Genomic DNA, 243,686 nt, shown 5'->3' on the forward strand with positions numbered 1-243,686 from the left:
TAATTCTTTGGAAATTAAGGCTAATTAAAAGCAATACCATCCCTATAAATGCATTCAGTTACTTTATCAAGACAATTTTATATTTGTTTCCTATGATGTTCCCATGTGCATCCTAATCAGTGTTTTGCTGTAATGTGATTAGAGACCATACCGCAGAGACAGACTCCGTAACAGCTGAAGGAAAGGAACAGGCAGTTGGGTGGTAAGAGACTTGAGTGTCTTCTGGATATTTACAATGGATTAGGCTTTTTTATTTTAGGGTCAGTGCAGCCTTAACCTATATGCAGTGGTTTATGGCTAATGCCAGCATTGCTTCTGGGTGCAAAGCACGTGTGAGACATCTCTACATGCTTGATGTACTTAAAAGGGAAGACAGGAACTTAAAAGATCTCTTTCTTCCACTACTCATTCTCAGTAATTGGCCCCAACTTCCTCCTAAGTCTTTCCCGGGTAGTGAAAAATTCAGCGTGTGTTGGAACCCAGCTTTTTGCCCCTTCAGCTGTTGGCACATCTGTTAGTCTGCCGGGGGTGAGATATGAGTTACCATATGGCTGAAATGTTAGTGACTGAAATTCCGATGACTGCTCCCATAAAGCTAAACTAATATTTCAGCAGCCTGTCTCTTACCAATTGATACGCACAGAACCTCAGGTTTGATATTTTAGCTCTTCCTGACTTTCTCAGGGCACAAAACAAAGAAAAATTAGCTCGCTTGTTTACCCAGAATCTATTTTCTGGATGCACATGCCCGTGCGTCTCTGTGTGTCTGTGCCTAACAATGGATGACCCTTGGTGCCAGGCTGTCACTACCACCGTGTGTGTCAGTTGCTACAGGACGGGAACTGTTCCCATCGTTTTATCCGCAGCTATCGCTAACTTCGTGCTCCAGACATCAGATGAAAGGAATAGCTTTTGTGAACAGTACAATGTTTGAAATGCCTTTTTATCCTTTCCTCCTGGAGCAAAACTTTAAACTTTGTGACCGTGTACAGAGTAGTTTTTCAAGCGTGTGCTGACAATATGTCTATTTGCACGCGTGCCTTTCGAGTGTGAAGAGTGAGTGAAAATAGTTCGTGCCATGTCTGGATGCAGATTAGCTTTGGCTAAGGCAAGGAAGATGTGTGACTAACAAAATCCTTTTCTCCTGCTGTGAACAAAATACTTATTTGTAAGTATTTGCCACAGAGTTTAGACGAGCAATTTCAGGCATCAGGCATTTACAAATTAGTTGTAAACTTCTTGCTCTGACATTTCTATATTTGCCACTTGTGGTGTGTTACGGCTCACAATTACTTGGTTTTGCTCAGTGATTGACTTATTGAACTTGAAAAAAACAGAGATACAGAAACATATAGTATGAGATAGAAATGAATGAGGGGTGTGAACACCTGAAGGGTTGTGCTTCTCAACTCCGCTTTACAGAGGTGCTTTGTGTCTGTTTTATGAGTGAGGAACCTGAGTTTGGAGTCAGTAGTAAAGCAAAATAGGCAGAAATAGAAGTTGGAATGCCTGACTCCACATGTAGAAAAGTTTAAGTTTGGAAGTCTGACAAACAAATAAAACTCGGTGCTAACTAGTTGCAGCAGGCAGCTTGTCTTGTCCACCCGCATGCTGCATTTGCTATGAAGCAACACAAGGGAAGGAGCAGAAAAGTTACTCTTTTTCCAAGGAACTGAAATCACCATGAGAAGATTCAAACGTGTAAATGCCTGTTTACATATTTTCTGAAATTCCCTTTGTTTTGTTTTTGTTATTTTTTTCTTAGGTCTTATCTAAGTTTTTGTTTGATTAAAGCACTCTGTTGCGGTGTAGTCATGGCAACTAGTTTACTTGAATGCATCTCTTTTTCTAGGAATGTAAGATTTAAAAGAAAAGAAAAACAAACCCAAAAAAGACAAGCCTTCATGTGGTCCTGACCCAGCGTTTATTCATAACGATGGAGGCGCAAGTGAGCAGCGAGTGAGTACAAAGATGTTTATGTGCTTTTGTCTCCGTGAGTTCACTGGAGACTCTGGTGATGCCCGTGACTGTTCGTAGGTGTGTCTTTGGGTATGTTTTGTTCAAATACAGCATACGTGTAGAAGCGCCCGTGTAAGAGTTCCGGTCACAGTGACACTGAAGTTATGACTGCCTTCCTGTCCTGGCGCTGACCTAGATAGTCCATGAAAAAACTGCAGAGAAAGCACAGCAGCGCAAACTTCAGTGAGAATTCCCTACAGAAATGTAGATCTGTGTTGATGGAGCTCCTGTGTGATGTCTTCTCAGAGTACCAGTCTTAATTTAATAACATTATGGCAGAAGAACACTTGCTGCAGTCATATCTGAAACTACAGGACAGACATAGCCCTGGCTAGGGCCTATCTATACATAGAGCTTCATGTTCCTGTAGCTATAATTGTTTAGCAACATTCCTAGTGGAATTTGCACAGTGCTGTAGTGAGGTGCGGTTATATTAGTGGAGAGGTGATGTTTGCCAGTCCATCATTACTAGGGCATTGCCTGCACTACATCCATGTCTAGAAAAGAGGAGAATTAGAACAATATAAAACCTGTCTGCAGAGATGCCCAATGATTTAAAGACTTTAGAACATGCTAGCTCTAATTAACACGTTCGAAAGCTATAACCCAGCTCAGGGGAGTGAGTACTTCAGCACCTCCTAAATTGTTCAAGGCAGGTTCTACCTAGTCTTTAATTTGATCTTTCTAGCATGTATTAAAAGCAGTCACACCTTGATTGCACTAGACTCTTCTGACACATTAATTCCAAAGGATTAGCTAACAAAGTTCATCTGCCCAACCTAAAAAAAGCCCTCTGTTTGTGCGCATGTGTTTGTACACATGTGTTTGTACACAGTGGTGGATTAGGGGAGAGACCCAGGGCTCATTCATTCTTTTATGGCACTGTTTGACATTGGGATGGCACACCTACTGTTATCTGCTTTTCAACGGTCACTAATTTTTTAATTGTTTTAACCCATCACTAGATTCCAGCCATACTCAGCTTCTTGGATAGTCAGTTTTTCAGTGTATCCTTTTGTTACTATGATTGTAGGAGGGAAGAGGGGCAGGAAGTTGGGGAAGTGGAGTAGCAAAGAGTGATCTACAAGTGCTGGGACACAGCCAAGCTTTAGATTAATACAATATGACCATCATTTCACCATCTTTTGATACAGTGAGTTTTTCTTAGCAATGGAGCAGAACAGAGTAGCGCAAACAAAGGCTTTAGGAAAAAAAGAGAGAATCCGGTGGAGGCTTTTTTTCTGCATTACAACTCTGGTATCTCAAGGCTTTCACAGCAGTTATGAATTAGCAATAAATAACCTCTGAGGAGAGAGGAACAGACAGAGGAGAAAGATGCATTTTTAATTGCAAGATGCACAAAGAACTGTAGTTAATGCAGAGGGAAGCACAGGGAAGCTGTCCAACGGCTGGAACTGCAAAGACGACAGCTCTTGCCTTAAAAGTAAAGGGTCAGAGAGAATGGTTGGTTACTCAAACAGCAGCTTTGCTACTTAAGGCCTTATTCCATTGGTGATTTCTGTACGTTCTTTTTTTATATCATGGAGACATCACTTGAGTGTAGCTAAACTTGTTGTTTTCCAAAACCTTTGCAGAGAAGGGCAATCTCTTGCTACGTTAATGGGGGATTAGAACACTGAAGTGTGAAGTCAGGAAAAATTTGCTATTGGTTTTAATGGAAATAGGATTGTGCCCTTTAAATTTAAACTTCTTGTCATAGACATTTCAAAGCTGATTCTGATCTAAGCTACCACAACATACCTGAACTTCAACCAGTAAGGAAGAGAAATGAATCAGTCCATCTATCATTTGATAGGTTTTCCAGTGCCATGTCCTCTGACGGCACATCACAAAGGAAAATGGTCACTCCTGGAGCAGTCGCAGGGTGATTCTTGCTGTGCAGTATCCGTAGCAGCACGCAAAGGTCTCTGAGCTACAGGCCAGGTGACCAGAGAGAGAACAGAAAACACGTTCCCTGCATGGGAAGTTATTAATTATTTAGAAGAAGGGAGCAGCTAGTTCAGAATAGAGTCCTTGCCTCCCAGATGAAAAATCCTTCACTTCTCCCCAACAGACATATAATTCCTCTAGTTTTTTGAGTACTGATCTACTCCGACTGGTCACATAGCTATACAGGGCACTTGTAGGGACGGTGATTTGGAAGAGGTATTTTGTGAGAATAGTTTGATGAGAAGAGGGTTCCTTAAACCACCACTGACTGTCCCAGGCTGTTCTTTTGGAAGCAGACAAAATGCCTGCGTTACATGGGGATGTATGCGATTTACAGCTCTTGTTTGTTGTGTAAGCTCATACTACCATGACCCTACTTTCACGAAAGACAGAGAAAACTCGGAGGCCCATCACGCTCCTCTTTCACTCTAGTAAATTGGTGTAAAAGCCAGTGTTCTGTATCAGTGGGATTAAAAAGGGTACAGCCCAGCAGTTCCTGAGAAAGCATTTTTTGAGAGGCAAAGCCCTTTCCAGTGTCCTCCTTCCCAACCCTCCTCCCTTGAATACCCACCTGTGCCCTCCCTGCTGTTGCTCTTGCTGCTGGGCTGTCAAAATATCTCTCGTAATGAAGCAGTCTGGCCTGAGGCTACTATTACCTCCAATCCCGATCCCGCTGAGCATGGCTCCGGCAGCGTGGCTGGTTGTTCACATGCAGTGAGCACAGAGCTGGGCTACACCTGAAAAAAAAAGACAAAAAGCAGTGAATCCTGGCTTTTGGAAAGCCTTGATGTCCTCTGAGACTGTGAAAGAGACGGGGGAAGGCATGAAGGTGGCTGGCTCGGGAGGCGGTGGTGTGGCTGTTTGGTCTCCTTCCCTGTCTTTTGGTAGGCTCAGGGATTTGGTAGGGACGGAGTTGTTGCTTTCCATCACTGGTGTGATAGCGTCAGGGTAATTCTGTGGAAAGATGGGGAAGCGGGGAGAGGAGCTATTAACTTACAGTCATAAAAGGCTAAGCACCCCAACTTTTTTTGGGGAAACAACACGATTCAGTGGATACTACACCAATTGTTGAAAGACCTGGTTTATTATCTAAGCTCTTCTGGTGTACAGGATGGAACTTTGCTGGCATAGTTAGTTTTGGACTACGAGGAACTCACGCTACAGACCTGCTACGACGAGGCTGGCAAGGCCAGTGCTATCGATGCAGCTGTGCTGACAGAATGCCGTTATCAGTTCGTTCAGCTTGGTTTAGGCACGATGGTGCCAGAGACAGCACGTATGGCATCTGTGCGGGAATCCTGCGAAGGCAGAAGCTCTGGATTAGTTTGTGAACTCAGGCTGGTCATTTTACATGTACCTGGGTGTCTCTCTCCTCCCAGCCTCAACCTGTCTTTCCTGTAAAGGGGCAGGGCCTGCATCTGCAATGAGTCGTTAGAACACTTAGCACACAGGACCTTTGATCTCAGTTAGAAACTCACAGGTTTACTGTCACACATGTAAATAACAAATTACATTTAGGAAGTTTCCCCTCCTTTTATGGGTACAATAATGGAGGCATATCCAGGGTAAGTAATTTGTCCATGAAACTGGTGATAGAATAAGGAGGAAAATCCTTAACTTTCAGACCTGTGCTTGAAGCACCATCTCTTCTTGTAAAATGCCTTACAGCCCAGCTAGCTCTTTGCAGTTGTTGACACATTCGACCTGAGAGAAATAAAAGATCCAGGTTGGTTTTCAATCCAACATGACGTATTCCAGAGGTGGAGAACTAAATGTTGGAAAATGATTGCTATTTACTGCGTTTACTGTGGTAGTGCCTCTGTGAGCATTCTTGTTCTGGAATCATGGTTTCACTTTGCTAGGTGCCGTGGAAACACACAACAAAACGACACGGCGATTCCTGCCCTCAGACTTGAAAATATGTTCCAGTTCCTCAGTGTGGAACTTGCAAAGCGTACCCGGTTCTCTCACTAACCACGTGTGCGTGGATTTGCTTACATCTGTCTGATCTGCTCTCCAGTGGCGAATCTGTTTACACTAATCCTGAAAGCTCCGCTGTTAAGAGACTGGAGCTGAACAACTTCAGACTCCTGCTGTCGAACTCAGGCATCCAGGCAGAGGCTTGTTCTTTATTGCAGTGGGGAAGGGTAGGGAGGACTTGTTAGTAACTTTTAGTGCTTGTAAGAGACTGATGGGATCAGCCTGAATCTGTGCCTCTTGAATCCCCCCAAACTTCGCTGAGTTCTGCCAGAACACCTCGTGTGTGTGGGAAACCCTGCCTGGTCCAAGCCATGCACCTCCTGTTGAGCCACCATCATGGGGCCTTGCTTTTCCCGTGTTGGATCTCCACATAGCTTGGCCGGTGCACCTATGTCATGACTATCATCAAGTGCCTGTTTTTTCCAGCAATGAAATATCCAAGTAGATGCTGCCTTTCTAGAATGAAGACTCAGCGTATTCACTTCACTTATGACTGGGTCCAGTTTCTTCAGAAGCAAAAAGCAATGGAGCTGACATGTAGTGGGAAAACCCCATGGCAAGTCACCTTTTCCTTGAAAATAAAAGGTAAATAAAAGTTCTCTGGGTTAGGAAAGGTTCCATTACAACTATTTAACAGGGGCAGACTGGATGGTAATGCAAGGTGCTGTTAGGAGATTTGAGTGTGCATCCAAACCCCAGAGATCTGAGAAGTCGAGAAGTAAGTACCGCAGGAGGATTTGCTCCTGGAGGATGAAGGCCATTCTTGTTCTGCTCTCCTGTGACCCCTCCTGGAGGAAGCATGGAGACTTGTCTTTGGAGAAGGCTGCGGCCAGGCTCTCTCTACACTTGGAGGTGAAGTTGCCATGAGGAACGGAGGTGGAAGAAGAAAGAATAATCCTCGCGGCTGTAAAAAAGAAAGAAGGCTTTGAGGAAGAAATACCTACTCCCCTATAAAAAGTGAAAAGAAATCAGTCCCATGAAACCAAGTTACAAAAAAGTCTGAAGTAGTTCTCAAGGCTTTGTAGAGAGCTCAGTGCAGTTCTAGGTATGCCAGGCATGAAGGTTTTCTGGGAGCGTAAGAGCGAGCAGCTCTTCTCGCTGTATGGCCTTCTCACCTGACCTCCGTCCAGAATCCTCTTACACGCTTTCACAGAGAATGCCTGTGTCTCCCAGAGCCTCTTCCAAGCATTTTCCTTGGTTCATTAGGTGATAATAGAAAGTGATTTTTCCTCTGTCATCTTGAGCAATCAGAAGCATTAAGAATAAGAGCCTAAGCCTGAAAGCCTAAATGAGAGGGTTTGATGGGTATGTATATCTGCCTCCATTAGAGCAAGAAGCAAAGATGGCTCCCAGAGCTTGCTTTTCTTGAGAACAAATAGGCAAAAACAAGGCTCATGGTCAAGTGGTGTCAGGAGAAAACCGAGGTTTGGGGCTTAGATTCCATTCCCAGATCTGCTGAACCCCAGAGAGGCAGTTTCCTCTGCCTTTACTGGTGTGAAGCAATAGCTTGTAGGACAAGTTGTCCATTAGTGGACTTTTTGTGGAGAGGGGTATCCATCAGCTGAGAGCTAAGGGGGGCAGCAAATAACACCTGTAAGATCTCAGGCACATCACTTGGTGCACAAATGTCCATTTGTCACCTGGATTCACTCATAATGGGACCAAGTAGCTGCAGAACCCCAGCGTGAGTCCAGCGCTCGTGTTCTCGATCGCAGCCTAAAGAGGCTTCAGTTTCTCCACCGGTATAATGAAGCTAAAAGCACCTTCCTCAAAAAGGTGCTGGGAGGTGGGGTGTTCTTTCTCCTTGTCTGTGGATGCTCTGGGATCATCTGAGAGATGGTGCTGAAGTGGCAGGGGCTATTATTGCTCAGAAACTACCCTGCTAACTCTGCGAATGGCTGATGGTCGCAACAGCAAATCCATTTCTCACTGAAGGCAAGTTCAACTTGCCACCGCCTCCCCCTGTAAGAAAGCAAGGAGTAAGAGACACACCTTGGGACAAAGCTAAGAACTTTCTGTTGTTGTTCTGGGAACTCTAAGACAGAACTCATACAGAGCTTTCACTGTTCTGTCACCTTATAAGACTTGGGGGACAAATTTCTTGTACTGTGTTTAAGGGGGTAATGTATTTTCATTTCCTTTCTAGGTAGGATTTTTCCTGCAGAGTCGATCCTCCTTAGCATCCAAAGGTAGGGAACTCCATCTTGTTGATGTGACAAATCTCTGTAACAACCACGCAACTTAATTTTGGGCCATGTTGTCCTCTCGGAGCAGTTTCACGTGGACCTTGTGCCATGTCTGCCACGGCTCCTAATGGAAAACAAATTTATACGGTGTCTCCTAAATCTTGCTCCATCAGTGGATGGAAAAGAGAAGGCTCCAGCCTTCTCCAGGTGTAGCTGGCCCGCACAGGAGTCTGCCAGGGGAGCAGAGGGCAGGTATTCCTGCACCCGGGAATCCCGAGGGATGTGCTCCCCTCCCCGGCAGGGTGCCATCTCCCTCCCAACACCCCCCCGCCGGAGCCGGGGGAGCCCGGGGCCACCCCGCCGGGCTGGCGGCTGCCGGCGCTGGCCCCGCCGTCCGTCGCTCACCCCCTCGGCCCGCCGCCGCCGCGCTTGCAAGCGCCTCTGCTGTTTAAATGGGCCAAGTTAGAGAAGCGGCGGCGGCGGCGGCGGAGGGAAATCTTGTTTGGTCAGAGTCTCTGAACTACACTGTGACTTCTGAGCACAGATCAATATCTGTCTGTCCCGGCTCGGAGGGCAGCCCGGCCCAGTAGCCCAACATAGCCAGGCATTTAGGGTCTGGGGGCAGCGGCGCAGGGAGCGCATGCCGTGCCGTGGGGGAGATAAATGTCTGTGTCTGTGTGTCTCTGTGCGTGTGTATATATAGATCCATAGAAATATGTAATGTAATACCATGTTTTTTAAAATTTTGTGCAGGAGTGGAAATTAAATACCAACTCGCGGTGATCATAAAGCCTTCGGTGGGAGCGGGGCGAGTCTGCACTTTGCAGGTGAAGGTGGGCGGCCCCCGGGAAACTTCTCCGCCCGGGTGGCTGGAGCCCCGCGGGCAGAGCCGGGAGAGTCGCCACCGGCTCCGGCTCCGGCGAGGGCTGCGTCCTCCCCGCGCCCGGCGGGCGCCGGCGGCGGAGGGGAGGGGAGGAGGGATCGCGGAGCGGCGGCGGGGCGCAGCGTTTAATTTTAATTATTGCATATAAATAAATAAACCAGGTGTCAGTTTAAAGGAAGGAGGTGGGGGGGAGGGTGAAAGGGGGCTGAGTGGGCGGCGGGGAACCCTCCAGCCTGGTGAGAAGGTGGGTCGATCTAGGGGAATCAATAAGCTTTTTTTTTTTTTGCCTTTTTTTTTTTTTTAAACCAAAATAATGTCTACGGCAGCAGAGACCTCTCCGAGATGTCAGGTATTAGTCCGGAGGGGCAGATCTGCGAGCCACACAACAGCTCCCGGGTCTACGGTACATTAGCCTCTCCGTGGGAGAGGGATCCCAGACAGCTCTGCTGGGGAGCCAGCCCAGGAGATTTGTTAGCGGGCTGCTCCGGGGGATACCAGCCACCTCCGGCACCCGAGCGCCAAAGGTGCTTGTGTTGCTGCTGCTGCTGCTGCTGGCGCATTTCATCCAAACTCCAGACAGAGCGGGGGCAAGTTGAACCGGAGACATTAGAGCCACTGTGCTTTGGAGAGACGAGGGCGCACGGGGAGCGCAGTAGCACCATGCCTGCTATCAAGAAGGAGCGACTTGACAGGGAAGAGATGGCCCTGGCAGCCTTTAACCAGCCCATGGAAACCTTACCTGACTATCTCGCCCCTCTGGCCGCCGCTGCCATTCCGGTGGTAACCCCGCACCCGCCGGCTTACGACCAGATCTTTGCCCACCGCGCGTACCTGGGCTTCCACGAGACCCACCACCCCCACCCCCACCACCCCCACCACCCCCACCACCTCCCCGAGGACCTGATGCTGGAGAGGTTTTCCTCCATCCCGGATTTCCAGCCTTTCTTTGACAACGGAGAGCCTTGCATCGAGGTGGAGTGCGGGGAGAACAAGGCGCTGCTCTACATCAATAAGTTGTGCCAGGGGAGCAAAGGACCCTCTATCCGGTACCGGGGAGAGTGGCTCACCCCCAACGAGTTCCAGTTCGTCAGCGGCAGGGAGACGGCCAAGGACTGGAAGCGCAGCATCAGGCACAAAGGTAAGGCACCGCTCGCCGCTCGGCTTCTGCCGGGGTCCCCCCGCTGCTCTGCTCTTCCTCAGCATCCTCCCCCTCGCCCCCGTGCTTTGGGAGCCGGATCCGAGGGGGGGAGGCTTAGTGCACGGGGACCTGATCTGCTGTGGCCGTGCCCCCCCCCCCGCCCCGTCCCCCGCGCACCCCCCGGTCCCTCTCTACCGGATCCCCTCGGTACCGGAGCGCGGCGAAGTTTTCCCAGCGATTTGGGAACAGTTGCTTTGGGGGAGGTGGGGGTGGTGGTGTTTGGGGAGGGAAATGGATGGATGGGGTGGGGTGGGGGGGGGCTCCTCTTTTCTGGAGAGAAGTTTCATTTCTGGCGGGCAGAGGTTTGAACACCGGGCGAGCTGCGGGGTTGTCTCCCCGCGGTTCTCCTCCGCGGGTGGGCGGCGGGCAGCGCGGCGGCGGCGCCGCGGGGAGCGGGCGGTGAGGAGCGGCGGCGGCGGGCGGGGCGGCGGGGGGTGTTCCCCTGGCAGCGGGGTGGTGCGGGACCTCCGCGGCGCTGGCGGCTGCTGACGGGAGCCTGCCCTGCCTCCCTCCCTCCTTCCCTCCCCTCCCGCCCGCGGTGCAGCCCCAGCCAGCGCCGCAGTCCCGGCAGCGGGGCGGGCGCGGCGGAGCTGCGGGTGCGGGCGGCAGGTGGAGAGCGGGGAGGCGGAGGGGAGGGGGGGGCACCCGGGGGAAGGCGGGGGGGGGGGAGCCGGTGCGACACGCAATTAGCTGAGAGCTGGAGGTGTCAGCCCGGGGGTCTGAGGAGCTATTAGGAGGTGACTGACACCTCGCCTTGTTTATTGATCGCCAGAGAAAAGGGGAATAACTTCGGGGGCCGCGCTAATTGCCATTACTCCGCTCATCTCTGTTTCTTTTATTACTGGGCTCCTGGCTGCCTTCGGGAAATCTCAGTTCCTCTGGGGTGAGTCAGGAGGACTGAGATGCAACGGACGGAGGAGCAGGGGGGCTGCCCCGGCCGCCCCCCCCAACCCCCTCCCCCCCCCCCGCGTGGGGCTGGGTGCACGGGCGGCGTGGGCAGTGCGGAGCCCCGCGGGGGTGCGCGCAGGTTGTGCGGGTTTGGCGGCTGCGCCGGGCGCGCCTCCTGCCTGGGCTCTCTCTGGGCTGCGGGAGCGTTGGCACCAAGGTTAGGCAGGGGCTGGCGGGGGTCGCGCCGTTGCTGCTTTCCACGGTGATCTGCGGGGAGAAGGTGCGATGGAGCGGTGGATGCTGGCAGGGAGGCAGGCAGGGGGCGGACTGTTGGTATGGCAGGAGATGTGTGCTTTGTCCCCCCCCCTTCCCTAAATACTTTCCTTTTATAAAGGTGCTGATTCTTTTTTCTTCTTCTTCTTTTTCTTCTCTGCATTCAGGGAAAAGTTTGAAGACTCTTATGTCCAAAGGAATCTTACAGGTACATCCTCCAATCTGTGATTGCCCTGGGTGTCGAATTTCGTCTCCAGTGGTAAGATTATTGTTAAACTATGTGCTTTAGTTAAGACATCTCCCTTCTCCTCCGCCTCCTTCCCTTAAAAAAAAAATCCCTTTGCTTCTGTGATCATGAAACCGTGATCTCTGAGGGCTAGGAACTGTCAGTCATGTCAGTCATGGAGTCTTTGCCAGAGCACTGCGAGGGTACCTGCAGTCTAGTTAAAGGCTACCAGAAGAGGAGTTTGCAAACAGAGCAGAGGGAAAGAGCAGTGTTTGACCTAAAGGATGCAACACCCGGTGTCATTGTATGGTTTTCAGGGGGAGCTGTCTATATGCAACCGGCAAATCATTCACCAGCCTCTTCCCTGTTCTCACCCCTTCATTTTTGTGTATTGTGCAGAGGTGTAAAATGGCTAAATAAAGCAAAAGGGAATTGTAATTGCACCCACATGTTAGAGTCAGAACAGCTACAGTTTACAAACTAGTAGTGATTTTTTTTTAGATAAACTGAAGGAAGAACAAACGCATCTTAAACTTTTACAACTTTTACAACATTCATGTCATAGATCACAGTTACTGCTTTTATAGGTCTTTTCTTCCCAACTTTTGAGTTCCTTGTGTTTTCTGTCTGCCTTTATCCTGAGACTTTTGAAATCTCTATATGACGTTAACATTTTCATGACAAAGATGCTGATGCTATAAATAAAAAGCTACTGAAATCATAGTAGACTAAGGCATTAAAAACAGTTCATCGTGTGTAAAAATAACCATAAAATACAATAACATCTAAATGGGATGGCAGAGCTGTTGGTTTGTGGAACTAGAGCAGGTCTTGGTCTGAAAAAACCACCATGACTGAAGACTTTGTCAGTAGCACTGCGGAAATAGATGCAGCTGGAAATTTACGTACTTTTATCCACTGAAATCAACCATTTTTTCTTTTATTATTTCTTTTGAGATCAAATGGACAATCTCTTCTCATGTGCAGTATCTTTATGATTCTGCATGACAGAATTGAGAATTTAAATTATTTCTACATAGTATATATGTGCATGCGTACTTACGGATACAAATATACACAGTCACGTGGGAAGGGGCTTAGAGCAATAATCAACAGTTGCATAAATTAACGTGAAGATCCCGTCTCTGCGAGGCGAGTCTCGTGTCTGTTTTGGGTAGCAGCAGTCCATACCCAAGCAGTAAGAGCCCATCGAGCTTATGAGTACTAGTGATATCGCAGCATTGTCGTGGTATTTGAAACCCAGCAAACCAGATAGACTGAAACCAGGCTTTTCCGACAAACTCGTGTAGTTCCCCTTGAGTTCAGGGGCAAAGTGCGACGCGGTGTAATAAGCTTTCTCTAGTTCTGAGTTTTGCATATGCTTTAGTTACCAATCATGTGGATCAGAGGCCAAGAAGCAGTGAGCTGCAGCCCAAAGTGGTATGCCACAGTTGCTGGTGGTGTTGAGAAGTGTCTGGCTGGATGACACTGTCTGCTGGTCACTTTCTGCGTACCAGGTTGCGTTAGCTGGTAGCCAAAATGACACATTGCACTTTCCTAGCAGCACCATTTTTAATAGTTTCACAGGGATGCTGTGCATTTACAGATGGGAAGGCAGGTCTGCATGAAACAAGTGTCTTTTAAAATAGAACTGAACTTGAGAAGTTCATATAGAGGAAAAAGGTTGGTATAGTTGTGGGAAAGGAGAAATAAATCCTTCCAGACTTGCCTCCTACTGCTTCCCCAGCTGTAAAAAATGGGAGGGGGTTTTGATGTCAGAATTTGCACATCAAGGACAAACCCCAATAAGTGCTTTTATCAGAACTCTTGTTTCTCGGTGCTTACTGCATTTTCTGTGCTGTAATTAGAACATATACCTGACCAAATGACAGTTTCACATTTTGAACCTGAAATTTTTTGGTAGTGCCTTGTCATAGCTGCCTGCACTACACATTCAAAACAGTTACACAAGAAGGAGGATTAAAAACCAGGCACAGTTTATCTTTCCCCATTTAGTGATCACCGATTTAAGCACCACTGAGATCAAAGGGCTGTTTCTCCTCAAATGTAGAAATGCTGTATATTTTATAGCGTAGGTAAGTAGAGAGCTGCAGTGCCTGGGTCCCTGAGCTACTGTGTTATCACGCAGGGGTATGGAGACCGCAGCTTGTTCTGCTATTCCAAAATCAGTCCTTGGACAGCGGGAATAGGCCAGAAAAACTCAAGCATTCCTTTCCTAATGGGGCAAGCCAGCTGCTTGTAGGCATCTGCACCTTCCCCCTGCTGCTGGCTGCAGGCGGACAAGGGAGCGCTCCAAGGACCCTCTTCCTTCGGGAAAGGGCACCGGCAATTTCTCCAGTCCTGCCACCCTGCCGCAATCAGACCGGTAATGGCAGGGGCTTTAATCAACAGCAGCGGCTGTTCTGAGCCCCAGTCTGGGTCTCTTTCGGGGTTGGGGAGAGGAGGGGTTGATCTGGAAAGGAAATTGCATCGTGCCCCAGAGCCGGCTTGGAAGACGCGCCCGAGGAACCCGAGCTGAGCCCTGCACGAACCCCCCCGCGCCTGACTCCCGCCTGCTCGGGCTCCCCGCAATAAACCCGACTCCCGGCACAGCCGGGCAGCGACCCCCGGCCCCCCTCCTCGCCCCCGGCCCGCCGGGGCTGGCGCCGCCCGCCCGCCCGCCAACCCCCCCCCCCCCCCCCGGCCGCGGTGCCGGGGAACGCGGCGCCCGGCCCCCGCCGAGCCCGGCTCCGCCGCCCCCCGCCGCCCCGTCGCAGCTCGTTTGCTGCAGCTGCAGACAGCGGCCGGCGCCGGGGCCAGCTCCGCCACCGACCGCCGGTTTCCTGCGGGGCGGAGGGGGAGCAGCCGCGTCGCGCCGGCCGCCCTGGCGCCTCCTCCCCCGGGCCGCGGCCGCGGCCGCCCCCGCGCCGGCATCCATCAATCAGCGGCGGGGGGCCGGCAGGGGGATGCAGGAGGGGCCCCTCCGGGCCGCAGGGTCGCTCCGAGCTGGTGGAGGCGGCGGGAGGGGGAAGCTGGGAGGACCCCCGGGACTGGGGGAGTGCAGGAGGCCCCGCGGGGCATCCCCCGTGCCGCTTTGGGGGCTGGAGGGGCAGCGCCGTCCCTCCAGGCTGCGGCGGGGAAGCGCTGCCCGCACGGCGCGGTGCTGCCTCCTTCTCTCCCCAGCATCTCCCCAGGGATGGGGAATGGGGCACTGGATGCTCAGCCCACCCCATCCCTCTGGATAGTGGCTGTGCCTCCCATCTTCCTGTTCCCTCTTTGTACCTTAGTCTTTGCCCCTGAGTTTTTTCAGATCTGGAAAAACGGCACAGGTCTCAGTCCCCTCAATTTTTTGGAGGCACAGGATGCCAGGCGTTCACAAAGTTGTCAGATGTGAACAAGGGTCTTCCCCCATGTTTGTACTTGTCTGTTCTGGGCAGACACAGTTAATCTTGTTTGGAGCCCTGGATGGATTCCAGTCTGTTCTGGTGAAACCCATTCACTACAGGGTTCCCTCTGTCACCATCGAACGTCCCTCTCTGCTCCAAATACCACTCACGCGTTCTCTCCATCTCCACTTTGAAACCCCCAGACAGGGCTGGTCCTGAAGGCGCACGCACTGGCAGTGGTCTTTTTAGCCAAAGTGAAGGTGAAACCTAATGGTCTGGAGAACAGCACTAAAATCTTTATTGCTAAACCAAAATATCATATATTTGCAAAGTCCAGCATTACATATCCAGTGTGACAGAGGAGAAGCATTCCTTCTGATAGATATACTTCAATTGTTTCCCTGATCCGACGGAGTGTGACCCTTACTGTGTTCTTCATAGTAGCCAAGCTGCCTCTGAGAGTGGGCTGGGACTGGACTTTGGCTGCTCCTCGTCCTCTTTTCCCATCTTTTCTTGGGCAGGGTGTCTGTTTGAAAGGTAGCCCATGTTGGAGTCTGAGGTTTGGGTCACGAGTAAAGAAGGAAAGGCAAGCTTTTAAAAAGCTATTGTGATATGGCTGTATTCAAACAAAACAAAAAGCACGGCAGAATGATTATTTTTTTTACTCCATCTTCTTCATTGCATGTCAAGACACATGGTAATTCTGCGTAACTTTGCCAGTGACAATGGTAATTCATTTGCTTATTGAGGCTGTGTTTTGCTCTTGATTTGATTTATATGTCATTCTCTTTATTTGCTTCTTTTTGCTTTTCGTCGTCATCGTTGTTGTTGTTTTATTTTGATGCCCCTGAGGTTAAGGCATTAGTCCAAGACTTTGTCAAGGATGGAAAAAGTAACTATCTGCTTACTTAAAAAACTGAATGCCAGTAATCAGCAAAATCCTTGTTATTTAGCCCTACGATTTCTGAGCACTCTCCTGTCTCCCTGTTTCAGAGGTGCAGGGGTGGAAGGCAGCTCTACGTCTCCCCCGAAGTGTGGTTTCGTGTGACTTGTGCTCTTGGGTTGTGGCTGCAGCCGCATTCGCCGCCCTTCCCCAGCGATGCTCTCCTGGCCACTGGGCTGCTCTGCAGTTTGCCTGGAAAGCCAGGGACAGAGCTGTGCAGGGGGAACGAAGGGACAGCCCCAGGCTGCTGAGTAGATCCCTGTGTTGTGGCATCCAAATTCAGAGGCTGGCCCAAAAAGGGGAGTCTCCCACACTGGACATGAGTCTTTCAAGAGAACTTTCGTACAAGAAGAGGACTTCGCCTGCTGGAAAATTTAGTTGGCTGCCTGTAGAGGCAGGATTAAGTCTGAAATTTTACTTCTAACCAAATAGATTAGGTTTAGGTTCCTTTCTGAGCTGCTGTGGACTTAAGGATTGGAGCTGGAGAATCTTGGGGTTTATGTGAAGGGGACTGTTTTCATTACTTTGCCGTCATGTCTCCGGGGGCTGCCTTACGAGTGTGGAAAAAGCCCCTCTGTAAAGCAGCCTTATAAACCTTTTTATCCCCCCAAGGTCTTTGGCACAGTCTGTTGATTTTTATTTGTGGTTTCATGCTGATTTGGATTGTTGCTTTTAATCCAGCACATTTTAGTTTAGGTTAGCATTTGTTGGAGTTTTTTGAGTTGGTTGGGGTTTTCTGTTTGTTTATGGGGTTTGGTTTGGTTTTGTTTTGTTTTTAATGGACTTCACTCAGGTGATGTTTAGAGTGTGTGTGTTGCACTGCAAACTTGTAAATTAAAATTGAATGCGTAACAAAGTTTATCAAAAATTTGTGATACACCACTTTCACAGAGAAACTGGAGGTAAAGGTATGTTGTGCTCTCAAATGGGGTGAGAGACTCGGACATCCCATCCAGTACTGGGGAGAGGTGCTGAGTTTGAGTCCACAGCCTCAGCTTGCAGGGCTTTCTCATCTGAGGGCAGTGGGAACAGAAGGGTCCCCAGATCGGCTGCTCTTGGGTCATACAGCACTTCGCGGGGGAACACTGACAGCTTGAAATGGGAAGCCGTGTGGATACAAGAGGCGCTCCTAAGTATATTCTGCATTGGAAGTTATTCCTGGTGGTCCTGGCACTCAGCTCGTGAACAGGGCAGACTGCGATTGCCCGATGCTGTCCCCTGTCAGAGGTCTGGAAGATGGGTGTTGCACCAATAAAACGACCAGTTATTATTTTACGCAGAGGCAGAACAAACCCAGATCAATGGCACTAAGGGTGCCAGCACAATACTGAAGGATTTAATTTTGTGGATTATTAAATACCCTCTGGAAAGGAAAATATTAATTGGATTGCAGTCTTGTGAGTGAACAGCAGAGATTTATAAGCAGCTATGGCTTAGGAAAATAATTTTATCTTACAGTGGGTTTTAAGGAGTTCCAAGTGGGGGAGGTTTGCTACAGTGCAAGAGCTGTAGTGAAGATTCCTGCTGTTCCAGGGAGCAATGATGAGAAACTGGATGCAAAAGGTCTCGCGTCATGGAAGGACAGAGGAAGATCCAGCTGTGAGTTCAGCTTAGTGTTTGTGAGGTGTTTGTGAATAACAGGCCAAGCTAACCCTCCCTGAAAGAGAAGGAAAGAATATTTATGCTGAGATTGGCATGTATGAGGGATTCTTCTTGGAGTCAGCAAATTTCCTCCTGCTGGGATTCCATAAAGACTGCAGAGGGGCTTTCCTTGTCCCGCAGACTTTTGCGTGGTGTTGGTTCCCTGGAAGAGCTAAGACAGAATTGTCATTTCTGGCGCTGTGGCTTTATGTTCTCTGCTGGGCTCAGTTGTAGGAAGAGGCAGTTTCCGAGCCCTCGGCCCCTTTGGGAGCAGGTTTTACACACTACGCAGGATGGGCTTTGCAGCCAGCACTGGTGAATTGTCCTGTACTCCATCACATCTGGAAAATCTGCTGGTCTGAGGAAAAGAAAATTAAGCTTGGGAAGAAAGATAGAGAAATAAATATATAAAAGCAGGGAAAGCAACACCATCTTGTTAGCGGTGTGTCAAGGGCAGTGTAAAGGTGACATAGGATAAGTAATTTTGCTGTCAAAATTATTTAGAGATGTCATTAAACTGCTTAGGGCTGTCTCTGCTGCTCCAGGGCACAGGCACCTGGTTTTAATTTGCAGTGGTCTATGCCCAAACTTGCTGGCCTTATTCAAAGGGATCAGTGCTAATTTGGAGCCTGGTGGCAAACGCCTTTAGTGAACATGGGATGTAAATGGCAGAAGTGACTGAAGGATCGGAATTAACTCCCTCATAAACTTTGTTCATTTTCCTTTTCCTGAGGTTTAAAACTATCAAGTAGTTCAAGTTTGCAGAGATGATGAACTTTTCCGATTGCTTGTTCTGGTTCCGTGATGAGACAGGGAGAGCAGAGCAGCAGTTTCCTACTGGCCCTAGACTTTGGAAAAGACATCCGCTCTGTTTTTGATGAAGTAATGCTTGCTCAGAATTTTATGCTTGCAAAGTCACTTTGTTTTGTCTATAGGGTTTTTTTTCCGTTTCTATCTTTTGTTTGTTTGTTTGTTTTTTCTTCTGCATTGTCTTATTCTCTTTCCCTTATGCACAGTCTGTTTCCTTTATCTGGAAAACAACTCCCTACACAGGACATTCTTGTTTGGCATCTATGCCCTCTTCTCTCCCTCTTCCTTCTCCATACTGAAATGCATCATCTTCGCCTATTCAGCATCTGAAGAATCACCATTCTCACCATTTCAGGGCTTTTTTCTGTTAGGAGATGCTCATCTTCCTCACTTCTGGTAGATGTCAGTGAAAAACTTATTACAGGGCTCTCTGTCCCCAAGTTGTGTTTTCCAATTGAGGGCAATGAAAGACATCTCCTGAAGAGTTATTTATTGTTGCAGGAATCACAGAATCACAGACTGGCCTAGATTGGAAGGGACCTTTCAGATCATCTAGTCCAACCATCAGCCTAACTCTGACAAAAAATGTACTTTTGTAAATAAAGCCGAGAACATCTTTAGCGCCTCTGCTTTACTCTTACACTGCGCTTGTGTGAAAGTAAATTTTCTGTATGTGCCACCTCCACTCTTGGAGCAATGCATTTCCTTTCTTTTATTTTTGGCTCTGTTATTTTAACAAAACCAGTGAGAACAGAGAGGAAATTACACATTCCCCTGGGTTATAAATATAATCTGATATGTGATTTTCTTGTAACGCGTCTGAGGACGAGGAGGATGGAGGGAATTCCCAAGCATGGAAAGAAAGGTTCTTGCTCATTTATTTTACCTCTAGTCAATGTGGAAATTTTAGCTTTTACTGATTTCACTTTATTTTGCACGTGCATACAAAGCCGCAGAATCTGGGAATACCATCAAGCCCAAATTTGCCCTGTTCTTTGATTACCCATACGAAAATATTCCTGCACATCAAATCCTTCATTTTAAGATGTCAATATAGCTTCAATCGGTGTGCAAAGTAGGCTTTTTTAATCTCTTACATCTTCAGCTAGAAAGAAACTTGCGCCAGCATTCGCCAGCAAGCCAGGTCATTGGCGGCACGCTCTCCTTGGTGCGGTGCCTGCAGCCGTCGGCGCAGGCTGTTGTCCCCGTGGCTGCTCTGCTGTGACATTAGCCCAGGGGCTCCTGCAGACATCTGCATCTACGCACATGTTCACCTACTACATGTGTGTGGCTGCAGCGGCTTTTGCTGGTAGAGATGTCCTGTGAATTTGGCTGAAGTGGCTGTTTGTTTAACCAGCACACGTCCAGAGCTCGGCTCGTCGAAGGCGCTGTAGCGGCGGTGCCACGGAGCAAGAGGCCTGGTTGTGCCAGGGCGCGAAGTGAAGGCAGTTGGCGGTGAGCGAGTTCTACACCGATGCTCACTCATATGAAAAAAAAAAACAAATCAGCCTTGATGTGGCCTTTTGTTTTATCACATTGTACAATGGAAAAAAAAAATTACTTCGCAGTAAGGTTTAATCAACATTTCTAAGAGTAACAGCATCTTCTGTCTTAAGATGTAAGATGATGGGCTGTACCCGTTATTTCTTGCGTTGTGCTAATCAATTAGGAAGGCAGAACTTTTCCAAACGGTTTCCAGAGAATAAAGAAGCAGGAAAACTTGAGATCTTTTGGTGATAGACTCGACAGCCTTCTGGTCTAGAAAATACATCTTCTAAAATATTTCTGACGAAGACACTGCAACAAAGTTGTGTGTTTGCTTGTAGTTGCTTCCCGGTTTAGTGCTGGGAGGTGTGATTGTTTCAGATAATTTAAAAAGCAGCTCTGGGATTTTAAACAGCTTCAGTTAACTTGGGCCTCTTAATCAGCACAGCTTCTTAGCGTAAAACTTCTTCTTTTGAAAGCCAGCAGACCACTTTACCAGACTAGTTCACTTATGAATGTCTTACCCCTCGGAGTTTGTATTTATCACTGAGTCTCTGGGGCCTTGCTAATTCACGGTTAGGAGTAGATTCCGCTCCAATGGTAGCTGCTGTTCTGCCTATCTCTACCCATCAAATTGCAAAAACTCCCTTGTAACCCCATCCTTTCTTTTTATCTGGAGATGAATGTGATAGGTGGTACTCGGCTGGGTTGAAGCTGCTTTTGCTGTGTTGCTAGGGTAACCGGAGATAGCCCCTGAAGACAGGAAAGGGCAAGCATTCCTTTCTGCCACAGTCTGGAGCATCAGTGATTGAATGAGATTAGATAGAATTAGATAATCCTGAAATTCACAGTGATTTGACGCCAGACCTTTATTAAATAAGTAAAAGTACCAGCCCTTATAGTAAAAATGAATTCTTTTAGATCAATAACTTTTCCCACCATTCGTCACAGCTGTGATTCTTGAGATCTCTTTTTCTGTGACATGGGGTGGACCACACAAACATTTCTTCTGCCCCCCCCAGAGGGGACTATGATATCAATTCCTCTTTTATTTCCCCCTTGTGATTCACCCACTTAACCGTAAAGTACACTTAGAAAGGAAGGCACTACAAGATTCTTCAGTGATGGTTCAATGAACTGGAGTTTACAATAGCAGTGTTGCTTAAAAATTGTACACCATTAGTGTTAAGTATTTTAGTGTTTTAGGGTCAGTTTAAAAAAAAAGAAAAAGATAAGAAGTTGCATATTGTGAATGGCTGGGTAGTTTTTTGTTCCTTGTGCGTTCGGTGCCTAAAACTGTTGGGCCCTCATCCATGCCTGGCATGTTCCTGCTTAGCTGCAATGGAATTGATAACATCGTATTCTGATCTGAAGTAAATGTGGGTTAAAATGGGCATGGCAGTGCGAATGCGGGATTGGACTTTGATCACAATCAGTCTAGATTTACATCAGTTTAACTCTGTTGGCTTCTTTTTCATCTTTAGACTGGCATGGCTTGCATCAGAACTTAGTGTGCATCAAAGGACATTTAGCAGAGCATGGAAAATTTGGTGTGTTCTGGCCCTCAAGCAGTTTTGTTTCTTATCAAGCTAAATCAGCTCTTTCAGAGGGCTGATTTATTTATTTTTTTGGTGGTGGTGCTGTCCTTGAGGTGCAGCTCCAAACACCACTGATGAGATTTTTGCAGTCATAGTGAACTTCTTAGTTCTGAATAAAAATATAATATATTCAGGTTTGTTTTTTTGAATTCCAAAATTAACAATGTGATTCCTTAAAACATTTTTGGCTTGAAATTCATGAGCTGGTAGTTCAGGGCTGGAAGTCTGTGGATCTGCACTTGTTTGCATCAGCAATGTGGATCTGTTTTTTTTGAAGTATCACTGGGGTGGGTTTCTCAGAAATAAGTTCAGTAAAAGTAATCCTAGGAGGCGGGTAAGCATTTCTCTTCACTGGTGTGTGCAGAGGGCAAAAATCATCTTGCTTTGGGAGGATTTGATTGTTCCATTGATGTCTTTGCTATTGTCTTTACCCACTACAGAATCTAAAAAAAAAGTATGGTTAAAGGATATTTGAAATTATATGCTCTACAAGTTACTGTGCTTTTCCCTTAGCAGTGTGATGCTGAAAAACTTACCTCTTGAGAGTAATTTTGTTATTGTGGTGGGACTCCTAATACCCTGGACTGCTTATCACACCAAGCTCGAGAAACACGAGCGAAACATGCAGCAAAGGAAGAGAGGCGGAAGGACAGAGCAGTCTGAAAAACATTTGTGTGTGAATACTATATCTTAAGACTAAACTCTATCTTGATCTATATCGTGTCTAATTCCACCCTCACTAACGGGGTAGCAGGACACGTTGATGGTAGAATACTTTTGCTTGGTACACAAGGATACAGGCAGTCTGAATTCTCACCCCCGCCTTTACCCAGGATTCAAGAGCAATGAAAAGAGGAGTTGAGTGAAGAAGTGTCAAGTCCCACTGGGAAGTGAAGCCAGGACTACTCCAAAATACAGAAAAAAGCTGGGATTCAGGCCTTTACCCCACAACAGAAGGAAGATGATTCCAACTTGTGATCAAGTTTCTCATCTGTCCTGCTGTTCACTGTCTCTGGCTGCTTTGGGAAACGAGGTCCCAGGTACATCCAGAGTGGGTAAAGCAGAAGAGCTGTTGCTGGAAGGGTAGGAAGTACTGTGTGAAAGGAAGGGACCCAAGTGTTCACGTTTGCTGCCAGTGGCAGCTTTACCTGGGATAATCATGCTCTGTTGCCTAGACGTCTGCCCTGCCTGAACCCTGTCCAGGTTTGGGGGGATCCAGGATGTAAGCCAGGGAAGAATCTGGCTTCGTGACTTTAGGGGCGGTATAGTAAAGACCACACATGAGTTCAATACATAATAAAGTCTAGGTATCAGTTGCTTCAGTGATTTCCCATGTTTGCAGACCAGCCTCCACCTGGGGAGGTCTCTCGGCGCTGACAAGGAAAATCAATTGGAAACATACCCAGTGCAGAATTCTTTGCGGTAAGGATTGCACTCCAGCTTTAAGTTGCTTGGATGTTTTAAATTGTACTCCAAAGGAGTTGCCCTTAATTTGTTGGAACTCTTTAATGTCATCTCAGTGCATGGTTCTTTTTCTAAAGGTTTGTTCTCTGTCTGGGTGGAGCTGGCTGACACTGAAGAGAATAATGAACTTGGGGTTCTTCTGTGGATTGGCATTGGGGATCATATTTGACGGCTGCTAACCATGCACTTCAGTGGCAAAGCACCAGGCCTTTGGAGAGGAAGATTTTGCTTTGGCTGGTTGCCATTTATTACCACTGAATATACCACCCAATATAATAGACATCAGATTTTGCGATTTCAGTTGGCAGCAGTCCTACTGCATGTTCCTATGGACAGAGAGGGCTCTAAAGCCAAAACTCAGTGTTTCATTAAGAAAACCTGATTTGTAACTTCAGAATCAAAACCATAGCCTGCACTTCAGGATAGCCGTCCTGCATATACTGTCTCTCTTCGCTTGTGGTGCAGAGTAGTGAATGCCGAGGGCTGGCCGTCAGGTGTCCGGGTCTCTGCCCTTTCCCTGCTGAGGATGACCCTCATTGCTTTGTTGACCCTCTGTTCTCAAATGCAGCTTTTTATTTGGGATGTTTAACTTGGCTTACCCAGAAACATTCTTTCTCAGGGCCCACCTGCCATTTATTCCCTTTCCTCAGGGATGTGTGCAGTGTTTGGTACCCTTGCATGGCCTCTGGAAAGTAGGCACTAACCTTTCCATGATTCAGCTTCCCCACACACAGGCTGGGGAGAGCACTTCTGGTATTGCATATGGAAATTGAAATATTTAGATTTATGTGTTAAAAGGGCAAGAGACCACTGTTACCATCAAGACTGAGTTCGTGCACTATAATAAGCAACGGGACTTCCCCAAACTAGTTCCTGTTTATGGTGGCTTGTCTTTGTACTTTTCTTTTTAAGGAAAGCATCCAATCTTGATTAAATGTCCTGGTCCTGTCCTTCATTGATCAGAGTAAATTGTTTCAGTGGGTAACTACTTTTATTTTTTAGGAAATGATGATGATATTTCTAGTTTGATTTTGTTTAGTGTCACATTCCTGCCACTTGGTCTCCTTACAGCTTTGTATGTCACTCTTTCGAACTCCCATTTAGTAGCCATAGACCGTCATCAAGAAACGTTTTCGCCTTCTCCTTTAGTGAGTTAAATAGAGTGAGGTCATCCAGTCTCTCCACGTAACGAGGCAATCCCAAATCTTTAATCATCTGCATGACTCTCCTGCAAAACCACAGCACTATTTATCAGCATCCATCTTGAACTGTTGGCACCATATTCAAGTAATGTCAAGCATATATATATATACAGACACTATAATCTTCCTACTCTGATTGCTGCTCTGGCATTTATGTCCACATTATTGATATGGATAGGGCATTGCTTATGATAAACCTCTTCACCTGATTCCCACCCTGACCCCTGCATCCTTTTCAGAGTCACTTTTTCCTGGGATAATATTTCCTGCTTTTAAAACGCCAGCTTCACCCACCAGCCCACACTATTTTGTGTCCACGACCCTGGGATTTCATTGCCGTTCACTTGCACATTCTCTGTGTTAACCATCAGCGATGACTCCTTGTTTTCTTCCAGGTCATTGATAAAAATATTATGGAGAATTGTTCACATTCTTATATTCTGAGATCTTTTAATCACCTTTTAATCTGTTTAATTTGTGACACGTTGACTTGTAATGCTCTAGTTTCTCATTCAAAAACTTGTGTGATGTAAGATCAAATAACTTGCAGAAATATAAGCACATTACACTAGCATTAATTTTTCAGCAAATAAGATATATTAGTTTAACTCTTTTCCATTAACAAGCTTTAATTTGCATAAATTATATCGCCCTCCTTTAATTTATTATTACTTGTCCAGTTTCGTCTATTTCATTATTTCTCCTGGGGGTTATAAAATTACTTGGATTATCCTGCTTATGCTTTTTAAAATACAAGCACAGTGCTTTGTTTCCCATTTACCTTGTATTTCCTCATTGTTCTGAGGCTCGTCAAAAGATGTGAGTAAAGTGTCTAAAGAACTTCCCTATTCTGGAACTCTTTGACAGCAAGTTATCTAAGTTTACTGATTTAAAACTATATAACTTCAGAAGTTTCCCTTTGGAAACGTCCTAATTCACTGCTGGAATGAAAAGTATTTCATTTTCATACCGTGTTAGAGCTGGCTTTTTCTCCCAATGCAGAAACGAAATACTTATTGGACGTTCTTATTTTTTCAGCGTTTCCAACAGTTCTACCATTCCCATCAAGTAATGGACTGAAACCATTATTCCCTCCTGTCCTTAATAAGCCAGTGTTTACAAACCAGTTTGGAGTTCTCTGGTGAATGAAGGAATTATTAAAATTACACGTGCAATTATTTAAGATTAAGATCTTTATAATGGGTGGGGAAGGAGAGGCCTTCACCACTACAAAGGCCCTTTACCGCATGTTATGCTGATGAAATGTCCAACTGTCTTCAAGCCTGTTACTCCTTAGTGTCTGCTCTGTGTCTCCAGTGGGATTTCTGCTGTTTTACCTCCTGTTGTTCGGTGTTGGTTTAGTCGGAAACCCGGCGTGTGGATGAGCTGGTGGAGCATTAGGCCTCTGCGGAGAGAAGGATCTTTCTCTTCATCTCCTCAGTGCGGTACATGCTGTTTGCCAGACTGAGTGTTTACAGCTTGCGGGTTCGGGTAATAAATAGATGTGTTGGGCTTCAACAAAACGACCTCTGTGGCTTTCTCATGAAAGCCAAAACTTTTTCCCCACCTAGATGCTATTCTAGCTTACACTCCTTGTCTGGCTGCTTTTGTTTTCTCCTGATCTTTCAGTCAAGTCTCCTTGCCTGGCCGCCGGGTTACGAAGCAAGGTGGTGTTTGAATTATCTAAAGGAGGGATTGTGGTGTGTTCTGTCAAAGCTTGCTACTCCTTAAACAGTCAGATCTACCTTCCTTCCATGTTTGCTTTAAATCATCTTGGAAAGATGTCAGTACTGGGTTACACATGCAAGAGAAGAGGTGGAGATGCGATACATCTGGAACTCTCCACTCCGCTGCTTACTGGAATAACCATTAGGAAATAACTTTGTCGTCCACCCCCCTCTTTCCAAGGCTCATATTCATCTGTAAGAGAAACATCCCCACCGTTGGCTCGCGCTAAGATGCTGTGCCGTTAGCCTTGCCTGGCGTGAAACATCTTGATATCCTGCGAGCTGTGAAACTTGACATATGCTGAGGCACTGACGGGAAGAGAATCGCTCCTCAAAGCTTCCCTAGAATGTTCTGACAGTATTTAATCTGTCGGGGTCTACTGTGTCATTCAGACTCATCCCAGTAGGCCAACGGGTTAGAATCAATAATATCCTTGATCAGTAAATAATTCTACCTTGATCAGAGAATCCTGGTAATTAGAGCTGAAAAAGATCTGTGAGATCACTCATTCTGCTCCACGGGGTACTCTGAGACACGCTGGCATTCAGGTGTGTGCTTCTTGGAGCTTTTTTTGTCTGCTCTTGCACTCTAATGTTAGCTAGGCTGCGCTTTTGAAGGAGGGCCCCGTTATTATTGCCAGAAAGTGACCAATATTAGGTGCCGCGTTATTTTCTGTCAATATCAAAAACTCTGTTTTAAAAATGGAAGAGATGAGGGAGAAGTGGGGTGCGAGGAGAGGAAATGACCCCTTGTAATCATCCAGGAAGAGAGCTGGAAATGGAGCTCAGCCCCTGTGTCACAGCCCCGGAGGCTCCATTCCCTGTCAGTAGACGCCCTGTTTATCCACAGACCTCTCTTGGGTCAACCCCAAAACCACCTCCTCTGCTTCGAGGACCAGCAGGCGTTATTCCTGGGGAGCAGAGGGGGATGCTCACCCTCCACGGCTCGCTCAGTCTTTACCTGTCAGTTGAGATTTGGCCAAAAAGAGAGGCCCTGCTGTGGCAGCGCTTTGGCTGGTCAAAAGGACCTGAGTCAGGATCAACCCACCACAACATAGAGGCTACTGGACACCTCCTCGGCAGTTACCAGACTGGGTTTGGCTTGTAGATACTGAGGTAGATGTAAGTAGCTTCCCCTTTTCTTCTTTCACTGATGCCCTCATCTCTCCTGGAGAGTTTGGAGTTTGCGTTATTGGAACAACTTGTTTATTTGAAATTGCATCCATGGGATTTAGCTGAGCGGCACTCGGTGCAGAGCTTAATGGGAAGGAGAAGGTGGGAAAGGATGATACTTTCTATTGTCTTTTTTTATCTATTATTATCTTTCACGGTAGTTGAGAGCATTTTTGTTCTGTGGCATAAATTAGAGCATCTTAGGGCTGGCTGAAGGCTTAAATGGTTGGTAAATGGGCGTGTGGGAAATAGGCTGCAGTGTGCGGTGCTGGGCTGAAGGCTGCCCTGGAAGACTTTCTCATGTCAGGTGTGGAGAGAAGGATCTGTAGATGTCATATGCAGAAAGCCAGCAATAGTTGCTCATTAGAGATCTTTGAAAATGGGGAAATAAAGCTAGCTTTTCAGTTTTTTGTGGCTGTCTATGTGAACCCATCAAACATGAATATGGCTGCTTGCCTACAAACAGATTAGTTTTTTATTGCTTTTGCCACCTCTGTGATGCTGTAAGGCCCAGCTATACTATATATAGCACAATAAATCTGGTTTATATCAGTGTGAACTTCGATATATTTTATTAATATCACACTTAGAATTTGAATATTTAAATATGCATGGCACATACAGAACTGTTATTTAGCTTATGCTTATTTTATTTAATTATTTTAGATTTATAGAACACCCGTCATCGGCTCGCAAGTGCCATGCAATTAATTAAAAATACAGTCAGAAATTCAAAACTCCCTTTCTGGCCCATCGAGATTATCCCTCTCTCTTGAACTCATCACTGCCTCCTAACCAGGTCTCTTCCAGCGCCATAAACCTGTTCAGTCTAATTCCAGGGTAAAACATGGGGGGGACAGGGAGCTGAGCCTTACGGTGATGTGCTTGCAGGTACATGAACTGCAAGTTCACCTAAAAAGAGGAGAGCTTTGAGAATCCTTAACGTGGATCGCGGTCACAGGTGCTGTACAAACAGCATCACTGAATTACACAGTCCTTGTCCTGGAGGTTTTGCAGACCACGTTTATGCTTAGACACAAAAGGGAGTGCAGTGCAGACCATCTGAGCGGGTGAGGTACTCTGGGCAGCTTACTCTCACTCTCAGCCATTTTTTGGCACTGATTCTAGAGATTTCAGTAGGATCTGGCTTTGCACGCTGATGTGGTTGCCAGGGCCGCGGGATTAGACCCTTTGTGGAGCAGTGATTTGTGAGTCTCACCAGTTGCCACTACAAAAGTCACTGGTGGATTGAGGAAGGAGCTGTGGCTGGTGAAGCTCTTTGACTTAGCAGCAAGAGCAAAGGACCTCAGTTGTGTGGAGGAGGGGACCCCGTCCTAACTGGCTTTGTGACATTGGCCAAACAAATGGCATATCCACCCTGTGTGCTCGTCATTACAGATGGAAAATTGGGTGAGGAAAAAATCCCTCAAGAGCTGAAACCATACGACGCCCTCTAACTGAAGCCTTCCTGGGTTAACAGAGTGCAGACAATAGCGACTCACGTGGCAGAACCTCTGCTTGCAGAGCTCCCCCTCTTCGTGAGCTGCTGTAGTGGCACTTATTACAGGGAGCCCTGAAGAGACCTTTCCTTCTTGCCGGGTACTAAAAGCCATAAAGGGGATGATGCGGGAGTTAATGCTGCGTTAACTCCCACTGGGATACCCGCAAGGTTCGGAAGGGAATGTGCATTAGCGTGTCTCGGCTTTCCCCAGTTTCAGCCATACTGTCAGCAAAGAACTGTTAAGAAGCAGTCTGAGGATCTGCTGGGGACTTCCAGGGCAGGGGTAGCTTGATGCCGAGTGTGTGTTGGCTCCTGGTTTCTCCTGCCCTTTCTGTCTAGCCTGTTCCCCCTGCCTCCCAGGCCATGGTATCAGTAGAATTATAGAAACAACATTATATTGGTTATTATTTTTTGGCACGTCTGGCCCACATACCCCATAGGAATTTGCAGCCCTTTTCAAAGTTTTGCGTATGCAAAAAGTCAAGTTCTTATAGGTGAAAGCCGAAAGGCACAGTGAGAGCATGTACCCAACCTGGATGAAGCACTCTTGACCAAAGCAGCCTGAAATGTATTTGAGATAATTCTCTCTCCCTTGTTACTGCTGAATTACCGCTTAATAGGCTGCAGAGCTGCTGCCACAGAGTGCAGTGTGGGCTCCCTTCCTGTTGACTAAAGGTCAAGTGTAGCCCCTTTCTGTTGCATGGGGTGACATGGCTGTTCTGAGTAATTAGTTTAAAAAAATTCATGTGTCTCTCTTTGTGGTACCAGAAAGGCTGACTAAAATCCAGAAGGAAGTAACAAAGCAGTTGCAAACACGCATCAGAAGAAGTGGTTTCACTGTCTGAAATACCCACTGTTGAAATTTGCAATAAAATTAGCAAGAAGGGAAAATGCCAGGGAAATATGAGGTTAAGAAGCTGTCAAATATTTTTACAAGTGTTGTCTTTATTTAAACAGCAGAGATCTTGGGGTCAGGTTCGTCCCTTTGTTCTGTTTATACAGCACCTAGCACTGTGGAGTTACGTCTGGGGACTCCTAGCTGTTGTTGCAGCCGAAGAATGCATAATAACGATCTAGGCAGGAGTACGTGCCGCAGCGGTAAAGATACCTCGGTGTGTCCTCGCTCTCTGTATATTGGTCACTCCAGTGACAAGGATGATGTGTACCTGTGTAAAAGGGGCTGAAAAAAGCCCATATCTGGCAACACTGAAGAAAGAAACCAGTAGATGGGCTAGCGGGCAAGAGAGGTGGGATACAATTTATAGATGACTGGGAGACAGAGACATCTTCTGAAAACTAATGAGGCATTTGAGTTTCAGCCGGAGTTAGAGAGCATTCTGTCTTTGGCTGGACAAGATAAGCTGGAGATGAGCCAGAAGACACGGAGTTCAGTGTAGGTCCTGGAGAATCCAAGGATGTATGACAGACAGGATTTTCCTATTTTCCTTGCAAGAGAGAGGACAGCAGCCCGTTGGACAGGCCAGAGCAGTTAGCAATACTTTCTGGTCGTCTTGTGCTTTGCTTCCTTGTGAGAAGACAGCATATAACTTTATTTTCAAGAAAAAGTAAGCTGTGCTCCAACTGCAGATTGGCAGGGGAGGGAAGATAGGAGTAAAAACTACACGGTGACTCTGGGGAGGAGATAACAGGTGAGAGCTCGTGCTACATGTTCCTGATTTAAAAACCATACTCACTGCTTGTGTGGTTGTTCCAAGGTCAGAAAGGCAGCAACAGTGGTGCCAGCACAACAGATCTGCCTGAAAATAAGGCGCTCTTATGCGGTATCCCTCCTCCAGGGGAGGTGGAGCTCTCCTAATCTCCTTCCCCTTATCCCTCTTCCAGCTGACCTCCTGGGCTCAGTAAATAACGTCTCGGGAGGCTGCAGGAATCAGTGAACAAGGAGTGGCCTCCCAAGGGGTCAGAATTTCTTTCCACCTAAATTCCACCTTTGCAGTCTTTGGTAAAGAATCCACAATTATTATGAATTTAATTTGTATTTTTAAATACTATTCCTTGCCTTTCTTTTACCCTCCCAACTTCAAATGTGATTTCAGAAGGGATTTTTCTAGAGTTCCAGTTGTTAACCAGTATCAAAACAAACCCAGAGCTCTGCCTGTTGTAGTGCCTGGTGTTGCGTTACTCTTTCTGTTTGGGAATGGCTCACCTGCGTGAACACAGTGCAGAGGGAGATCCAGCTGAGCCCTTTGAAATGTCTGGAGGGATTTGTCCATCTGATCCCTATTTATTTTAATAGGGCATTTAGTTCTCAAGAGCTGTCTCTCAGACCTGATCGTGTGTCTCCAGAACCAAATGGGTGTAAGATTTTGGCCCTGACTTGATTAAGTCTTATTTTGGCTGTTTCTCCGTGTATCTGTCAGAATTTGTGCTGGGTTTTATTTTTGTTTTGTTTTTGCCTGTGCAGAGGCTCCGTTGTGGAGTTCAAGCAATGTTGTGCTGTACTTTGACATTTGTATTCTGCTTCTCTTTTGAGCTGAAGTGAGGGAAATCCAGAGAAATAGTTTAAATCCATTTGACAGAGGCTGCATTCCTCTCCTTACGTAGGGGCTTTCCCTGGCAAGACGGTTGTTTGCATTAGGGATCCCCGTACCAGCACCGTCCCAGCACAGCAGATAGACTGCAACTGGGCCCTGCGTCCCTGCTCGTTCTCCTCCCTTCATCTCTGCCCCCCTTGTTTCCCCCCCTTTCTTTGGGGAGTGTTGCTGTTTGCTGTCGTCTTCTTCACCAGCTGCTTGTAGCGGGGTGCGGTTAGGAAAGGGTTGTGTGGAAATCCCTGCAGTGAGCCCCAACCCTTCCACCCCCACAGCCTACCCTGGGAGAGCCCAGACGGGGAAGGTGACTCATCTCATCCAACGCTGAATCCTGGGGCTGCTGGCGGGGGAAATGAAAGGCCCCCGGGCAAGGCAGGCAGGCAGCTGGGGGGTGGCTGCCGCTTGATTTGCTTCTCTTTTTACACAGCTGAAAGCACAGGGGCATGGCAGGGTGCAGGGGCGCTGGTTTTCAGTCGGCTTTAGGAATTGGTGGGAGAGGGGCGCCGAGGGGAAAGAGGAGGGGAGCAGGAATGAATGCTGGATGCATCTCTGCCTTACTTCTGTAAGTACAGCAGGGGCAGCTAATCACAGAGTCGTAGAATCCTCTAGGTTGGAAGGGACCTTTCAGATCATCGAGTCAACCACCAACCTAACACTGCCCAAACCACCACTAACCCATGTCCCCCAGCACCACGTCTGCCCGGCTTTAAATACCTCCAGGGATGGTGATTCCACCACTTCCCTGGGCAGCCTGTTTCAATGCATGGTGACCTTTTCGGTGGAGAAATTTTTCCTAATATCCAATCTAAACCTTCCCTGGCGTAATGTCGGTGTGCAGTGTCATGCCATTGCGGGCCGTCTTCATTTACCACTGTGGCTGTCATATGGAGCTGGCATGTAGTGACATCCAAGGTCCCTGACCTTGCTGTGTCCTTCCTGATCTGTTGAGGTGGTGAGAAGCCAGGAGCGGCAGCAGCAGCAGGGGTCTGTTTCAGAGCTGGAGGTTGGCCATTGCCCCAGCTGTTGCTTAGCTTTGTCTTCTGAGCTCAGCTTCAAAAAGTCAGCGTCACAGCCTAGGCCGCTGTTTTTATCCTTTGGTCTGTTGATCCTCGCTGGTGCGTGGACTCCAAAGAGCTTCTGGGAAATAATTGGTGAAGGCAAGCCTGTTATCACGAAATTTAAGTCCAGCCTGCAAGGGTCCAGTTGTTCACTGAAAATGTTTAAGATGCAGGAAATGGGAAGCAATTGAAAACCAGTGGCTAAGCCTTCCAGGTTTTTTGCGTTACCTGAGGCTGTTCTTTGAGGCAAGGTCCACACCAGCAGAAGACCTGGTGCAAGATCTGGTCTGTATCTTTGTCTTGTTCTTCAGACTAGAATGGAATTGACCCTCTCTGGAGGCAGTGATCGTGGAGAGCAAAAGTCAGGTCTGCTTTCAGGATTTTAAATGGCTCTAAACTTGGCTGGGGATAAGACAGGGAGAAGAGAATCCCCTCATTCCTTACCCCCTCCCTGGGAAATGTGGGCAAGGTACTGGCTTTTAACCGCTCCCCCTCCCACGCCTTCTGGACATACGGGAACACAGGTGTGCCTGGAGAGATGTGTGAAGACATGTGCGTGCTAATGGCATCTAAATATAGCAGCTGCTCCCTGCTCCTGTTAACCTGTCAGATGACTACTCACTCTCCTAGGCTTTGTCAAATCGTAGCTATTCCTCACCTCCATGACTAATTCCCTATGGAGGGCCCTTAAAGAGGTTTAGAAAACAAGACCTTCGTCAGTCTGGGGCACAAGACAGTATGTCTTTTTTTTTCTGAATTTGGCTAATGATAAGGAGAAGCTCCTGTAGATAGACTTACCCTTCAGCTGCAGACAGGGAGTTCTCAAGCAGGTTTCCTCCACAGCAGCCTGGCGCCCTTAGGAGGAGGCATATGCACCACTCCTTGCAACGCTTTAAAACCGTATCCCTGGGTGTCTGCAGGAAAGACCAGAGCTGTTAATTGGAACTGGTGATTTCGGCAGCAGGAAGATGGGATGGAAACAAGCCTAGGGTGGGATTTCACTTTCGCTTTCACAGACTTCTCAAGTGCAGACGCTTGCCGGGTAAAACAGAGCTGCTTAACTGTGCACAAGAGGATCACGCGACCGCAGAGAAGTCTGTGTTGTCTTCTTGGAACTGCAGGGGGGGAATTAGGATTGGCAGAGTGTAATTGGTAAAGCTTGTATTTGGCTGGGATTTTTATTTTAACAGGCCCAGAAAATCACCAAGTAAATAAGAAGTTGGGACCTTAAATTTGCTCTCCAGCACCTCTGACAGCAAATTATACCCAAGTACATTTATTCAAGAAGGAAGAGTGCCACCTATTGAGTCATAAATTTCCCCTCCTTCAGAAGGCTGAGTCTAGGGTATCCCGTCCAGGTACTTTCCAAGCACAGCTCAGCATCGTTCACGTGATGGGAAGGAGCCACAGCCTGGGGAGGTATACGCATGCAAGGGAAAGCAAAAGTGTATGCACTGAAAACTGTGTGGGTTTTAGTTTAGATTTTTTACCGATATACTGAGTTTTAAAGCAGTGAATGTCAGTTGCAAAAGTTGCTATCAGCGAACTTCCAACTAGAGACCCTTTTCTGGAGCAAGTTCTTTGTTCAACAAACTGAAGAAAACCTACAAAACTCACAAATAGTGATGGGCGAGTTATGTTAACACAGCGTTATGTACTTTAGGCTGTTTGATGATTTGGTGGCTTTGGGTGAAAGCAACTACTAGACTTGCTTCAGAAGAAGTGCTGGGTGTGCGAGCGGGTCTCGGAGTCCCTGTCCATGGTTGAAGAGCTGCTGGAAGTCACCTGAGAACCACGCTGTCTCTGTCAGCAGCTTAGCACCAGACTTTGTTTGCCACCTCAGGAAAATGCTTAAATGTCTAAGAGGGGAGATAACCAGTTTCCAGACAAAATGTTTCAGCTTTAAAAACATCCCCCCCAATTAATTTTGGTTCTGGTTTTCACTCCCATGCAAGAGGAAGTTTTTTTACCTGGACAGAAAACTCTTCCCTTTGGTATTTCTTCCTTTTTCCTTCCGGCTTCTTGTTTTTTATTCTTTTGATGAATTATTTACCTCTCTTGGGTTATGTTGTGGTTTTTTTTTATATTCTCTTTGTGTTTATCTTCAAAACATACAACTCCTAACACTCCCTAATAACATACAACCTCCAAACACTCCCTATTTCAACTGAGTACTCGTTGGAAAGCCACTGTATTTGTTGGTTGTTTATTTCCCACCATTACATTTATATATACAGATGAATTGTAAATCGTGCAGTATCTTCTTGTGATGCTTCTAATGTGCTGAGCCAACTAGTTGCATATTTCTGTGAGTAGTTTTGGTTTGTCTTTTGGTTTTGTTAGTACACACAGTCTAAGTGGAACCCGTGGTTCTAGGTGCTGCACAGTCACAGGGAACGATGAGCATGGCCCCCAGCGCTTGCAGAACACGTGTAGGAGACAGTCAGGTACCCTTGAGTTCAGGGTAAAGATACAGGCATAGCGCGTTACGCACAGTTCTTTACAGACTGCAGGCAGCAGTATCAGATCATCCTTCGGTTACTCACAAGTAGATCTGAGGTAGGTTTCTTTTTCAGGGGTACACTGATTACTGAGTGGTGGGAGCACCAGATTTGGAGACAGGACCATTCTGTTCCACTCTTGGATCCTCTGCTATTTTACTGTGTGATGCTGGGCGAGTTGTTCCACCCTACTTTCCCTTGGTCTCACTTGCCTTACATACATACAACTGTGTTGTATGATACAAGCCGCAGGCCTTGAAGTAAAAGGCTATGGGCCTGCGAAGTGCTGTTACTGCTCTGCTAGAGTTGGACTTCAACAAGAATGGGTTTCACATTGTGATTCCAGGGACTGCACCTTGTGAAGCTGATAATCGATTCCTTTTTGTTGCCCTTGGCAGAGCTGTTGCGATGCCCACAGCAAGTCATCTGTCTGACACCCATTTTTTCATACAAAGCACCAGGACCAGGAAGTTCACTGCCCTGGCTCTGGATTAGGTTCCCTCTCTCCTGGCACAGTTAATCAGCACGTGTAATCTGCATTTTGAGTAGGAGCGGGGTATGCGAACAACTTGATCTTGCAGCACTGACTTCCCTGGTGAGGTAGACTTTCAGATGTGTTCTGGTGACTGCCATGTACTGTGAAGCCCATAACAGTGGACCGTGGAATGAAATACCTGCACGCTATTCCAGTAGGTTGTGAGAGATGCATCTTTGCCCTGACTAGCTTTTGTTAAGGATGTCATTGTCGCGCTCTTCCTGCAGTGTTTTGATGGACTGAGGACATGTCAATCCTTAGCAGCGCCAAGAGGGAGGGAGGGATTCCCCTGAGTTAAAGCAGCTAAGCAGGAATTTGGCATGCTTTTAGCCTCATGCCTGATACTCTCAGACTCTCTTTCCTTTCATTAATTGCACTCTGAGCTGCAGCTGAAGAGCACGTATTAAAACTCTAAGGAGGCATGTCTAGGAGTTGTTGAAACTCAGTTAATTTTTTATTGGATTTGAAGTCAGACTTCATGGGACAAACCCACCCCAGAGGACCGGGGAAGGGGAATTGCAGGCGGTCGGGACTTACTGCGGATAATTGACTTTCTCTTCTGTGTCCACCCGCACTCTCAGATTCACCTAAGAAACCTCCCCGTCTTTGCTTCTGCCTTTGTCCCTAGCAGCCTCAGCCATCGAGATGTATTAAATTAAACATACACACACATCACAGCCCTGAGGCTATTAACCCCTCATGCACACAAATAATCCGTTGTGGTCTAAGTAGAATAACTTATGTTTGGACCCTGATCTAGCCCAATTCATTTCCACACCTGCGGCAGTGACCTTCAAAACTTGCTCGAGGCTCTGTCTCAAAAGTCGTTTTCTCATTAGTGGAAATGAAGTGCATTGTGGAGCTCTTGCTCTGTCTCTGCGTCTCTGGGGGACGAGCACAGAACGACACCTCTGCTCCCTGCTCACAAACCACGCCAGGTCACCTCACTCCCAGTTGCTTTTCTAGAAACCCTTCTTCCCTGGCTCCTCCTCCCTTTCTCTCCACGATAACGTGATTAAGATTAAAGAAAGTCCTTGCAGCGTGGCCCCAAAGGTTGCGATGAGCAGGGGCTGCCATTTCTAATGCTTTGGGCACCTGGGCGTGCTGGTGGACAGAGAAGGCACCTGCGGTGGCTCGCAGCCTCCTGCCACCCCGGGACACTCTGCTCGGCCCTCGGTCCCCCCGATGCCTTCATCTGCTTTGTCTGGGTCCCAGGACTGAATCTCTTTTAAAATAGTACAATTTATTCCCATAGTAAACATGTAGAATTGCTTGGTCTGGTACTGGTGTTTACTTCCAGCTATCACCTCTGTCTGTAGTACTGTTAGAGCGGAAGGGGAGAAAAAAACCCCAGACCCTCCTGTTGTGCTTCGAGTCCTTGCCATCCATCAACCAGGGGTCACAGTAACTGCAGATCATATGCTCGGGTCTCAAAAACTGCAGGAAATCAGTCTTTGTTACATGGAAAATAAAGCAGTCTATGGGGAAAATAACCATAAATGTTCATTATTTGTACAGGAAAATCAATTTGTAGGCCAATTGACCAAATAAAGTAATACAATTTGCTGGGAAATCCCCCAGGTGTGGCAGGCAAATTGTGAAGCGGAAATGGAAGCAGTGGTTTTCATAGGTAGTCTGTGGTGGTTTGGGGGTGGGAGGGATGTGGGGAAGGGAGACAAAGCTCCAGAAAATGAATAAAACTACAGAAAAGGGTACCTTTGGCAGTGCAGCCAAAGGAAAGGTACTAGTGAAAGGAGAAGGGGAAATGTTTCTTGTTTTTATATCGCAGAGGGTGGTAGAAAGAGGTAACAGTGCCGCCGTACAGTGTGTGACAGCGAGGAAGGAGCTCTCTTGAAGGGGGTGACAAACTGAGAAGTGGCGCGGATGGAAGCTCGTGTGATCTGGCAGTAGGAGCAGGGGAGTGACAGACACACAAGCCTTCTCGGTTCTCCCTCGTTTTGTCATCTACCCAGCAAATCTTGGGTAAGTCATTTCCATTGTGCAGGCTGTGTGTGTGGAGTAAAATCAGAAAATCACCCCCAAAGTGACTTGAAGGTGGTTCTGTGAGTCTCACGCCAGCGATAAGTGCCGTTTGCAGCCTTAGTGCAGAACTGATTGTGACCAGTGACACCCAAGTCTAGTGCAGGGTACTCTGTGCCCAGGCAGCTCTTTGTCACAGGTGCGTGTTGACGCTGGTCAAGTTAAAAAAGCGGAGGATCAATTTGTCAGTCAGTCCCTTCCAATCATGTGAACCAGATCCTTTGTGCTTCCTCCAGTGGAGGCTGTGTGTCTGTGCACATATGAAGGCAATGAGATTGGGAGGGAGAGAGGGGGACATCAGCTGTTTTTTACTTGAAAGGATGCATTTGGGGCTGCCCCATCCCAGGAGGTGTTCAAGGCCGAGTTGGACGGGGCTTTGAGCAACCTCGTGTCCCTGCCATGGCAGGGGAGTGGAACTAGATGATCTTTAAGATCCCTTCTAACCCGAACGATTCTATGATTCTGTGATTTATAACCATAGCACTAGAAGGCACAGCTAAGGTATTGTAGTCCAGTTCGTGTGATAGTTGAAAAGGGTCTACAGAGGATGTGACTATATTGACCCTTTGGCTTTGGAAGTGTAACATGTTGCTCCAGGCTCTGCAGTGGTCTCGCTGTATGACTTAGTTCATCGGTTTGCGTATCTTTATCACACTTGGCACCACTGTGAAATGGACCTACTGCTCCTCACCGGCCTCCCAGATGTGTTAGAAACACTTAAATAACAAAAGCTTATAAAACAGGTTGTGCTTTCCAAATGAAAAGTATTGCACAACGGCAGCATCACCGCAGCAGATGACAGACGGGCTTCTTGGCTCAGATCTCACTCGCTTTTGGCTCTCTGTGGTAGGGCCGGGGCTCCAGGAGGCTATGGCTTCACTCTTCTGCATGCAGCGGGTGTCAGAGCTTTTGATGTGTAAAAAAGGGTCCTTTCAAAGCCTTGAGCGGCACTGCAGAGTACGTTCTGTTTAGACAAACTCTGCCCATCATTGCACATCTGTGAACAAACGGCGCCTTTTCCCTGTTTTGTTTTGGTGTTGATAGTTTGAGAGGATGATGTCTGCTTAAACACAGGGCATTTTTTTGCAAAAGTGGAAGCAATGCCTTAATTAATATTTGTAGTTTTCTTGTTTGCTTTGGATTTCCAAAGTTTGCTTGGCTGTCGGGAGGGTTGAGTCATTCCGAGGGAACTTTGTGGGCAGACCTGGCTGTTGCTCCCTCAGAAAGCGGCAGCTCTCTCTCCTCAGATTTTTCTGATCTCCTCTTGGTGCTGGGATCAGGCTTGAAACACTACAGTATGTGCATCTTTTTATATCTTTACCAGCCTGAATGATGTCTGTGCAGGTGTTAACCAAAGGCTTGAGCTCAACGTTCTTGAGGAGGCGTTTGTGCCATCCAGGGAGGATGGGGCTGCACTCCTGGGTGGTCCTGTCACGGAGACAGATGGGCCTGATTTTTGGCACCAGCCTCCCTGGGGAATACTAGGATGTAATGCAAAGCTCTGGTTACTTCATCTCCACTGTGTGGAGCAGCTGCCGTTTCTCCGCTCTCGTCAGTTTGGTTGCTTCAGTTTTGAGGGAAACTGCTGGGAAATTATTTTTTTTTTAAAAAGCTGAGAAGAACTGCCCTCTGGTGAGTTCCCGTCTCGGTCTGCCCATGACAAGAGTGGTCCAGCTGTGGGGGTGGACAGGAGGCGTTTCTTGGCTCAGTCTAACATCAGGGTGTTTGAGGTGAATATGGCTGGGGTTAGGGACTGGCGCTCTGCGAGTTCCACCGATGCCCCTTGGAGCTTACGTTTTCCAAGTCATCAATGATCATGGGGCACTTCCATATTTTGGAAGCCCAGCTTTTAGGATGGTGTTGGACCTGATTTTTCCAAAAGAACCAGCTGTAGCTCTCAATAACTACAGCAGCAGCAAAATCTTCTTCCGTATGGACAACTAAAGAAAAGGAGGAACGAACTCTCAACAGATTCAGGTCCGTCTGTCCCATTAAATGACGATAATAATTATTGAACTTCATAAAACACACTGAACTGTTTAGATAAAGCCTGTTTTGGTTTCCATTACAGCAACAACCACATTTTGGGAGGAACTGTTTAACGTTTCTGTTTGATCTTTGTGAAAGTTGTTCTTTATGACAGTGAAGACTTACGAAAAAAGAAAAAAAAAGCTCGAGGCAGAAGTTGAGGCAGAAATTGCACTCTACCCAGTGAAAAGCCACTGTGGCTGGTCCTCATTCTTGTAGGACTTGAACAAAGCCTGGGTCTGTCTCCTTTTGGTGGAGCAGACTGTAAGCCACACTCGGAAATCTCAAGGATCTCAAAGAAATTCTTTAAGCCTGTGTCTCCAGAGCAGAATAAAAGTACAAAACCTGGTCAAATTCCTCTTGATGAAATATTTCAGACTTGCTGGGAAAGGCTGTGTTCTCTTGGACCTGATATAACGAAACTGTGGAGTGAAACATTAATACCTGGGGGAATGACGGACAGCTATTTTGTTCTCTTGTCTTCCTGTTACTCAAAAAGTACAGCAGTGAGGTGCATGAAAAGAAGGGAAAATGTCTGAAAGCATCCATGCCCTTTTGCTCCTTGCCTCTTCACCAGAGAGGAGGAGCAGGAAAGCAAAGAAAAAAATGTAAGTTTTGCTTTTATTTAGGAGATAGCATCAGTGTACCACATCTCGACTAGTGTAAGTTGACTTTTACTCCATTAATACGGACTTACGTTGCCTGAGGACCTGGCTTCACGTCTCTGCTTCCTTCTTTGCAACCTCAGACTGAAATGGACAAAGTTATTTGATGTGGAACAGACACAGAAAACAAAGACTCGGCCACTTTTCAGCCTTCTTCCAAAGAGTTTTTGAAAACAGGTATCTCCAAAGTACCGATAGATTTTTCTATCTTAGAGCTACCTCCCCTCAAAGACTGGAAATTCCAGTTGGCTTTTCCAGAAAAACATGGCTCTCACTCTATTAACAAATTATCCTTTAGGCTTTATAACTCGCTCAGAGGTAATAAATGGGAAACGTTCCCTTCTGTTCACAGATCATGTTCATCTGTTTCTTTAGGGCTTCAGAAAATAATATCGTTAATATTGATGGGAAGAGCTGCAGCTTCCCTTCCTTGTAACTGTCTTTTGGTTTAAAACATACATATTTTCTCCAGTTACAGTAGTACCTACAGCCCTGTTTCTGTGCACAGCTTCAGACTCAACACTTCATCGTCTGCTCCAAAGAGCTTACAATAATAACAGTATAGAGAACAGGGACAAGGGAGAGAACGTGTTACTGACGGCTTTTTATAGCAGGGAGACTGAGGACAATGGGATCAAGGGAGTGGCCTAGGATCACACCGGGAAATTACGATCAAGAGTAATTTTCTTCTTTGATATACCTTCCCTCCCTCTCTCTCTCACAAGATAATATACCCTAAAAATGGGCCTGGATGGTCTGTACTGGAATTGATAGCTTCTGTATAAACCAGTTGATGACAACTGAAACCTGTGAATGAGGAATTGTCAAGGGTAGACCCAGAGAGCCTGCTGGGTACAGTTATTCCCAGAATCTGTTGTCCCCCTGGCTGCAGCTCTTGGACCTGTCTGGCTCTGCTGAATTGGCTCCTCAGCTTGCCTCTAGTCATGGCCAGGGCTTGGAAACCGCTTTCGTGAGACCCTGATGAAGAGTGTGACACAGTCCCTGAAACGTGGAAGAGACTTTGTGGCCTGTACTGCCGTAATTTTTTGCCTGACCATTGCTGTCCGTTCCCTTCTGCTCCCTCTGTACTTTGGGCCATCCCTCCTGCGCTGGAACAACTTCCAGTGTCACATTGCCGTCACTGGAAAGAGATGATAAATAATAAACCTGGTAGTGGTCAGGTTAAAGGGCTGGACTGTGACTGAGGCAGAAAAACAGATGCAGCGGCAGGCTGCCGACTGTTGTTTTATTCATTTGTTCATTACCAAACACCGGAGCAGGAGGTAAGATGAGAGGCTGGGCACCTTCTCCTGGCTGTGACCTCCCTTTTGACGGAGAAGCTGGTAAGCGCAGGGTGGCAGGACTATGCCTGGACCAGATTTGCTACCGAAATCAGTCGGCCTGGTAGCACATCGGCCTGGAACAACTAATGAAGGCTCAGGGGAGAGTGGAGGATTATCTTGGAAGGCAAGTGACCCTTTCTTAGGTGTTTACACTAATCACAGCTGAAGGTAAATGCAAACTCTGTCAGTTATCCTGCAGGGGGATGTGTGGGCTCCATTGCTGTGTAATTTTCCTAATTAAAGCCATTTGACCGGGTTTATTATTTGGAAAAGTAAAAGAAAATTATTCCAGGCTCTCAGAACCTCCTCCTTTCCTTTTGCCTATCTTTATTATCAATAAAAAGAGAGAGAAAATGCTGTCTGGACTTGAGGATTTCCTTCACATATGGAAAAGATTTAGCATTCTTCAGCTCCCAGCATTGGCAGCGCACAAACCTCCCCTCTTACCTCCCCCCAGCATTCCCTGTCTGCTCCCTGTATTTCCCAGATCTACGTATACAGAAAGAATGCATGTGCTGTTGCTTCAGCAAGGTTTTTATTTTTTTTATCCGATAGAAATTTTTTTTGAGTTGAATCACAGGCACGTGAATCATCTTGGAAACAGCTTTGATATTTTTATCAGTGTGCAAACTCTGTGCATTTGCATTTCTGTGCTTTTTTTTTCTGGTACTGATTTGGATGCTGGAGAAGCGGTGTCCGTAGGGACTGCACCTGCTCATCTTCTTGGGTCAATTCCCAATGGGATCAGATGTCCAGAGCTTGGCTGGCAGTTAATGTGGACTGGCAAAAGCTTTGCTTTCATGTGCATTTTTTTTTCCATGGAGCTTTTTGCCTTGCAGCTCTCATAGCAGAGGCCTTTCCATTGCTGGGATCAATTAAGTGCTCACCAGGGACTCTCTCTGCGAGGAATCTTTCCTTTTTCTGGCTGACTTTGAATGTCACACCAGGGCGTTCAGCTGTTTTGACCTTGTTGCAGTAGCTCCCAGGGCAGGAAACCTTTCCTAACCCTCCCTTCCTGTCTCTCCCCCAAGTCCCATGCTCTCCGCCCGGCCTTCCGTCTGCAGCTCTCCCAGGGCTCTTACACAACAGCTCGGATTTTGGTATTCTTGGCTGGGAGACCACGGCTCCAGGGGAGAGCTATGAGGGGGTTGGATGGGTGGGGGGGAGAAAGATTTTATTTTGTAACTCTACTGACCTTGCTTAGCCACACAGAGCGGAATTCCCCCCCCCCCCCCCCCCCCCCCGGCTCCCTGGAAGGGAAGAAATATCATGACTGTTTTCTTTTCCATCTTTCTGATGGTCCCTTGCTTTCATGACAGAGCAATAAGGCTTCCAGGCTTCTCCACTCAGGTAACCTACCGCCATTCCCAAGTTGTTGGGTGTTTTTTACTTGTAGCTGCGCCTCCAGGCTTGGGTAATCGGTAACTTTAAATTGTGTGTTGGTACCCATCTGATTTTTCCTGGGGAAAGGAAATATGCCCATCTGTGATTTTTAAAAACAAAGCAACCCCCCACCCAGACACTACTTTGAGAGGCAATGAAAGCAATTAATGGTGTCAAAAGACCCTGGGAGGATGAAGTGGTGAGTGACGGAGGGCTGGACTGACGCAGGAAGGGCTGGGTGGGTAGCTGAACGTGTCTGGGGAATAGAGGGTTATAGACTCAAACTCCAGTTGTGCTTCGTTAGCTGGTATCATAACCCACAAAATTAATCTTTAACAATGTATAAAGGGAAGGGAGTCCTAATATGCGAAGCAGTTCTGCAGTGCCCTCAACACTCACCCGTGTAAAAGCTTCGGAGAATTGCGGAAATGTTTTACTTTCTAGTTACGCTAATTAAAGGGAGCATAATAAGTGATATTCTGTTCTCCACCCCCCGACCCTCTGTCCAAGGGGTGGGGGAAATCCTTGTGTTGTGAAAGGAAGGTGCTCTGAAGAGGTTTCCTCTGAGCTGAGTCAGTATTTGGCCTGAAAGGAAACATCTTCGACTCTGCTCGGGCGCCAAAGAGGTTGTCGGAGGATGCGTTGGAAGGCAGGGGAGAGCACCTACCTGTGCGGGAGCTCTGCAGCAGCATTTTGGCTGGCTGTATTTCACCCACAGACGTACGCGTTGAGAACAGGTCCTCCGTGGGGATCCCGCGGTCCCCCTGCTCTCAGGGGCACACTCCGTTCTTAGAGCACCTTCTGCCTGTGCTCCCCGGGGCAGGGAGCTGCCGGGCAGGCAGCCTGGCTTCGCTGGGCTGAGCTGTGAGATGTATTTATCGCTACGTATACTTCATCTTTTTGCTGGGGGTGCTGCACCTGTACTGACAGCTGTTGGCTCTGCAGCTATAGAAAATGCTCCTTCTGACCCGTTGTCCAAAACAGCCCTACTAGTTTAAGCAAGCCAGCTGGCAAAGCACACCTTCCCCCTTTTCTTTATGTGTGTAAAAATGGAGTTATTTAAGAGGGGGGAGCTGGATTCCCGAGAAGCCTGGCTCTCTGGCAGTAGGTGACTATTGATTGGGTTGTTTTCCCAAGCATCAGACATCCCAATGAATGTCAACAAATTGGGAGGCTGTTTTCTTTTTAAAATATTCAAACCTTACGGGGTTGATGGTTCAACATCAGCATGCCGTTAATGTACGAGGTTGCTCTGCAATGACACTGTCACACAAATACAAGCTTTTTAAATGTGGGATTACGAGGCTTACATCAAACATCTATAAATCCTAATGTACCTCCCCATATATCGCGGTGGCACTGCAGTCCCTGGGTGTATTCCTGCACATAACACCGCTCTGCTGAGTGCGCGCTTCACCACCCGCCTCCGTGCCAAGTGAGAGTTGATAACCCCAGGTCGGAGTAGCTGTAGGTATCTCAATATACTGCTCAGCTCTGTAGGTATGTTCCTGTCCTGTAAGCTGTCTCTACAACCGGCAAAGGACTTTAGCAAAAACCGGAGTCATAGGAATGATTCCTTGGATGGAGGGCTTCTCACAAATGAGTGGGTTTTATTCGCAGCCTGGACCAGAGCCCTTTCAAGTCAATGGAAAGACAATTGATTGTAGCGGTTCTGGACCAGGCTTCTGGCTACCTTTGTGCTTAATTTAAAAGTAATGTGTATCTACTGGTGAATGTCTCTAAACAGATTAAGAAAGTGCAATTGATTCAAAACTGACTATAGATGAACATAAAAGGCAAAATTGATTGGCTTAGTCTGTTTTAATTTTCTGGGGATGGAGAAATGTAATAAATAAATAAAGAAAATGCCCCAAACCTAATGGCAAAAATACAAAGTAAACAAAACTTTAAAAAATGCATTGCTGGTGATGGCATGCAGGGGTACACAAGGGCGCTGGGACCACCGTGGCCCCGGTTCCGATGTTGTCCGTGCCTGGCCCCTGGTCAGAACAAAAGCAGGAGAGGACATCTGTGACCAGAGGTTGCCGCAGGTGCAGATTCTCTTTTCCATTCATGTTAGTTCATTTGTCTTTTAAGGGAAGAAGCTCTCTGTGTGTTAGGTGATATCCGTATAGGTATGTGTATACGTAGTTGCATATTGCATATATAGTCATATATAAACATGTGTTTTTATATATATAGGTGTATATATATGCAGCAGCTTTAGGTTAAGGGCACAATTCACAGAAAGGCAAAGAATAAGCATTCTGAGGAGCAAGGGAAAGGGGGAACCTGCGTTCCTGGTCTGGTGGGCTGTATCTCTGGGTTTAGTGCCTCCCCGTTTGCTGCACTCTCACTCTTGTTAGGGCTGATGAGTCCCTGGGCAGTCACTGAGACCTGGTAACTGCTGGAAGGTACCATAATGGCCATAAAATGATTTTTAGTATCTGATCAGTGCCGTTCTCTTTAGCCTGTGAAGTCACAGCAGAGAGTGAACTGCAATTACTTTGAAGCGGAAATTTGCACACCCTCCCTCCCTTCTCCCTTTAATTGTTATGATAAATTGCAACTTCAGAAAAATATATAAAGCTTTGGCATGATAAAGCTCGTGCTGATACCAAGCCCTAGCTTTTCAGCATGACAAGTCTGGTGCAAATACTGCCCTCCTTGCTTTTCCTTCCCTTCCCCTCACTTTTCCCTTTCTCTTCTTTTCCCTGCTGTCCTTTTGACACCGCGCAGGCTGGAGTTTAGCCTCTGTGCACATTCTCTGTATGCACTGGAGCAGGAAAAGGGACAGGGGTGGAAATACACCTAGTATGCAAAAAGTATTTAGGGGTGGGAGATGCGCAGTTTATATCGCGTGTTCCTCCAGGGAACAGTCAGTGAGAAACCTCGTTGCAAAGGGCTGTGTGAGTGCATCTCTGCTAGTGCAAGGGGAGCCCCCGGGGCGAGGAGGAGAAGCGTTTGCTGTTTGCTGCATGGATGCAGTTGGCCCCTCGCACCACAGCAGTTCGCCTTGTGCAGGTGGGTGTCTGAGAGTCCCCAGCAATAGTCACAATAAGGATATTCTCCTGTGTGTGTCCCCGGGCGTTTGGACTCACCACAAAGCCTGTTGCAGCTTGATCCAAGTTTTGTACTTGGGATACTCGGAGGTGTAGAAGCATTCACCTTGTTGCTGTTCAAGGGTGCGTTTTTCTTCTTCACGTGTCTCTCAAGAAAAAAAGTGCCTGTCTTTTTCCTTGTATACACGTGTTTTCCCATTTTTAAGCCAGTTTGGCCCACTGCTCTTCTCTCCCTTGGGTGTCTGCTGTTCACAGACAGCTGTGTTCTTGGCTTGGAACTGCATCAGATCGGGAAAGCTCGTGTGCCTCCTTGGGGTGATGCCTTCCAGATGGATTTAGCTAATTATCACAGCGATTAGGGCTCCACTGAATGACCACAACTGGAATTTATTGACAGAGGTAAACAAGAAGTTTTTGTTTTGTATTTGTGGAAAGTTCTTAATTTGTTTAATGAAAAAAACGTGGGCTCTTCTATCACTTAGTCTTGCTCCATTCTCCCCTGCAGAGAGCCCGACTGGCTTTCCCAGGACGCTTTCATTTTGCCAGGTTTATTTGGAAAGTTGGAGTTGATGTTTCAGGGAAACTGTTATTAGTCAAATGCTACTCTGCACTTACCCAACCAGTTTCACACACCTTTCTTCCTTTTGTTCCAGTCCTTGCTAAAAACATGTTTCTTTTCTATGACTTGTCCTGTTGAAGGAAGTATGCCTACATACTTGTACAAAGAACGTGTATGAAACCGTGTGCTTTACTTCCCCTCGCTGTGGTTCCCTTCCCAGGTTCATGATTTTGTTGGCTAAAATTTTAAATTCTGTGGAGGGATGGCATTACAGTCTCCCTGGGTTTCTAGTGTACATCTTCTACCACAAGTGCTTGTATTATGGCTTTCTGTCTTGGTTGATCACAGATGGAGCCAAACACCCTAAGTGCTAGCAACGTCTTCTATCACAGTGAGAGCTAAAAACCCAACACACTCTAGTTTAGGCAGCTCTAGGCTCCTATCTTCTTGTGGATCAGGCACAAAGGGTGCGGAGACAGAGTAATCTGTAATACATTCTCACTACTTGCAGAAGATAGGAGGTTGGGAGCAGGGTCATGTTGCGCTAGGTTCCGTACACAAATACACATGGAGTGAAAAAGCAGCTTTTGCCTCCTGGGAGTTTTCCTCCTGTGTCTTGTCAGAAGTGAATTGTTGAGGGACGCACACTGCCAGGACCACCTAGGGGAAGTCTGCACGAGGCAAGACCTGCTAGATTCATCTGAACACGCAAACGAGCAGTGAAGAGTAGGCTCAGTAATTCCAGTTAAAATTGATGCGGACTGTTCACCGGTGTGGGAGTCAAACCTGCTGCTGGCTGGCATAGGTAGTTTTCCCTCTGTAGTCAAATGTGCATCATGCCTTCCCTGGGCTACTGGCAAAGGTTTCGTTTAACCTATTCTGCTATGTTAATGTGCAACATTTGGTAGGAAATACTCTGGAGAGAGATTGGTGCCTAATTCTGCTGCCATCTTCTTTTCCCGTTGGTGTGGATGAGACGCGAGCGAGGAATGAAGAGGTGGGGAGGGGCTGGAAGTGCATGACTTTAATATTAGAACTGGAAGAACTAGATACAGATATGCCTCTGCTGAAAAGTCTTTTGCAAAGCGAACATAGCCTTTGCCCAGCCAACATACCAGTCTGAAACCTGCAGTGACTAATAGCATTGCCTTCGCAGGGCAGCCGTTTGAGAGGAGCTGCTTGGTTCTGGGTTGCCTAACCAAATTCTTGTTTTCTTCTCTTTTCCTTCTCCCCTTTCCCATTCCAACTAATTCCATCCTGTGGCAGAACCGGGGTCGCCTGGCAGAGAAGAGGACGATCCCCTTACCTCCAACCAGGATCCCGAAGAAAGAGCTGACCTCAATTTTCTCGCATAGTGACGACAGTGAAGAGAGTGATAAGAGCAATGGTCAACACCCTGAAGTAAAGCAGGAGGAGGATCTCCATATCAGTATCATGAAAAGAAGGTACTTTCCTGCCAGGGAGTGCTGCATTACGAGAGCAAAGACAGAGAAAACTGGGCAGCAGGTGATCAACCTTTGTGGGCCAATACCGCCCGCGCTGCCCAATGGAGTCACCTCCAGGGCCTGAAGTTAAAGCACAAATGTCACATTATAGCTCAGAAAGAGTCATTGGATCCTCTTTTCTACTTACTCTCTCCTCTTTGGGGCGAGTAGGGCTCTATGGGGCCTTGCACCATGGGCCTAGTGTTTGCACTAGAGATGTCTGTATTTGCAGACTGTAAATTGTATTTCACCCTCTGCCCAGCATTCTGTATCTTTGTGTCTGGTGAGGCCAACGAATTGCATGACCAAGAAGTCATCTGTGGGCCTTTTACATAGCTGTCTGAAAATACACGGAGGTGTATGGGTCCAAAGTCCCGCCTTTTGCTTTCAGTTGTCCCCAAATTCTGATGTGATATAAACTGGCTAATTTAATGTTGGGGAGCAAAGTTTGGGAAGGAGGTAGCAGCCATGGTGGTTGTTATACGTTCTTGATTACAAGTGTCAAAGAGCACAGCCGTGTCTCACTGGTCCTGAGTGCCTCTGTAGTCTAAAAGTAGAAGCAATGGAGTTGCAGTAGGCAAAGAGTCACTCAGATGCCGGGGCTTAGCTCATCACTCACGTATTTTGATCGTGTCCTTCTCAGTACCTTATACATGTATCCTGGAATCATGCAGGGTTGAAGGAAGCGGAGAAGGGATTGTCTAGAGTTACATTCTGATAACTGTCACTTGGGCTCTCATGTATGGTCTCACTCAGTGCCCATAGTACTCAGCTGCAAAATTCTGGGTCCTCTCATCCCTCTGAAAAAATATGTTTAGAAGACATGTAACTACAGGAAAATAAATACCTAAAGGCACTGTGTCTTGGCCTCCCATGCATATCATTGCAGCTCATCTTGATTGTCATCTTCCTCTGATGCATAAAATCACTCAGTTCTGAGACAAGCCCTATAAAAACAGAGGAATGGAAACCGAAGGCATGTAATTGCTTTTCTTATGTTTTATGTGTTTCTTGCTCCTGAGTAGATAAGCTGTTTCCCCCCTTGCCTTCCAGCAGATGCTGGTACGTTCAGCAACTGAGAGCTAGAAAGTAAGGAGACGAAACAGTAACCAGCTCTTCTCATAAAACCCGCCTGTAATTAAAGTCTGGGTTTATCATTGCAGCTGTCCAACAGCCACGTTCAAGGGTTATCGCTTGGAAATGAAAAGGTGTTTGGGGAATGCATCCGCACTGCGCATGCACGCAGGAGGCACAGGGAGGAGGGAACCCTCCTAATCAGTTTTGGTAAAATGCCCTTCTTCTCCTGCCCTCTTTAATTATGCTTTTAATTCTGCAAAATTATAGTGCTAGATTGTCTCATTAGGAGGGAGAACAACATGATAACTATATAATTGATATGCTGGGCCCCCCAAATATAAAGTGCTCTTATCTTAAATCTTTAATTACTGTAATTGCTTTGCCTTGTTTATTAGGAAATGAAGAAAAAATACTTAGTAGTTATTAGCCAGTAGTCCCCCAGCTTACCGTTTCTGTGCTCTTCAGTACTTTGCAATCAGTTTGTGTGAAGGTCTCTTGTTTAAGCTTTGTCTTGATGCCTTAGAGCAGTGCGTGATTCTTACCAGGCGGGCTAGACTCTCGCTGCTCTTGTACAGTTGTTGTCCTCTCCATCTCCTTGGGAGCTCTGATACAGCGTGTGGGGGAAAAGCTGGAATAGCTGGGGCAAACCGGGGCCAGGCAGCGCTCCGAGGAGTGCAGTAATTACAGAAACAAGAGCACATAATTTAGCGCTTGGTGCCCAGGCAGGGAACATCTACTGCTCAACTCCCTCAGCATTTCCAAGCATTTTGTCCCTTGCAAATGGGTCCCCCAGCCCTCCTGTCCCAAAGCGGGGGAGGGCCAGCCATTTCCCACCTGCTCAAGGGCGATGAGCGGAAGGCGACCTGACCATGCTCTTGCACAGCCACGCCGGAGGGAGCGGGCTCTGGCTCTGTTCCCAGTGTCGTTAGCAGCCCAGCGACCGGGGTGGAAGGTGTGATGGGGCTGGCTCCAGAGACAGCAGCATCATAAAGGCTAGACAGCTCGCAGACATGACAGCTGGGGCCCAGCAGAGCCAGTGCCCCATCTGCTTTCTGTGTTTAATTCACCTGTTGTATCCTCCCCGATTGGTGATGGATTGGGCTGAGGTTTTATTGTCTCCCACTGAGAGGAAGAAATAGGTTAAACTGTGATAGCAGGAAAACAAGGTCAGGGCCTGAGCAAACATGTGTTTTCCTATTGTACCCCTGGATGGCCCTCGTGCACACCTGCATGGATTTAACATTAGAAACACTTGTATTATTGCTTTGAACATTGTTGCCTTTTCTGTGTTCTCCTATTCCCAATTTCCTTTATATTGACTGTTCCCTTCCATTGTTGGCACAAGAGAATGCCTACTGCTACTTTGAGGTCTGGGCATCGGTGAAGGAAAGACTCCAGGAATTAGAATAGGAGTGGGAAGCTTAGTTTCTTGGCTAGACCCTCGCCCTAGCCTTTGACAGTGATTTCCTCTGTAATCTGAGGCAATTGCCCATGGTGAAGGCCTTCAGAGGAGGTCCGAGGCAGAGAAAGCCTACCTCATGATGTTCCTGCAGTCCTAGAAAGGAGCAGGGACCCGTTACTACCCCTGAAGTTAGTGCATTTCAGCGGATGCCAACTTTCACAACCAAGTCCTTGCAAAACTGTGTCGCTTTGCTGTCTTGCACATAGGTAATTAAGGACACCAGGCCTCACGCTGAAGGGAGCTCGGCTCATCTGCTTTGAAATCCAGGTGACCCAAGCTTAAAGGTGAATGTTTTCATCTTGTAGTGAGACCTCTTGAGTCCTCCTTAGCCTGCTTTGCAGGGTGTGCTAAGTAGCCTTTGTGTTGTGCCTCCTGTCTGGAAGACAGAGGGCTTAAAACCTTGTCTCACATAACCAGAGGCATCTGCTGAGCTCGATACCGTAGCTTGATACCCAGACTGTAAGCACTCAGCTCTGAAGATTATTGGGACGGCACTGCAGAAGAAAATCCTTTTTCTTTTGATCAGATTTTGGGTTCCTGAAAATCTTGCTCATTTACAAGATTACCTGCATGGAACAGTTGCATTGCCTTAATTACTGTGGTTTGGTGAAGTTGTACTAACTCCTGGTGAGAATGGCTACGAGAAGAGTTTCTCCTATTTGGGGAAAAGAATGAGATGAGTATAGGGCATTTCTGTACCGACGCACCTATGTCACCTCTACGGTTATTTTAGTCATTGTAATACTGGCAGAGTTGCACTGGTACAAATACCACATAGAGGAGACTTCAGTTAGAAATTTTGGCTTCGTGAAGCCCTTTTTCCTTTCTCGCAGACTATTAACTACGCTGCCTGCCCCAGCAAGCTAAACTAAAAGTTATGCCAGTCTGCTTTTTTGTTGCTGCTCTCTGGTTTATTATCCTAGACCCAAAATAAAGCAATGCAGAGGAAGTTTGCGACTACAGATTCCATTGTTCTGCAATAGTTTGGGGAGCATTAACTTCCTTACACTCATTGGGAGATTCCAAGTGACAGTGATAAACGTGTTACCTCAGGAGCAGCCTCTGAGCTTTTTTCACCCTGAGGTTCAAACCTCCTTTAAGGATCTCCATTATGTCATTCCAAGAATCTCCAACCAGGGGAAGGCCCATTTAGCCAGAGAGTAAGGTTCAGCTTTAACAGTAAGGTCCTCACATACTGTTGGATTTAAGCCCAGCATTGTCTTGTGGGTGCACGAATTTAATTTCTATTTCAGAGACTGGCCTTTTTCATTAGTAGGGGAGGGGAGGGAAGGAGAAGAGGAGAAATGTAATGATAACATTTGAGATTTAACATGGTAGGTTTGGAACTGCTCACACACAGCTTTGTCTAAGTCCCCAGCAAAATGTGATGGCGTGGCTAATGATAAGAGGCAGTAATGCTTTCAAGTACCTGTTTAAAATGGTGAAAGTTTTTTACCTGACCTGTCTCTGAAGGAACCTCAGGGGACATCAGTAAACACGTACACTGGACTGAGTAATGGGCAGGATGTGAGCAAATGGGCATGTATGGTGGAAATGCCTTCGAAATTCTGTTAATAAAAAAAGAGGATTGGGCGCAAAAGTAGGAGCAGATTGTACAATGAGAGCACACAACGGGCTGGGTTCCTTGCCAAATATTGCTCTGAAATGAAATCCGTTTTGAGGAGAAATAACAAAAGTTGTCCTGTAACAGAGTGTCTGTGCGCTGAGAAGCAGATTTCTGGAGAACTTCATACTGCCCTTCAGTCCTTCCTCCTTTTTTTATGTTGCTCCCTCCCACAGCCCCAAACCTTCTCTGGCTGCATCAGCAGCATCACCCCAGTGTGTAGCACCTGGCGTGGGATTGGTGTTACTGCAGACCAGAGGAGAGCATTTGAAATGAAATGAAGGTGCTTACTCAAGGAGTGGTGGAACGCTGTCTCCTTGCCCCTATTCACATGTGAACATAGATGGAGACCAGAGAGGGGCAAGTTGCTCTCCCCGTCCCCCAGCATCCCTCGCCTCCCAGACCAGCTTTACAGCGTTCTCCTCACTCAGCGTCCATTTTCTAATAGCGAAATTACTGACCTCCACTAAGCCCTAATGGCCAGGGCTGTCAGCCTTTCCACTGCCTGCCTTTCTAAGTGGAAAGCTATTTCTTACATCCCATAAGGCTGCTGCTCTTTGACTCCCTAATTGATTGAAGATCAAAACCCAAGCACCCCCCCTTATATTTGTCGCACGCATCTGCTTGTAATTCAGAGCCAGGAGGTCCCAGCGCCTTCTCGGCTGATGGGCGATGCACACACCACTGCCTTTGCCTTCCTTCTCTTGCTTGGCCGTTCCTGAAATGCTCCCAGACATCCGCCCTGGTGCTGCCCTGGGATGAGAGCTCTGTGACATCCCCGCTCCTGCTGGAGCTCAGTTTCATGGCAGGATATGCCACACAACACTAATTTTTCACCTGCTGACGAAGCCAGAGCGTGTCTGGGGTCTGGGCTGAGCTGACACGGCTCTTCCAGGCAGCGTAGGACTGAGGAGAGCCCAGACGCGTGACAGAGCAGGGCTCTGCGCTCCAGCCGTGAATCAGGCTCCTAGATGAGATTCCACAGCCCTTCTTCTAATTGCCGTGACTCAAGAGGAGGAGGGAGGCAGGGCCCCTCTGGTGGCTGGAGACATATTTTGCTGATTTCTGACACTTCTCTTTCACAGCTTCCACTGGTTATTTTCTGTCAATCCCTTCTTCCTTCCTCTGCAACCCTTTATTTTCTCTTTTCCTTTCTCTTTCCTCCCTACTTCCCTCTTTTTCTGTCAGCCATGCACCACTTAATAACAGTCACTGTATTCAATAAATATATTAAAGATCCCTCTGGGAAGCAAAGGCTGGAGCTGGTCCAGAGTGCCAGGAAGCATGTCATTGACCTAATGAGGACATATATTTGAGGGGGGGAAAGAGAGAGAGAGAAAATGGCTACTTCTCAGGGCTGCTGCAGAATGAAATCTAATAAACAGCAAGAAATCCCTTCTTGCCCAGGAAGGAGATATGAGACCAGAAAGAAAGGTGAAGTGAGAGAATGAAAGCAAACCAAATCTTGACCTACAAGTGCTCTCTGCTGCTCTCTGTATCTCCTCGTAGCTGACCCTTGGAACATCAGTTCCATGGTGGAGAGTAACCCAGATGCCCCAGGTCCAAGTCTCAGTCTTGCTGCAATCTTTAGGCCGTTCTTCCAGCCATCATGTATGAGGTTTCCTGGAGGAGCCTCCCCCGTTCATTCCCCGCACAAGCTTCTTAATGTTGGCTGCCTGAAGATAGCAATGTGTGGACAGAGGGAGACTGTGGAAGCTGAGACAGAGATACATGCGGAGTGGGGAGGAGAGAGGAGATAGATCTGACCGTCCAACCAAGCAGCCTGCAAAATGGCACCTGCAAATACATCTTCCCAAACTGCTTACCTGCAGCTTTGTGATTTGCATCGCCCGGGCCTCCCCGTGTGCCTGAGTGCTCTGTGTTTCCATGAAAGGTGGTGGTACCCAGGGCCCGACCCAGGGCACACTGAATTCCCAGTGACCGTGGTGGTGGTGGGCTACGCCAGTTGAACTCAAGTCCTTAATTCACCCGTTCACCAACGCTGTCCCTTTGATGCAGTCTTCCAAACCAGGGGATGTGGGAAAACCTTGTCAATATTTTTTCTTCTCTGTGGCCTTGCCTGTGCTAGAAAATTGAAAGGTACAGACAGACTCCATCCAAAGGAAGTGTCGGTCTTATAATTAAATGGGAGTAGAAAGGGACAGTTGTGGGTAAGAGATGGGGCCGTGATGGGTTCTCCTCCTGGCAGTAATGACCTGTTCTTGTAGCTGGATGCTGCCCGGTATTCTCCACGCTTACGTGGCATGTGCCTTGGTTTCTGCAGCGCACACCTGGGACAGCGGAGCGAGCCCAGGGGTGCCGCGGCGGGCAGGCTGGCCACGGGGCGGGAGCTCAGCTGCAGAATGAGGCGGTTACTGCCCCCGGCGTGAGAAGACGTCCGGGGGATGCCTGGCTCACGCTGTTGGCCTCTTCCATGGCTGCCACTCTGGTGTTGAAAGCTTGCAGGGGCCACGAGGGTAAAAAAAAATGACGGGGAAGGAAAAAAACAACTTAAAAATTAAAAACTATCCCAGCTGCTCTCCATTATTTTGCCAGCTCTGTCACTTTCTTTTCTGAGCTGGATTCTCATTCCAGTACAGGCTCCAGAGATGCCTCAAATAGCCTCAGCCCTTCCTGTTAATGTATTTTTTTTTGTTCACATACATGTATAAGCAATTTCGTTCTTCACACAAAGCAAACCCTGACATTGCGAGTCCCTCCTCGCTGTTTGTTAATTCCCCCAGCTCCGTGCCCCCCAGACTGCCCTCCCCGCTTAGAGCTGTGCAGGGAATCGGGCTCATGCTGTTGCTGGGGGGCCCATCTGGTAATTTTTATTGAACGTTTTGGAACTGATCACGCTGTGCCTGAGACCTTGGGTGGGTGTGGAGGTGGGAGAGACGGTAGCAGCTGTAGCACCTTTGCTTGCCTGGCTACGGTTTTTATTTTTTCCTCCTTCTTTTGTGTTATTCATTTGTAAGGGACTGGCTCCTGCTCACCACTCTTTATACAACCCAAGGACGGGCTTGTGTAGCTGATAGTTTGCAAATTATTAGTAATTTGATTTCAATTGGATGAATAACCCGTTAAAGCAAGACGTACGTTAGCCTCAGAAATCTAATTGGTGATCACAGCATAGAGATGTGGAATGAGTGCTTGGTTCTGCTCCCTACCCCTCTCCCCTCCCCCTCCAAAAAAGATAATTAGGATTTAATTTCATTCTCACCTATTCATTTGTCTAAATATGGGTGTTTAATTATCCATCTCGGCAGATAGATGTCTCTGCCTCTATGTGGATCTGAACTATTCCTTTGGTATGAGCTTTTCCCTCCCCCTTACTTACAACTCTCTGATGCAGTGTTCTTACACTTTGAAGTTCAGCTGAGCTAAGTCTCATTGTGAGCCGTGCCTTCGCCCGACGCCGAGGATCGCTGTCTGCAGTCTACCCGTGTCAGGAGCTGCAGCAGACCATGAGAAGTTACATTTTGTGGAAGGCTGAGAGCTTAACTTAGAGACTGAACCCCAAACGGAGAGCCGGGAGCCCAGGCCAGCTCCTGCTCCGGTGGCAGTTCCCTTTGCTGCCTGCGTGGGTCATTTTACCCTCCGGCCTTGTGCCCCCTTTGTCGGTGCCATGGCCGGGAGATACCTGCCTACCTGTTTCCTTGGCGTTTGGGTGGGATGTGCACCTTCCCGTTGAGGTACAGGATCTGAGCCCAAGGGCTGGAAGTGGTGGCGGTTCCCGGTGTGGATGGGAGCTTGTGAGTGTTAGCTGCACGGATAAAAGGAGTGCTGCAGCACCACTTTGAGAGTCCAGTATGAAGAACACTTTTTACCTGCCAGGTAGCATTAGAAGAGGTGGTTGTTCTGTCTATAGTAGATGGTACGTGTGAGCTCCAGAGCTGAGCATCTGTGGAAATGAGAGCGCCGTAGTTAGCTGAGTTTTAGGGCGAGACAGCGGTTAGTGGTGCGGCAGAACAGGGTGCTCTGTTGCTGTGCATCTGTGTGTGACCCTGGGGAGCACACATGGGGGTGTTACGGGAGCACATACATGGTCCAAAGTGGACTGTGGCCCACTGTCAGGCTCTGAACACGGCTTGGAGGAGACGCATGTTGCCTTCAGAGACAGGCCCATGGGGCAGGTTAACCACTGTTTTTCTGAATTGTAATTTTTTCATCAGGAAAGAGACCATGGAGTTTTAATCAGACAAACATGGCATTTAATCCACACATAGGTCAGGGCCAAACCCTTTCAGTTTTTTTGAGGGCACTGAAGAACGTTTTATGGACAGAGAAACAGGAGAAACGTAAGATTCCTTTCCAGACTTGCAGTTCGATTTCCAGCTGGTCCCACAGAGTTCATTGCTGTGCAGTGTTCAGAGCTCTCCCTACTTCCACTGTGCAGCTGCCAGGATCTGATTGGTGTAGTGCAAGGTGCTGAGCTGGAGTTAAAGGGGGTTTGTGATGGTTTTGGGTATGTAGGAAATCTTGTATTCTAGGGAGCAGTGTGAAATTAGGCTTACTACCCTCCACCAATTCCATTCTCTGGTGAGCAGGTCTCTCTGGATTCAGATCTCCCTGCCTGGGAAGTCCAGATGCGTCCCAAAATCTGACCCAACTTCAGTTCGTGGAAATTTTACTTAATGCCCCAGTTTGGCCTGTCCTTTCCAGAAAGTTTTCAATTGTCTGAATTTTAACTTTGAAGAACAACTGTTATTCCTATAAGCTCGGTAGCTGGGAAGTACCTATTCCATTTCTATTTGCAAATAAAATGTGGGGAAGGTGGAAAGCTAGGATAGGTTTTCTACACTGTTTCATGTGAGAAAGAAGAAGAATAGGAAAACCAGGTATGTGTGGAATTATTGAGTACAGTTCTGAGCACAGCTTTATTGGTGACAGCTTAGTATCTACTAAAATCTAACAATCCCCTAAAAGAACTACTTGCCCCTAAAAGAACTACTGAGAGACCAACCAGACTGCCCTTTCTGAGCCAGTCTTGCAGGAAGAGCATAAAAGGCGTGCTATCACATCAGTAAAACTTGAAGCAGCATCGTGTCTTGGATGTGAAATTATTTCCGTGCTAAGAGTTGTTTTCAGTTGATTTGTGAACTAGGCTGTAGCGGGGGCACCCATTCAGGAAAGCACTTTAACAGACACTCAAACCTCAGTTAAGTCCCATTGACTTCACTGGCCATGCTTAAGTGTTTTCTGGCCCAATTCAAAGCTCACTCAAATTGGAAGAAAGGCTGTCTTTTTGTTCAGCAGGTTTTAGATTTTTTTTTTTTTCTGCAGTCAGATGGACTTCAGCTACAGACTGTCACTTTTTCTAGTTGAAGGCAGAGACAGGGGTGCTACAGGGATACACAAAATATGCAAAAGTGCATTTGGCCTCTGCTACTTGTAATATTTGCAGCCACTTCTGTTTAGTGCTTTTGGGAACCTACATCTGCAGGAGCGGATTTATACGCACAGCTAGGAACCAGCGTGTGTCCCTGGCAGATGCTGAGAGACGTGGGAGTGGGTTTGTGGAAGGATGCGGGCTTGCTTGCCAGTTTGGTCTCAGATGGCTGGGGGCCTCATCAGTCACGTTGACGTGGAGAAGCAGTGGTGGTCACAGACCTCCTCCGGCTGGCAGGGGAGATCAGTGCGCCCTGATAGCGAGTGGGGACACCAGACCACGGAAGGTCAAGCGTCTGCCTTAGTCCTCTGGGTTGGTGTAGATGCTGTCTAGTAGCAAGTGGGGCGGGACAAAAAAAAACAACCCCCTTGGCTGCTCTGTCTTAATTTAGGAAGTTGTTCATCTAGAATCTGCTATTCCTGCTTGTCAGCAGGCAGAGTGACGGAATATGTGAAATTCATTTCTGAGGTGGGAAATTGCTAATAATTTATTTACAGCTGGGGCGGGTGTGGAGGAGGGAATACAGTACAGCCATATTTGGGTTTTCTTCATAAAATGTCAATGCTTAGCTCTTTCTGCTTCCTATGAACATGTCCTGTTAGTTGAGACAACATCCTACAGTCCCTACACCTATTCGGAAGGCGGTGTGCAGCAGAGAGGTTCTCTCACAGCTGAACAGCTCAGCTGCACGTCTCTGATTTACTGATTTACACTCTGAGCCCAGCTGTGGACACTCAGGACCGCCATGTGTGTGCAGTGTGGTCTGTCACAGCACCTCACAGCTCAGAAGAAGACAGTAGCTGTGGTTGTGAGCTAGGGAGAGCGCGCTTGAGAGGACCATGGGTGGGTTGTCATGATGGAGCAGATCTTCTAAGCGGTAAGAGATGCAGCGTTCAGCGTGTGCCATTGACCTTTCTGTTTGTTTGTTAACAGGATACACACCCACTGGGATTTAAACATCTCCTTCCGAGAGACCTCTTGCAGGTACCATTTTGGGGCACGCTCTTTGTATGGTAGGCTAAGAGTTTATGATATGTTACTGGCGTATGGATGCTGTTAGATGTAAATGAACGTTTCTAACTGTCAGTGCTTTTGTCTTTCTCCTTTGCTCCTCTTTCTCCCCTTACCACATATCCTTTCTTTTGTTTTTATTTTGGGGAAATTGTCTTTGGGGGGAAACAGTCTCTTTTTTGCTGGAAGAGAGAATTGATTAGACTTGTAAAGAAAGCCCTTTATTGGTTTTGATATGTTTACGCTGGTCCCTTTTTGGAAGAACGCAAAGTTGGGGTGGCCCAGATCTAATTCCTGCCATGAGAGACATGGGAATCTGCGTCTCATTTGCAAAAGTGATTTTTTACACAAAAGGGTCATTGAAAGCCAAACTGAACTGCTCAGGAGTTGCAGCATTGTGCTTCACAAACTTAAAGCAGTGTCAAAGTTTGAAGTACTGGAGCCAACAGGACTCTGCATTTTGTAATGTGACGTACAAATGGGTTGAACTACAGCTGCAAAAGCGCAGGGCAAGAGTATTTACAGGTCAGCTCAGGAAAAAGTTGACATTCAAAAAATGACAAGTGTTTTACAAAGCATAAATAAAAGAAATTACATAGAAGTCTGAATTGTGAGAAGAAAGGGGTTGCCAAAGTCTAGTTTCTTGCTGTAACAGAAGGTGGAAATTCATAAATTGAAGATACCCACTTACAAACACAAATATTCCTTTGTGAACTCTGAGTCAGTTGATAGCCTGAGCATAGTGCATTTTCTTTATGTGTTGCTAGTAGTGATAAACTTTTCTAATTCTTTAAAAATATAGCTGCAGAAATTTGCCTCGGTTCTAGAAAAAAACCAAAATGGAATTTTTAAATTTCTTTTATGCTCACTTGCCACATCAGAGTGAAATAGTTGAGCCTGGCAGGTGCTGCTTGTTTTCTGAAACCCGAAAAATTAGTCTGTGCAGCTGTGAAACTTCTTGGCGAACACAGGAAAAAAAGGAGGTAGACAGGGAGCAGGGCAGCCCAGGATCTGGCTCTGTGTGTGCTTCGTGCCTGTGCGCATACTGTAGACAGCAGGATCTGCTTCATTGGATCTGCTTGCAAATTGCAGTCCACTAACAAATTTTTTGTTTTGCTAAAAGTAGTTTCTGATGCGTTGTCTAAATTTCCTGATGAGTTACTTCTTCGGCGTAAAGAATTTCTTCCTAATATCTAATCTAACTCTCTCCTCTTTCAGTTTAAAACCGTCACCCCTTGTTGTATTGCTGCACTCCCTGTGAATCTGCTTTGATTCGTGCTCCGTTAGGGAAGGAGTGAGGGCAGAGCTATTCACTGGTATCAAAGTAAGCACAGGCTTTGGCCCTGAAGCATAAACCCCCATAATTCCTAAAATTTACAATGTTAAGAATACAGAACCCCACCCTGATCAGTAAGCATCTAGAAGGCAGTCTAGAAGGCACATCTCACCCAGCACTCCTATAAAAAACAGCTGAAGTTTTTTGTGTGGCAGCCTTTAGAATAAAATCCCTGGTTTGTTGCTATAAGCTTTTGGGACTCTAAAATACAAAAGAATGGATTCCTTCCAGGCAGACCCTTGCATGATAAATTTCAGCCTACAGCAAAGTTTATGGCTGAGTTATAAACTCCTAAAAGGCAGAGGTTTGTAATGGAAGTGCTGACACAAGCCTTAATTAATGGCCATGTGAACAACGATTTTGCACAATGGCAACTAAGGGTGCAAACAGCTTTGGAAATCAGAATGCCTATCTTAAATTCTGAACTTGCAATGCATGGAATAAAATAATGGTCTGATTTTTACGTCAACAAGTACGCTTCTTGGGCTTCCTCAGCTTGACTTCTAGCTCTCTCCAGGCAGAAACATTGGTAGTTCCTCCTGGGAACAGAAGTTTTGCTTTTGCAGATTAAACAGTTAGCCCAACTATCAAAAATGGTCCCCGTGCAGCTAGTTCAGAAGAAAACACCACGTGTTATGCTACGTGGTAAAGAAAGTAATTTGTGTGTTTATGTGTTGGTACAGGAAAAGGTTGTATTTAAGTGGCCTAAGTGGCCACGCAGTTCTGTAAAACATCTGGCATATCTAAAATACATCATGGGGTGGCAAAAAGGTTTAGCTGACCTTTGTTCTCAGTGACCTGCGTAATTCAGCACATGGGAGTTACCCAGGTCATCCCGAACCCATGCCAGGAAATCACTGTGATGCCGCACACCTGCATCGAAACACACGGTCACTGTGCAGGTGACTTAAATCAAGCAGGTGTGAGAACTGCCATCTTAACTTACCTGCTGCTTTGTCGTAAGTTTGTCTTTGATCTTCCTTTCCAAGTTGTCAGAAGATACCTGGATTCATTGGCTGTAGTCACCATAGAATTGCTGCCTGCGTTACCCGGGATAAAAAGATGTTTAATTGGGTACAAATCATTCTATGTGGAAGGAACCAAAAGCTCAAGATAGGGGAATTTTCCTGAAAGGGGAGATTAGGATCTCTCCCTGTCTTGCCAGGTGCTTTGCTCCCTTGCCCTTTAAGCTTTGAAGTTAATACACGTTTAAGTTTTTGTTTACAGCTTGACTTCCTTTAAAATTGCCTTTTTAGGGTAGCATTTGCTTATATGGACATACTGCTTCTGGAATAATTTGCTGAAATGTGTTAAAGTTGCTCAGTAAATGATGCACTTCTCCTTTTGTTTCAAGACAAGCCTGTCAAATTTTGCAATAGTAAATGCAAGGTTAAAGCCTGGTCTCTGCCACAAGATGCCAGCTCTCTGCTCCCGTTGGTTTCAGCGTGAGTCACGGTTGCTCAGCACCACAGGCAGGATTACCTTTCTGAGGTTGAGGCATCTCATGAAAATAAATTGTGGAATAAAAAAGAGTTCCAGGGAGGAAAAGGATTTTCCTTCCTATTTGTTGCCACTTGATGTCTTGAGGGAGCTGCGGGGAGGTGGGTGAGAAATAGATAAGAGGCCATGCATGTTAATACCATGCGGTGCTGCAGCTCAGGATGGAATAAACATTTTGCCCACCTGAGAATTTCAAGACACTGTCAGTGCAATTAAGCATCCCTGTTTCCAAGGAAATCAAGAGTTGTTTAGTGTTGCCCTTGTTAAAGGTGGCCTGACTGGTAAGTAAGTAATTTGGTTAAAGCCAAATAAAAAGAGAAGGAGCAGAGCAGAGAATGGAGCCAGGCGTCTTGACATTCAGCCTCATGCTTTAGCTTTTGGCGGCGTGGAAAGCAAACTCTGAAAGAATATCCGAGGCAGCATTTCTGTCTTCAAAGTCCTGCCCTGATGCAGGCATAAAACAGTGACAAAGAGGCAGGAGCACACGAGAGTCTCTTCAAAGCCATTTGAACAAAAAGCCACTTGAGGGGACACTCCAAGCTCACTGGGCCTGCCGGGGGATAGTTTTATCCAGGTACAAGCCACATGAGGAGATGGAAGGAAAACAACAGCATCATTTTCCCAGAGCAAATAAAATGCATTTAATAAGCACAGTTTAAAGAAAGATTACGGTGGTGTGTAACCAGCCTTTCTGGATGGGCATGAACCATATTAGAATGTATTTTAGACAGGCAGACATTTGGCCGAGAGCCTGTGTATCCGTGTGCATGTCTGTGTTTTAAATCTGACTGTGACATACTTAGTGGGCCTTTCCACGCTGATTTAACCCCGACGTAAACCCGTACTCAGCCAGAACTGAGTTTGTCTTTGGTCTCTGTGGTACAGCTGCACACTTTTTAGAAAACTGTATTTAAGGAGGAATTAAACAGGTTAGTCGAGAAGGAAGAGGACATTAAACAGATCAGGCCAAGTGGAAGAAGCAGATGAAAAATGCATGGGAAATGGGACAGGAGCAGAAAACTAAAGGGAAATTCACTGATTTAGCTCATTCCTTTGGAAGATACACAGGGAGAGAGAAAGCAGGAGGGGAGAATTGAAAAGTAGATGGTTCTGAACATGTCAAGGCTGATCCTGACTCAGCAGAAAGTGTTGCTGTGTGATGCAGGTAACGCTATCAAGTCCCAGAGCATCCTGCTGCTCTGCCCTTTAAGGGTTGATACAGGATGGCTTCTGGGCTCTCTATGTATTTACTTATTTTTCCTAGTAAGTTTTGCTTTTTAATCTAGGAGACCTGAACTAGGTACTAGAAGGTCACAAGAAGTTTTTAGCACCTGGAAGCTAGATGTGGCCCTTTTACGCCCTGCAGCCTTTAGCATTTGCTGCTAAAAGAGCTGGTATTTCTCAGATAAGCACCTTTAAGTTACAGCAGAAAAATCAGACAGTGCAGAGGGACAGAGTGCCTTCAGATGGGGACCTGCCTTCACCCTTTCCATGTCAGTCACAGATTTCTGCCTCGACACCGGCGGGCAGCAGGGCTGAAGCAGTAGCCCCTGTTGAAGAAGCTGATAGTGAGCTGAACTAAACAGAATGAGTCAGATTTTGCCCATCTGATTTAAGCCAGGGCAGACAATACTGGTGAGATACCAGCTGTACGTAGACTTGCAGAGCTGTCGCCGTAACTGGTGATGACTTTGGAGGACAGCTGTGGAGCTGACTCTGGACTGTATGCTATAGAAAGCTTAAAAAGATCCGAGTGGAAGACCGCAAAATGTATTAGCCATGACTTGTGCATTGGTGTGGGGAGGACACTTATTTAACACGAGGCTGAATTTGGCTCTTCCAGATGATTTCTGCGGTGGCTTTGGGACATAGATTGCTTGAGGAAATGTTTTAAGCCTCATCTTGGTGGAATGTACAAAGAGCTCTCACTTTTGTAAGTGTTAAAGCTGTGAACCAGGACGTGGTTCCTGAAGGCAAAGCTGATAAATACAAGGAAGCTCTTGGCTAATGCCACTGTTGTTGGCAGTCAAGGCATGGCTATGTGGAGACAATATGTTGGAAGGAAAAGACTTCCCAGATGAGTGAACTCAAGTTTGTTTGTCAAACAGTGACATACCTGTTTGATTTTAGACAATAGTTACCCAACAAGTAAATGTGTTCTTTTGTTTAACTGGGAGAAGTAAAGTAAATCCGCATAGTTGATAGACATTCATAAGAGTGTTCTGTGTGAGACCGAGGGGCGCTGGGGAAGGTTCAGCCAAGGAGCTAAGCCTCCAGTTCTTCAGAAAAAAATATGAGTGACCTTTGCTTTGCTTGTGTTTGATCACCCACAGAGCATCCATGTGAAGTCTGAAAGTGTGGATACTGAGATAAAATGGGAGGAGCTGCTACGTATGGGCCTGATGTTCCATCATCTGCTTTTTGGGGACTTCAGATAGCAACAGGACAGACTTCTGGCTCTGTGCTCTAGTGTATATGGCTTCCTTTTATCTGTGGATCTAACCCCCCCAAAAGATTGGTAGTGGCAGGGAACAAAGTCGTTCTTGACACCATCTTGCTGGAAGGCACTGATGGAATTCAGTTCTTGTTGTTGTGTGTTCCTGGACTCTGCGGAGGCTGCTGGTAGGACGCTCCCCGGGGCCCATGTGTGAGAGGGTGAATTGGGCTGGGATTTTGAAGGAGTCCAGAAGAGTCTGCTTTTGTAGAGCAGAGTTACCCAAGTAGCTTTTGCTTCTCCCTTTCCTGTAGGGATAATCTATGGCCTTGTTTGTGCAGATTCTGGAACGAACATACTTGCGCGGAAGAATGGTTGAACAGGGAGGAGAAAATTGGTTTGCTGAGTATTATTTCATCTGAAATAATTATTTCATCATTATTTCATTAGCAGTGCTTTTTGCTCTTATATTCATTCCCAGGAAGCTTCATTTGGCTATGGGGATGGGTTAGGGAAAGGAGATCATTTATGTTCTAGCAGAGATTCAGAGAAATGCTAAGGGTGAATAGGTAGCTGATAAACTAGTTTTAGCTTTCATTTTAAAGCTAGAAGAATACATTTATATTTCAAATAAGGTAGGTGAGAAAAGCTGTTGGATACCTACAAGGCAAGGGGGAATGTTTAATCAAGAGTAATACTCTTCATATTTATCCCCAGTATGTTGTCACCTCTGTAGTGGATCTGTCATGGGAGGGGGGGTATAATGGACCGTTTGTAGGGCAACTGAAAGGATTCTGGATAAAGGAACATGTGAAGGCATCTTGAGACCTAGGTATATTGTTGAGATACACATGAGCTTGGTTGCAGCTTTTGGGGAGCATTCTTGTATTTCAACTGCATACAGCAACAGAAAAGAGAATTGTATCCTTCTGCTTTTAGATTGTCTGTATGTTGGATCAAAACTTCAAGGGCACGTTTCTGGAACAGGAGGTGTTCTCATCCCCCTCTTTACACCCTACTGTGACTGAGAGGATTCAAATATAAGTCTGTCTTGTCCTTAATATATGGGATATGTGAGTGATTCCTGTAGATCATCAGTTCCCACTGTTCATTGTCTAAACTTATACCCTATCACCCATTTAAAATTGCTCATCTGAGTATTTTAATATTTCATCAGTTCAAAGCAGGCGGCTTAATGAATTGAGAAAATGAGGGGAATTTGGGATATTTAAAGAGACTTTATATCCATTAGGCACACCAGCTGCGTGTCGGCGACACATTCTTTTTACTGGCTGAGCAAAACATTTCTATTTGTCTGTTACTGATGACCACTGGAACGCAGCATCCAAGTCCAAAACTTCAGGGAACGCTCTACATGTCAGCAGGACAAGCCCATTGATTGTGGTGCAAATCGGAGATGCCAAAAAACCTGCCAGGAGAAAAATCAGGACCTCCAGGCTGCCTGGTGCAGCAGCAGGAGCAGCTGCGTGGCTTAGAGGGTGAGGCTGGGCGCGACTTGCATTCTGACAGTGACAGAGTTTCCAGATGTATTTTTTAAGGGGTGAGTTTGGATATGTAGCATGGGAGAACTTGGGGAGCTTGGAGGTAAGCAGGGATGATTATGTTGGTGTTAATGACAAACTGAGAAACTGAAAGAAGAATTTATATTTGCATGGGAATGCACTAAGCCCCTGAGAAATGACAGAAAAGAAAATGAAGCTCTAGGATAAGGGAGGGATCCAGTGGGAGCTGCAGGAGGCCATGAAGCAGAGAGTGTTGGAGGTTGACTCACAAGGTCCATGTAGTTAAAGGCAGGGGAAGAGCAGAATGGAGGCAGTTTTAGATGTTCATGAAACGCACTTGGCTCACGGTGAAGGGGTGCCTCAAGTATGTGACACCCCACCCTCCAGCTGCATTTCTGCTTGCCATGGTTGCCTTCGTTATTCTCTTAGTGGAACTTTATTAGTGGCCAAGGTGAGCTGTAGCCTGTGCTCGGGGAGGGAGGCAGTGATCGGTAGTATGGGCTTGGTGGGTATTCAGAGGAGGAATGTACAGATACTTGTACTGGTTGTGGCAGATGAGCCGATGAAGGTGGACCATTACAGAAAATCCTTCTGAACTATTGTGAATTTGTCTTGGGTTGCTGCAAGTCAGAGTTGTTTTCAAGGGATATTCATGTGTGTACTTGGATGCACATCTGCACTAAGAAAAAAATGGCAGGCAGGATAAAAGAGTCTGTAACTAACCTTCAGGCTTCTTGCCAGCTTAGGGTACTGGGTTCCATGTCCTTATGAGAGGAAAATAGCTCAAGACCTTCAGGTTTCCTGCCTCAGAAGAGAGCTGGGGGCGGAAAGGCTGGCAGAAAGAGCAGGAGACTGCTGTGAGCGGCAATGGGGAGCATCATATGGGGATGGTGCTTCCCAGGAGCTGCACCTTGCCAATGACGGTCTCGCACAGTGCGTACACCATGTACCATTACCGTGTAATCCCTGGACTCCTTACAAGTCTGGGTGAGGTGTCTCATCTGGTGTATCCCGCTGGTGATGGAGGAGCAGTGAAGTGACCGACTGTGTTCAAGGCTTTCCCTGCCTTGTTTAGATTCAGGCTGTCGTTATTTCTAATGCTTTGTGCCCTTCTCCTTTTCTCAGAAGTCACCGTGCTCCTTTAGCCTGCTGCACAGTAAGCTTTTTGGCTCCGAGACGGCAACTGTGGTGGAAATGCAGGATTCGAGATGCATTGGGCCTGTCTGACAGTATTTCAAACTCAGAAGCCCTATCTGCATGACTGCAGACAGGAGGGGAAATCTGAGGCTAAAATGTCTGGCATGGGCATCCCCCTCGCCGAATGCTTTTGTGGCACCTTAGTGGCTGGGCACGTGTCAAAACCGACTATCAGAATAAGGTGCCGGTAATGATAGACTGAGTTTGTCCTTCTTTCCAGTGCTTTATCTCTTCTCCATCTCCAGTCCAGCATCAATGTGGTGTAGTTCCATCTTATTTTTATTTATGGGTTTGCGGAAAGGAGAATGACAAAGCAAGATTACAATAAAAATATCTCTAGACTTATTTCCACCTAATTTTGGAGTTGCCAGTTCTACTGATCATTTTTATGAACTGCCATGAGCGTTCATGAAATTTCATGAGCGTTTTGCTTGGGACATTGCAGGATGATTTTTTATTTTTTTTCCAAGATAACTCTGCAGGGAGAATTAGGGCTGTGTGGCCCATGGTTGGGGTTGGGATTTTCAGGCCTCTCGGCTCCCTCCGGTTGGTAAAACTCGTTTAACCCTCCCCATTTCCTCTTTTCCCTTCCCTCGCCTTTCCCCTTTCCTTCCCTTTTTGCCTGTGTCTGATGGGTGACATCTCATCAGAAGGTGGAGACACCGAGAGGCAGAAGTGGGGTGTTGGTAAATTGTTGTCAGGGTCTATCAAGACAGATGTCTAAGAAGGACAGAGAGTGACTGAGAGGTTTTTTTATCAACGATGAAGTTTTAAAAGGCAACCAAAAGACTGAGCAATAAAAATATCACCAGGGAGGCCAAGGAGTGAGAGGCAGCTGTGCCCTGAGCTTTGCCTGCTGGAAATCGTGCTTCTCTCTTCTGTCTAGAGCGCAAAACCCTCCCGGGGAACAGCTTACTCCCCTGGCAGTGGGGGTAGGTGGGAGCCTTTCAGTTAGCTTCAGCAGATCCCAAGCTGGATTCCTGAATGACAGGGCCAGTTTGCACAGTTCAGCATGGGAAAGTGCTGGCTACAAATGTCAGTCGCCAGGTAGATGCGGGGCCTAGGTTTTTACAGCAAATAGAGAGGTGAACTCAGGAAATAAGGAGAGGGAGCCAGAAAGTGCATCTCAAGGTAGCTTGCCTCCAGCAGCTTGCCACGGGTGGCAGGTCGGAGGAGTTGAGGCTGCCCAGCGCCTACCAGAGAGGTTCTGGAGCGTGAGAGGTGGGACGGGGAGAGGCAGTAAGGCACAGAGGGGGCTGGAGGAGGGCAGCAGCCCCTCTGCTCCTCAGAGCTGCACATACACGTGCCTGCTTGCATCCAGCTTCTTTGCCTGGGGCTGCTCTGCCTATCTCCCACGGAAAAGTGACGCAGCCTGTCAGCGGGTCACGCTGCCTATTGTTTAACAGTGAACCAAACTCTGCTGCTCCCCCTTGCACCCCCGGGCCCCATCCACTTCTTTATTAGTCACCTGATGAGAGACTTCAAATCCTTGACCCAAATCCTCCGGTGCCCAGCTTTAGGTCTTATCCTGCTCTGGCTGTTGTGTCCACCGTCGACCTGAGCGGGAAGGTATTGGCTGTGCGCCGTGTGATTAGGGAGATGTTGCTGGATGGTTTGAGCTGTGTGCAAGGTGATAAGCAGGAGCGAGGGAGGAGGGGAAGAGCCCTTGATCGGTCTGAGCTGCCAGCTTTCCCTGATCCCCATCCCTTCTCTCTTTTTGCTGACTCAGTGACCCCAGTTTTACTGCCTGCCAGTGTCAGAGAGGGTGACCTTGCCTGTCTGCTCAAGGACCTCTGGCACTCAAAGGCCGTGCCAGGGCAAAGCAAGAGATGCTGAGGAGAAAGTTATTTTGCAGAATTTCTTATCCCAAGATGACTCTCAGCTCTGCTGGACTGGAAGATGGTTAATCCTGCGCTGATTTGGTGCTGCGCGTCAGAGCGGTCATCTTGTGAAATGTGTGAAATGCACTTTTTTTTTGGCCGGGTAGGCAGGTTTGCATACTAGTAAGGAAGAAGCTGAGAGGATTCATCAGCTCTTGGGAATAAACAGATTATTTTGCTCCCAGGGCACTCGGTTCAGCGTGGTTGGGGTTCTGAGATGGAGCGTCTTTGTTTGGTGGGCAGAGACACAGGTCACACATTTTTTTCCCCTCTGAGCTGCCACTATTAACTGGGAGTACGACAGGGATTTTCTGACAGGTTCTGTGCAGGAGGTCAGACGAGGTAGATATAACGGTCCCCTCTGGGGCTTAAAATCAATGAATCTGTGATTAAATGGCCCACGGAGGCTGGACATTGCAGGTTAAGGGAAAAGGAGTGATATTGGTGGCATTTTCTGGGGGAGCCGCGGTCAGGTATTTCTCTTGCGGCAGCACAGTGGCCAGCAGTGCCCAGGTCATGTCGCTCTTTCTGCGTCCTTCTGGTGAGCCCCACATTTACCTCCCTGCGCATCCTAGGGAGACAGAAGCTGGACTTCTGGACTTTTTTTTTTTTTTTTTTTGATCCCCAAGGGCTGGGCTGGAGTGCATATGTTTATTTGGAAATCAGTTGTTTTGTTTTGGGTTTAAAAAAATTGCTGAGTAAAAAATACAAGAGCCTTTGGGTGGTTGTTTTACCCCAGTCCTGACATTACAGCGTTGTGCTGTTACATAAGGTTGTTTCTCAGAGCTATAATGATGCAACAGTATTTATAGACCAATCTGGGTTTTCCTTTTAATGGCTTCCATAAAAAGCTCGTTATTCCCTTCACACAGTCACCGGCTGATTTACATGCTTGTCCTGTCCCTGGGCGTATGCTCCAGTTTGGGTAGCCCTGAGCGACACGCTCACACTGTCTGCTCGGCGCTAAACGACTCTGACAACAGCCTGGCTGTGACACTGCTCCCGTCCTTACGCCAGAAACTCGTCTTTTGGGGAGGGGGTAAGGAGAGGAGAGATGAGGTCGACAGAGAAGAAAAAACCGCTTGTGTTACTGCAGGTTTTGGCAATATTGTCGTCTCCTTGGAGCTGCAAAGTGTCTGGCGTATGGACCTGGCGGGGCGAGGGACGTGGCCTGGCTGGAAGGGGTGTGTATGGTGTGTCGCAGGGAGTGACTGCAGAGTAAACAGTCTGTGAATGTGTTACCTGAGCCCGGGGGACCATTGAAATCTACTCTCGAACCGGACCTGTGTCCGGTTGGACTGAGCACAAGGAAGGAAAAGAAACCCCAAGCGTGTTCCTCGGAGTGACACAGGCGGGTTTGTGGGGAGGATGCCTGGGCACACACCTGCACCCATCTCCACTTCCCCTGGCTTAATCAATGTCCTTGCTTTTCCCCAGCAAGCACTGACATTCCTCCTTTTGCATATTGGATTTTTTTTCTTTACTGTAGGGAGGGGCAGAGGGTCGGGACAGTTTTATGGCAACTGTATTGATCAGTAAAATTTAATATAATCCCTGCACTTACTGTGTGATCGTTAAGGGGCTGGAGAGCCAGTGAAACATATTTAAAAAGAAATATTTTTCAGTTTTATTTCCTCACATGCTACTTTTCTGAGTCTCTCTTCTCTTCCAAAGTGGGCATCAATCTCCTTTGCATCCCTTCAAAGCCAGTCATACATTTTTGACTGGGTTTTCACAGTTTGCTTTTGATTTGATTAAGTATTAGGAAAAGACTTACCCAGTCTGGTCCGGTGCTAGATTGGTTCACCATTTCCTCAGCTGTCTTGCAGTTTCTGGATCTACGCAATTTTGTGTCTGCTGAGAATATCGCTCCCTCTTTTTTATCTCAGATATATCTGGAACTCCTATTGCTGAAGTACCAGGTTGCCTCTTGGTGTCTGGTGCTTCCCGCTCACGCAGTGCCCTGTGCATCCCCGTGCGGATGGAGGAGAGCAGCACAGAGAGGTGACTGACGGGCCAGCGAAGCCTGGCCAGGAAATTGGAGCAGAAAAATGGCAGTTTAAGTTTCAAACTTGTGCTGAATATCCAAACCGCTCGAGCAGCCGTTTTTGGGCTCTGCTGAGCGGTGCTGCACCGCAGGTGAAATACCTCCTCTGCAGTGACCCGCACTTTTTGTATGCTTGATGTTGAGCGCTGAAAGGGTTCTGCATGTCATCTTGCAGCTCAGAGCACAGGCAGAGCACACCCTGTCTGCCAGCGGGATGGACGATCTCTCCGAGACACCCCAGGCTCACCCGGTCAGGAGGATGGGGCATGGCATTTGTAGTGAGGTTGCTGTTACTATTGCCTCCTGGTTTTGGAGAGGGCTGCAGCAAACAGGGAAGCAGCCATTATTGAAAATTATTATTTAAATTTTGACCAATTTTTCTCCTTCCCCTCTTCCTCCCCCTCTTTGCAGTCACTCTGAGCAGTGTGTTGCGAGAATCACCAGACCCTGCGGGCGCCTGGCTGCCTCTGCTAGATGCGGAGGCTCTGACGCTGATTTATATTTTGGTTAATTGTCTCCATCCATTAGTCTCCTCATCCTTCTCCTTGTTAAAGATGCAGTTGCTGCTAATGTCTGTAAATGAAACACATTTAAAAGGCATTGCTCCCAGTCTGAATCCGGCTTGGGTTAACGATCGCTGGGAGCTGCCACCTCCCGAGGACCTCAAGGGTGGTGTGTCTCCACGCAGGTGTCCTGCAGGCATTTGTCAGCACCTCATGGGGCCATGAGGCTGAGGTGTCCGCCCCATTTGTCTGGTCCCCTCTGTAAGTCACTGCATGCTGAGTGTGCCGGCAGGGCTGGCTCCAGAGCCAGGCTGGGAAGATGGCTCTCAGCAGATGGAAGGGACTGGTTTGCTGGGGCCATTTGAGACTGAGGAGAGGTGACTGGAGTGAGGGTCCAAGGGGACCAGGGGACAAGACAGGACCAGAAGGGGTCTTGGAGAAATAGCTGCTGGCCTCAGACGCTGCCAGTCAGAGGCTTACGGTGCAGATGTTGCTCAAAAAAGGATTATTGTTCCCAGAAGTCGGTCACGCAGGATTGCTGCATGTCTGGTTACCACAGCCTCCCCGAAAGGCCTTGCTCCTAATTCATTTATACGTCCCAAGGGATGACCACACTTAGCAAATCTGACAGTTCGATGGCAGTTCCCATCACAGACTTCTCCTTCCTTGAGCGTAGGTTGCGGCTCATTAGCTAGACGAGATGACGATGCTCCTGCAATGTGTGCCAGCAGTGATGGTGCTGCTGGTTTAGCTGTTGACCTGCAGGTGCTTCTCTGCAGACTCCCCAGATGAGTCAGTGGATTACTGCAGCATCGTGTCCCAAACAGACACCTTCTGTCTGGGTGACGTTTCCACCAGTTGTCGATGTGGCTGTCTCTCCCCTTGAGTGCCATTTCCCGTAAGCAGTGCAGCTATCAAATGACCACTGGTGGACCATTATACTGCCATTACAGAAAGTCTCAACAGAACAACCAGCTTTGGGGGAGACGGAGGACCAGTTAGCTCCATTAAACATAGGCAGGGCAGCAATCAAAGCATTCGTAGTGAACATTAGCGATGTTGGTTTTTTTCCTCCCAGTGGTAATTTTTGCAGCCGTTAGTACGTCTCATTGCCGCTTTGCAGAGCGGGCTCCTTGTGTCAGAGCGTTGGGATGTAACAGGGAATTTTAGACTGTCAGCTCTGATCCGTATCTGGGCTGCACAGTTATCCATGTTGTCCCAACTACATTCCCAGAGTCCTTCCCCAGTGTTCATTGGGTTTGGGTGTGAGGATTTAGGATGAGGAAGGCTTTTGTTGTTGTTTCCCAGACGTAGCATGGAACCCGCAGCATATGCCTCCTGTGCTGTGCTCCCCTGCAGTTTTCTTTTGTTGCCAGTGTAACAGATCAGGTGTACAGGGTTTTCAGAAATACCCTCCAAGGTCAGGTGCCCGTTTTGTTAGAGAGCAGCTTTCATTTCATACTTCAGCCCGGTAAAGGAGGCGTTGGCACTTGGTCCTTTAAAGCTTTGTGGTTGCTGCTTGCACCAAGCACGGCCCGAGTTGTGCGCTCCTGAGCTGCTCGGTGTGGCTTAGTCAGAACCCTTATCACAGCTTTCCTGCATTCCTGGTACATGGAGCTGTTGCTCCTGTGCCCTCCCTTCATTAGGATTTGAAAATTGCCCAAGCCATAATAATATCCAGCCACTGTTGCTTTTGGCACAAGACAGAGCCTCGCGGCAGAATGGGAATGCTGTTGGATGGAAAGCAGCTTGCAGAAGCCTAGGACATTCTTTTCAGTGGGTACATGGGCAAGGCAAAGGCAGGTTGGTGGGATGGTTACTTCTCTGATGCTACGTGGAGCACAGTGATAAACAAGCACGTACAGATCACCGCTGCCAGCTTTGCTCCTGCTTGAAGTGTCTTCCTTATGAGGCCAGGTTCACGACAAGGTCTGTGCCGTTGCAGCTCTTCTCAAAGCTACGCAGTTGGCCTTGAGGGAAGTCTACAGTGCTGTTAGGAGGCCGCTAGTTTTCCCTTATTTCTTAGTAAGAAGGTCATCTTTGTGAAGATGGGATCTTGCCCCTTTATCAGCAGTCATCATCACACACTTCTGTGCCACAGGAGACCCTCATCTTTTTTTAACATTTTATTCCTCTGCACAGCTGCTAAGTATGATGTTGCAAAAACAGGGTGATGGATTCAAATAGAGTGTGAGCAACAGCACATCACCTGTAACTGAAAGCAACAACATGACTTTATCTTTACTAGACATGTTTAGATTCACTCTTCAGATATAGGACAGAGTGAATATCTGGACTGAGGTTAAGTGTGTATTGGATTTTAAGTTCAGACTCTAAAATCTTGTAGTGCTGCAAGCTCGTTTGTAAAACTTTGCCCACCAAAATAGCAGAAATATCTGAAAAACATGTCTTGTGGTCAGAGCTTTGATCATCCTGAGCCCAGGTATCAGAAGAAAGGTCTTACGAGACTGTCAGTAGCACTGAGTCACTTCCCAGTTTGAAAGCAGATCTGGATGTGGCCAACCAGCCACGTGCCCTCTGGAATCCCTGATGGTAAGAACTCCGTTTTCTACCCTTTATTTTGCTGCAAGAGCAAAACTTGCTGCTATGAGACGGAAGTGCGCAGGCAGTCATGCCTCAGAACATGTTCCCCCACTGCTTGGAAACATACCTGTGTTACTGCGGGTCCCCAAACCATTAATTACCAAAACCCATGCAAACTGAATGTTGCCATGGCAACCTGGAGCCCTACAGAAGGCTATTTGTCTCCTCCTTGACCTTTCAGGAGATCTGTATCTTGCTCAAGCCCCCTTCTCTAATCCGGTTTTTAAAATATAATATTATGCTACTGGAAGGGATCAGACCTTTAATCTGATTGTGTGTGCATGTGTCAGTGCACGGATGGGGGAGTGCCTGCATTAACAGGCACCCGGCGGCGGCTCAGAGACAAGACAAAGGAAAAGCAGAGTGTGACTCTGCCCTGCTGGGGCTGCGAGCGAGCACCTGGGTGGAATTACTGGCTTCGGCACGCAGATGGGGGAATCCTCTACACGGGAAGGACCAGCCTTCTCCAATCCCCGTAATGCGGGCTCCTTCCCACTGCGGGCATGCAGGAGTTGTGCGCTCGCTGGTGAGCGCTTCAGAGGGGATGCTGTCGCACCCATTTCCCTCCCAGTGAGGGTCCAGTTGCGCTAGTCACAGACCAAGCAGTCAAGTTTTCAGCATTACTACATGTATGTTGGTGTGCCCAAAGTACGTCTTCTGGATCTTGGCCTGCAGTCCTTCAAGGCGGTGGTTCTTTTGCCTGTTGTATTCCCTCCGAGGGACAGATCTTTAATCCTGCGTGGGCTCTGCCTGCTGCAGCCCCGAGCCCGTGAATTTGTTGCCTGTTCTGTACGTGACAGGGTTGCTGTGAGCGAGTTGGGTGAAACCCAGAGGAACAAATAGCCTCTCCCCTAAGAGAGCTGCTGTCTCTTGAAAACACTGTCCTGTGTTGTGAGCAAGGTGAACACACAGAGAATACCCTGTAACCCGGGCTGAGGGTCTTGTTTCTGGGCTGTGCTGCTTGTTCAGGTTGCGCTTTGGACTGCTCAGCTCTGCACACCGAGAACCACCCTCCATGCCATGGCTGCCAGGTGGGTCGACCGGAGTTGGCCGAATTTTATCAGGTAGCTCTTTTCTGTGGAGAAATGTGCTGGGCTGTTTCTTGTAAGGTGGGAGTCTGTCTCTTCTCCCAAGTAACAGGTGATAAGACAAGAGGAAACGTCCTCATGTTGCACCGGGGAGGTTTGGATTGGATATTAGGAAAAACTTCCTCATTAAAAGGGTTGTCAGGCTTTGGAACAGGCTGCCCAGGAAGTGGTGTCAGGAGGATGGGGCCAGGCTCTTGCCAGTGGTGCCCGGCACACGACAAGAGGGAACGGGCACAAACTTGACCATGGGAAATTCCACCTAAACATGAGGAGGAACTTCTTTGCTGTGAGGGTGGCAGAGCCCTGGCACAGGCTGCCCCAAGAGGTGGTGGAGTCTCCGTCTCTGGAGACATTCCAACCCCGCCTGGACGTGTTCCTGTGCCACCTGCTGTGGGTGACCCTGCTCTGGCAGGGGGGGACACGGGGTGATCTCCAGAGGTCCCTTCCAACCCTATGATTCTATGGTGGAGTCACCATCCCTGGAGGTGTTTAAAAGACGTGTAGATGTGGTGCTGAGGGACATGGTTTAGTCGTAACTTGGCAGTGCTGGGTTAACGGTGGACTTGATGATCTTAAAGTTTTCTTCCAACCAAAATGATTCTGTGATTCTAGGATTTTTATGGCAAATGGATGAGGCAGGGCTGAGGTGGATGTGATGAGGGCTGGTGTCAGTGATTGTGATGTGGCTGAGGTGTTCCCTCAGGGCTGGGGGTAAGAGGGGGCCTGGGCAGGACTGAGTTGTGAAGGAGTTTGGCCAGGCTGGAGTTATAACTCATGTCTTGCAACTTTTGGTATATGGACCAAGCACGTCTCCCACTGCCAGTGATACTGCTATGTCTTTTGCCCTTCTGCTGGGCCACCCAGCTGTGGACAGTGGGATTTCAGGGTTGGGAGGGCAGTTGCAGCGCTGCAGTCCGAGGTAGCCAGGGTGGAAAAGTGGGGTAATTTCTGAAACTTGGTGGTAGCTGGGCAGAGCCCTTCTTCCTGGCTAAAGCACTGAGTAACTGGTGGAATACGTGAAGAACTGAGGCTCAAGTAAAAATTAAACTTTCACTAACTTTATTAAGTGGTACCGGAATGATAGCAGTTAGTTGGACTTTGCTCTGTGGAGGGTCAGGAGGGTCTCTTGTAGAAATGATGTTTGTTGACCGTCTCATGCAATCACAGGTAAGGTGGAGGTGGCAGAGTTGTCAGCTTCCAGATCTGAAACTGGTGCTCCATTCTATTGATCCAGCACAGTGGTAGAAAGTCCTCTGTGGTCTCAGCAGAGCCTTACGTGAGCATGTCACAGAATCACAGAACGGTGGGGGCTGGAAGGGACCTCTGGAGATCACCCCGTGTCCCCCCCTGCCAGAGCAGGGTCACCCACCGCAGGTGGCACAGGAACGTGTCCAGGCGGGGTTGGAATGTCTCCAGAGACGGAGACTCCACCACCTCTCTGGGCAGCCTGTGCCAGGGCTCTGCCACCCTCACAGCAAAGAAGTTCCTCATCGTGTTGAGATGGAACTTCCCATGGTCAAGTTTGTGCCCGTTACCTCTTGTCCCTTATTAGAGGGCCCCCACAGTCACTGAAAACCGATTGCAGCCCTGTGGAGCTGTATTTGCTGGGGCCAGCTTGGCAGTGCTTAAAGTCTTCACTTACGCAGAAAGTTATCTTGATTTTTTCACTAGAAGCTGTGGTTACCATTCTCTCTATTTTCTCATGCTCAGACCAAGCCCCAGTTATAAGCTACCTCCCGTTTTGCTAGGAGTAGAACAAGCCTGGAACAAAAAGGCAATCTCTGCTTCAAACCTCCCATGCGCTAAGGCAATAGGGGCAGCTCCTGGGGACAGTTTGATGTGTTAAAAGCTGTCTGAGCCTGTTTGCCTTATCTCTAGTCTGTCTTTCCTTTCCTCTCAATGTCACCTTCGTGTTCGGTTTGCCTTCTGCAAAGGTATTCCAGCAAAGTCATGTTTTTCTGGGATCCTGCCTAATAGTGTGGGTAGAGTGAGTTGAATTCAAAGCCCGTGGAGCGTTCCTATCAGCGCTGCGGTGTCCGCTCGTGTGTGCAGTTATGACTGGATAACGCACCTTTGCATACCATGATGATTTTAAATATTAAGGCCATGGAAAATCTCCTAAACCCACAAGACTGTTGGGGAATTAAAATAGAATTTCTGGTGTGGCAATGTTTCCTTCCACGTAGATCTCCTGGTTTTGGTTTACAGTGGGTATATCGCAGCGTTCTGCACTCTGTGCATGTCGGAGAATGGACTCATGTTAAGGAGTTGCTATGCTCCTTAGAGGAGAGCTGGTTGCATTTTAGTGGTGGATAAAACAATTCCTTCTCGCAGCTCTTTTAACGTGTTTACGTATCGGAGGTGCTTTGGGCTCGATTGGGATGCAAGACACTCTGCAAATGCAAAGATGTTAATTATCCCATTTTTCTCTTCCTACTCCCTGCCTTTCTCCCTGTGCTCTTCTGGCTCATCTCCTCCGCCCTTTCTTGAGCATTGTGCTGATGGCAGCGTTTATCTGCATTTGTCCTCTGTCCCTGACATCCAGTTATTGATTGGCATGATTAAAAAGAACTGATAATCACTTCACATTAATCCCATAAATGACTTAAGACACCAAAATATTTGCATAATGCATCTTAAAGGTGGCAGCTAAAAGAGGATAAGACCCAAAACTGCTTGGCACAGGAGAAATGGGCTTCCCACTCACCTGTGGGCTTGCTTAAGTAATTAGCCTTCTGCTTGCATAAGGAGGAATCTGAACTGGTTTAGCGGAGGAAGATGCAATGGGTGCTCAAAGGCTTTGAGATCCGAGCATCCTATCTCAGCGCTGAGACTGGGGGTGGGGGGAGTGCGGGGGGAGCAGCAGGGAACAGCGGCTGCTGAAATGAGAGTCTGTTTTTGTCTGCTACATCTTGCGAAAATCTGGAGCCAGACGCCCGCTGAAAGTACCTCTGTCTAAAGACTTTCTGTCATAAACTTATCTGATTAGCAGAGAGCTAGACGACAGATTAGCCCCTGCTTCTGCACTAGGGCTGGGCGCTCGGGAGCATTTGAGCAGATCCTCTCCTGTTGCCAGTGCCGGGAGAGCCTGGAGGTGGGGGGGCAGCAGGTGGGGAGGAGGTGAGGGGGGGATAAGAGGGGGATATTTAAAGGAAGATCATTGCTAGGTAATTCTGCAGATAATGCACCCTCCGTGTTGTCCCGCTGGTCCCAGGTGAGGACACCCTCCTCTGCGCCGGGGAGCTGGTGGTCATGTGCTGTGTGTCACAGCGGCACAGAGTGGGTGCACTTGCCATGTGAGTAGAGGTTGGGAGGGAGCCGGGGATGAGGGAGGGAGGGCAATCTTTCTAATACGTATAATTTTTTGTAAGTGTCTCTGGTTCTTCTGGCTGTCATCTTCCATTTAGAAAGAGGAGAGGAAGAAAAATAGCCACGTTTAGCTTGGGGCGAGCACCTTGTGCTAGAAGGACGGGTGATTTAACATATACAGCAAAACAAACAAAAGGGAGGCATTCCAGCATTTTCATTTAGTATCATGTATACCTTTTAGCTTGTCCGTCCTCTTCAGTGTTTGTATATCATTTATTCAGAAATATTTTGCAAGCAGATAGTGGTTTGCAAGCAGAAGCATTTGCCAGCTGAACTGCAGTACCTGCTAGTGAATGTCTTTTTGTGTTTGTGTTCTCCCTCTCCATAGAAGGGAAAAAAAAGAAAAAAGAAAAAAAGACTAAACTAGCCTACTTAGCAGCAATCTGATGCAAGGATAACAGGCAAAATAATGCTGAATTGCTGTAATGCATTCTCTTGTACCAGAAGGAAGAGAGCATTGTTTCAGGATTTGTTAGAGTGAAGAGTAGAAAATTAGTTTTGTAAATAAGTCTGTACCCTCAGCTCTGAGTAATGCTGATGTCCGGGTTCATGGTGAGTTTCTCTCTAAAAAGAAAAACTATTATTCAAGTAAATAAAGTAGTCTTGTGTTCCAAAAGTGATGGAATGGAAAAACTTACTTTTTTTTTAAGAATAGAAGGATGGCAACTGATAGAAAACTATCAGTTATTTCAGTTCAAGTTTCCTATTAATTCTGGAGTGGATCTGCCAATTCCTACACTTTCAGTTTTTCCATCTGAGATGTAAGTTCTGGCCCACGCAAGTTATATCTGGCAAAACTGAAATCAGGAGCTCTGGCAGCAGCAGAGCCCTTTATGGGAAATGAGAGGGCTGTTTGGGAAGTGCTTTGCGCTTAGTCTCCCATCCCCAAAACTAGAGGAGGTTACCGAGGAACCTGATGGGTAGGAGGGGGAGAACCTTTCTTGAAGTACAGCTGTGTCAGGGGCAAACAAAAGAATGTTGCGTGCGCACACACATACGCTCATACACACAAAAATCAATTATGTGGTGGCAAATAGGATTTCCTTAACTTGGTGCTTTTCTGCTCTGTTGCAGCCGTGATAACGACCTTTCCACTATCATCTCCAACCTGCATCAGAGCCGTCAGCTCGTTATGCCAGAGACCCAGAGCCGCTGTGAATTCAAGAGAAACAGCATCGACGTTGGCTTAGGAGCAGCAGGTAAGCAGCTGGAGCGGGTCCCGCTGGTTGGGGTTTGTTGACTTCCCTCCTCTCTCTTTCCCTCCCTCGTTTGTTCATTTTTTTCAGCAGCTGTTTTTTTTCTGTGGCTGTTTGTGTTACAATTTGGAGAAAGCTGTATGCAGGCTTTTAATATTCCGGCTGAAGATTAACATGGAAAGGATTTCATGGTGATGTTAAAGTCCTTTTGAGATCTCAGCCCTGTGTTATTCTCAAATCTAGTGGTCTGTGTTAAACTACTGGCAAAGGAGCTTGCGCCAGCAAAGAAGTGAAATGTCCCCAGGGTTAGCATCAAGTGAAGCAGAAAGGCCTTGCAGAGAGCATGGTTTGATTTGTAATTTCATTAATCAGAGGTTCCCCGTGCTGCCTCTGTGCCTGCCAACTCCTTTATGAGTGGGTTTGTTTGGGTTTGTAGCGCTACCTGGATGTTTGGGGAACTTCACCTGATTTCGACTTAGCGTGGTAGAACCAGAAATGCTCCTCTAGGATCCTGCGCCGTGCCTCTCTGGATGTCGGTAAGGGAGCTGTGGGCAAGGGTGCTTCGGTGGTAGATACGCGTCAAGCAGCAAGTTGAGGCACTGGTGATAAACTAGACATCTCCTTGCTGTTTGCAGAATCTACAGTTTGCTTTTGATTATAAACAAAAGTTGAGGAAAATCTGAGAGCGGTGCTAGTTTTTGTATTGAGTGATGCCTGCCCTTCCGAATCAGAACTGGATTTCTCTGTGTACATTGATGTAGGCCTTTCCTGAAAATCTCTATGTTTGTGGTTTTGTTCATATTTTCTTCTAAGTCATTCGGTTGACTGTGTAACTTAACCCCAGATCTGAAGGGAACACCATATGTAGTAGGCTTTGGGAATGTCTTTGGAGGATATACACTAACACGACAGGTACCTGGTTTGCCTTTTGCAGGAGGCTTGACCCCTTTCCAGAAAGGTTCCTCCTGCCTGCAGTGAAATTTGTGCCGGTGGGACTACTTGTGCAGTAAAGTGTTCCGTCCCATAAATGTGTTGTGCTGAACTGGGGGATTTGTGGTACGTCTGTAAAGCAGCCATGGGCAGCTCCCAGTCTTTGCTTTCACAGCTGAATCTCCATATTCTCTTCATTAACCAGTCTCCACAGCCCCTTTGCCTGCACTGCTCTAAGAGCCAAACTGGCCAGAAAAATAGTTTTTTCTGTATGACATTGCTTGAGTCTGTACGTCTCAGTTGACCCTGTGTGTTAAAATGTTTTTTAATATTGTTTGCTTTACAGAGAAACTGCTGGGCTTGATCAGCGTTGCTGAAATTCTGAGACTTGCATTCCAGATATGCAAAGGGTGCTTCTCATTCCCATGGGTGTTAAGCAGTAGAGAGGATCGAACGTGGAAGTCCTCAGTCTTATTTGTTAGAATTTGTGTTTGAGGTTCTCTGGTTAGCTTCCTAACCATAAGAAACAGTAAGAAATATAAGACTTAGGCACCGTGCAGATGTTGTAGCAGGGAGGGCAGCAGCGCTTGGCTCTGACCTCAGTGAAAGCCTGAGCAAGGCGAAAGAAGTGGGCTCATTCACGCAAGAGGCCACCAAGCAAGCGACAGAGGAGTGACAGAGCTTTTCAGGACGCGATACATTTGGTGTGTCTAACAAGAGTTGCCCAGCAAAAGAGTAGGGGGGCGATGGTGGGGAGATGAGGTATCTAAAGGGAGAGTGAGCCTTGTCACATCTCCGCGGGGACAGTTTAACTCTGATTTTTTCCCCGCTGCCTGGAGCCGGCTCACTCTAAATGCTTGTTTGATTAAGGGAAGACTCATTTGCCAAAGTCTGCGCAGAACCTGCCAGCTCTGACTGCAGAGCACGTGCTGAGCTGGTACCTGTGTCACCACCGCCCGGCCATGGAAGTCAAGGCAACAGAAAGTAAATGGGCTGGATTTGTAGCCAATGCTGATTATTTGGTTTATGTCCCAATTCTGTTTGTTTTTACTGGCAGGTATGGAAGGGGAGAGTGCTATAACTAATTGCTACGTATATAATTCTAAAAGAGCTAGTGTGGGGTTAGTCTAAAAGGCTGGCTGTTGCTTAAGCCACTTAGTTACAATAATAAGGGAATAAGAATTGTGCCCCCCATTGTCTGCTGTTTGCATGTATGCCTTTGAGAAGAATACTGTGTATTTGGGTTGTGAGAATCTCGCCCTCGGGAAGGCATTCAGAGATGGACAGTGCCGAGTAAATGATGCTAATGCCATTATGTTTAAAAACTCCCACATCACTCACAACTGTAAGCTGCCATGCTCTCAAAGTAAGTTGGAATCTGCTGCTACGACGTCTTCTGTTGCTGGTTTAGCGTTCATGGGTTGAAGTTAGGCACACAGTCCCAGCCAGTAGCATCTGAACGCTCCGGGAGGCTGCTCTGCAGCTCAGGCTGCGCATTCTCCATGTGCAGGATGAGGGGTGAGTGCATACTGCTAAAACGGGATTCAGAAGTGTACGTGGCTTCTTGGCTATGGCTGAGGCTAAATAGAGGATTGAGAACAAGGATAGCACGAATGGAAGAGATTTGCTTATTGCAGGGCCCATGGGATTAAGATCAGGGTTGGAGTTGGCAGGGTTGGTCGGTTTATGATTAATGCTGTGAAGGGAGTTCCTTGATTTGTAGTTACACCAGGATTAGAGGCAGTGCTATAGTTTTGAACAGCATGGACTGGAAAATTAGAAGTATTACTGGATCTTTAACGGTCTTTGAAATGCAGAAGGGGGCTGAAACTAATGGAAACTAATGGTGTATAGTTAGTTCTGGGGCTTTTATGAGTTCTGGGAGATGGGTGAGACTAGAGTCAGGGTTCAAGCTAGAGCTGGGCTGATGTTCAGGTCAAAAGGGGTTGAAGAGGCCAGTGTGTTGCTGGAATGTATAACGCTTTTGGTTGGAAGACCAGCACTGATATTAATATCCTTGGAAAGCTTATGGATGATTTTTAAGTGAAAACGGGTCACTTTATGTCAATGCTGATGGTTATATTTGGAAACAGAGAGGCTGGAGAGCTTAGTTTGGGACAGCAGAAGCTGAAAGACTTGGAAAATAACTGGGTTCTGAAAGGCTTGGATAGGGTTTGGCCCTGAGTAGAAAAGGATTTAAAACCCCACCTCGGTGGATATAATAACCCACTGTGGTGGGTGCTAGCCGTTTGGAACAATAAGCCTAGGGAGGCACAGTCTTAGGGCTTGGGATAGCTGGGACAAAAGAACTCGCTGTGTTTTGTATCTTGTGAGGCCCAAAGAGCTAGGAAGAGTCTGGAGTCACCAAAACCAAATAGCTGTGCTATCTTTTGCATCACTTAGGTGTGATTAAGACCAGTGCAGTGACTGTGATGTGTTGGCAAGTTTAGCATCTACAGAAATCTGGGCTAGCAAATCTGAGAGCTACAGGGCTTTGAAAACACGCTTACAAAAAATGGAAAGACTGTTATTGTTAGTCTACAGTGATAAAGGGGAAAAGGAGGTAGTTATGTTGCCAGCAAATAAAGTTTCATCAGAAATGTTGGGCAAGATGCCTAATGCTTTCCACCAGTTTTCGAGTACATCGTAGAGGTGCGTGAGTCAACCAAGGCACAGAAAGGCAATTTTGCCCAAGATGGTAAAGCAAATGATGACAGAACAGCAGAGCTCAGTTTCCTCTCTTGCCCTCCCTAACGTCTCTGCCAGACCTGTGTGGTGGTGTTTCACTGTGACAATATGGAATGGATGTGGATTATCGCCTACTTCTAGGGATTCGGCGTATGGAAGATTTGGGGGTGGGTGGTGTTCCCCCCCCCTAGTGTGTGTACTGAAGCAAGACGCCTAGATAAGAATAGCTGACAGCTTAACTGATGCTTGAAGTGTCCCCTGATACTGGACCTTTAAAGGAAATAAAGAATACCAACAGAAAAAAATCTACAAAAAAAGCAAAAATCTGCTCCAGCCGGTGCTTCTCAGTCATCTGGAGACCCAGAACTGGCAGGGGTAACTGAGGCTTTTGCAGCGCCAGCAGAAGTAGGTGGCCGAGAGGCGTGTGCTGATAAAATCTAATTGCCCTATCGATTGGCTTCGGAGCCACCGTCAGCTGTGGTAATGATTGAGATATTCTTATGTGTTTGATGCATGTTAGCTGTATCTCACTGCTCTGGGCCCACCGGGGACCTTAAGGTATTACAGAGATCTCTTAATCATGGAGCAAACTTGCGTGTGTTGGGCCAGCTCTGCGGCGCTGCAGATTTATTACAATTACCACTGATGCGCTTGGATTTCCTTCGATCCCAGGGGGACTGCGTTTCGGGAAGAGCTGCCCTGTTTGTAGCTCTGAATTCTTAACTGGCCGAGGAGATCTATCTCACTGGTTTAGGATTTTACCCATCCGCACCCTCTCATACTGTTCTTCCTTTCTTCTCATCAGGGTTGGCTGTTGACATTATGGTGTCCTCAGGCTTTTAAGAGCAGTAAACTTCTGCCACTTCTGCTTTCCCTGCCTCCTCTTTGTGACTGAGAGCGGAGGTGTTTGGCCTTGCAAAATAGAGAGCACTGGTTTCTGTGGTCCCTGGGTAAATGTCCGTTCACCAAATGGTTGTGCAAATTTCAAGTGTTTGTTGTTTCCAACACAGATTGAAAGGGCAGTAAATTCTTGCGGAGGACCAGAGGGTGTAGTGGAAAGGAAGGGCACTCGCGTCTCTGCCAGCTCTGTTGCTCTTCATCGATCAAAATTATGTCCAGCTCCTCTTTTGAAATACAAGTTATGTCTACGCTGGGTCTATATCCAGCTGCTATGTTTAATCTCCTCCTACTTTTCTGGCCAGTGTTGGACCTTTTTCAAATCTATTTATTTGTTTATTTATTTATTTAAACCTGGAGCTAGTTAATCCAGCTGCTGGATTTTGGGCAGAGAGATACTCCCTCTGCAGAGAAGAGCGGGGAGCTGCTTCCCCTGAGCGCTGGCAGTCTGCAGGATTGCGTCTGGGGGGAACATATGTAGAGCCTACCTGGAAAAATAGACTTTGGTGACGCCCAGAGCTCCCAGGGCAGTTTACCGAGAAGACGTGAATGGTCTCTCCTCTCTTGACCCCGTGGACTTGATTTTCTGCTGCGTCCTTCCCTGCTGGTGGTGTTCTGCGGTGGAAAATGCTGGAGAATGCTTTTGGTGCTAATTAAATTGCAGTCACGATGGGGCTATAATATGCCAAATGGAGGAAGAAAGGAAAAGTACCTATGATGGGGTCTGCGCTTCCTTAGGAGCGTACGGAGGCAGCCTGCATTGGTGAGATTTAGTAAGAGGCTTAGCAACATCTGCAAAGGTAGAGCAAGTATGCTCAACTGCCTCGGGGGGAGCGCGCGTGTGGGAGGGGAGGGCAGGCGAGGAGCCTAATGAGAATATAAAAGTCGTTTCCAAATGGATCAGATAAAGGCGAGGCAGCAGACAGGGTACAGCACTGGCACTACAGAGGGGCTTACCTTGAGAGCGGATGATGGCACAAGGCGCTTTTAATCTTAATTGAGAGAGAGAGAGACACACACACAAGGATGAGCAGAGCCAGGGCTGCTTGACAAAGGCACAGTAGCAAAGCTGCCGGTTTGCACATCAAACACGGATTTAGAGCCCCTTTAAGCAGCTAGCGGTGTGTCTGTAAACAAGTCCAATCCCCTCTATCCAGTTTGGCTAATGCAGTCTGCCGGGGCACGCGTGGGGCGGGGAGGACGGAGGAGGCCTTGCGGGGCACCATGGCTGAGAGAGAAAGTACGGCGCCTTCTCCCTTGTTTGCGTGCGTGCTCTGCACGCTGCTTTAGGATTCGAAAAAGCATTTTGCAATAGAGTCCTGGTCCCAAAGCCCTAAATAATTTCTCTCGTGCAAAAATCCTGTTAATTTCTCTTTCTCTCCTCAAATACCCTCTGTTCTGCAGCGCCAGATTTCATGACTTTCCAGTCGCAGTAGGACTGTTTGCATGGATAGAAGTGGAGGGATCAGGCTCGCTGATGCTAGAGGAAGGTGGGTAGATCTTCCTTCTGCCCCTCGTGATTAGAGGGAGTTGTCTTGATACTGTCTGAGAGAGGGCACTTAATGGAGGCATGGCAGAATCAGGTCTTGCCCCAAAGAGCAAGCAATTTGCTATGGTTCTGCATGTAACATCTGGGGCTCTGAATGGATTAAAGACGTCTTCCCCAGTGATTAGAGGCTGCTTTGGCTGTGGTGTGGGAAGCAGCAGAAAGCCAGCTTTCCGATGTTGCAGAGCTCCCAGAGAGCTCAGGCTTTTTCTGGGGGTTGTTGGTCAATGTGATGGAGATGACAAACCCTGAGAGCCTTGGCCTCAGAGCAGTGGTGTCCTCAGTGACCAGCGTAGTTGCATGTTAACCTGCAATGATTCCTGTGGAAATTCTGCGTGACAGAGAGAACGTGACATCTGTGTCCCAGGAGGAGTCCCACTTGAGGAGTCCTGCTCCACTGGAGGCCTGGAAGAGCACAGTTCATCTGTGTCTCACAAACATCCTGAAAAGAGGGGTCTCTCTCTTCTCTCTGTGAGTTTATTTGTTCTTCTGTATTAACTCTTCTGTCTCATCTTTCCACTTGACGCTCTGTTGACTAAGCAAGGGAGAAGGAGAAATTTCAGGAGTGAACTGTAAACAGGTTCCCATTTAAAAATTGGGCTTGGAATTTTTATTGACAAGGCGACGCTTGTAGCTTGCACACATGGATCTATAGCTGATCAAACCAGTTGTCTCACTTTTCTTTGGGCCCATCCCTGAACTCTGTGTGCCAGCCATGGAGGGCTTCCCAATGACTTCATATGGCTTTGCACTGAGACCTAGAGCTTTCATCTGCTAAGGAGGAGTTAATATCGGGGGTGAAAAAGAATTAGGATCAGGGATGTTACCGCTAATGGTTAGAGACAGAATCACAGTGAACGGCTGTTTTCTGAGCATGTGATAATGAGCTAGGATGCAGACATGTTTGCATTTAACAAAGCCAAACAACAACAAAAAAAGCAGAAGCCTGTATTGAACTGCTGCTGCCTTAAATTGAGCAGAAAATCAGCACCAAACGGGCATCTAGGAGTTGTAAGCCCAGCCACCTTTGTTTACGTGTTTTACCATGAAGGACAGTTGTTCACCGAGGCAACATGAAGGTCTAGGCTCTGTCAGTGCCATTCATCCTCTTGGCTTGGATCTGGAGGACTGTCCTTTCTTCGTGCTCTATTTAAGTTCATTTTTATTTCTTCTGGAAAGCCTTGCGGGCTTTATTCTTGGCTTTGTCACTGCAGGAGGAGGAAGAGCCCAGGCAATTTAGTGCCCTGTTCTTGGAGTTCAGTAAACCTTGCTCTTGGCAGGGATTTGAAGCCCGCTCCTGGCAGGAGGGTTCTTGTAGGATGGCTCTGCAAACACCTCTGGGAAGGTCACCAATGTGTTTCAAGGTGTATTTCCTCCCTTGCAGGAAGGGAGTGCCACAGCTGCACAGGGCCCACCACGGCAGCGTACATAGCTTGGCCTCCTCCGAGCCCGGCGTGGATGGGGCAGACTGGCCATAGTCAGGACAATGAGTCCATCACCTTCTGGCAGTTGGATCAGCCACCAAACTCATGGCCAGTACGTGTTGCAGCTTTGAAACGGAAATAAACACCGACTTCTTTCTTCCTTTCCTTGCAGCTCTAGGCAGAGCAAGATTATCCTGCTTCCAAAAATAACCTTTCCCCGCCCCCTGCTTCCACCTCCCTTCCAGGTGCCTTACAGGCAGCTCGTAAAGAGCTGAAAACAAATCATCGGTGCGCTGACATCTCACTGATGTTATATATAGAAATCCAGCACAGATTGTAATGTGGCACCTGCCTTGTCCACTCTTGCTTGCTGCTGGGTGGAAGCGCAGGGACGTTGGGTGGCTGCTCCTGACCCTGCCACAAGTCAAGCTGATAGTTCAGAGCCAGGGCTTTGACACTGTTCCTGCTCCGGTGCCTGCGTGTATCTGTCGTCAGGTTGGGATGCTGTGGATTTAGTCCTGCGAAGCCTAGCCGCCTGCTCTTGCTGCACAGCAGAGGTGACGCTGTCTCCCCAAAGCTCCCCGCAGCTGTGTGTCCAGAGGGCTCGCGCTGTGATTAATGCCTGGGTGGCAGGCACCGAGCTGCTGCTCTGCTCCTTGCTGCTTTCAAGTGATCAGCAGGGTGCCCTACGGCTCCCAGCTTCATGAGGGCTCTGGTGGCAGGCAGGGAGAAGTCCTGCCGAAGAGAAAGGGGTGCAGGGCTGTACGTGTGGGAGAGATGTGTTGGAGGCGACCCACGAGAATGTTGACCCAGCCTTTTGGATTGATAGGCTTGAGAGAAGTCCACCACAAAAATAGACCCGAAATGAACGCTGTGTGTTTAGAGCCCCGGGGCAGGCAAACCTGCCAGGGTAGTGTGTGACAATGCCAGCCTTTCCTTGACGCCCTGCCAGCTCAGTCCCTGCCTTACAGCACTGCTCCAACACGTGTACCCTTTGCCAAAACTGGCATGCCCTGGGCTGAGCTCCGGTAAATGGGAAAGAAGACGACAACCATTACTGCAATTTCTGAAAGGTCATGTGTTGTGTGGTGTTTTTTTTTCTCTCCTGCTGTCTCTGCATTACACCGGTAGCGTGGGTTTCCCCACAGGGGCACAGTAAAGACCCTCAACTCCCTTCCCTCTGCTAAGCGTGTCTGAGGACTTTCCACGGTTATTAGCCTCTTCAGTGCAAGTCAAGGAGGTGGGTGGGGATTCTCAAGGGTTAAGTTGCATGTATAGGACCGTGGGGAGCAGATTCGTGAATTAAACTGGAATCTGTCCTAATGATGCCCTCTCCCCAGACACAAGCTGGTGGCTTCAGACCCGGTGAGGGGAGCCAGCAGTGCTGCGTGCTTTACATCAGACATGAACAGACTTGGGAGGAGCTGCCTTAGCATGGAGGGCTGGGGGTTGGAAAGATTTTATTAACGATTTGCTGTGAGCAAGAAGAGGGTCAGCTGTCTATGTCATTAATTTTTCAGCTCTGCACAATCTTTTTGTTCCCAATGCCTTTTCTTCTCTTTGCTCTTCTCCCCTTTCCTGCTTTTTTCCTTCCTCCATGCATATCTTTGGTTCTCAAACCCTTTTTCCCCTCCCTTCCTTTTCCATTCTTAATCCCCATCTCGCATATGCGCCCTTCTTCCTTTCCATTTCTCTTCCTCTCTTTAGTTCCCCTCGTCCTCCTCCCTCTTCTCCCTTCCCCACCCTCCCTCCATCTCCAAGCTCCTCGGGAAGAAGACAATTTGAAGGCTTTCCGCTCTGCTCTCAGCTGAGAGGCTCCTTCCCTCAAGCCAATCAATGGCAGCCTTTCAGCCCCTGTGGGGCTTGGCAAACATTAGATCAATAAGTTATTAGCACCATTCTGTCAGCTGTAATGTGGAGATTGATCGGGGCCGGGGCTCCTGCATGCTGCCTGGCACTTCCCCAGCCTGATAAAGATGACAGATTAAGGGAATAAGAAAAAGGAATTAAGGAGTCTGGCTGTCAAAGCTGTCACGGGCTGGAGGAGCGCTGTTTTTTTCAGGGGCTGAATGAGTGCAATCGGACATTTAAATGGTGCTAAGGGTACAGCACCACCAGCAGCTCTGTTGGAAATCACTATCTTCAGCGTTCACTTTTCTAAAGAAATGCTGGGAGGGTTGTAGAAAGAGCAGCCGGAGGAGGAGGAGTAGCTGTCCTGGGCGCGGGAGGCCGTACCGGGTTGCTGGCACAGGCCACACGCAGGAGATGCAGCCCCTGGGAGTCCCCAGGGAAACAGCGAGTGCTGTCCCTGCCGCGTTGCCGTGCCCACCTTTGGGCAGGGTTGGGTGTTGTGTGGCATTCCCCAGCACCGAGGGAGCTTTCCGTGTCAGAGGAAGGATGCCAGTTTTCCTAGCTTTTTATCACAGAGATATAAATTGAGGCCAAATGACCTTTGCACAAGAGGTTTGTGGTCCCTCAAGAAAAACCTGATCCTTACTGGAACTGTGCTTAAGTCTTCTGACATGACACGCTTCCCCCTTCTCTCCTGTCTTACCCCCTAGAACGTGCTCCTTTTTAGAGCTAGAAAGTGAGTCTCCAAAAGACCTGGACTTCCAGCCCACCGTCCCAGCCTCATTCTTTAAATCTCTTCTGGAAGAGAGCGGGGATTCACAAGTTTCCAATTGCTAAAAAGCCTCTCTGCAGCACATAAAATTAATTCAGATCTCTCTCTTAAGTGCAGTATATCCTCTCCATGAGTGTTTTTCATACTATGAATATTTACCACCTTTCTGTGGCTTGGTGCATGCTGTAAAAATGAATTTTGTGAGACTCGGGGAGACAAGGGGATGTTAGTGCACCTTCGCTAATAAACAGCCTCATTACAGACAGACAGGAGGACGGCTCCAGCATCACCTGCACCTCCCCCTGTTTCACTCCTTGGGAACTGAAATATTGGATGGTCCTTTTAGGAGCTTAGCTCCAGCTAGGCAAATGGCGTGAGCACGAGGAGGTGGGATGTAGCAGGATACTGTTTGTGTGGTAGGAGGAAAGGCAGATGGCCAAGTGGTTAGAGCTGAGATAGGGTAGGCAGACTCCTTCTCAAGCCTAGGCAAGGATGGTTGATATGTTACACATTGGGAATCCTTCTACTCGAGAATTGAGTCTTGTTGCGTGCTCCCACAGCTTTCATGTATGCCGCGATTAACTCGCATTTAGGAAGGGGTTGGTGACACCAGGCCTACCTTTGGGGTGCTAATTTCTATGTAATGCATTGAGATCAGTGAGTGATGGTCACTGACTTGCCTGTTGGAGTCCTCTGCTATTGAGAGGAGTGACTGCACAACCGCTCTGGCAAAGTTAAGTTCTCTCAAAGTGAGCAGGAACGAAAACCCTTTAATTATTCAATATTGCATTCCCCTTGCTTTGTAGTAGGAGACCATTAGTGCGTCCCATTCCTCCCTCCCCTTTGTTTCCTTTTATCTTCCTGTTCCCAAGAGCTTCTTGTCACAGGGAACTTGAAGTGTGGTGCTTAGGGAACGTTTGCAGACCTTGGTCAAGCCTAGGGACAGTCCTGAGCCAGGAGTGCCCAGCTCGCTCTGCTGGTTTTACTGTTTGTACTATTAAGACTGGTACAGCAGCTAGCAAAAGGATGCGTCCTGCCCTGGAGAGCTTGCAATCTAAATCTAAATGACAACCAACAAATAGATATAGATGTGGAGACATAAAGGAACAACGAGACAACGCAGTGCAATAGCTAAGGTTTGAAACCTGCTGCCTGCCATGTCCCTGAAGCCATTAAGCCAACCTGCTGGGAGGAGGGTGCTACCTTTATTTTGCAGCTGTTTTGACATCCCCTTTGCCGAGAGCCAGCGATATTTGCCCTTCCCTTGCTAGAACTAACCCTGCCCCATGAGCTGGCATGCACTTACATTGTTGTTCTAGGATCCCAACTCCAGAAGCCCACTGCTTCCCTTCCCCCAGCTTCCCCAATAACTTTTTTTTTTTCCATTCTCATTGCCCTCAGTTAAATTATGGCCCGTTATTCCCATGACCTTGTGCTTCACTCTCCCTTTGTTCCATTGATTCCTGCTGGCAACGGATGGGGCCGATGTGCAGCCAGATTCCATGCTGCGGCGCGCAGCCTACTGCGTGGCCCCTTGTCTGCCAGCCTTTGTTGAGAGCGGCTCTGGGCCCGCTGGGACCCGGTAAACTGGTGCTGCGGCTCACAAAGGCACAAGCCTATCACTGGGGAAGTAAGTCTCCGGGGTCCCCGCAAACCTGGCACATTCGGCACAGGAACAGAGCGAGCGACAGGGCTGGAGCACCAGAGTTGTTGGAGGAGAGCAGCTCCTCTGGTGGCAGCCTTGTTTCAGCTGAGGGAAAGGGGAGACCTGAATAACCTGAGATGCTGCCAAGACATTTCAGACTGGTCAGTGGGAATTGTCATCTCCAGGGTTTTAAGTTTGATGGGGGAGAGTTAAGAGCAAAGGAGAATGTTTTCCTCCTCTTAAAGTAATGTGAAAAGAGGTGAAAAAAGGACTCTCTTCTCAGTAGATGTTGGCTATCTGAGCCTGGGTGGTTTCCCATGTAAGTTGGCTCAGTTCTCTGTTTACTCAGGACTTCTGGGTCCAAGAAGCTTTCAGAGCAAAACCAATGATACGGATGGGGAGCGTGAGATAGGTCTCGATCTCTTCCCGTTGTGTCTGTAGCATAACACAGTGCAGAGAAACTTGGTGCGGTTCCTCAGCTGTAACTGGGACTCGCTCTGTAGTCCATCCATCTAGCAACGCTGTGAGGGCAAAAATTTTGTGACCATCTCATATTTGTCATTTCCCTTCTCCAGGTGAAACCCTGTGCTCAGTCGTTGAGACACGGGCTCAGGTCTCACCCTGCCGTTGGTGCAATGTGTGTCCTTGGTGTATCTTCTCTGCTGCGGATTCCCATGTAAAGAGTGGAGATAAAGTCCCTCTCTCTTTGGAGAAACCTAGGGATAGGTTTTCTAATCTTCCCAGCTGACTTAGGCTCCCAAGTCCTCGCCTCAAAGCTGATAATGAGGCTTGGGATTCTTAGACGTGTTGGTGAACATGACTGTTAAGTCGTCCAGCTCTGCTGAGTGCTGGGAGGCTGAGGATTAGAGGCAGCGCAGGGGTGCAAAGCACTGTTACTCCCAGGTGACATTTCCACCCATGGCCTCTAATCAGCGTGTCTCAAGTCCAAAGAGGGCTGTGATTAGATAAAACCCCCATTGCCCTGGTTCGACACAAGCTCGTTTTATGGTGTCATACCCACATCCTTTCTCTTCATGGTTGCAAGGCCATCGGGTGATACTTCTGTACGGGGCAGAAGTGCTGTCCTCTTCCAGCTGACCTACTTTCCTGGCCGGTCTCTATTCATTCACTGTAGAATTGCAGCAGGTGAGTGCTGAACTTTCTCTTCCCATGAAAGAGGGGGAAAAATCCACTTTGATTTCTAGATCTTGGGCGAAAATACTCGATTTTGTTTCCAAAAACCTCCCTGGATCACTTTCTGTACTGCCTTGTCGAGCTAGCAGGAGCCTTGAATGTAACGCAGGATCGGGGACCTGCATGGGAGAGCTGGGGGCGGTGGGGGGTGCTCGGGGCTGTGTTGCATTGGTGGCAGTAGGTGATCAGTATGCTTGGGGCTTCCTCTAGCACTCCTTACTGGTATTATTGCCTGGCCTAGCTTCATAACATTACAGTTCTACTGATAATGTCTTTCGTTTTCAGCTTTAATATTAAAAAACTGCCCTGATTTGGCTTCCTTTCAACTGAAATGCTTTGTAGAAGGCAGGAGAGAGGAGGCAAAAGCAGGGATTTGGGGAAAAAAATAAGAAAAAGAAAAAACAAAAAGACACACCTCCCCCCCCCGCCCCCAACTATCCCTCCACGCCTGTCCTAAGGTGGAGTGTTGCCTTTTGCAGGTGCACGGGCTGAGCAAACAGCTGGCTTTTGGCTTTCTGGCCAGTGAGTTGCAGTGTGCTCTAAATGCACAACCTGCCTCTGGGAGGGTGCTAAGACATCCAGAAGTTACACTGTCAGCTCGTTTGCAAAACATAGTGGGTTTTGCTGCTGCTGCAAAGTCAGGGAGAGCTTGGACTGTGGGTGCTCCCATCCCAGTGCCTTCAGCCACTGTCCTGGTTCTTTGTGGGTGAGCGCGAAGAGCGGCTGGATGAACGGCATGTGGGCGTAAATGGATGAATTTAGACTATAGGGTCCTGTAAAAGGGTACATGGTTATGGGTGTAAGTGATATGCCAAAGCTGTGTGTATGGTTTAAGTTGCAGAGAGGAAAGGATGGGTGCTGTACCACAAACACATTGCCATTGAGGTTGCACCCCAGGATCTGTGAGTTTAGCGGGTAACTCATGAAAACGTGGCCTGCCTCTTCCCTGCTTTGCAGCTGAGAAAGCCGAGAGGGGGGTATGACTTCCTATAGCACTGCACTAGAATTCGAAAGATGGGCGCTCAGTCTTGTGCTCTCCTACTGACTCAGTAAAGTCATATCTTTGTGCCTCCATACTGGCTACCAATGAAGATTATTCCCTTTTCCTCGCTGACTGTATATCTTGTTGATTTAGTCCCTGCACTAGGGGCAGAGGCAGTCTCTGACATGTCCCAGGACTTTGCCTTAAACAAAGGAAAGAAAAAAAAAAAATGGAAAATTTTCATTCTGTGGTCTGACTGACTGCGATAAAAACTGCTGGGGGGCAACCCAAATACAAAGTCAGTGTGTGGGATTTGGTGCTTTGGTACAGTGTGAACCTGAGATGCTGGAAGGAAAATGCTGCGGATCATCCTAGAGATTAATACACTCGTGTGGGATCTCTCTGGAGGGCCAAGTTCAATTCTCAACTGAAGGACATCTGGGACCTTTCCCGGTGGCATGCCGGCGGTGGCAGCTGCCAGCTCACTCACGTGTGTGCCAAGAAGTGGGTGTTTTGGGGACAGGTGGGGCATGGGTCTGATGGAGTTGGTGCCGCTTTAGAGTTCCTGCATGATCTTGGTCTTCCCCTGCACAAGTGCAGCCGGTTGGGAGGGAGATGGGCCTCGCAACCTGTCCTGGTGACGTGTCTGGGAATAGCAGGGCATGGTGCGAGTCAGAGCCAGCGTCTGCCGGCAGATGGGCGCCTGGGGGTGGGAGTGGAACAGCGAGAGAGAAGGAGCGACGGGAGAGTAATGAGGTGCCTTGGCAGAGTTGTGAAATCAAGGAATCTTTTACTGCTCATATTCTAACTGCTGTCACATGTAGCTGGTGCTTCTGTCACCAGTTCTTCCATGGAGTCTTCTGCCTGAAGTACATCAGGACGAGCCCTGTTGGGGTTTGCTGCCTCCTGCCCAGGCTGGGAGGGGCGAGAGGAGCAACGGGACTTTGTTGTTTCAAAGCCACAAATCCCGGATGAGAACACTTCTGAGGAGGATATATGATCTTGGCCTCCGGCGCTGAGGGTTTGCAGCATCAGACTTAACGTTTCCAGGAAAATCGACATGAAGAATGAAGAGTTCCGTGGGGAGGGAGCTTGTGACTCTGTTTGTGCTGTGTGGCCAGGTACTTCCTAGCTTTGGTGCTGGCTTGGCAAGATGAGACTGTCTGTGGCTTTGGAGAAGTTAAATGGGTAAACTGAGGCAGGAGGATTGATAAAATTCAAACTGTATTGAAAGGCTGACTCAACACCTGGGATGTGAAGTGCTGAGAAAAGCAAAGTGCTGTCAAAGGCTGAATCTGTCCTTTCCCATCTGCTTTCCAGTTACCACTCTTTTGTTGTATTTGCTTTGCTTTTGGTTCTGGATGGTTGTCTCTGAGCGCCGGTTGTGTTAACAGGCTGGGTGACAGGGTCATGGCAAGATGAGACGGGAGGCAGCTTGTGCTCTTTAAAACCTTGAAATGCCACTTGTAACTTTGCGGAGTTCCAGAATCGCTCTTTGGCTAACGGCGCTGCCTGGCAGGCTCTGCCCGCGGCACCGCTCAGCCCCTGGCAGCCGCGCATCCCTGCTCCGCATCCCCTGAGAAATACAGTGCCAAGGCAGGAACCTGGGCTGGCGTAGCTGAATTCAAAGTAACGTGGAGTCGTTCTGAGTGTGAGGGACAGTTGCTTGGCTTAAAACGTCCCCCGGAACATAAATAATTTTGTTGTTCTTATAAATAGCACCAAGGGGGTTTGTAACCTTTCTCAAGCAACACACTGCAAATTGCAGGGGCTTTGCACGCGTGTTGGCTCACAGGCAAACGCAACGCACACTCGCTGGAATATGCTGCTTGTTTGTGAGATATTTTTTTCGTTTGTTTTAAGATGCTGCATCTTTAACAAGCCCTTGATAGATGAGAATTTGATGCTTGCAGTGACAAACAGTCTCTTCCTTCCTGCCCATATGCAACATCATGCTTTCAGTTTCCCCAGCGTTATTATGGGAGGATATTGATTTTAAATCTGTTCGGGGACGCTGTAATTCTATATTAGATATTTTGTGTTGGTTTGTAGGGCTGCAGTAATGCAAAAGGCTTGAGTGTTTCCGTACAACCTAGAGGGGGAAGATTGCTAAGGACCTTGAGGTTTTGAAGGAGGAGGGGGGGAGAAGGGGGGGAGAGATTGAGAGAGAGAGAGAGAGAGAGAGATACTGTGGTAGGAAGATTCAGAGATCTGTTGTGCTTTTTTTGTGTGTGTTGTTTTTTTCCTCCCCTTTCTCTCCCCCAGTTGCTTTGCATCAGGGCATGAAAGGAGTGGAAACACCAGGGGGACAAAAGGCAACAGAACAAATGATGAAACTCAGTAAGGAAATCAACTGGATTCAGAATTTATAGCTTTAAAACGTTGCATTGATCAGTGTGTGAATAGTCATTATGTGCTTTTGGACTGCGTGATTAGGAAAGCAGATCAAGGCTCTCAAGATGATGATTTTTCTTACTTTCATTTTTTTTTTTCCCCTCTGCTTGTGATATATGTGTGTGTGTCTGTGTGTGTGAGAGAGAGGAGCAAAATACCAAAGTCTCTCTGGTTGCTTCTGCAAAGAGGAAAGTACAACCTTATCTGATACTCAGGTTTCTCATCTCTCTTCTAGATGAAATTTTAGGCAAGAGAAGAGTATGTTCTCCCAACAGCAGCAGTGAGTGTCCTTTAGAAAGCAAGAAAGCCAGAAGTGAGTCCCCAAAGGGTAAGTGCTGCTTCTCCCTCCCCCATCCCTTTCCCCTTTCTTCTCCTTTCTTAAGAGTGGAACTTAATTGAAATTAAGGAGGGAGGGAAGGGAGGGTTGCAGGAGGCTGTGGTGTGGGAGCTGGGAGTATCCGGCACCGAGGGTGCATGCAGGATGCTACCAGCGTGCTGTGCTTTCTTTATCTAATCGGAGGGAAGCTCGCAGTGCGAGAAAGGGGTTGCCGCTTGATTAGAATAATTGTTTTATGATTAAAAAAGCAAGCTGCAGCTTTGGAGGTGGATTTTCGGGGCGTTTCTACTTTTCAGGCAGAATGTCTTGATTACATGTTTAATATAAAAGATACACAGAGGCTTATCATGCTGGCATCTGTTCCTTTAAAGGGAAAAAAAGAAGCCTAGCGGGGAGAATAGGGCTGCCTAGTTCTTTCTTATGCATTTATGGCACTGTTCCTATAGAGATGGAATCTGCAGAAGGCTTCTCTTTTTAGGGATTTTTTTTTTTTTTTTAATCTCCTGATTTGTCCTATGGTTCTTTCCTATAAACGGGATTTTTAAACTTTCTTTACAACTGGCAAAGTGCAGCGGGTAATGGAGCCTGCAGTTAATGAGTTTGTCTCGAGGTTGTGTAAATGAGGTTTTGCAGGCCGTTCACTTAAAGGCTTTGTTGTTAAGTTCAAACCAATTAGCTGTCAGTAATACCCATCTCGATCACTCTGCTTAACCTGCACTCTTTTGCCACTAAAAAAAAATAATAAATAAAAAGCAGACTAGCTGTCTGAAGCTGGATCCTGTTCCATAGGTTTGGAGTCCGGCAGCTGAGACTCTTGAAGGTGTATATTCTCAATAACCAATCCAGGGAATCTACAAGGAGACTTTTTGCAGCAGTTTGTCCCGAAGCCTTCTTAAACTACGCACCTTATGTTATACTATATAAAGATATATTGTAGGGACCTGTACTGCATGCTGATTTCGCATAATGTTCCTCTATGTTGTCTCTTCTTGACTCCTTGTCGCCAAATTATGATCTGAAAGGCAGCATGCTCTGAGAGGATGTTGAATGCTAGTGTCACTTAATCTGATATTGCTAACACTACCTAAGCACATACTAAATCTTTTCTTTCATGTAACCCTTGCCTGCCTCTTAACTCTTTAATACAAGTAGAAGTGCCTTAGCTTTTTACTGGGCTTTTCTGAAAGGTCTAAGGAGGAACCCTATACACCGCTACTCTTTGCCTGTTTTCCCCCATTTTTTTCATCTGCCCTATTCCTGTTATCACTGAAACGTTTCTAGTAGATGCGCAGGTAAGTTCCAGCAGGCTGCTTCTATAGGTTCTGAAATGCATTTGTTATATAGGGGCGTGAGACTCCTGTAACACACTAGATACACCTGCTCTCCTCTTTGCTGTTTCTGCCGAGTCTCTATCCGTTGTAATTCCAAGACAGTGCATGCTTAGGAACTGAATCCAGGTAACAGCAACCTATGTGGCCTCCCTGAGAATGGGCTAAACTTTAACCAAGCCATCTTTGGATTTCTCCTAATAAACTGGCTGAACTTGCACAAATCGATGATTTTGCCGTGGGACCAGCAGGGTCAAACGATCCCATTCCATTTCTTTCCTCTGGCCTTCCCACCTTTTTTCTCTACTTGAGTGGGGCGAGTGCCGTGTGAGGCAGATAAACAGCCCTTGACGTTGCAGTATGCGCTCGGGACCTAAATCCTGCTCCTTAACTCTGAATAACTCAGGGATTCCCCCAGCCCATTAGGAGAGGTGTTCCTGGCAAGCCCTGAATAAAAGCAGCCTTTGGTTTTCTACTCCCACTTTTTCCTCAGAAAGCCTTCCCAGCCCTTTACAATTGCGTGAGATGGAATGGAAATTCTGAGCTGGGCCTTTTACCTGTTTTTTATTGTATTAGATCACTGGGGACCCCCTGTTCTCTCCAGCGCTGTGGCAGGCATTTTAAGCCTAGGCTGTGCTGCTGGTAGAATACCATCGGAATAGTGAGGGGCTGAGCTGGGGCAGAGACTTGTGTGCTTTTGGGGCCTTTATTCACCCACCCCATTATGAGAAGAGGGGCAAAGGAGAGGCTCTAGCCAGTGTTTGTGTGTCTTAAACCCCGAACAGCGAGAGCACCTTGCAGCTGAGAACTCCCAGGAGACTTCCCATCCTGCAGCCAGGCAGCGTTCCGGCGGCGTGGGTACCACGGAGGGCCAGGAGGGAAACGATCCCTGTGTTTCCCAGCTCTGTGCTAAGGAGATGGTTGGAAAGAGAAGGATCTGCGTTACGTGACAAGCCGTTTTCAAACAGGAGGGACCCTAGTGGCTAGTTACCTGGAATTTGGGAACTACTGCTGTCGAGTAGTGCTGTAAAGTGTGGGATTGCGCTGGAGCCCCAAGCTTGGCTGGGACCCAGGTGCTGTGAGTGCAGGTTGTGAATGAGGAGTGGGAAGGAAGGGAAACAAGGGCCACCAACTGGAGTTTTGTAGCCCGTGTGGCCCCACGCTCTCCTCCAGCAGCAGCCAGGTAGGCAGCGTCTCCCTGGATGCACCCGTCCTTTTTCTCCATCCGGGTGGAGTGCCTTGTGTGGGTGCTGCTCCTCCACCTTTTGTGCTCTGCCGTGGTGCTGTACAGCTCCAAGTGGGGACTGTCCCCCTCTCCACGACGTGCCGGCCCTGCCGTGGATGCAGCTCTGGCTGCATTGTCTCCAAAACAGCTTTTTGAAGAGGAGAAGTGACCCCGTGCCCGCAGCACATCTCGTGCCGCCGTGGCTGCGTCTGACAAGGCAAGGAGAACAGAGGCAGCCGAGTAAATCACTCCTTCTCTCTGACTGAGTGAAAAAACACCTGTAGGGCTGGAAACCCTTCCAGCGGGGAAGCAGTAACCTTCCCTTCCCCCCTCCCCAGCGCTCGCAGTGTGCGCACCAGAGATCAAAAGAGAGCCCTATCTCAGTGGAAACAGGGCCGCGCCAGCACTGCTGTCAAACAGAGCAGAACGTTCTCGCGTCTAATATGGAAATGCGAGCATATCAGAGGCTCGGAGCGAGGGCTGCGCTGGCAGGTCACGGAGGAAGCTTTCTCCCCGGGAGACAATTCCCCAAGTAAAACCCTCACTCCCGCGGCAGCAGCGTGTCTGGCGATCTGCTTCTGCGATACCTCGAGACGTGAAATAGAACCAAATGATAGCAAAAAGAGAAAATCAGTAAGAGCGTTTTGATTCCGATTTGAACGGCTGAAAAATAAATCTGGTAGAAGCCGCATCATTTGGGAAGATTTGACACTAGGCTGGACTAAGTGCTGGAAAACACACGTAGGGAACAATATTGCACTCGCCTCCTGGGGTGGGCTGATGACCTCATATGCTGCTCCTAATGTCATTCTCTTTTCTTTGCTATTGTAGATCATTTAAAACAAAACAAAATCTTACTGCGTCTTTGATTAATGAAGTACACCAGAACTGGAATTGGACTACAGCTGAGCAGTTCAGATCCAGCCTCTGTCAATTTGTTCCCGTTCTTCTGGGGGGAGAGGGGATCCATCTGTTGATTGTTTTGGCAGCCCGCTTGCCCATGAAATGGAGAAACAATGTTTGGCCCCGTTCTCGCTAGCAACTTCGCTGCCCCCCAAAGCCATACTGCTGAACATGGTGGGAGTGGGCACGGGCCCTCTCTGCCCCGGCAGGTGGCAGCTCAGGCAGCAAAGACCCTCACACTGCTGACCTAGACCTGGCTTTGAACCTGGGGGGAGGTGCTGTTGCAGCAGGTCCTTGAGCTTTTACTGTGGGTCAGTAGAGGAGCTTCATCCCGTCATGGGTTTGTTGTAGCAGGAGAGGAGACGGACAAGCTGGGTGCTCCTTTGGGATCACTTGGGGAGGACAAGCCTTACAAAAGCTTGGTGAAAAGGTTGTGCAGCAATGACACGTCCTTCAGGTTGAGCGGAAAACCAGCGTCTTCCAAGAGCCGGAATTCCCCGTGGCTGCTGCCATCGGGACCCTGCGGTGTTGGTGGCGGGTGGGAGAGGTGGGCTCCCCTTGGCTCGGGCGAACAGGGAGCCATGCTGGAGATGCCAGGGCCCAACAGATGCCTCCCTTGGCTGTGCCTTCCCGGTGACCATGCCAGAGTCCATTTCACACCTGGCGGCTGGAAGAGATTTGGCGAGATCAGTCTCCCGCATTACCCCCTGGTAATGACAAAAGCAGACAGCAAAGCTTCAGCAGAGCTGGAATTAGCACTGGCTGAGTCATGTGAAATCTTCCAAGTGTGGAAATCCAGCCTTTCCCTGGACTCCTCCTTCCTCTTAGCCTCCCCTTGCCTCCCCCTCCTCTTTGCACCTGAAATCTGCTCTGTGGCTGATCGGATAGAGTTTATGGTAATTAAGTGTTATTAAATCCCCTCCCCCCCTCTCTTTTTTCTCTAATGACACAGCTGTGGGGGGAAAAAAAAAAAATCGGTGTTTTTCTAAATCAGGTCTTTGGCGTGCGGCTTTGCTCCTTAGACCTTTGGTTAAGAGCATCAGAAGGGAACTGAAGCGGTTGGTGCGCTTCTGTGTTCCTGGGGGAGGTAGCAAGAGAGTGGAGGAGGATGTGGGAATCTGGTCTGCGGAGTGACCTGGTGGGAAGGGGATGGAGCAACCTGGCGGGAAGGGGACGTGGAAGGGAATTTGGCCCCCCACACCCCTGCTCCTTCCACTGGTGTCTTGCGGGTTTGGGTACTGGAGGTAGGGAGGGGGAGGGAGCAGGCATGGCGTGGCCATCAGCTTGTGCCACCTCCCTCTTTCGGGTCTAGTTTCTAAGCGCGGTGTGGACGTTCAGGGTGGGGAGCCAGCTCCTTGCTGGCTTGAAGCAGGCCGTGAACCTGCGATCTGCACAGGAAGCCTGTGGTCCCCGAGATGCAGATACGTGTCACTGGGGTAGAGATGAGTGGTTGCAGATACAGCCACAAATTGCTGTGCTCATTGAGAATCCTTGCTGAGCCCCGTGGCTGACCTGAGTTGGAGGGGACTGAAGTCATTTCCCTTTTGCAGAGGAAGAGTATCTTGGGAGCCAGTGATGCAACCCGTTTTTATTGAAACTTTGTGCAGCTCAAACTCTCTATTATTATTATTATTATTATTATTATTAGGCCCTCCTGTGTTTTGGGGAGGAGGCGATTTCATTATGACACGTAAAGGTTGCATCCCCAAAATCTGAGCCCCTGTACCCTCGGTTGTGTAACGCGTTTGGTGGCAGACAGCACTCGCCACGCACGGGCTCTCGTTCTGGCCGAGGCAGAAGTGAACCAGTCCCTGAGCTCCTGTGGCAGGGCCAGGTTTTACAAGTACTCTGTCTCTTCGACTGTTTCTGTTTGCCACAAGCTCTCTTTTCTGATAGCAAGCTTAGGGGCCTTTCTCTCACCTGAGAGAGATCCACAGCTCTTTTCCCAACAAGATGACCTGTGTTTTCATCACAGCGCTGGTGCTGTGTCTGTGCTCAGAGCCACCACCTTGAATTTGGAACCAGTCTAGCAGCAGAGTCACCTGCCATGAGCCCTGAGGGACTCCGTCTGCCAAATGAGGTGGATGAAGGAGCGGGAATCTGGGGCACACGGTAGGGTGGGCTTGTCATTCACTGAACGCAGCGGTGGTCTGGTGACTGCAGCGTGGGGGGAGCCCTTCCCGCTCCCTCCCTTCCCTTCTGCCTGTTGAGGTTGTTACTGGGAGTTCCTCTCCCAGTAATGAAAAGGTTTTGCCTGTGGGGAAGATCCAAGATAAAATAGCGTTAGAGCAGCCACCGCCAAGGCGGAGAACGGTAATTACTCTTGAGTTCTGCTTACAGTAAACACAAAGCCTCGGTGGTTTTATCTCCCTGATTGTCAGACTGGGGTCCCGACTGCCCAGGGAGCAGGCAGGGCCTTCCTCAAAGCGCCTCCCTCCTGGGCTCTGCAGCCATTCCGGGAAGATGGAGATGGAGGCGTGTTGGGGGTAATTTTAACGGCCTCAGGGTGCTTAGCCATACGTACAGATCTGAAAGAACCTGCTTTCGTGACTTGCCTCCAAGAGCTGGGCAGGTGGACTGTCATCGCTGTCTGTTGCACGGTTGTCGGCATCACCTACATCGGGTGCTTGGACATTTCTCACATCATTGTGTCCTTGCGGGGGTTCAGGAGGTGGGGGAAAGAGGTGCATGTCTCATCAGGTAGTAGTTGAAAAAAAGAACTCACGTTCCCTGAGATGGAAGGGTGAGAACTCAGTGGACTCTTTCATCCTCCGTGTCCTCTTTGCCACCTTGGGGGTAGAGAGCCTACGGGTAATTTTGTGTTACAATAATGTAAGGCTTGTTGCTTTCGAGGGCTGGGGGGCAGTTGTTTATGAGTTTTTTGGGTGCTGCGGCAATTGAAGCCGTAGACTTTTCTCTATATAAGCATGCCCATGTTTGGAGGTTTAGCAAGTTGTAGGGGTGTCTTGACCGCATGCAATGATTCATCTCGGAGCACCAGGTCAGCTCCATTTGGCAGCTCGGTACATCGAGTTCAGTGGGTATGCTACAGAGCTGTGGGAAATTGTGTTAATATCCCTCTTACACCCCCCCCCCCCTTTCTCTTTCTTTTGCACTATCCCCATACTTATGTGATTTTCCACTGTATTTCTCTCTGGAAAAAAGACCAAATCTTTCTGCTCTTCAGAAAACTCCCACACGCCTCTGCTTGAGGACTCGGTGACTCAGATGACCCCGGAGGAGCACTATAGACGCATGATGTCGGCACTGAATGAACATGGCACGTTTGAAGAGCAGCAGCAACAACGTCTCTACCAGCTGGCCAACAGCATGGCTGTGCCCAGCCATGGAGGTACAGGCTCTTGCAAATGGGAGGGGAAGGGGCTCGCTTTGCTGTTCCGTATAAGTCTCATAAGGTGTTCCTAAGCCCTGCGTGCGCGTGAGGAGGATTTATGGGCTGCAACATTCCGTGTTTATCATACAATGAATACAGGTGGTGCTAAAGAGCATCCTACAGACCGTTTCTCTGTGGTGGCATCTACCCCGAGCCATCTCTAAATGCTAATGCCTTCTGTAGCTGTCCGGGGGAGCTATGCGTTTGTTTGCTGGAATAGATTAGCTGCAACATCACTACTGTACATTTTGCAGTGGCGGTGAGGGGGTTCCTTTTCTTCCATTTGTTTCAAGAGATCGCGTCAGTTTGAATATTCAGAATCTGTGGTGGAGGTCTTCTTTGGGTCATAGTGTGGAGCAAGGGGAATGAGTGTTGGCATAATGCAGGGGGGTGTGAGATGTAGGCAGTGCCAGATACTCCTGCCATTTAGTGATGAGGTCTGAAACAGCCAGATGATGTTGCAGGATTTAGTTAAGCGTCGATGGTGCTCAGTTTAGAAAGTTTGTGCAATAGTTGCTACTCACAGACATAGCATAAATTGGTGTTAAAGACCTTTCACCTTAATGAGAATTAGATGTCTTATGATTTTATGGACAACTGAAGTACGCAGATGAAGCTAAGCTGCAGTGAAGACAGCTTAGCAGGTAAATGCTGAAGTCCGTGGGACAGGTTCATCCATGGTATCGTCCATTGAAAGCAATTATGTTTGCATCACCAAGGACTGATCCGGTCCTTCACTAGCCACTGAGAAATTGTCCCCAGACCTTCCCAGGATGGTGTGGTCCTCTGAGGTTGAGCTGGGCACTAGGGGTAGCTGAGGGACCCTGGCCCTTCTTTATTTAAGGCCTGTTGTGGCACTGCAGGCTGTGCCTCTGTACCTGCCTATCTGCCGTTTCCAGGCTTTAACAGCCCAGGAGTATTTCTGCGCCGATACCTGTGTTCAAGGGAAGATGCCGCCATTCTGCTCTTCAACATTCTGCTCTTTAAAAGGCGGCTGGCGCTTGTACAGTTACGTTAATGCAAAGAGGGGAAAACCCAAAACCTGTTCCCAAAGCAGCCTCCTCGTTCACAGATACCATTGTCCAATGCTGCTGCCTTGTCCTGGGGCTGGAGTGCTGTCCTGAGGGGATAAGGGTCCTGCAGTACCAGGATCTAATGGGTCCCGTAGGAACTGAAGGATTGCTGGTAGGTTTTGCCGGGGTTGTGGAGGAAGCTGGCTAAATCCCGCTCGGCCTAAAGGGGGCACCAGGCAGTTACGGGCCCCATGCTGGGAACCCGTGGCAGAGCGCAGGAGCCACCAGCATCCCTCCCCAGGCTGAAGGCTCCCCAGCCCACAGGGACACTTCACCTTCCCTGGTGCTGGCCCGGCTTTGGTCCAGAGAAAAAATGTCACCCGAGTCCTCTGCTGCAGGAGCGAGGGGTGAGGGAGGTAACTCAGCTCTCTGGATCAGGCAAAGGCAGGGAGACGGAAGAGGTGATGCTGCTCCAGTCTGGGAAACGGAGGGTTGAAGCCTTGCAGAAAAGCAGTGCTGTGCAGGAATCTGTTGCCCCCGTGCTGCTCCCTGCCCAAGGCGGGGAGGGACGACACATACCTGCCCAGGTGATCCAGGGAAGGAACGCAAGGAACGTTGGCGAAGCATCCAGCGAGAGCTGGAGGAGAATCTCTGGTCTAGAGTGTAAATCCCCAGGGCTCCTTGTTAGGTTAATGAAGAGGCTGTCTTCTTTTCCACTCTGTTTGATTTGATTGGCTTCTCTGGGGGCAAGACGGCAATTCCTTTTGCTGTGGAGTAAGGATTTGCTTATCAGCAAAGGCATGGCACAAACCTGTGCAGAGGCACACCGCAGTGAACATGGCACGTGCTTCTGAGTGTGGTGTTCAGCTGCCCCAGATGTTTGCAGAGATGCAGAGCTCGGGCAAGCGTGTTATGTAGGAACGGGGCAAAGCCACACGCCATCGGGCTGGGGTTTGTACACATGACGTGCAACAAACACAAGCACGGCACGCGAGAGGATGGTATATAACATGCGTCATGCATAAAAGGGTAACACATGCTGACACGCAAATGCTGAATATTCAACCATGACATGCAGGTCTGGGTAGAGCATGTTGAATACAGCAGAGCGTGTACTTGGCACAAAACGTGTTACGTGTGCCGGTATCGTAACAGACAGCCGCGAAGGACCACTTAACCTGGGCACCGGATGGCGGCTGGACGTGCGGAACATGTACATCCAGGCAGAGCGTGTGCTACGGAGCAGCTGGTATCACCCCCTTCTCCCCCCATGTAGGGAGCAAAGTAGCTCATTACATTAAAAGCCTGACGTATTTTTCTACGATTATGATTAAATTGTCTCCTCGGCATTTGTTAGGGGAGGGGTCACGCTGAGGTTTTGGGGTGGGCAGGGGGAGAAAAGGAGCCTGCACAGACAGACTCTCCCGTGGAACATTGACAAGACAAAACTTCGTGTATTTTGGATTGTCTCCACACCACAGGGCTCTGGTCGGGCTATAAATTATTAGTGCCAGTACAAAGCGCAGTTTATCTGCAGGCTCACATGGAGGCACCAATAACATTAATAATTTAAAAAATGTTAATAATTTAGAAATCTTTTTTTTTTAATTGCTTTTCAGCCCCCCCCCCCCCCCCTCCGCCCCCGTTCTCCCAGTGGCATTCATCCCACATTCTGAATTCAGTCTGTCTCGGTGCCTGGAACCTCCATCCGCCAGCGTCCCACTGTCAATCAATCTGATTTCCCAACTGTCAGAGTGCAGGATCGTAAATAACAGATCCTCGGGGGGGGCTGTGCGAGGGGGTAGGGGCACAGGGGAGGGAAGGAGGGAGAGAAGGAGAGGGGTGTGCGTGCGGGGGGGGGTTGTTGCGGTCATTCAGGATCAATGCGGCTTCTGGAATTGGCGGCGTGCCCGACTTCTAAATTACAGGCGCTGTGGCAATAAGGAGTGACCTGGGTTTTTCAGATAATTAATTTATAAACATTGGAGGTGCACGGTCCCTGGCTCGGAGAATTCTCTAGGCTTTTTATGTGATCCGATGGGGTTTGTTGTTTCACTATTTCCTATGTACTTTTGCAGTTGGAAATTGTACGTCATTTTAATGTTTGTCCCCCCAGTTGGGGGTGTGGGGACAGGGATTTTGTGTACATTAATCTGGCTAGAAGCATTCAGGTACCAATGCCCTCCTTATTGCCAGCAAAAACAGCAGCTGTGTCAGCATTTCCACCCCAGCTTGCAATCCCACCACCGGGCTTCAGCCCTGACCATCACCAAAATATTTGATGAAGTGATTGGTGGGGCTCAAGCTGGGCTGGGCACATCAAGCTGGGCTGGGCACATCTTGGGGCACATAGGGATGGCTGGGATTTCTAGAACCAAAGGAAAACGGCATGGTGATGTCAAGAAAGGCAAGGAGATGGGGAGCGTATCGTTACCAGGGTCATGCAGCGCTCTTATATTAACCTGGCTTTACGAATCAGTTGTGGGGAGAGGGCTAATAGGCTGCTGGCTGTGGAGTGCTTTGAAATCTCAATATGCGAGTTGATGCTGAGCAGGGTGTGTTCATTAAGATAAATCTTCTCTCCTCCTCTCCCCAGCTGTACTTTGGTTTCCTTTCGCAGGGCGGTACAGTTGGTGCAGGAAGGAGGTTTTCTCTCAGCGCGCATCTGCGTGTGTGTGTTTCCTGGGTATCGTGTGAATGGCAGCAGAGGTTTTGTTGTGGGATGTAAGTTGTGTATAGGGTGTTTTCAAATAGGTATAGGAACTGAGGGAGCCCTGATGCTTAACTGTGAGAGGGCAGCACTCTGGCAGAAGCCTCTATCAGTGCAGCTGGTAGGGGTGTCCATGGCACTAGACCTTCTCATAGGTCTGTCCAGCTGCGTTGTTCCCTGAGAAGGCAAGTGCAATAGCAAGCCAGCTTACTGTGTCCCCTGCTCTTCCTTGGGGTACACTCTGATCCCCGTTAACGTGTGCTCGTGGTGTGTCTGGCCGTGCCTGCATTGTCCATCATGCAGCACTGGTGTGGGCAGCTTGTCCTCGGTGACACCCACCCTGGAAAGCCTCCACGTGTGTCACCTGTCATGGCACAGCCCGCCCGTGATAGGTAGGGGGTTCTGCAGTGGTGACAGGGCAGTGCAGGTTTAACAAGGGGTGCGTTTGTTTCTGACCTGCAGCCAAAGGTCTGATGGAAGTGTTGTGCCAAAGGCTGGAAGGGGCTCCTTTGTGTACCCCATCCTCGTCTGCTCTGTGCCCCAGCCCTTTACTTTCCTGCGCCAGGCAGGTACAGACCTGCGGGGGCCAGCCGGTGCCCCTTGCCCAGCCGAGGGCTGCAGCATCCCCCCGGGCTCTGGGCGGCTGCCTGGGGGGGTTCAGCGTGCTCAGGTTAGGAAAACAGCTCTTGGTGTGCTGGTAGCAGGGCTGGGTGCCCCCCGGCCAGGGCAGTGGGGGGAAGGCGGGTGCCCCCCAGCCGAGAGCGTAGGGGCCACCCAGGGAAACGGCCCCCGAGCCCCTGCTTTTGGCAGCAGTGGGAGATGCTGGGGCAGGGAAGGCTTCACAGCGGGGAAAGGGGTGGACGCTGCCCCCCGCAAACCCTGCGGCCCCCGGGGGGTGCCCGGCGAGGGGCCGGCGGATGGGGGAGCCGTCGGCGGGGGAGCGGGGCCGGCGGGAGGCCGCGGGTGGCTTCTCGGTAGCGGGTCGGGTCAGCTCCGCTCCCCGCTGGGCACGGCGGGGCCGGGGCAGGTGCTCGGGGCAGGCGGGTGGCTCGGGAAAGCCTCCCTTCTCCTTTTTGTCTCCCCCCATCCATCCTTCCTTCCCTCCCTCCTTCCCTCCCTCCTTCCCTCCCTCCGACAGGAAGGCAATTAAACAGCAATCCACCCCCTCCCGTAGTTGCACAATTTCCTCCGCTGCCGAACTCCCTTGGCGGCGGAGGCGGATCCCGCTACGAGCCCGCTCCGCCGGGTGAGTGCCCGGGGCGGCCCGGGGCCGGGGGGCCGCACGGCCGGCCGCGCTCCCCCGCCGCCTGACAGCCCCGCGGCGACGGGCGGCGGCGGGGGGGCGAGCAGAACAGCGGGCTGTCGCCCCGGGGGCTGCGGGGAGGGCCGGGCAGGCAGCAGCCCTGTCGCCCGCGGGGAGCCGGGAGCAGCCCCGGAGCAGCCCCGCGGGGGAGCCTGGGCAGCCCCCACGGCGGAGGGCGGGCGGCGGGTGCCTCCGTGTGTCCGGGAAGGAGGAGGGTTGGGGGAGTCGTCGGGGCCGGTGGCGGGCAGCAGCTCATCCCTTCCCTCTCCCCAGATCTCCTCCGGGCGCGGCAAGAGGTGGCGGCGGCGGCGGCGGCGCGCAACCCCGGCGCGATGGAAGCGCACATCCCCTCGGCCAGCAACTCTTCCAGCCAGCGGAGGAAGCAGGGCCTCCCCCAGCACAGGGACACCCACTTCCCCGAGAGGTACCGGGTGGGAAGGGGGACGGGACGGGGAAGGGCCGGCCGCGGCTCACCCACGCCCCCGGGCGGGGTTTGCTCCAGCCGCCACGGCATCGCAGCGGGGCGGACGGGGCGGGGGGCTCCGGGCAGCGGGACGGGGCGTGGGGCGATGCACGCCAGCCCTCTCGGACCGGTGTGCACCCTCGGAGCCAGTCTGGAAAGGCGTGGGTGCCATAATGGTCCAGGAGGGGAGGGTGCCCCTGGGTGCGGGTAGCCTAGCGGGGTGGGCAGGTTTGATTTGCCCCGGTGATGTGTTAACGTCTCCCTTGGGCATTACGCGGGTGCAAAAGTGTGGGTTTTGCATGTGTGCCTGGCACATGCTGGGGTGTCTGTGTGTAAAAGGGGGTGGTTTGTCCACATAGACATTCACATCCAGGTTGGCGACTCGCTGGCTGGTGGGAACAATCCCAATCCTGCCTTGGATCTTCAGAGCAGATGCTAGACTCTAACCTGTCCCTTGGCACAGAGCAAGTTAAGATGTTTAAGTTTGCATCTTATGGCATCCCCAGGTAGTGGGAGAGAACGAATGCTCTAGGATGGAACAGAAAGAGAAGGAATTTTCTTTTTTGAGAAAGAAGGAGGTATGGCTTCCCTTTACCACTAATAGGAGTGCTGGAAAGCTAATTTGCCTCCTCCCCCCCAAAAAAAATTCTAGCTCATTTATCTTGCTCTGTGCCATAAGCCATTCCCTCCGCAATCAAGAACTTCAGAAGGAAATGAAATTAAAGCTGGATGCATTTCTGACAAGGATAGCAGAGGCGGGAGAGGGCTGACAGCCATGGGGATGCAAAGGCTTTGGGTATCACGGGGCAAGCCGTGAAAGGCTCTAGTATCTCAGCTTTTTTGGCTTTCATCTTGGGGTGGGGGCAGGCAGCAGGCTGCGATATTAGTTCTGTAGCACGTGTACGTATGCATTGAGTTCAAAGTTATCCCCCCGCATTTATAGCCTTGGAGATCCTGTCTGGTTTTCCTTCTTTCTGACCTACGGGTTTGCAATGTGTAGAGGCTGGGCAGACCTGGTAAACCTTTCTCCTTCGGGCTGTACTTTGGCTAACCCACCTAATAAAATCCAACCCCGTCCACGCGGATTGTAGGCAGACCTGTGAGGAATGCAGAGATAGACGAGTTTCAGTGCAGCCAGTCATCAGGAAAATTTCTCCAGCTATGTGTGGGCTGGAGAAGTGCCAGGCCAGCCGGAGGCCTGGCTGAAAAGGCATGTACGGAAGGGTGGAGGTTGCTTATGGGGAGGTGCTGCGCATAGGAGGGGCAAACTGAAAATGAATTAGATATGTATCATATCCAGAGGTACTTGCCACTGCCAGACAGGTGTTGTAGCTAATGGAGCTGGGCTAGGCCAGGAAGCGTTGAATCCTTTGGGAAGAGGGTGTTATCTAGCAGTTTAAACAGAGTACTGGAGTTAGGGCTGGTGTTCCTCCCCAGTTATGGGAGGGAGGGAGAAGTTACTTGCTCGGGGGACAGAGACTGAAGGCCAGGAGTTACGGTTGGAAAAGACCACTACTTTTCATCTTAATTCAGTTCTCCAGGTAACCCTATGAATAGCTGCATTGGCGTAAGTGAGAGGGAAATCCTGGAGAGGTGAGGTGGGGGAAAGGAACACGTAGAGGCACAACCTGCCTTTGATGTCGAGACCTTAATCTGTGGGACCTTGGGTTAAGTTTGCAGGAGTCATTCCATGTCTCAGTTTCCCTTGCTGCCCAGTGACAGTGTTTCTCATTTTGAAAGCGGGTTGTACTCAGTGTTTGGGAAGGCCTTTGGACACCTCAGGTCAAAGAGCAGTATAATGTGGCGTGTTGCGTGGAGCAAGGATATTTGCACCCACTTGGGAAGGTCGAGTTATTTGCCTATAAGCAAGACCAGCCTATGGCTGTCTTGGTGGGAACAATACAACGACGCTGTGTTTTTCTCTCTGCTATGTAGTCTGTAGTCTCATTTCTGTCCAAGACTTTGCAGACTGAAACAAGGCTCGTAGCACGTTATCAGCCCTATTTTTGTTTTCCCACACTGCTCCTGCCTCAGACCGTACATACAGGACCTGCTCTAAATGCTTGGGCAGAGCATTTCTCCAAGGAGCTTTGAGACAAACCATGTGGAACATCACCATGGTGGGCCTGGCTGGGCACGTCCCATGCTTCCTTCTGCCACCATGCCTGGCAGACCAGACTGCCTGGTTTTTCTGCAGCCACCTGCCGCCACGAGGAGGGTGTGAGAAGGCCCTGTGTGGCCTGCCTCCTTGGCCGGGCTCTCTGGTGTGACAACCCTCGGTTAGCAGAGCTGGGGGAGTCCTGCTGGGAAACGGGAAGCTACAACTCTGTCCCGTAGTTATGACTTAGTAGGTCTGCTTGATGTTAGTTCACATGATCGTTATTTGTCCCTAGAGGTCTGCCACCTGAGTGTCACTAAGGGCCAGCATGTGTCACTCTGCTCCTGCTCAGAAGTGGCCTGGTTGGAGCTGTTGCGTGCAAACTGTTTCTTGCCAAAGCACCATGGGCGTTTTTAGGTCTGCCAGGAGAAGTCGTGGCTGTGTGCTGTGAAGCAATAAAGCACTGTTTGGGTTAATTTCTCCCTCCCATTCTCCCTGTTGCCGTTAGCCTTGGGTTTTGTACTTGGCTGCCATGGTCTTTGTCAGTAGGGTAAATCAAAGCAGGCTCTGCACCTTTGTTATGAAGGTGTAGAAACTTTAAAAGGTTCAGGTAGGCACTGACAGAGGAGAAGGCGATGGAGGCAGCTGGCTCACGTACGTAGGCAAACTGTAGGTAGATTTACGGCATCTCCTTTCCCAGGAGCAGAAGTAATAACGCATGATGCAGGGGGATGTGAACTGTTTGGCATGGTGTTAAAATTCCATTTCAGCTTCCTTTCAGGAGATCTGTGGGGATCAGGTCAGCTCTCAAGTGGAGCAGCTTTGTGGGCAAGAATAATTAGCCACTCCAGACTTCAGCCATTATGTCTGGTAAAGCAAAGGGGGAAAACCCGTACTGGTGACCCAGTTTTATTTATCAGGGCAGTGCTGCTGTTCTTCCAAAGACAGGAATGTGGAGACCTTTGCCTGCTACTGGGAGCTACCTATGCAGTTTTCAGTTTCCAGGTGGGAAGAGGTGGGTGAGTCTGAGCTGGGGAGCGCTTGGGAAGACAGGTATGTTCAGGCACTTGTCACCTAACTAGCATCCATCTCTGCTGGTCAGAAGCAGGCTGGTAGGTTCAGTGGTGCCAAGCCCAAGGCAGGCAGGTGGGTACTGGCTCTGCAGGGGATGTTTCACACATGTGTGCATGCAGACACGCTGGATATGGATTTTCTTGGACCAGGTTCCAAGGTCCTTTTAGCAGAGTAGTGGTCTCTTGATCCCTTTGCTCTGGCTTCCTCGTCTGTCGAAAAGAGTTGGTAAAACTGATAGGTTTTGCCAGAGGTAGACTCAAGCTCCAGGCTTCAGAGTCCGTTTGGTTTCATGGTTTTGGTTTCTTAGGTCCTTCTCTAGATGGATTCAGACTTGGGTTATAGAGCGCCAGCACCCGGTGGCTTGTCTGAAAAGATTGTTGAGTTCAGTGTTATAAAAAGACTTGGAAGAGGAAAGAGTACAACTCAAAGGTGTCATCGTAACTGCTGCAGCCTGGACTACTTCCCATCTCCAAATTGCAGTGTCTCCTGCAAAAACGGCAGGTGGCCGTGCCCTGCAGAGCTGCTTGGATCCTACTCCTTGGATCCCATCTGCAAAATTTGTTGGCAACATACTTGGTTTTGCTGGGGTCCTTTAGCCTGGTGTGTTCTTACCCAAGGTGCTCATCTCCTGGTACACGCTGCAGAACTTGCTCCTGGTCGTACTCTGGAGTCTGGACCAAGCAGGCTCCTGCTCCCGGAGCAGGCTGGTGCCTGCGAAGCCTAGGGAACGCTTGCATTCACCTCACTTTAGGGAAAAACTTCCATACCCTGCAAATGGGAGGCATTGTACAGGTGCTCAGACTAGGCTGGAGGAGCTGCTTACCAGTGCGGTCAGTGTGGTGAAGCTGGTGGGCTGAAGATGATGCATCAGTTCGGTGTTAGGGGTTGCTAGGAGCTTGTTCACATGCATACAGTGTGTGGCCTGGGGTCTGCATGTGAGAACCTGCCCCTCACAGGATGGGGAGAAGGCAGATTATGGTCAGAGAAAGGGCAGATGTTGAGGCAGATACTCTGGCAATAGCATTCGGCTGCCTCTGGTACTGACTATAAGAAGCGTTAGGGACACAGTTCATCTTCCAGGACCACAGACAATTATGGGGTGAAGGCAGGAGGAATGCCAAGGAGCAAGAAATACTGCCTGCGTGAGATGCCATCAGCATCCTGATCTGCTGGGGTCCTGGGAAGCCGAGCCCTTTGGTTAGTGTGTTGTGGGAGCAGGAGCCGCAGGGTCTCAAGGATGCACTCATTGCCCTTCGGTTGCAAAGAGCTGACAAACGTGCATCAGCCAGAGGCCTTTCTCTGGGCAAAGATGCGCCTGAAATACCCAGCAAGGATTTTTGGATTGGGTTCTTTCCATCTGCTGTTGCTACCATTTTTTCTTTCATCACCTAATTCTTCCCCCCTGCATCGTGGAGGCTTTCCTTTTCACTCCTGGCTCCTTGGGCACATTTTCCTCTCTGGACACGTTCTCTTTTCTACTCTTACCTCCCCCAGCCTCGCATCCCGCTCGGCTCTGACTGCTGTATCCCTCATTCTCCAGTTTTTGCACTGGGAGGATTCCTCACCAGATCCCAGCTGGCTGAATATTACACAGAGCAAAGGCCAAAGAGCTTGACCTCATTTAACTAATTTGATTTTAGCACCAATTTGGATTTTGAGGGAGCAATTTCCCCTGGCAGACATAAACCAGACCCTCTCTGTGTCCAGGCCTGGTTGCTGCCCCAGAAGGGCAGTGCCAGTATGTGTCTCTTTCTGCCTGGAAATCCCAAACACCATCTTTAGAAAACCCTTTCATTTTATTTATTTTCCCTTCCTGGCACAGACAGTGTCTGCGGATGGCGGACCAGCAAGGAGCTGTGCGCCGCTTGCCTATTACCTCAGGTTTGAAGTGTCTCTTCCTATCAAATGCAAAGCAGAAGAAAGCAGAGCTTTCATGCATTCTTTCCCCCCCCACCTCTCCCATCCGTTCTAAATTTATTTCCATGCCTTGCCGGTTTCAATCTGCATTTCCTGACCCTCTCACATCTCCAGTCACAGCCTGTGCTCCGAGCCTTCCTTTTGAGCTTGGAGCGAGTCGGGGGGGAGCACTGCTCTGGGCTTGGGAGGATATGATGGGGTTAAAGTGAAAGGCTTAGTTTTAACAGTATAATGTGTAACCCCATAATGACTTTAAATATTGATTATTTGAAGGCCATTAGTGCTTATTGTTAAAGAAAAGTCGATACTTTTTAAGCCTTGTGAACCATTTGTCTCCTGTTAAAGGACATATCAAATTTAGCAGCATGCAGTGCAAATCCCCTAATACCCTGCTCACAAGCCTCCAGCTGGCATGTTGGGGGGGGGGGTAAGGGGGGTGAGGGGAGGAATATGCAGTAACACAGAATTGCTCTCCGCGAGGTAAGGACAAGGCTTATCAGATGTAATTGCCAAGGGCTAAATTCACATTCTCCGAGTACGGGGCTGTAATTCAGCCCTTGCTCTGAAAGCTGGAAGAAGAGGAGGAAGGAAATTAATGGGGGGGGGGTTGAAGGCTGATACGTACCTGAGAAAAGATGGGAGGATTTGTGTTTTGGTCCACGTCTGTCTAAAAGCACAGTAGCCTTTGCTAAGGTCTCTGGGCCTTTTTACTCCGGGGTTGCCAGTTCATTTCCAAGCTTGTTGGAAGCAATTGGCTGTGTCTGGAAGCAGCCTGGAAGGGCTTCCCAGCTCTGCGCCAGGACACGACCCAGTCATGCTCCCCCCTTCCCATGCCAGGCTGCCATGCCAAGGATCAGGCAGCCGGGCTGGAAGGGAGCAGTGTCGGAGTCCTGGACGGCCGGGAGGCTGGGTTTGTGGGGTGGCAGGAGGCGTCCATCCTTCGTGGTGGTGTGGGGCACTGCTCCTCAGGGCTCTGCAACATGAGCTAGGGAGTATCAGCCTACCTGCAGGGAGAGAGTCCCTTGTCTCCTGAGTATTGGTGAGCCTGCCTGCTTTCCGTCCAAGTTACCTGCTCTGGGGACTGACGCTGAGCGTTGGGGGGATGGCAGAAGTGCAATGACTCCTTCATGTTTGGCCATACGAGCCTCTCTTCTCTGACTTCAGGCCACAAACTCCACAGGTGTAACAGTGCCAGGCGCAGGACCTTTGGCTGGTCCCGTTTATCTGGCCTCATCCCGCAGCTTTGCCTCATGCGCGTGTTTGGTGGAGAGCTCCAGTGTTGCTGAGAGAACGACTCTGGGGTCTCTGTGTGGTCTGCTGTGTCAGACATGATGACAGCAGCTGCAAATGTGTCTCCCTGAATTTTCTAAACCTTTGGACTCATCCCCAGCATGTGTTGTGTGTGTAACATAAGCAGCGACTGACCTCTCACGTTGGAAGTCACTCCTGATGCGTTTCTTACAGCCCCTTCCAACTACCTCCAGCCCCTTCCGAGCCACCGCAGGCTGCTGTGCTCAGCCATGTGCGTGGCAGCGTCATCAGGTCCCGTGGCAATTCCTTCTCCAGCTCATCCCCCCCTTCCCCGGCTCATCCCCCCTTCCCACCACTCACTGGCCAGTCCAAAGTGGGAGCTGGTCCCTGGCGCCAAGAGGCAGGGAAGCTGCACAGCTCTGAGGAGCGGACAGAGGGAATGAACCCCAGGGTCTCGATCAGATGTGAATTCCTTCGGGATCAAAGTCAGGCCCTGTAGTGCAACGTTAAAGCATAAAAATAGCCTCTGATTAACACTGGGCTGCCACCAAAGGGAGGACCTTCTATTTTCCAGTGCCCAGTTCTGATCCCCATCAAAGAATACGCTTCCTGGGCACAGATTGTCTCTTCTTGGCTAAAATCTAGAAGCTCTCTTTGTTTTTAGCATTTCCTTCTGAGCTCTCTGTGTGCAGCCCACACCTGGGGCTTCTGTGCATTGTTATCTCTCCTACAGGATCCCTTTTTGTGCATTGATAAAAGGCGGGGAGGGCATGGCCACTGCTTGCCTGGCCATGGAATGGTTAAAAGCGACTTGATTTCCTAAATTGCTTCTTATAAAACGAACAGCACGTCTGCCAGGCTCGTCTCCCCATGATTACAGCTAATTACGATCGAACGGACACCTCCTAGCCCCCGTCATGCCGCTTTAATTGTCCGTTATTCATCTGCAGGCTGTCCGGGGTGGCAAAGCACTTGGCAGCCCAGCGACCGAGGCCTCGGCTAATTGTGAGGCCTCGGGGATTAGGGCAGGTGATTACACACTTCATGGTGTAATTACATGAGCATCGCTTGGCTGCTGCCCCGGCTCTGAGCCGAAGGTCGCGCGCTGCGTTACCTGAGATTAATTGGAGCTGCCACTGAAGTGCGAGGTGCTGGCGGAGCGGTTATACGATTAGCATTAACATTTCAACAGCGACGGATCGATCTGTGGCTCTCCTCCAGACACAGCGAGCTGTGCAATTAGTTTAGAGGAGAGCTAGGGGAGGAAGGAGGAGGAAAGGAGAGACGGAGACAGGCAGGGGAAGGGGAGAAGGGGAGTGGAGACAGACGGGAAGGGGGGAGGCAGAGACAGGCAGATGGGCAAGGGGTAGGGAAAAGGAGGAATTTTGAGAGGAATCGCATCCCATTCCGCGCAGTGGATCAGTGCGTGGCCTGATCCAGTTGCAGTGGCTGTTGCACAGAATGAAGATAAAAACTATGCTGAGAAGATTAGAGAAAGGATAGGAATCCTTTCCTTGCCCACCTCATCCCCAAAGGGTCCTTGTCTGGCTTTTCACGAGCCACGGTGGTGATCCATCCTTAGCTGCGTGGGATGGGGGGGATGGCTGGGGCTCTCTCATTACCCCACACCCCATCATCCCCCCCCTGAAAGGGGGACCGCAGTTGTGGCTGTAGTCTGTTTGTTGCAAAGTCACACGCACCTTCTTGCTCCCTTTCTCTTGCCCTCCAGTCTCTCCTGAAGCAGATTTTATAGGGAGATATTGTAAAAATGAAAATGAACGGCACAGCACTTGGCTTTGCCTCTAGATGCCCTGGTGAAGGTAATAATGTTGTAAGTGGCCATCAAAAGGAATTAAGAGACGTGCAGCCGGAAAGCAGAGATTTGCTTGCAGGCTCCCAGGGCGGATTTGACTAATGGAAGAGACCTTGGCTCTTATTCCCTTCCTGCCTTTTTTTTTCTCCCCTCCCTCCCCCCCCTGCAACCCCCAGTAAGCAAGCGCTACCTGCCTTGCTTCCAGGCATTGTCCTCTTCCCTGTCCCTCAAACCCGCCTCTTCCAACTTCCGTGTCACCTTACATCTGCTCTACACGCTCTGGCCAGCATCACCCAGCCCTTCTCCAGCCTTTCCACTGACCCCATGGCGCCTCCTGCTCGCATCCCTCTCCCCATCTCTCCTAGCTGTGTCTTTCTCTCTGGAATTAAAGATCAGCCCTTGTCCCAGCAAGGACAGTGATTGTCTTGCACGCCATGACAGCAATGCCTTCAAATCTTCCCAGACCCACTCCCCAGCTCCCAAAATATAGAATGCCTTTTTAGTTGTAACGTAGTTGAGACAGAAACCCAAGCTTGCTTAGGGAACAGGCAGATGCAGCATCTTCAGCCTTGCCTTTGCTAGCCCTGGGCAGCCAACAGCCCTTTGAACAGCCCAGCTGGAAGGCCACAGAACCAAACATCTCAAAATGGGAAGTATGGGAACCCTTCTGGTTCTGCTTTTTTCTCTCCCTTTTAAAAGTTTTGCATGTGGGTGAATAGGCGTCTTTCTAGCTCAGCACAGCCTCTGGTATGGAATGCAGGTCATCTGCAGAAAGGATGTTCTTCCTAAGCCAGGGCCCTCTGGACGCTATGGATGGAGCCTCCAAGTTTTCAACGTGAATTTATTTTCCGATTTCTGCAGAGAGATATCCCACCCGCCGCCGCTGCTTTCCCCCCAGAATGCGCCCCATATTGCCCTGGGCCCCCACTTGAGACCTCCGTTCCTTGGGGTGCCTTCGGCTCTGTGCCAGACGCCAGGTGAGTGCGGGAGAAACGCTTGTGGTCAGCCAGGGGAGGTGGGTGGAGGGAAAGTGCAGATTGTGACAAGCTATCCTTTAGCCAAATAGCCCAGACACGTTTTCTGCGTTTCCCCGTTGCTGTTGTGCTGACTTCACCCTTGTTTTGCAGTGATAGGAACGGGTCGCCTTGGCTGCTCTCTCTTTTAATCCCCACCAGCCTCCCTGCTCCCATGTTTCACCAGCGGGCTGCACTGCCTTGGGAGCGAGGGAGGAGATGGGCTCCAGAACAGCAAGGCAGCTCTCAGTTGCCCCTTCCCGCTCCGTTAGCCCTCTGGGGAGCTGGCCCTGTTAGCAAAGAGTCAATGCTGAGATTAATAACCCCATATTATTGTTCTCCCCGTCCCCAGGTTACGGGTTCCTACAGCCAGCACAAGCAGAGATGTTTGCACGGCAGCAAGAGATGCTACGAAAGCAAAACCTGGCAAGGTAAAGAGTGTGGAGGGGTAGCCTGCCTGGGCTTGGGTTGGATTTTTCCTTCCCTTTCCTAGCAGCAGGCTAGTGTGGGGTGCTGTGCTGGATGAGCTGTGCATAGGCGACAGGGCAGTGTCGCAAGTGAGACCGATGGAAACCATGTGCGGGTGTGGAGGTGACACCTTGCTCCTGCAAGCTCTGGTTCAAGCTTGACTGGGGGCTAGCAGATTACTCACAGAGCTGCCCCCTGATGCTCTCTCTCTGCCTCTCCCCATTTAGGTTGGAGATGTCGGCCGAGATCATCCGCCAGAAGGAGCTGGAGAACCTCCACAGGCAAAGGCTACTGGCTGGTGACCCGCTGAGCCTGCATCCCGGCTTGCCCCCGGACCACCCGGCCCTGCGCAACGTGCACGACATCCCCGAGGGCCACCCGCTGCGGGAGGAGCTCTCCCGGAGGAACGCCATGCTGGTGCTGCGGCACAATAACACTCCCCTGCTCTCCCTCAACCCCAGCGTCCCCAGCAGTGCCACGCCGCCCAAGGAGCAGCCCCGGCGGGGCAGTCGGAAATCGGCGCATCACCGCGCTGAGCCGCAGGGGCTGAGCGAGGCCAAGGAGCTGGCGGAGCCCCGGGCGCGGGACGGGGCACCAGACTGTAACGACGAGGAGATGAAGGACTCTGAGAGCGACGCGGATGTGAGCGACGAGAAGCCGGAGAGCCTGAAGGCTGAGAGCAGCAGCTCGGCTGCTGAGCTTAAGGAGTGCAAAGAGACGGGCAAAGCCTGCGAAGGGGCCAAGGAGTTGGGTGAAGCGTCTGCTGGCCAAAATGCCCCCTGCAGCTCCTCGAGCGCCGAGTCCCCCAGCCATTTGCTTGGCCCAGGCATCAACAAAAACGAGGTGAAATACCTCCCGCCAGCCTCCATCCCACCACCTCAGCCGCTGCCCTTCGGATTCCCTTACACGATGAGCCCGTACTTCCATGCAGGTGAGTGCCTGGGGGCTTGTCGCCGAGTTACTGGCTGGAGCAGCGATGTGTTTTGCCGAATGCTAAAAATGGGACTCTTCCCCCTTCCTGTTCTGCAGTGTGATTGGAGTTCTTTTGTCTCTGCAGGGAACGAGGCACCTTCTTTTAATTAGTATAAAGGACGCCATTTGCAATGAAGCAAATCACGGGTCATAAAGAGGGTCAGCCGGGACAAAGCGAGTCCCAAGCACATGAGAAGGGAGATCGCAATATGACGGATCTCGCAATTGCTTGGGCCTTCATGTGTTTCGGCAGATGCCAGTAAACTATAGGGGACTTCAGGGAGAGGCAACAAAAATTATTAACGGCTGCAAGGTGCAGCCCGACAAAGTAAAGATCCAGAAGTACCTGGAATGGTGACCTGAAAGGCTGTAAAGACTGTTGGGCTTCGCTCGTGGGATTTCCAGACAGTGGGGATTGGAGGGGCCGGGATGGAGAGGAGCACCCAGGAACAGCGGGACAAAGGAACGGACGGAGACCTTCCCAGGGCAGCGGAGATCTGCCCTGTGTGGGCAGAGGCTGTTCCGCAGGGAGAGGTGCAGATGGCACTGGGGATGTGCGGGGCTGGAGCGGGGCTGGCTGGTTCCCACACGCTTGGTTCTCCGTCTGCATTGCCATGGCTCAGGGAGAGGGAAGTGAAGGAGTAAGGCGTTTTCCTCCCTGCCGAGTGTCATGTCAGGGACATTTCCAGGGTAGCGTGTGAGACAGGACCTTTGGGATGGGGTGTCAGAAGCGTTCCCTGGCAGTGACTTACACATCTTGGTTGCCCCATGCCCTTGGAGGTGTCGGAGTCCCCGCTGCTGTGCTCCTTTCCCAGGGCAGAGGGAGACGGGCTCTTTCCCCAGCCTGTGGTGTATTTCTCAGTCTCCCAGGCACTGGTATAGCGGGGCTGGTGCCTGCTGGATGGGATGGGCAGGCAGGGAAGTCCTTGCCAGCTCTCTGGTCTCCAGCGGCGTGGTCGCCTGGGCTATGGAGATGCTCAGCGAAGGCAGGCACAGCTGGAGCCAGACGGGAGCGGTGAGTCCAGGTGGTACAAACTGGGGTTTCACACCCTGGTAACTGGTCTGCCCAGGGGTCTCCTGTGGGCAGAGCAGGGTGGCAGCCCCGCTAGCCTAGCCAAGAGCTAAAATCTGCTTCAGCTAATTATTTGGCTGAGCAATTAGCAGGAGGTAGGACCTCCTGCCACGTGGAAGAGGGAGAAAGGGGGGGCCATGGCATGTGGGTCGCTGAGGCTGCCTGTTTTCTATGCAAAGAGCTGCCGTGGTTGTGAATGTGGCTGCCCATCGCTCATTAGAGCTGCCTTCCAACCAGGAAGGAGGAAGCGATTTTTCTATGACAGGCAGGTGGCCAACATGATAAATATTCCTGCTGCCTTGGGCTGCTGAGGCTTCCTCGCAGGAGCCTTTTTCTCCCGGCCATTAAAAAGGGAAACGCGCGGCTCTGTGGTGCTCACGGCTTGTGTGAGGCTCTGCAGGGAGGCCTGGATTGTGGATGGGTTTCCTCCCTCCCCCAGCAACGCGCGAGTTACTGTAATAGGCCATTTATTATTATCACTTCGAATTTATATCACGGTCATGTCTTGAGGCCTTGGCACAGATCAGGGCTGTGTTTCACTGCCCAGTTTCCAGGCACTTCTGATTTGTGGAGCCTGTTCCAGAGCTGTAGGTCTTTTCCTGAGGGCTCTTTGGCTTTTGGCTAGCTTCGCCTGTTGTCGTGGCTGTTAATACTGCCTGTTTGCGGGACGGCAGCGCTGAGTTTAGGCCCTGTTGTGCTGGGCACCGTACAACTCCATAGCAGCAGCTCTGCCCTCTAAGGGGCTTGGGAAGATGGGACGTCTTGCTCGGTGCAGCACAGCAGGTCGCTGGGGGAGCTGGGAGCTCAGCAGCTGAAGTATTGAGGGCTATATTGATCAAAATGCTGCTGGGATCATAGGCTGTGCTGGGGTAACGTGTGTCCATGAAATATGTGTTATTTTTGGCCCTTGGGGAACACAAACCGCCTGAAGACAGACAGACAGAACTGTACCCGCCTCTCCCCCGGTGCCAGATAATTTCTGTAATCCTTTTTTTGCACAAGGACTGCTTTTCTGTGCGGGATGGTCGCGATGTTGTGTTGTACGCTGGAGGCTGGTATTGGAAAGGAACCACCTAAACAAGGCAGGTAACACGGCAGGCCGAAAGGAAGAGCCAGAGGGAGGAGAGGAAGGAAGCAGCTGGCTGAAAACTGCCGCTGAGGTTCAGGCAGCTCCCCTGGTCTTCCAGCTTTGGAGGTAGAGAGCTGGTTTTTTGTCCCTACTGGTAAGAATATCGATGAAGCAGCCAGAGCTGGGTCGATTCCCTGAGCTGCCTTCTGGGGATCTGGCGGCTGCTGGATGACCTCATCTCGTCAAGGTTTCAGCAGCCTTGCTCCCCTCCTCCTCCCGCCGCCCTCCTCCAGCCCCGTCCTTTGGAAAAGGTGAAGGATGGAGTGTGCAGGAGGCTAAAATCCTTCTATCGATCTGTAGTCTGGAGAGCAATTAACGCAAGCCTTCCAGTGCCGCTCCATGACCCGAGCCCCGCTCCGGTGTGTGGGAAGGAGGGGGTGCCCACAGAGGGAGGAAGGTGAGGGGGGTTAGAGAGTGGTAGCAAAACTGATTAAACCCAGAGGTGGGCTGACTTCCAGGGGGCTTCGCTTTGTGCGCTGGTCTCCCTGTTGGCACCTGAATTGTCTCCTGTGATGGCAGGAGCAAAACCTCACGGGGCTCCGTGCAGCAGAGACGGCCCCGTGGCAGCCTGGCCGCTGGATTTGCAGCAGAGGTTTCCCTTCCTGGGATGGCCCGAAGGGTTGCTCTCCGTGACCCGTTCAGCCTTTGGCTTCTCTTCTGAAGCAGCTGGATATCAGGAGGAGGGAGGAAAATTATAAATGGTTGGCGGCATGGGTGGCGAGGGCTTTTACGTGGACACCTGTCTGCAAGACACTGGCCTGGGACGATGGATTCTTTTCAGTCCCTACACGCTGGGCCCCATCTGGTGAAATGCTCTGTAATCCATTACCAGTCTCTCGGACCGTCATTTATCATAGAGGAAGACAGAGGAGGCCTGGCAGGGAATAGATGCTGCCCTTTATGCATCCTCGCAGTCCAGCAGGATCCAGTGACATGTCATTATTATAATAGAAGGTGCGTCCCCTCTGGCCACTTGGCACCTATTTGTTATCATTCTCCGAACTGCCAGAGCGGTGGTGAGTGGGTGCAGCCATGCGTAGAGATGGACCAGACGGTGCAGTATCTTCCTGAGGAGGGACGGGAGGAAGGACAGGAGCCCTTCTGCTCTAGGGGCTTTAAAATTAGAAAGGGCCAGTGCCTGGATGCGGTGTGCTGAGGGCTGGTCCTGTACGAGTTGCAAACGAAATACACACAGAGGCCAGAGGGCTACAGAAGTCCTTCCTGGGGTTATTCCTGCATCTGGTGACTTCAGACCGGTGGCAGAGCTGAGGTGGGAGCAAAAGGGCAGGGGGACACCCGAACACCAGGCTCTACAAACCCCCCTTCAGGGGTGCTGAGCGCACAGAATGGGGAACGAGTCTTTGGGGCTACTGGGGCTGAGCTCTTCTGCAGTCACCATGAGATGTTGGGTTTTTCTTCAGGGAACAGGGGTGTTTTGCCGCTAAATTCAGTGGCGGTAGGTTTCTACCCTCTAGCTTTTACGTTCTGTGGCACAGAAATTGCTAATAGGCCAGAACTCAAAGTATTGGTATTTACCTTCCCCCTCCCAAGAATATTTCCACCAGTCAGTCCCTGTTTTGCTGGTATGAAAGGGAAGGGAAAGCAAACTCTCCGAGATAAATATTTTGGCCGTATTATATTTCTCTGTGTGTGGGTACATGGAAAATATTTCTTGTTCCCATACAGCGGGCCTGTCTTGCCCTCGCTCTTGGACTCAGCAGGCTTACTGTGTGTGCATCTGTGCGCATCTTGACCTCTCCCTTCCTTTCTTCTGCGGCCACGAAGAGACAAAGGAAAGCAAACCACAGAGGAGAAAGGCTTCTGTAGGAGAAGCAGTTGCTAGCCCAGCTCTGCTGGCGGTGTCAGTAACCCTGCAAATGATCCCGCATTCGGTGGGGTGCCAGGATTGCAAGCGTGTGTGCAGGAGAGGGACCGGAGGGAAGCCTTACACCTTTCCCCTCATCCCTGCCGGCTGCGAGTGCAGCATCTGGGCAGAAAAATCTCTGTCCCCACAGTGGTGGGGACCTGGCGAAGCGTGTGTGTGTGCGGTGGCGGGGAGCGACCAGCCTCTCTCCCTGCAGGCTGAGGTTAAACCCTGAGGATGGGTCTGGCTGGCTGGTGACTGGAGAATTCATTCCCAAGCGCTGTGTTGCTGCAATTCAATCCTTGGCTTGCTTTTGGAATAAGGAAGTACCTAATTTTAAAGCAGTTGGCTGTTACAGTCGGATCCCCTCAGAGACGCTTGCTCTGGCTGCAGATGGAGGTGTCTCGCCCGAGCATTGACTGTGCCTGGAATAATTGAGTTCAATTTCACTTCCTCTATTTACCAAGCTGCAGCCACTCTTCCAAAAAGGAGAAAGAGAATTACCCCCCACCCTGAAAAAGAAAAACCCTCCCTCGAAACAGAAAAGAAAAAAAGGCCCTGAGCCTTTTGAGTGTTTTTGAATTTTAACGTAAGCAGCTGTGAGTTTGTCTCCTGGAAAATGGAATGCAGTTGGAATGAGAATGAGGGCTCTTGTCCATCTGTCTGTCTGGTAGCTAGGGGTGGCGAGGGGAAGGAAAGTGCTTGCTGGCCCTTTGGCAGCGGCCTCTGCCTCCGCCTCCCGCGCGGACCGAGTCCTCGCTCGCTGGAAAGCCGTCCCTTTCTCTGCAGCTGTTACCAGACACGCACACAAGTACTGGAAGCTTTTTCTAGCTGGGAGCAGAAGGGGTGCGAAGAGAGCCAGGAGCTGCCTGGCCTCCGGCGGGCGCGGGGTGGGGAGGGTCTGCGTGGGCAGAGCTGGGCCTCGGGCAAGGCTGCGGGGGAGAGGGACCCGGGCCTGCCGGAAGGAAAGGTGGGAGAGACTATGGATGTGAAGGGCGTGGGAATCACAGAATCATAGAATAGTTCCGGTTGGAAGGGACCTTAAAGACCATCTGGTTCCAGCCCCCTGCCCTGGGCAGGGACACCTCCCACTAGACCAGGTGGAGGGTCTGGTTGTTGCTCACAGCGAGCGCCCTGAGGGTGCCGGGCTGGTACTCAGCGCTGGCAAGGAGCCTGCGAAGACGTGCCCGAGTCCCTGAGACATGGGGAGAGAGAGGGACAGCCTTGTCCCCGATCCGGAGGGACAGGCAGAGCTGGCAGAGCCAGCCGGCCTTGGAGGGCTTCTGCTTCTCCCCTCTGCGCTGGGGTTGGCACTCATCCGCACTGGCCCGTGCCTGTAAGGAGACGCGGACTCATCCCCCTTTGCCGGGGGGTTGGTGAGCGGTGGCTGTCCCTCCCTGCCTCCCCAGGAGCCGGACGGTCCCTGTCTCGCACCCCGGGTGCCCGTGGGGCTGTGGCTGCATCAGGGCACTGCCGGCCCCGTCCCCGCGGGCGGTGAGCGACAGGAGCAGCGCGGAGGGTGAGGCTGGGGCGGGAAGTAGGAAGCTGGGAGCAGAAACGTAGCGGAAATGATTGCATAGTGTCGGACTGCCGCTCCTGCAGACTGCCGCTGTTTTAAAAGCATCTTATTGGCATGATAACTTCCTCTGTAAATCCTGTCCCTTTTCCCGTTACCTTGCACTGTGCTGGTGGCTTTGCCAACTGGCTACTGGAGACTCGGCGTGTGGCTTTGCTCTTTCTCCGCCTCTTTCTGCGCCTCTTGCCCTGGACCTGGCTCGGTCCCCCGGTGGAACCAGCCATTCCTCCTTCTCCGGGCTCGTGCTCCCCACCATGATTTTGTTGGGTCCCACTTTACCTTGTTGTGACTTGCAGAAGCGCTCCCCGACCTGCTGTGGATGGAGCGGGGGAGTCACAGCCAGGGGTTTCGTCCATAGTGTGGAACAAATGCCTCAGGGAAAAACCTTAAGCCAACAGAACAGATAATTTTGTCGTGACAAACCCCTGGGAGAAATATTTTTTCTGGTAATTTGTTGCTTTGTGGCCTGAAGCAGAACAGTTTATACCCCTCATAAAGTCTTTCTCTGCTCACTGTAAACATGGGTGTTCACATCCTTATAAACGCCCTCTTAGTGTAAGTGCTGTCATGCAGCAGGCAGTTCCACGGGTGAATAATGCCTTTTTTTCCCCCAAAGCGGTGCTTTCTGGAGCTGGGTTTCTTCATTACTTGTTTCTGCGTTTTTCCTTTCACACACCGCAGTAGATACAAGTTACCTGGCTGGCGTTTCTCTCGCCATTTCTTATGCTCTGTGCCTCTCCTCCAGCTCCTCTCTGGGCTCCAGCCCCGTTTTCTCCCCGCGTGCACGTCCCGTGCCGTCAGGCACCGGCGACGCAAGGCCTGGGGGGGCTGGGGTGGGGGGGGCAGGGATGGATATTCCACCCTTTTGGAACCCATCACCTTCGTCTCTGCTGACAGGGCTGGGACCTGAACCGCTGTTGCGTTGCGGAGAATTGACATATCGGCTCGAAGTGAGCTGTGATGTCTTCGGAGTGTGGCGGGAGCTGGCAGGGGTCATCCCGTCACCCGTCACATGCTGGGCCAGCAGAGACGCCCGGCTCCCGCGGGGGGAGCGGAGGGAGGGCGGCGTGTTCTGCTGTGGTGGGATGGACCCAGCCGGTGGATATTTCAGGCTGGGATGGATTGAAAACGAACGCTTGGAAAGAGCAAGATGCTCTCCAGCGGTTCACGCTCCGGCAAGGCAGTGGGCCACCAGGGAGAGGTGCCGGGGCCCGTTACCATTCGGAGCACGTAGCCAGGGGAAGGGCTGGGGGAAAAAAACCCACAGGGCAGTCAGAGTTTTCCGCTTTGCGGTGCGTGTGGAGAAACACTCCTTCAGGGTTTTTTTTCTTTTCTCTCCCCTCCCCCCGTTTCTTCCCCGCAGCTGAAGAACATTAAACACATGAAATGCATTAGCTGGGATTTTTCCTTTCCCCTGCCCCCCTTTCCTAAGCTGGGGACCTCCAGGAGGAAGAGGCCTATGAATTGACCCTGCCCAGTGCTTTAATTGACAGGTCATTAAAGATGAATGTGTGGCTAGAGAAAAATATTCAGATTGCAGGCTAGTTGTTGTCCGTGTGGGATTTTAATGATTTATGTTTCTTTCTCCTCCCCTCCTTCCTACCCCCCCCACCAACTCCAAACAATCCAGGCACCATGGGAGGTCTGTTTCTGGATGGTGAGGAAAGCCCTGCACTGGAAGACATCAGCAAATGGACGGTGGAGGATGTCTGCAGCTTTGTGTCCAACTTGTCTGGCTGCACCGAGTACACTCAGGTAAATCTCTTCACAGCCTCAACGACGTCACGGGAGGAACGTCCTCCCCGCGGACCCCTGTTCTCTCCCGCTCCTCTGCGCCTCTTTCACTTGCCGTGTCCCCCGCAGAAGGTGTATCTCACAGCCCTGCAGGGCTTAAAGCTTTTTTTTTTTCTTTTTTTTTTTCCTAGTGGATTGCTGAATAGCTACTTGTAGAAAAGACCCTGAGATGTGTGATGGGCCTTGTGGATGGATCGCAATAAGGGAGAGGATGGGAGTAGGGGCAAGGTTAGGCGTGAGCATCCGCGTTGCAGAGTTGATCGTGGTTAGTGGCTCTGGGTGTCACTCTCACGGGCCAGCTCCTGCTTTTAGAAGCTGTCCTGTGCTCCATCGCAGAGCTGAACCCGGCGGTGGCTTTGTGTGGGGCAGCTGTACCGAATCCCTCGGGACTGCCAGGTGGTCCCTGGATCGGGGTGGGCAGCTCGCGGTGCCAGCCAGCCCGGCAGAAGGTGCTGCGTCCTCTGGCTGCACCCAGAGCACTGTGGTGTCAAAGTAACCTCCGTGCTTACACTGTGGAGTGATGGTGACTGTGATTTTTAAGCTCGTTATAGCAGAGTTGAAACATCCATCAGTACCGGGGGCTTCATAAAGCCTGCTCAGTGTGAGGTCGTGAGGTGCAATACAAAAAACAACCCTGTGTTTTTGCCTTCCGCATCTGCTCGAGGCTGTTATAAATGCCCCATTGAGAAAACGCACCAACTGCGAAGGCGCAGATTCCTGAGCTGTCTGGGCCAGCCCCGTAAGGAGGATATGTGTGCTGAGGAGGGAGGGACCGAAAGCAGAGAGAGAGAGGCGAAGGGCCAAAGTTCAGGACAGTCTGGCCTTTCAGCAGAGAGACATCCTAGGCTGAGAACAGGCCTTGAAAGGGAGGAAGGGGAGCAGGAGTCGCGCTTCCGCACACGCTGATGCGAGAGAGGAGCATCCCTGGCTGACAGCTGAGGAGTGCAAAGCCCTGCTTTGACAGCCAGGCTGGCTGCAAGCCGATTTCGCAAAATGTGCCTCCTCTCTGGCCCTTGCTGTCTCTCCCTCTGTTAGGCCAGTCTCCTCTCCCAGCCGGGCTGAGACGGGTGAAGCTCCGCACTTTGGCTTCTGCTGGGACTGTTCAGAAAGCCATGATTCCCGTTAGGTTATGCAGATGGGACGGTGTGCGTGGGGAAAGACGCGTGCTTTTGCATCCCTCCAGAGGGGATGGGGAAGCAGAAACCTGGAATTGCCCCGCAACTCCCCTGTCTTGCTCAGGTGATGGGATAATGTGCGTTCAATCCAAAGGCTGTCTTTCCTTGCCCCCTCACTGTGATGTTAATCCCATCACAACACGCTTTGTTGAAACCACCAGTAAAACCAGTGCTTCTTTGGAGCAAACAGCTGTGCACCCCCGTGAGGGGCAGCATTTAGGAAGGTGAATGCTTGTTACGGAGATGGGGTTCATGTAACATTCCCCAAGAGGAATGACAGAGATGTGGGTCGTGACTGGGAGTGGGTCAGGGTGACTGGGAGTGTGGGGGAGAGAAGGGTCACTTCTCATCATGGAGAGAGGGAGGGAAAGGACAGTGGTTAAAAAAAGATGATGGTGGATGGGTGGGTGTTTACGGGAGGGAGAAGCAACACGTCGGTGCCTGCAGAGGGGAGTTTGGGAGCTGGATTTAGTGGGAATGATCCGGGGATGGGTGGTGGGTTCAGGAGCGTGTGTGTGGGCTGCAGTAGGTGTTGAAGAGAGCTCAAGCAAAAGGCTCAAACCCCAAAATACACAGCTGCTCCCGTTCTCTGTTACCCCCATGCCAACCAGTGTGCTCTTGCACCGGTAGCGTTGCAGTTTGCCTGCATTCCTGCCTTGGGGAATGAAGCTCAGAGTTGCCTGGAGGTTTCCGAATTAGGCCAGTAGGAAACGTCCAGAAATCTTTACCACAGCCGCCTTGCAGAAGGCTCATCCATCTACACCTCCCGTGCCAGCTCCTGCTACACCAGTGGGGAAGGAATCAATCGCTTGCTGAGACAAAGGTTCAGCAAATCTTCTCAGTGCGTTGCAAACAAAATATTTTACGCTAATGGGAGATGCTGTAAACAGCCTCCTGTCGTGGCCTTGCGTTGGTGCATTACATGGGGGGGTGCGTGGCTTAAGGGACGCTGCGTTTTTGCGCGCTCTGCTTACATGCTTAACGGGGTTTTTTTTACCACTACGTGCAAATGCCAGCGTTCAGGGGTGACCCGGCTCCGCGGCGCTGAACGGCAGAGCTGGCTGTGTTCTCGGCTCCAAACCCACAGCTGCCGGGGAGGTCTGGCACCGGCCTGCGGGGCTTCTCCTGCCAGGAAAACCCGGCGAGGCTTTGGTGGGACGCTCTGCAGTTAGAAACATGGTTCAGACAAATAAGAAAACTTCAGCAAAAACAAAAGTTGCCACGCCTGATTTCAGCCCTTGACAATATTCAGCTTGGTCCCTGCAGTGGATCAAGACCCGTGGGACGCCCAAGGGGGAGGCTTTTCTCAAGCGAAGGCTTTTTGTGGAGGGTTTTAGTGCCGGGCGAGGGGAGGCCATTGGCTCCCAGCCAGGTTGGCTTCAGAGGCAGGAAAAGAAATCGGTATAGTAAGTTTTGCTAGGTCAAAGAGCAGAAACACACGCTGCAGTCATGAGCAGCTTTGCTGGCGGAGTCCAGCAATAAAAACCACTTGCAGCAGCTCAGCTGCCTTGGCTCCAACAGCCACCGCCACCCTCCGAAGGGACGGCTCCGGGGTCCAGGCTGCTGCGGAAAAAGAAGCCATTAGAGTAAATTCACACACACACACACACACCCCCGCCACATTATTATTACTAAATTATTATTAAACTAAACACAGTAATAATAATGCCGAGCATCAGCCGCTGCGTGGAGAGGCAGCAGGATCAGGCCCCGCAGGCAGTTCATTTGGGCGAGCATCCAGTTCTGAGCTGGGGGCGGGGGGGGGGGTGTGCGTGTGTGAAAAAATTGCCGTGGAGCGGAGGTGTGGTTTAGTGGGGAAAAAACCAAACCCCAGGCACGTGAGTGACATCTCCCAGAGCCCAGGGGAACCTGCTGGCTCAAGTACCAAATGGTGGCAGTTTACTCTGGAAGTCTGGAGCCTGGGGGGCCGGAATGACCCCCCCAGGGGAGGCTGGTGTAAGTAGAGCCCCGCTCTGTATATGAAGAACGGAGCAATGAGACCACGCACCAGCCCTTAACCTTTACAGCGCAGTACAGATTAGGTGGAAAGCTCCTGCGTGACCCTGTCATTCGAAATGGATAGGGCAAAACAAAGTGTTTTTCTTTTCTCTGCTGAGGAATGTGTTAAAATGCTGTAGTTTTGCACGGCTGGGTGTATTAGAATGTGTTCATAGGAAACTGCCATTTGCTGTGAATATACGGCCCTGCTGCCGTTTCTGTGATTGTTGGTGTGCGCATCCCTCAACCAACCGGAGAGCAGGGAGAAACTTGTCATGTTAATGGCAACCAGCTGAAGGGCCAGGGCGGGTGGCGCAGGAGGGTGACGCCACGTTTAACGGTAGCCCTTGGCTACCACAGTCAGTACAGTGGCACTGCAGTATTTGTTGGTCCATGTTATGGAGAAAGAAAGGGCCTAGTGCTGCCATAGGCGGGTGAGGGGGGCTCATCCTCTCCAGTCCCAGTTGGTGTGCCGGGTACCGGGAGTCACCACCAAACGGCGTGACAGACCGCGTTCTCCGGGCTGCTCGCATCTGCTAGGGATGGTTGTAACATACAGCAGGCAAAGGAGGGGAAAAAAATAGTAAAATAAAGAGTGCAAAACTGAGTGTTGCACCTGAATCCCTCTAACCTGCAGACTGTGCTCCACAGATGTGTTTATGTATTTTGCCTGGAGACTGTTTTGGAAATTAGCAGCTTTGAGAAGGAAATGCATGAGCAAGCGAGTTCCTCCTTTTCAATTGCATATGCCTCACTGAAGACTGCAAATACTTTTGAAGTCTACTGGGTCAACTTTTTCCAAATATCCACACAAGTGTGAGTGACCTAGGATTTGCCAAAATTTAGATCCTTACCTTTTCTCTTGTTCTGCCCCTTTTGGAGTTGGGATAGGGCCCCTGGGCACGGCACTCTTCTGTCTCAAATCCACTCCAGTACGCTGTCAGCCAGGCTTTCTCGTGATGTCCCACTTGGTCAGCCGTTGTGGTTGCTAAACCTGGGGAGGTTCCCCAAAGACAAAACTTCACGCCCCATCCCAACATTAAAAAAAAAAAAGAAAAAAAAAAAGTATTGCTTTATTTAAGCTGACCCAACCAGCCCTAATTCGCATTCCCACGGCTCCTTTTACGTGTTGGCTCCGAGCAGTGGCAAGCCAGGCGGATCAGGTATGTCACTGGCATTTCTGAGCCTGGACCTGTGCTCTGGTTTCTTCCAGGTATTCCGAGAGCAGGCTATTGATGGCGAGACCCTGCCCCTCCTGACGGAAGAGCACTTACTGAACAACATGGGGCTGAAACTCGGACCTGCACTGAAGATAAGGTCACAGGTAGGAAAACTTCCTATGTAGTAGCAAGTGGCACACTTTAAAGTTGTCCGTATCTGTCAAGAGAGCTGGTTTATTGAATATAATTTATCCAGCAATAATTGTTTATTTATTTATTTGTAATTCTGGTTTCAAGAAAGCTTTATCTGTTCACCAAAATGTTCCGTATCTTCATCCGGAGCCAGTCACGTAACTCTTTCTGGAAGAAAACACGGACACTATTCAGTGCCCAGGGGCAGAAGCAAATAGTCCAGGACAGGTGATGGGAGGGAGTAACAGGGATGCAGGGGGAAACTCTTCTGCTGTTCCCAGAAATACCGGCCAGGAAAGAGGGAAAGCTGCAAACAGGTGATGTGAGGTAGACGGTTTCAACACACCCGAACCCAGTCATCCCAAAGCACCTAAAGAACTGGGTAAAGCCATCTCGGGAACCAGCTGCCGCTTTATCCTAGATGGGATGGAAGCCCTTTTGCTGCTCGTTTCCCTTGTAACGAGCTGCCTCTTGGCACTTCTCCTTTTTAGGGAGGCTTGAGGCACAAATGCGTTTAACACGGCTCAGCATCATCTGTTGATTCCTTTCCCTCCCCAGTGAGTAACGGGCCAGCGCTTTCCCTTCTCGGCTGCTAGTAACAGCCTTCCGGAACGTTTTTATCTCGGGCTACTCAGAGCTTACTGGTCCTGCTGATGGGCCGTGCCACCCCCCCACCGCACACACCCCCCCACCTTGTGCTGGTCACCTCTGTCTCCTTGTGCTGGTCACCTCTCTTTAGATACACTGGAAGTAGAAATTGTGTTTGCCCCTGTTGATGTAGTCGAGTTCTCTTTTAGGAGACAGTATTTCCTCCTCAACAGGCGGGTTTGCTGTTGTGCCCTTACAGCAATGGTTCTTCAAAAATACCTGTTTTCCCCCCTCTACGACTTGGCTCCCGCATCTCTCCCTGGAGAAGGCTGTTCTCCTGCCTCCCCCACTCATGGTCACGGTGACTTCCATTCCGGTTGCCTCCACTTCCCCTTGGTCAGACTCAAATCTAGAAGAGCAGCTCTGCTAGCTGCTTCTTTCTTTTTTCTGCCCCCCCCCCTTTAATCATCAGAAAATAGCTGTGCCATGGTATTCCCTAGGGAAGCACGTCATGCGAACAGTCACGGCAGTAACATGCGTGTGTACACATGCGTGTACACACACACACACACACACACACACACACACACACACACACACACACACACACACACCCCATTCTGGCGTAGGGTCCCTAAACCCACAAGCTCTACATTTGCTACATTATGGTAAAACAATAAGACCAACTTTACTACTTTCCCTACAGCCCTCACTGTTTATGAGGGGACTAATAAAAAGGTTCTGTGGGCAATTGTTCCCTGTGGGTCAATTCGGTAGGAAATAAAACTCTTATGTTTCTTAAAAAACAGAGACCGCCAAATAGCTCACAGACATTCTTAGATCAGATTTTGGGGGGGGGAATATGAGATATGGGCTGAAACGAGAAAAACCCTGCTTCGATTTAATCAATAGTGTTTATAAAGTTCTAAAATAAGGCACGGTTGGAGTGTGTGGGGGGGTGTAAGTGGGGAGCAAAGCCCTGATGTTGCTAACTGAATAATGCCACAGTTGTCTGGTCTGAACACAAGCCTGTGTTTTTGTTTAAGCTTAAATGGGAACAGCTGTGTAGGTGCTGGAACGTTGTGGGGCCTTTGGCCCTTGCTGGGAGGCGAGAACGGCTTCGGGAGCGTTTGCTTCGGTCCTGCAGGAGAAGGGAGAGGCTGCAGGCTTAGCGTTTCCTCTGCACTCAACAGCAGCCACCCTCTAGCCAGATATTTATATTTTCCCCCCTCTCCCTCCCCCTGTTGCCCCAGCCCCCCCTCAAGAGCAATTTCTGCTCTTCCGAAGTGGGTGTCGTGCAGGGTCCTGCTGTACGAGACTCTGGGCTGGGTTAGCGAAAGGCGAGGAGACGGTTTCCAACAACCTGCCCAGCCAGCGGTGCCCGTTAATGAAGTAACAGAAGTGGCAGGAATCTGTCGGCCCTCGGAAGGCAGCACGGACAGAGCAGAGATGACCTTGGAACTGCTGCTTACCACCAGTGTCCCACTCACAGAGGGGATGAGCTGGGGTCCGGGCACCATCGCAGTTGTCCATGCAGCCTTACCTAGCCAGGAAAACAGGCCCCAAGTTTCCTTAGTCCCCTGATGAGACAGTGAGACCCGATTACTTCAGGTCAGAGGCTGGACTCGGTTGAGTTGGGAGGTTGCACGCTTCCATTCAGCCCACACCTCAGCAAGGCCTTCCCTCTCCTTCTGGCCAAGAACACAGACGGACGCAAAACACAGAGAAGGGCCCGCACTGCGCGCCCCAGCACAGCCGCAGCCTGTGGGATGCAGGGCAGAGCTAGGGTAGACCTTGCTCTAAGGTAGACCTCCGGGGTGCAGTGTAACAGCGAGGGAGCGCTACTGCAGGACACAGTCCTTCAGAAAAAAAGAGAGAGGAGGGAACCGTCCTGGTCTTCTCTGGGAGGTCACAAAGGTGAGGACTTTTTTGCTGGATTGGGAATGGCAGCGCTTCATCCAGATAATGTAACCTACCTCTTTTAGCTGCAGTTCACTTTGGAGCACAGAACTTGGGCTTGAGCCATGAAAAGCAGCTTCTATGTGTTTCTGAACACACTTTGTGCACATTCTCATCCCCTTTTTGCCCGCCTGCATTTATTTCCTCTTTATTTTTTTAATAGGTCGCCAAGAGAGTGGGCAGAGTTCTGTACATGGCAGGCTTCCCCATGGCATTCCCACTGCAACCTCCCGGTTTGCGGCCACCGGAGCGGGACCTGCCCCCGGCCGATCTCCGACCGTCCTCCACGGGCAGCGTGGCCTCCCCCTTCAGCAGCGGCCTGCCCTCCGCCAGCCGCGTCTCACCAAAGCAGGAAAATGGAAACCCCTCCATCATCACCGGGATCAACGACACCACGAAACCTCCCTCCTAACTGCAGGACAGCTCTTGACTGCTTCTGGAACTGGGGTTCAGTCGAGCAAACGGAAGGTAACGCGTTTTGAGAGCCCAGGAGAGCCTCCCGCCGCAGCGTGAGACACAGGAGTGAGGAAGGGAGGTTTTTAATTTTTTTGGATGCATTTGCTTTTTGTTTAAAAAAAAAAATAAATCAACACACACAGACACAGAGAAGTTTTAAAAACTGTAAAAAGGGAAGGAAAGAAAACTATCCAAAGATGTACTCAGACAACGTAAGTGAAAAGAAAATGCTTGTGGAGGATGGCAGCAGCATTCCCTGTCCCTTTCACACCCCTTCTCGCTCGCCAGGCTGAGACGGAGAGCCGCGGGCAGGGAACAAACGCTTTTCTTTGCCTTCAAAGAAACACGGCTTTGAGGAACTCCTGGGTGTGCCTCCAAGCAGGGAAGGGGACCGGGCACCGCTCCTCCCAATGGTACTCAGCACCCCTGAGCAAAAACCCCCATGAAAAATGAAACCAACCACCTTCCCACCTTCTCCTCCTCCCTGGAAACTGTACTCAGTTCCTCATTCAGGTGTCTATGCATCTCTAGCAACTTTGAAAACAATACCAAAGACAGACAAAAAGAAAAAAAAAAAAAGAAAAATTAAAAAAAAAAAAAAGGCAAGTTCTGGTCCATGTTTACTTCAGTGTGGATGGTACGGCACAGGCGGCTCAGTGCTGTCCCACGGGCTGGGGGGCTGCCCTCCTCCCCGGCGCGTTGTCCCTTTCGGCACACACGGAGAACGGACTCTGCCTGTGCTCCAGCCCTGCAGAGGTTTGGGGTTGGGTTTGGTTTTTTTTTTCCCATTAGATGTTTTGTTTTAAAGAGAAGAAGAAAAGAGTGTGTGCTTTGGCGGGAGGAAGGGTCCCAGGCCTCACTCCGACGTGGCCCCTTCCCTCCTTCACGTGTACAAGAGACTCATTTCTACATTCGGGGTGGGGTTTTTTTGTTCGTAGGGTTGTTTTTGTTCTTTTTAAAGCCTTGTTACAGAGGTGGATGTAGTTGCACATTCTGGCCTGCTGTGGACCATGAGACGGATACCTGTGCGTTCCCGGAGGAGGGGGAGGGATGCTGGGGGATTCAGGCTAAAAACAATGGATAGAGGTTTTTACTACTGTGAATGAGACGGTAACTCCTGGGGGTGACCCCCTGTGACTTGTACAGTTGTGAACAACAATCACATGTGGTACTTTTCTCTCTCTCCCTCCCCCCCCCTTTTTTTTTTGTTTAAACGTTGCACGTGCTACCGTTTTTTCTTACCAAATAGCTTGGTGGTACATTAGCTTCTTTATATTGTAAAAAAAAAAAAAAAAAAAAAAAAAAAAAGTCATTATCCATCACATCACAATAAAAATGCTTTCCAGCAATCAATTTAAATAAAAAAGAAAAACACTTAATTTACAAACGCTATCTCGCTTCCTGAGCTCCTTGCAAGGGGTTGCTTTACCCGGAAAGTCTCCTTCCATTTCTTGCGTGTGCGCTTGGGCCACGCGCCAGGGGTTGGTAACTCCTGCTGCACCGGAGCTGCTCCATTTCTGGCCTAAAAGCCGGTCTGAGGGTTGGTTCCCAGCTGCCGGAAGGCAGACAGCACCTTGCGCGCTAAGGTGGAGAAAGCAGAAAAAGGACCTCCTTTCTCTTTGGGAAGAAAAGGTACGTTAAAACCTTTTTCTTACAGTTAGGGCTTTACAATTCTCATCTTGGCAGTCGTATCCCGGGCTCCCACACGCAATTCGTGAGGACACCAGGCTTCACCAGCTGTAGGGAACCTCAGTCTGGAGCACTCCCAAGCCCCTAATGAAGCAGCAGGTGCTTTGGCCCCCTCCGAGAGGGCTATAAATAACAACAATATTTACAATAATGATGATGTTAATAATAAAACCCAAATTACTATTCTGAGGTTACTTCCTCCTCCTTACGGGATGAAGCATATCTGGGTGCGTGGCTGGGAAGGGCAGGTCTAGTAATTACTGTAAGTGCAGTTGGGAAGGGGAGACCCTCTCCATCCCTATTCCTGCCACTAAGCTCCAAAAAGACATAAAGAAGTGTGAATGAAGCAAACACCCCACAACACTGTACTACAGCAGTAATTACCTGCGCGGTAACGATGTCTGGAAGCAGGAAAGGAGCAGTACTCGGTGTAGGACAGGAAGAGCTTAATTACCTCTTCACGTACACCGAGTTGTTACCGCTTACACCTGTGGGTGAGAGGGAGAGCACGAGCCAGGCTACAGTACATCTGGGTGTTTAGCTGCCGTAAGGCAACGTTTCTGAGCCGTGGGTCTTGTGACTCCATGACAATAGAACTTGAACAAAACAAAAGGAAAAAGGTGGTTCTTCTAAGATGTTTTTTTAAAAAGGCATCTTGTCCTCTTGCGGTGTGCAGGAGTGAGGGTGCCTGGAGAGAACGCGTAGGCAGTGTGGAAGGCAGGTAGCTTGGCCACCCCTAGAGCTGACAGACAGCTGCTGACCTCACTGAACGGTGGCAGAGAAGAACAAAGATCGCGTTTAGTCCTGGCCCTCTATCGCCTGTCCCACAAATCTGCATTAACAAATAACAATGCTCTCGACAGGCACGGTTAGTTTTCAGGAGTGATTCTGTCAGATATGCCCTAAGAATACTTAACTCTTCCTACCTCTCTCAGCAAATACCCTCTATTTCCAGTTTATTTTCCAAAGAAATATGTTTCCTAGCTGCCAGCCCTGCAAACTAATGGTGGTCTCAAGAGATAAGGTGTTTCGATTTTCCCAAGAGATCCCAAGTTACCCTTACCCACCTTGAGCTCCACCGTGTCCTCTCACAAGCACCACTCACACAGGAGGTCACGTAACGCGCTGCATCCCGCAGGTGGTGCAGTGGTTGGCTTTGAGGTGAGAAAGAAAGGCTGGGTGTCCAAGACAGTCTAAAACCATCACTACCGTTTGCGGACTCACAGAACTCAACGGCGTTCACCATCAGCAGCAGGAGCGAGGCCTGGCCCCGGAGAGAGGTGATTTTATGTGGCTGTGGGTAACGACAGCTCTGTTACAAAGCACGGGCTCAGGCTTCTCCCTTGTTTTTGCTAAACAAACGCATCCTGCACAAACCCAACAGCCAGCACAACATGAAAGTATGTTTCCGACATCATTAGTTTTGCCTCTTCTTACTCCTTTCTGCCTGCAGAACCTCCCCCCCGTCTTCCCCCCATATGCTAAGGCACTTACGTAAAGTTAACTTCTCCAGCTTGACTGAACTGACTGAGCGGCTTCCGACGTTACCGATAAAGGCTTCCACTTGCAGTGAAGATATGAAGCTCTGAAACACCCTGTACAATCCCTAACCACGTCTTGGCAGAAGGGAGGGCGCCTTTGGTGAGGGCCCCAGAGGAAAATACGGGGCCACGTGGGTGGTTGGCTGGACAGACAGGAGGACCCTTAGACAACAGAACGTGTCCTTCCCCTTGGTCAGCTCACTTGCGCTCCAGCAGCAGCTGAAACTGAACCCTGTGCTATTTAAAGCAGCAGATTTTAATGAGGGCTTTTTATTACCTATCCTGAGCAGTTTTACTGGCTTTGACATGGCCAGGATTTTACTGTTAACAAAAACATAACTGGTAGAAAATGCTTGAGAGTCCAAGTAGCGTCTCTGCTGCGTCACTGAGAAAGTCCTCGGCGGCACCTGGGGGTGGCTTCCCACCCTCCGTGCTCCCCAGCTCTTACCACCTCTTTGAGACCCAGCTACAGGCACCGGAGGCTGGAGATCCAGTACCCAGCAGCTCTGGAGGGGACAGGCTTAGAGGGGGGTGGTCCTGAGGGTGCTCAGTCCTCATCAGAGAAAGCCAAGTCCTCCACAATGTCCTCTTCTCCTTGGGCCAGCTGTTCGAGGTCAGATCGTGACATCCTGCGAGTGCCGTTCCTCTGCTTCTGTGACCCTTGGGAAACCCCAGCAGCTTCCTTGCCTTCCTCTGTGGGTGGAAAGAGTGAGAGGTGTAAATCCTGCTTTACTGGGAGCGAGAGTGAGGCGAGTCCAGGCAACTCATTGCTAATTAATCCCAGACACTCATTAATTTATTGGCGCCACTGCAGCTCCCAGATAGCGGTAGGAGAGTGCTGCGGGGTGCTCGGTATGGCTCTGGCTCTGAAGTACTTGTGGGGAGAGGAGAGGAGGCCTAACTCCTGTTGTGCCTGAGGCAGAAACGCAAAGTAAGACCTGGGGGGCAGGAGGCAGGTGGTGCCTCCAAACCGTCCGCCCTCCCAGCTCCGGTCAGTCTTCCTGGCTGGAGACGGCAGGCTGGGCAGGCAGAGCTGCGAGAATGGAGCCCTCGTAGGTAACTGCAAGACTCTCAAATGCAAGACTAGCCCCAAGCTCCCTCCTTTTTGAAACGGTGTTTTAATAGTGGGGAACCAAAGTGAGAACGGGTTTCTAGGGGCTGTGCAGGACTGTATGTCCTCATTCCCAGTGCCCCTCCCTCTCATTCCAAAAGTGTGGCTTGATCTTCCTACACCTTGCTTCCAAAAGGGACCCCGCAGACCATCCTTCTTAGGCTCTACCAGCAAAGCATCTGCTCAGCACCAGTTCCTACCTCTGGTCCTATGCCCACAGCCTCTCACAGGTTGTGGAGGGCGGCAGCAGTGGGACATGGCTGCCTCGCCCTCCTCGGCGCTCCCTCCATCAGCCATCCGGCTCTGCCCCTTCGGCCCCCTCGCCAAAAAGGACGAAAAGCTACCTCTGTCTGCCCGGATCGGGCTGGATGCTCACTCCAGTTCACGGCTTTCAAAACCGCCCTGGTGACAGCAGAGCATCAGGACCACACAAGTGCCTCTCCAGGGCGCCGAGAGCATGTGCCGAGCTCTCCCCTAAGGCTCCGGCTGCCGGAGGGTGGGAAGCTGTCACGGGCACAAGCTCCTCGCTGTCCCATTGCCCGACCCGGCTGCATGCCATGTGTGTTTTGGTAAAAAGCACAACAGGAAGGCTGGGCACACAGAGCTTAAGACTTGGGAGGGGAGGATCTGCCTGTCTGCCCCGCCTGATTGATGTCTGAAAAAGTGCCATAGGCCAGGAGCACCCGGCCCTGAATGTCGCTCCCGCTACACCAGTATCCAGGCACTAAGAGACTCTGCTGGCTCCACGCCACGCTCCTACAGCTCAACGCGAAGGAAGCTGCCACTAGGGGTGAAGGAAGGGAGGCTCGGGGTTCCTGCTCCCCCAGACACCAAGGAAGGGTGCGATTCCTTCAGCTTCTCTGAGTGCTCCCGTAGGCAGAGAGGGAAAACACTCCCTCTTTATCCTTTACAGCATTGTCAGAACATGCATCAAATACCCATCTATTCTCGGCGCCGAGGTTTGGGTGTGCATGCCAAGCCACAGCCATCTGCCATGCTAAATCAGTCGGATTTTGCTCTCACTTGGACTCTTTCCCCCTTCCTGCTCCCCAAACTAGTAAAGAAGCCTGCACACAGGCGCTTTTGTGGCTGTTCCCACAACCACACATCACACCCAACGGCATGCCGAGGAGCAGAGCCTTGGCTCTCTCATACAAAGGCCTAAGCAAGTGGCACACAAAAACCAGCAAAGGAACACCACAGCAGCCAGAGCCCCTGGCAGGCCCAGCTTCCGTCTGCTCACTTCGCAGAGGGACTTGGCAGACACAGGCAAGACTGAGCCGACCGTGGTTCGCGGCACTGTCGGGGTGCCGAGCAGGCTCTGGCGCTGCCCGTGGCTCCGTGCAAGGGACGGAAGGGGAAGATACTCTCTCCTCAGCTGAGACAAAGCCTGGCTTGGCATCTAGCACAGCCCTGGTGACACAGCCGTCAGCTTTCTCCAGGAGCCATTCAGACAGCCGTTCATCTGGCCTGCGAGGAGCGCGCTGAACTGGTGGCCTCTCACGCTGACGCCCACCGCTCTTACCCGTTCTGTCTCTGGGCAGCAGCTACTGACTGGCAGACGTGATCGCGACCACGCAGAGAGCGAAGCCAGTGGTTCTAGCAGGGTCTGTACCCACCCTGGCAAATACCGCTGCTTCAGTGCAGAAACCCCAGATGAAAGCAGGACTGGGACAAGATCTCCTACCAGTCCTGCCCTGGGAGGAGCTGTTGGGAAGCAGCAGCTAAAGGGTTATCCCGGTGCGGCACCCCATACCCCAGGCACCGCTCAGATGAAAAGCAAAGTGCACCCTCCACACCCCCACGCATGTGTAACCTGTGGAGAGCCTTGAAGCGAGGTTTCTGTACCCTGGTGGGGTGGGCTGTACTTCAAGAGTTTGTTTGAGCCTCTCTGCAGGAGGCCCCTGAAAAGAGATGAAAGGGACGGGTGGCTTGTTAGAGCAAGGCCTGCAAAGACCTTAACCCTTTCGCTCTCGTCGCAGTATAAACTCTGAACTGCCAAGTCTCCCTGTCCGGGGCGTGTGTGTGTGTGTGTGTGTGTACGAGTCCCTCCTGGCACCCTGCAGCTCAGAACAGCAGCACAGCAAGAAAAGAGGAGACGGTTCCTTTGTAGGGCAGCCCCCAGAATGCAAAGGAGCCTTCAGCTACCAGTGCTGTCAATAATTCCCTTCCCCTTCACCCAGCTCACTACTTACCACCTGAATCACTGTCGTCTTCTTCCACTTCTTCCTCGTCCTCCTCGATTTCATACTTTCCTTCTTCTTCATCATCATCCTCGCCATACTCCTCGCTGCTTGCTTCTGAACTGTCGTCTGACGCCTGCTTGCTTTTGGCTTTACCTGCAAGTATTTTTACTGTGTAAATGGAAACATAAAGAGCAGCACACGAGCACATGTGCAGGTGGTATGTGCAGAGGGCAAAGTACTCTCATCCCAAAATTCATCCTCAGGAGCACACACTAAAAGGGAAAATTACCATATTTCTCCAAAAGCCATGTCCCTTTGCACTAGAGGCCAAGAGAAGAATGCATTTCTTTTCAGAGGCCAGGAAGGCCAGGACACAGAGAGGCAGAGAAATCCCCTCAGAAGCCCATAGCAGGGTTTTACTGCTAAAACCTGGGATTTGCTGCTACCTGGTATTTACGGAGCACCACCGGCGCAGCACCCAAGCGTCTGTCATGAACCTGTCTGCCCTGCTCAGAGAGACATGAAAGCCAGGAGAGGAAGACAGACAGAAGAGTACAATGAGAAGAAATGGGCCTACTGAACAGACACGAGAAAGGAGAAGGAGTCAGTCACAAAGCTGAGAGCAGAGAGGGGCTGGTTCCACTGAGCAATAGCGCCTGCGTATTCCCACCTCCACCCCTCCATGGTTATGTGCGACTGGAAACAGGGGTAGACTCTCGTTCGGGGCATCCTCGTAAATATCTCTTAGGTTTATTCCCTCTGTTAGGCACAAGAAAAAGGTCTAGGAATAGATATTGCTGCAAATTCCCTTTGCAGATGGCCAGCCAGGTCCCAGGGAGCCTGGGAGGAAGCACTAAAATCCTCTGGGTGCTTGGCCTGTGGGAAAATCGTCTGCCTCTGGAACCAGGTTTCTTTCACTCAGGTTGAGTTCACGCCAGGGGAGGAGTGCTTCTCCCCTCTCCCTCCTCGGGACAGTGTGAGTCACCGGGCATTTAAATCATAGAATACAAATTCTGTACAGAGGGAGAAGAACCAGCTGCTTCTTGCCCCCCTCCAGCCACCCTCCCCGAGCTAAGTCCAGCTCAGTGCTGCCGGCTGCCTGCCCTTGCTTACAAAGCTGCTGAAGCAGCTATTTATTCACACTTCAGACTCTCTGCTTGGAAACTGGCTGTCCATCTTTCTCACGTTGTGAATCTTGGGCCCCCACCGTGGCATCTATTTTTTTGCCCCACGCTCGCTCCTCAGCAGCTGACCAAATGTTACTCACTGAGCTGGATACAGAGCCATGAATAAGCCGGCTGCCAGCATTCCCAGCTCCCCGCCATCACCCGGCTCGCCCTGCTCTCACCCATCTGTCAGCTCTGCCAGCATCCAGCGTCTGTGCAATTGCCCCCCCGAGGGATCGGAAGCTACATCTCACGGACAGAGCTCTCTGGGGCACCCGCAGCCATGCGGAGAGCACTGGCTCCAGAGGAGATGGATTGCAGCGCTGCTCGCTGCACCACATCATATTGACAGGCACCTGAGCAGCTCGGGCAACAACCGAGGGGGGCACGCTCTCATCCATCAGGCAGCACTAGCAAAAGCACCGACAGATCCAGCCATCAGCTCATCTGAGAGTACGCAGAGAAACCAGCTGTGGGTAAGAATTGGGTATCGGGTCATTCCCGTGAGCTACGACATGGGCAGCAGGCCCCTAAGGGGAATTTACTGAACTTCTCCAGCCTCCTGCGCCCCTCCCCTAGGCTCGGCCCCTGCCTCCCCTTCCACCGGTGCATATACACAGAGGTCCCAACAGCCTTCACGCAGAATCCCAGAACGGTGGGGGCTGGAAGGGACCTCTGGAGATCACCCAGTCCCACCCCCTGCCAGAGCAGGGTCACCCACAGCAGGTGGCACAGGAACGCGTCCAGGCGGGGTTGGAATGTCTCCAGAGACGGAGACTCCCCCACCTCTCTGGGCAGCCTGTGCCAGGGCTCTGCCACCCTCACAGCAAAGAAGTTCCTCCTCGTGTTCAGGTGGAACTTCCCATGGTCAAGTTTGTGCCCGTTACCTCTTGTCCTGTCTCCAGGCACCACTGAGAAGTGCCTGGCCCCATCCTCCCGACACCCACCCTTTAAGTATTTATAAGCGTTGATAAGATCCCTCCTTGGTCGTCTTTTTTCCAGACTGAAAAGACCCAAATCCCTCAGCCTTTCTTCATAAGAACTCAAACTTCCATCTCCTGAGGCAGAAGCATATATCAGCAAGACTCCAGAAGACAATGCTCCAGTTAACCAGGGCTGCTCCCCTCTTCCTCCTCCTTCTGCCCCTAGATCCTCAAGCCGACAGCCCACAGCAGGAATTTTGCCACTGAGAAGGGCCGTGATTATTCTGCTAGGAAATGAAAATGTCTGACCTCTCCTTCCACACCCCTGGCCCCCACCGGTCTGGCATTAAATTGATGTAATATGATTACGCGAGGGATAAATGAAGAAACCTGTTCAAGTTCATTAGAGGCACACCAACACCTAATGTGGACAGATCACTCATTACAGGCAGGCCCGGAGAGACGCTGCAGCCACACTCCCTTCTCGCTTTTAATTGCCTCATGACGAGGCAGTCCAGCACCTCTTTCTAAGCCATTAATAATTTCCACGAGCAGCCGCCTTTCCTCCCAGAGATGTGTCAGCTGGTAAATGAGAGGAACGCATGAACTTCCCCACCCCCACCAGCAACACACAGATTGATCAAATCCACTCTCTTTCCTCCCCGTCTCCCAGCTCTTTCTGCCCTTGCCTGCTCAGGGGTCCCTGAAATGTCCAAACTTGTTTCTCTCCCCTCTTCAGACCTTGCAGAGACCCAAGCGAGGGAGTCTCTCCTGCCTGCCAAATGCTTTCTCGGTTCCAGAGGGCAGCTTGTCTTGATGCGATGGAACTGTTTGCATTCGCCACCTTTCCTGCCCCCCCGGGGCGGATGCTGGGGGTCTGCAATCCTGCTGAAATGAGCAGGCAGCTTTCAGCTCCACCTGCACAAGGCAAGAGTAGGGGGAACCTTCCTCAGATCCACAAGATTAAACAAATGCCTGCAAATTCACCGCTTTCCTTCCTTTTCCTGTGCAGCCCTATCTGCTGCATGCACCAACACGCTGCTTGCAATTTATTCCCTGCTGTGGCTGCACCACAGCCAGGTGTAGACCAAAACAAAGCCACTAGGAACAGCCAGCCAGGAGGCAGCGTCGCCTTGTTAGAAGGACACGTGAACTCAAGTCCTGTCTCAAACCCCACTCCAGCTGTGCTGAGACATCCCTCCCTCTCCTGCCTCAATTATTGCACCCGAATTTTTCGTATTGACTCACTGAGCGGGAGGCCAGGCAGCAGCACCTCCCAAACCTGATCTCGGTTGAGGTCTCCCAGAGCAACACAAGATGCACCAACAGGCAGCTAACCAGCGCTCCCAACCTCCGGGAGCGGATACGGATTTGTGCAGATGAACTTACTGACCGACATCCAAAGAACTGTCTACCACCCTCTCCGTTCTTTCAGGAGATCCTAAAATAAACAGAAGTGCCAGTACTGACAGAGAAACCCAAAGAGACTTCTATACACGTGACACCAGACACAAAAACGTCAGTTATTGCCAGTCTCACTAGGATTCAGAAGAGATTCATTCATTGTTGGATTCGACAAGGCCTGAGAAGTGAGAATGAAGATTCAGATGGGTGGGAGGCTTTTTCCACCAGGGACCTGTGGCCTATTGCAAAGGCTGAAGGCGGGGTTGGGACTCAGGAACGAAGAGACTGAAGACCTGCAAAGCTTACGGAGCTAGGAAAAAGGCTGCTGCTGTCAAAGATAAATGGCTCATCACGGTTTTGGCTGCTGTGAGGCTGCTAAGGTTAAGGTAAGGAAGGATCAGAGAGCTTAGCTACTGCTGGGTCCTGCAGGACGAAGAAGAAGGCCTGGGCCAGGGGGAGCGGATGGCCTGCTATCAGCCTTTCATCTCTGGCCTAATGCAAAACTGGGGGTGGGATTCAGACGAAGACAGGCTTATGCCTGGATCCTACACGGTCCATTAAAGCAGGCTGATGATGCAGCTAGCACAGGAGGCTGATCAGCCAGTTCAGTGGGCAGTAGGCTTAAAGAAGAAAATAATTGTTTATTTCAAACAGCGTCTAAGTTAAAGTTGTGGCGTGTCTTACTGTGTTACCAGAGGATGCTGTGGAAGCCACATTAACAACGAGGATCAGACACAACCAGGGAACCAAGAGATTCATCAGTGGATATTAAATAAAATGGCCTCTCTGCAATCCTCAGTTCAGAACATCTCTAAGCTGCTGACCACCCTGTAACACCCCCTGCCCTGAACGTACTTTTTCCTCTTCCCTGGTGTATCGATATACGGCAAGAGCACTGGAGGTGTTTAACTTACACCAGAATCTCTATACACCTGCCTGTAACCCCTCTCCTCAACACATTCAATCACAGCCCAGCCCTGGAGCTGAAAGGTAGGAAGACTCAAGGCTTCCATTCCCAGAGCAGGGAGGGCGTACCTCACCAGCCCCATCTCTTTCTGCCCACATCTGGAAGTAGTGTTGTGTCAGAAGGGCTGATCTGCTCCGATGAGCTTCCCAGGTTCCCACAGCACATCAGTGTCATAGTTACTTTCATAGCACCAACCTGTCTTAGATCAGGTCACTCCCTGTCACTTTTCAAGGAGGTCAGCATCACTGGGCATTCTCTGCTATATTTATTGCTTTCCCACCATATTTCTTGTTTTCTTCTCCCAGAAAGTCCCTCCAGGGCAGTCTTATCTCCCTGCCCAGATTTCTGCCACCCGCTGCTCAACATGTCTCTCTTGGAAGTAGTTTGAGGCTGATGAACCAAAGTCCTTCCATTGTTCCAGACCCTCCCTTTTGCCTTATTTGAGGAGAGAAGATTGCTATGCCGTCAAACCTCACAGGTAAAGAAGCAAATACACAGGCCACGGCAGCTGCAGGGCCTCCCAAATCTCCTTGCATCTGGCCACCCGGTAGAACAATGGCCACAGAGACAGGGAACTGCAGCACTGGCTTCTCCAACTTCCATCCGCAGCCAGCCCTGACAGTTACTGAATGCAGAGCGCGGCTGGGAACATCTCACACCCCACACAGAGTAGGAACAAGAGCTCATTGTATGCATCTCCCAAGACACAGGCGCTTTTCCCAGCCTCCCTGTTCCCTGTCCCTTTCCCACTGTGGAGTCACACCATTGCCTGGAGGGGACTTCACCCTACGCTACAGCACAGACCCAGGGCTCCGCTGTCTCCACCCGGCGCCTCAGGATCCATGGTGGGGCTGAGGACAGTCGCTCCTTGAGATGCAAGCTGCCTTCAGGGCCCGTTGCCTCCCTCCAGAAAACACCCTACTAAGAACAAAAGCTATAGAGAGGCAGCTGACCCAGGAATGTTGAAAGGCAAGGCCCATGACTGACACTGCAGCGCTGATGAGTGCTCAGCGACCAGATACCGCAGACCAGATACCGCAGCTGTGGGACCCATAGACACAGAGCAGGGAGAGCCCTTAGATGTCACGTGGAGCTTTGTCCTCATTTGCACTCTCTTTGCAATATATGTCAGCCCCTTAAAGCTGCCAAAGAACCTCATGGACAGATGTCACAAGCACATGAAGAGGGGGAAAAGCCAGCCTAACGAGTAGATGGCAAACCTGTATATTCAGCAGGTTTCTACAGTGCGCAGACAAGCACCACAAACAAGGTAGAAGCTGTGTACATGAGGTGCCAGACAGACAACTGCCGGAGACCTTGTACTGTATCATCAGTAACTTCCATCACAGACGTGCCTCGCTAGGGTCCCAGTGTACACCCAGAAGTCCATCAGTCCAACAAACCTCCCAAGTGTACATAAAGTCCGTTCCTGTGAGGCACAGGAAGGGACCCTGGGTTTCCCTGGCTCCCAGCAAACCTGCCTTCCAAACTGCAGTTATCAACTGCCTTTTCCGAAGCCACTGGGATTCTTCTAAGGCACTGACTCATCTAGCAGGCAGGACAACCCCAGATCTCAAGGATATACCTCTGCAAATCACATTGATGTCACACTGATCTCTCAATACCTTGGTGGGTTATGTGCTCTCTTTTGCTCTCCTCCCATTCTTTGCCAGGTCACCTACAAAAATCCACTGACTTCAACCTCAAGCTATCAAACAAGAGTTTTGCAACCTTCTCTTCCTCCTCTGTCACAGATGCCTGTGAGGAAGACAACGCTCATTGGTTCTGTGGTAAGTCTCAAGATTTATCCACACGCCTTATGATGTGCACAACAAACTAGGACTTTATCCGTAGATTAAATCTCCAAACAAGAAAACGCTGTATTCCTGCAAGTCGCCCTGCCGTATGAATGACAACGCATTTAGAAAAACCTGCGATAACACAAACATTCCAAATTACAAAAAGAACATCTAAGTTTTTCCTCAAACTCTGTGGTGAACTTCTCAGGCAGGTTCCACAATTTACTGTGGCCCCCTCGTGGTCACAGCCAGAGAGTGACATCACTCCATTTTCTCTAAAGGCTCCAGACTTTCTTGGCTTGTCAAGAATACTTGTTACATCAGTCACTATAAAACAGATAAATCAGAAGCGCATGCAAAGAGAGGATAACCATCAAAGATCCTTGTTCTGGTAGCCAGCCCCTATGATAGCTACTGCTTGAATGACATACACGGCAAAGAGCCAGCACGCTGTCAGGTAGAACAACATTCTTAACTCTTCTTACATAGGTGAGGAAACAAAACGTGGATTTCTGCACCTCCACTCACGGTGCAAAAAGACAGCAAACACTTTTATGTTCTCCAAGGTGAGGCTTCAGCTCAGAACCTGCACAGGTTATAAGCACCAGAAGGAGAAGCCACTCTTTGGGAACTACAGTATGAACCATGGCTGCTACCTTGAACAGCCTTTGAAAGCAGGGTCTGCATTCAGCCAGAGTTCTTGGGCTGTCAGGAGGAGGTCAGCGTCTGTGACAAAAGGAAGGTGCTAAGGGGAGGAGAGAGCATGGGTTATGCACAGAAAAAGACTAATGCAGGACTAAGGCTTTAAAATGAGCTGGAGTGACAAAGCAGGAGAGGGAGAGAAAGATAAAAGCCTTCCAACTATCTTCTGCCTGTCACTTTAAAAAGCTTCTAAAAGGCATCACTGTCCTGTGCTCTCTCTCCCTAACCATGTATCTTTGAATGGAAGATGGACAGGATGCACCCCCGCTTCGGGCAGGGCCGTACTGACCCACATCATACAGAATTCTGGACAAGGAGAATGTATGCCCAGCACCAGCCCCATACCTTTTATAGGGAATCCAACATTCTCCTCCTCAGAGTCACTGTCCAGGTCAAAGAGGTCCTTGAATTCCTTCTTATCTTCTTCCTTGTTTTCATTTTGCTTCCTACGCTTGATTTCTGGGAAGTTCAAGTCTTCAAGCTGGAAAAAACCAAAACCAACAGTAAGAATAACCTTAATTTGTACTTTTAAACATAAAATGCTGAGCTTGGCTTCGCCCAGTGTGTGCAAGCCCCGCTGCCAAGAACAGTTGGGTCTGTCTGCTGCCAACCAGGGCAGCAACGGAGAGATTTGTACGTCAGTTAGAAAGGTGAATGATACATGCAAAGCACCACTGCTCTATTGATCTTTACCTAATAAACTACTTTTGCTAATGGGCCATCTACTGCTGGTATCTTAGCACAGATAAAAATGTAAGACATCCACGACAAGCTGGCTGTCCTGCATCTCTGGGCTGAAAGCCGCGCAGACCCTGTGAGCTTGGGCAGCCAAGCACAGTCAAGCCAGACCGTGCTGGTCACCTCTGAAGTAGCAGTTTTCCACCGATGCCAAAAGCTGCGACAGCTATAGCAAAGGCACTGTCTTTTTGGCTGCACATTTCAGCACAGTTAAATGGCAAGGTGCTGAAGATGCTTAAGGTCTGTCCGCACCACGGCTTCCCCGGTTGCTAGCCCTTATGGAGATCAATGGGCCAAGAGCCTTGCTGCTGCAGACAGCCAATATCAATGCCATTAAGTACTTGCAATTGACACCACCTCACTGCTCTTTACACCTCTCCGGAGGGGGATTAGGGGGAGGATTTACTTGCAAGGGCTCAGGCCAGCAGGGCAAAGATAATCAGAATGCAAATTAAATCCCAAGTGCTCTCTGAACATCAGCTGCCCGCTGCCCGTGCCCGGCTGCACACCTCCTGGGAAGCACTCATGCATTAGCACACATTAGCTTGCTTGGAAACATTCGCCCCGCGAGTAATAACTCATTTGCTCTCTCCCACCCGTCAGACCACCCCTCAACACACTCCCCTCTGACCACATCCACTTCAACCCTCCCGTGAGCTTCCCCCAGCGGGAACGGCAGCAAAGCACAGTCTGTACAGAAAAGCAGCTCTCAGCGGAGGAAGAGTGAGAGAACGGGGACGGGGCGGGGGGAGAGACAACGAGAGACACCGAGACGCGCATTTGCTCCTGCAGCCAATTCCAGCAATTTCTCCCAGCCTGTTTCACTGTTATGGTCCCCAGCTGGGCAATATTGATTCCGGGAGCTGAGCACTTACAAGCAATAACCTGCAGCTCCAGGATGGAAAGTCAGAAGCTGGCCAGAGAAGGGGAAAGGGGAGCAAATCACCAACAACCATTGGCAGGGTCCTAATTTTAAATCATCTTCCCACCTGCTCTGCTCTGCTATGAGATGCCTCTCCTTCCTCCGGCCCTGCAGAGATCTGCTGGGCTCTCTCTGTGCTGGAAGATGCTTGAAGAAACCAGCACACAACTGGCTTTCCAAAGAGCAGTTGCTGCATGCCAGAGAAGAGACTTGGGAAGCAAAACGCAGCAAGAGCAGCAATCCAGAGTCACCGTCCAACGACTGCCCTCAGCTGACCTAATGACATCCCCTTTCCTAGGGCAGTTATATGCTCCTGCAAGCTCCAGCGTGGGGCAGGGGAGCTGCCAGGGTGAAAACGTTTTCCTTAGCCCCTACCAGTTCTGGTGGACAAGACAGGCTCATGCTTCACTCCTCTCATCTGTTCTGGCATGTAACTTTACGGAGAGTGGGAGGGCAGAGGGAGATGCTCCAGAAATACCAATTCAGTAAGAGGCTCCAAAAATAAAACACAAAGGTCTCAGAAGCTAAAATAAACCAGCAGCTAATGCTTCCAACCCAGCATTAGGCTGTGATCACAGACGCAGTCCCTGTTACCTGTTCCCTTTCAGTTTATACAGTCCTTGCCTCTACAAGTGCCTCAGCCAGGTCATGCTGCCATCATCCCAGCCTCGGGGAGAAGCACCGGCGCTTCCTGCAGCCCAAGACCCGGACCATGATGTCTTCCCTCAGTAGCTCCATTTGGGTCAAGGCCTCTCATGTCCCACAGATGGTCACTCCAACAGGTACTGGGAACTGTACCCTGTGGCATGCCATCGGTATGACATGCTGAGCTCGCTCTGGCAGTCTCCCAGTCACAGGCAGCACCTTTGGGCCCTCTTCTACCTGCAGAGTCCCTGCCTGGCAGCACTGGTAGCAATGACTCTTCAGCAGCAGTTAAACAGGAGTCCAGCATTGCCTAACTCGGAAATAGTTGAGGTTGAAAGTGTCACAAACAGAAGCAGAATCCCAGTTTTGACAACAAACAACTGCTGCATCAACTGCCCAGGTCCCTGTTGGCTTGTCCTGTTCTCCGTGACCCCGGTCACTGTTACTGCTCAGCAGCAGTAAATGAAATGCAAAAATCATGGAACACATCACTTAGTAGGCTTAAAGTGCTAATGGGGCTGTGTATGAGTAAAATGTCTCACATACATGACGTGGAACGGTTTTCTCCAATTCTCCAAACTTCTCCAATTCAAGGGAGCAAAGGAGAGAGGCTTATCTGAACATTGCGAAAAATTTCTCCAGTATCTTGTGCAGGGCACGTAACAGGCTGTTAGTTGGGACTTCTCTGTATTTTCATACTGCTTAGGAGAAGTCCCCATTTCCACAGGCAGCCTACGGTTTTGGGTGACATGAGTACCGGTTGAACTCAACCTGAGCGTATTAAAAGGGACCTGGTGTTGAATCATGCTGAGTTGTGCTACCTCCAACTTTCTGAGACTCCACAGGAGTGCCTTCAAGATGGGCACCTCAAAACAAAGGCACCAGAAAACCCTACAGGCTGCGGAGTGATCACAAAGCAAAGGCATGAAGCTTGCACTGAGCCACAGCTCACAGATACAGCCTGTGTTCATCACACAGTAGCAATAATTAGGTAATTTGGGGACCAGTCTTTTAATCCCCAGCTAGAGGGTTACTAGCTACTGAGTCTCACGAAGCCGATTAGTCTACATCCCATTAAAAACCATTGGGAAAAGCAAATGGAATGGGCAGACGGGGTCAGCGTTGTTACAGAAGGCAAGCTGCAGCTCATACCAGCTGAGAGCCAGGCTGATTTTTTTCTGTTATTATTTCTTCCCCCCAATGGCTGCTAATGGGACATGGATTTTCCCAGCCCTAATGGGCCTCATGGTGTTCACTCTCCTGCTGGGGCTCACAATGCTGCATCATTAAGCTAGCAGTCCCCACCGAGAGAGACAACAGCCCCATTCACCAAGCAAAGATGTCAGGCAGCCACAGGCCCTTCGGAGAGCTAACTCTAAAGTCTGTCTCTCTCTCTGCAGCTTATCTGTTCAGCCCACTTTCTCCAAGAGAAAACAAGTCCCTGTCACTGCCCTTCAGACTTCCCCTAGTTTCAGAAGTCACCCCCTTGAGCCTTGCCATAGGAAAGCAATCCCCCTCAAGGGAAGCGTTCCACCTCAGCTGGTCCTGGCTACCCCAAGGAGTTTCAGCTCCCCTCCTCCCTTTAAAATGAGATGGGGGGTCATCTACACCGAGGGCTGATCTCTCCCCTTGTGCCAGCTGCTTCTGTGCCAGGAAAGTGTCAGCTCACACCAGCAGGGTCAATTTTGGGCAAGAGCTTAGCCCCACTCACAGCTCCCCCTCCCCAATTTCCTTTCTGTAAAGGCCACATTCTCTTGCTGGGTTTGCCCAGAACACGAGTGTGCCTTTTGTTCCCTCTGCGCGGCTGCCCCAGGGAATTCCTGCCTCCTTTCCTTATCTCAGGCTTGTATACGATACCGAGCATTTCTAGGATCTCCCAGGTCTTCTACTGCGCTCTGGGACTTGGCTCAGAGCCAATCATCCTCATGTCCCATCGATTATTTTAATTGTTCCCCACCATACGCTGGAGACACCAATTATATCTATTTCCTGCTCCCTGGCCAAGAGCCTAGCTCAGCCACTTTCATTGCATTAGCATCGAGACAGCTTTCCTTTAGACTCCTAATGCAAACAAGCTCCCACCCCCCCGGCTCTTCTGCATCCCGGAGCACAGTGCCATGAGGACTGGCCAAGGAGCCTTCCCTTGGGCAGGAGATGTGGGAAACGGCAGCCTGAGCACTTCTGTCCAGACAGCAAGTCCCACCTCACAACCAGCCTCCCCAACACGGGTGAAACGAGAAAGTGCAAAACAGAACTCATCTCTGATGTTCCCTTTGCTAAGAGAGGCATCTTCCCCCCCTCACTTTCATGCAAATTTAGGTTTTAGACTGGCAATCCAGCCACGTTCTGCAGAGATGGAAAAAGAGCTAAAGGCCTCCACGAGCTCAACACACTCTGATTTACTATCAGGAAAGCAAAGCAATTTGCAAGAAACAACGCAAACTGCCCAATGCAGTGTGAGAAGGCCCACGAATGTGGAGGTGAACACACAGAACAGGAACTCTGTGTACAGTCTAAACTTCGAAACTACATCACATGCTTGTTCCAAAAGTAACGTCCACAATACAGCTACTGCCCCAGTTGCTCAGAGACAATCGAATCTGGTACCCAACCTCCCCCTGCCGGTACACGCAATCGCTCTGTCCCTACTGTCTTCAGCTTCCTAGTCTTGAATTACAAAGGCTGCTGCTGTACCAACGCGTCTTGAACAGCGTGAGCCTTAATAAGGACAGAAGGAAATTTAACCTAGCATTCCTTCACCCTGCCTCACCTACCCTCTAACTTGGGCATATGAACAGGCTCCAGGCAGGGGACACAGATGTTGCTCCTAGAGATCCCAGCAAGACAAATCCGCAGGGAGCTGAATCACAGAATCTCAGAATAGTTTGGTTGGAAGGCACCTTTAAAGGTCATCTAGTCCAACGCCCCCTGCAATGAGCAGGGACATCTTCAACTGGATCAGGTTGCTCAGAGCCCCATCCAACCTGACTTTAAATGTTTCCAGGGATGGCACATCTACCACCTCCCAGGGCAACCTGTGCCAGTGTTTCACCACCTTCGTCGTAAAAAATGTATTTCTTGTATCTAGTCTAAATTTATCCTCTTTTAGTTTAAAACCATTACCCCCTTTCCTATCAGGCCCTGCTAAAAAGTTTGTCCCCATCTTTCCTGTAGGCCCCCGTTAAGTACTTAGAAGGCCACAATAAGGTCTCCCTGGAGGCTTCTCTTCTCCAGGCTGAATAATCCCAACTCTCTCAGCCTGTCCTCATAGAAGAGGTGCTCATTTTTGTGGCCCTCCTCTGGACTCGCTTCAATAGATCCATGTCTTTCCTGTGCTGAGGGGCTTCAGAGCTGGATGCAGTGAAGACACCGGCTAGGCTGCCGTCCAGCCGCACTCCTGCTCTTTCCAAAAATGCCCAGCCTACGCACTCACACAGCTCAAACTAATTTCAGCTCACACCAGTGGAGCTGGTTTTGAGCAGCCATCATCCTGCTGCCAGGACATGGCTCTCCTGGCTTCCCATAGCACAGATGACGTTCCGTAAGTTAGACATTTCATTCTTACTCTTTCTTTGCCGCTGATTTCCAGTTGTATCTCCTTCTCTCTTAGCTTCTTCCACTGAGTATAATACTTGGTCAGAGGTGTTCCCTCCTCTTTGACCTGCTTCTCCCATTGTTCCTGTGGAGAGAGGGGGTGCAAAGTTAAGAAAGGTTCTCAAAGCAGTTTTCCAATACAACTTTGGCAAACACAGAGAGTCAAGAGCAGAGGTTAAGACCCTTTCCCAAACCACCTTTTCCCAGCTTCTGGGTAGGAAATTGGCAACCATGACTAAGAATGCAAGCAGGACTAAGTCTGAATTCAGGCACAGGCCTTTAAGCAACTACTGAGTCAGGAGTGGTGTGACTGACAACTCTCCTTAGGTAAAGCAATGCCCGGGCACTGCAGGGAAATTAAAGAAAGTCAAAAGATGAAATGGACAGGCTGGCCAATGCAACAGCTTGCCTATGCGATAGCAAAGCACAGGATACCAATGGCACTGAAGGACAGCATAAAGTCCTCAAAAAAGGAGCATCTATATGGTGGTGTATAAGATGCTTTAGCTTATGGAAGATCACCAAATTTTCTCAGTGTGGTGGCCTGAAACATGGGTTCCCAGATTCCTATTTCTCCCTTCTAGAAGAGCCCTGATTCTCAGAATTGCTGAGGCTCTCCTAAAATCAGCTCAATGCCTTCTGGGATCCACGACTACTATCTTGGCCTTGAACGTTCACTCCTACTGTAGCTCTAGTGAGAAGACACTGACACAGAAGTCAAGTCAGATGATGCAGCCTACTGTAATGAAAAAGAAATTACTTCAACTGAAACCTGAAGATAGGAATCCCAGGGACAGATCAGAGGATCTATCAGGACACCATTTTCCTCCTGCTTCTTCAATGGAGGCATTTGATCACCTGCTCAGTTCTTGCTTTTTAATTCAGAAAAACCTCACGCAAGCATTTACAAGACCGAAGTACCAAAGGTGTCTGATTGCCTGTTCCCCCCATTCTATAGCCAAGTGTTTATTTTTGAAACAAACATTCCCCTGCAGGGTCTTGGACTCATCCCAACCTTGAGAGAGGGAAGCACGAAGAAGTGCCGAACCTGTTTCTGCTGTCCAAGCAGGGAGAATCAGGAGGTGCAAACACCGTAAGTGGTGGGAAGCAAATTAAACAGTTAAAAATTCTTTTACGCTTCCATCATTTGGCATGTTAGTGCCGAAAGAGGGGTGGTGGTATGTCCTATTAAAATTCATTCTTCTTAACCTGCCAACATCTCTTTAACTTAAAACCCACGCAGAACTGTACCTGTTAAGTGGATTACCACGGTGCCCAAAGGCTCTGCGTTACCCCACAGTAAAAAGTCAATCTAACGTAAGCAGAAAGACACAACGCACAAGCAGGAATTGGAACAGGCAAAGGAGGAAGGGAATGAGCAACAGGAACAAAGGTTAGCATAGATACACTCAAAGGTCAACAGAGATCCAAAAAGAGTATCCTGAACCCAGGGCTGAGAACAAATCCAGAGGTCTGTATAGGCAGCTGTGGAGACACAGTGCTCCTGTCTGAGGGTGGGAACAAAAGACCAGACCATCTTCACAGCAGAAAACACAGGAAATATTCTTCAGCAGATCCCAAATCAACTACTTCTAGGGAGCGGAGCCCCAAAACTAGGGAGTTACGGTGTGTTGGCTGCAGCCTGTGAGCCAGGGTGGGGGAAAAGGTTTGTTTAAAGAGCAGTGTATGAACAAGACAGAAAGAGCAGCTCTTCACAACGGACAGCAGCGCAGAGCCCCCAGCTTAGACAAATACGCAAGTTTGTAATGCATCAGTCTACGCCAACTCTTGATGTGGCCCATCACTGGGAGAGAAGTGGAGATGAGCTGTGGTCTCTGCAGCTGGCACCAGGAGCTGAACTTTGGCAATTAAATGACGACCAGCTTGTGTCACCTGCACTTTAATGGCGCAGAATCTATTTATGCATCGTTCAACAGGCGCTATCAATACTGCATCAAGCCAAACAGGCCCTTTCTGGTAATCACGGGTCCCAGACTCACAACACCCCCCCCCCCCAGGACTGTTTGTAACACGGCTCCAGGTCTGCACGGCTGGAGCCTGTGTCTGCTCTCCGGTCTCCTCCCCGGCAGGCAGCCTGAAAGCACCGCCGATGGACCGCCGACTCCAGCAGCACTTGCTAGCGGAGACGCCAGCCAGCAGACAGCACAGCGTTACTGTCGGTCTGAGACACCGCTATGGCAAGAGGAGTAATTCCCGAGGAGTACAAAGTCACCCCATTTATAGATCAGGCTCGTATCAGGCTGCCAGCTGTATTCAGGCAATTTGTAGATGCTGCTTGGTATGGACGGCTTCTTAGAAAGACTCTTCTTACAGAGGGCAAAAGTCTATTTGTTCTGTCTAATACAGCTCTTTTGGTTTTAAAGTGTCCTGGAATCCAGAGAGAAAAAAGACCACTAAAACACTCCCATCTTTCTAGTCAGAACACCTCAACAGGAATTTTGAGAGTGGATGCCATCATGCCCACTTTAACCATTTGCAATTCTCCTTCTATTACTGCTTGTGCATCACTGTGTTGTCAGGCAACACCCAACACGGATCAAGCCCACAATGCTAGCACCTGTACAAACGTACCACGGATCATCACCCACCCTCCAGAAAAACCTCCCATCTGAAATGTGAGACGAGGATGAACGCGGAAGATCTGGAAACCCCATGGAAATGAGGCAATGCTTTCCATCAGCCCATTCCCTCACTTCACATGTCATTAAGCCTAACAGCCTGCTGGGCTGTGCTGTTCCCAAACAAAGGTTCCCTGGCTCAGCGCAAAGGTCTCCCCGGGAACCACGGAGCTGTAACACAGCCCAGCACACGCTGCGGGTCCTTCCCTGCCTTCTCCCTGCCAACCCAGGGCCCACACTAGTGCAGACGGATGTAAAAATCAGAGCTGCGCATTACGCAGCTGGATTCAACTTCATCTGCAGGCTCCACTTTTTTTTGGCTCCCTTTAGCTCCAAAAAGCACCGACTCTCAAACATTGATCCGCTTCTTAAAAAAAAAAAAAAAGAAGAGTAAAGTTCTCAATCTTAAAATAACGTGGAAGAAGTCAGGCCGAACATATCTGGTGTGCCTATCCCTCCATACCACAGTTCCTGGGATGCAACGAGGGATGTCTCCATAGTCCCTCCACGTAAAGCTAAACATTGCACCACCGTGCTCCATCCGCAGCACTAAATTCAATCCTCAGGCTGTTTCTTCTTTAAAATTATATAATATAGACCCTTAGGTAAAATCCAGCTTTCTAAAGCACACCAGCTACTCAGGAGTCCAGACCCGATCACATTCACAACCTTTATTCCCCTCATTTAAACCTATTTCTCTGTAATTCCCCTCCATGAAAGCCGCGTTTCAGCATGTTGCATGGAAGAATTAGCTCAGAAGTTGGGCTCTGCTCCCTACAGCGGAGCAGGCACAAATGCATCATGTGAATACCAGAGAGCATTTGCTTTCAATTGCTCTTGCTGGCAAGGGGGACATGCAAATACCTCCTCTCCCCTCACCCCCCCTCTTTTCCTTCCCTTTTCTGGTAGTGTTTGCTCAAGAGAAGTGCCAATGCCCCACATATCTTGGAGACAGCCTGGCAAACTCAACCCAGACTTCGAGGGACCCTCCAAATCATTCTGGGAAGCCCAGTCTCTGTGGGAGCTTTGGCCCTTCTTGGGAATCTACACCATCTGCCTGCAAAGGAGTAGGGGGAAAACACGGTGCCACCTGGGCACAAACTCTGCCCTCTGGGCACAAAAGATAAGCCACTATGGCTCTTCCACCCCGCAGAAGTACTGAGTGGGCTGTTTCCTCCGCTCCCAGGAGCGCTGATATCCCATTAACTGAAGGAAGAGAAAGGCTCCCTTCTCCCACAGTGAAACGCTGGAGAGGGACTTTTACAATGGCATGTAGTGATAGGACGAGGGGTAATGGCTGCAAACTGGAAGAGGGTAGATTTAGATGAGGTATCAGTAAGAAATTTTTCACTCTGAGGGTGGTGAGCCCCTGGCCCAGGTTGCCCAGAGAAGCTGTGGCTGCCCCATCCCTGGAGGGGTTCAAGGCCAGGTTGGACGGGGCTTGGAGCAACCTGGGCTGGTGGGAGGTGTCCCTGCCCAGGGCAGGGGGTGAGACTGGATGGTCTTTAAGGTCCCTTCCAACCCAAACCATTCTATGAGTCTATAACACAGCGCAAAAATACAGCCTGCACAGGCAGCCTCCTGAGCAGCACTTCACACTGTTGCTCTATCCTCTTAAACGGCAGAACAACCATCTCCAAACAGGGTTGGCAAACTGGTGCCTCCTTCCCTTAACCACCCTCCCTTACTCAAAGCAGGCTGCCTCTCGCTGCCCCTCCAGAGCCAGCCCTGCCTGATTCATGCTACTCGGCCACCCAGATGTCCCTGGGAAAGCAGGTGCACCAATGTCAACTAGGAGACCCACAGGCAGCAAGATGTTAAAATAATCATTTAGCTCTTACACAAGGGACTGCAGCCAGAGTTGCCGGGAAAAGCAGACAGTGGCAGAGTTGTTGGAAACTCTGTTTTATTTTGCCGACGACCTTCCCCAGCCCATCTGTTTCACGGAGAACCCTAGAGGCTGAAATCTCTACCTCTGCAGAGTGGGTGGGTGGTCACAGCGTTGCCCACAAAAAAATACAGAACAACAAAACCCTAACCACTTCACTCCAGACGGGAAGCATAATTCCTTTAGCAAAACAGTCCAACCCAGAATGGCATTTACAGAACCAAAGACTACTTAGTCACTTCAAACCCAGTTCCATCAACCCCTTAATCCCAGAATAGCGCTGCTGTGTCCCGGCATGGATATGTCAGGATTTCAAAGGCTAATTTTCCTGCAGTCCCCGCCCCTGAGTGTCTGAAGACAAATTAGTCAGCACTGCAACTTCTGCTCCATGCCCAGCTCCATGCCAACAGGTGGAGATTTCAATGATGCGGAACTCCCGACTGTCCAACGACACCGTGTGGCCACTGAGAGACCACTCTGACCCACCAGTTACCTTGCACACAGAAATATTTCCACTTCTCTCCTGCCAGGCAATGAAGAGTCAGACCCACTACTTCCTCTCACACAGAGACATGTGCACACATACAGTTCACCTGCTATCAGGCTTGCAAAGGCTGCTGTGCTGGATAAAAAGCAAAGATAAAATGGCCAACCCAAAGGACACACAAACAAAGCTTCATTAAAAAGGCTTCCTTCCCTTTGGCTTCATTACATAGGGCCTGGATTTCAAAGGATGGAGCAAAGCAGAAGAAAAATAAGCTTCAAGCAAGGACACTGAAAGGAATGTCCTGCCAATATGCTACACCATCCCTAGGAGGACCTGGCTCAGAACAGGCAGAGTCCTGGAGCAGGGGAAACAAGGAGAAAGGAGCATCTCTCAGCCTGTTAGACAGATGGCCAGCTATTAGCTAACACACCCTCTAATATACTGGCTTTTAGCTGTGCTACAGTTCATTTCCTAAGATAAGAGGGCGGTTTCCACCATCACCTTAGCCACTCCTCTTCATCTCATCACTAAGGTGGAATCCTGACATTTAACTCAACTGCTCCACCGGGGCGGTGAGCCACTCAGAGCCACTGCAACTTTTCTACGTGTCAAATGTGCTCAACATTTTCTCAGCAGGCTGGATGCTTAGGCTGCAGACAGAAGAACATACCAGCCTCTCTCTTGAGAAGCAACTGCAGCGCCCAGGATGCCTCATCACTGTTCTTATGGCTCAGAACTTTCCTGATTCTACAGCTCTGTCTCCACAAGGGCCCAGGAAAATGGGGAAAGGTTTGCCGCAGGATCCCGAACTGCCACATATCAGTCTGCTGGAGCCTTGGTTCTACACTGCTGGAGACTGGTCTCTGCAGACCAGGAGGAAACAACCCTTAAAGAGGTGGCAGAATTCTGCCCTATCACTTTAGGCACAAACTGCTACCTACGTATCAGGAATGGGATGACGAAAACAAAGAAACTTCTCAATACAGAAGATGCCCCAGCAAAGCAAGGCGCTTCCATGCATGCGTGTGTGTTATAAATAATAGAAGGGTGTAATTTATCGACTGTGTTTTCCATGAGGCTCTTGGCTGCAGGGTGTTGCCAGCTATAGCATCAGAGCCCTGCCGAGTTCAGTTGTTTGTGAACCTCTGCCCCACCCCACACGCTCCCGTTTCCATGATCTCGTTGTCCCTCCTCCCTCTGCCACCCGCTCAACCCCAGCAGCCGGAGCCTGACTGTCTTTCCAGGAAGCCCAAATCGAAGTAGCAGACTCACCACAGACTCCCTGCTGGCCACGCCGAAGGTAGCTTTCTGACGCCTGCTGGCGATGTAGGCAGAATTTTCCTGCAGTTTCTCCAGGAGCTGCCGGATAGGCTTGCAGTAGTTGGAAATCTTGCATTCCTTCAAGAAAGATTTTAGCTGGGAGGAGGAAAAGGAGAGGAAGAATGAAAGCAATGTAATAATTTCCATAAAGAGATCCCATCAGCAAAAACACATTTCCCACCCCCGGTGACAGACAGCATGGGGTATCTTTTCCCTTCAATGCATACCATACTCCAAAGTATCACCCATATTCAATCCTGCAGGTCCTGCCACCCTGGGCTGGGAGGATGCAAAGAGTTGCAGTGACAGGCCAGATGTTTGTACACAATCAGTGCAGGGACCTTGCTCAAAACCAGCTCTTTGCACCCTTTAACACTACTTCTTTCTGAAAAAAAATACGTATCAGTGGAGTTGAAGCAGCCAGCTCTCTGGGGCCTCAGCTCCTAGCTGCCATTGTAGTTACAATATCACTGTCTCCTGCTCGGCCAAAGAGTAAGAGGGACCGTGGACTAGATGCACACACACCAGGAATTAACAGCGGATACTAGATGGTCAAAAGCACAGGGAAGCCAGGATTAGAATGGGGAAAGGTGTCTGCGGGTTAAGACTAGAAAACCGTTGGATATTGGGATGGGAATACCAAATACAAGAGGCTGTGGATGAGACTGATGGTTGGGATTGAAGGCAGAGTTTGAGAAGAGACTTAAAACCGGGGTGGAAGCGTCCGTGGCCTGGGAGTAAGGGTCTCTGGCGTAGCTTGGTGGGAAAATGTGGTGCCACTAAGCAGCAGAGCTGCGGGTCAGGACAGACGGCCATCTGCAGAGTCACACAGGGTGAAGTTTGCTTAATGTCTGACTATACCAGCCCAATTCCAACTGGCACCGCTGCGTTTTCAGGGGAGCAAACCCACACACCCATCACACAAAAATTTGCCCTCCCTGTGGACTCGTGCAGCGTGTGCCTAGATAATTCTCTCTTTTAGACCCAAAGCCTTATGCATAACCCTCAGGACAAGAGCCAGGAAACCGCAAACCCTACTGCTGCCTTAAAGAGCAAGGACCATCCTACTCCCAGAGAATCTGCTCCTGCCCTTCCTCTGTGCCCAAAACACACTTCCCTACTCTCAGACTATGAGATTTCAAACAGGGCATGTTTTTGTGTTTTCTGTTTTAATCTCAGTAGCCTCATCCTTAAGCAAACCTCTGCACCAAAGATTTCCCCTCCCAATACAAACCACCCTCCAACACCACTGCACTGTTCAGACGTGTCCGAACTAAAAACTAATGCAGCAGTGGATGCTCTTGATGACACAGAGAGAGATGGGAGTCCAGATTGACTCACAGTTTGAATTCCAGTCTACTACACTGCCTGCTAACAGTCTTCACCAACCCCAAGACAAGCCCCTGGCGTGCTGTCCAAATTCTGCAGGCCAGGCTCTTTGCTAGAGCCATATATATATATATATATGTATAATACACACACACATTACCCAGGCACTTGATTTAGAGAAACAGATCCAACAAGGCAAAAGAAAATGGTTAACCACAATTGAACGCTCATCTCAGCTGGGACCTGCAGATGCTATCATGATAGAGATAAAGGGTTTCTAGTCAGCAAATACAATACTGCCTTCTCTACTTACGGCCTCAAATGTTCTGCCTCAGAAGACAGTGCTGGGGGAAGGAGCAAGACGTCTTCCTCCATTAAAGCCTACATGTTGGATTGATCTTACATGCCAAGTGGGTAGGTATTAAATGTTAATCAAGAGATGACAGTCACACCCAGCCCCTCTCTGTCAGGACACTGCTCTCCTGATGCGTATATTGGTGCAGGATCTGCTGTCTGCCACACACATGGACAATGTCCCCCATTACCTAGCAGCAGGGGCTTCTCTTGTCCCTTTATCCCCAGCATACGCCTACCTGCCATCATACATCCAACTTGGACAAATGGGAGTTAAAATGAACCTTTCCCCCTTTCCACAAAGAAACAGCCCATCAAACGAGTACAAAGGAACCATCAGCAAAACTATTCTTCTGCTGGTGAAGCCTGTCCTACCCTCACCCCTCCTTTCTAAAATATTTATTTTTTATAGGTGCTGCATATTTATCTCCACTGAGGGATGCATTTGTCATTCGATTTATCTCACTTGATCCCCACAGCTGCAGCCCCAGATCCATTTCATCCGCTGCCACATACATTATCATTTTTCTTTCGTTGCAGAAGTGTCACCAGAAATCCTGCAAAATCTCAGGCTCTATCTGTGCAGTTTGTGTTGTGCGTTCGCTCTCACAGGCATATGCTTCATTTCTTCTTTCCCCCTCCTCTCTCCAACCCCTGCAATCCCTCACAGTCCCACCACTATCTGCCACAGATATTAACGAAACGTAATGAGATCTCAGTCCTGTGTTAAGAGGCAGGGAACAACCAAGAAGGTAAAAGAAGATAGAGGAGAGGGAGAGAGAGAGAGAGAAAGGGACTCTGTATGCCTTTTTTCACTGTGCCAAATACAACAACCATATCTTTACAGAATAAAACAATCAGAACATACGCGTGTATATGTCATTAACATCTCACGTCGGTTCCTAGCTAAGCAGCTCTGTGATTAGTGGGATTGATTCTGTTGAACTGCCAGCCTTAAACACCAATGGTTTATACCAGCAGAGACCACAGCAAAAAAACACCTCCTCTTACTGTAAACGACGCAGGGAACTATAAATGATCTGAAGCAGCTGGGTGTGTGTGTTCCAGGGAATCCAAATTGAGCCCAATCCCCCACTCACAAAAATCAGAGGGGACAGAGAGCAAGCAGCAGCAGGAGCAGCTGCTGGCAAGGCAAACTGGTACCTCCTGCCCTTCTGTCTTGCTGCAAGTAATGCCTAAATCATGTCATCTCCTGCCTGCACCCAGCAGTACCTACCCCTTATTGATGCCTGCCCAGTTTTTTCCCTTTAACCTCCCACCTCTGCCCTCCGATGCCTGTCCAAGCTCTAGAGGAGGGAAGAGGCAGCCTTTTCCAAGCATCCAGACTCACAGGCTCTGTGCTCAGAGCTCCTCACCAGCCTGCGGAGGCAGTGACCACCATGGGGTCATCCCAGTGGCTGGGCAGACCAGAAGCCTTTGAACTGCCTCCTGGTTCCTACTGGTTCTCCTTTCCTTTGATCTGCCCGGGAGCTTCCTGCCTTCCAGGCAAGGAGGTTTTAAAGTTCAGTTTGAAGGCAGTTCAGCCTAGCTTCTCCCAAAGCCGCTGACCAGAAGACGAGGAATGCAACCCTTGCCAGCTGGAACGCAGCCCCTACGACACGGCACTGAGAGAAGCGTGAGCTCATCGGGGAGGAAGAATCAGGACAGATGGATTTTTACAGTTAACTGGAACCATTCCAGGAGAAAAGCCTCCCCCCCCACACTTTCCCGAAGACTCTGAGATTTTGGGAAGCTAACCTCAGCACCCCAGCCCAGCAGACGCCACGAGGCTGTGGTTAGTGGCAGCCAAATAAGAATCCGATAGCATTAATTCTCTGCAGAAATACAGGCTGGTCCCAGGGTGTGTTTGGAAGCCACAGGGCGCTTGGTGCCAGAGGGCCGTCAGCCGTTTTTCATTCCAGCTAGAACATCGTCTCCGACAGCTTCGATGCTCTCAACAGCTGCTGGCTGAGAGGGAAGGGCTTTGTTCGCTGCCGATAAGCCAGAAGCACGCAAAGCGAGAGCAAGCGCGGGGAGCCGCTCTCCTAGCACAGAGAGTGCCTGTCAGCTCACATTAGCCAAAGCAGCCTACTGCCAGCTAGGCAATGGCCTGTGCCAGGCTGCAGGGACCCAGCCAAGAGCCATGCGCCTGACAGATGCCAGCCTATTACACACAGCAGAAACAAGGAGATTTGCCTCCCAAGCAGCCTGCGGGTCCCAGCCGAGACATTGCTCCCACGTCAGCCAGAGGCATCATAGCAACAAGGTACGCACACAGGGTCTCACGGCAGACAGCAAAGCGAAGCAGAGGCTCATGTCCCCATGGAGGATACAACAGCAGCCCTCTGCCAAACTTGCATGGCACCTGCTGCTCACGAGTTAAAAATAGAGAGGATTAGGAGGAAAGGGAGGGAACAAGTTCCAACGCGTTTGCACTGAGAGATCTTACTGTTCAAAGCAGAGAGGTCACTGCTCATTCAAAACTGAAGCCACCCAGCTAGCAAGGTAGTAGGGAAAGATTACGCACAGCACACCCAGACGCACAGCACCATTAGGCAGTTTTATTGTGGATGATGAAGTACATAAACACAAAGTGGCTTGGAAGAACACCCTGCACCATGGAATGGCAGGGGAGAGGCAAAGGAGACTATTTTGCAGCACTGCTCTTCCGTGCAGCAAGGAGGAGGGATGGAGACAAGAATTGTACTGTTTTGTATGGAGAGACCTGGGGAGAAAGTGCCCCGGTTGAGAGAGACACTGTGAAAGGAGGGAAGATTGCCATCTTGTGGAGAGCACGTGAGGGAGGCCGTAAGGCAAGGAAAAGTATGGGCTCCCAGACCACGGGTACCGCTCTGAGACAATACAGCAATTTGGGAAACTCTGATGTGCCAAGAACTCATCTGTGTTTGCTAATCAAAACCACATCCCTACAGCAGTTATGAGGCCCTCTGTTCCGCTGTGGCTCCCAAAAGAGTGGCTAACTCCACAGCCACTTTCACCCACCTTCAGCCTCCTAATTAAATACGATGCCTCTGTTCCTCCCCAAGAATTCCCCAAAACGCAAAGAAAAACTATAATTAAGAAAAGGCAAATGACGCTCTCCTTACATTCTGAGGACCATCTTGAGATCACTGTTAGCTTAAATGACGTTATCCCACTCTGCGCACATTCATGGCACGACCGAGAAGCGTCTTACAGCTTACCTGAATGACAGTGGGGAGAACCAACTCTGGGAATCCAATGCTGTAGGCTTGGCAATGGAGATACTCAAGCATCAGGTCATAGAGCTGGTCAATGAGTCCATCCTGGGGAGGGGAAGCAGAAATAGAGATATTAGGAACTAAACCCTACAGCACCCAGGTTGGGAAATGAGTCTCCAGCCTTACCGGACAGGAACACAAAGCATGCTGCTAGGGCAACTCTCATTTACAGAGAAGCAGTGCACTTTTGGCCACTGGGGTTCCACTTACTCGGAAGGCCTTCTCCTGCAGGTTGACGTTGGAAAGCTTCAAGATCACTGCAAAGTTTATAGGCTTAGCACTCATCCGTCCTGGCTTCTTGTTGAAATCCACTTGTTGGAAAACCTACAACAGAAAAAAATGAGTGTAAAGATGATCACACCGCAAAACAAAACCGATACCAAATGACTCAACTAAGATCACGCAGTTGGTGACAGAGCTGAGAAGACAATCAAAAAATCCTGATTTCTGCTTGCCTGTTCTGATCACCGTCCCACACCTTTCTTAAATACCATGGCAAGGGACAGTTAGAGAGCAAACACCAACACCACTTGAAACTTTAGAGACCTGAGTGTGAAAAATGCCACAGAAGCGCAAGGTAAAAGGAAACCAACACAGGCAATAACACAAGAAAATACAGGTTTGTTCTTCAGACCCATGCTTCTAATGGTCAGAAAGATCATACTACGAAGCTTGAGTGTATTTTGGAGCTGTCCCTTAAGGTGAGCAGCTTTTGAATAGCAAGACTAAGTGTTGCTTAGACCAAATCCATTTCCCTTTTATTGTCACTGAAATAATTGGCCCAGGAAGCAGAGAGACCAGTAAGCCCTTTTCGCAAACACCCCATTGCCAGGCACGATTTCTGTTCTAACACATTTCCCATTAGTGTCCCTTGTACCAGTGATAACTGAACAGCCTTCGAATAACTACATATTATTCGCCATGGACACATTTCATTTTATAGCAAGGGACATGGAGAAAAACTGGCCCCTCCCCAGAGTTTGAGAGGAGACCATGAACCCCGCTCATCAAGAAGACGAGCACACACAAGCTCTAGGGTACAGCTGGGTGTCCAGTAGACTAGTCAAAAAGCAGACTTACACCTTTGGTTTTGTGTTTTTCCAGAGCTTGTTTAATGATAATGGTTGGGGAGAGGAGTATTTCTGAAAGAGAAGGTACAAAGCTTACATAGTAGAAAGAAGAAAACGGAGAGGAAGTTTACGTATGTGCGTGTGACTGGCTCTCCAGGGTGGCATTTCAAGTTTGATTTTAACTAAGAAAAGCCATTATTGCCTTAAAACTTCATAAACTCCCAGAGGAGTTTATTAACTCCTCCTCCCAGAGCAGGGCCACAAAGATGATCCGAGGGCTGGAGCCCCTCTGCTGTGAGGACAGGCTGAGAGAGTTGGGGGGGTTCAGCCTGGAGAAGAGAAGGCCCCGGGGAGACCTCAGAGCCCCTTCCAGTCCCTGAAGGGGGCCTACAAGAAAGCTGGGGAGGGGCTGTTTGCAAGGGCACGGAGCCATAGGACGAGGGGCAATGGTTTAAACTAGAGCAGGGCAGGTTTAGGTTAGACATCAGGAAGAAGTTCTTCACACTGAGGGTGGTGAGACACTGGCCCAGGTTGCCCAGAGAGGTGGGGGAGGCCCCATCCCTGGAGACATTCAAGGCCAGGCTGGATGAGGCTCTGAGCGACCTGATCTAGTTACAGATGTCCCTGCTCACTGCAGGGCAGGGGGACGAGATGGCCTTTAAAGGTCCTTTCCAACCCAATATATGCTATCATTCTATGAAACTGTAATCAAGACCAAGAACTATATGAAAGCTTTTTCCCCACTCCCTCCTTTTAGGAAGGAGCTTCCCATCTTCAGCTGGAGAAGGGTAAAACGTATCAATGAGAATTTCCATTCTTCACTTCCCTGAAATGCTACGTGCAGCACAGAGGAAAGTTATCTTCCGCTGAGATCGGCTAGAGGCAGAACCTGCCTTGGTCCCCACCGCCCTGAGCAGGCATCAGGGTACACTATCCCAAGAAGCCCGTGTGTTGTGCTGCTCTGAAGCTGTGATACACGAAGGAACACAAGGTTTCTAAAACGAGCAGCGACGCAAATATGGCTTTTCCCAGCCTTGTAGCAGCAAACATCAGGAGAAAGATGATAAAAGCTGCAAAAACCACTTGATCCAGGGCAGAGCCCCAGAGACCCCCATTGGGGGATAACAAGTGGCAATCAAGGGCAGTGATCTCATTTTAAAAATAAAAATCAGCCAACAATTGGTAATCATTTGCATATCTGATGACAACATTGAGGGGGGCTGATGAGGAGAATTATCCTGCCACCCATACTTTTGAGCACCTCAAAAGCAGCCCACAGTTCCTCCCCGTCCCCAACACTTTTAAATCATGCTTCTGAGCAGGAAATAATTTCTAGTCCCTCTATGCGGCAGCAACACATTCATCATCAGACCCCAACCAGCCCAGCAACGTGGGGATATGCGGCACACTGATTGCTAGAGGGTGAGGCGAGGAGGAAAGGGAGGGTGTTCAGGTCACGTGGATGGCCCCAGGCCAGAAAAGCATGGAGACGACTATTGATTTTTTTACATTTTATTTGTCAATCCAGGTTATTTGGAAGGGAGGGACAAGCTTGGTGGCTTGCGAAAACAAAGAGCCCTAGCCTAGGGAATCGATGCTATAAACCTCGTTATGCACAGTTATTTCTTTGGCCAAAACAGTAGTATTGATCCCTGAGGTCAGACACATTAAAGCAAAAGGCATCAGGCTCTGTGGGATCCTAACATGCCGCTAGGCAAGCGGGGAAATGCAACCAGAGGTTTTGAAACTCTCCCAGGAGGTGCTAGGGAGCCGGTCAGGACATGTGGGAAGGAGGGAAATCGTGGTTCCCATCTCAAGACTGTGCAGAAGGGATCAGTTATGGGCCAGACTGAAGCAGAGGATGACTGATATCTAGGAATCCTGGGGCAGGGTGGAAAGGCGATAATGAGGGACTAGAGTGCCAGAAAATGTCAAAAGCCAACAATTTGGCTTAAGTGATAACCACTAGCAGACAGAGGAAAGGACAGGGCAACACAGGCAGGAAGGAGAAGGATTTTTTGTCAGTCTGAAGCTCACAGACGATTTCCACATGGATAGTAGGAAGAGTGCTCAGATACACAGTTTACGCTGCCAGAGCACAAACCAGGGAACCAGCTCTGCACCCACAGCACTCCCACTGCGTCGCCCCATCGGCTCCCCATTTCTTTCTCCCAGGCTCTAGCAAAAGCCTCCTGGCGTCTGCTTTGATCACCCCAAAGCTGCCCCAGGCCAGCCCACGGCAGCCCAGCACACAGGGCTTTGCTGGGCCTGCCTGCAGCCTTCCCTCAGCTCCCTCGGTCACCCTCCCACTTCACCAAGGGAGGGCTGAGACAGCCTAATTAAGCAGCTTCAGCAGAGTCTGATTATTGCCAAGTACAGACAAGCTGCCCAACTTTCTGCAGAAGCTGTACTGAAGTACTCAGACACAAAACTGTTAAGATAGAAGGGACCTCTGGAAGTCATCTATCAGGTTCAACTAGAACAGGTTGTTCAGGGCTATGTCCAGTCAGATTTTGAGTATCTCCAACGACAGATGGGGGGTTGCTTTGGTTCTTTTTCCTTCATTGTTTAAGTCGGTGAGGATGTTGTCATTACAGGGTTCCTCCTCCTCCTCCTCAAGTGGAGGACATTGCAATTCTCTCTGTTGGGCTACATGAGGCTTCCATCTGCCTGTTTCTCCAACCTGTCAAGGTTCCTGTGAATTCCAGGACATTATCTGGTGTATAAACAGCTCCTCCCAAGTTTGTATCATCTGCAAGCTTGCTGATGGTGCTCCTCTGCCCCACCATTCAAATCATTAACGTATATGATAACCAGTATCAGCCCCAGTATCGGTCCCCAGGGTACATCACTAGTGGCCTCTACTTAGATTTCATGCCACTGATCACAGCAGGAGCCTGGAACTTCAGCCAGCTGCCAATACACCTCACAGGCTGCTCATCTAGTCTGCAATTCAACAGCTTGTCTGCAAGGAAGTTATGGGAGCTGGTATCCAAAACCTTGACAAAGAGGAGATAAACAACATCCACTGCTCTCCTGTTACCACTGAGCCAGTCATCTCGCTGTAGAAGTCTATTAGATTGGTCAGGCATGATTTCACTCAAACAACCCCTGGTACCTGCAGGGCTGTGATCCAGAATTTAAGAGCTACAATATAGTGGTGGAGGGAGGAGAACGAGGAAGAGTAAAGATGCAGCTTCAGTTGGTGCAGTGGTTCAGCTTAGTCTGTCTAAAGTTCCAGATTTTCCTCTCTGTGTAAAGGAGGCAAAAAGCCCATGTCTCGTAGAACGCTAATTTCAGATCTGTGCTTAAATGTATGACAGCGCCCAGCATTATCAATTCTCCAACTTTGCATCATCCCATTTTCTCAGACACAATCTGCTGCCCACTCCCATCTGCGTTGCACTCCAAGCGCCTGGGGACTTTCGCCGAAGCAAGCTGCCCATCCAAAACAAGACTCAAGCCATTTAAGTGTCCAACTGAAAAACTCATGCCTTCCTAAGCACGTCAGGGTTAAACTCCCCTCCCATCCCTCCACAGACGAAGCCAATTTTAAAATCGGCATGCGAAGTCTGCCTGTGGGGAGATTTCCACCTTGTTTATCCATACCTGCCCTCCAGCAGATGAGCCACCAGTTTTCCTGCTGCAGAAACTAGTGCCTGTCACACAATAATTGAAGTGATGGGGAGGAAAAAAAGAAAAAAGCCTGGGATCTCACAGGCCCTTCAAGACGAATAACAATATAAAAATAAAAGCCTGTCTGCTTTACACTCCTCCCAAACCACCTCCTCCATTCACAAGATGTAATTTTAGCAAGCTGTTTCTTTTGCTCCATCCTGGAAAGCAGAGTAAGAGAGGAGGCAGCACTGGATGCCCACGCTGGGCCCTTGTCAAGATGCATCAAGTAGTCAGCTCTCATCTCTATTGGCAGGGGCTCGGGGAATTCCTGTTCCTATGGGAATTGCACAAACATTCAATCTGCTGTTTTTTGAAAGCACAGCAGCAACAGGGCTGAGACAAGAGGTAGCAAGGGATGGGTTTCCTTGATGGAGAGGGGGAAGGGAAAACAGACTTACACAGGAAGCTTCACAGAATCTACACTCCAAGGCTGTGCAAAGCCCTCTCCAAAAAGCACGCAAAACATAGTCACCAACTCCACAGACATTCTTTTACTGCACTTCGATTCAGTTGCAACAGTGACAGAGAGAAAAGCCTTTCCTCCTTCCTATCAAACGAAGCACACCTTATGCTGGGAAGGTTTCATTCCGCTCCCCTGACCCCAAGTCACTCCCCTCAAGTCTACTCCTGCTTATACCAATACACTGACCAGATCCTTCAACCTCATGATGGTTTGGATAATGGGCTTGAAATGGCTTTTGTTTCATGATATGGTGTGGCATGGGACTGTTGACTAAGTCACTGCTGAATTTGTGAGCTGGCAGAAACAGGCTCATAGTTAAAGCGCTGGGTTGGGCATCAGAATGCAGATTCTCCTCCCAGCATCACCACAACCACCCTGGGACTTTGGGCAGGTCACTTCCCCTCCGTGTGCTAAAGCTTCCTACCATCTCATCCGCACAGCTGGAATACATCTCCTGCCTGAAGACAGTTGTGGAGACACACCAAGGGTTGTGTTCAGATACCTCTGTAACAGAGAGGAGGTGAGAGTTGGGAAAAGATGGAAGTACAAAGGGAATAGCCCTGAATGCTCTCGGGAACTCCACAGAATATTTGAGGGATCCCTTGCAGAAGGTAGGCAGGAAGAAGGGAAAGGTTGTCAGCTGCAGGGAGATACAGGAGTTAAACATCATGCCAGTCACCTTAGGTTACAGAACTTAAAGCAAAATAATTGCTAAAGTAATGTGAAAGAGTATGCAAGCAACACACAGGCACACATTTACCCTGCCCCCATCTTTTCCTTGTCACCAACACCTGGACAAGCTGAGTAGTGCCTCACAAACAAACACAGCAGGATCGGATGTGGTCACGGGCTTGTGGAAGCTGGGAGGAAGCTCAGCGTGCAGTGTGGTAATGTCTGGCTGGGGCCCGACACAGATTACAGCCAAGGTGCTGGGGCCAGAACGCAAAGAGGGGCGGGAGGGGGGGCCTCCGAGGGGAAAAAGGCTTTATCTCTCAGAGCACTAAGAAGTACAAAGCAAAGAAACCACCCTCACCCCAAGCTCCACTACCCCCAGCGTGGAGATGCCTCTATCATTAAATCTGGTTGGCAGCATTTCAAATATGCATGAACAAGAGGAAGGAAGCAGGCGAATGGCAAAGCCACACAGGCCACGGCCAGGGAGCAGCAGAGGAGGCGGGAGAACAGGAGGAGATTTATAAACATCGCTGCCTTCCACAGGCTCAGAGGATGTGGTTTGCAGAGGACGTTTACAACACAAACCCACAAAAGCCTTTGCTTCAACAGAACTTGATTAGGAATGAGCCCGGCTGACTGGGGTCATTTATTATAGAAGTCTCCCTCCCTCTTCCTCTTCAGTGTCCAGCCTCATGCCAATCTACTGGGGCTTCTGCAGTCCTCATCCTGCCTCACTCATGCTTCTTCAGGGAGATTTGGCTGCATCACTTCTGTACCACCTTCTTAGAGCAGCAAGGCTAGAGAGACATCAAGCATCCGATACGTGGGAAAGCTGGATGGTCTCTTAGCACCAGTATTTCACCAAACATACTGCATGGTTGCTTTCACCGAGATTTTTTTTCCTAAATAAATTCTGAATTCTTGAAGGGCTTTTGCCTTCCATTTCCCTTTAGTCTGCAGTTAGAAGAAAATCCTTTTGCTACGATACGAACACACCAGCAGGATCAAGCAACGTCAGCTTGGGGAGTTACTGCAACCAGTTGAGCCTCTGAATCTCTTCTTTGGCAAACCCTTTGCCTATTCCAGCTGCATTAGTTAAACCACATCGGAACATATTTTTGCACCTCTGATACCCTCCACTCACAGGCCAATAAAAGTTTAATCCCATTTGCTAACCCAACAATACATTCAGTCTGATGCTGTTTGCCAGGGATTTTAGGAAGTAAGCAAATTGGGCAATCTTGGGAGCTGTTGGTGGGTATAGTGAGTGTGCTTATTAGGTAGCAGGAATCAGTCGTTGCTAGTCAACATGAACCAACTGACCTCCAGGATAAGTGGCAACACTGGGATGAAGGTCCTGGTGTTCTCAGACAACAGCGTAAGTGCACGGATGCAGTGCATGCGCAGAGGGTAGAAACGAGCCGTCGGTACCAGCCTAGAGAATAAAAAAGAAGAAAGCATATTAGGCCAAGTTTATAGAGGAACTGCACCTGTGGCCTTCAGTGACACTTGAGAGCCCTTCCTATTCTACAAAAGATGGGCAGCTTTAGTATTGCACAGCAAACTGCTTGAGCTGCTGAAGCTATCCCATAGTTGGAAATAAAAAAGTCACACACATGAAAGCTGTAACACTAACACACAAATTCCTGCAACCAAAGCGCTAGGTTTCCAGCTTCTACTGGGAGAAAGCGCTACAAGACAAGAGCTTTGCAGACGAAGTTTATCACCAAAGCTGTTTAGTCACATTGAACACTTTTGGCTCTCATGGTCCCAGCACAGGTAGGTATGCAAGAAAAAGTGGCAGGAACCAGCAGTAAAATGCCCACCTAAAGCAGCAAGTTTGACCAAGAAAGGGCTCCCCCAGCATACCAGTGGCACTACAAGGAGGAAGATATTTCCCTCTGCATACCCACAGAATTCATGCTGTCACCTGAACAGTGATCCCCTTAGTGTGGAGTGTCCCTGAGGTAGGAGGGGCTGGACTAGCAGTGACCAGCATATCAGAAAGGACAGTGTGGGAATGAGAGTGACCTCTCACAGCCAAATCTGCTCAGCTCTCTCCAACCCAGAGGAGCACCTGAGCTACTCCCATCTCCTTTGGAGAGGCAACACGTACATTTGAACACCCAGTAATCGCCACGGAGGGGAAGAGGCCAGACTTTCTTTGACCCACCCTTCAAACCGTTACACGCTCAGGTATTAAGAAAGGAGTAGAGCCAAATCTCCTTGTAAGGTTGGGACTGAGAAGGGTCAGCTCCCCCAGAACCACATAAACCAGCAGCAGAGGGAAGAACGCAGAGCTATCCCTAAAAGACACCAGCCCTCATTACCGTGCCACTCCAGAAACCTCTCACTCTGAATGACCTGTACTTGAAGACATGGATGCTTCCAGCATTAACAAGGATTTTTTTTTTTTAATTTAAAAAATAAAAACCAAAAAAACCCCACAGTTCCCAGACAACAGGCTCAAGTCTGATAAATGAACCCCTCCCCTCTCCAAAGAGCTTGCTGAGCAATCCAGGAGAGCAAAAATATGCTTGACCAGGCACCATAAATCACCTGCATCTTCCCCCCTCCAAATAGTGAAATAATTATCATTGGATCCATTATAGAAATAAATCTACTTTGCACCCCTGATCTGGCACCACTGGAGATGACGAAAGCCATTCCCAGGAATTAATTGATCGAGGAATAAACCTGTTAAGTGTATAGATTTACTGTAAACCAAGACCATTAATTTTAGAGTGCGTGGCGATGCAACAATCTGCTCAACTTTGCGATGGCTGGATGCACAGGGAATACAAAACACAGCTGGGTCCCAGCTCTGCCGAGGAACGTCCAACTGACTAGTCACTGCAGGGTGCAGCCAGGGGGGTCCAAACTGCCTCACATTTCATCTCAGCAGCGAGTGCTCTCATGTCTTACCACTACTAGCTCTTGGAATGCCTGCTGTACTTCTCTCACGCAGCCAGGGCACAGGCTGTGGTGTAGAGAACAGCCTAAAGACTTCTCAAGGCTTATTTTTACTCACTACAGCTCCTTGTGTTATACTGCTAGGTGACCATGATCTTCCTCTGGCTAGAGAGGACAGAGAACGCTTCATTTGACATCAGCCTCCACCCCACCAGGACAGGTCACCAAGGGAAGTTGCTCAGGGATGCCAAGGTTGTGCTTCCTTCTCCATGAAGGAGGCCGTACCTGCTTTCTCCCCTGTACATGCTGAAAGGCCGGAACCCAAAACTTACCAGGCACCAAAAATCCTCATTTAACTCTAAACCAGGGAGGAACTTCATTTTTATAGCTTGGACTGGAAGCAAGGTAGAAATCCAAGCAGACACAGTTAGAAAAACACTATGGGATGAGGGGAAAAGGGATAACAGAACAGGAGCTTCTGCAACAACTGCAAAAAGCCCCAACCATGATCTCAGACAAATGCAAGCACACAGGTCAAAAGGAGGAACTCAGGGACCATGGAGACAGAGAAAAAGCACAATGCAGAGAAAGGAAGGGGGAAAATAATCTCCTGCACATTCTACTATCTCTGCAATACCTACAACACTGCTCCATTGGTCAAACTAACTGCAATCTTTCCGCTGCTTGTGAGAACAGCCTCACTCATTATTACACGGCAATTCCACGAGCAAACTCAGCAATGAGGCTCTTCCCAGCATTACAAAAGTCAGAAACCATCAATTCCAGCACTTCTCCATTTGCTAGTCCACATTCTCTGGACCACATCTTGAGCACAGGTAACTTCTAGACACACATGGAGTCCATTGCTGTAATATGTATTACTAAAAATAGTTTCAATGCATTTTATATGCTGGAAAGCAAGAAGAGGGAGCAAGAAAATTAGGGAGCTAATTTTGATTTTAGCAGGCAACCCTCTTCTGGGAGTTATGTTGTTTAATTACTTCTCAAATTCTGCCCTGATCCCCACCCAGAGCAAAAAGCCTGTGATGGATGGCGGTTTCTCCCCATTGCCCTCAGGTAAGAGGCCAGGGTGGCATGAGGAGCAGTCCATGTCCCACAGACAGACAGACACCCGCTCACCGCCCTTTTGCTGGAGCCAGGCGCCACCTCCCGGTACAAAAGGCACTGGGGAAAGGGGTGTCCCCTCCAAGCACTACCACCCTCCGCCCCACGGCACACCACCACATCAGGAGCAGAAGTGCAAGAAGGTCTTCCAGATGTTGCACAGCATTCTGTCCCACCACCTGCTCACACACCTCTCGAAGCTGAGCTGCCCAGAGAAGCAAACAGAGGGGCCCAGCTAGCTCACACCATCTCCACCAGAAAGCTTGGTGGCAGCAGGCAAATACTAAGCAGCCCCCAGGCAGATTCACACCCCTCAACACGCCTTCCAGAATTGCATAACATGGTACAGGAAGGAAAAAAAACAAACCCTTGACCTGCAGGCTAGATTATTTTATCCTCTCACCTCAAACAGAAACAATCCGTAACACCCAGTTGGTACGGATACCAGGGGATGTGGCCCAGAGACTGATTCTCACGAGTGCCAGTTTGGACAGCACAGCCACCAACACTGAGAAGAGGCTGCCGTGCTCAGGAAGGAGCCGTAGGGATCCTGGATATAGGCTGAAGCCCGTGGAGCCACATCATTCCCATATCTGCTACCCTACCTCCCCCCTTTTTATATCCCAGACACTGCCTTGGCTCAGTACGGAAGCCAGGGTGGGATCTACTTCTATTTTCCCCACCCTAGAACCCATCCGTCAGGTTCCCAAGTCTTTGAAGCCTTGTCAGGCGGTAACCGTACTTCACGCCAAGAAGCCCTGTCCGTCACAGATGCTAAAAAATTCTATTTACTGCTCTTGCTGAGACTCACCCGATTCACCTTTCCTTAGCCGCAGATAGCTGATTTATCTGCCTGGACAGGTAGAAAACTGCTTAGATTAGTCCACAGGACAGCTAAAGCTTTCCAACAGCAGCGGGAAGCAGCCTGTGCACATGGGGGATGGGAAGAGGGATGTATGCACGCTCTAACGATCGTTTAAATCTGCTTATCTTCATCACCACTTGGGAGTTTTTTCAAGACCAGGCAGGTGGCATTTTAAAGCTGAGAATCTGGTTAACAGAGCTAACAGGATTTCAAAGATCACCAGAGATTCAGAAACTCCCTCAATGCTCATTATTAACAGCCATTTCAAAGCACAAAAACTGCATATATAAACTGATGGGGAAAAAAAAAAGAAATTCTCAGCAGAGACATACTAAAAACAATAAATATGTCCTAGTTTTTCAAATTCTAACAAATATTCTCAAAAAAATGCATCTAACTGTATTTACAGAGCTAGAGATGAGGACTTGGTTCTGCACTGTGGCACTGTCAGGTCCTGAGCAAGTCAGTGCATTTTTTCCTTGCCACTGTGTACACAATCAGGAGGATAATTTGTTCAGGCTAGTCAGGTTGCGACTTCTGTGGAGCAGAGAGCCATCATCTACCCTGCACACTACCTCAAAGTAGAGCCATAGTACTGCAGAGCTACTGCACAACATACAGCTGCTGGCTGGGATAAGAGTTCATCTCCCCTTGGTCTCCGATTGCCCACGCACTGACACACTGGGATTCCATAACAACCACTGGGAGAAATTCCACCGTGGTTCAACTCCACTAACGGAACTGGTGGAGTTCAGCATGCTTAAATGCAGACCACTATACCTGGCTCATGCTCTGGAAGTGAGGGAAAAACCAACCCTAAACCCCTGAAACAAACAAAATCCACAACAACACACAAATGAGAATAGCTTTCATACTGCCAAAGTACCTGAGCAGCTCTTACTACTGGTGTGCTGATTTTAAGAAAAAAAATAAGTTATAAAATTCTAAATGCACTTAGATTCCAAAACCAAGTCCCCATCTCCTGCCTCATTTTTTTTCCAAATAGCTCAGCTCTGAGACAGACATACAAAGCATGCTTGCACTTGGACGGTTCTCCTTGGAAATATCCAGCCAGCTATAACCTCTTGGAAAGAACGCTCAGCACCACAGAAATACTACCTAGTGCTGCAACTGCTCTACACATGACAAAGCATTCTGATGGATGTTAAAAGATTAAGCTTCCCTACTTGGGCTAGTTCTTCATATGAATGCTTGGGGACAACTCGGTTATTTTAAGCTTTCCTTCAGAAAAAGAGGACATTACCTAGAGAACATCTTCTTGGAGATACAGTTCTCCAGCCATAGAGGTAATCATGTACTTTTTAGCACCAAAATTAACTGCATTGCTTTGGGTCTCCCCCAGATGATAGCAAAAAGTGTTAACATTATTCGGAAGCGTGCCCAGACCACATAAACACTGCAAATATTCTGGAGCGTAAAGGAAGAAGAATTTCACAGCATTTTCCATTCTCACTGCTGGGCATCACTTACTTAGCTACTTTTCAGATTAGCCCAGAAACGGCTGCAGTTTGACACCAGGTCACAGCTTGATTGGTCCTCCTTCAACATGGGAGCTCACAGAAGGATTTGAACTGGGCACCAAATCTGGCAGAACTGAAATTCCTGATACAGAGACTTTAGTGGCGGTGTAGGTTATTCTTCCCTAGGCTTTCTCACCACCTAAACATACAGGTGCCCACAACACATCTTCAGCTGCAATACTTCAATCAAAAGCAGCTCTCAGACAATTCCTTACAACACAAGGTTAAACTCAAACCACATAATGGCAACACCCACTTAGTAACTCCTCTGCCACATCAAGCAACAGAAAGAAGTACAGCCAAAAGAAGAAAAAAAAGTCCTACTTACTTTATACAGCCAATGATGACCTGCGTCAAAGGATAGATCAACGGCTCCATGACCTCACTGGGATAGATTGTGCTGAGAACCCGACACCAGAAATACAGGCAGTGGATATACTGCCAGTTATAAACAGACTGGAAATTCTCCTGCAGAAAAGGGGAAAAAAACCAGCACAAACTTGAAAATGTGGCATTTGAGAGAAGTTCACTCTGGTTTCTCTACAGGACTTATTTTATCTAGTACTCTCCAACAGGACCTTGTGTACTGTTTAGAGAGCAATAACTAATGTTCTAGCTGTCACTTTGATGCTAGTGGCTGACCCACCATCCAGCAAGTTGTTACGTAGCAGCTTGCCCTTCCCACTCGAGGCTTCCCTTCCCTCAGCTGTATTAATCAAACCCCCCTAACCACCGACCCACTAACTCTGAAAGGCAGCATCAGTGCTCATTTTAAAGATGTTCCTACAAACATTCACTGTCAAAGCAAGGACCAAATGATCAACCCAGCACTCCCCCCTGCTTTTGGAAAAGACACTACGCAGGACAGTTTCATTTTTCTCAATTGTAGAGTACAACATGACAGACAGCAGAGCTAAGAACAAACTTCCAGCTCTGTTTCTCAGACAAGTCTTTATGGTTACCAGCAAAAACCAATGCAACGCACCAGCAGTGTGCCTGACGTGGAATGACACACTGAATCAGCATGTCAGGCTGGCTCAGTAGTAGGGGTAGGTGTGGGTCAGGTCTTGCACCAATCCAAGAGACACGGTTTTCAAGAATGTTTGGGAAAGCCCTGACTCCCCCCCGGCCCCGCCACGTGCTTAAGCAGCCCATAGTGCCAGGTCAAATAAAAGCCCAGAGGAGCGCAGGAGCCCCTTAAGGATACCCTTTCCAAAGAGTTCTGCAGGCCCACGTGTTCCCCAGAATTGCACCAGGCACTCAGGAGACTGCACTTAACAAGGTGCCTCAGCTCCAATGCATGTTTGTTTCAGATGGACTTTCAAAGCCCAGGTCACCTCCTCTTTTGTGTGGACGAAGCAAGATGTTTAAGTCCCAAAACAAGGACAGAAGCGCTCAATTGCAGCCACTGGACCAAACTTTGCAGTAGAGACATAAACCGCAGCTGGAAATGGTAGAGCTCTCCCAGATCTCACCAGGTCACCGAGACGTACCAAGCAGCTCTGTTCTCAGCTTCTCTGGCACAGAACAGATAAGCAATCTGCTCCTGTAATCACCTTCCACAACCACCCACTGCTCTATTTAAATTAATTGGCTTATTGCTTGGATTTGTACATTTTGGTTGTGCTGTTGTATTTAAAGTTCCTACAACCCTCCCCAGCTGTGAAATCAAGTGGATTTAGTTCTTGTCTGGGCCAGGACTGAGGGTGTAAGAAGCCAATGCAATCCAATTAGGGCATATGCAGCCCAGACTTCATTTATCTCTGCTCATTTATCCCCATGTCTGAACAGCCAGGAGATTTAACTGGTCACCCATCCTGCAATGTTTGGGAGCAGCTGAACAATTCATTTATAGGGGTCTGTTTTGCTAAACACAACTAAAGCCAGGATTACCAATCTGACTCAGACTTCCGAGGTCAGACTGGAGGTGGCTGAAATCAGGGCTGCTCCCAAAAGGTCTGAGCTGCTTTGTTCAAGTAAGTCCTTTAAATAGTATGGACTTCACTGGAAAGATGCACGCACCAGGGTGGTTCCTAATCTTCTTTACCATGAGGTTTTGCGACAGAGGCTGCAAACAGCAGCTTCACAGAGTGGAAAAAGGGTGCCCAAGGCAGAAGATGGAACGTGCATCGCAAACTCTTGCAAGCTGGGGAGAGAAAAGTGACTTCAACCCCGCAGTTGTCTTTCCTTATTCCTTGATGAAATTCTAAACTAACACAGGCAACTACGGGGTGATCTCCAAAGCTCCCAGCCCCTGGCAAAAAATTGCTCAGCACGTTATGAAATGGGTCAGACACAAATACTGACACTTTAGAGACATTACCAAAAGCCTGAAGGGGCTACTGTAGTTTTCCCTCTCTCCACACATTCCCCCCCCAAAGGAGGGTACACTCCTTCCATGCTGACGGGTACCTACCTTCTTCTTTATCGTCATCGCACTGCGCAAGTGGATGGCAAGCTGACGGATGTAGATGAAGGCATGCTGGTAAGAGGTGTGTGTGTCCACGGCATACATCTCTGTCAGTGTGCGCTGCATGAAATTGATCATGGGCAGGACATTGGGAGAGGTGAATCTGGAATTCTTCACAAATGCGATGTACATTTGCTGTGCAGGAAAGAAGACACGATATAACCACAGAAAACAGTACAAAAACATTCTCTCATTAACCTTCTCCAGCCAGGTATGTCCAAACCCGGGTGAAGCGTTAGTTTTATAAGACAAGTCACTTCACAGGTATATGCAAAAATAATAAACCAGCCTGCTCCTTTTTCAGGGGAGATGGAACAAGAGTCAGAATCTCTTTGCACCCTTACATTTTTTAGCACAGCACTTGGAGATGCCCCTGCCATATTCCTTATCTGTGAGAGGAACTGTGACACAGCTTTGAGCCATACACGCTTACGGTTGGTCACAGTTCTCTTTCTGTAACAGTGGTACCCAAGCAAACTACACTTGGGAACCTTGGCTATTAGCTGAGAGATCCGAGCAGCTCAGTAGCACTGAGTAGCACATCAGCACTTGAGGAAAGCCCACAAGATTTGGAAGATAAGCATTCATCCAGTAGACAGATGAGTACCAGAGGCCTTCCCTGCTAAGGCCCTGTGTGCCTCTGGTAGGAAGGGCAGTTGTAGGAAGAAGGATATCACTGACTTAACACAGAATTTCTTCCCCGTTTAATTTTCTGGAGGTAGCCAGCACTATCTCCAGCACCAGCCCCAACTAACAGCCTACAGCTCATGCTCTAAGGTATAACATGAGAAAGAAAAGCTGTGGAGTATGGCAAGTACCAGCCTTACCTTAAGCAATGGACTCAGGTACACCTCCTTCTTGTAGCGGCAGATCTTGTTCAGCACAAGGAAGGCCAGTACTCTCACTGTTTCCTCACCTGTGCTCCACAAATTAATTGTTTGCTGGAATGGAAAATAAAAAGACATAGATAAGTGAATGAACAGAGAGCACCTTCCTGGTTACAGACAGGCCTGAGCTTCCCTCCTTCACATCAAAAAACCAAGTGAGGAGGACGATGGTACAAAGATGGCAGGCTGTATTGTCACAGAATCCGTCACAACAGCACTGGCAGCCATTCTGTCCTCATGCTCTAGCTGCGAGACCACTCAAAAGGCAAGGAAACTGTCCAAAACCAGCATCTCTGAAAAATACATGCACTTTTATTCACGTGCCTAAATACACATTTAAGCTTCTGAACATAGGCACCAGCCTGTGCATACAACTATCTCCTAGGCTTGGAAAACTTCCTCATCATCCCCGAGACAGCAACACCACACTAGATTACATGTGTGGCCAATACATCTTCCAGCCCAACAAAAAAAAAGTAATTTTTTTTACACCTAACACTGAATTCTGCAGAATACAACTATACTGCAATTACACTCCAGTTATCGCCACAAACACCAAATTCTAGTTTCTCAAAGAATGCTATTACAGATGCACTTGTCTCTGGAGAGGGAACATCAGGGTTTGATTTATGAATTTATCAAAAAGTTTTTTTTCCCCTCTGGGCAAGTAAGTTAAATTCCTGAGATACATCTCCTGGTGGTAGTTCTCACTTAATTCCAGCTCCCTGGACATTCACTGTATTAATACAAAGGACAGAGCAGCAGCAGGGTTTGGAGCCAGAGACAAGACAATCAGGCAGCACTTCTGCTGAGACATATCCTTAGTCACCCTGGTACACAAATGATGACGAACACCCAGTGCATCATAAAAATACCTACACCAGCTGGAGAGGGGTAGGTTAGTCTCTGCAGAGCTCTGGACTAACAGACAGCCCGTCATCGACATGTAAAGTCATTATGATGAGTTTTACCCATCTCTGCATTGCATAAAGCAATCATTTATTGGTCTCTCCCTCAAGTTCTTGAGAGGCAAATGAATAGATTTTGTTCTTCCGAGGCCTGCCTGCATTCGGCTGTTCAGATTATAGATTCACTCGGACATGGCTGGCTCTGTCAGGATGCATCTGGTACAGCAGGACCACAATCACAGCTGATTCCTCCAAGAACTAGTTACCTTACCTCCACTAATGAACTCTAGAGGAAACCAGAAAGATTCCAGCTACAGGGCTGAAAAAGCCTACTCAAAAATCCCAGACTGCTACACCTTCAGATACGAGGCATAACAGCCTCCCATCACTGTATACCAGTTATCTTTATCATCAAAGGGTTCCCAGCCTCATTTAAATGTTGTGTTGCAGCTTTCCATTTAAATGTCACCCTGTTGCCCTATCCCGCTCCTCCACGCCTCCTTTGTTGTTCTTAAGTGCTCAGCAGTTGTGACTAAGTTTCTGCAAAAATATTCCACCCCCAGCTCTTGAGAGTGAAATACCATCACAGACATACACACAGACTCAGCACTCAGGCAGCAAATTACTCCATCTGTGATGAGGAAGCAGACAGCTTCCCCAGAACACCTCCATCTCACTTTGCATGGGGATTAGCAGCAGCTACACACAGAGCCACATGCCCACTCTCCTCAGTGTGACAGCACTTCATGGTACCTAGAGGGCCTGTAAGAGAACGCGTCCTTTCCAGGACCAAAGGAAAAGCAAGGGAAGAGGAGTACAAGAGACTGAACTGCCATGGGATCCAGCCCAAATACCATGAGATGCTCATCTGAAGGGGTAAAGAAAGTACCTCAGATTCAAACAACATATCATAGCATGTCACCTTACCTTGAGAAGTGCACGGCACTGCTTTGGAAAGGACAAATAATAAGGCACTATGGAGTTGACATGCTGAAGGACTGCAACACCAACTGAGGCTTCTGTTAAGCAAGACAGGAGCTACAAAGGAAAAACAAAACACAATCCCATTTAGTGTGTAGTCCTCATCACTTCTTCCTTTATCATCTGTATTTGGCTGTTCCCAAGTGTTTTTGTGTTACCAAAACACTGGAAGAACAGCCTTCCCTAGGAAGAAGCTCAAACAAACCGCCAAAAACCATATCGGGAAAGGAGCAGGCACATGGCAGGTTAGATAACTCCCCTGAAAGTACATCATCCTGAAAAAATGTGAGCTCAGGCTACTGGACTTAAATGGCTAATGGCACCTGAGCTCATCATGTAAAACCTCATTTGTGTGTACTGCAAAAGCTAAGTCTACACACAGTTTAAGACTTCTCGCAGATGGCACGACACCAATGCCTCTGTCATCTCACTACAAATGATCAAAGCACAATGAAGACACTTTCAGTCTACACAAGGCACAGAAACAGACCACCTGGGCTGACTGGCTGGATTTCACTGGGATTTCTTTAATGGGAAGCTAGAATACTACTGGGTATCAAGGGGTTAACTCCAGCTCAAGGAAAAGGTGAGACAAACTATTTAAGAAACAACATTTTGGTATTTCCAGGTTGTTCAGCTCAGTTCACCTGGAGACAAACCCAGAGACATTTGTGGTTTCTAATTTGAAGACAAAGCTCAAGCTCAAAGTCATTTCAATTTGAGAGAGATTCTGCCTGATGCAGTGCCCCCTCTTGCCTGCAATCCCAGTTGCTGGAAGCAGAAGCATTTTTTCTTCTTTTAACTTTCCTCCTCATTCTTCTCCTTACACTGCAAAGATTCTGGTCCCTCACACACCAATAGGAAAAAAGAAGATATTTTTCAGAAACTACTATGCCAGAAAGACAGGATAGTAAAGCCTGGGACTGAGGGCACTCAGAAGTAAGCACAGGACCAGGGATTACTTCAATGGGACTGCACTGCCAGCTTTTCCTTCTCTACTGCAATCTTTAGCTCTGCTGCTGGCAAGAGGCACCACGACTTGAGAAAAAAAGCTCTACTGATCAAAATGCTTTTTCTGCTAAGTCATTCTGCCAGCTTACAGCTAAGAGACATCAGCACTTTCTTTCTCTTTCCTTATATACCCTTCCCTCAGCTTCTGAAGAATGAGTATTTCCATGTTGTTCTTTTAATATTCCAAATTTGGGGATACATGATGAAGCAATCTCAAAAAAAAAAATTAACCAGGGACAGGAGTTTCTTTCATAAATAATCCATGAATTGCCTCTGAAACACCAGACATCTGCAACTTTGGATGGATGGGATATCCTAGTAGGATGGAGCATAATCATGCTTGGAGATGTCATAAATGAGGAGCTGAGGCTGTCAACGTAACATCTTAGTATTTACTATAAGAAGCAAGATCATAGTGCCAAAAATTGAATTAAAGATGCAGAATGCAGGAGCACAGCACTGCAAACTACTTTAAAGCCCACTAAATATTAATTTTTCAGACAAATTAAGACAGAAAGAACTGCCAGAATGTTAACTCAGCCCTTCGTTACAGGCTACCTATTTTGAGCGAACCATCCTATGGACCTCTAAATTGTTAGTTAGACCAACTACTTTCAAAACAAGACAAGGAACTAGGCGGACACACAAATCTGGTGCCCAAGTCTTTGAGACTGCCTCATTCCAAAATACGCTGAACAAAAGCCCAGCAATGCACAGACTGATGATTCCAGAAACACAAACATGCTGAAAGTTCTTACTTGTACAGTACAGCTAAGGTACGCTTTTATGTCCAGTCGCAGCTTGCTCCAAAGTGGGCTGGTGGAAGGGAGGACCATTCTGGAAACGAGCAAAAGTCAGGTTTAGCTTTAAAAAAAAAACCACGCCAAATAAATTTGATTTCAGCAGCACAAAGAATAGCCTGTTCACTTCCTCGATATTGCTAGCGAGTAAAGACAACCGCTAGCAAAGCAAGAAATAAAAGTAACAATTTTATCATGGGTGAAAAGTAGTAATTCCACTCTGTCAAGACTGCCTGAAGAACAGTATTAGAAAATTCAATTCAAAGAGCTTCACAGCAGCGTACCCAGATCTCTGGAAGTGTGATACAGGAGACCTGAATCCCTCACACTGATATTATCATCTAGTCAGGCATTCTGCAGCCACTGCCTGAGAACAGAGCAGGCTGGTTTGTAGCGAGGAAGTCTGTTTTGGGGATCGAACTAGTTGTGAGACATTTGCTCTATCTATTCCAAACTTTGGACACTGCACTGGAAGTAGTGCCCCCAGGCCACCCCAAAATTCAGACACGGCCTGTACAAGTCAGGCCTGGGGAGGAAAGAGGCGGGTATTTACACAAAGAACTGGAATTTACTTCTCAGACTAGGCACCGCTGTCAACAAGGAATCTAGAGTTTAGTTCACCCCTAGTTTTACAGAGGACACACTTCTGGGGAAGAAAGGAACAACCTAGCTAAGACAACTGTGAATATCATCAGGCAACTTTGACGGTGTTTGGGAAGAGCTGACATCTTTTCCTAGCTTCACAGCCAGACTGCAGTTCTGAAAAACCCCAGTCAGCTTTCTCTCACCTGCAGTTCCCAAATCTTCTCAGACTTACTTTAGTTTGTTCTTTGGGGGTTTCAGAAGAAGCAGCTTCTGCACGCAGCTGAAGAGGTCCCGGACACAGAAGGACACAAGGGCATTGAACACTAGTTAAAAAAAAAAGTCAGTAAAACATTTGTAAATAATTTTCCATATAGTCCTGTTTTCTCACCTAATCTGAGGAGAGCTCCCCAAGGAACTGAAGCCAGTAATTCCCATAGCAGAACTGTTGCATTTACACAAGCTTCCAGAAAACATCAGTTTGTCTTACCTTAGAATTTTTAATCTAAACAGCAAGATTACAAGTGACAGCTTTCTGGCACAGGGGCCATCTCTTTGCTCTCTCAGTAACCAGTACCAAGCACAAAAGCAGCCTGAACCATGACTGCAAACATATAAACAGTACCTAGCTTCAACTTCACTCTAAGTAGCCCAGTGAATGAAGCATGGTATTTTCCTCAGCAGTCTGCAAGCCCAGCTGCTCCAGGCATGCACACCGAGAGGTATACTTACTGGGACACCAGAAGAGATACCACTGCACAGACTCACCACCAGGAAGAAGATAAGCTACTTAAGTGAAATGAAGCCTACGAAAGGGTAAGTTAACTCCTGCCAGGACTTATCCCCCCTCTCTTCCAACAGCTAAATCTTCCCTACGAAAACCCTTCTCTCACAGGAGTATGGTGACCAACTCACCTGCAGCATCGATGATTTGATATTTGCTAGGATCAGCCCCACCATTATCTCCTTTGGTGGTTGCTACAGCTGCTTTAAAGGCTTGAGTGATTTCATGGAAAAGTTTTGGTGTTGGCCTTCTCTGGGGAAAGAACAAAAAGGATTGCTGAGGAGAAAGAGCAAGGAATATTCTGAAACTCTGAAGCACTCTACTGGGACAAGAGTACTGGAATTCATTGTAACTTTGATTGCAAAAATAGCTCCATCCTCTAACACAAAGGAAAAGTGTCAAGAAAGTACTAACAAATGCTAGTGGCCTTCACTTGCTCTAAAATGGGTTTCTAGGGCTTTTAATTGGTTGGGGGTGGAGAAGCAATAATCAGCTGCAAGCAATTATCCAATTTGACCTTTCCCTCCCCCTCTTAGTCAGAAGCAGCAAGCCATTTCATCACTACTCAAAACATGACTAAAAACGTTCTTGGAGCTGCCAAAGGCACACTGCTTAGTAACAAGATGAAAAATCATAAGTTAACCATTCTGAGCCACACAAGTTTCTCTAGCTTCTCCCTTAGATGAAGTGCAAGGACTCTAATCTTGCAGCCCAAGCAAAAATTGCAAAGACAAGTCATGCTGAAGTAACAAGAGGACGCAGGACATACATCTTCTCTGTAGATTTTTGTGAAAGATGAACAAATTGAAAGTTGGTCTTTTAGAGGCAGTGACACATGCAGAGGAACATTTAAATGAGAACACTCAAGTGCCTTTTATTCCAACTCCCTGCTCACCTCTGCAGCTTTTTTCCATTCTTCAACCATTTTCAAGCTCACAGGGATCAAAGAAACTTTCTTCTGTTTGACTGTTTCCTGTTCTTCTTCTTCATCTTCATCACTTGCTTCCTAGAGAAGTCAGTACCAAGACTGAGAAAAGGCTTATACACTTCTTTTCTGGCCCCACCTCTTTTGCTGAGCAGCTACTGAAGAGGAAAGGCAGGCATAGTGAATTCTATTACTGCTTTACACAAAGTGCTGATAACAGCATTAAGTTACAGGTATTACAAATTCAAAAAAAAGCTACTTAAGCCCTGCAGCTTTGCTACATAAATACAATGTGCAATAATGTAAAACATGAAGGATAAAGCATATCACTTGAGGCAAAACATACTCTCATTAGGAAAGGAGACACAAAACCAAAGCCACAGAGATACTCTAAGGCTGTGCTTTCACCATCTTTAACAAACCCCTCATGCTCAGTTCAAATGCACAGCTGATTTCTGGATTACAAGCCTGTACACCTGCGGATAATCTTTGGGGAAGCTCCTCCCCAATCATCTATGCCACTATAAGTCTTGCACTAAAACTCAAACACTTAACATGTAAGTAATTAAAATCACTGATTTCAGCACTCCAAAGTAGGCCCTAGTACCTCCAGCTTATCAGGTGGTATGTGCAACGCCTCCTCCTCATCGGAGCTGTCTGAAGCATCAAAATCCAGTAGTGTACGATCATTTTCCTCCAAAAACTTATAAAATTCAGGGTCTTTGTCCTTCAGCCGGGAAAGCTGATCTTTATGTTCAGATGCTTTTCCCTTCTTCCTGGTAGATAAGAATTAACATGCATTTATTCATCGCTCAAACTTCTGCTGATGCTGTAAGAAAAGTAAGCAGCTTCTGGGCACTAAAGCACACCTGGGGCTAATCTGAATGGTGATGGATTTACCAGGGCTGTGGCCACAGTTCTGTATCCCATTTAACACCTGGTGTTCTAGAGGTCTTACAAAAGGTTCTTTTCATTCAGCATTAAGAAATCCTGATAGCAAACTAGCAGGTTGTATTGAGACACAGACCAGAGGTCATGAAAACATCTTGCAAAACCAAAAAAAAAAATCTGTTTCTCAGGTTTGTTTTTTTAAAGTTAGTAAAGGTTGGAAGGGACCTTTGGAGATGATCTAGTCCAACCCCCTGCCAATGCAGGTTCACAAGATGTTGGTGGGATTCTAACTCCAAACCCTCTGGGCCACCAGCAAGTGGCCTGACCTCTTGGATACTTGCAAGCTGAAAGCAATACTGCCAGAGAAATCTGACAACAAAATCTCAGTAAAATCTTATCTGGTACTAAAGAATTGTTTTAACTTCTAATAACGATCAGCAGTGGCTAAGAACTACATAGTTTTCTATCTGCAGGTACTCCAGTGTCTTTCGGTAAGAGCAAACACACACAAACTGAGGAAAACCAAAGTGAGCTTTGCCTGACTCCAATATACCATGTAAAAGATTAAAAGCATATATCAGTTTTTCTCCACTACAGTTACTGAAGTGACACAGGTACAACGGAAAACCTGTCGCATACCTTGTAACCACGCTGTGGTCTCGAACCTTTTAGGTGGCTTTTTAGGTACCTCTGACCCAGCTGGTCCCAGAACTAGTCTTTTCCATCCCCAGCGGCTCGCCCTTACCTCCCCGCCGGTGGGGCCCGGAGCGGCTGCTTCGCCTTCCCATTCTGCTCCGCCTTCCCGCTGGGCCGCCGCTGCGCCGAGCCCTTGGCGGGCCTGGCGGCCTCCTCCTCCTCCCAGCCGCCGTCAGCCTCCGACTCGGACCCAGCGGCGAGAAACTCGTCCAGGCTCAGCTCCGCCAGGCTCCTGGGGGCGGTGAGGAGAGATGTGGCCGCTTAGCAGGGAGCCGGGCCGGCAGCGCCCGGGCCCGCCCGCTCACGGCGGCCTTGTGGCCGGCAGCGCGGGGGGCTGACGAGCCGCACCCGGGCCGGCGGCACCCCGAGGGCCTCCCCGGCGGTACCGCAGCCCCTTCCCACAGCCATCCCGCTCCCACGCGCCCTCCGCCGCCGCTCACCTCTTGCCGGCGGCTGCCATGCTGCCTTCCTCGCCTCAGCGCGGCCGCCGCTTCCGCTCCCAGCGTGCAGCGCGGCGGGGCGGGGCGCGGAGACCCCGCCCCCCCCCCGGTACCGGCGGCCGGGCCGCGGGGTGCCGGTGTCACGCGCCTATGTGTGTCCCCTCTCGTGTCCCCCCCCGCAGGGCCGGCCAACTGCCCAGTAACGGCGGGGAGAGCGCCCGTTCCCCCGCAGCCCCGCCACGCGGCATTTAACCGCGCGGGGGGGGGACACAAACCGCACCGCTGTGCCGTGCCGGTGGGCAGCTCCGCCGCGGGGTTATTCCGGGTGAGGGAGGGAGGGAGGGAGGAAGCCGCAGCCCCGTCCCGCCGCCGCCCGAGGAGGAGCCCCGCAGCCGCCCGCCCCCGGCCCGCCCCGTCTCCCCGCCGCGGGGCCGGCGGTAGCGGTGCGGGTGTAACGGAGACCCGCAGCATCCCGCCGGTCGGGCCGGGCCGGGCCGGGCCCGCCGCTGCGCCGGAGCCGTGAGTACCGCCGGGACACGGCCTTTCCCCGAGAGGGGGGCGAGAGGGAGGGGTTACCGGGGCTGGAGGCGGGGGGGGGTTGGCAGCAGGAGGACCCCCCCGCGATGAGCTCTCCATCACTCCCCACCGCTGGTGGCGTGTCCTCTCCTCGGAGAGCGAGTTCGCCGGTCGGGGTCCGAGGATGAACCGGTGCCGTTCCTGAGCTCCCTCTCCGTACCACGGCATCTCTCCGGAGCCGGTCTCCTTCCCCGTCCTCTGCCGAGTCCCGGAGCCATTCCTTCGGTAAAGGGAAGAGCTGGAGCTGTAGAGCCTTGCGCGACGCCGGGGCTGCAGAGAGGTTGTGACAGTTGCGGTTTGGCTCGCCCCGGGTGGAAGGGTGATTTGGGATCCTTGTGGCAGGAACTGAAGGGCACAGGGAGAAACGTTGCCTCAGGTTTTCTGGTACCTTGGCGGGGGAAGCGGGAGGCAGCTTTTTTTCCGGCCTCTGCAGTGAGTGTTGGGGCAGAGGGCTCTCCTCCAGCGACAGCACCTCCGTTGGCCAAGGTGGTCCCGGGGAGCCGCAGGCCAGGGGGGGCAGCTGCTTTGGTTCTCCTGGTTGAGCAAATACCTCCCCCTCTGAGCGGTGCCAGCCCTGGGACCATGGCTTCTCTACAGCAAGGACGAAATGCAGCACTCGGGTGGCTGTCCCTGCTCTCTGCCCGTCAGTACATGGCCACCGACCAACCAGGCCTTTGTGCCAAGCTAGAAAACTGCAGAAAGGGTGGCCTGGCTTTAATGGGGTCTCTTTATAAAGGAAGCCTGCTCTCCTTTGACTTCAGAGCCCGCTGCCCGATGAGCGCTATCTTGGGGTGCTCTCCCTTGCTGGAGAGCACAAGGTTAGATCTGGAGTGATTCAGCAACACGTGGATATTCGGGTGCTTTTGATCCTGATGGTCTCCAGGTTGTCACCAGGCTGATGCAAGTAGTTTGTTACCCCCAGGACAGGGCACTGCTGAAATGAGCCTCCGAGAGCTGCTGCCCCTTCTCAGTATGGACAGTCCGAAGGCATGAGCTGCATTTAAGGATGGGAGGAGGGATGGGGCCTCCACAAAAGATTTGGGATGTCTGTGCGCTAGCGTTTCGTACCAGGAGGTGCTGGTTTGTTACAAGTTCACTGTTATATGGCTCACTTTGATGTACAATAGCCTTTTGGTTGCGATCACTGCAGCCAGGTAAGCACCTCTGTGGAATCTCTCCCCTCTGGACCCCAAGTTTCTCTCCTAAACCATGAGCATCTGCTGGAAATACTTCTTTCAGCATGGCAGTGGGTAAGACTCTTGGGCATCTTGGGTCTAAAGATCTGAGTTTCCTTCCTAAGAACTGACTGATTCATGAATCCCAGCAAGTAGCATCTAATTCGGAGTGGACCAGAAGCTGGCAGGCGTAGTAGTCACCTGCTGTCTAGGATCTGAATGGAGTTGCTCCGTAGTATCTTGGGTAGCTAGGATGGTCCCTTAAGCTTTCTGTCAGCCTGGTGAGGGTGGCAGTGGAACCTCTTTGCTCTGCCAGGTCGTCTGGTGGCCATCTGCCCTTGCACTCATCAGCATCAGTCTGGGTCTCTGTAGATGGAGCGGCAGGTGGAAGTCAAGGCAGGCAGGCTCTGAAGACTGGAGATCTGCCAGGGAGGCTGTTCTGGGTTCTGGTCTTGCTTTGCTGCATCTCAAAAGTCAAACAGCCGTGCTGAAATCTCAGTGCTGGCTTCTGTATTTTCTCAGGTGCTGGCGCTTTGCCTTCAAACCCTTAGTCAAGCTGGCCTTGGTAGCAAGCGGTGCTTCACCCTTTCTGCCTGGCCTGCCAGAACTGGCTGCAGACCACACTGCCTCCTCTGAAGGATGTGACTCCGCAGGGACAGGAATTTGAGCTCCTTCAACTGAAATTCCCAGGGTCTGGGATCCGCTGGCCTTGGCAGGGCCCCAGCGTGCCAGCAAACTCAAGGCCATTATGTCACGTGCTCCTCATAGCTCAGTTTCCATGTATGTGGCTTGTGCTGCTGCCTGCAAGATGTGAGGGAATTCTCTTAATTGTTTTCTGGCTTGAAAACAGGCTCCCACCGCTCCACAGTGTGAAGCACTGAGCTTGTGCAGAAAAGAAGATGCTTACAGGATCCAGTATGTCTACATTGCCAACCCGCTCTACAGCTGAGGCTGGTAGGAGGCTTTGTTAGCTGTCCATAAATGTGGTGTGGGCCATGCAGTCTCTGTGAAAGGGATGAGGGTGCAGCTGGTGACCTCCTGGTTTGGAGAGTCACTCACGAGCAGTGCTTCACCGGGCATCGTTCCCTGGCTTATCCGTCTGTGAAAGATCCGCTCGCCCATTCGCAGCCAGCAGACCCGAGTGCATTTTCCTTCTTTCCCAGTCTACTGCTGGAGCCACTAGACCACGCTGCCTCGTGTCATGGAGTCAGCTTTCCCTCTAGAAGCCGAGTGGTAGATCATGCTGGGTCTCACCAGGTTCATCACTCTCATCTGACATCAGAGCATTGCTGAGCGGTAACGGCCCACTGGCCCACTGCCACCTACTTGAGATGCCATCACCTTGCCCAGCGGACAGGTACAGGGCACCTTCGAATATATAATATTCTTCGAATAGCTGCTGGCCAAGGATGTTGCAGAGGGGGAGCTCCTGGGCAAGTCTAGGAGCCAGGAACATTGAGATGCTCTGATACGGGCTGCCTCCAATGACGTGAGCGCTCTCGTCTTGTCTGCTTACCTGTCTGAAAAATGAGTTGGAGACAGAGATGTCTGTCACGAGGGAGGCTAGAGGGAGATCAGGAGTACCACGGTGATGGATAGTGCAGCTGACGCTGTTAACTATCACTCTGCTGCCTGGCGAGGAGACTTGCTTCATGCTGATGAGTAGAGGTTTGGCACTGCTTGTGCCAGAAAATAGCACTGGATGCGACAGTAGCTCCTCTCCCCTGTCCACTGGGGGACACTGAGAAGGGGGAATTAGGACATGACCCACATTTCCAGTCCTTGGCAGAGGCAAAGGGCTCCTTTCGCTTAGAATTCGGTGTGCTTTGTGCTAGAATGTAGGAGCTGCTGTCTAATCCCAGGGCAGCTGGAGACCTGCATGTTTTGCTGAGCATCTCAAGGCAGGAATTAGTTTCCATTTCTTGTTTCTCCCTAACCTGGGAATTCAGCAATCCCAAAACTATTTGGGTCCTGACCCTTACAACCAATTACTTAAAGTGACCCAAATGTTAGCACAGATGCCTCTAAATCCCTCAACCATGGAGTCCTCCTTGGAGCTGCTGCAATCTCCTGCGTGCAAAATACCGAAGGCGAAAGCTGAATTTGAAGATGTCTGCAGGAGGAGTTGGGGAGTGTGAATGAGAGAGGGAGAAGATTGCGTTCCCGCATAGGTGCTGAGCAGGCTGGAGACCCTTTTATCTCTTTCAGGGGTGGGATTGTCCCAGTGCAGGCATTGAGGCTCTTGCCTCGTGCTCCTTCGTCTCTCAGCTAAAGCACTTCGGAGCGTGAGCAGGGGTGACCGAGAGCAACTTTGAGCTGAGTTTCCAAACAAAACTCTCCAGGAGTAATGGGGAGAGAGGCTTTAATTAGAAAAGACCTCCAGCCTTCTGTGTGCACCAGAGCCGATTGATTACAACCCACTGAGTTGCTGAAAGACACTGACTAGGTCAATGTGCTGAATGCCCTTCTTGCCTGAAGCCAGCGCCGTCTCTATGCTGTAGAGCTGGCAACTGTGTGCGGTTTCCCCCCACACCCCGTCCTCCCCACCCCCTTGCCGAGGCTCTACATCCTCTCTGGCAGCTTGTCACTCCTCTGCAGATGTCTAGACAGGAGGATTCGGTGCGTGTCAGTTATGCCTAATTCATTAAAAAAAAAAACCAAAAAACAAAATAAAAACCCAAACCCTACTGAGAGCTGGGGATTCTCAGTCCTGCAGACTCAGCGCTGTCTGTGGTGCCCCGTGCTGCCTTGAGGCCAGCGCCGAACAGATTAATTCCACCCATCGGCAGGAGCAGCGCGCTCCTCGCCCTCCCATCCTTAGCAGGGGGGCTTGGGGAATAGGAGGCAGATGTGTGGGCAGGGGCAGCGCTAAGAGCAGGAGAGACAGAAGTGTTTGGGGTGGAGGTGCCTGCTCCTAACCTCTCCTTGCAGCTCTTGTGTGTTCTTGGCGTGCTCGTGTCCGTCGGGAGCTGGCAGAGGGGTGCATGGTGTCCGAGCCTTCGATCGGGCTGTCAGAAACTGCCAGTTTCCTAATTCTACCGTCTCTCCTGCCACCTCTGAAGGCAGAGCTGGTGCCAGGAATGACAGCTCCCCTTGCCACGTTAAGTCCCATTTCCATCAACATTTGCCGTCCTGACCTCTGTCCGGGTGCAGCTGTAAATCTGCCATCACGGTAGTGATGTCTTGGACCTGCGGTTCAGAGCAGCTGGGTCGCTTGCTGGTCCTCAGCTCTCAGGTCCCTCTGCTTCCTCACAATCGCTGGCTCTTCTGGGCTGAACACAAAATTAACCTTATATTAAAAAGACTGCGAGGTGCTGCACGCTGTCGGTGTCTGAATTCCCTGGACGCGGGTAAAGTGTTACAGAGGCTGAGAAGGGGTTGAACCCCAAAGTGGTGTACTGAGTGGATAGAGTTCTCAGTCTGTATCAATGACGCTAATGGGACAGGTCCTGGTGGGGATAATTGCCTAGATTTAGTGCCTGCTTTGCATCTGAGTCCTGGATATATACAGCCGGATGATTTCCAACCCTCTTTGATTGCGTCTATTGTGGGGAAGGGAGCAGGAAAGGTAGGAGCACATTATATTTTGTAAAGGGCAGCGCCGGGCCCTCTGAAAGAAGCAAGAATTTGGGATAGCCAAGTTTGAGGCATAGGGGCAGGCTGTGTGTATCTGCTGTAGCTTGTGAAAACAGCCCTGGTGTCTTAGACATGCCTACTGCAAGAGGATTTACTGATGCAAAAAATACTGCTAGTCGTCTGGGAGTTTAAAGCTTCTCCTTAGACGTGGGCTTGAGAGTCGTGGACAGGGGTCAACCAAAGGGATTGCTCAGCCAAATTAACGGGGCTTCCACGAGGCATCAAGGAAGATGAAAATTTGCAGGCCTGCGGCGTGCTGAGCTGCATCTCTGGATGCTGGTACGAGCCGTATGAGTGATCTTAGAGCCGCTATTGTTACTGCCGGCTCAGCTGTTTGTGTCCCTTGAAGGAAGAGCCTGCAGGAACACAGGAGCACATCTTCTTCCCAGCCCGGCTCCCAGGAGGAAAGGAGCTCATTGTGTTTGTGTGAGCACCCACAGAGCTGGGCAGGGGCTTGCCTGAGCTTTGGTCTGGTCCTGCCCTGGGCTTTAATGTATATTGCACATTTCAGTTCCCCCATTCTTTGGGGAAATGCTGAACTGCAGGAGGCTTCTTACTGGCAAATGGCCTGTGACTCCTCTCAGAGGGGTTAAAAATAGGAATTCTGATTTCTGGTGTAGGGGAGATGGAGATGCACTTGGAAGCGGTGATTCCTGCCTGCGACTCCGCTGTCAAGTTCCTCCTTCTCTGGGGGTCCATGCTATTGCTCTGCCCCAAGAGGAGTTTTTCTGTGCTGTTGTGGAGGGTGCTGCTTTGACTCCAAAGCTGGGAATGGGGATCTGAAGCTGCTGGGCACAATGGAGCAGCCTCTTCCTGCCTGGGGACAGAGCCAGAGGAGGTCTGTGGACAAAAAAAGGGCTTTGTGCCTGGGACATGGACCCCCAAGGCCAAGGAAGGGGGGAAACCACTGCCCTGAAAGGGACACCGGCAATGTGGTGCCACCTTATTGACCTAGCTTGTCCTCTGCTCCGTTAGTGACACGCTGGGGTGGAGGTGACTGCCGGCGAGGACATGATGTCTCATCCTGAAGCTCTGATGGCAGCGCTTCTGTGGGAGATGCAGTGCTGCACAGAAAACAGGGCTTTGTAGCTGATTTACCAGAAAAGAGGTACTGGGATATCAACACAGGGAAAGGGCACACATGGAAGTGATGGATTTAAGCATGATTGTATGGCTGGCCTTAGGGTAGGGGATGTCCCCACCGTCTGACCAGCTGTACAGGATGTGTCTTTGTGGTCTCCTAGCAAGCCTGGAGGACACAAAACCTCCATGCAGGCTGTCAACAAAAAGCCATTCTCCAGGGCCTTCCTGGGGAAAGGGCAGGCTCTGAACTTCTCCCTGGAGGATACTCCGTTCCCTGTTTATTGCTCAGCGCGCTTCTTTTCACTCTCGGCAAAATATGTTTTTTTGTGCAGAGAGAACAGACCTCCCTTTGGGCAGGGATCATTTGCATTAATTAACAGAGCTGTTATGCATGGCCACGCTCTGTCGCATAGGAGCCAAACAAACGCCGCCTTTTTTTTTTTTTTTTTTTTGTCATAACCTAAGAGTTATTACAAGTCAGCCACCGCATCCATTATAGCTGATGCGTAACACGTGCATTCATGCTGCCGCATGCTCCACAAAAGTGGGCTTGTATTTACTTCCCCCGGCTGGAGCTCTGGACACTGCTTTACTGTCTCTTGTGGTCCGGGCACTGTTCCCCATTAATTATATCTTAGCAGCCCTCATAGCCCTTCGTTTCCTGGGAATGAAGTTTTACAAGGAAATAAGAAATATTTAGTGCTGCCAGCGAGGTGGAGAGTTCAGGCGCAGGGAGCAGCACAAGCAGCAGTGGGGTGTCCTTTCCCTTTTTTCCCCACTGACTATATCCTGACCTGTTAAAGCAAAAGAGCTCTGATGGGGACAGCTGATAGGAGAGCGGAGGGGACACTGAAGGGGCTGTACCCGCTGCAAGCCTTAGCCCAAACCCATGCCAGCACTCCCTGCGCGGCAGGAGGGTGGCCTTTTCCCAAGGTGGCTGGTGGATGGGGAGGGATTGCTGAGGCTGTAGTGCGGCCGTCGCGGAAAACCATCCAGCAGAGTTGGTTCAGGCTGTCTGTGGGTCAGGTCAGCTGGGGGCTGTCCCCTGGGGATGCTCTGAGGAGCCCAGTGGCAGTGCGGTGGCCGGGATGGCGTCTCCCTCTGTCCCTGCTTGGCCACGTCGGAGACTGAGTGACACAGCGGTGGTGTAGCCCGGGGTGCTGGGAGGGAGCTCAGTGCTCAGGGAGGCACCGGTGCTGTTCCAGTCGAGTTCTTCAGAGCTCTGCGATGGCGTGCCTGGGGACAGCAGGCAGCTGTGGGTGGGGAGGGGACTGAGCAATAGCTGGTCTCTACCTCTTGGCCATGGGAATCGCCGCAAGGAAAGATAATGTCACCCTTGTCACTCTGTGCATTTGTACTTGCCCGGAGTTGTGCAATGACTCAGTGGCAGGGCTGGGAAGAGAGCCCAGTGCTTCTGACCCTCCTTGGAAATGCGTTTGATTACGGTGATGCCAACGCACAGGCGACAGCAACCTTCAGTCCCTTGTGCCCTCTGTGTCTCTCCCCTGACCGCTGGAGCAGAGTTGTGTGCTGCCCCCCGTCCGCCAGTCCCATCTTCTCCCTGCTCCTCTGTCCTGTCCTGCATTGTCCCCCGGGTCCTTCCACTGCTGCGCAGCTGGGAGCTTCCACCCCTTGCTACCAGGAGGGGTGAGGTGGGTGCTCTCAATTAGAGATGGGGTGTGATTTAAATACTAATGGGGGGAAGTACGCTCGGCAGTGTATTAAAAAGATAAACCAGCTCGAGCAGATCAGGAAGACCCTTGGGCTTGCAGCTAAGGAGGGAAATAAAGGTGAGAAAGCACCATCCACTTTCTGCCACTAAACCAGGTCTGGGAAAGGAGCTCTTGAGCCCAGGTAGAGATACTAATAACTATTAGCATCTTTAAAAAAAACAGCCCTTTTGTGGGCACCTCTCATCCAGCAGTGTCCCGAGGGTGTCCTAGGGATGCTGCAGCTCTCTAAAAAGTTTGGCTGAGGGCTGTGGGAGGAGAAGGCCAGTTAACTCACGGGCGCTTCTTCCCTGTTGAGGGCACAACAGCGTCCTACACATTGCTGGAAAGCATCAACAGGCGTTGTCTTTGTTGTGTGCCTGTGAGTCTTCCTCGCTGACAGCGAGATGAGGAATCTCATACCACGCAGGATGATGCAAATACAAGAGGGCAATGCAGGCTTCTTTCCTGCTTGGGAAAGATGTTTATTCATCTTTTTTCCTCCCCCAGACTCTAGTACACGATACAATTGCTATTTAAAAACGAATAGATGGCTGCATTCGTGGCTGAGCAGGCACAGCATGGTGGGTTTCTATTTTTAGGCTCGTCATGGCTGGCGACATGTAGGTGTCGTGAGGAGCACGGAGGCTGAGGGGATTCTCTCGCTGCAGGGATGCGGGGGCAGGCGCGCGAGTGCAGCACACGGGCTTTTTTTTATTTTCCTTTCAAGCTGCCTTTTTCTTCTGCTCCCTCCCCCTCCTTCCTCCTGCTGCTCAGTCATTCTCTCTTCACTCCCCCACCGTTCCTTCGGGTGCTGCTGGCAGGGAGACAGTCAAACGCCTTTTGAAACACCACGAGCAGCCTAGCTGCAGAGAGCATGGAAAGAGAAAACATCTTTGCTCAAATAAATGCCTTTATTCTTTGATTAGGCAATTTTTGTTTTCTACAAGCCGATCATGTTTATACTCCTGCTCCCTGCCTGGCTTGTCCCAGACTGGAAGGACTGTCCCACTCCACGCTCCGTGTATGTGCAGACCAAGTTCTGCATCGGGTCCCAGCTGGCTCATCGGCGTCCCTTTTTTTTTTTTTTACTGTCTGTCCCTCCTGTCAGCCTTGTCAAACCAAAACCACCTGAAGTTCAAAGGTACCTCTTGGAAGGACAGCCAGGCTCCCAGCTGGAGCTGCTTCCAGGGAGATGTAGGAGCTCTGCTTTGCCCACCAGGCTCACGCAGAGTCTGCGGTGCCGGTGCCGGAGCAGGACCGTTTGGGGCAGCCTGGAGGCTCTGGTGAGGCTGGACGTGCCTGGGTAGAGGCCACTGGAGGGAGGTGGAGATCAGGATGTTAAGGTGTATGTTTCTTGTTCCCTAACTGACCACCTGGGAATCCCCAGCCTCTCCTGAAATATAAAATGGCAGGAAGAGTCAAAGCCCTGGTCTGCAGGGTTCTCTTCTGGGACTGTAGAGCTCTGTGCTGCCATTGCCTTTGCCCTTTGCCTTATCCTCCCGAATTGTGTGGACACAGGAAAGACAGCAGCTCTCTGAACTGAACTTTTGAAGTCAGGTGCATCCATTATAAATCTCCTAGCATCCTCTGGAAGCTGGAGGGAAACAGCCGCCGCTCAAAGATCTGTGGTTCATACCATCACTCTTGCCTTTTAGGATATGGGATTCACGATTATTTTTTGTTTAGGCTGATCAGAGTTGTCATGCTTGCTGTCTCCAGTGGTCTGTTTAAGCTGTGTTTGATCAATGCAGGACTGGCATGCCCTGGTGGGACTTCTAAGATCAATGCTTCTGCTTCTGTTACGTGGAAATGCACCTTGTTAGGCTGATTTGGAGATGGTGCAACTTCAAGGAAAAACCAGTGTGAGCACGTATGTTGTAGAGCAGTACCCTTCTGAAGGCAGGTGAGGAGGATATCGGTCCAAAGGTGAACACAGCTGGGAAGCAGTGAGTGTCACAGAACAGAGAAGAGTCTTAGCATCGCTTTGCATTACTTGTGATCTTCCAGGGACTGTCTCCTCCCCATTGCTGGTTTATGAGCAGGATGATGTTTCCTTGGCAGGGGCTAGTTAGACAGGAGCTGTTCTGGTGCAGGGTCTCTGAGCAGTGGCAGGCATACATGGGGGCCATGGGAATTGTCTGGGACTAGAGCTGTTCCTGCCTGGATAATGCTTTGGTTTTCTCCCATGGCAGTGCTGGTGAGAAGGGAAATCCCACCATCTACCACCTGCAGCCATGGAAGGAGGCATGCAGCTCCTCAACCGCGATGGCCACAGCATCTCCCACAACTCCAAGCGGCACTACCACGATGCCTTCGTGTGCATGAACCGCATGCGACAGCGTGGGCTGCTCTGCGACATTGTGCTCCATGTGGGCACCAAGGAGATCAAGGCCCACAAGGTGGTGCTGGCGTCCTGCAGCCCGTACTTCCACGCCATGTTCACAAGCAAGTAGTGTCCTCTCTTCCCCACCGCCAGGGTCTCCTTGCTCTTCAAACCGTCTCCTCCCTGCAATCCCCTTCCCTTTCTGTCGTGTTCCCTATTCTCACTGCCCTCTCCTATGGAAATATGGTGCCTGTGTATCACCTCTGTGAGCAAGTGCGATAATGTTCCTCATTTAGCTCCCTTTCATGAAGCCCTGTGCCCGTAATGCCCCGCACAGGTGTCTTGGTGCCCACCCTGCAGACGTGGACCCCATTCCCTAGAGTATATCTCTCCTTCTCCATGCAAAGAGGAGGGCAGGAGGCCTTCCTGGGCTGTGGTGGGTGATGTGGCTTGTTCCATGCGTGGTCAAGTCTTCCTGTGGGGAAACAATCCTGCTGTGGGACTTTGTTCATGTCTAGTATCTGTGTTACCCCAGATGAGATGAGTGAGAGCCGCCAGACCCACGTGACGCTGCATGACATTGACCCCCAAGCCCTGGAGCAGCTGGTGCAGTACGCTTACACGGCTGAGATCGTGGTGGGCGAGGGGAACGTGCAGGTAGGACCTTCCCCCCAAATCTGTCTTCTCCACAAAGCCATTCTGTATGAGACATGCCTCCTGAGGGCTCTTCTCTCCTTCTGCTCAGCACTTCAGCTGTTGTTCTGTGATGGCACCTGCATCTAGTGGTGGTCAGGGAGTTCTGCTCCCCTGCACCCGGAAGCGTGTCTTCTGTGGCTGGGAATGGCTCCTCAAAGCATATGCTATGGCCAGGTCTAGTCCTGGGCATCTGCCATTCTCCTGCCATTTCCTTGCCCTGTGGGGGCTTACGGGTGTCCTTCTCAGCTCTTCTTTAGCTTAGTCCTGTTGGAAACAACAAACGCTTTGTCCTCTCTGCACCTGTGTACCTGCAGGTGCTCAGTAAGCCTGTTCTGTTGTTGACTTGCAGTGAGACAAGGGTGAAAATAGTTTCCTTGCCCTGGAAACTCTCTTTTCCCCCATTCTTTTCCACTGCCAGACACTTCTTCCTGCTGCCAGCCTGCTTCAGCTCAATGGTGTGCGGGATGCTTGCTGCAAGTTCCTCCTCAGCCAGCTCGACCCATCCAACTGCCTGGGGATCCGGGGTTTTGCTGACACGCACTCCTGCAGTGACCTCCTCAAGTCTGCGCACAAGTATGTCCTCCAACACTTCGTGGAGGTGTCCAAGACCGAGGAGTTCATGTTGCTGCCTCTTAAACAGGTGAGGCCCTGACGGGAGTGTGAAGGTCTGAGTGTGGTGAGACTTTTCGTGCCCTGTCCTGGAAGGCACAGCGTGCACGCCAAGAGCCCAAGGCACCTGCAATGTGGGGACAGGGTTTGGCAGGGGAATGTACCCAAATTCTGTGCTTTGGTCCTCTCTGTTCAATGGAGAGACAATCCATGGGAAGAGTGCTGTCAAAGAACGAGCTTAGTCCCATGTGAAATAGGGAGGGGAAGGTAGCACGGAGGATAATTGCTGTCGCTGGTGCTTGCCGCGTGAGCCCCAAGCGTACTGCCCTCTCCCTGGGGACACGGGCCAAGGAGTAAGTCCTGGCTGCCCTGTGATGTTTAGTTCAGAGCTCAGCTAATGTACCCGTGTGGTGCCAGTATGGCCCCTGGCTCATCACTGCCTGCAGGGTGCTGTGCCCTGGCCCGCAGGCATTCCCAGTCCTTGCTCTGCGTCACCCAACCCTGTACAGTCCCTCACCAGGACACAGACACCTCCCTTCACCCATTCTTGGGGCAGTGGGGTGTGTGGCAGCAAGGGGAGGGTACGTATCTCCGCTTGCTCCATCTCCATAGTCCTTGTCAAGTGAAGTGAGCGTGCTGGGAACAGCGAGGGCAGCTGGCTCTCTATCCCATGAAGTATTGAAGGGACGCGTGCAAGCAGAGTCGTCTGCCTGCTCTCACTGATGTGGATTGGAAGTGTCAGGCATTGCAGCAGCTTCAGACACAGAAAGGGGGGAAGGAGCCAAGGAGAGTGATGGAGGGCAGAGCTGTCTCCACACCAGAGCTGCAGGGAGAGGAGAGGCACAGCTGCACCTGCCTGGTTTGGGGACCCTGCTGCCCTTTGGATCTTTCTGCATCCAGTGAGAGAGAGTAACTCTACACCCCTTAACTGCCAGCATCTACAGGAGGCAGTGGCTCTGCCCTTGCCAGTGCTGTTCTGCTGGGCTGGTTATGTGGGGGTGTGAATGTGTCCTTTCCTCCCAAACCGTACCAACCGACACTTGACCTTTCCACCCCGCTCTGCAGGTGCTGGACCTCATTTCTAGTGACAGCCTCAACGTGCCATCGGAGGAGGAGGTGTACCGGGCTGTGCTCAGCTGGGTCAAACATGATGTGGACAGCAGAAGACAGCATGTCCCCAGGGTGAGTCCGCTGGGGAAGGTTCTGCCCGCCAGCTCTGAGTGCCTGGTCTGGGTGGAGACGCAGCTGAAGGAAGCTGCAGGTTGGCCGGACGGCAGGGACAGCAGGTCCCTGCCATGCCGCTTCCAGTCCAGGCATAGATGAGGGTGTTGCTGAGAGAGTTCAGTCTCCCAGAGTGAAGTCCAAACTATCGACATAACTGAGGGGGATGCCCTGTCTGACCCCTGGCAGCTTGGGCACGCCGAGCTCCGAGGGTGTGGGCGGCAGGAGAGGTCAACCCTGCCTGCAGACTCCCTGAGCTTTCACGTGCATCCTCAAACAAAAACCTCAGGCAAATTTGAGCACGGACTTCTTTTAGCTCGTGCTTTTGTCTCTCTGCATCTGCACCTCGGCGCATGGATCTGCGAGCCTCCTGCCTGCCAAAGGTGCGACTGGAGAAGACATGGTTAAACCCTTTCCTGCAGGGCTGCCAGTGCTTGGCACAGCTTGGGCACCCTCTCATGGGTGCAGCCTGGCACTGCAGTAGAGGCTGGCGGTGCCTGTGGCAGCCAAGGCTTCCTGTCATCCCACCGCTCTGGTGCTTCCAGGCAGGTGAAAGCGGTGGGAGGAAGCATCCCTAGGTGTCCTCAGAGGAACCATCCCCAGGTGTCGTCCTGAAGGCTGAGGCAGGATGAGGAAGACTCTGTCTGAGGGTTTCCCCTGGGTTTCCACCAGCCCTGGGGCTTGACCCTAGAGGAGTTCTGTCTCCACCTTTGCTGGTTGTTTGCACTCAAACATCCCTCCTGTGGGCAATGCAGGCAACGTGGGGCATGTTGGGTGGAGAGTGGTGGTCTCTGGGCTCTGCAGCCCTGCAGCGAGGATTGTTACTTGTACCATGAGTGCTGGAAGAGGATGTGGATATGGTCAGGGGTCTGGGTGGGGGTCTGGGGTGGCTGTGGGACATGTCATGGCCACGCTGAGGGCTCCTAGCTCTACAGGGACAGTAAGGTTGAATTGCTGCCCGTTGTCACCGGGTGCCTGTCCTGCCAAGTGAGCAGGATGCCATGTCCAGGTGGAGCCAGCCTTGCCAGGGTCCCGGGGTTTGTAGGGGAGATGTGTGGGCAGCGCTGGGAGGAACCCTTCCCACCCTGCCGATGGGACGCAGCTCCTCTCCCCTCAGCTCATGAAGTGCGTGCGGCTGCCGCTGCTGAGCCGGGACTTCCTCATGAGCAACGTGGACACGGAGCTGCTGGTGCGGCACCACTCGGAGTGCAAGGACCTGCTGATCGAAGCCCTCAAGTACCACCTCATGCCGGAGCAGAGAGGGGTCCTCAGCAACAGCAGGACGAGGCCGCGGCGCTGTGAGGGGGCCAGCACTGTCCTCTTTGCTGTGGGTAAGGCCTCGCCGTGCCCTCACGGATCTGCGCACTCCTTCCCGGGGCCTTGGGGCTGTTGTTTGCTCTGTTTGCCATCCCGTGCGCAGGTGGGGGGAGCCTGTTCGCCATCCATGGGGACTGCGAGGCCTATGACACGCGGACGGACCGGTGGCACATGGTGGCCTCCATGTCGACTCGCAGGGCCAGAGTGGGCGTCGCTGCCATTGGGAACAAGCTGTACGCCGTGGGCGGGTAAGGAGGACGTGGGGCCGTGGTGGGGAGCTGGCAGGGATGCTGTCGGCAGCCTCTGCACAGAGCCGATGGCGAGCACGGCACAGAGCTGCTCTGGGAGCAGAGATGGCCAGCCTCTGGGTGAAGAAATCCGGTGTCTAACTGCAGGAGTAACAACGGAAAACTACTTCCCTGCCCCTGTGGTTGGGAGCAGTGAGTTTGCTAGCTCTCAGCTTAGTGGTGGCCATGTCCTGGACTTGCCCTGTTTCCTCCCACGTCCCTTAGCCCTATGCTGCCGGCCGTTAAGACCCTGCTAACTCCCCAGGCCACCTCTGGCCCTCTGTACGGGGTCCTCTGAGACCCGCTTTCTTTGCAGACCCCCAGGAGATCTCCGCTAAGGGCTCTGCGCTTCCAACAAGTGCTTTGGTGCGCTCTGCCTGGAGGAAGCTGGGCAGGGGGGAGAGGGGAGGGGTGGTGACAGGGACCCAAGGCTCTTGGCCAGCTCCAGAGCTGTAGAACCAGCCCACAGCCCCACCTGCGACACCAGGCTTCCCAGCTCTCACACATTCTCCCTTTTTCTCCCTACAGCTATGATGGGACCTCTGATTTGGCCACAGTGGAATCCTACGATCCTGTCACCAATTCCTGGCAACCTGAGGTCTCCATGGGCACCAGGAGGAGCTGCCTGGGTGTAGCAGCGCTTCACGGGCTTCTCTATGCTGCTGGGGGGTACGACGGGGCCTCATGCCTGAACAGGTAGGGATTGCCTTGCACCAGGCTCCTCCGCTGCTCTTGCATGCACTGTCCTTGGAGCTGGGCGGCTGGGGAGCCCACAAAGCCTACTCCTGATAGATGGACCGGCCCCAGAGTAGACGTCTCGCAATTCAGCTCTGTCATGCAGCGTCTTTGGCCCAGGCAGTGTTTCTTCAGGGGAAGACCCATTTTCTAACCCTCTGCCACAACAGAATGCAGGCTTTGTCAGTTCTTTCCTCCATTTTCCCTGTCTATTCCCAAGCTTCCTTGGGAGCTGCCCCTGAGGGTCTGTGGCAAAGAGTTTTGACCTGGGCTTTGCCAGTGTCACACCTTATGTTCCTGTGTCCCTGCCTGCTGCAGCGCAGAGCGGTACGACCCTCTGACAGGCACCTGGACATCCATCGCTGCCATGAGCACCAGGAGACGCTACGTCCGGGTGGCAACGCTAGGTGGGTGATGGCATGAGGACCTGACTGGCTTCTGTGCAGACTGTCACTTGCGTTTCTGGTGGTTCTTTTCGATGTTCTAGTTCCTGCCCCTTCTTCCTAGATTCCCTAACTGTGAATGGCCCAGCCATTCTTCTGCCATGTCCTGACACACTCCCTGCCTCTGCCCTCTTCCTCGGTCTCCCTAGCAATTGGGTTTCATCACATTCTGGTGGCAACTCCTGAGGGGACCTACAACTCATTCCTCAGCTCCTTTGTGCCCCTTCTACTTTGGAGTAAGAGGGCTGGCTGTGCATGATCCCTAGAAAGGAAGGGCCAACCTTATTACTCCTTCATTATGAAAGCAGGACAATCCCTTTACTGATGATCCAAGCGGTACTGCGGGGTCAAAACTGTAACACCAGGGGTGTTACAATATTAGTTGCAATGCTGTGATGTCTCCTGACTCCGGGGAATGAGTTCTGTCCTTAAGGAGGATGCAGTGTGAAAATTGGCCGTTTTCATTGTTTAGTGCAGTTATGGGGTTAATGCAAGTACCACTCTCCACCCTAGCAGCTGTTGGACCTCCCTGGGGATGCCATGGTAGCACCCACCATCCCAAAAACTGCTGTTCGGTGTCCCCACGGTGCCTCTCCCCTGCCCTGTTCTCTGGTTTCAGCTCCCAGTGCTGACTCAGGGGTTCCCTCCCCTCCATCCCCAGCTCATACTCTGCCCGCCACAGCCTTTATTGGCGTTCCCTCGCTCCAGCCTCCGCTGCTAAAAATAACCCATTGCTCCGGCGGGGAACGCTTGCAGCTCCCATAATGAGGAGGTCAAGAAGCGGCGGGCGAACGAGCTCTTTGGGAAGCTTTGCAGCGTGGCAGAGAAATTGCCCGATGACTGTTTCACACGGCTGCTTGCGGCGCGGGGAGGGGGAGCTGGGGGAGCCCGGCTGCCTGGGGAGCGGGAGGCACGGCGGCTCAGCCGATGCCTACGCGGGCACCCTGGGCTGGGGGAGGCTGCGCTGGGGCTGGGGCCACGCTCTTTACCTAACTCCTGTGCCTGTGTGTGACTGTCTTTGCAGAAGGCAACCTGTATGCCGTTGGGGGATATGACAGCTCATCGCACTTAGCCACAGTAGAAAAGTATGAGCCCCAGGTAAATACAAGAGAGAGCATGCGGGGTAACCCTTTGCCTTCTCCCCTCCTCATGGGTGCCTGCAAGGGCCCTGCGGAAAGCGGAGGGCCACAGGAGCTGCTGGAGAGCTTAGCAGACAGTGAGATCAGCTATGCATGGTCTCTTACAAACCGCTGCCGTAGCTTAAGATGTGACCACTTCCTAGCAAAGTGTTGTAGCAACAGTGGACCAGAAGGTGTGCCCACACGAGCCTGTGCAGCGCAGACCTGCCTTCCTCCTTGGAGACTTAAGCCACCATGCGTGACCACGAGATGGGGTGGGTATCAGCCCTCTCCCCAGCTCTTCTGCAGGGACAGAGTATCCAGGGTGCAATCCAGAGCAAAATGAGCCAAAGCTCATCTGTACAGGCTCCGAGATGTCTCTTTGAGATTTTCAATGACCAGAACACTCCCTGTCCCCGTTGCCATGTAGGCCAGCTCAGGTTCTCTAAGAAGAACAGTTCTTGTTCATGCCCTGAGCTGTTTCCAGCTTCCAGCTGAGGTCCTTGCTGCACACACATCCAGAGCGGTTAGCAGGGGCACATATGTTGGGCTTGGTTTTTCACAGCTCTGTTAAGAGCAGGCTAGATCACTGCAAAAAAAGATCAAAGAGAAGGTCCTGGAGCTTTTTCATGAGCTGTAAAGCCACAGTTGTGACTTGTACAGATTTGAAATAGATACAGCTCAACCCCCATGAGCGGGCTGGGATTCAGCTGTAACGTGACTGGTGGCCTGGCACAGAGATCTCTCTGCTCAGGCCCCTGGGATGGCAGGACTCCTGCCAGCTGTGCTTTGCTGAGCCAGTTGGCAGAGGTCTCTCCCGGGGCCTGCAGCTCTTCCTGCGGGTGAGCCGAAGGGAAAGAACCGGGATCCCCTCCGAAAGTCTTTCTGGGAGAGGACCATTACGTGGGGAGGTTTGTGGTTAGAGCAAGGACTAATATCACAGGGCTGGGTTGGCAGGGGTACGTGGAAAATGAGTCGTACATCTGTCTCACGAACAAGCATTGCCTCTTCCCAGATCAACACCTGGACGCCCATTGCCAACATGCTGAGCCGCCGGAGCAGCGCAGGAGTGGCCGTGCTGGAGGGGATGCTCTACGTGGCTGGCGGCAATGATGGGACCAGCTGCCTTAACTCTGTTGAGCGCTACAACCCCAAAACCAACACATGGGAGAGCGTGGCGCCCATGAACATCCGTAGGTAAGGAGCTCTGCCCTGCTCCCACCCTCCCGAGCTGCAGGGGAGCCTCAGCTGCGGCAGTCAGGAATGGGGACCCCATCTCACAGAGAGCCTTGCCTTGCTTGGCGCTGCGAACGGTAAATTGCAGACCATGTCCCAGGGCTTGGCCGGCTCTCTGCTGCTTCCACAAAGGCAGCCCGCGCTCCCCACTGCGCCGTGAGGGATGGGTACGTGCCTGCCAGGAGGGCAGAGCGGGGACGTTCTGCATTAGACGTTTTCTGCAGAGGGATTTTATTCTCAGCAGCCTGCGTGGCCGTAAAGAACCAGCTGGTACGGCTGGCTGAGGCCACGGAGATGCTGCTGGGCTGCGGGAGGATTTAAGGCTTGGAAGTCCAAGCTCCTAGGGCCTGTTATTTAGAGGTGGCACTCCTCCACTGGGAGGAGGGTATCAGAGCGAAGGGGAATATCTGAGGCGCTATGCTGCACTCTGCCGCTGACTGACTGTTTGAGCCCCAGTAATGCATTTTCACTGGGCACTTGTGGGGCTGAGCACTCCCTTCTGTGGGGTGGCAGAGCCCTGGACAAGCTCCCCTACACCCCACATACGCCGTGTTCGAGCCTCACGCCCTTGTGGTCTCTGCCTGGTCGTTGCAGGAGCACCCACGACCTGGTGGCCATGGATGGGTGGCTGTACGCAGTGGGGGGCAACGATGGGAGCTCCAGCCTGAACTCCATCGAGAAGTACAACCCCCGTACCAACAAGTGGGTAGCAGCCTCCTGCATGTTCACACGCCGGAGCAGCGTGGGGGTGGCTGTGCTGGAACTCCTCAACTTCCCGCCCCCCTCCTCGCCCACCCTGTCGGTGTCTTCGACGAGCCTTTGACAAAGAATCAGGACCTACCTTACCTCAAGGGGACAGGGGCGCCTGGCGGAGCGCTAGGCCAGCATGGCTGGCCCCACGGGGCAGCCGGTCGCTGTAGGAGGGGAGCGAAGGTACCGGCTGCTGCCTCCAGCCTCAGCACTCCTGTGAACCATCCCCGGAGCCATCCCCACTCTTGGTGCGCACATCGGATCAGCACGACCACAGCAGTTAGAAATGTGCTTCCTGGACGAGCACCCACCTTCTAGAGGGCGAGGAGAAGGGGTGCTCTCTGCTCCGTTCAGACCCATCTCACTGCTCACCCAAAGGGCGTATATTTTTCTTTGGGGAGGGGAAACTTTAAACCATTGCTGCTTCTTGGATTCATATGATCCAGCCGGTGCCACACGTACGAGCACAGCCAGCCTTGGAGGCTTCCAGGAGTCCTGTGGGGTGGCAGAGGTGACAGCACTCCTCCCAGGGACACGGCTGAATGTGCAACCGCTCCTCTGAATGTCACTGTAGCCAAACTCTTTACCAAGCCTATTGTGCACTGTTAAAGACTCTGAGGCCACTGTACGGTTCTCAATGGTGTCTAATCGATGCCTTAAAATACACAAACAAAAGAAGCCCAGCTAAGGGACAGGGCCTGGAGGAGGTGAGGTTTGGGGACAAAACTGGATGCAGCATCCTGAACCCTCCAGTGTTTCCATGCTCAGCCGGCCCCACCTCGTGGGCTGAGATCCCAGCTGACGATTGCTCTGGGTGGTCCCCAGCCGGGCAGATGGGTTGGATGACCTTGTTTGCATCCATGGCATTGCTGTCCCAGGTTCAAGCGACGGCGCGGCTGCCTGCTCTCTGCACGTGGTCCTGGTTCGCAGCTTGGCTGGGAACAGATCGGCCCGTTTGCTCTTCCCCTCTCTGCAAAGCAGATTCTGGGTTTACGGAAAGGTATCGGTTCTTAAATAAGAACGATCCAGCCTTGTAAATGAGGAGGATTGCCTGGCATTACTTTTTTGGTTGTTAATTTTTTGCCTTTTTTTGTTTGGATGCTAATATTTTAATTTGTGATGACTTCATATCCCTTTATTTTTTACACCACCCTGGTATTCCCCAGCCCATCTGCTTTTATGGCAGCAGAAGGGAAGCAATTACTTTTCTTATTTGTTGATGAGATGATGACTCTGTCCTGGAAGACGTTCTCTATAGACGTGTGGGTGCGTGTGCATGTGTGAGATACCGTACGTACAGCGGAAACAGCATAGAAGGGACCATTTGCAATTAGCGTCTCCCTGGCAATTAAGCAACCACTTTAATTAACTAAAGGTTGAATAAATTAGTACTGTAAGTCACAGGCCTGTCCTTGACCCACCTGTGCCATGGAGCCTCTTGGGTGGTGTTTTCAATGCGTATGCTGTAGGGTGTGCGTTACGAGCCTTGAACTGTGACGTGTTATCAGGTGTTCTCTCCATTGCAGAGGAGTGACTCAACCACTGGTACCTCAATCGTGTTCAAATGTAGCATTGGAAATACGGTCGGACTTGTTTGTTTTGAACTAATTCCTTTATCCCTTTTTACCCGGCTCCTTCTCATTCTTCGTTTACAGAGTTCGGATTTCACTTGTGATGGTATTTGTTGGCGTAAATTTTCAAGTGGCTGGAGATTTCTTCTTTTTTCCTTTGGGGTGAAAGGAGAGTTTGAGATGAGATAGGGACTCCCCAACTTCACACAATTTTTACATCGATCTGATTTCTCCTGGGCAGGTGCCTGCATGTTTTACAAGCCCCCTTACAGTGCCTAACGTTGGACACCCAAAACTACCAGCAGCTTCTGAAAAATCTGGGCTGCTTCTCCCCCCAACTTCTTCCCAAGGACAGTCTGGGCTTCTCAGGCTGAGGAGGCCTTTTTGGCTTTTAGAACAGACTCAAAATCTACTTTTCATTCCCCTCTCGCTTGCCAAGCCTGTCGCAGCTCGGCAGCTCTCCCGTTCCTCCGTATTGCAGAGGACCCTGCACATGTCCAGGCTGTGCTCCTGCGGGTTGTCTCTTGGTCGGTGTGGCAGTAGGGCTGCCCTAAGTAGGTCACATCAACCTGCTTTGTTTGAAGGAATGATGAAATCGGTGAAGTCCGCTCTGTTGCCGCTCTGTGTGAGCGAGGTCTCAATCCTTTTCTTCCCATTCCTATAAGCAACATCAGGATTTTAGTCTTCTGCTGGACTTGTATCCACCAGCGCATTCCAGGTGCCCCTGGCTCCAGTGTCCTTTTTTGAAGGAGGATCTCCTAAAAGCCTCGTGGCCCTGTCAGAAGTGAAAGGTGCGGGTGCTGAGGCAGAAACGGGGCTGGTTTCTAACAAGGAATGAGTCGTTATAGCCGTGGCTCAGCATCTGGTCCAGCTGTGGCTGCTGTAGCGTGAAGGGGGGCTGCTGCCTTAGCAGGGGCAGCAGGCAAAACCAGAGGGGAAGCGAGGAGCGTAGCAGGCTGAGGAGCATTTTTTGTGCCATGTGCCCTTGGCCCCGGTTGTAATCTTTAGCAATTTACACTACAGGTGGCGTGCAATGCTGTCCTGCCTCTTGAGGATCAGGGAAACAGGCGGTGTGACTCCTGTCACCCACCGGTTGGGTCCCGAGCAATATCACCACTGAACCTGTTCCGCAGAAACCTGGGGAGGAGGGAGCCTTTAGTGTCTCTGATGTACTAACTATGCAGGTGCTCACTGCTTTCCCGTGAAAGAGAAAGAAAGAAGGAAAGGGCAAAATGGTTCCCCAGCAGCTTGCGGGGGTCCGGAGCACCCCGACCCGCACTGTGTGGACACGAGGTGTCAGCCTCTGCCCTGGGAGGTCCCAGGGTGGGATTGCTTCTGGTGCTGCACGTCCCTCGCTGAGCCGGAGGCCTGGGAGGGGACGTGTGTCTGTGTCTGTCTGTCTGTGCGTAGTACCCTGCCTGTGAGGGGAGGAGAATTGTCAACTGTGCGTGGCTTCTCTGCCAGTTTTAGTTAGTTGGCGTCTCACCCAAAATGTTATTTGTGCGATTTTCCCCTGTGAGCTTGTCCCAGCGGAGGAGCATCCCTGCGCGGGCGGCTCCGGGCTGCGTGTGTTGATGTGTTTCGCCCAGGGACCCCGGTGTCGGTCTGCAGTGAGACGGCAAAGCCAGGCAGGAGCCCTTGCCCCGACGTGGGGGGAGAGGTTCGCTTGGCCTTACTGGTAGGCAGACCCGGTCTACTCCATGTCAAACCGTCGTCACTTTGATTTCTCTGTAAGTTATCTGACTTATTTATGTGGAACTCTGTTTCTCTGAATTTTTTGCACTACATGGGATGGGGAGGGGATACAAGCAATAGAAGCCAACATGTACAATAAAGACATTTTCTTGAATACCTGATCCTGCCTCTTGCATCCTTCCTTTTCACTTCTCTGGCCCCGCTCCTGCGCAGGCAGGGAGCTGCTCTCTGCATTGCCCTGTGCAGGGGAGGGGAAGGAGCCCCAGGCAGAGGATGCTGCACATTGGAGCCTGAACAGCCACCGGTGACATCTCATCTGCCGGGGTTTAGCCACTCTGGGCTTCAAGGCATTTGCGCAGAGCAGGGACAGGAACCCGTCTGGAGGCCACTTCGGACTGGCCCTGCCGTTGTGGACATCAGCAGAGGAGCCAAAGCCAGCTTTGAAGGAACGGCCGCACCGCAGGTGAGCTAAAAGGAGCAGCTTTTAGCCCAGGTCCCGACCTGGGATGTTGCTGTCCTGTGGACAAGGTGCTTCCTATTCCCAGAGAGGGTCCTGGGCGGGTATGTCCAAGGCTCTGCACACCTTCACCCTACCCCAGAGAAAAAGCAGGACAAAGATGCTGATGGTGTTGGAGACCGCTGGGAAAAGCCCAGCCCAAGGCACAGACTGATTCACACCTCTCCCCGCTGCTAAATTCGAGTTTGGTCTCCCCAGGACTCCCCATCTCCAGTGCTGTTGACAGCTTTCCCCTGCCGTGGAAATGAAAACCAGATGAGACCCATCCTCCAGCTGCCACACACATCTTGCCTGGGGGCAGGAGCTGCCTGGGGGCAGGCAGAGCTGCTTGGCCCCATTCCTCACGCTCCGCACCAGAGATCCCCCTTCACGAGCTGCTGCCACTCACTGCGGCCTGGGGAGGAGGGGGGGAATCCTAAACCCATTTCATGGGCTGTGGGAGTGCAGGGGGTGAAAAGAGCAATGAGAAGCTGCATGGCGATGTCCCATGGGGCCTGAAAGGGAACTTTCCCATGCGTGTGTACTCCAGCCCTGCAGCTGAGCCGCGATGCTGTACAGCCGGCACGCCAGACTTGGCCGTAGCCCCGCCGTGTCCTCTTTCTCGCTGCTCTCCAGCCTCTTGCTTCTGTTTCGGGCTTGTATAAATCACTACCACGCTGTAAAAGTCTTTCCAAAGTCTGGAGCCTAACCGCTTCCCTGCCCAAGGCAGGCCCTCCTGGAAGCAGAGCCATGGGGGTCCGGAGAGTGGTGTCCCTGCCGAGCCTGTGTCCCCAGCACCCGGAGAGAGGGTCCTGTCCGCAGCCACCGCTCGCACCCGGCCCTGCCACTCAGGGTGGTGTCACCGGTGTCCCAGTGAGCAAGACGATGCATATTTGTAGGACCTGCAATAACAGCAGGAGAGAGGCAGTTTTATCCCTATTTTGAGCTGTAAGGTTTTATTTAGAACAAACCTGTTGGAGGAACGGCGTATTTCTGGTCACAGTGCTGAGCGCGTTAGCCACGGATCTTAAGAGGAATCGTACTTTTCCTGAATAAACCCCAGTTGTTGCTGTTCACTGTCATTTTCGGTCTCTGCCAGGAGGCGCTGGGATGTGGCGCTGCTGTTGGGTAGTCGTGTCACAGCTGTGCAGGGAGAGCGGAGCCGGCAGAAGTGCCCTGCCATAAAAATTACGGAGTTTTTCACAGGGGGCCCCTGGAGGGGTGTCCTGTTGCTTTGCTTGGCTGTGAAGGGTTAATGGCTTACACCGCAGAAAGGGGAGGGGGATAAAGAGGCTGTTTTTTAAAGGTCAAAGATGTGGAGGCATTTGAGAAACTTTATGGCACGTTTGTTATCAGCCACACTCTCCGGGCAAATGTTGCCTGACCACAGTTACCGCTTTAGGGATGTGTTGGTTTTGAGACTGCAGGGTGACTTCAGTTCCAAGACAAGGCAGATGCAAACAGAGGGAGTCCAACACACCCGGGGTGTCCGTAAGACCTCACGTAGCAAATCCCAGTTTGATTCAAACAGGTTTTCCAGGAAAACATCCTCTCCTGGTTTTAAAAATCCCTTGTTGAAGAAGCCATCACAGTCCTCTGGGAGCTGTTCCGGTAAGAAATAACCTTTCCCGTTAAAAATGCATGCCGTGTTCCCAGGTTCAACCTCCCCAGCCTCACTTTCTCTGCGTCTCTTCTTGTCACCTCGCTGCCAGCCGGTTGTCACAGGTCCCTTCCCCGTGCAGCCGCTTCCAGCCTCTTGCATCCCTGTAGCCTCTCTGCTACCGTAGCAAGATGGAGCTGCTGGACTGTCACTGGAAACGGTCTGGAGGCAAAAATGCTCCCTGGAGCAGCCGGCAGAAACCCTCTTCGCAGACAACAGTCAGTCCTGGTGCACAGTTGCTGTCGCCTCTCCGTGGCTGGCCGATCTGTGATGGATCGGTGGGTCTTACACCCTCTGCAGCCTTTCGGAGTCTTACTAGAAAGTTGCGAAGACGTGTCACATCACGCGCTTTATAGTAATTTCGTACTATTATTTATATTAACTAAACCTGATTATTTCTTTTTTTTTCAAATGTGGTAGCGATTAAATTAGCTTGACAAGATCTAATTTCCATAACCCTGAGTTGATTTGTATTCATTATATTCCCCTCCTTTAATTCTTAAAGTTAATCAAACTCCCTAACAGCTGTTACATCATTTTCCTCGGAATCAGTGTCAACTGACAAACCCATAATTACCGGGATGGTCATCTTTACCCGTGGAAATCCCTATTAATTTATGCAAGTTCTTTGCAAATCCCACGGTCCTGCAAGACTTCCTGCAAATGAACAGCAGCGATCCAAGCCCTTTGTGGTTCAGGTCTTGTAAAACTCTTGGATATGAATTCTCTGGACCTTCCGATCCCGAGCATCAAAGTTCTGTGTTTCCTTTTTAACAGCCACCTGCAGGACCGTGGAATGAAAAGGGGTTTGTCGTTTCTTATGACTATACTGGTTTTTTTTCAATAGACAGAACAGAAATATTAATTCTGCTGTATTATCATCAACTACTCACTATGATTATTTCTGTTTCCACACAGTAAAGGACTCATACCATGGTCAGGAATTTTTGGTTTGCCTCCTTTAAAAGCATTTCTTCTATAAATATCCCTTTAGTTTCATTGATCACGCTTCTCCTTTTGGATTTTTCTTCCTTTATCAATTTTCCACAATCCCTAGATTTTGATATATTCTAGCTTTCCCCTGTAAATTTGTTATATTTTTGTATTATTTTCTTCACCTCTAATCCACGCTGGTTCTTTTTAACTAATACAACTGCTCTGAGTGCTGCCTTTTTGAACACCTGGGAGAACACTTAAACAATAATCACCAATATTATCTTCCCGTGTCCTTTTTTTCCTTCCCCCTGAACTGAACAGTGATCGATTTCCTTTTGGGGAAAAAGAAAAATAAAAACGCTCCAGGCGTGTTTCCCCGGGGCTCCGGCTTCGTCCTGTTTGCTGGGAAGAAACGTTAGCGCGCCGCGGCGAGCGAAGCACCGCCGGGTTGTTAATTCTGAGTTCTTAATTACAGGGAAAATGAGGTCTAAGGCCGGATTCGCCCACCTTGGGGGCACCGTTTTGTTAATTGAGAAATCCCCCAAGCTTGAAATGCTTATTAATATGAGAATGGGCGAAGAGAGAAGCTGTCGGAGGGGGGCGGCTGGGATCCCGTGGCTCACTGGGGAGCCCTCCTGCCTGTCTGGGGGATGCTGTGGGGGGCAGAGGCTGCCGCCCTGTCTCTTCTGCCCTGCCTGCCCTGCCTGCCCTGCCCTGCCTGCCCCCTCCGGGGCCCGCTGCCTCTCACCTGGCTCGCTCCTCCCAGCGCCGGCTCTGCCAGCCCCGACGGGGCGGGGGGAGAGGGGCAGGAGGAGAAGGAGAAGGGGCAGGAGCAGGAGGAGAAAGAAGGAGAAGGGGCAGGAGCAGGAGAAGGGAACCTCGGCCGAAAGCCGCCCGCAGCCCACACCCGCCCGAGTCACGGCGAGCGGAAGGGGAGCGTCTGGGTGACACACACACACGCAAACCTCCCCGCTGCTCCCGGGCGCTTCCAGTCGCTGCCGGCATGGGGAACATAACTTGTGTTCCTCAGGCACCTGGGCGGCTCAGAAGCTCTTTCAGAAGGAAGCCTTCGCTGAAGAAAGAGTAAGTAATGCTTGCTTTTCCTTTGGGCTGCCTTTCCAGTTCCCTGCCGGCTTTCCCCCCCGTGCGATGCACCACGCAGGACTGGGCTGGCAGCTGAGCCCCAGCTCAGGAAACCCAGGAGTTATTTTACGTGCTTGGCAGAATCGGGCTTTTGCATGGTTTTACGGGGTGCTAAACGCGATCGGCTCCCCACAAGTGCCTGGGAAGGAATCCTAGATCTCTGCCGGCAGAGTATCCCAGAGACGCCGCCCCCAGGAGAAAGGCGATTTATTTCATTTCGCTTTGAAAATTAAAACTCCTCTCTGTGGGACAGGCAGGGCAAGGTGCAGAACGCCTGACACTCCTTGTGTTCACCTGCAACTTTTTTTTTTTTTTTTTTTTTTTATTCGTGACACCCGGAGTTGCGGTGCTGTGTTGTGAAAAAACAGCATTCACACTCTTCCCACTTGAGAGAGAAAGCCCCAAATCCCAACATTCTGCCCAATAATATTTGCCCTGCCTTTGTAACCTGAAAGGAAGACGCAAGAGAAAATGCCTGTAAAATCCTCGGGGGACTTTGGTGCTGGGCTGGCCAGGGCAGCGTTCTGGTACCCCAGCGATGGATGCCTGTCCCAAAATAGGACAAAATATGACCCTGTGCCCTGCTTTTCCCATGGCCCGTGCTCCCATCAGCGTGTCACAGCGCTGCTGCCGGTACCTAAGCACCCACAAAGCAGAGCCCTCCCCATCCTGAGCGTTCTGGGCTGGACAGGAGCTCTGTCGGGAAGCAGGGTGACTCCTCATCTACCTTGGGTTCGACATACGTGTTGGGCTTTGAGGCAAACCCCATAAACTCCGCCAGGCTGAGGGGGTTTCTAAACCAGAGGAGACGCTGAAACCATCCCCTTGGTCTCCTGTGCTGCCAGAAATTGGGAGCAAACCTCTAGGAGCCTGTGGAGCTCCTGTGGGGTAAAAGAGAGGGGATCGGTTGGGGAATTTGGACCCTGGAGGGGGGCCATCAGGTAGCTGCAGGGGAGCAGCCGAGCCACAGAGCACCTCCTGTGCCCACGGAATCCCGGCTTCCCACGCTCCTGGCTCTCCGTGGAGATAAGCCGGGTTTCTGCTGAACTACAGGCTGCAATCTGGTTGAAAGAGAGAGCAACCGCCGGGAAATCCCACCAAAGCAGTCCCAGCGCTGCTTAAACGGCATCGGGAACTGCTCGTTAGTGGTGTGCGCGCAAGGAGAACCTGGGGGCCTTGCTGGGAGTGGAAGGAAAGGGAGAGGAAACCCACAAAGGTAGAAATAAAACCTGTTTGTGAATATACGTTGTGTACGTGTGCATATGCATCGCCACTCCAGGGGCTTTGGACTAGTTGTCAGGGCTGGATTTGGTCTTTGTATTTTGCAATGGAACATCTGGTCCTTCCGCGGATTTGGAGACACAGATGAGCCCAGCTGATCGTTTGGTTATGCAAAGGCATGTAAAAAAGCAAAGAAACATCAACAAGTGCAGCACAAACCCCATTACGATTCTCCCAGGCTGTTGATCAGCCCTTTGCTCTGCTGGGATGATTAGAAAGCCCGTGACAAATTGCTTACTTAGCTTTCTGGCTTCCTTATTTCTGGGCAGAATTCACGATGCATCAGCCTAGATCTTTGTTTGCATGCGTGGTTTTGTTTTTGGTTTTGTTTTTGTTTTTGTTTTTTTCTCCCCTCTGTAGGCAAAATGGCAAGAAAAAACTGCCCAGCTTTTTTGGTATAGAAGGAGGGCAGGAGAGAGATACGACCACAGACAAAATCCTGCAGTATATTCCAGGAAAGGCAAGTACAAACACATCCAACCCCCTTCCCCACTCCTCCCAGAGATTTTTCCCACCCACCCCAAGGACGTAAGAGGGACAATGGGTCTGGCTCTGGGGGTAGCAGCAGGTCTGTCTCAAGGAGATGGAGGTCCCATCCGCAGCCCAGGGAGGGATGAGCCCCGTGGCCTTCGCTGTGCTGCAGGGTCCCCACGCGGGTGTCGAGGGGACCTGCCATTAGCCCAAATTTGTGACAGGGTGGGAGGGTCGCGCTGAGAGCAAAGCAGGCGGCATGGTGGGAATATCTCACACAGCCCCTTTGCCATCGGTTCTTTTGTTTCTGGGTAGCCTGGGAAGGAAGGGAAAATGAGAGCGAGCGAGCGAGCATTCAAAGGTAGGATGATTCATTCCCACGCTGGAATGAGACAGAGCAGGCAGCGTGCTAGCAAGAAGCCTTGGGAAGGTAATCAGGAAGGGCAGGTCTGTCCCAGGCATGTACCAGCCTTGTGGCCATATGGCCCATTTCCCAGCACTGCGGAGGGAAAGCCGAGGTGAAACCATGAGCCCCACTACGTTTGCGCGGGTCCCTTTGGGTGGGCCAGGGATGGGGACCCAGTCTCGGGGCTTGTTGGGCTGTACTGTGCGTGCATCTGCCCCACTGTGTGGCAAGTAGGCTCTGCGGATATGGGCCAAAGGGAAGCCGAGGCAGAGACTCACAGCTCGACGGGTCATATCAGCGGCAGGACATTATCTCTTGGGTTTCTGGCTGCTGGCTGGCTGTATTTCCCTGGGGACGAGGTGCTGGTCAAGGGCTTGGTGTATTGCAGGACCCAGTTGTCAGCAGCCCTGCTCGTGTACTTTGGGTTGCTGCAGAGATTCAAACGTCTGCTCCCCACAAGCAGGGACCCCGCAGTCCCTTTCCCTTCAGCTGCTCCCAGGTTGGCCCTTTCCAACCCAAAGGGCCTTGGCTTTTCCTCGTGTGAGCCTGAGAAAGGAGCAGGACTGGGGTCCTACTCCTGGCTCGTGAGGTGGCCGTGGGTGAGTGCCGTCCTCTCTCTTGGAGAACGTATCCTGAAGTCTAAGAGGTGGGAAGCACAGCAGAACTGGGGCTGTTTCACAGTCCTGCCCGTTATTTGTGAATGAGAGTATTGGGCACGTCCCTCCAGAAGGGTTGGGCAGCACTTGACGGGACCAGGTCCCAGATAGATCCTGGATGCCTCCCCTGGGGAAGCAGGGGGAGCTGTCATGTTAGCGGATCCTGGAAAATGAGTCCTGCGGACTGACAAAACAAAGGTCACGGAGAGATTATTCATTCAGGAGCACGAGAGAGTGAGGGATCTCTTCAGGGAGGGAAGGAGGGTGGAGCAGTTGTTTAGATGTTACCCTTGCCTGGGGCAGATGGGATTCAAACTGCCTGCTCAGCCGCAAGCTTCTTGTGTGGCCTGGAGAAAGCCTTGGCTTAGCCCCTTTCCCACTCCCGTCTTTTCGGGAGAAACACCTCTGAGGGCGGGAGGTGATCAGCTGCTGCAGGGCCAGGTTAGAGAGGAGCCATCAGCCCGGGACTCTCCGGATGCAATCTCGGAGGAGATCGGGTGGCCAGACCTCTGGCCACGGCAGGCGGTTTGGGACTGGGGCAAGTGACATTCCTGAAAACCAGGTCCCTTCTGGACCCAGCCACGGGCAGCGGTCACACAAAGCCGGTGCCTTCTGCCCCATTTCCCACGCTTCCCAGTTACGGCTCCTGCAAAGCCTTAGCAGAGTGAGGGGGGAGGATGTGGCAGAAGAGCGGTGCTTCTCATTTGCTTCTTTTATCATTAAACAGCAGCTTTGGGAGCCCCAGGGCACCAGCCTCGCAAGGCTGAGCTCTTCCTGCTGCCGGGGTTAGTGATTCAGCCGGGAGTCACTGGGGTCTGCAGGGGCTGAGGCGGGTTAATTATTAACTTGCTCTACCTGTAGGATGAGGCATCCGAGACCGGGAGAGAGCGAAAGAACATGTCAGGGCACTGGCGCTGCGAGAGTCCCGCTGCTTCCCCGAACCCTGAGAGAAACCAGGTTTCCGATGATCTGGACTGCGTCAGACGCAGCGGGATAGCTGAGCTAACGGGATCCGGGCTGATGGGGCTGGGGCTGGGGCAGGAAGGCGCTTGCCACCAGCCCAGCCCAGCCAGGGGAGCAGACGGCTGGCTGGGGAGGGCTCCAGAGGAGTGGGAAATGCTGGTTCCCTCTCATTTTGGCTGCACGCTGAGGCATCCCTGTGGTTTTGGGGAGTGCACGGGCCTGGGAGATAAGTGATGCTCATGGCAGAGGCTGTGACAGCTCTGGTCCCCAACCCTGACAGGACATCAGGGGGTTCCCAGTGCTGCTTTTTAGGGGATGGCCAGACCCAGGCCATGCCGGTGGCAATAAATCTGTCCCAGGGAGGGCAGGGATGCACTTGTGGGTCTGAGCCCAGAGACATCGGAGATTCAGCAGGAGCTGTTTTCTCCAGAGCGTGGGTTTAGGCAAGTCCTCCACACCCTGGGAAATCGCTGTTATACCTAGAGAGATGCTCGGGCATTTATGGGAACCACTGCCAGCCTTACAAAAGGGTTTTGTTCTGAGTGAGAAAGGCTGAGCCAGCGCTCGTCAGCCTCCTTCTGCAGGCAAGGGACAAAGAAACCACAGAAATGGCCGATGGACAAACGAGACGAGCTCAGGGATTGCGGTTGTGACCGTCTTGGCCGGTGTTAGAATGAAAAGCAGCGGGTAGGAGGTGGGCGTCAGTGCTGCCCCTGGCGCAGCACAAACGGGCTGTCACCGGGGACTTGTGCTGGCTGTTGGATTTCATAGAATCATAGAATGACAGAATGGTTCGGGTTGGAAGGGACCTTAAAGATCATCTAGTTCCACCCCCTGCCATTTAATGATGTCCAGCTCCCTCCTGTTGCTGCTGCTCTCCGGAGATGTGGGCAGGAACCTGTGGAGGTGCGAGGGCAGTTCTCCTTGCACATACGCAAATGTTGTATTCATTTGGGGTTTTAACCATGGCACCCCAGTGAAGGACATAAAATTGCTAGAAAAAAGACATGAGAGAACTGCCTGCTAAAAAATAAAATAAAACTAAGGACCTGAACAGCCCCATTTCTTCCTGTGAAACCACAATACCTGATCACGAGTGATAAGACTGGGCTTGAAAGACTGGTGTGGCATGGGCGGACAGGACCTGCTCCAAGGGTGGCAGGAGATTTCAGTGCCGTGATCCCATTTTGTCCCTGATCTTGGAGATGCCCCCATGCTTAGCCACTAACTCCAGCTGTCTTCTCAGTCTGGCTGCAAACCCTTGCAAGCTGGGCTGGCTAGATGCTTGCTTGGGAGAGGGAGGTATTGCCCCTCTGCTCCGCTCTGGTGAGACCCCACCTGCAGTACTGCATCCAGCTCTGGAGTCCTCAGCACAAGAAGGACATGGATCTGTTGGAGCGGGGCCAGGGGAGGGCCATGAAGATGCTGGAGCTGGATGCACAGAGACGAGAGCTGGAGCCCCTCTGCTGTGAGGACAGGCTGAGAGAGCTGGGGGGGTTCAGCCTGGAGAAGAGAAGGCTCCGGAGAGACCTTCCAGCCCCTTCCAGTCCCTAAAGGGGCTCCAGGAAAGCTGGGGAGGGACTCTGGATCAGGGAGGGGAGATATAGGACAAGGGGGAGTGGTTTTAAACTGAAAGAGGGGAGATTTAGATGAGGTTATCAGGAAGAAGTTGTTTGCTGTGAGGGTGGTGAGCCCCTGGCCCAGGTTGCCCAGAGAAGCTGTGGCTGCCCCATCCCTGGAGGGGTTCAAGGCCAGGTTGGACGGGGCTTGGAGCAGCCTGGGCTGGTGGGAGGTGTCCCTGCCCAGGGCAGGGGGTGAGACTGGATTATCTTAATGGTCCCTTCCAACCTGAACCATTCTATGATTCTATTCCATTTAATTTGTTTCTTGCCACTCGAACAGCGGCGGTGGGAGCTCTCCCTTTCCCTCCCAACCCCAGAGGATCCCTGTGGAAGCTGGTGGGTTGGCTGAGCTCTTTGCCAAAAGTACTGCTGGATTCCCAGCTCTCAGGTTGCTTTGGCTTCTTGAGGCCTCATTTATTACTGGGGAAATTGGCTGCAACGTTCCAGGCAGCAGCATCGCCCAGGCAGCTGGGAGCCGGTGTTGCTGCTTATCGCTGCATCCGTAATTTCATTACTTTATCCTCTCCCCCCTCCCTTATCCGAGCTGTGTTTTGTTATTGCTGCCACAGCTGTCAGGTGATCAGTTGCTCTTTGTTCTGACAGCGGCTTGTAGCACAAACATAATCTTTCCCTACGCTTAATTGCCTCTCGGTGAGACCATTAATGGGCAGCCAGCAGGTTCCCACCTCCAGGGGAGGAGCTGGGTGCGTGTTGGTGGGTGCTGCGTGGAGCTGGCTGGCAAAGCTGGAGGGAGCCTTTGAGCAGAGAAGGGGTTAATGCGTGTCCCAAAAAGAGTTACCTAAATTCAGTGATGCCCTGGAAGGAACCCCAAGCTTTGCAGGTGAAAGGGTCCTGACAGCATTAGGTTCCTGTTACTGGTTCAAACAGGATTACAGAATGTTTGGGTTTGGAAGGGACCTCTGGAGATCACCCCGTCCCACCCCCTGCCAGAGCAGGGTCACCCACAGCAGGTGGCACAGGAACGCGTCCAGGTGGGGTTGGAATGTCTCCAGAGACGGAGACTCCCCCACCTCTCTGGGCAGCCTGTGCCAGGGCTCTGCCACCCTCAAAGTGAAGAAGTTCCTCTTCATATTCAGACAGAATTTCCCATGTTCCAGCTTGTGCCCGTTGCCCCTTGTCCTGTCGCTGGGCACCACTGAGAAGAGTCCGGCCCCATCCTCTTGCCCCCCGCCCTGTAGCTATTGATGGGCATTGATGGGATCCCCTCTCAGTCTGCTCTTCTCCAGGCTGAACAGCCCCAGGTCCCTCAGCCTTTCCCCAGCAAAGAGATGCTCCAGGCCCTTGAGCATCTTGGCAGCCTCCGCTGGACTCTCCCCAGCAGTTCCTCCTCTGTCTTGAACTGGTTCCCCATCTCCCCCCTGGCCCGAGCGCTGCCGATGTCCCCGGCGTGGTTAGCAGAAGGGTTAATCTCATGCCGGAGGGGTGAATCATGGAGGCCCCAGCAAGACAGATCTGGTTAGCTCTGCTGGCTCTTCATTTATCATGGGGCTCACGCAGCTGTCTCCTTGGCACGGGGCGTTGGGAGCGGGCACAGGCGGGCCAGACAGGCTGGGCGGCGGGGAAGCACTGCCTGCTCCATCCCTGCTGAGCCCTGCTCGTTCCTGGAAATGCTGTTTGGACAGAAGCGTACGAGTCCTGGTGAGCCACCACGACACCCTGCATCCCAGCTCCGGCCACGTCCTCGCTGGAAGCATCCCCGAGAAATGCAGCCACCAGTGCTTGGAGTGGATCCCACCGAGGTGGCCACAGCCTGGTGACCGAGCAGCAGGGCAAACCTTGCCTCTCCCACCTTCCATTCTCTTTATCTTGGGCATGAATATCCCAGAGTCCGTGATGCGCTAACGCTAAAGCTGATATTTAAGAGTCAAATACGCAGGTGGGGTGTAGACCTGGGGAGGGGGAACAGTGATGTCCGTGGCCTCGCAGGGATACAGCCCTTCTCTTCTCCCCAAGAAAATCAACCAACCCCCAGAAATAAAAGTGTCCTTCCCAGAGAAACTGCAGGGAGAGCTTTTCAGCCCTGGGATTTCAGCAGCATCTAGGTAGCGCAGCTGCAGCCCTGGGACGGTGAGCGGCGGGGTGCTGTAGGGGTGTGGGTTTATGCCGTTGCACAGAAGGAAGAATTTCCATATAACCAGAATGCAGGAAAAAAGGGACCCCCCCCCCGATCCCAGCCCTGAGTATTATCTCCTCACGTCAGCCCCTGTGCTTGCTGGCTTCCCTTAGCCTTTTGCCCTGACAGTGGAGCAGCTTCATGGCTCAGGGCCTGGCAGCTGCTTTTATGGCTGTGGGACTTGTCCTCAAAAGTGTCTGGGCACCTGAAACACCAGATTCCTCCCGGAGAAACCGAGGGATCCGAGCAGATGGGAGAGCTGAGGAACCTAGTGTTTGCTTCGCCGTGATCCGTCCTTGTTCCAGTGCATTTCATTAGGATGGCAGGAGCTCATCCGCGGAGTTGGGAGATCCTAAATGTAGGATGTGCTCCCGCACACCCTCTTTCCCAAGCCAGAAAACCTCCCTTTAGGTCAGTATCTCCCCTGCCTAGGGAGGACAGCCCCCCAGCAGTAACGGAACCCCAGCTCCACGCTGGCATGGACACCCAACAACAAACAGCCCAGGGCACCTTTCTGAGGAAATCCTTCTGGGAAGATGTTCTGGGAATGTCTCTTCTAGACATCAGGCCCCCCACCTCCCACCGGCTCTGATTTGTTTTTCCTGAATCCTTGGTGCAGAGTATTCAAAACCAGGAAAACCAGAAAGAAAACTTGGACCAGAGGTTCCCCAGCCTGTTCAAGAAGGGACGAAGGAAAACGGTTGTCAGGAATTTGGGCAAAATGATCTATTACTCCAAGGTCAAGTTTAAGTTCCAGCACTGCCAGGTAAGCTGCGGCACCTGTGTGTGGGTGTTTCTCTTCCCAGGCGTGGAGTCACCCATCAGGACTGGGAAGTAAAGGATAATTCTGGGAAATGTGACTCACAGAGACTTCCTTGGGCTACTGAGTTGGCCCGGGGACTTCTGCACGGGTACCGGTTGGCATCCACCGGCTCCCATCCCAGTGGGGACCTGGGCCGTGCTTCCACGTTCAGCTGCCAGGCTGGCAGCAGATCCACCAGCGGGGATGTGGTGGTGGCCCTTGGATGAGCGACCGTGGGCTTTTCTGTGCCCAGATCAGTCTGAGATGCAGAGGGAAGCGGGGAGGAGGAAGGTGTCCTGAGATAAACCCTAAAACCTGTCTTTTCTGCAGGAGGTGAACGACTGCTTCTTGGAGCTGTTCCAGTCTTACCTGTACTTCCAGTCTACGGGCTCCAACGGACTCACCTACCAGGTAGGGCATCTCCCGGTCACGCCGGGGCAAGCACTGGGGAGTCGGGCAATATGGGCAAGCTGGGGGCACTGGGTGGATGGGATGGGACAGGGCAGGGGGCTCTGCTCCTGGGGCTGCCACTGGCCTCCTCGAGGCCATCTCCGCAAGTCCTTTCCCGTGGATGCCAAGCCCCTGGGGGAAGAGAGCATTTCTTCCTAGGGACTGGAGCCAGACAACCCCAGACCCAGCCTGGGTCCTTGTCTGTGGGCAGACAGAGGTGGGACAGGGGCTCGTGCAGGGCTGGCAGGCAGGACCAGGGACATGAGGCGTTTAGGCTACCTGGACTTAGGGCTACCAAGATGCTGAGGGGGCTGGAACACCTCTCTGATGAAGAAAGGATGAGGGATTTGGGTCTCTTCAGTCTGGAAAAAAGACGACTGAGGGGGGGCCTTATCAACACTTATAAATACTGAAAGGGCGGGTGTCAGGAGGATGGGGCCAGGCTCTTGTCAGTGGTGCCCAGTGACAGGACAAGAGGTAACGGGCACAAACTTGACCATGGGAAGTTCCACCTCAACACGAGGAGGAACTTCTTTGCTGTGAGGGTGGCAGAGCCCTGGCACAGGCTGCCCAGAGAGGTGGGGGAGTCTCCGTCTCTGGAGACATTCCAACCCCGCCTGGATGCGTTCCTGTGCCACCTGCTGTGGGTGACCCTGCTCTGGCAGGGGGTGGGACGGGATGATCTCCAGAGGTCCCTTCCAATGCCCACTGTTCTGTGATTCTGTGGTTCTGTGACTTTGTGTAGAGCACCAAGCAGAGAGAGCTGTGCCTTGGCAAGGGTCAGAGCTCCTGTCGCTCCGAATCCCACTGGCCTCGGTGGACTTGGCCCTGGCTTCTGAACCAAGGGGGAGTTCTTCATCTGCAGGGCAAGAGAAAGCGGCATGTGGGAGAGGGTGGAAAGAAAAAGCTGAGGTCAGGCTTGGGGAATCACGCTGGCAAACCCTTCATCAGTCTTTTAACCTGATGATGCTGGTAAATTACGAACAATCAGCTGTTTTGCACATGCGGCCAAAAAAAGTCACAGCCCAACAAAAAGGAAGCCCTGAACGTGCTCTCCCTCCACGTGAGTGAGTAACTAAAGCTGAGCATGGCTGTTTTGTAGATGGTCGTAAGATTTGTTCCTTTTAGAAAGGATTTATTTTCTTCCAGGTGACTTGAGGTTAATGCAATACGCCAATACAATCTCGAGTCACCCAGCAAGCCAGCCTTCAACTGGGAAGAGACGTGTCAGAATGCAAACAATATTACAAAATCTCCCATCTGCTTTATAAACAGTTACTTCGATTATTAATTCTGGAGGAATTAAAAAGGAATTAACGTGCCAGTGCTGGCCCTTAGACATTACAGCAATTAGCATCTTTTACAGTCCTTGTTTAGAAAGCTGAAGACAGGGAGCAGAATTTGTTATCTGTCCCCGTGCTTCGTTACAGCGGGACTCTGATGAACGGGAGTACAGAAACCGGACAGCTGGATTTTGCTTCGTGGTCGTTTCCATCTTCTGGCTTGCTTGTGTTAAACCAGCAATGTGGGGGTTTTTTGAGGTTTCTCTTAAAACTGAAAGGCTTGGAATACAAAGAACGTGGTTTTGCCTGCAGGGCAGCTGGTGACCGCAGCACTGGCCCCACGGAGCCCGGGGAGCTGCTGAATCTGCTTCCTCTGGGCAGCGTGCTGGATCGAAACCCCAAATGTTCCCCCTCGGGGCAGCGTTTCGCAGTCTAACACCAGGAGCCCCAGCAACCTGCTGGTGCCCAGGCTGGACTTCCAGTCTCCTACAGCAAAGGGGCACGAATTGCAGAGCCTGCCTGCGGGCTGCCCCCCCCCCCCCAAATAACGGTGTGTTCTTCTTACGCAGGGACTGCTGCCTTTGAAAGAGCTGCATGTGTGTGAAGTTGGGACTGGGAAGAGCACCGGGCAGGAGGATCACGCTTTCCGCATTGCAGGTTGGTGCCTCTTTGTTTGCTTTGGCGCGGAGAAGAGAGGGTGCATGGATCACGCCTGTTGCCGCTCTTTGTCCCGCTCTCACCTAGTCCCAGAGAAGAACCACTTTGTGAAAAGAGGTTGCAGAGAGCCGCAGCTTTTCCTCCCAGCATTTGCTTCTTCCCCTCCAAGGCTTCCCTGCTCCTAAACACCTGAGCAGTGATGCCCAGGGCTGCAGGCAGGGAAGGGGCTGGAGTATTTATGCTTATAAATACTGAAAGGGTGGGTGTCAGGAGGATGGGGCCAGGCTCTTGTCAGTGGTGCCCAGCGACAGGACAAGGGGTAACGGGCACAAACTTGACCATGGGAAGTTCCATCTCAACACGAGGAGGAACTTCTTTGCTGTGAGGGTGGCAGAGCCCTGGCACAGGCTGCCCAGAGAGGTGGGGGAGTCTCCGTCTCTGGAGACATTCCAACCCCGCCTGGACGCGTTCCTGTGCCACCTGCTGTGGGTGACCCTGCTCTGGCAGGGGGTGGGATGGGATGATCTCTGAAGGTCCCTTCCAACCCCCACCATTCTGCGAGTCTCTGATTCTGTAACGGCAACGCAGAAGAGGGATGGTCCATGCTCCAGCGGGTTCGTGCTTCTGGTGACACTTCCCACCTCTGCCCATTCATTTGCTCTTTGTGCGCCACATTTGAAGGAAGGAGTGGAATAAAACTCCTTCTCCCACCTCTTGTCTCTCGTCCCCGAGGCCGGGGAGTGACTCCGAGCAGGCACGCATACAGCCCAAGGCACGCAGGATGGGCAACAGTGCCAAGAGGTGACTTGCCGCCACCAATAATGCCAGGCTGGTGCTACCAGAACCCAGTGTCACGTCACCAACTCTTCCCTCACCAGCACTCCGGCCTCCACAAGCTTTTTTAAACTTTTCTCCGAGTGATCTTGCTTTAGAAAAGTTTTCCCGGGATGACAGCCTGTCTGCAGCCTGGCCGGAGGCTTCTTTGGGCTTAGTCACTGCTGAATTACAGCAGTCGCAAGCCTTCAAGAGTAGTCGTTACAGCATGAACTAAGTACATAACCCAGTAATGATACAGAGCCAAGAAAGCTCATTTGTGTCCTCGGCCCACTGTCGGTGTGCTCTGGTGTCCTCTGTTAGAGAGAAAGTTACGCAAAGGCCACTCAAAAAAAAAAAAATTACATAAATTGTAAAAAGGAGCTGGTACAACCCAATCCATTAATTTTGAGGACTGCTGAGCTGTGGTCGGTATGAGGCAGGGCTCTCCAGCCCTTTTTGGGAGTCTGCAAAACGAAGGAAAAGTTCTCCCAGGCATAGCCTGTCAGGGGCGTCTGCGCTGGGGTGGATGGACTTGTTCTGCTTGTATTGAAACACGCAAGAGCGTGGTGGGGTGGAAAATTGCCTCGAGCTTTGTTGGGGTTGTGTCCTGCTTAGGGAAAAACGAGCCAAAGCCTTTCTGACAGAGTGCTGTGTGTATCAGGCAACAGGGACACAAAGAAACCAGGGAGGCGGCGATATTTAGGATTGCCAGATGAGTGGAGGAGTTCTGTTTTTCTGCTAGAGGGGGGGAAATCGAGGCAGGGAGGGGATGAGAGACTTGTCCGTGGCCCCGCGCGGGGTCAGGGTGGGTGTCTCTTGTCTCATGACTCTGAGACACAAAAGACACCCATCCATTTTCTTGAGAAATCCTGTGGCATCAGTAGTTCCCCCAGAACTGCACTTCCTAGGGTAGTTCGGTACGTGGGAAGATGCCGGAACAATCGTTGGAAGTGCAGAGGTGGAGCGGGAGAACGAAGCCCGGCAGCGCGCAGTGCCGCCCTCGGTGCCATGGCACGGAGAGGGGGATGGCGGCTGGCCATGGCCTTGGCTTTGGGCTCCATCTCTGGCACAGCCTCTGATGCTGATGAAGTTGCTGAGCACCTTGAGTTACCTCGGCCTCCTCACCCGCAAAAGTGGCAGCTTTTTTGTGTCTCCAGACGGAGAGATTTGGGTGGGAATAAACTGCTGCTGCCCCGGGAAGGGGCTTTCTCGCTTTTTCCTCTGGAAGCGCTCGCAAGGAAAGAGGAAGGACAGGGCAGAAGGAAAGAGCACGAGGGCCGGCACAGGTTGCTCAGCATGGCTGTGTCACGGCCCGGCCGCAAACGTGCCCTTGGGGCTGAGGGAAATGGCAGCAGCCGAATTAGCAGCAGCCGTTGGGGCTGTGCGTCACATCTCCCCAGCAGCTCCTTCCACCAGCTCCGGGCACGTCTCCGGCTTCAGGCTTAGGCAGGAGTTTCTCTTTTCTCATTTTCTCTTCCTTTGGGGCCCTGTTGAGATGTGGCAACACAAACAGCCCTCGGGGTACGTCTGAGAGGCTGGCCTTGGAGGAGGTGGCAGAGCAAGCAGTGCCATCTCAAGGGTCATGCCCCACCGGCAAAATTCCTGCTGTCTGTATAAGGGCCTGGATGCCCAGGGACATGTTCAGAGCTGCCGGAATATCTGGGTAACGCTAGCACCTTTGTACCCTCCTAGCAGTTCTGTAAAGTAGGGCATCACCTCATTTCCATTGCAAAGACAGGGAAACCAAGGCAAGAGAACTCCAGAGCCACAAGGTACATAGACACTTGGATGCCCGGTAAAGCCCGACACCTAATTATTGTAATGGGTCTGAACGGAGTGACTTATGGAAAGTCACTCAGGGAGTGTCTGCCTCAGTTTCCCCAGCTCTGCTTTGTCTGTGTTTAGTGCATTTCCTGACAGACACATGTGTTTCAAAGTCTTAATTAACCGGTGTTCATAAATAATGCAGGAATTATGGGATGAAGGGCTCCACAGAAGGGCAAAGTATCATGCTTATCCAGCGCACTTGCTTATCTGAATACTTCCAAGTGCCGCAAAGCCAGCTCTTACTGAGCATGCACCAAATATGGTTTAATATGAGATCACCGGTAAATTATTAATCATAACATACATTCTGCAGCCTGCCATAAATTATTATTAACGTCACTAGGTTATGTTAAGCGAATGATAGCTGGAAACATTAAAATCAATAAGATATAGGGCTGTTCCTCCCTTCAAGGGTATGTCTGAGAGCAGCTTCAGCTCGTCTGGCACAGATTATATTTGGTGAAGCAATAAATAAACAGTGTCAGAGAGCTACTGACGTTCTACCGAGTGCCAAAGTGAAACTAGGAAACACCATGAAATGTTTGCGTTGGGTTCGGCTGTCTGCAGCAGCACGCTTGTGGTAGTCTCTGCCCGCAGAGATGCTTTTCACAACCTGTTGGGGGCTTCGAAAGCTGAAATCCGTCCGTTGATTTCCAGCTTGACTGTCGTGCTGTCTCTGACTTTTGTTCTTGGCCTGGTTTTGGGCTGAAAAGGGGCGGGTGGTCGGAGCTAGATGCGGCTCCCCAGCAAGCTGATGCGAGGACACGTGCCCAGGGTGGCGGCAGGAGGGACGGGAGCCAGGTGTCAACAGAGCAAAGGACTCGCAGGCAACCCATGGCGTGATGTGCCGAGCACAACAGCTCTGGCTTCTTGATGCTGCAATTGGTGCCCTTATCTGCTCAGCTCATCTCGTGTCTCGCATACCTAGGTCCGCTGCTGAATCCCCTTATCGTGTTTTGCCCTACTGAGTCAGAGCTGAAGCAGTGGCTTTATCACCTGGAGAAACAGATCCAGCTAAATGGAGGAAGCCCTGCCTTGCCCTTCCTCTCTCAGGTTGGTGTCTCGGGACGGTGCTCAGCCGTTTCTCGTGCTGTAGGCTCAGAGCTGAACGACCGGGACCGGCTGGGTGGATGCTGCACTGCTCCTGCTGCCTTCCCTGGGAAGGATAATCTCTGCAGCCAGCCTCTCTCAGCCATTTTCGCCACGCTTCTAGGTGCTCACCTTCCTCTTCTAGAATCCCGAGTCCCCCATGGGGCTCTGGGTGCCTTCTCCAGGCAGGAGAACTGGAGCAGAGGGCTGGGGATGGAAAGGGAGAGGGGCTCTGGCTCCGCTTCCAAATGCTCCTCGCTGTGCTGGCTGCTCTTTCCAGCTGTTGGTGTGGGGTTAACTCCCGGCACAATCGCCTTTTCCCAGGCCAGATGCTTGCGTGCTTCGCCACACCGCTCAGGGAGCTGACCCTCTGGCGTGGCGCACAGGGGTTTTGGTGCCACTTGTACCACTTCCAGCAGTTGCCGGGGCTGTGTACGAGCTGTAATTCAGCCCTTCTGGCCCATGGCCATTGACCTTCTCCACCAGCAGCACGTACCAGGGCAGCACCGTGGCCACCCCTTCAGTGGCCCCGGCTGCTTGCTGCCCGAGGCACCTACCTGTTTGCCAGCGCCTGGAGCTGGCCCTGGGCAATACGCCTCGCAGCTCTCGCTTCCTTTAGTTATTCCACCACCCCTAAAATAGCCATGGATAGACACGCTAATTACCCACACCCGACAGACGTGATCTTGCTTGGGAGCTCCTCTCGCCGTGGAGGAACCATGTATTTGTGTTCAGGTGTCCTTAGGGGCTTGGGTCTGTGCAACCAGCGCCGGGGTGAATGTGGGATTTCGGTCTGAATGGCAACCCCAAAGGTGCTCGGTACTGCTGAGACCTGGCAACAGCTTGCTGCATGTGTGTCCGCATGCAGCTTGCCTTTTGTGCGGTCTCCTGCGAGGGAAGGGTGGAAGAAGAAAGGCTTTAAGAGTGCCCTGGCAGGGGGTGGGCACTGAAAGGGAGACCTGTGACCCCGAGGTGCCACCACCACAGCCTCTGAAGGGTTAGAGGTTTGGGTCTGCTTCCGAGAAATCCTCACGCAGTTGGCTGCTTGTGCAATTATCCAGCGTTTACAAAACATTGGAAGGAGGAGACTGGGACCCGGGCCTGGAAAACAGGACCAGATGCGAGAGACCTGTCTTCTCCCCCAGTCTCTGCGGGGTGTTTTACTTCCCTCCCTGCCTCCATCTCCCCGCTTGTAGAACAGAGGTGTTCCCCTTTGAAAGGCAACGTACAGATGATGCTAGCTACCAAGTACGGTTATTGAGTCCCAGCTGGAAAACTGGCTCCTGCACAGATTTATTTACTCTTTCCTGCTTCTGCCATGCTTGAAAAGTGTCCTGGGATGGGTGGGCCACGCGCTAGCTAAATGCTTAGGGGAGGATGTGTCTATCCCGCCTCTCAGTTCTGCTCCTGTCCCTAGAACGACTGGAAGCAGAGCTCCATGGGGAAAGAGGAGCTGCGGTGGTCCGTGCAGAACATGCCTGTCCAGGACTGGAGAGGGACCCAGCGGGAATCCCTAGGCGATGTCCTCTGTGTTTCCAAAGTGAAGCTTCAGCATCTGCCTTTCCAGGTAGGACACATCTCTGGGGAGCAACCTCCTGTCAGCACGGCTTGGAAAAGGCAATGGACGGAGTGGGTAGTGCAGACTCCTGCCTACCTGCTCCGATAATCCAACGGGGCCCTGAGGGGTCATTTTACCCACATCCCAGTATATGGAAAAAGGTTTGTTATGTCTCCTGGGGCCAGGCAATGGTTCTTGGGGACAGCATGTGTATAAGCATTTGCAGGACAGGTCTGGGAGCTGGAGCTGGCAGGAATCTCAGTGGAGCCCTGTTGCAGGGAAGCATCTCGGCTGTTTCCAGAGCCTTTGCCTCAGACTGCTGTCAGAGAGATGAAGGAAAGGGCTCTCCAGACCTGAGCCCTGCCTGGCCATTCACAGGGAACCCTCTTCCTCTTTACTTCCCAAGGAGCAGCACGACCGGCTGTTGGTGCTTTACCCGTCCACGCTGGTGATAGTATCTGAAGAGCGCAACACCCTCTGTTTTAAGGTGGGTTCATTTTGGAGCACCTTCCTCCTCTCTCCCATCCATCCGCAGCGGCGATTTCAGCACTTCTTTGGCTTGTTGCTCCCCTCCCCCTGGGTTCCCTGGTGCTCCTGGTGTTGGCAAGGGCTTTCCCCCCGCGCTGCTCCGTTGCCAGCTGGCAGGTTGAGCAGGCAGCGGGGTGTTGCAAGCTATCTTCCCATGAGAAACACCTTGCCCTCCTACCAAAGCCCGGGGGGAAAGGAGCTGGCTGCCAAGGAATCCGAGTCTCTGGGAGGAGGGAGGCTGGCATGTTTCTGTGTGGTTATGCTGGCAGGGAGCCTGGCTCGCTGGCTTGAGATGGGAGCTGGAACAGCCCCAAAGTGTCCCCGTGGGGGCTCTGCTTCCCAAGCCCCGCTCCGTGGGACCACTTGGAGCAGGTAGCATCCTGGCAGCACATCTGATGCTCGTGGTGAGGGGCAAAGGCCGGTGGGCAGAGAGGAGAGGATGCTGCTGCCGCTCTGCGTTTTCTGCCCTTTCCCTCTGCGGGACAAGGGTCCTGAGCCACGTCTGGGCATGCCAGCGGAAGGGCCGACAAGGACGTGGAGGCCTGAGTGCCCCAGGGGACGTGAGACGAGCTTCCCTAGCCCATCTTGGCTTGTAGGAGCAATGCTGGGAGCCTCAGCACAGACGGGCCCTGGGAGCGCATTGGCATTGCTCGCAGTCTGAACGGCCCTTAGACTTGATTGCCAACATCCATCTTCGACATTACTGCAGTGGCTATTAAACAGCCCTGTGTCTTTCTGGCCCTGTTTCTCCCATGCTGGAGCAAACGTGCCAAAAACGAGCGCTGAACTGTCTGTGAACCTGCCCGTGCAGCACCCCTGGCTCACGGCGGAGCGGAGCTGAGCTCCTCGGCAGGACCAGCATCCTTCTGGGTCACGGAGAGAGGAGCCAGTGACAAGGAAACCCCGCAGAGATTGTGAAATCCAGTGTGAACTCACTGGGGTCCTTCTTCACATGATTTCACCATGCCCACATCAGGCTCCGAGCCATGTAGGCTGCTTTTAATTCCAGGGCTACCCCATGGGAAGAGCTGCATAGAGCACCTCGCTGGCCAGAGGAGATGGCTGTGCCTGTGACGGGGTGTAATGGTAGGACACGGGGGTGTAATGGTAGGACACAGGGTAATGGCCTCAAACTGAAGAAGGGTAGATTTAGGTTGGATATCAGGAAGAAATTCTTTGCTGTGAGGGTGGTGAGCCCCTGGCCCAGGTTGCCCAGAGAAGCTGTGGCTGCCCCATCCCTGGAGGGGTTCAAGGCCAGGTTGGACGGGGCTTGGAGCAACCTGGGCTGGTGGGAGGTGTCCCTGCCCAGGGCAGGGGTTGAGACTGGATGGTCTTTAAGGTCCCTTCCAACCCAAACCATTCTGTGATTCTGTGTGAGGAGGGACATATGCCAGTGAGAGCTCTCCTCCATCCGGGGAGACCTTAGAGCCCCTTCCAGTCCCTGAAGGGGGCTACAAGAAAGCCGGGGAGGGGCTGTTTGCAAGGGCATGGAGCCATAGGACAAGGGGCAATGGTTTAAACTAGAGCAGGGCAGGTTTAGATGAGACATCAGGAAGAAGTTCTTTACACTGAGGGTGGTGAGACACTGGCCCAGGTTGCCCAGAGAGGTGGGGGAGGCCCCATCCCTGGAGACATTCAAGGCCAGGCTGGATGAGGCTCTGAGCAACCTGATCTAGTTACAGATGTCCCTGCTCACTGCAGGGGGGTGGGACGAGATGGCCTTTAGAGGTCCCTTCCAACCCAACACATTCTGTGATTCTGTGATCCCCAGTGCAACAGCCGAGGGTGTTTCCAGCTGGTGGCTTGTGTGACACACCTCAGACAGAGCTTGTTTTCGGGAACATGTTGTTTGCAGCTCCTGGGAATGGGGCACCACGTAAGGGGGCCTTGGGCTGGGCTCTCGGATTAACTCATCTCTTTTGAAACCTTAAACCAGATTTGTCCGCCCTGGCTGTGCAATGTTCCCTTCCCACGGTGCCAGAGCGTTGGTCCCCGGGCGTCTCGCTCGCTGGGGTAATGGCAGGGCTCCGCGCAGCCCAGCGCAGGCAGGAGGTGATTCACCAGCCTGTGACACCCCGGTGGGAACTTGATTTTCCACAGGCATGTCAGGGCATGGGAGCCTTCTCCCGGGGCTTCTGCAAATTAACTTCCCTTCTCTGTGAGCAGACGCTGAGCCCTACAATTTGTGTGTGAAGGAATAGCCCGGCCCTTTTGTTCTTCGGTTTCATACAAACCCACAGGAGCTGCCGCTGCCAAGTTTGTGTGTGGGACGGGGAAGGGGAAGGCAGGGGCTGAGCCTGCCGGGACGGGGCTCACCCAAAGCAGCAGGCTCTGGCTTACCGCTGGTGGGAAAAAGCCCTGGGGAAGGCGTAAATCAGCAAGGGGGGAGCTGCTGGGGGTGGGGGGGACAGGTTCGTGCCGTGCCCAGGGAAAGCCGGAGGGGCTTTCTGCAGCCGACTTGTATGTTTTTTTGCGGGATGCTGCTGCGCTTCCCCCAGTGGGACTCCAGCCCCTGGGCGTTTCAGCCTTCTCCTAGGGACACGGGGCTGTCACCGTAGGGAGGACGGAGCACTGGGCACCTCGGGGAAGCCCTGCGCAGTCCTCGGTGGCAGGAGGGCTGGCTCAAATGTGACGGAGAGGTGAGGAGCAGTAGGAGCAGCACCGGCCCCTCCACGCGCAGCCCTGCAGCGCCTGCGCCAGCTGAAGCGTCAAAGTCCATGAACGTTGCCTGAGCTTTCCCTCCCAACGTCAGCCTTCCCGGGCTGCTCAGCCCATAAATCACTTTCTGCGCAGGAGAAATGCCGCGGAAGCCTGCGTGTGCCCGCGGGCTGTGGCAGAGAGGCGGCTGGCCAGCACAAACCACCGGCACCCGGCCGAGCTCCGCGTTTGCCTTGTGGCAAAGCCCTCACGTCGGCCACGTTCCCCAGAGCCTGTGCAGCTGGGACAGCTTGGCAGCGAGGACGTGATGAGGGCTTTCTGCTGCTAGACACCTTATTTTGCAGCCTGTAAGCTTAGGCAAATGAATCCTGACCGATTGCACCGTCAGCTCAATGACAGGGCTTCGCTCCGGCTTTCTGTGCCTTCTCCGCTGCTGGGCATCGGGGAGAGCAGCGTGGGGTGGGAACTTCATTTCGTGAGCTGGGAACTTTATTTCCTGAGCTCTCCCCAGACCCTGTGTTTGCCATCCTGGCCAGGAGCCATTGCCACCAGCTGCCCCTGCCTAGTGCTTCATGCCCACAGACATCCAGGTGAGGTGACATTAGGGTGACATCCAGGTGAGGTGAGCAGGGGCTTAAGGAACAGATGAACTACATGTCACTTGGTTTCCCCCTGCTCACAGAAAGAGCGAGGTGAGAATTAAAGGCATGAGCTCATCTGTGAGAGAGTTCCAGCGCAAAATCTGCTTCAGCTCTTCTTGTTCCTTTTCCATAAGGAAAATTCAGCTTGGGGAGCCCCAAAGAAAGAGGAGACCTAGATCCTAATTCAGTGGTGACAAACCCTTGGCCCTTCTGCCAGGTTGCCCATCACAGAGAATTAAACTGTCAGCGGTGACACCTAAAGGACACTTAAAGGTGCCACTGCTGCTGGGCAGCAGAGCAGGGCTCTGAGGATGGGCTGAGGATGGGATGCAGCAGCAGGAAAGGTCTGGGTGCTGCCCATGGATGTGAGTGCAAGGGCACTATGGCACTTAGGGGCAATAGCACACGGTATCTTCTAAATCCATTTTTTTTCCAGGGACAGGCTGCTTTAGGAACATACATCGGTGCCTGCCTGGAGCGAGCCCCGCTCCGATGGCAGGAGTGGCGTTCACAACTGTGCTGCGTAGCACAAGGGCTCACGTTTCAGCCGCTGGCATTTCCAGGGCTCAACCCTGTCTCTGTAAGGCTTTGGAGGGTACGGATTGTGGGGATTCCTGTTCGCAAGGCTGGAAGTCCCAATCCAGCAACTAAAACCTTGTTCGGGACCGTGTTTGCAAATTTTTCTGGAGAAGTCAGCTGTTAAACTACGGGAACCTGTTGAAAAAGGGGTCTGGAAGGAAAAGGGGTGTTTTTCTGAGCTTGGTTCTCAGGAGCGACTCTGTAAGAACAAAGTTTACAGAAATGGCTCGTGCAGTCACACTGGCTTCGGAGGCTTCCTTCCCGCAATAAGGGAGAGAGCTCTGTGAGCGGGGAGGGTGAGTTCGGTGGGACACGGATGAGTCAATCTGCTGGAGACCGAGTTCTCCAGCGCTCCTGTGCCCCCCACCTGTGAGGGTATAGAGGCACCCACGTCCCTACCCAGATGAGCAGCAGGTTGGGTGCCTCTCGTCTCCTGCAGACCCAGCCTGGGGGATTTAGGCACCGAGCCTTCCCTGGGCATCAAGCTGCACCTTCTCCTCACGCCGCAACGAGAGCATCCAGGCTCCTGCCAGCCTCCTCCATCCTCACTGCTGGCCCTGCACGGGGGGCTGCCCTCCTCATCCTCCCACCTAAGCTTCGCAGTCGGCTCCTAAAGCCTCTCGGCTTTAGGGAAAGCTCCTGTGGAACCAGAGTTTCACCTGCCAGGTGCCTGCGGAGGCTCCAGCCCTCAAGTGGGCAGGGGCAGCCGGGTTGTGTCTGTCTGTGAGCTGTGCGTGGCTGCGCGGTCCTAAGCCTGCTTCTCTCTCGACAGGGCGAGCTGCCACTCAATGCCATCCAAGTGCTTTTTGAAGAGAACGAGAAAACCTCCTTTTTAATAGAAGGTGCGTGTCCGGCATGCCGAGGGGTGGGCTGGCAGCCGCCGCCGAGGTCTCTGGGGTTGGGCTGGTTTCGCTGAGCTGCTGTGGCCACCTTCCTGGCTGTGCTCGCTCCCGTCGGCACCTAAGCTCTCCTAAACGAACTGCTTGGAAATCTCAGGCCGTCTGTGCCCTGGCTGCCCGGCGGGGAGAGGCTGTGAGCCAGCAGCAGCGCTCGTGTGGCTGCACAGGTTCCCCCTCCCTTAGATCTGGGCTGTGTTGGTCCCTGTCCTGCATTCAGCCAGCTGCAAACGCGCAGCACCCAAGGCAGAGCATTCCCATTGTCCCCGCACCGGTGTCGGGGTCTCCAGACCCTGGGAGAATGTGGGGAGGGATGGAGCAAAGGGAATCCCGTGGGTTTCTGAAGGAAGCAACGCGGGCTGTTGATCGAAGCCGGTAACAGCAGTGAGTGATGTTTTTCCAGGCCGGCTCATCAATTCGATCCGGGTGATCTGCCGCAGCTACGATGATTACCAGGAGTGGCTCTACTGCCTCAAAACAGCCCAGTTTCGAAACGCCGACTCCTCCCTCTCCGGATCAGAGAGTTTCTCGGGATCAAAGCCACCACACCCTGGGCAGGTAACAGATGCCGTGGGTTTGCGTGGTCATCAGTTGATGTCTCTCGGGACTCCCATCTGTCCTATCTCTGGCCACGTGGGTACTCTTGTGACACAAGAGACTTTGCTTCAAGTCCCCTGCTCAAGGGCTATCATGAAGCTGCTGATCCTTGCACATTGCTTTGAAGCCCTATATTACATTATATAGGATGGATTATATTAAATTCCTTCAAAAGCAGGCCCCTGGCCATAGACTGTGACAGCGTTGTGCAGTGAGGCATTGGCAGAAGGACATCAACAGGGTCTTGCAAAGAAGGGAGACCCACCTTGCCACCACTGCAGCTGGGATGGGGTCAGGGTGCCTTCACCCCGCTGTGAGCCTTCGTCATGTGTCCCTGTCACCCTGCAAGCTGGCTTCAGCCACCCACTCAGCCCTAGAGGGCAGCAGACCACTCTGCAGCGGGCACGGCTGCCGTGCGGGCACAGCTGGGACCCAGGGAGGTGGGCATGGAGGGCTGGGCTCCCCCAGATAGGGCTGGGCTCCCCCAGGTGGGGCTGGGGAGGGATGCGTGGCGGGGGGGCTTGTTCCTATGTGCTGGTCTTCTCCCCCCGTCTAGTTTGCCGGCAGCGGGAGAGGGTCGCTCACTTCTGATGGCCGTACAAACTCCTGGGCATCAGGAGGGAGAGTGGCCACCTTAACACACCTCTCCCAGAACAGCGGCTCTCTCCCCGACGGACAGTCCTTCGTGCTGATGCCTGAGAGCAGGGTGCTCGAAGACCCCCTCTCCTCTGGCTATTCCCAGCCTCTCCATGTAAGTGAAGCCCCCCAAAGAAAGGCACACATGGGGGGACAGATGCTGCCTTTGAGCAGAGCGGTCTGTCCTGGATGGGATGAACTCGGGTGGTCCGTGTTTGCTACGCGGCGTACCAAATCTGCGCCCGGAGCCTGTATTTGTCCTGGCTCACCTTTGTCATTGCTGATAAAGGACAAGTCTGCCGAAGGGTCCCATGCCAGTACTCCACTCTGCATACGGATTGTTGGTACTGATTGCAAAAGGGAGGGCAAATGGGACTGCTCAAAGGTCAGCAAATCCCAAAGTAAAAGCCGGCGGGGTGGGTGGGAGGTGATGGGCTGGGCAGGTCTTTGCTCTGACCCCGTGCAGCATCCGTATGTCCCGGGGATGGGGAGGAGCACGTGGGGCACGGGCCCAGCTGCAGGACCATGCAGATGCAGGGGCATCCCTTGCAGGGGAGGTCTGTGTACCTGAGGCTGGGCTGAGGAAAACCAGCTCCGGGCTCCGTCTTCTTGTTTCAGTGCCTGGCACACGCCAACTGGCCAAGCACGGGGCTACCCGCACAGGACCTGCGGAGGGGGGGCAGCGCCAGAAAGTCCAAGGGCAAATGTGGCCAGCAGTTGCCCAGCCAGGACACGGAGAGGACCATCTGCAGCCTTATTCCTGAAAACCCCAACGGCGAGCTCCTGTCCTCGGTGTACAACGAGCCATACTCCATCCACAGCTCGCAGCATCACCCTGCAGCGCGCCCGCCGCACCTGGACCTGAGCAATGTAAGGGGCTGGGACATGGTGGGGACGCCCTCCTGCCCGGGCAGGGTTCACCAGCAGAGAAACCGGTGCACAATTCGTGTTTTCCTTACCCCTGCTTGCAGGGATAGCTGTCCAGGTGCTCTACGGCAGGCACAAAACCCGTTTCCATTTGAAAATGGCCCATGGGAGGGGAGGTTAAACACAGCAAATGGAGCAACGTCTCTTGGAGCCCTGAGAAGCTGGGCAACAATTCCTGAGGCAACCAGTGCTCTGCAAGTGGGAGTGTTATTGCTTCATAGGACACAGCTGCCTTTTCTTCTGAGGGCTTCCCAGCATGTGTCCATCACCGGTTTAGTGTGCGATGCCACGTTTCCCTCCCCTCAATGAGTGTGCATCTGCCCTACACCCAGGGAAGTCCCCTGGCTGGCACAGCCGGGAGTCAGCCCCGCCATCCCTTGGGGCTGAGGGGCGTTTGGGACTCGAACTGCAGGGAGATTCCCCACTGCGATCCCTGCTGGAGACGAGTTGAGAGTAGGGAACACAGAATCACACAGAATCCCAGACTGGCGGGGGTTGGAAGGGACCTCTGGAGATCACCCCGTCCCACCCCCTGCCAGAGCAGGGTCACCCACAGCAGGTGGCACAGGAACGCGTCCAGGTGGGTTTGGAATGTCTCCAGAGACGGAGACTCCCCCACCTCTCTGGGCAGCCTGTGCCAGGGCTCTGCCACCCTCAAAGTAAAGAGTTTTTTTCCTTGTGTTCAGATGGAATTTCCCGTGTTCCAGCTTGTGCCTGTTGCCCCTTGTCCTGTTGCTGGGCACCACTGAGAAGAGTCCGGCCCCATCCTCTTGCCCCCCGCCCTGTAGCTATTGATGGGCATTGATGGGATCCCCTCTCAGTCTGCTCTTCTCCAGGCTGAACAGCCCCAGGTCCCTCAGCCTTTCCCCAGCAGAGAGATGCTCCAGGCCCTTGGGCATCTTCACAGCCTCCGCTGGACTCTCCCCAGCAGTTCCTCCTCTGTCTTGAACTGGGGAGACAGCATGTCATGTTCCTGTTTCAATTCTGCCTTTTAGCTGAGCAGATGGAGCTTGGTGGGAAGTCAACCCTCGACAGCTTCCAGCTCCCTGGAGAAGCCGGCCATGCCCCGCTCCCCCTTGTATGCGGACCCCTATACGCCCAGCTCCCCCAGTGCCCGCAGCGTGGCAGGTTCCAGCTTCCTGCAAGAGGTACCCTGCGCCGGTTACGGCCCTGACTCAGCACACAGGGCTTTTGGCTCCAGAAATCGTGCCTCGGGCCATTTCTTTTCCTGCTGTCTGCCCCAGCGGGATGTGGAAATACATTTCGGGGTGGGGCAGGGCACAGCATAGTTCTCTGGGGTTTTTTTTTCAAGCCAGGACAGAGTCAGAAGGGAACAGGTTTCCCCTGTCTTATCACTGGATGCCAGCGTCTCAACAATCCCAGAAACCACAAAACAAAGGCAGAGACTGAGATGTCATCCAGTCTGCAGAAACTAGAGCTGAGTCAGACACAGAGACCACTCTATCCACCCCCAAAAATTCCAGCTGTGATAACCAAGTGCCTATTAAAGGCTACATTCCTAGTTTTGCGCATCTCTTGGGAAAAGCCTGTTTCTGAGTCAGCATCCTCCAAGCTGCTGAAGTCCTCCCTTCCCTCGGAGGGTTCTTCTGACTGCCCTCTGTCCTTCCCCACCCCCTGAGGAACCAGTCGGTTCCATCCTACTACCTTCACATCTGGCCAGCTTCCACTACCTCTGTGGGTCATTGCGAGGGACGCACAGCCGTTCTTCTTTTCCCTTCAGTTGGTTGGAATATAGTAGAATTTGCAAGGTAGGCTGAAAAATCTTGGTTTGCCTAAGTCTGTTCACAGCAGGGCTGGCTTACTAGTGGGGAGCAGCAGGTCAGCATTCCCCAAATCTCCACAGCAGGTATGAAATCTAGATGTTTTTTTGGTTAAGTTCCTACAGTGTCATGGACAGATGGGTTCATCACAGGCGGATGGATTCCCAGCCCTCCCAGTAGCCCAGCATCTCTCTCTGCAGAAGAGGAACTGCCATCCCCTGCCCAGTGGTCACTGCAGTGAGGTGCCAGCGGCGCCCAGTTACAGCCCACCCGGCACCTCATGCCGTCTCCAGCTGCGGCCTCCTGATGCTTCTTATCTTGAAGAGGTGAGTTTGTAAACTCCGTCCTAGTGTTCCACACTCTGCAGGCTGCCAAGAAGGCGAATGGCATCCTGGGCTGTATCAAGAAGAGCATCACCAGCAGGTGGAGGGAGGTCATGCTCCCCCTCTACTCTGCCCTGGGGAGGCCACATCTGGAGTGCTGGGTCCAGTTCTGCGCTCCCCAGTTCAAGAAGGGCAGGGAACTGCTGGAGAGGGGACAGCAAAGGGCAACCAAGATGCTGAGGGGACTGGAACACTTCTCTGATGAAGGAAGGATGAGGGATTTGGGTCTCTTCAGTCTGGAAAAAAGACAGCTGAGGGGGGACCTTATCAACGCTGATAAATACTGAAAGGGTGGGTGTCAGGAGGATGGGGCCAGGCTCTTGTCAGTGGTGCCCAGCAACAGGACAAGAGGTAACAGGCACAAACTTGACCATGGGAAGTTCCACCTCAACATGAGGAGGAACTTCTTTGCTGTGAGGGTGGCAGAGCCCTGGCACAGGCTGCCCAGAGAGGTGGGGGAGTCTCCGTCTCTGGAGACATTCCAACCCCACCTGGACGCATTCCTGTGCCACCTGCTGTGGGTGACCCTGCTCTGGCAGGGGGTGGGACTGAGTGATCTCCAGAGGTCCCTTCCCACCCCCAGCATTCTGGGATTCTGTGATTCTGTGATTCTGTGAATGCATGGCGGGGGTCCCGGCTTGCCTTTCTCCAGGCTGGAAGAGTGGTTGGTTGCAGCAGGGCTCTGAGCCCTGTGCTCTGTGATGGGGTGCATTTTTGGGAGCACCAACGAAGGGCTGATTCCTCATGTGCCATGTCCCAGGACTGCAGTGCTAAGTCATCCTCATCAGCGCATCTCTTTCTTTTCAGGTCTCTTCTCTGCAAGAGGAACATCTGGGCCCTTCATTGCACCCACCAGGTGAGACTCTTGGGATGCTGCTTGGGACGCTGCAGCCCACCCTGCCTCGCCGTGTCTGTCTCCGTAAGCGTCACTCAGAGCAGGGCTGAGGGAGCGTGGGGACTCATGTGTGCCCTGCCTTCCTCCTGCTTCCCCATGCTGGGACCGAGCCTGTCACCCTGCCCCTTGCCTGTGGCTGTCTGGTGGAGGCCATTGCCTTGGCTTCCACTCACTGCCACCGGCTCTGGACACCCATCACACGTGGTTTGTTCTATGACACGCTTGCAGCTTCCACCGCTTTGCCCAGTTATAGCAATTTTGCTGACCCCGTGTGTTCCCTCTGCCGCCAAAGGAGACTCCAGCCCTTGGGTTGCTCAGCAGCTCTCTGAGCGCTTCGGTCTGTTTTTCTGCAGATGGGAATTTTGGCACTTACGACCTGCCGGACGCCAGCTGCCCGAGCCCCGACTCCCCAGCCTACCACGACTATGCCGAGCTCCAGAGCTTCCAGAGCGACTTCAGCTATGACAACCTGTGGGAAGCCGAGGCCAAGGAGCCGGGCACCCCGCACGCCTCCCCAGCCCCCGGCCAGCAGTTTTACCAAGCCTGAGGGAACTCCTCCATAACAAGGCACGGAAAAAAACCCCGGGCTCTTTTCTCACTGGGTTTCCCTCCAGGGTGAGGAGCCTGGGGCGTACAAAGCACAAGGCTCTACGAAATGTCCTGGCAGGTCCAGAGTTCAAATTTCTCCCCTAAATCTGTGGATGGGGCTAAAGCACAAAAGCTCTGGAGCTGGAGGAGCAGCGTGTGTGCTGTGCTAAGGAGCACGCCCTGCGTCTGCCCCAGCTCCGGGAGCCCTGGTGAGGGAACGGCATTGCCCCCCTGAAAATAAAAGGAAGAACAAAAAAGCTGGTCAGGCTCCCTCAGCTAAAAGGAAGTGAGTGTTTAGATGGAGCAATCGCTCAAAGGCCAAAGAAAAGGGCTGGGTTAGTTTGATAATAATTTTTACCAGAGCCCTCAGGCTGGTCACTTTGAGGATGTGCCGATCCCTGAGAATAGCTGTTAAGCCAAACCTTGTCCCATCGGGCTCTGAAGTCAGCAAAGATGCATGAGATGTAAGGTTGGTAGCAATAGCTGTGCTCATAGGATTGTCTTCCTGCAAGATCAGACTTATCTGACAGACATGGAGAGAAAAAAAAAAAAAAAAATCCCGATCTGGGCAGAATGGGATATTCTTTCCACTTTATGCAAAAAATTCTTTCCTGCCAGTGCTGGTGCCAAACCATGGTGGTGACCTGCAACGTGATGAGCCTGCCGCCTTGGCAGACAGAATCAAGAAATGGGCTGCCAGCAAATATGCCAAGTGGCTTGTGTTTACCAAGGTCTTCCCTGGAAAGGATGCCCTAGAGTCCTCTCGCAGGGGCTGCCTCCTTTCCTCCCACCCCTCTGCACGTTACCGGACTCGCACTAAACGCTGCCTGGGAATATCTAGGCAGGGAGGGAAGGAAGAATATTTGCTACAAGCCAAATTCACTACGGCCATAATGCTCCGGTGATCAGAGCAATGCCATCATGGGCTGCCACCTCTCTCTTTTCCCCTCCCGAGCAGCAGCAAGAGCAGGACACAAACAAGAGGGGACAGAGTCTCAGTGCTATTGTTTTCCAGCCTCTTAAGCCAGATCCTTTAGCACATATAAGGTCAGCAGCAAATCCAAATGTTTTTACCTGAGGCTCTAAATTCTTAACCTTTGTTCCCTAAAGAGGCTGCAAACCAAACATATTAGCAAAAAATCTCAATTTTCATTCTTTCACTGGTGCAAACAAAACAATCCTGGAGCTCTTTGTACTTGAATATCTACGTATTACATTGTACTTATATGTTGTTGGTTTTTTTTCAGAAGGTGTCTAACAAAGTTTACATGCGAGGTTTGAGTGGATTATATGTATTTAACGTGTAAATGTGGCTGAGTTGAAGATCTATTTAATTTTCTAGCTGTGGATGGCATTCAGTACTGTAGAATGGGCAGCTGTCTGCACATTCGTGTGTGTGTGTGGGTTTGGGTCTTCTAGCTGTTATTGTTTTATTTCAGGTTTACTCTCATTTGGGGAAGATTTGTACCTAGTAACTTAACCCCCAAAGGATCTATTTATTCAGAACAAAATGGCCCTAGGGAGGGTCGGAAGCACATAGTGTGCTGGGAGGCAGCTGTGCTCACGAACACGCTGACTTTGAAGACGGTCATCTTGATGTTTTTAATTGGGTTTCATCAGCGATATCTGCAACGCCTCGAAAGGAAAAAGCCCCTCCCTATTGCTGTAAAAGTTCCCTGGTGGATTTCTGTGAGACTGGACTATTGCAATACACATTCTTCTGGAATACTGTTCTTCTCTCTTTCTTTGCCATCATCTGGTTTAGTGGAGGTGAATTTTTGTCCACCGTGGCTTCCTCCCTTGAGGACTTTGGGTCCAGGAGGATTTCCAGGGTGCCGACTGTCTCTAGTTCAGGTCAGGCACTTGTAAACACCTAATCCGAGAGCAAAGTTTCCCCTGGCTAGAGTTTTAACGCCAAAGCGAATCGGACTTTGCTTCAGCCCTGCCTTCTGGGGGTCTTGGAAAGGTGCTCTGTAAAAATCCGTGGCGGGGTCCAAATGGCTCTGTGCCCTGGTGCAGCTGGGAACGGTGGTGCCACGCTGTGAGTCGGGATGGTCTGCGCTGTCTGCTCTCCATCCCGGGGGAAAACTGGGTGAACAGAGTGGGACTGGGGTCAGATACGGAGCTGAGCCCTCTGCGGGCTGCCAGCTGGGGCAGGCTTTGGCTCTGCCTCTGCCCTTTTGTCAGTCTGACTGTGATGGTTTGGGCCGAAATGGCCACTGAA

The 243,686-nt window shown here is 50.6% G+C and overlaps 4 protein-coding genes and 1 long non-coding RNA gene across 14 annotated transcripts; 3 read left to right on the forward strand and 2 right to left on the reverse strand.

The window, feature by feature from the left end:
- Positions 1–4,595: 4,595 nt before the first annotated feature.
- LOC128918269 (uncharacterized) lies at positions 4,596–5,755 on the reverse strand. The gene is made up of 3 exons (XR_008469481.1): positions 5,596–5,755; positions 5,136–5,267; positions 4,596–4,706 (listed from the first exon to the last, which is right to left on the reverse strand). It is a non-coding gene; the product is annotated as an uncharacterized LOC128918269 (long non-coding RNA).
- Positions 5,756–8,458: 2,703 nt separating this feature from the next.
- Positions 8,459–134,871, forward strand: SAMD11 (sterile alpha motif domain containing 11). The gene is made up of 15 exons (XM_054222259.1): positions 8,459–8,962; positions 9,345–10,156; positions 11,545–11,636; positions 47,523–47,701; positions 58,229–58,279; positions 78,862–78,986; positions 95,542–95,634; positions 102,287–102,451; positions 107,793–107,943; positions 116,997–117,112; positions 117,501–117,579; positions 117,844–118,547; positions 125,860–125,984; positions 130,410–130,520; positions 133,259–134,871. The coding sequence occupies exons 2-15, from the start codon at positions 9,361–9,363 to the stop codon at positions 133,505–133,507; spliced, it is 3,036 nt and encodes a 1,011-aa protein (XP_054078234.1). The 5' UTR covers positions 8,459–8,962; positions 9,345–9,360; the 3' UTR covers positions 133,508–134,871.
- Positions 134,872–137,035: 2,164 nt separating this feature from the next.
- Positions 137,036–188,214, reverse strand: NOC2L (NOC2 like nucleolar associated transcriptional repressor). The gene is made up of 19 exons (XM_054222260.1): positions 187,921–188,214; positions 187,530–187,712; positions 186,501–186,669; positions 185,864–185,974; positions 185,100–185,220; positions 184,420–184,510; positions 183,561–183,639; positions 181,738–181,848; positions 179,843–179,956; positions 178,962–179,150; positions 176,874–177,013; positions 171,425–171,536; positions 164,426–164,539; positions 164,159–164,260; positions 159,225–159,368; positions 152,910–153,023; positions 147,385–147,520; positions 140,088–140,231; positions 137,036–137,474 (listed from the first exon to the last, which is right to left on the reverse strand). The coding sequence occupies exons 1-19, from the start codon at positions 187,938–187,940 to the stop codon at positions 137,329–137,331; spliced, it is 2,340 nt and encodes a 779-aa protein (XP_054078235.1). The 5' UTR covers positions 187,941–188,214; the 3' UTR covers positions 137,036–137,328.
- Positions 188,215–188,309: 95 nt separating this feature from the next.
- On the forward strand, positions 188,310–210,104 carry KLHL17 (kelch like family member 17). Of its 6 annotated transcripts, none has more exons than XM_054222532.1 (13): positions 188,310–188,439; positions 190,194–191,028; positions 198,295–198,547; positions 198,961–199,082; positions 199,540–199,761; positions 200,796–200,912; positions 202,069–202,282; positions 202,372–202,516; positions 203,084–203,251; positions 203,609–203,697; positions 204,758–204,831; positions 205,867–206,048; positions 206,682–210,104. In XM_054222532.1, exons 3-13 carry the CDS (start codon positions 198,337–198,339, stop codon positions 206,908–206,910), a joined length of 1,773 nt encoding a protein of 590 aa, XP_054078507.1. In that variant the 5' UTR covers positions 188,310–188,439; positions 190,194–191,028; positions 198,295–198,336; the 3' UTR covers positions 206,911–210,104. The 6 variants fall into 6 exon arrangements, with proteins under 6 accessions (XP_054078507.1, XP_054078506.1, XP_054078508.1 ...); XM_054222533.1 differs by having other exon boundaries at positions 188,332–188,439; positions 190,522–191,028; XM_054222531.1 differs by lacking the exon at positions 190,194–191,028 and having other exon boundaries at positions 188,330–188,439.
- Positions 210,105–214,019: 3,915 nt separating this feature from the next.
- Positions 214,020–243,188, forward strand: PLEKHN1 (pleckstrin homology domain containing N1). Of its 5 annotated transcripts, XM_054222746.1 has the most exons (16): positions 214,020–214,278; positions 215,980–216,079; positions 222,491–222,637; positions 223,004–223,084; positions 224,976–225,063; positions 228,635–228,759; positions 230,213–230,362; positions 230,760–230,840; positions 235,532–235,601; positions 236,059–236,213; positions 236,809–237,003; positions 237,507–237,758; positions 238,811–238,963; positions 239,713–239,922; positions 240,787–240,835; positions 241,228–243,188. In XM_054222746.1, the coding sequence occupies exons 1-16, from the start codon at positions 214,199–214,201 to the stop codon at positions 241,419–241,421; spliced, it is 2,130 nt and encodes a 709-aa protein (XP_054078721.1). In that variant the 5' UTR covers positions 214,020–214,198; the 3' UTR covers positions 241,422–243,188. The 5 variants fall into 5 exon arrangements, with proteins under 5 accessions (XP_054078721.1, XP_054078720.1, XP_054078723.1 ...); XM_054222745.1 differs by lacking the exon at positions 214,020–214,278 and having other exon boundaries at positions 215,316–216,079; XM_054222748.1 differs by lacking the exon at positions 214,020–214,278 and having other exon boundaries at positions 215,316–216,079; positions 236,905–237,003.
- Positions 243,189–243,686: the final 498 nt, after the last annotated feature.

This window comes from Rissa tridactyla, chromosome 16 (genome assembly GCF_028500815.1).
Source record: "Rissa tridactyla isolate bRisTri1 chromosome 16, bRisTri1.patW.cur.20221130, whole genome shotgun sequence".
NCBI lineage: Eukaryota > Metazoa > Chordata > Aves > Charadriiformes > Laridae > Rissa > Rissa tridactyla.

Coding starts and splice junctions, on each gene's coding strand:
- SAMD11 (XM_054222259.1), top strand. CDS start 9,361: ATGTCAGGTATTAGTCCGGAGGGGCAGATCTGCGAGCCACACAACAGC. Junction 47,702..58,228: donor ATCAGTATCATGAAAAGAAG/GTACTTTCCTGC, acceptor GTTTGTTAACAG/GATACACACCCACTGGGATT. Junction 117,580..117,843: donor CGAAAGCAAAACCTGGCAAG/GTAAAGAGTGTG, acceptor CTCCCCATTTAG/GTTGGAGATGTCGGCCGAGA.
- NOC2L (XM_054222260.1), bottom strand. CDS start 187,940: ATGGCAGCCGCCGGCAAGAG. Junction 164,261..164,425: donor TGCAGGAGAAGGCCTTCCGA/GTAAGTGGAACC, acceptor TCCCCTCCCCAG/GATGGACTCATTGACCAGCT. Junction 153,024..159,224: donor TGGCCAGCAGGGAGTCTGTG/GTGAGTCTGCTA, acceptor CTCTCTCCACAG/GAACAATGGGAGAAGCAGGT.
- KLHL17 (XM_054222532.1), top strand. CDS start 198,337: ATGGAAGGAGGCATGCAGCTCCTCAACCGCGATGGCCACAGCATCTCC. Junction 199,762..200,795: donor TGTTGCTGCCTCTTAAACAG/GTGAGGCCCTGA, acceptor CCCGCTCTGCAG/GTGCTGGACCTCATTTCTAG. Junction 202,283..202,371: donor CACTGTCCTCTTTGCTGTGG/GTAAGGCCTCGC, acceptor TCCCGTGCGCAG/GTGGGGGGAGCCTGTTCGCC.
- PLEKHN1 (XM_054222745.1), top strand. CDS start 215,897: ATGCATCAGCCTAGATCTTTGTTTGCATGCGTGGTTTTGTTTTTGGTT. Junction 216,080..222,490: donor TGCAGTATATTCCAGGAAAG/GCAAGTACAAAC, acceptor TCCTTGGTGCAG/AGTATTCAAAACCAGGAAAA. Junction 237,004..237,506: donor GCTATTCCCAGCCTCTCCAT/GTAAGTGAAGCC, acceptor TTCTTGTTTCAG/TGCCTGGCACACGCCAACTG.